We start from the raw sequence: 269185 nt of genomic DNA, 5'->3' as shown, positions 1-269185 counted from the left end.
GTGTAGGATAAGAAGAGAGGGATGTATGAGGTGTATGAATTTTTGCTGGTTTTTTGTGGTAAAGAAAAAATGTAATTTTCAAGGGAAATTCATTTTTTGTTTATTCAAAATATTGTATGTATGTTCAGTCCGTCAGCGATGCCGCTGGTGGGATCCTCAACAGCTCTGCCATCAGCTGTCATTGATGGCATAGGCATCACTGAAGAGGCATACTAGGGAAATGAGTGAGGTAGTTTCCTGTTGCCCATCTTTCGGGTAAGTTATGAATACTATGCCTAAAAAACGGCTCGTCTTTTGTGGCAAACCATTCATTGAGCCATTTTCCAACTTTCTCGAAATGGCTGAAGTGCTGCTCTGCGAGTGCATTGGTGCAAAGAGGTGATAGATAGGCAGGTGTGGAAGGATGTCCCATCCAAGCGATTTCAAAGTGGTTTTGCTCTGTGAGATGGCACACTGTCGTGTAACAAAATCACTTTGTCATGTTTTATGGCCCATTTCCGTTGTCTTTTGATCAATGCGTGATTTAAATTAATCATTTGCTGGTGATAGCATTGTACATTACCTGTTTCGCCGGGCTTCAAGAGTTCATAATACACAACACCGCTCTGATCCCACCAGACACAAAACATTGAAATCACCATGTTTAAATTGTCAAAACCATGTCTCACATGTTCTTATAATAATAATGCTAATTGCTTTACATCCCACTAACTACTTTTACTGTTTTCGGAGACGCTGAGGTGCCGGAATTTTGTCCTGCAGGAGTTCTTTTACGTGCCAGTAAATCTACCGAGACGAGGCTGACATATTTGAACACCTTCAAATATCACCGGACTGAGCCAGGATCGAACCTGCCAAGTTGGGGTCAGAAGGCCAGCGCCTCAACCGTCTGAGCCACTCAGCCCGGCTCACATGTTCTTATCGAAGGAGCGTGTTCACTATATGTTTCTACCAGCAAACGGTGACTTCCCACAGCCCTTTTCCCTTCATTAAATAAGAAAAGCAATACATGCCGCAAATGTTCTTTATCAGGCACAAACGTCAACATAATCACTGAACGATACAACACAGATGCTAGTAATCAAAATTGACTTTCAGCCTATTAGGTCGTGTTATGTACATTTAGTACATGTAGAAGAGATATTAAGTACAGAACAAAAAACCGGACATCTAATAGGTTGAAAGTCAATTTTGATTACAATGTGGTCGTGAAAATTCAATTTCACAGATGCTAGTGTTTGGCGGACTCAACTTGTATGTGTTGGTATGTTAATGTCAGATGAACAAACTGACGTACGTATCAAATTCATACGCTGCGTACTGTTTGCTGGTGCCGTCTCTAAGTGAAACTGAAAAAGACTTACGCATACACCTGGTAGAACTGCGAATGACGCAGAGAGAGCTCTCTATTTGAAGAAAGCTCTTTATGAAGATGTGGAGATTGCGCATGTTCTTTTGTGTTTTCACAAGCAATAAGTTACATACTGATCTGTATTGAAATACAAATTAAAAATAGGAAAGCGAAAAGCTAGAATGGTTCCACCTATACAATACTTCATTAAAATTGCGTTACAGTCCTGCTGAAACATTAAGTGATGTTTCACTTATTCTTAAACTTAAAATAATTTAGGGCAAAATTACATGAATAAAATTTGCATCATAATACATAGCTAGCTGTAGCTCATTTAGGATAGAATTAAAATTATATAATGTCACAGTTCTGGTAATACATTAAGTGGGGTTACACTATCTTAGGCTTGTGGTTTTAAACTGATGTGGTATAGAGTAACACAGATGTTTTTCATCACAAAACAAAGCTTATGGAAACTGACTGTTGCTTAGTTTAGAGTAGAATGGAACCATGCGGCATTCAATTAGGAATATATTGATGTGTTAGAAGAAAGTGCAAATTCCAGTGAAGTTTGTTTTCCAATTCGGATCAAAGTTATGCATTTGTCTGAAAAAGATGATACCTTAAAATAATCCTTTTTTAAAAATGCTAGCGGCTTTACATCGCACCGACACAGACAAGTCTTATGGCAACGATGGGATAGGAGTGGGATGAAAGCGGCCGTGGCCTTAATTAAGGTACAGCCCCAGCATTTGACTGGTGTGAAAATGGAAACCCATGGAAAGCCATCTTCAGGGCTGCCGGCAGTGGGATTTGAACCCACTATCTCTCGGATGCAAGCTCACAGCTGTGCGCCCCTAACCACACGGCCAACTCGCCCAGTCATAAAATTAGCTACGTAGGTTGAAAAATGCCTATGCTGATATGAGACTCACCTCTAGTTGTGGAGCCCAAGGTGTGTTGCTGGTGCCGTAACAGAAACCACAATAACATGTCAGTGTGTGGATGTGATGAAAGGAGAGGAGGGAAATGGGGAGTGGTTGTCTAAGGCGGGGCTGAGGGATATGGAATGGTTGATAGCTGCTGGAAGGGGTAATCTGAAAGTGTTGCAAAGGAGAGGGTTCTGATTACTTCATTTTTGTTTATCAAGGATTAGAATTATGAGATCAAACAATCAAGTGACTGAAAACCCAGTTTACATGTTGGTGAGTGCTTCAAGAAGTACCATGCTTTGGCCAAATATAGGCATAAGTACTGAGGAATAGTCTGTTTAAAATAAATTGTTCTAGCTTCGTAAATAAAATTAATAATTTTTTCGTGTAGAATAATGAGTGGTATAGGAACACCAAAGAACTAGGCATATAAATCAGAATAGAAATGGTTAAGGAAAAAAGTTAATTTATGTCCAAACATATGACGAGTGTCTGTTCGAAAGGTACTATTTCCACTTTTTAAAAAAATCAGTATTTCATCCATATGCATTACAGTACAGTAGAACCTCGTTTACCTGGATCAACTGGGACCAGGGCCGATCCGAGTTAACAAAAATCCGGGTTATCCAGAGAATGACGGAAAAACGAAAAAAACAAACAAAACAACAACAACATATAAATCACCGAAATATTTTTAATGGAGTTTAGAAATTATTATTGACACACTTTCACCTAAAAACACATACACTGTATGCACTGTAATAGCCTATGTATTTGCACTGTACTCAATATAGCTACAAACTAGTTGGTACTAAAAAAGGCAGTGAGCTTCTGCTGTCTCAGTTTAGTGCATCGCTTACGAGCAGCGCGATCTCGCATCCGCTTTAACAGTAGAAGTTCATTTGGCAATGTTTCGGCTTGACTCTCGAAATACACCATCAATTTCTCAATGTTTGCTACTGCTTCTGAGTGGGTCATAACCACAGCTGGTTCATCAACACTGTCTGAATCTGAATCCTCTTCATTTTCATTTTCAGTAACACTGCATGATGCAATTATGTCTTCATCTGTAATTGGTTTATAACCTCCATCATTGTCCATTTGCAACCAATTGTTAATGTCTTTTTCATCAACATCGGAACAGCCATCAATATTTTTTAAAATGTCTATAAAATGTTCTTCTACACTTATTTTTTCTTCTTCTTCAATGTTGCTTTCTGGCAAGTCACACACACCAGGCCACAACTTTTTCCATGACTTTATTAAAGTTTCTCTACCAACCTGGACCCAAGCTTCCGCAATAATATAAATAGCAGTCTTTACGTTAAAAGATTTCAGCACCTCTACCACACCATGCTCTCCTTCGTTCTCTACCAGTTGACTTACCATTTGCCTTTTGTACACTTTTTTAATTTTTTCTAGAACTCCTTGGTCCATCGGTTGAACAAGAGAAGTTACATTAGGTGGTAAAAACTTCACTGAAATTTCATCTTTGAGTAGTTCATTGACAGACGGATGCGAAGGTGCATTGTCAATCAGCAAAACCGCCTTGTTGGGAAGGCCACACTTCGTCAAATATCTTTTTACTGACGGCACAAAATTCTCAAAAACCATTGTTTGAAAATGTCACTAACCATCCAAGCACTTTTTTGTGATCTGTAAACGACAGGCAATGAATCTTGTTTCACATTTTTCAATGCACGGGGGTTTTTAGACTTCCCTATTATAAGGAGAGGAAGTTTGTGCTTTCCTGACGCATTACTGCAAGTCATTATGGTGAGCCGGTCTTTCCTTTTTTTATACCCTTTGGCTGAATCTTCTACTTTTGAGGCTAGAGTTTTACTCGGCAACATCCGGTAGAATAAATCGGATTCATCGGCATTGTAAACGTGATCTGGTGTCAATTCTTCCTTTCTAATAAAGTCCTCAAACTCTTTTTTAAATTTTCCTGCTGCTTCAACATCACCTGACAAGGTTTCCCCAGTGATTGTAAGTTGACACACTCCATGCCGTTTTTTCCATCTGTTCAACCATCCCTGGCTAGCTGTAAAATTTGGATCTCCATGGGGCAACTGTTTGTTCAAACTCAATGCTTTCTGTTGGTCCAGAAATCGGCAAACCACGTTCTCTTTCAGCACAAAACCAGGCAAACAATGCTTCATCTAGAGTTTCCAGTTTAGCAGTTTTTGCTTTACACCGATCATGCAAACTGTCCTTAGAAATCATCTTGAAACAAAAGTTTTCAATGCGATTTCTGTTCTTTTTCCAATCAGATACGGTCGATGTTCCTACTCCAAACTCAGCAGCAATGTTCTTTAACAATTCTCCCTTATCAATTCTTGTCAATGCTTCCATCCTTTTTTCCATAGTCACAACAATGTTTTTACGTTTCGTCGCCATCGCGGACGAGCAAACGAAACAGCAAAACGATACTGTACCTCGACCGTGAAGCTAGGAAAACTCGCGAACACTACCGAGATTGCAACGCAACTGAGGAATGTTGTTTCTTAGTCAATGTCAAGTGCGAGGCGCGGGTGGGGGTAGGAGAGGGCTGAGTCACCAGTCTGCTGCGTAGCAACAGCAGGTGGGGTGAGTGCAATGAACTCGCCCGTTGGCAAGAGAATTCGAGTAATGTACCTACCGAGAATAGCAATTTATCGTCTGTAAAACAAGTCTTCATTTACTACGCTGAAAAACATAATTTCTTTTTAAAAACTGGTCCGGGTTAACGAGGTTTCACTGTAGTTGTATATTATCGATTGCCATGAGCAATCCAGACCGAGAAGATGCAATTGAACTTGTGAGTTCAAGAACATCCCAACTCCACTTTTTAATGAAATTCACTTTATGGTATGTATGGATAGCTGAACTTTGGACACATGTTTGTAGATGGAGAAAACACCTCAACTCGAAGCGCAAAGTGCTTGTATAGCATCACAAAATTTTTGTATGTTTCGAGAACGTCCCAATGTATGGAGTTGGGACAGTTTTGAAATGTCTGAACAGTTTCCTGTCAGATGTCTCTGGTGTTAAGTTATTTACATATGTAACAAAATAGAGTCCGCTGGTGGTGCTGAAATGAATGGTAATGAAGATTTATCTAAAATTCAAGGCAAAAACAGAAGAAATGAAAGTAACTGGGATAAAAGCATTTGAAAAAAAAAAAGCATAAGCATCAGGCCAAGCATATGTAAATACTGTGGGGAAACATATTTCTGTGGAAGATATGTCATCTCTGTGACAACTGTGCTGCAGGTGTGTCACCCAGTGATGGTCGGGTACTCACAACACACGTCTTCGACAGAAGGCAGAAGATTGATAGACATACTAGACGATTTCCTTATACTGTTTCTCACTACAAAAGAAACCATTGTAAACACAGGTTTTTGATAAGTGACCTGAATGTTCTAAAAATATATACCCTATTCACCAAAGAACATTATCCAGATGCCTTTCTTTCTGAAATCTGGGGGTGATGTACATAAACTTAAGTGTGAGGTTACTTATGAATTTTATCTTGATTACTTTCGTATTCACTTTAATTACGATTTTCGAGTACCAAAAACAGATGTTTTGTGTCACATGTGCCCTTCTCAAATGCAAAATTGACCATGAGAAAAATTCTACCATTAGGGAGAAGCTGGCTACAGATTTTTAGAGTCCATAAATATAGGGCAAATATGTGTTCAAAGAACTTGAGAAAGCTGAGCAAGAATCACAGGTTCATGCCAATATAGAATTTTGACTTTCAACAGAATATTCCTTTTCCCCATTTCGAAGTAGATGAAGTATTCTATTCTCGGCAGTTGTGGTTACATAATTTTTGCATATGGAGTTGTAAAACAATAAAGGCTCTGATGTATATGTTGCCTGAAAAAGAGGCATGCAGGGGCATTTAATGAAGTTTTGCCATGCTCGTTTCACTAGTTACTAAATTACTTGAACAAAGATGTAAAAATACTTAAGCTTTTTTCTTTTTTTTCTTTTTTTTAGACGGTTGCAGGGTCAAAACCAGAATTACATAATGATAAGATTCTTGTTCACGCTGGAATTCACAGATAAATTCACCAATATTGTATACAAGGTACCAGCAATGGACCACAGCTTCCTTCCATGTGACGGGAAATTTGCCATTATTGAAAAATGAAACAAAGGATAGAAAGGATGGAGATATATGAAGGTTGGATGAAACTTGTTAAAACAAAGCTTGAGGTTGTCAGGGTGAAAGGGGACATGATACTAAATTTAACAGATCACTTACGAAGATTCCTTAAAACACCTGTAACCAAAAATAATGAGAAGTTTAAGGTGAGTGAGGACAAAACATTCACATTTCAACAGTTCCACAAGTATGAAATACGTGTCAGTAAAGGCATGTCTTCCGTTGCACCAACATACACGTTTCCTTTTGCTCAAAAACAATGTCAACCCAGAACTCCCCTCTCAATCTGTTAAATGTTATGATGAGCTAATACCTTCTGTCAGAAAAACTAAATGACTTAAAGAAACTGTGTGTTTACTTAGCACCAGACAGTTACCTTGTACATATATCACACCCCCAAATTATATGTAGAAGTTAGAGATATTATTGTCAGTATTCGATTTATTATTATTATTATTATTATTATTATTATCATTATTATTATCAGTATTTCATTTGTATATTTTGCCATTTATATTGGTAAGCTGGAAGATATCCACTTATGTAGGTATGAGTAATTTGTTTTGCACGAGTGGGAAAACATTGCTTTAATAACTCTGGTAATTTGGTTGAGTCATGTGGATACCCCAGTGTTTGTTGTGATGTACCTGTGTCGGAATATTCAATGAGTCATGTATATATCCCAGCCTGATGAGATGAGCTTGTTGTTGTATTAGGGAAGTTCGTATGACTCATATGATATACCCGAGCGTTTGTTATTGTCTCGAGACCAAGTATGAGTTCAGGGCTAGGTCTTGACAAGAGGTTCACTCATGATTGGCTGGCAAGCACCAATCCAGACGTATCATCTGAGAGGAGGGGGATGTTGATGTCTATAAAGGTTGATCATACGGAGGTAACCAAGGTGATTGTAAAGGAACAAGAAGGAAGATAACTACAACCAGTGACACTGTATAAGAGAACTACAACTGACGCACTGTACGAGAAGGAAGTAGTGCTGATACACGGTACTGGAGTGACATGGCTGCAATGGACTGGACTTCAAACGTTCGTGGAGCGTAGTCTTGTTATGTTCGTGGAAAGTGGCTGATTGTGGAGAGTGCTTGCGCATTAAGTATTGTAGCACTTGTGACGGCCTAGCATTATATGTTGGTGAGAGCTATCTCAGACTTTCCATAATTTATGTTGAGGATCGACAGACGTGTTTATATATCTTAACAACAAGTGTTAAAATATGTGAACACAGTAGTACAAGGTACAGTATCTGTGTGATGTGATAACTGCCGATTATGAGAATCGGTACGTCAAATTGATATAGAGACAGTGAAGGGTATTTATCTTCATACATGTACATTGTTCATCGGACTATCTACAAATGGTAGCTTAGTTCTCGCTTTCGTTTTCCCACGATTTTCATTGTTGTTGTTGTAAATATGGAGCAATATTTTATGTGTGTATTATATGTATAATGTTGTATGTTAATGAGGTGCTCATGCACGGAATTTGTTAAGAATATAGTTAGCTATTTTAGAATCAGTGTTATTGATGAACCTAGGTGCAGTTCCTACCTAATTAGTCGTTTTCAGGAGGTTAGGAAAGGCCTGCAGCAGATGTACCAGTACGCAGCATTATGTACACGCCTTGGGATATACAGTTTATCATGCTCTTATCTAAATTCGAGGGATCCATTCTGGTGAACTCTGGCGCCCATACTACGGACATTTCGGTTAATTATGCTTATTAATTTTATTTTATTAAGTTTTTGAGTAATTTTATTTATATATTTTTATTCATGATTTTATTTATTATTATCATCAAAAAGTTACAACCTTTATCCATAACTTAAAAGAAAATACAGACACACATTCTAACCGTGATTAGGACTGACATAGCTTCAATTATTGTAAACAATAATTTGAAATAAATATGAACAAGGTGGTTTATTTTTACATTTTAATTTTTTTTACCCTATATATTTCAAGAATGACCCAACTCCACTCAATATTTATAATATTTTCAGCAAAGCGACAAGTAAACAGTACAATCTACTGTAATAGATACGTTGAGAAGTCCCTACTTCATCATTTGAATACATATTTTATGTTATTCTTGTAACCATGTTAAGTATTTCAGTTTTCTCTCTCTCCTGAAAAAAAGTGTTGTCCTGGAGTTGGGTCATTCTTGAACACACAAGTTCAATTCTTTAAAAGTTGTACCATATCCGACCATGGGTACGTTTCATGTGCCTTTTATTTTTTCTTGCACTTTTCCTACAACTTTCTTAAGGTGAAAATGGCCCATTTTGAAGAGACACTGCTCATATCCAATACACATACTGCAGATTGTTCCAGGAGTGATTCTCAGTGCTCTGGGAGGTAATAAATGCCTATCATTGTAAGCAAGAATGTAAATATTATTTTGAAACATACATACATACATTATCATTATAGACTGTTATGTCTTTCAGCGTTCAGTCTGCAAGCCTCTGTGAATTTATTAAACGTCGCCACAATCCTCGATTTGCAACTAGTGTTGTGGCCTCATTTAGTTCTATACCTCTTATCTTTAAATCGTTAGAAACCGAGTCTAACCATCGTCGTCTTGGTCTCCCTCTACTTCTCCTACCCTCCATAACAGAGTCCATTATTCTCTTAGGTAACCTATCCTCCTCCATTCGCCTCACATGACCCCACCACCAAAGCCGGTTTATGCGTACAGCTTCATCCATCGAGTTCATCCCTAATTTAGCCTTTATCTCCTCATTCCGAGTACCCTCCTGCCATTGTTCCCACCTGTTTGTACCAACAATCATTCTTGCTACTTTCATGTCTGTTACTTCTAACTTATGAATAAGATATCCTCAGTCCACCCAGCTTTCGCTCCCGTAAAGCAAAGTTGGTCTGAAAACAGACTGATGTAAAGATAGTTTCGTCTGGGAGCTGACTTCCTTCTTACAGAATACTGCTGATCGCAACTGCAAGCTCACTGCATTTGCTTTACTACACCTTGATTCAATCTCTCTTACTATATTACCATCCTGGGAGAACACACAACCTAAATACTTGAAATTATCGACCTGTTCTAGCTTTGTATCACCAATCTGACATTCGATTCTGTTGAATTTCTTACCTACTGACATCAATTTAGTCTTCGAGAGGCTAATTTTCATACCATACTCATTGCACCTATTTTCAAATTCCAAGATATTAGACTGCAGGCTTTCAGCACAGTCTGCCATTAAGACCAAGTCGTCAGCATAGGCCAAACTGCTTACTACATTTCCACCTAACTGAATCCCTCCCTGCCATTGTATACCTTTCAGCAGATTATCCATGTAAACTACGAACAGCAAAGGTGAAAGATTACTCTCGCATTGAAATCGCCTATTACCACTATTCTATCCTTGCTGTTGACCCTGACCACGATGTCACTCAATGCTTCATAAAACTTGTCAACTTCATCCTCATCTGCACCCTCACATGGTGAATACACGGACACAATTCTTGTCCTAATTCCTCCCACTGACAAATCTACCCACATCATTCGCTCGTTTACGTGCCTAACAGAAACTATGTTGCGTGCAATGGTATTCCTGATAAAGAGCCCTACCCCAGACTCTGCCCTTCCCTTTCTAACACCCGTCAAGTACACTTTATAATCTCGCATCTCTTCCTCATTATCTCCCCTTACCCGAATATCACTTACTCCTAGCACATCCAGATGCATCCTCTTTGCTGACTCAGCCAGTTCTACCTTCTTTCTTCCATAAGCCCCATTAATATTGATAGCTCCCCATCGAATTCCATTTCGTTCGCCAAGTTGTTTCCAAGGAATCCCTCGCCTGTCAAATGGGAGTGGGACTCCATTACTCCCATAGGTCCAAGGCTTGCTTAAAGTGTTCTGAGCTCGGTAAATTCATGAAGCAGGATGCTGCCCTACTTGCACATAGTCCAAGTGAGGATCTCTCCTCTAACGGGTTATGGACTACCGGTGAATTGTATAGTCCTAGCCGCCTGAGCGCAAGGAGGGCCACGACTCAGAATATGTCCGAGATGCCCACTCCCATTCCATAGCAACTGGTATCCCAACTCTCAGGACCACTTACTAGGCCACTCAGCCGTTGCCCATGGTTCACGAACTAGGACGTGACTACAGTAACCCACAAACATGAACCACATTTTTTTGAAAAAGAGAAAGAAAACAAAAAAGAGATCAAATAACACAGCATATTAAATCTGGTGCTTAACCCATTGATGACAGGCCTGAACTCAAGTTACTGTGCCCTGTCGAATGGATAATTCAAGCCTGTAAGAAGTAATGTGGATAAAAATGTCATTCCCGAATACATGATCAAAAGCTTCACTAATACTGGAAGAATCTGTGGACTGTACATCAGATCTTCTGTTCTTTCAAATGGTTCTAAATTCCTTGTTGTATTTTCTGGCTCCTCCCCACCGTTACACCCGCGGCCCACCTGACTACAGCCGGCCTGTACTCTGTCTTCGCTTCTTAAATCTGTAAATCTGCATATACAGTATAAGAAACTAAACTAATCTCTTACCTCATAGCAAATGCTGGAAATGTCGTCCTTCCAAAGGTAAACGGACATTGTACTGGGTAAACACATTTTGATTGACATGATTTAGTTCAGCCATTGTAATCTTTCTTATTGCAGTTTGTATGTTTCCGATAAGTTAGTCCAAAATGCGTGGATTTTTTTACCAGCACTAATCGTTCTATCTTCCAACACTTCCGTAACTGTATCCACGGACTTCTCTGCAGCATGAGCAGTTGCAGAATCTTGTTGAAACCAAGAATATGATAATTGTTCTTCTTTTGTTAGCTGACTGAGAAATGGAGTGAGAATGGCATTTCGGTATTGCTCTCCATTTAGCCTACTGCAACCTCATAAAAAATTGAACCGATTATGTGTGTTGCGCCAATTGCACACCGAACTCAGATTTTCCTGTCATGTGGATTTTTAGAACGGCAATAGTGTGTTTAGTGTGCGAAATGCTCTGGAAGAAAAGATGAAAACAATAGAAAACACATATCCCACAGAAGTGGAATCCACATGGAATTCTGTCAAAGACAGCATGGTTGAAGTCGACATTCACATAGGACACATTAACAACAACAAAAAGGAGAATTGGATGACAGAGGAAATTCTGGAACTGATGAATGAAAGAAGGAAGTATAAAACAAAGGATCAAATTCAATACAAAGAATTGAACAAAACCATATGTAGAAAATGCAGAGAAGCTCGAGAAATATGGATGTCTGACAAATGCAAAGAAATTGAGATCTTTCGAGAGAAGCATGACTTTTTCAATCTACATAAAAAGGTAAAAGAGCTTAATGGTTTGCAACGGAAATAACATGGCCAAATTCTGAGAAAGGACAACAATGAAATCATCTTGGGTGTAGAAGAGAAGCTCAAAAGATGGCAGGAATACATCAAATATCTTTTTCAAGATGACAGGGATGATCCCCCCCCTCCCCCCCCTGCACATCTGATGAGAGAATAAATGAAATTGGCCCTGAAATAACTAAGAAGGAAGTTGTACATGCTATAAAACTTCAGAAGGATGGTAAAGCCACGGGTCCAGATGGAGTTTATACCAAAGTTCTTAAAGTCCTCATAGAACAGGAATCTACCGGCCTTGACATCATAACATCATTATTTAATCAAATCTATGCCTCAGGAAAGATACCATATGACTCGCTAAAATCAACATTCATTCTGCTGCCAAGGAAGTTCAACTCATCTCATTGTGATGACTACCATTTGATAAGTTTGATGCCTCATGTACTCAAAATTTTCCTCCAATCATACACTTTTGAATATATAAGAAAAATTAATCTTGCATGGATCAGAGTCAATTTGGTTTTAGGAATGGTCTTGGCACACGGGAAGCACTTTTCTCCTTAAATGTATTAACACAGCAGTGCATGGATATGAATGTGGATGTTTATGCTTCTTTTATAGATTACAAAAAGGCATTTGACTGTGTTAAACATGAAGTTAATCATGATTCTTCAACAACTCGGAATTGATAGCAATGATCTACGTATAATCAGTAATCTATACTGGAATCAGACAGCAGATGTCAAAACTGATCAAGGAACTTCAGGAACAACTTCAATCAGAAAAGGAGTACGTCAAGGTTGTGTATTATCTCCTCTTCTGTTCAATATTTAATCTGAGGCAATCTTCAAGGAAGCATTGGCAGATTATTGTGGAGGGATCACGATAAATGGGAAAGTTATTAACAGCATTAGATATGCGGATGACACTGTCATCATACCAGATGAGCTACCTGCCCTTCAAAGCATGATAAACCATCTAGTTCAATGCAGTGAAGAATACGGCCTATTTATTAACACTTCCAAAACCAAGGTTATGGTATTCTCTAAAAGGAAAAACCCAATAACCCTCACAATAAATGGAAAAACAGTTGAGCAAATATCCTCCTTCAAATATTTACACACTATTTTGGACAGTCAGTACTCTAAGAAAGAGGTTAAATTTAGAATAGAACAAGTCCAGAAACAATTCAATGATATGAGAAAATTCTTCATACGATCAGGCCTCAGCTTATCACTGAGAATCAGAATGATCTGCTGTTACATATTCTCTGTCCTCCTTTATGGGAGTGAAAGTTGGACCTTGGGCCCAAATACTGAGGAATGAATTGAGGCATTTGAAATGTATTTGTACAGACGTATTCTACGTATACCATGGATACTGAAAGTTTCGAATATTGAGGTCCATCGCTGTATGGAAAAGCAAAGAGAACTATTGCTTGATACAAAAGAACGAAAACAAGATACTTGGGACATATTATGAGAGGCGATAAATACCAGTTACTACAATTAATTATTGAAGGGAAAATGTCTATTGGAAGACGAAGAAACTCGTGGTTGAAGGATATCCGAAGATGGTATTGTTGTACATCAGAGGAGGTCTTTCGTGCTGCAATGTCAAGATCAGAGCTGGCCGTGTGGATCGTCAACCTCCGTTCAGAGACGACGTCGTAAGGAGAAGAATAGTGTGTTTTGTGTATTGATATGCCTAGTTAGGTGGAATCACCCCTCGTCTGTAAGGAACAGAAGGTGAGGGTCAATTGAACCTTCAGTCACCGATGGCCCCAGGGGCTCTGAACTTTGGAACGTGGGCTGGTGACCATGGGGCCCTTAGCTGAGTCCTGGCATTGCTTCCACTTACTCATGCCAGGCTCCTCACTTTCATCTATCCTATCCGACCACTCTTGGTCAACTCTTGTTCATTTCTGACCCCGACGGTATTAAAGAAGATGTACGGTATTACGTATAGAGGCCTAGGGAGTTTTTCATTTTCACGCCCTTTGTGGCCCTTGTCTTCCTTTGGCCAATACCTTCATTTTTCGAAGTTTCAGACCCCTTCCATTTTTTCTCTCTGATTAGTGATATATACAGAATGGTTGCCCAGTTGTACTTCCTCTTAAAACAATAATCACCACCACCACCACCACTTAGTCACTGATGACAGAAACCACTTGCAATAACACACATGTGCTGTGGGATCAACTAGTTTTAAAGTATGAACACGTGTGGATTTGTAAGATATGAGTTTTAATAATTTTGTTTCTGTGTGTGCAGAAGTCACTGAAAACCCAACCTGCAGTGCTAGTTTAGATAGTGAATGATAATGTCATTTGCATTACGTCCTACTAACTACTATTATGGTTTTCGGAGACGCCAAGGTGCCAGAATTTAATCCCGCAGTTCTTTAACGTGCCAGAAAATCTACTGACACGAGGCTGTTGTATTCGAGCACCTTCAAATACCACCGGACTGAGCCAGGATCGAACCTGCCAAGTTGCGGTCAGAAGACCAGCACCTTAACCATCTGAGACACTCAGTCCGGCAGTTTAGGTAGTGATTTTCGTTGCAAACATTGAAGTTTTGTGCCATTTTCATCTAATTTTCCTTCTGTTAAAACTGTACGTCTTGTTGTGTGTTTCTGGTTTCGGACTGATCCAGTAGTCCCAAACTTATTCACAAGTTTGTGAATTGAAATTGTGGCAATTGTCCTGGGGTACCTCCTTATAAACTCCACATGAATCCGAACCAATTTGTATTTATAACAACATTTACATACAAAAATATGTTGCTCTAAAGGTAAACTGTCTTCTCATCTTCGCAAATGAAGTGTGTGAAGTGAAGGACAGAAAGCGACTCAGGCCGCGGGTGTGAGAACAGCCAGCAATTCAAAAGGACAAAAATAAAGGAGATATACATCTGGCTTACCCTCACAACAGACATAAAAGGAAATAATCAAGATACTTTTAAATACGCAATATTTGATGATGCCATTATTGCTGTTTGGTCATCAATCCACAGACTGGTTTGACGCAGCCCTCCATGTCACCCTATCCTGTGCTAACCTTTTAATTTCAACATAACTATCGCATCCTACATCTCCTCTAATCTGTTTGTCACATTCATACCTTGATCTACCCCAGCCAATTTTACTGTCTGCACTTCCCTCAAAAAGTAACTGAACAAGATTTGGGTGTCTTACAATGTGTTCTTTTATTCTGTCTCTTCTTCTGGTCAAATTTTGCCAAATCATTCCTGATTCAGTATCTCTTCATTTGAGATTCGATCTACCCATTTCACCTTCGGCATTCTTCTGCAACACCACATTTCAAAAGCTTCTATTCTCTTTCTTTCTGAGCTAGTTATCATTTATGTTTCACTTCCACACAAGGCCATGCTCCAGACGAAAGTCTTGAAAAACGTCTTTCTTATTCATATATCAATGTTCGAAGTGAGCAAATTTCTTTTCCTAAGAAAGACCTTCTTGCTTGTGCTAGACTGCATTTTATGTCCCCCTTTCTTCTGTCATCATTAGTTATTCTACTAACCAAGTAACAATATTCATCTACTTCCTAAGACTTCATTTCCTAATCTAATATTTCCTGCATCACCAGCAGTGATGGGAATGCGACTGAATTCAGTCGACTTGTTTTGTGCTGACTGGAGAGCAAAACGTGGAGAGATTCATGGCTGCGACTGAATTCAGTCGATTTGTTTTTTAAAGTGCCGGCACCGTGGTGTAGGGGTAGCGTGCCTGCCTCTCGCCCGGAGGACCCGGGTTCGATTCCCGGCCAGGTCAGGGATTTTTCTCCTGATCTAAGGGCTAGTCTGAGGTCCACTCAGCTTACATGATTAGAATTGAGGAGCTATCTGACGCTGAGATGGCAGCCTGTCTCGAAAGCCCAGAATAATGGCCGAGAGGATGCGTCGTGCTGACCACACGACCCCTTGTAATCTGCAGGCCTTCGGGTTAAGCAGCGGTCGCTGGGCAGGCCAAGGCCCTTTCAAGAGCGTTAAGTGCCGTGGGTGTTTTTGGGTTTGTTTTTTAAAGTAGTCGACTGTTACGATAGTTTAAACTATCGATTAGTTCAATAGGGCCCATCTCTAATCACCAGACTTCATTCGACTGCACTCCATTACTTTTATTTTGGATTTACTTATTTTCATCTTGTATTCCTTCTTCAAGATTGTGTCCATACCATTCAACAATTTCTCCAGATTGTCTGCAGACTCAGATAGAATAACAATATCATAAGCAAATCTCAAGAGTTCTGGTTTTCTCTCGTTGGATTGCGATTCCTTTTCCTAATTCCTCTTTGGTTTCCTTTATTGCCTGTTCTATGTAAACACTGAAAATGAGAGGGGACAAATTGCAGCCTTGGCCCAGTCCTATTTTTGATTGATGCAGCTTTTTCATAGCTTTTGATTTTTATCACTGCAGACTGATTTTGTACAGATAGTATATCATTCTTCTTTCGCATAATTTGGTCCTGATCATCTTCAGAATCTCAAATAGCTTGGTTCGATGAAGATTATCGAATGCCTTTTCTAGATCAACGAACATCTTCTTAATTCGATCCTCTAAGATCAGACTTAAAGTAAGGATTGCTTCACGTGTTCCTACATTTCTTCTGAAGCCAAACTGATCCTCTCCCAACTCAGCTTCAATCTGTCTTCCCATTCTTCTGTAAATAATTCTTGTTAAAGTTTTTCAGGTGTGAAATACTAAACTAATGGTGCAGTAGTTTTCACACTTGTCAGCACCTGATTTCTTGGGAATAGGTATAACAACATTCTATCTAAAATCGGATGGCACTTCTCCTGTATCGTACATCTTACAACTAAATGGAATAATCTCCTCATGCTGGTTTCTCCTAAGGCGGTCAGTAATTCTGAGGGTATGTCATCAATTACAGGTGCTTTGTTCCTCTTTAGGTCTCTCAATGCTCTGTCAAATTCTGATCTTAAAATTGGGTCTTCTATTTCATCAGCATCAAGTTTCTGCTTGTTCCTGAACCTTATAATTTACTTCTTTCCCTTGATACTATTATTTAATATGTTCCTGCCATCTATCAGCCTTGTCTTCTTTCCCTTGATACAATTATTTAATATGTTTCTGCCATCTATCAGCCTTGTCTTCTTTCTCTAGGAGTGGTTTTCTATCTGAGCTGCCATAACATTATCAAAGGGCACTTACTTATTTTGAGGACAGAATTATTGAAAATGCTTTAATGTCATCATTTCCTGATGCACTCCCTCATCAGGCACTTGCATACTTTAATACTTTTATTGATATAATTATTACACAAGTGCTGTAATTTTAATTTAACAAATTATAGGGAAAAAACAATAACATTTAATATAGCTATAAGGAAATACAAAGACAAAAACAATATCAATATAACTCAAGTTTCAAGGAATATAATAATAATAATAATATCTTTATTTTCGAATATTTGAAAATTACATGGTTTAGATATTCTTTTGTACGATAAATTCTATATGGATCACTTCAAAATAAACATTCTAAGAGCAACTGCAATTCTTTTCTGTTTACTCAGTAAACCAACACAAACGCTCAAGAATGTTATAACATGGAAACTTTGCCAAATCCAGCTATGTCTCTCACATGCATTCACACATGAATTTTAGCTGCCGCTGCTGCCAATGAGCACAAGTTCCTCATACCTTGAATATTACTCCTAAAATAAGGATGCATGTTTTAACTGAGAATACAATTATCAATCCAACCTCAAATATATGTGACATGTTTCTTAACATATATCAGCTGGCAAAATGATCCTATATGATGACGGAACATAGGAAGTGAAGACAACTCTTAAAAAAAAGGGCATGTTATAGTGTTCTAAAGTGTATATTTTGTATTTTGACGGACTGGAAGAACATGCGTTATATTAGATACAATGGTTGTCACAGTTTGGACATCTGACAGACATGGAAACAAACACAATGTCTAGAGCAGTCCTGGAGAGGAAAGAGAAATAAGGAAAGACCTACTGGGAGATCATGGACAAGGAAGGAGGTGAAGGTACACTTGGGGGTTACTAGCAGAAATGGAGGCAATATGGATACGCAGTTATGACAACTAAAACCTTTAGCTTTAAAATAGGACTGCACATATTAACCCTCTTGCACTCAGCGTGCCGATCTATCAGCGCGAGAGGTTATGGTGGGAACGCTCACGGCACAGATCTCTCCTATTTAGGGATTTTGGTCTTTTGTGTTGATTGTTAAATGGTAACAGATGATCGTGACAGTAACTTAAAGCATTCAACTTGCATTTTACTCAACTGATAGATCCACCAGCCCTATGAAATATTTTTATTTTCAACAAGTGAAATCTGTTGACCGTGAATGTTTATCTTGTGGTGGTTTGAATTTGTTTTTGCGTGGATCTCTTTGTGGTTAGCTTATGAGTACAATCATTTGATCTTGCTATCAGTTTAGTTCAGAGTTTTTTTTTGGTATATCGTGTTTGCTGTACTTTCCAAACTATAATTATACATCATCTCATTACTCTTCGTTGTACAGCTGCATCACCTTTTTCTCGTAATGGCTGGGCCATGCTTGAGGCCGAATGATTCTGATATCCTTGAATTTCCAGATGATTTAGACTTTTTTTGTTGAAAGTGATTCCTGTTACGTGGGAAGTGACGATTTTACTCCTTAAGATTTCTGCACAGTCACGGCTGTTCACCGCGCATCAGACCGTGAAGAATCTGACATTGATGACAGTGATGTGTACAGTGAATAACTTTGTGTCGTACTTCATGAGTGAATTGCATCAAAAAATCATATTGATATAAAATTATTCAGAATTAAATATTATTTCTTTCTGGTTTAAGAGTAAAGAAGAAAGACAAAATAATGTCTGATATTTCTGTCATTTTTCAGAAATTATTTTCAAAGCATTTTTTTCCCTGCTTTACTAATAATATGTCTAAGATATATTCATTTCTGAAATGTTCATAGTTTCCTATATTAGTGTGATTTATTTGATTTTAATATGTGTTAAACTGTTTAAGTGTTTTCTTTTTTGTAATTAGGTTGCAAAATCACAAAAATTAGTTTGAGCTGCTTCGAGCAAACCTCTGCATATAGGCTGAGTGCAAGAGAGTTAACACAATTTTTTTTTTTTTTTTAAAGTAACTTGCATGTTTTATTTTTGTAGAATTCTGCTAGCTGATATAAAAGCATTCAAATATTATGGCAGATAATTTGTACAGAAAAATCAATTTATAGTCATTTTTTTAGTTGGCCACTTCCATACCTCGATAGCATTGTAAACAGAGATAGTGGAAATCACCAATAGGATTAAAAAAGGAACTCTGTTTAACCTCCAGGTCAGGTATTCCCTCTAGTACAACCAAATCCCTTTAAGAACCAAGAGAAATGTTCGGACTTCATAACAACAGTACGAAACATTTACCATTAACAGCAGACTCAAAGCTGCATATATGAAGATTCTTAGGTCAGTGATCCAGAAAACAAGAAGAGATAAGTTCCATTTAGTGGAATGTGTAAACAGACCTCAATCTCTAATCACAGAAATGACAGAGTGGTGAAAAACTTGATTGTACACATTGTGTTTAATAAATAAATTAAATAAGTTCCAATATGAAGTGATACATCAAGAAATTTAAGTGAAACAACCTCCCTGTAAAAACATGGCCACATTAGGCTTGAAATGGTTTGGACGTACAAAGAGAGTGGACCACAATAATGTTTCAAAAGAATGGTTTGTAAAAGATCTAGAAGAAGGCAAGAGACCTAGAGACCACCTGAGGAAAACATATATCTCCTAAATAAAGCAGGGCCTAGAATGTTGCCAAGAATAAGAATAAGAAGTGACCTGGACAGCAGAGATGAAGAGTGATTTATACCACAGATTGTTTAATAATAATAATAATAATAATAATAATAATAATAATAATAATAATAATAATAATAATAATACAGTATTACCCCGCTTTTATGTTCCCGCATTTTATGTTTTCCCGTTATTTACAACATTTTTTGTTGGTCCCCTCACATTTCCTATGCTCACAATAATAAATTAAAATCCTCAAATTTATGTTTGACATTTTTTGCTTCCCACAGGCTGTTTGGGAGGGGAAAAAATAGGGATGTAGGCGGAGAAAGTTCGCGCCAGATAGCGCTCGTGTACTACTGGGTAAGCGCAAGGCGATCGTCTTATGTTTCTCCCAGTCAGCTGCGAGAAATATACAGATTGTGACCGAGTTTCCTAAGCTAAAGCCTACTATATATTCTCTAATTTTACTCCAAGACTATATTAATTATTTGTACAGGTATATCCCCTAGTATATTATGGACGATTTTCAGCGTTTAAGCGTTAAAAACAGCTGCAAAATGAGCTACGGACCAGAGGCGCTAAAACTAGCGGGAGGAAGGAAGAATTAGTACAGCGGTAATTACAAAATTCTAACACGCTTTATTATCTAAATAATAAATAGGAGTCAGCATGCCTTTTCCTAAAGAATACAATTACTTGATTCTTCTTCTTCTTCTTCTTTTATGACCACATAGGATCACTTTAGTCAGTCCGTCGTTCAGGTCTCTTTGAAGGGATTGTTCGGGCTTTGCGGTCCTCCCAGTACTTCTTCAGACGCTCCGATCTTCGTGCCCTTTCCTCAGTTGAAAATGTGCGTGTTGTTGGTTTGTTTTGTGTAAGGGTAAAGCGGAGGTTTGTATTCTTGAGTTTTGTATTCAATTTTATCTTATTTTTGGTGTCTTCTGTTGTAAGGCCTATTTCCTTCAGATCCTCTCTTACTTCTCTGATCCATTTACATCCTGTTGTGGTATTTTTTGAGACGAGATTGTGTTGTACTAGTTGTTTCAGAAGTCTCGAGTCCTGCATCCTCATGATATGTCCAAAGAATCCCAGTCTCCTCTTACGCATAGTATCTGTAATGGGTTCTAGCTCTTTGTACACGACTTTGTTAGGTATTAACCGCCACTGTCCATCTTTCTGATATTTTTTGTTGATACAGGTTCTTCCAATCCTCCTTTCAATTTTCTGAAGTCTGTCAGTCTTTGATTGTTTATTCAGGTAAAAGAGTGTTTCTGCTGCATATGTAGCTTCCGGTTTTATAACTGTGTTGTAGTGTTTTATTTTTGTATTTATTGATAGACATTTCTTTTTGTAGATATCCCATGTTAATTTTTGTGCTTTAGCTAATCTATTTGTTCTTACTTGGATTGAGATTTTTTCATTTAAGTTATGTGTTATTACTTCTCCAAGATATTTAAACTGAGTTACTATTTTGATTTTATTACCATTTATGGTGACTTCTTTTAGCTGTGTTGGTTTTTGGGGCATAATTTCTGTTTTTTCAAATGATATTTTGAGGCCAATTTTATTTGCAATGTTTTGAAGTTCTGATATCTGGGTTTTTGCTTCTTTTATGTCCACTGCTAGTAATGCTAAATCGTCAGCAAAACCCAGGCAATTTGTTTTGATTTTTCGGCCAATCTTTATTTTGGGGGGACATTTTCTAAACCATTCCCTCATTACCATTTCTAGAGCACAGTTAAATAATAGTGGTGAGAGCCCATCTCCCTGCCGTAGTCCAGTTTTAATTTCAAATGTCTCTGATGTTTCCCCCCTAAACTTCACTTTTGACTTGGTATTGGTGAGAGTCAATTTTATCATGTTTATTAATTTGGGGTGTAGTCCAAGGTGCCTTACAATTTTAAACAGAGATTCTCTATGGATGCAATCATAAGCTTTCTTGAAATCTACAAATGTTATCACCATATCTCTGCTTCTTCTCCTGTTATAGTCCATTATCAACTTAAGACTCATGATCTGATCAGGACAGCTCCTCCAGGGTCTGAAACCTCCTTTATATTCTCCTAGTTCTTTCTCAAGTTGTAAACTTATCCTATTAAGGATGATTATTGAAAATATTTTGTATGTTATGTCTAGGAGAGAGATTCCCCTGTAGTTATTAGGGTCGGTTTTGTCCCCTTTTTTGTGCAGAGGATGAATGAGGGCTGTTGTCCAGTGTTCTGGTAGTTCTTCTTTAATCCAGATAGAGACAAGTTGTTGATGGAGGGCAACTTTTGCTGAGGTTCCTGCATATTTCCAGATTTCCGCAAAGGTCTGATCTTCTCCTGGCGCTTTGTAGTTTTTTAATTTATTCAGAGCTTGGTAGACTTCCTTTATTGTGGGGGGATTGATGTTTTCTGGTGATGTTTTTATCGGGGTGTTGGTGTCCAAATGAAGGAGTTCTGTAGGTTCCTCACAATTTAAAAGCTTGTTGAAATGTTTAGCCAGAATTTCTGCATTGTCTTTATTGTTATGGGCCAGCTTACCATCTTCATCCTTCATCAGTAGGGTCGGGGGTTCATATTTTTGGAGCTGCTTTCTGAAGGTTTTGTAGTAGTCCCTTGATTTACTTGATTATTGTACATTGAGAAATATATAAATATACCTCCACAAGACTTAAATCATAAATAGAGATTTAAATACGCATTTACTCTACTTGCATATAGTCTTCAATTCACGTATTTTTTTTAGGTTGATGGCTTACATGAAACTGCAGATACAGCCTTGTCCACCACCAAAGGCATGTGAATTTCTTCAGTTTCCTAGTACCGGTTCCTTTGAAGAATTGACTATCAGCCATAAGGTGAAGATCACCATCACAAATGTGCATTTGATGGATTATTTTGTATTTAGAAAATCGGAAATAGATGGAGCACCTGTTTCCAACTACAAATCATTGTGTGATGCTGGATACAGACTTTTCAGTGAAAAGTTTGTTTTGTTTAAAAAATGTTTTTTTCAATCGGATGAAATTCTAATATGCAGTGCTGTGAAATCCGAGTACACAAAACATAAGAGCTATAATGTGAAGCTTATTTTAGGAGTACCTGGTGACATTATAGGAGCGGAATGTGAATGTGTTGCTGGAGCAGGCCCCAAGGCATGTTGTAAGCATACTGCTGCTGTAAGCTATGCATTAGAGCACTTCTCCAAGACGGGTATTGTTCAGTGTTCAGAAACATGCACCCAAAATTTACAAACTTTTCACCATCCCCCTTCCAAATGGTTGAGGCCAGTTAGCCCTATGAAAGTGGAATGTTTGCCCTTGGAACAAGTTTTCCAGGAACCCTGCCATGATGTTAGGCCATTGTCAGGAGTTAATCAGCCTGGATATCAGCAATATGTTGAAGGTATTGTGAAAAGTTCCCAACATAAGCTTGCTTTTTCTTTTGCTCTAAAAAAAGAACAGGCCAGCTGCTTTGATGTCATTCATGACCACCATTATGGTGTGGATCCATGTGCGACACAAGCTGAAAATCTTGTAAGAGTCAATGATGAGGAAAGGAAGAAAATTGAGGAAAATACTAGACAACAATCCCAGCAAAGTCTATGGTTCAAAGAGAGGAAATATCGTTTGACAGCAAGTAATTTTGGGAAAATCTGTAACTCAAAAACACCTAAAGCCCTAGCAAAATCCTTATTCAAGGGAAGTTTGTTTTGCTCCAGTGATATGAAATGGGGACTTCAAATGGAAGACTCAGCAAGGGACAGATATTCTCAGCTAACAGGCCATGTAGTCCAAAAGTGTGGCCTCATTATTCATCCTATCAGACATTATCTGGCAGCATCTTGTGATGGATTAATTGGACAGGATAGAGTCTTGGAACTTAAAGGGTTGCCAAGTAATAAAAATGAAGCTATTTCAATCAAATGTGTTCCATACTTGGGTGAGAGCAGTGGTGCAGTGATACTCAAGAAAAATCACAACCATTACTTCCAAGTGCAAGGCCAGCTGTTTGTTACAGGCAGACATTATTGTAGCTTTGTTGTGTACACTGCTGTTGACATGCTAGTGTTGGAAATAGAGAGAGATGACATTTTCATTCATGAAATGGTGGCAAAATTAGACAAGTTTTACCATGAATATTTTGTTCCAGTCATCCTAACCTGACATAATGGTTTTCCTGAAATTGCATAACATAAAACATACAAATATTATCCTCCCTGAAAGACGAATTTTACTGACATGCAATTTTGACTGCAGTATTTTGTATGTTTTAGCAAGTCCTATAGCCCGTTCTATGTGTATTCTTTTAGAGGCTATCCTCCTTGTTTCAATGTTTTCTGATGGAGTAAACTGCCTTTTGCCTTTCAGAAATGGTGGGATATTTAATGTTACACCTTTAGTGCATAACAGATCCTGAATGTTGAACCCCCTATCTGCCATAACTGAATCTCCTTCTTCCAAGAGATCCAACATTCCTGATCTGATAAATAACTGCCTATCTGATATTGCCCCACCATATGCATCAGATATGAAACTTATGAAACCAGATGGATTTATACCTATTAATACCTTTGTTGTGTTTGCATTTTTGTATGTAGAAAATGTAGCTTGCTGTGCTGTAGGGTTCTTAGGTTTTGCTATTGTAATCTCAGTTGCATCAATTATTACTCTAGTCGAGGGGTATTTCTGTCTAAAAGCAAGGGGGCTGTTTTCAAGGACAGTTTCTTTATCAGGCCATATGTTCAACTCTTTAAATTGGCAGTACATGAAATTAATCCAAACATTAAATATTCTTCCAACAGTAGTTTTATGGATTCCAAAGTTAAGGCCTAGTTCCTGGTCAGATTTGTTAGTCCTTAGCTTCATAACTGTCAATAAGAAACACAGTCTGGGTTCAAGAGGGAATATCTGTAAATTGTATCTGTTTTCTCCCAAAACAGCAAACACCAAATTAAAATGTTGGACGTCTGCAAACCCTGTATAAAGCAATACGGCATCAGGATTATTCATTATTTGCTCAACAACCAAATTACCTGTAGTATTTGTCTGAGTACTGACGTCTATGAAAATGGGAGTCACAGATGTTACATTCACTTCTTCGGGTATATTCACGATTTCTTCCCGTACTTCAATGGGGATGATTTCTGAAGATTCCAATATTGTAAGCTTATCGTGGTAATCCGGCGATTTTCTTGTGTATGGCCTCTTCCTTCTTTTTGTTGTGTTCGTGGTCCATGGAAAAAGCGATGGAACAGCACCCGGTTTTAATCTTGCTCTCTCACCTTTAAATAGAAACATAAATTCTGTGGTTGTTATCGAAATGCCTAATCACTTTATAGGTAGAAAATACGAATTATTTCCGTTCGTAAGTTGCACTTACCCAACAAAGTTTTCATGAAGTCTCCGGGTTGAAAATGATGGGAACACACTTTAATATTTTCGGTCAGATTCTTCTCACTGAAATGTTTCCTTCTAATAGTATGTAACCATTTCTTCCTCATTTCTTTATTTTGTGGAAACTGATGAAACGAAAACGAGCTTCCCTGATTTTTACAAAGAGGAACACTGCAATAGCTCGGCATAGTCACGAAAATAACAATTTAAACAACTTAAATTCGTGGATATTAGCGGCATGAGTACACAGGAGACAAATGAAGAGCGCCTTGCGGTTACCCAGTACGACAGCACTGCGCTCTATCGGTGCTAGTTCTATACATCCCTATTGAAGTAAAATGGCATCGTAACTAACCTATAATGTTTGGAGTAACCATGGTATGACGATTTAACTGGACAGCACACACTTTGCAACACACGGGCGAAACTAGAAGGCTACGAATATCAGGGGAAGCTATGCAAACTGCATGACAACTCTGAAGAGCGGGTTGCCTACTCACAAAAAAGCACAAAGCGCATGACAATTCTGATGAACAGGTTGCCTACCCAACAAATTAATTATTTTATATATTATTAACCCATTGCTATACTTTGACGGAACCCTCTGTCTTGCGATCGTAAGGTGGTAACATACTTTGACGGACACTTCTGTCCTGGTGCACAGAACATTTATAAGTTCATTATCGAGGATAGCTGGTAAGAGAGAATTATTCTTTGTTTTGCAGCCTACCCGATAGATGTCAGATGGTACTTGAAGCTATTTTCTCTGTGTCAATAGTAACTCTGAGCTGAAATACAGAAAATAAAAAGCACCTCAGTTTGCTGCTAGTTGTAAACGCTCATGGTGGCATCCAAGTGGGGCATGGATGAGGCTATTCCTAACTGGGTTGAAAATAGCTATGTTGAAAGTGGAAATGATTCTCTGGAGAGTGAAAATACTTCTTCTTCTTCTTCTTCTTCTTCTTCTTCTTCTTCTTCAACTGACAGTGATGAAAGTGATTCCAATTTCAGTTCCGAGGTAATAGTGCTAATCAAAACTACGGGAGAAAACCAGAATGCAACAAGAGTGGGTGAGAACTCTAGTAATGATACCTGGAATTGGGATCTTGTTAACAATATGCCTGTTTCTGTAACATGCAAACCAGTTTCTGAAATTCACTCTATAGTGGGGAGGAGGTTGGGGAATAAGCATATGCCTCTACATTTCTTGCTAATTTATCTGCTTCCCTTGAAACCAGTAATACTTACGAACAAGAACATTGGTTTCCTGTTACTATAGACAAACTAAAGCTCACTTTGCTCTGTGTATTCTTATTCTTATGTATGTGATTCGTCAAATTTATGTTAAAGTGACTGAAAAATAAATGGTATATAAGAGAATATTTCCTTTCACAAGTAATGGTAGGCCAAAGGGTTAAATGTTTCATCCAGAGAAAGAAAATTTACTGCATGTGAGATAATTCTATGGCCATATCTATAAAGATAACCAGATTGTAAGGACTGTAATAGGATTAAGATTAAAATACTCTCTAAAATAATAATACATATTTGCATAACGTTTATGTCTTTTTCCAGAGCGTTTTTTTACATATATAAGTTGTCTCTCACGATTTACACACCCCCCCCCCCCCCCCCATCGTTTACACCAGTATTTCTTGGGTCCCTTGAAAAGTGTAAAACAGGGGTAATACTGTAGTAGTGTAATAATAATGATGATGATGATGGTGCCAGTAGATCTGGAAAGGTAGACATGTCAGAAGAAGGTGATAATGCAGATGATCTATCATTTCAACTATCATTACTGCATTAGTATTAAAAATTTATCATTAGCCAATGTACTTCAAGCTCTTTTCAAACAAACAGGCAACATTGTCGAATGTTGTTACCTTATTAAATTTAAAATAATTTACAGTATATACGTGAATTCTCTGTGCATTCTTTTTCTAAAGTTTTAATCGGCAGCGAAAAATACCATAATCCTCTTATACTTCACTATTGCACATGCCATCAGTTACCTGGTTAGAAGAGAGGTGGGAATCACATGTTGTGACGTATCACTGTATGTTATCTATCACTCATTCACGACTAAAGAAAAGCTTTGTTTATTGAAAATGCAGAGAATAGTGGACGAGAAGAAAGTAAGATATCAGTGAAAGATGTATTTTTTGACTGGCAGAAAAGTCATTTTTAAAAAATTCTGGGAAAATATTGTAATGGCCAGGCATTTAGTGGCCAAAAAGTGAAGCATCCAAACATCGAAAATAGGCTGCATGATTATGTGCATGAACAGAGGCAATTTGGATACACAGTTACAAGTGAAATGTGCCAACTCAAAGATTCAATTTTAAAACTTTATTGCACATATTTATACTAATTTAAAAAAATTGTAACTAGCATGTTTGGTTTTTTTGTTATTGTACAAATTCTGCTGGCTGCTGCAAAAACATTGTAATATTATGATGGATTGTTTAAAAACAAATTGGTATTTTATGTGGGGTTCATTTCTTGCAAAAATAAATAAATTTAAAGGAATTCTTTTCCAATTAGGATGTGTAGATTATTAGATGATGCTGATTACGTGCATATAGTAAAACCTCGTTAAGACGTTTCTGCAGGGGACAAGGAAAAAGAACGTCTTAAGTGAGAAAACATACTACTGAACATACAAATAAAAAGTATCCCAGCAGGGATATGGAAACACTGGATATGATTTTCTTCCGACGCGAGGGCACTATACGTCATGTATCTGTGGATACAGTGAAAACTATATCTACCATTTCTAAAGATTAGAGGAAAGTATTAAAAGGTGTGAAAAATATGAGAGAGACTTTTCTGCTGGTGCTTATAAAATAACAGTGCACTGGAAGGCATGAAAACCACCGTCAACAATATGAAAACATTTGTACAAGGGTCTATAAAATATCAGAATATTATTGTAGATCACCCTCTTCCTAACAAATGTTAGTAGAAGCCTATTATTTTGATCCAGTGGGTTATTAAACATTATTGGACAATGAATTGGAGGTTACACTCAACCATGTGCGACTGCATGGAATGATTTTGGCCACCATTTTCAAGCCAACAAAACTTTGACCAACTTGAGTGATTGAGTTGAAACTCAAAGGTGCCAGTTTCAATATTCATGCCACCTCTGTGCTCTTAAAGATGTGGATGCCAGTCCACTTTCTGACAAATTTTAATTTTGTCTTCATTAGTAAGGAATTTAATGACCTTTTCTGTATCCAGAACTAGACTACCATAAGACAAATTTGCACCACGCTAGTCAACTTCACACAATTATGTTCCTAATCCAGATTTAGGCTATTACGCAACAAGTATTCGCTACCCTTCACTGTAACACAAAATAAATTTCTAACTTCTGAATGGAATGCAAAATGCAAGCACAAATAGGCTCACTGCGTTATTCAGCAATCTCACTGCTAACTGGCAACCAAAACTGAACATCCCTGAGGCTAACGGCTTGCTCCCTGAAGGTGTTAACTTATCCTCTGAAGTTCAGGAATTCAAGGCCTTTTCCCGTAATCACGCAACTGTGGCGAGGGATCTTACCCAATTCTTTCTCAAGGGATGACAACACTTTCAGGGCTAGGAAAAATCTCATTGTACTAAGCAGTAATAACAAAATTTGTGATGCAATATGTGAGGTATTTTTATATAGATTCAATGTGAATTTCCAACGTCCTAAGCAGGAAAACGTGTTAACGAGGAACGCACTAACGAGGTTTCACTGTATACAATATGACATTTATCATTCATAACATTATTCATGACCTAGCTGAATAACGTGACTACTATTCGACATTACAATACTGCACACAGAGGCACCCTAAATGCTTGTCATGTTCTTCCTGAAACAAAGACGAAATAGTCTGAAGTCAACAACAAACTGAATAAAATATATAAAGGTGGGCTTACAGCCACAATTGAAATGATCCAAATAAGAATTTCAGAGCTTGGACTCTCTTTGTTTTCCATAAATAAACTTTCTTAAATATAAGCTTTTTCTTTTGGGAAATGTTCTACATTAGTGCATATACTATATATAAGTAAATTACATTTCCATCAATTATAAATATTCCTCTAGTCATTTTCAGAACTACTTCCGAACAGCAGTCTACGGACTCCTGAAATTGTTTTTTCTTCACTAGATATAAAGATGCTTAAGGAGTCTTGCTTCAGCAAATCAGACAGAGAACATACACAATGAATGAAAGAACAGTTATCTGATATAAATATATATTATTCAAACTGCATAAAATGCTCTATAAAAAATGAGTCTTTCTTTTCATGCGCAACTTCTGTCCATTATATCTTGGGGGTGGGTGAAAATATCTTACATTCTCCCAAGTATTTCAAACGAGATCAACCACGAACAACAACACAGTTCAGCAATGCCCATGACATATCAGAGGAATGGGAAGTTGCATTTTTATTTTTGTACACATGGAGACAGCTCTGATTGGTTGGCTGAAGTGAAGGCCTACCGGCTGATGCTGAATCACTGGAATTTTTCCCACATAAACTGGATACAGCATTATCGGTCCTGAAACATTAAAAACAAAGCTAGTAATGATCATTCTTAAGGGAGGCCCTATTGATATTTTGGACCAAAAATGGCCAAAGAACTAAAAATTAGATTTTGGTACTAGAAGACACTCTGGCTGCTCAATGCTCTCGTCTTTTCAAAATTACCGTATGCATAAAAAAGCTTGGGACAGTAAAGATAAGTCGATGGTAAGAAACCTTTGAAATAAGGTGTAATCACAGATTATTAAATATTTCTCCGAATCCAAGATGACCCTGAATGCAAGAAGACACCCACTTTTTCCTTCAAAAAAATTAAATCAGGATTAAAAAGTTTCTTGTGAAATCATATGAATGACTTTCTTGTACAGTACACGTTTTTAGACTATCTTTGTATTCACACCAACACCAAACATTGGCTTTAGTTATGCCGTATTTTCTTGTGACTGCACAATTATTGTTTATTTCTACAAGTTTCTTAACCATAAAATTAAAATTGGCATCATAATATTGAAGAAAACCTGTTGAAAATATGCTTGCAACACCTGTTCCACGTCTCTACAATACGACGATCCAACCCACAAAATATACATGCTGTCTATAAAACTGTAACTTTTACTAAGTGTCAGGTACAACTGGCTGCTGCTAGACGCACGTCTCATTTGCCGGCCTCGGCCGATTTCAGTGGCTAACAATGTAAAATGAAGACGCTGACATTGAAGGGCGACGAGTTTATTGCGCCGTGGCATGGCCATTCCACCCTTGCGTTTTTCACGCACATACCTCACAATTTAATCTTACACATTTTTAAGCTATCTTTGTCTTCATGCTAATGCGTAACGTTGGCTTTTATTTTCTTGTGGCTGCACAATTGTTCTTCATTTCCGAGTGTTTAATAACTATTAACTTTAAATTGACATCATAATATCGGTATGCCGGAAATACCTGTTCCACGTGTCTTTATAATATGATGATCTATCACGAAAATATTCCTTCTGCCTATAAAACTGTTAATTTACTAAGTATCAGGTACAGTAGACACGTTATAACTCTGCCACTGAGTAGCCATAGCCTTTCTAAAAATTTGAAGGCTTGCATGATTTGATGCCAATCTGCCGATTTGAGATGCGTTTTTTAGAGGCAAGTACAGGGACATTTGTAAATCTATTCACGGGATTGTCGCTCACCCGGTCGCACTGCGAGCCTTTCTCCCACGAAGTAGAATGTCATTCTCTCTTCACTATTTCCCAAGAACCAGTGACGTTACACAGAGGCACTGTACAACCAGCTGCCACAGCTAGCGATGTAGTCTATAGGCCTAATAAAGATGCGGATGCATACCTGCCAACTTTGCAAAACCAAAAATCAGGAGATTTTGATATGAAAAGTAGGAAAAATCAGGAGATACAATTGGTCAAAACTGCTTATTCTACATGTCTTGCACAATACCGAAGTATTATGGTATAATATCTCAATCAATCAATCAATCAATCAATCAATCAATCAATCAATCAATCAATCAATCAATCAATCAATCAATCAACCAACCAACCAACCAACCAACCAATAAATACTGATCAGTGTTTAGGGCAGTCTCCCAGGGGGCAGATTCCCCATCTGTTGTTTCCCTAGCCTTTTCTTAAATGATTGCAAAGAAATTGGAAATTTATTGAACATCTCCCTTGGCAAGTTACTCCAATCCCTAACTCCCCTTCCTATAAATGAATTAATGTTTCAAATCCCGACTGTTGCTATAAGAGGCTATGAGGCTAAAAACTACACATCGCTATTCCCTCGCAGGAAGTAAGTGAGTAAGATGATCGGTCTCTGATAAGCCTTCCGAAAATAGTATGAACTCATGCTCCACATGTGTGAATCAGTCATGCAATTAGATGCCACTACTTAGCAAATGCATAGATTAATATATCGCATCACGTGCCCAAGCGATTATGCGAAGTACAATGTACTTTTATCAAGTAATGTTAAAATTTGCCAGAATTATCTCCAAATGGCTCCTAAAATCTCTAGAAAAGTCATTAGTCACTATATTTGAAATTCTACCATTAAATTACTAAAATAGACTACAAATCTAGCAACTAATCTCCAGAACTGACTAGACTGATGTGAACGAACATGAATGTTGCACGTGAGAATGAGAGATTTACAATCGATATACGCGTCACGATATAGCCTACAGGTTCCAATAAGCATCGCACATTCACGTGCATTTCTCGTATTAATAAACGTCGATATTTCATTTGAAAGCGGCCAATGAGCAGACTGCTAGCCACTGGCGTACAATGCTGAAATGGCGGGATTTGGAGAAAAATTTGAAGTTCATAAAATATAAGCTAAAATCGGGAGAAATAACAGAATAATCAGGAAAGTTGGCAGGTATGGGGATGCTGAAGGGTGAGTTTAATACGCATGCGTGGGGTGAAGGGAACCAGCAGCATGGTACCTGCCTGTGGTGTTCATTACTGTCAGGTCACGAATGCAAGACAATCCTTGATTTTTCACATGGAATTCTGAAAAGAAAAAAAAAGTCTTGGATTTGGAGAAATATGGTATTTTGGCCATGTGGTGAGAAGAGACAGCTTCAAAATGTTAATACGAGAGGGCAAATTAAACGGTATGAGATCCAGAGGCTGAGTTCCTAGACGCTACAAATGGCAACAGAGAGCTGTCACCCAGGGATATGGATTGAGGAGAAAAAAACATTCCAAACTTTGGAGCATATGGAGTTTCTCCTTATTTTAATGCATGTGCATCCATTTTGGAAGGTCCTATGGAGACATTTATAGCACATTGAGACACCCTTTGACTGGGTATGCTCACTCAACCTCTGCTTTTTCTTAAAAGTAACTCCTTTTGGAATTGAAAATGCTCCAGACAAGTCAGTTTAACCTGATTAACTTCAAACTTTGTGCCAATGTGCACCTACATGTTGGTTCATAATATACAGTATCCACATTTTTTTAAACCATGGAAAACTTCCAGAATCAACTGTTTTCTTGGGAACATAATGAGAATGAACAGGGAAAGACCTGCCAGAAAATATTTTGACCTTAATCTCATAGGAAGAAGACCACAGGGAAGACCAAGAAAACACTGGATAGAGACTGTAAGATCAGATGTGGAGGAGAGAGGTCACAAATGGGAGGATGTACTGGAACAGAAGATATACAAAGACAGAAGGAGATGGCGAGCGCTTGTACACCACACCCGGGAAACTGGGGCTGGGAAATGATGATGATGATGATGATGATGATGACCTCTATACTTTAGGAGAAAGTTATCTTTGTTGCTTTAGATAATTTAAATAGCTTGTTGTTTTCTATTTTGACAGTAAGTATAGTTACTTATTAAAAAAACAAATTAAGGGCATACTAAAAATACTTCAAATGTATAAAAAGAACATTATGCACTGTAAATCATGGAGTGTATGTCCGACCTTTGTCCCGTTTCTCCACTGGGTCGGGTATGAAGCGAGATGAATCTTCGTAGCAAGTTCTTACGTCTGGATGCCCCACCTGACGTCAACCTCATCAGAGGAGTTAATGAGATGAAATGAATGACGTGATATATGACAGTAGAAAGGGATAGGGTAGAACTTGGTGCCAGCACATAGCCTACTCCTGTAGCACCAAGGGGCCTGCTCAAGGCTTAACGTCGCTACCCGGCGGGTGAATGACCATCAACAGTGTCTTATGCCCTGAACATAATAGATAGGTTTGGAATTTAATCCAGGCTTTTGGCACGCAAGTGTCAACAATTTGATGGTGAAACATTTTTCGACCAATGGGACTCGAACCGGCTAACCACGCTGTCAGACCATACAGACTTGACACCTTAGCTACAATGGCCACCAGGCATGCTGCACTGTAAATCGTGGAGTATTTTACACAGTTTATTGTTGTAGCTAATTTCCTGTTGTCCTTATGCCCTGATAATGAAAAAATAAAAGTTACTAAATGAAGTTAATAAAAAACTAACAAAAGATACATGCAACAAGAAATCCCTTTCATGGGGGTACAAAATTAAATATTATAAAATGAGGCGACACCATAGTTTTCTTGGGAGGTCGAATCTCATTTTCTGGGTTGGATTAAGATCATGAGCATTTGTTCCAGATGGAATTAATCATTCATCCCGCCAGCTCTCGTTTAGATTAAAATTATCCCTCAAGAGTCGGCCGGCGAGTATACTTGTTGGTCTCCTAGATCGAAGTCGTCGTGGCGATGGGTAACAAAATTCCTGGTGAACTGGTAATGAGGGAGATGACCAGATCTTCTTTGCTTCTCTCAGCAGAGCTTCCTTTCTCCTCAGGTGGGGTGGTGGGATATGACTAAGAACGGGTAACCAGTGGCAAGGTGTTGACTTTACAGTACCAGTTATGCAGCGCATGGTATCATTCAACTTAGTATCCACTTTATGCACAAGTGCACTTTCCAGCCATACCAGGGCACAGTATTCCGCTGCAGAGTAGACAAGACTGATACCCGTTAATCGTAAGCAGTCAGCTGAGGCTCCCCAGGAACTGCCACAAAGCTTGTGCAGGATGTTATTCCTTGTAGCGATTTTGTGAGAGAGCTTGGTGAGATGTTCTTTGTAGCTCACAGTTCTGTCCAGTGTGACTCCTAGATATTTCGGGAACGTGTTGTACTTTAGTTTTTCACCAAGGAATAAAACAGATGGCTCGTAGTTTGCGAGTCGGTTGCAGAGATGTAAACATGAAACCTCGGTCTTAGAAGCACTTGGGATCAAACGCCAAGACTTGAAGAATGTTACCATTTTGACCAAGTCTGCTTAAAGAATGCCTTCTCCATCCTCAAAATTTCTGCTCTGAGCTACCAGTGCAATGTTGTCTGCATAGATGAACTTAGTAGCTGGGGTTGATGGTAAGTCATGGATGTAGAGGTTGAAGAGAACTGGGGCCAATACTGATCCCTGCCCGACTCGTTGGTTGAACGGTCAGCGTACTGGACTTCGGTTTAGAGGGTCCCGGGTTCGATTCCCGGCCGGGTCGGGGATTTTAACCTTCATTGGTTGATTCTACTGGCCTGGGGGGCTGGGTGTTTGTGCTGTCCCCAACATCCCTGCAACTCACACACCATACATAACACTATCCTCCACCACATTAACACGCAGTTACCTACACATGGCAGATGCCGCCCACCCTCATCGGAGGGTATGCCTTACAGGGCTGCACTCAGCTAGAAGTAGCCACACGAAATTATTATACTGATCCCTGTGGCAGACTATTATTTAACTCATTGTGGACCGTGGACGGCGTAAGATGTTTAAGCTTGCTCCTATGCTGCGGGCCGTGGGCGGTGTAAGACGATTTAATGTTCTGCGCGAAGCAATGCCATTTATATTAGTCATCTGTACATTCTTACACTTCAGTCAGCGTTACTGGTTGTAACAGGAAGTTGGTTGACCTTGTTGAGATAACCCTCGTGTTGAGTGGGTTCATGTTTATCTCAGCAGTTTTAGCTGGAAAATCTCAGCACTTCCTCGCGCGTCAAGTCGGTACTTGAGATTCCAATGCAGTGCGTGTCGTTCTTACCGAGTGTAGTATAATGGCTTATAAAACAAAGTTTCTTACAGAAGAAGAACTGTTAGATATTATTCACAATGATGATTCTGGTGATGAACTTATTCCTGAAATAGACTCAGATAGTGAAAGTGAGAGTGACGAGGAAATTCCGATTCCCGAATGCGATAAGCCTATAAAGGAAAGTGAAGTGTCCGATACATATCATTCTAGTTATTGTCCACCTGTTCCACTATTTACAGGGAATTCAGGGCTAAAAGTTCAAATAGAAAATGAGCAGGATATTATGAGTTACGTGAGTATTTTCATGAATGACAAATTTTATATGTGTGTGAGCAGACGAATCTATACGCGAGTCAAGTGATAAGTGCGGCGCCCCGGCCTTTCACAAAGAATTCGATTATGCAATCCTGGAAACCGATTGATGTCTCTGAGTTGAAAAAGTTTTTAGGGTTGATGTTCATCACAGGTATGGTCCAAAAGCCTGATATAAAAATGTACTGGACCGAAGACCCTGTTTTTCAGACTCCGATATTTTCTAAAACAATGTCCCGAACACGCTTCCTTCATATTCTTTCATTTCTTCACTTCAGTGACAGTAATCATTATGCCGATAGTACAGATAGGCTGTATAAAATTCGACCTATTTTGGAAATATTGAGCAATAAATTTTCAACCGTATACACTCCAGGCAAAAAGATTGCATTGGATGAGGGGATGCTAGCTTGGCGAGGGCTTTTATAATTTCGAGTCTACAATCCTGGAAAACTTACTAAGTACGGCATTTTAGTCAGGATGGTGTACGAGTCCAGTACAGGATATATTTGCACTCTCAAAATTTATGATGGAAGTGGAATTTTACTCAAAGACACAGTGTTGGAATTACTGAATCCCTACCTTGACAAGGGGTACGCGGTATATATGGATAATTATTATAACAGTGAAGGTTTGGCTAAGGAGTTGCGTGAGCGCAACACTACTGTTTGTGGAACAATATGGCAAAAGAGGGGGGTCCCTAAAGAAGTCAGGGAACGACAGAAAAGTCTGAAGAGGGGAGAAATGACTTTTATTACATATGGCGAGGTTCTTCTTCTTTCATGGATGGACAAGAGGGTCATAACAATGATTTCAACAATGCATTCAGCAGAAACGACGGAAGTACCAAAAGGTAGATTTGGAAAACCTGCAATGAAGCCGGAATGTATTGTTTATTATAACCCACACATGCATGGAGTGGATATTGCTGATCAGTACCTTGCAATGTATCTGTTCATGAGGAAAACAGTGAAGTGGCCCAAAAAAGGTTTTCTTTTTTATTTTACAATGTGCCCTCTTCAATGCATTTAGGCTTCATCAAAAGAACACTAGAAACAAATCCCTCTCATTTCTCCTGTTCATGCAAACAGTCTGTAGATATCTGATACAAGATACGCAAATAATTCAATCAGTATCTCCAGTTCCTTCTGAATCATCTTCATCAAGTATGAACACCTCGAAATCCCCACCCCCACAACGAGCACCAACAAAGGACCCAGTTTTCCAGCTTGATGGAAAAAGGAAGCAACATGTTCTTGTTAAATTTCCTCCTGTAAAAAGTAAGAGCACCCCCTCAAGAAAGTGTAGAGTGTGCACAAGAAACAAAGTTAGAAGTGAAACAATATGGTACTGCAATAAGTGTGGTGTTCCTCTCCACCCTGGAACCTGCGATACCCGATATCACACCCTCAGTATCTACTAGAGGTAAGCACAAAGTATCGTGTTTCTAACAGTTATAGTTCAGGAGTAATGCTAAATTTTATTAAGTGATGCATGTTAAGAGGGCCTGGCATGAAAATGGCTGGTCCAGGCATTCAAGTGTCCCGCTGAGAAGCTGGTACTGAACGTGTTAATTTTCTTTTGCGACTTTTAGAATCACTGGGGAATACTACAAACTCTCTCACACAGAGCATGTTGGAAATTAGGTTTGCAATTTCCAAGCAGGGAATTACTTCCAGCACTTTAAGAATTAGTCCATGTCGCCAGACAGTATCATATGCACTTGTCAGGTCAATAAACACAGCTGTTGATTTTAACTTCTTTTTGAAGCCTGCCTCAATGTGGTAAGAGACAAAACTTGATCAGTACAGCTACGATTTCGTCTGAAACCAGCTTGCTCTGGGTGGATTACAGCGTCAATGAGTGGTGCTATCCTAGTGAGGAGGACTCGTTCCAAGAATTTATAAATGCAACTGAGAAGTGCTATTGGGCGGTAGTTTTCAGGTCTCTGCTCTGACTTTCCAGGTTTAAGAAGGGCGATCACCTTTGGCCGTTTGAACTGCTTCGGCAGGTTGTTAGTCTGAAGGATGTAAGTATAAAGAGAAGGGATCCACTTTATACTTCTTCCGTAACCACAAAACAAAATCCAACTGCTTTAAAGAAACCGAAAAAGACCTGGTAGAATTAAATATTACAGAAAATTCACTATTTGATCAAACAGCAAAAGTAATAACTAAAGATGAAATTATGAAGTTCCTAGACAAATCTACATTCAAAGCCAAACCTATTATCTCAGAAAACGAGAGGAAATGAAGATCAGAAAGAATGAACAAATACTGGGCACAGAGAAAAGTACAACACGCAGATAAATGATTGATTCAACATACCCCAAAGAGGGTGAAATGAAAGAAAGAAGAGTTAATATCGCTTATATGTACAAAAATGTTACATTCTTCGCATAATATGTAAAGTATCTAATATTAATAAGAATATATACAAATACGTAAAATGAAACACAAGTATAACCGTATCAGAACCACAATTCGTCAACATTTTCAGTTGTTTAAATATAAAGGAATGGAGTGAGAAACAAAAAGTTAGTCATCACTTTTGTTGACTTCAAGTAAGCGTATGACAGTATCCATCGTGAGTCATTCCTTAACCTTAAGGAATTTGGATTACACCAGAAACTTATCAACCTTATTGGAATTATCATTAAGAACACTAAATCAAAAGTTAAATTCAGAGGGGACTTGTCTGAATCATTTGAAACCCGGACTGGACTTCGACATGGTGACGGTCTCTCACCATTACTATTTAACTGCACACTGGAGAAAATCATACGAGAGTGGACTAAGAAATGCCAACCAAACATGAAGACTGGAAAAAATATCAAACTCAATTGCTTGACATTTGCAGATCACATTGCGCTGCTCGCAAATAGTATGGAAGAGGCTAAACACCAAATTGAAGAACTCTAAAAAATAGCAGCAAAAGTCGGACTGCAAATCTCATTTGGAAACACAGAAATGATGCCATCCTTCAAGGCTGAAACACCAACTATTACGCTGAATAATTTAAACAAATTAAGATTGTAAATAAACTCAAGTATCTTGGGGAGATAATAACTTGGAACTTAAACGAGAAAGTATCAGTAGAAAACAGAACAACTAAACTGAAACAAGCACAACATATCACTTGGCCAACCTACAAGAAGAAATCTGTCTCGACAAATGCAAAATTCAAACACTACAACTGTATTATGAAACCTGAAGCAACCTATGTTAGTAAAACACTATTCAATTTGAACACCAAATCAACAACAGATAAATTACAGAAGACAGAAAGAAGAATCCTTAGAACAATCAGAAATAAAAAACACCAAGTAGATGGACAATGACGATTATTAACTAATGAAGTTGTATACCAGGAAACTCAGTCAATAACAGACACAATGCGGAAAAGGAGGGTTGCATTTTCCTGCCACATATCAAGACTACCGGAAACCAGGGCACTGAAACATCTTTTCAACTACTTTTGGAAAAGTAAAACAAAAAAATAATTGGTTCAAAGAAATCCAAGATGATTTAGATGAATTAGGTTTGACAATGCAGCAAATTGAAGACTGAGAAGAGAAAAGGATCCTGAGAAACAGAGACTTGAGACTTAAACTAAAAACTTTTACACGCAAACAGTACACCATAACTGACGAAGAAGGGGCAGCCAGGTTGGAAAGAATGAAGAAGTTCTGGGAGCAGAAGAAGAAACATAAGCCAAATTTGTAGCTAATACTCTTAAGACTTAAATGTATATGGACTGATTAAAATGCTCCAATGTGGGCGTAAAGTAATTAAAAAAAAAAAGGTTAATTACATAAGAATCTGGGCCCTGCTCATCAACAAGAAGGTAGTAGTCATTATTGATAACCAAACCAAGAACCCAACCAGATTTCACTTACCTTAAAAAGTTTCAACGAAGTGGGCGGTACGAGTTCGTACTTTTCACTCGATCCTCCGCAGTGCAACATCTTCTCTACAATCCGCATGACGCTGAACTTTTGAGAAACAACCAGGTAACGCTCGTTATCCTTCCCGTAACTCTTTGTTTTTAGGTTGAACCTCTGTGCTATTCTGTAAAAAATTAAAAAGAGAATTAAGAAAAGTTTTTTTTTTTGTTATTTGCTTTACGTCGCACCGACACAGATAGGTCTTACGGCGATGATGGGATAGGAAAGGCCTAGGAATTGGAAGGAAGTGGCCGTGGCCTTAATTAAGGTACAGCCCCAGCATTTGCCTGGTGTGAAAATGGGAAACCACAGAAAACCATCTTCAGGGCTGCCGACAGTAGGGCTCGAACCCACGATCTCCCGATTACTGGATACTGACCGCACTTAAGCGACTGCAACTATCGAGCTCAGTGAGAAAAGTTAATATCGCTTATCTGTACAAAAATGTTACATTCTTTGCATAATATGTGAAGTATCTAATATTAATAAGATTATGTACAAATGTGTAAAAACCGAGCTCGATAGATGCAGTCGCTTAAGTGCGGCCAGTATTCGGGAGGTAGTAGGTTCGAACCCCACTGTCGGCAGCCCTGAAAATGGTTTTCTGTGGTTTCCCATTTTCACACCAGGCAAATGCTGGGGCTGTACCTTAATTAAGGCCACGGCCGCTTCCCTCCCACTCCTAGCCCTTTCCTGTCCCATCGTTGCAGTAAGACCTATCTGTGTCGGTGCGACGTAAATCAACTAGCAAAAAAAAAAAAAAAAAAAAAATGTAACATAAAACACAGGTATAACCGTATCAGAACTACAATTCATCGACATTTTCAGATTCACTAGCCCCTTTCAGGAAGTACAGAAAGGGCCTACCACAGGTCTCCAGTTGACCTGGAGGGCATGGCTGGTATTTGGACTGCATTGACTGTGCAAGTCTTGCGGAGTATGTTTCTGTTGCTGTCACTGACCAGCAAGTACTGGGCCTAGAACTTGTCAATGCAAAAGTAGAACTCGCTCAGTAAAGTGTGATGTGTACCTGAACATCTCGAAGGATTATTTATTTATTTAGCATATGGCTTCATAGATTCAATACATTCTGCTACGTGCCAGGCCTGTGGAAGGGACTAGTGAATCAGCCGACCGGGGAGCTCCCAGCCGGCCTGGAGGGCATGGTTGGTATTTCCGTGTATTGTTCTCATCGGTTGGCTTACCTGTGAGTTTCTTGGGGATTCAACTAGAATGTGCCACCTCTAGCCACCTCGCGAATGTTCTGGATTACACCACCCAAACTATAAAGCGGGAGGCTAGCCGCTGACAGTCAGTCCATGGGGTCCATGGTGGAGTCAGTGTGAATCTCAGTATGTTGGGGTTCGGTGGCTGGGCTGAGGGCGACAGAGGTGTTGGCTGTTGTTAGTGTCCCACTAAGGTCTGAACAAGGAGCTGTTGTTGTGGTGGTGTTGGAGAGTCCAGTCAGTAGCTGAACTGAGGACGACGTACGGAACGGAAGACTGCATACTACCTGAGAGTACTGTGTGTTTGTGTATTTCTGTGGACTGAGGATCGCCATGAGTCAGCGAGGGAAGCCACTATCGTGAGTTTGAGGGTAAATGGACCTTTGTTAATGTTCGCTGTTGTGAGTATCGCCTTGCTGTTGAATACTGTTGAGCTGAGCTGCTTAGTTGTTAACTGCATGTGACTGTGTAACTGGACTGTCTTAGGAGTCGAACCAACCACCAACAGTCATTGTGTGTTAAGTAGCCCGTAGCCCTGTGTTCAGATCCAGCGTCTACACACAGCTGCAGCATGAGGTGACTAGACTTGGAGTAAGGATTATAACCATCCATTGCCGGCCGGGAATTCCTTGTGTGTGTCGTTAGTGTCCCACCGTGGTCTGAATGAGAAGCTGTTGTGGTGGTGTTGGAGAGTCCAGTCAGTAGCTGGACGACTTGCGGAACGGAAGACTGTGTACTACCTGAGAGTACTGTGTGTCTGTGTATTTCTGTGCACTGAGGATCGCCATGAGTCAGTGAGGGAAACCACTATCATGAGTTTGAGGGTAAATGGACCTGTGTTAATTTGTGTGTTTACGATGACTTGTCTACACGCACATATTGTCTACCTATCCTCAGCTATATCTCCCCACCAGATCTTCAATGTAAAAAACGGTCTCCTCAGGGAGTTCAAGAAAATAATTGTCTACCTATCCTCAGCCATATCTCCCCACCAGATCTTCAATGTAAAAAACAGTCTCCTCAGGGAGTTCAAGAAAATAATTAATAATGCCCAATTACCAATACATCGCTGATGTCCATCTGAATCATCTAAGGTCTCGAAATCCACCAATAAGAACTGCAATAGAATTGAAGAATACCAACTTCAATATTACTAAAGAATGGCAGGGAGAAGTGAAAGTAAGGATTATAGCCGTCCGCAGGTAATTCCAACTGGCCGGGAATCCCTGGTGGGTGTGTGCAGAAGAGGGACTTGTAAATAGACAGCAATTAGTAAGTGTGGCCATTCATAACTGATCAGACTTGTCTGTTTGTGCATTTACTGGATCATTCTGAAATAAAATAGAGTAATAAATAGAGGGAGTTTTATTTGTAACAACACGTACATGATTTTGGAAAGCAAACTATATGTTTATGTCCAGGTTGTTTATGTAAATAATTGTCTCTGGAAACACATGAGCAAAATCACAGATGTCGCCACTGTACTTTTTTTTTGAACATTCGGTGATAATATGTTTGAATGTCTGCTTAGAGGTACCACAATCACAGTTAGGTTTAGAAATTCTTTTCGATTTGTAGTGGAAATCTGCACCGTTACCATGGCCTGATTGTATCCTGTTAAGAGTAGAACCAGTTTTTTACGAGAAAACTTAAATCCAGGTGACAGCGGCGAACCAATTTGTGGTAGAGTAGACTCAGGCCTAGTATCTTGTCTTCCCTGCCATTCTTTAGTTATACTGAAGTTGGTATTCTTCAATTCTATTGCAGTTCTTATTAGTGGATTTTGAGAGCTCGGACGATTCAGATGGACAACAGCGATGTCGCCATGTATTAGTAATTGGGATTATTCATTACTTTCTTGAACTCCTTGAGGAGAGCGTTTATACGCTGAAAATCTAGTGGGAAGATATGACTGAGGAGAGGTAGACAATATGTGGGTGTAGATCTTCTTGTGCCGGTGATCAGATGCATCGCGGTGTTGAGCTGCATATCTATGAAACTAGTGTGAGGACTATTCAACCAACTAGGAGCACAGTACTCAGCAGTCGAAAACACAAGTCCCAAAGTTGTGTATCGAATGAAAAATAATAGTTTTAAAATGTTCCACACACATGCATAATGTTAAGAAATGGAATGGATGACCTTAAAGAGTTGATACAGTACTTTAAATTGTACTCGCCACCGCGTAAATCTCGCACCCAATTTTTAACATTTGAAATTGCAGGGAAATGATCCCCGCACACAACTCGCATTAAGTTCTGACGTTGTCATAAAGACATACGGTACATACACGAAATAAAGTTTGGGTATTCCGTGGATGTGCCTACATTAAATATTGTGACTGTACCAATTGCTGTTACGGTACTTCGTACGTGACAGTACAAGAAGAAGCTGCATTTCTTTCAACCTGCAGAATGGTTGAGACTAGCTGTTGTAACAAAAATACCTAACTCGCAAACTCTCGCCCCAAGGCCGCATTCCTAGCCAGTCGGTCACACTCAACCATCCCTCTCACTCTTCCGTCTTCGTCAATATGCTTATCGCTACCTGTCCAGCAGAGCTGACCACATGAATTGGGAGTGTTTCCCTGTCCAGGTAGTCAAGTGATCACGGTATTACGTATCCTCCATCTGTTGTATTGTCAACAAGTACCAGTATTCTGTCTTCACGTTTCATTGTTGTTTATCGGTTAAGTTTTCTTACAGAGACTTACAGTAATTGAAAATCTTCCACGTTTTTGATACTTTTTATTTGCTTTTTAGCAAATTAATTAATCGAAACCGACTTTCAACCTATTAGGTCGTGTTACGTACATTTAGTACGTGTTGAAGAGATGTTAAGTACAGAACAAAAATGGCCAACCAGACACCAGTGGGATCCGAACCCACAACCTCCCGATTTCGCGTCGATTGCTTTACCAATTGAGCTATGGTTGCCTAGGCCATCTTTGTTCTGTTGGAAAGGATCTAAGCTACAGGTCTGGTACTACTACCATCACACTGTAGAGTGCGTTTAAGTTGCCCGTTGAGGGCCAAGTCAATGAATATTGAATTTTCACGACCGCATTGTAGTATATAACAGTATCGCAACATCCTATTCACAATTCCAATATAAATGGTCCGTTATTGGACATTATAAATTTTCCAGCTAACTCATTCCTGGTTGCCAGCGTTTCGCCCCCGTGTGCTAGGTTGGGCTCATCAGTTGGTACCTAGCACACCTACCAAGACGCTGGGTAGTGCACATCGTGGAGTCCACTGCATAGGCTACATAGAGCCACCAGCAGTGCCAATGCACTGTGAGAAACTTTGTCTCATTACCAAAAATCGATGCCTGCTTGGCCATCGGATGATATAGATGTTGATTTCCATAGGGAATCTGAAATATTTGTTCCGAATGAGTAAATTTATAATTCCAATATCTGAAACATTAGCTGGAAAATTTATAATGTCCAATAACGGACCATTTATATTGGAATTATAAATTTACTCATTCGGGACAAATATTTCAGATTCCCTATGGGAATCAACATCTATATCATCCGATGGCCAAGCAGGCATCAATTTTTGGTAACGAGACAAAGTTTCTCACAGTGCATTGGCACTGCCGGTGGCTCTATGTAGCCTATGCAGTGGACTCTGCGATGTGCACTAGCCAGCGTCTTGGTAGGTGTGTTAGGTACCAACTGATGAGCCCAACCTAGCAAACGGGGGCAAAACGCTGGCAACCAGGAATGAGTTAGCTGGAAAATTTATAATGTCCAATAATGGACCATTTATATTGGAATTATAAATTTACTCATTCGGAACAAATATTTCAGATTCCCTATGGGAATCAACATCTATATCATCCTATTCACAGACGAAAAAATATTCAGTGTGGAAGAGTAGTTTAACAATCAAAACAATCGTGTGTATGCACAGTCCTCCAAGGAAGCAAGAGAGAAAGTTCCATATGTGCAGCATAGATATCACCCTGCTTCTGTCATGGTGTGTTAGGTGGTTTCCTGGCGGGGAACATCGGAGGTGCATTTTTGTGAAGGTGGAGAGACTTTTGCAGCTGTCTACCAGGCAATGTTTTAAAAGGTGATACCATGTATCAATTCGAAGCAGTCTGAAGGGAAATCGTGCATTTTTCAGCAGGACAGGACTCCTGTACACAAAGCAAAAACGACACAGCATTGGTTGGCAACCATTGTTCCACGGTTCATCGCTGCTGCTGACTGGCCTAGTGGAAGTCCGGACATCAGTCCATTGGATTATTCTCTGTGGCAGAAGCTCGAGGCGATAGCATGTCAAAAATGGCACTGCAATATTGAGATGTTAAGGAAATCAATCATGTCAGGTGTCAAAGAATTCCACTGGACATGATTTGTGCAGCTATTGATGAGTGGCTTCAACGCTGTGTTGCCGCAAGTGGTGATCATTTTGAATAACAGTATGTTCATTCTGTAGCATTTTTCGTTCTTTTTCAGAATATGTGTGCGGTGTGTTGTATATAAAAGTTTATTAAGAAAACAAATTCAAGCCCTGAACCAGAGGAAATCCTGGCCGGGAATCAAACCTGGGGTCCGCTGAGCCAAAAGTCGCTACACTGACCACTCAGCCAAACAAATAACAACTTGTTTTTAAGACTACTTTAGTGATATTAACTTACTCGTGCATTTTCTTCCTCTCTGGCTTGGTGAAGTCCGAGGAGAATACGAGGTCACGATCTGTATTCTGGGCGGCGAAGTCCTTAAGAATGCGGGTCATCTTGACGGCAAAGGCACGAGCATCACTACCTTGTGACTGCTGAATACCAAGCCCAGAGCGGTTCACTCGCTGGGCAACACTGGAAATAGCAAATAAATTGGCATTATTACTTTAGTAAAAATTCATCTGACTGCTGAATTCTCAGCCTGCACCCTGTGCAGTTTTAACATGCAGAGCTGGTAGAAAACAGCCTAAAAAGACTGCAGTTAAAATTTTTGGTCTTTTATGAGTGCCTAGGGACATAATCTGGGAATACCTAGAAGGTACAGGTGTGTCAAACTTCCTGAATGATGAAGTAAGGATCCTCAAAAATGCTTTAGCTGTGTCCAAGTAGGTGATGTAAGATCAGATTGCTTTGAAACCAAAAGAGGAGTGCAGCAGGGAAGTGCCTTGTCACCACTGCCGTTCATCATCATCATCATCATCATCATCGTCATGGACCAGATCATAAAATCCATCAAAGAACATTGCAAAGAGCATAACACTCTAATATTTGCAGGTGATGTTCTGATCTGAGAAGAAAAAAAAAAAGCAGAAGTACAGGAGAAACTAAATCCTCTACGGTTCTGAATGCTAGCTGGCATCTGTTAAACATGAAGAAACACTACACATCATGGAGATACGTATACAGTAGAAGTCTGCTATAGCGAGTACAGTATATAACAAGAACCCTGTTATAATGACGGATTTTGTATGTCCCTTCAAAATTCCTATATTGAACTGTGTATTATCCTAGCCCTATCACTGACACATCCGTTATTATGAGTGATTAAGTGTGCGCGATTTTTTCCGTTTTCGATATTAATGCACGCAGCGATTATATTGCATGCAATCGATCATCTTTGGTATCGTTTCCTCGCTATGTCTACTAGCGAGCTCTCTCGTCGACATTCGGAGTCGACATGTCGGAGTCGATTAGTAATTCCCATTGATTTTGTTCTGAAGAAAATGGAAATGAAAGAGAAGAACATGTTTTCGTAATGAATGTGTAAATAACGTTTCCAATAGCAGTTGTTAATTTGTTAAAAATAAAGGCTGAAGTAAATGATCGCTTAATTTTAATGCTTAAATTCCGAAATTAAATAAGAATGGGATACACCTCAAGATATGGCAGAGTGCATCATGATTTCAGAGGTTAGTTTTATATTTTCCCGTGTCTAGTTAAATTTTGGAAACGCTATTATCATGTAAATTTGTAGCAAGAAGGTTATCATCTTTCTCCTGGCGCTTGAAGTATGTTTTTATTATATATATAGTACGGTTAAGTTAGGTTAGGTGACGCTGTTTGAATAAGAAAACTGAAACGTTTACCACAAAATATGATCGATCATCTTCAGCACGGTACAGTTTTCTTGTTATGTGCACTTGTGAGTTCTCTCGTCGACATTCGAAGGCGATGTCTGAGTCGATTAGTAATACCCGTCAACTGCTGTTTCCTAAAAGAAAATTCAAAATGAAAGAGGATAACATGTTTTTGTAATAAATGCGTAAATAACAGTCGATAGCAATTGATAACTTGTTAGAAATAAAGGCTGAAGTAAACGATCGCTTAATTTTAATGTTATATACGGAGATTAAGTAAGAATATGCTACACCTCAAGATATGGCAGAGTACATCACTGACTTCAGAGGATAGTTTATATTTTCTCGTGTTTAATTAAATTTTGGAAAGGCTGTACCCATGTAAATTTGTAGTGAGGAGGTTATCATTTCTCTGCATGTGCTTGAAATATGTTTTCATGATACATATACGGTTAGGTTAGGTGATGCTGTTTAAAGAAAAAACAGGAACATTTGCCACAGAGGCCTCTCGAGTGATACTATCATTTTTTCAGAATGAAATTAAACATATTCTTTCATCTAGTATCGGATTTTGAAAAATGAGAAACGAGTAAGCCGTAGTGTGGATATCATCTGCGAAAACGCAAGTTTTGAACAAACCGATTGCAGTTTCATACCGATTTTAATGTGTATGGGGTTTTCCCTGACTTTTACAAAATTCGGATATAACGACAATCCATTATAGCAAGTAAATTTTTCATCATTATGAATTCTCGCTATAACGGACTTCTACTGTACTTTGCCAGGCACTCAGTCTGGCGCAATGTGGTCATATCATGAACGGTAATGTCCGAACAATGATGGCAGTTGCGCCCATAACCAAGAAAATATGGGAGCCTTGTATATGCTGGTACGGTCATGTCATAGGTACTGATGAGCAATCAGTGGCCAAGATTGCCGTGCGCCTCAATTCAGATGGACATCAGCCCTGTGGGCAACCTAAGAAGTGGTGGCTTGATCAATTGAAAGAAGGCATGCGGCACACCAATGTGTCTCCTGCTGCAAAGTGGGATAAGCACTAAGGAGGAGGAGGAGGAGTTAATCAGCTATAAGAGCAACTCATTTTAGCTTGAAACTGTCAGGATTTCTGAAATAAATACAAGCTAAGATTCTAATCAATTTTGTCAAAAATACTTTTTTTAAAAATTTGTTTTACACTGCACTAACACAGACAGATCTTATAGTGGCAACAGAATATGAAAGCACTAGGACTGGACCATGGGCTTAATTAAGGTACAGCCTCTGCCAGCATTTGTCTGGTGTAAAAATGGGAAGTCACAGCAAACTGGTTGTGATTTTTGTTTTAAGAGGAAGTACAACTAGGTAACAATCCTCTCTGAACAAATTAAATGCAAAAAAAGAAAGAATTAAAATAAAATAAATTAATTTATTCAACAGAGTAATTTGAGAGTGATTTTAAAAAATAAAACAAAAATTATTTTATTAAGCCAAAAAAGGTCACTAATGTATGAAAAGGGAGTATAAGTTCCCTGAGTGACAGAACACTTGAAATTTATACACTCTTGATTAATCCACTCTCACACATAAAGTGAATGATGAGATCAGCAGTATTCGTGTCATCGGCTGGTATGAGTTCGAGTGTCTCCTGCAGGCCAAAGTTCCATCTTAGGCCACAGAGATCAGCGAACTCTGTGAGGATGTGGGATATGGTGAAGTCGGCACTACAAAAACACACTGGGGAGCTTTCCCCCTTTAAGAGATAAGAGTGTGTAGATTTTCCATGATCTACCCTCAACCTAACGTCTTCGGGGAATGCAAGCTCACAGCTATGCGACCCAAACCGTGCAGCCAACTCGCTCGGTAACAAAACTCCATCCAATAGAGATTATCTTGTCCAGGAATGTTGGCTACACACAGAAGCTAAGTAAGTAGACTATTTCAGTGAGAAGGAGAGTAATATAGAACAATGCTCACCTAACGGGCTCTTCAATACCCTGTTTGTCCTTCCCAAGACCACCTCCACTCCAGCCCATGAGGCGAAGCAGTTTGTTACCAATGTTTTCTTCACCTATGGTTTGGTTCTCTGTTGAAGCAGCGGGATCCTCTTTCTCTATTGTTGTACCGTCCGTCAAGATCTTTGCCTTGATCTGAGGGAAAGAATAAATACAACAGACTTGAAAATTACAATATAAAGAAATTAAAATACAACTTACACCAAAAATATTTTAACCACAAAAAGTAACAAAGCTGGGAAGCAAAACCAGCTCAGCGGGGGCTGAGAAGAAATTGGAGTGATTAGGAAAGAACCAATTAGAAACAGGAAAGAATTTCCACCTGTCAATACTTATTTATTGCACTTATTATGCTACAGGACTGGTTTCGACCCCTTACATAGGGTTATCTTCAGCTGAACCATACATTCATACCTATGTCATGAAGCTATGATTAAGATTATGTTTTCTAGGGAATGCCATATGATAATAAACATTTGGTCACATCCAAATGGGGCATGTCGTAACGTGAACTGGCGTATATGTCACTATGTGCAACATCCCTTGGTCGCCTCTTATGACAAGCAGGGGATACCATGGGTGTATTCTTCGTCTGCATCCCCCACCCACAGGGGGTTATGTCACTAAACGCAATGTGTGCGTGTATAATTTAAAACTTTTATTTTAGTTCCTTCTCTTTCTGGTCGGGTGTGATTTAGCTATCTGTTACAGGATGTGGCTGCTTGCATACAAATCAAATCGTGAATACATGCGGTCGACCTTGACTCGTGATTGGACACCTTTCTTCCAGAAACATGCAAGCCAGTTTCGTAACTTATTCCTTATGTCTATAACCGACAACATATCAACAACAGCTAGCCCGTAGTTCAAACCAAGGATCAAAACAAGTATACACGAGGCTCATAGTTGAACATGGAGTAATTTTCTAGGGTGTCAATACCTGTGGGGATAATACCGTACGTAATCCGACATATCTCACAGATTTTTCCAGAAAATTTGAGCTTAGAAATTGGCATGTAAGCTATATGATTAGATTTAAAAGAACTTTTCAAAATAACTGCCAATGGCCATAGCCGTGTTGAAACACCGGATCCCATGAGATCTCCGAAGTTAAGCAACATTGGGCGTGGTTGAGAAGTGGATGGGTTACCACGCGCTGTTGGTGGGGGGTAAGGGAATGGAGGAGCGGAAAGGAACTGGCCACCCTACCGTACGTAAACTCCGGCTCAGGCGCAACTCTGCGAAGGTTCGGACCTGCCTTCGGGAAGAACACACCCTCACCTCACCTCACCTCACCTCACCTCACCTTCAAAATAACTAGTGGATCTGTGCTGCTCTGCAGCATTCAGCACTTCTTTCCATACAATATTCTCTGTGCTATGACCAGTCGGCTGTCTCTGATCTTAACTTAACATTTGTGCGAGATAGTGCAACATACCTATACAATATTGGCCGAGGCTGAATACTGGTTCGAGTAAGTACACTACCCACTTTTTCAAGAATTTGTCCCTGTACTTTTTAATGGTAATACAGAAGGCTAATTGACTTGATAACTTCCCGTCTATACGTCTGTAGACTGTTTTCTCTTAGCAGCATGTAAGATATTAGAAATGGTCTGCCAACTGTTGAGTATATTCAGAAGCTGGGGAAGGTCAGAGAATCAAGGAGTATCTAGCAGAGAATAGTATTCTTCCATCATCAGAGGAAGTGTATACTCTCTGGCTTCACAGGTAGTAATCAAACATGGCTGCATGCAACGACATTACTAAGGATGAAAATCACATACAGTATATCAGAATATTAATTAAAGTGTTAGTCGCTTAACAACCTAGAGTACAGAATGGATTGCGGGTAAGGGTAAGCTTTCACCTGCAATTACTGGAGTGATCATTCAATGATTTGGTTTTATGATTACTCATACTTGGCTATCAATGTCTCATGATTCACAGGCAGGTAATTCCAGAGAAAATAAAACAGAAATGAAGAAAAACAGTTCAGTGGAACGGACAGACGGATTTGCCAAAGATGTTTTTAGTAAACTCTCTTAATATATAGATAAGAACCTCCAGAATTAGCATACCAGATTGCATTTTATTATGTTCCATAACACGTTACTGAATATTACTTAAAGTATTAAAGTTTGTAGGATTCCATTTATAAGCTAACTATGCTACCTTGCTCTTCCCAATTCCATTTCACTGCACAGAAAAAAAAAAAAGAAAAAAAAAATTAGGCTTCCTTGTATTACACAAATTTTTATTTAAAAGTATACCTGAAACTGTTTACTGAATAATAACATAGTTCTTTTTAAAAAAACTTACAAACTTTGACTCTCCTCCCATTACACGCGACACGCTTCATAATTGGTTCTGTATTGACTTAACAATTTTTTAAACATTAAAATCTTTCTTTAAAAGAAATTATTTTAATTGGTCCAGATTTTCAATACATCTAGACAATCCACTTAATTATAAATGGAAATTACACTCATATTTTATGAGCAGTACGTATACAGCAAAAGCTTGTGAAGACGTTTCTGCACGGGACAAGGAAAAAGAACGTGTTAAGCAAGAAAACATACAACTGAATACACAAATAAAACTACCCAACAGGGATATGGAAACAGTAGATATGATTTTTTCAAACACGAGGGCATTTTACGTCGTGTATCCACGGGTACAGTGAAAACTATTATCTACCATTTCTAAAGATGAGAGGAGAATATTAAAAGGTGTGAAAAACATGAAAGAACAAATATGAAAACATTTTTTTTTTTGCTAGCGGCTTTACGTCGCACCGACACAGATAGGTCTTATGGCGACGATGGGATAGGAGAGGCCTAGGAGTTGGAAGGAAGCGGCCGTGGCCTTAATTAAGGTACAGCCCCAACATTTGCCTGGTGTGAAAATGGGAAACCACGGAAAACCATCTTCAGGGCTGCCGATAGTGGGATTCGAACCTACTATCTCCCGGATGCAAGCTCACAGCCGCGCGCCTCTACGCGCACGGCCAACTCGCCCGGTGAAAACATTTTCTGCTGGGGGTTATAAAATAGCAAACGTGCAGTGAAAGGTGTGAAAAACACCAGGCAATAAAAATATGAAAACATTTGCACGGGGGCCAATAAAAATATGAAGGTATTATTGCAGATCACACTCTTTCTAAAAACAAATGTTAGTAGAAGCCTTTTATTTTGGGATACTGGGTTATTAAATATTATTTTCTGGTACACTTTCAGACAATGAATTGGAAGTTACACTCAACCATGTGCGACTGCGAATTTGGCCGCCATTTTCAAATCGACAAAACTTTGATTCGATCAACTCAAATAATCGAGTTGAAACTCGAAGGTGCAAGTTTCAACATTCGCGCTACCTCTGCACACTTAAAGATGCGGGTGCCAGTCCACTTTCTGATAGATTTTAATTTTGTCCTCATTAGTATGGAATTCCACAACATTTTCCGAATCCACAAATAGGCTGTCAAAAGACATATGCACCACCCTAGTCAAATTCACATGATTATGTTCCTAATCCAGATGTAAGGTATTAGCCGTTATTCTTCACTGTACCACCCAACACAAAATAAATTTCTAATTTCTGAATGGAATGCAAAATACAAGCACAAACAGGCTCACTGTGCTATTCACCAATCTCACTGCTAACCGGCAAGCAAAACTGAACATTCCTGAGGCTAACGGCTCGTTCCCCAAAGGTGCAACTTATCCTTCATGTTCAGGAATTCAAGGCCTTTTCCCGTTATCACGCAATTGTAGAGAGGGCTCTTCTTACCCAAGCTGGAAATCACGTTCCTTTCACAAGGGATGACAAGTAACATTTTCAGGGCTATGAAAAATGTGATCGTACTAAGTGGCAATAGTGAAAATTTGTGACACGATAAGTGAGGTATTTTTATATCGATTTAATATGAGAATCAGGACTTTGAATTTATGATGTGCTAAGCGGAAACATGTGTTAATAAAGAATGCTCTAACGAGGTTTCACTGTATATTACATAGTTTATTTATATATATCATGTCAGAAGCAGAGTTACATATATATAAAGGTGTACAAAAAATTCTATAGAAAATAAATAAAAAATAAATTGTGCACCAGAAATTAGCAATGTTGAGTTTGTTCCTTGTCGCTTCAAGCAGCTCTTTCTCAAAACAATATTGTGGTCTGGGGAATGAACAGCAAAGAAGTACAAGATCAACCTGATGCACTGAATGAGAAAACTGAAAAGTACAGTACGAAAATCAGCACAAAGAAAAGCAAAACCTTGGTGATATCAAGAGGAGAAAGACAAGGGAAAGGCATAGTGAAAATTAGTGGTCAAAGCCTTGAAATTGTGGGACAGTTTCAAATACCTAGGAAATGACTTGATCCAGAATACAAGGCTGGACATGAGATTAGCAAGAGGGTGCAACAATTAAGAAGAATATTTTACAAAAAAGAAAGACACTGCATGTTGTTTTATACATTTTTAAGTATGTTTGTTATTTTCCTCCCTTATTTTATTATGTTTTATGTGACCAACTCTTTTTAAGATTTCTTTATTTAAGATGTCTTATCACAATATTCAGTAGCTGAGGATGACCCAACGTGGATCAAAATATGCCATCACCATCATCCTCCTCCTCATCCTTTATACAGCTCCTGCTGGGTCAGGGCATTGATGGTACTTCTCCTCCTTCCACCATTCCTGTTCCATCATTTTGTCCCAGTTGAGGCTTCTTCTTTTTGCACTCCTCTTTATTTAATCAATCAAACTTGTTCTAGATCTTCCTTTCACTCTCTTTCCCCCAAACTTCATCTCCATCATCTGTCACACCTTGCTATTGATTCAAGTGTAATGGACTAGTATAACTTGGAAACAATTCTCTAACCCATGGGTCTGTCTGTCTGTTAGGTCATCAGCCCAGAGGCTGGTTGGATCCTCAAATAGCACCACCAAAGGTTATGCGGTTATAAGGAAACCGCAAAAACCAATGGCAGCACCAAAATAAGGCGTACTAGGCAAGACGAGGAGTGAGGTAGTTTGCCATTGCTTGCCTCACTGGGTCAGAAAGTGCTATTGCAGCACGACTGACCCTATGAGCAACACCTTTCATAACACTCAGATGCACTAGTCATGCTCTGAATGCCATTACTCAGTACCACCCATACCCCAGCAGCTTCCATATTGTCACAGCCATGGATGAGGCTGGGACTTCGGTGAAAGCTACACTTTACTCTGGCCTGTACCAAGAGATGGATACAAAAGTACTGTATCCATCAAGAAATGGCAGCCAGGCAATAACCCATGGGTAAATAATGGAAATATAGAGCTCGATTATTACTATTTTTATGACTTGTGAGGTGTGGCTATCTATTAGTATTCGTATTATTATTTACATAGTTATGTAGGGACTTTATTTGGTATAAATCGTGATCGTATTATTAATGAGGTTATGTCATGAAACATCTGCTGTATGTATATTAATATGAGTTTATTTAATTAAGAACATGTAATTAATAGTATATAATTTATTAATACCTGTATATATGATGTATAAATCCAATGCAATGATGTGCAACACACGGTAATAGTCCAGAACAACGTATCTTTGGAACTAGAAAGTTCCATTCATTGTAAATAGGTTATTGGAGACTCTCAAAATTATGAGAAAACATGTTATGTCATATTCTTCTAGAAGCCTGGCCAGGCAATGTATATAAAGAGGCAGTCTTGAGGGTTGAGTGGAGTTGTTTAACGAGACTTGTAGTGAAGTCGTTAGCCGAGTGCCTGAAGTCAACTTTGTTGGGTTGGTAGTTGGTTGACATGCAAGTGTTGCAGTCTCCTTCTTCTTATTCTTAGCAGTGTTTTTGTTCAAGAGGGCAGTTATCAGTTTGTGTGTGTATATAAAATTTGTAAATAAAACTGTACACAACTGACAGCATTTTGTGTGTGCATCTTTGTAGTTACAACACTATTTATTGCCTTCACTTTGTTGCTTGTAGTTACAACACTATTTATTGCCTTCACTTTGTTGCAGTCATTTCCGCCACAGCAGCATCACTAATCAATAATCTAGCATCGGAACACCTCGGTCATCTTGACTGTTATTCAAGAGCTCTCTTCAGAGAGGTTATGCCATGAAATACAGTGGCGGTCAAAATAACAGAGCCACCTCTATTGACGGGATTAAAAACTAGGATATATATTAGCTCACAAAATCTCCGCCAGTGCCGTGTTGTCAGTCCGTTTTAGACAACATCAGGGAAGACGTCGCTGCTATCTGTAGTCGTGCGAAAGGAAGCGTTTGAGCTAAACGTGCGAAAAGAGGCATAAAGGTAAGAATCTTATGGGTCAAAATAATAGAGCCGATTTACAGAAGTCCCGTTCAAATTGATTTTTTGCAGTTGTTTTGGGGGCTAGCGATATTATTTGTCAACAAACCTCCACTCAATATTATTTTGTATGTAAATTAACGTTTGGTTTTGTTTACATTCTTCTAGATGGGCAGAGCAAAGCATACAAGTGATGATGAGCATATAGTAATGTTCCGGATGTTCAAAAGTGGGATGTCCATGAATCAAATATCCAAAGATTTACACGTTTCGCGAATACAAGTCCAGAACGCCATTACACTGGCAAAACAAACAAAGCCACCGGTGGAGAACAGGGGGCAGCATCGTGTAACTACTCCTCCCGTAGACAGACTCATCACTAGGGAAGTAAAGAAAAACCCATTTTTGTCAACACCACGACTGGAAGCCATTTTGTTTAGCGACAAAAATGATGTTCAACCATCAAACTCAACGATTCAAAGACGACTGAGATCCACAAAATTGAATTGGCGCATTGCGAGACAGGAGCCACATGTTTCAAAAGCTAATGTTCGGAAAAGGTTGGCCTTCGCCCGGAGAAATGAACAAAAACCTAATATTTGGTGGAAGAACATCCTTTGGTCCGATGAATCCAAGTATAATAGGTTTGCCTCAGATGGAAAAGTCTATGTGCGCCGCCCACCAAACCAGGAATTTAATCCCAAGTTCACTTTAAAAACTGTGAAATACGGTAGTGGAAGTGTTACGATATGGGGATGTTTTTCATGGTACGGCGTTGGTCCAATACACCGTATCAACGGCATAATGAACGCACAAATGTACAAAGACATCTTGGCAAATGTGATGCTGCCTTATGCTGAAGAGGAAATGCTGCTGAAATGGAAATTTCAGCACGATAACGATCCAAACCATACTGCAAGGATCATAAGGCAGTTTTTTCAAGATCACCATATCGAAGTATTAGAGTGGCCACCTCAATCCCCTGACGCATCACCCATTGAGATCTTATGGGAGATCGTAGACAAGAGAATTGACCACTCAAAAGCTACATCTTTAGATAAATTTTGGGAAGAAATCCAGAGAGCCTGGTATATTATCAGCAGCGACGAATGCAGGCATTTAGTCGACTCTATGGGTAAGAGGTGCAGGGAAATCTTCAAAAATAAGTGTTATCCCACGAAGTACTAATGCACTCCTATGCAAAAATGACTGTTCCTGTAAATTTCATAAGACTGAGATCAAGTACAAAATATTTGTGTCAATTGGCTCTATTTTTTTGACCCTGTGGTCTGGTATTCTTTTGAATATTATTGATTAGTTTGAGTTGTGTTATCTATATAACTGACTATGGTACAATGTGACTCTGTTGTAATGGTTCCTGTACAACGTAAAATTTTGTTTCCATCATAGTACAAACATGTCTAGTGATAAATTTGCACTTTCTTCCAAACCTTTGCCAGGTGGCTCTATTATTTTGACCACCACTGTATGTGCTTTAATGCTTTCCGACATAACTGCTTGTCACAGTGCTAAAATTGATGACTTTCCACTTGCTCAAAGGGAAAGATAAGATCTAGTGAGAGAGTTAATATACCCACCAACAGGAAGAGGAAGGAGCGCACTATCCCAATGAAAAAAAAAAAAGTCTGACTCAGTTCACAATTCCTATGACGGAAGGTAGCATAACGGAGAGGAGGCTGCACAATGTGTATAAGTCACAGCACTCCACATCTGCCAATGCTTGGTGCATGCTTTCCCTAGCACGACACTTAGCAACAGTTAACAGTGTCCAGATGGCCCCTCAACAAGTGTTGATGCCCGTCTTCATGATGAAGCTGGGAAGCAAAAATGAGCTCGTCGAAGGCTGAGAAGAAATCGATGTTAAAGACCTGGGTATGGCGAGGAGACAGCTCATCTATTTGAAGACCGCGATATATGAAAAAGAGGAGATGGTCCTTGTCCTTTTGTGTAGTCATGTTTGTCTTTCTTTTCTATTGCTTTTCTGATGCTGACATAATTGTTTTTATCCTATTATGTGTTTCATTTCTTGCTTCCACTCTTCTGGCTTGGGTTGTGAATCAAGGACCTTCAAGTTTTCTATCTCTCCACCACTCCCTTCTTTCCTCCAATATTTCTTCTACTTTTACTGCTCTCTTCATCGCATCCATCCACCTCTTTCTGGGCCTTCCCATGTCTTCTCCTACTGTATTATTTTCTTCATAAATACTTGCTTTAGAACTTAGTCCTTTTCCATTCTCATCGTGTGTTTGTACCATTTCAGCTTACTGCTATCTTGTCTTGTAGTTTAGGGAATTAAATTTGCCCTCTTGATTTCCATGTTTCTGATTTTATCCCTTTGTGTCTTCCCAATTATTCCTCTCTAATTTCATCTCAGCTGCTAGAATTCTGCTTTAATTGCATTTTGTTCTTGTCCATGTGGCCACCGCATATATAAAAACTGGTGTGCAATACAATGAGTACAGAATTTTCTTGCATTTCTCTGGGACGTCCTGGTTCCACACTATACCTCTCACACACTGGTACAACCTACTGGCTTGTTAGATTCTCTTACCAATTTCTTAATTTATTTTCCCATCTTCTGCATATATACTCCCCAAATATTTGAAGCTTTTCACAACTTTCAATGGTCTTCCATTTACTTCAATATTCCCTCTTCCTTCTCTATTACCTCTCGTCATTGCTACTTGTACTTCCATTTCATCTTTCCACATATTACTTGATATGGCACTTGTTAGTTCCTTATGATCAGAAGAAATCCTTTTTACCTTTGTAATTGTTCATATTCCCAGTCTATTACCACTTATATATCTGCCTCCGTAGCATAATGGTTAGCATTATTAGCTGCCATCCTTGAAGGGCACAGTTCGATTCCCAGTACTGCCATTTAAAAATGGCAGGAGGGTTGGTATTTGGTCAGAATGGTACAAGCAGCTCATCTCCATTGGGGGTGTGCCTGAAAAGAGCTGCACTACCTCGAGATGAGGACATGAGTTTACTTTACCACTTGTATAAACTTCTTTTCTTTTTGTCTCTTCCCTTTTCCTACAACTTTCTTCTTATCTATACCCTCACCAGGATTACCTGGTTCAAGAAATGGAAGAGATCCAAAGGAAAGCAGCACGTTTTGTTCAGGTGATTGATGGCAAACGAATGTGTTACAAAAATGTTCCAGTCTTTAGCCTGTTTGAATTATTGCTGATGTTTTTATGAAAATATGCACATTAAAAAACACTAATTTCAGTAATAAAATATATGTGTTCTACGTTTTCCTCATTATTTTATAATGAAAGAATCCCTCCCCTCCCCGGGCAATTTTAGTGGGGTGGAACCTTTGAGATAAAATCGTCAGCGCAATTTTGCACCATGTGTCCCTTATTTACAGGACATCTTCAGCTTGAGAAGATATATTACATATAAAATGACATTAGACATATTTAAAATAAAACTGATAACCTTCTAAAAAGTTCTAAAAACATTATGTGTTGCTATTATTGTCCTCTTTTTTCTTTGTGCAGTTTTGAGTACTGTGTCCTCCTGATAATGTTTTTCTGTCGTATATTATTTTAGTTCCATAACTTAATAATTTATGATTAAAGGTATGTAAAAATCTTCATTTAGCTGTCTAAATGTAATTGATTTGAACAGTTAAACCCAGCTGGGGGAAACTCCTCTTGATTGTAATTATAGTACAATATGGATGTGGAATGCTGAGTCCACCAGTGTAGCTTGATGTTAATTTATTTTTAGGAGTTTCCTCGCTGGTCCCTTTAGAATGTGTCTTGTATTGCTGGTGACTGCAGTAAGTGCAGATCAGTAGTAAATAATAATAATGATGATGATAATGATGATGGTATACGCATACCTCCCAACTTTACAAAACCAAATATCAGGAGATTTTGATATGAAAATCAGGAAATACAGTTGGTCAAAACTGCTTATTCTACATGTCTTGGACAATACAGGAGCACTATCATATATATAATAACATTTATTGTCTCAAAAGCCGACTGTTGCTATACGAGGATACAAGGCTAAAAATTACACATCTATATTCTCGCACAGGAAGTGCGAGAGTGAGATGATCGGTCTCTGATAAGCCTTCTGAAAATAGTATGAACTCATGCTCCACATGTGTGAATCAGTCATGCACTTAGATGCCACTACTTAACAAATGCACAGATTAATAGGGCCTATAATGCATCACGCGCCTGCGTGATTACTGTTGATAACATAACCATAATAGGTATTTTATCTGATCTTGTATACTTGTCTAAATCTAGATCCCTCGTGATTATGTGAAGCGCAATGCTATTTTTATCAAGTAATAAAATTTCCCAGAATTGTCTCCAAATGGCTCCTAGCCCTCTCCTAAAATCTCTAGACAAGTTACTAGTTGGTATCTTTGAAATTCTGTCACTAAATTACTAAAAAATACTCAAAATCTAGCGACTAATCTCTACAAGACTAGACTGATGTGAATGAACATGAACATAGCACGCGAGAACGAGAGATTGACAAAATTGATATACCTACACGCCGCGATATACAGGTGTCAATAAACATCGCACATTTGCGCACATTTCTCGTATTATTAAATGTCAATGTTTCATTTGAAAGCGGCCAATGAGCGAAGGACTTCCGGCCATTGGTGTAAAAAGCTGAAATGGCAGGATTTGAAAACAAATGTTTGAAGTTCACCGAAAACTAAGCTAAAATCGGGAGAAATAATAGAATAATCAGGAGGTGGGAAAAACTGTCGAAAATCAGGAGTCTCCCGCCTACATCGGGAAAGTTGGCAGGTATGTGACTTTGATATCCACTTTACCTTGAGCGTAAAACAATGTTCTTGCAACTTCTGTAATGCTTTAACACATGCAGCATCCTTGGCCGACTTATTGTTGTGCTCAATTCCTTGTGCAACGATATTCCGATTGACATACAATTTGCAGCACCTGAAACAGCAAAACATGCAATTCCTATAGTAAATAACCGAACATACACTTCTCATTTAAGGAATAGCAGAACCGAAACTGTCCATGGAGTTCTGAGCATTTTCTAAGGTGGACAACAACACATGAGCTTAGTTTATACACTGCCTTTTTCCTATGCTGCTAATTCCATTTCAAACCAGACAACTACACACAATGTTCAAGGGGGGCAAGATGGAAGTGCGAGTGAGACTGAGAAAAGCTGTGTGCATGCTCCATCGTGTACTACTCATGACGGAAACAATTGGTTGGAACAGAGATCAGTCTGTTCTGAGTGAGCGTAAATGACGATGTGCAGGAAAAGCAAGGTTGTGATTCAAAGCAGGGAAAGGGATGTTATCACAAAGGTTGTGAAATGTTGCAAGGAAGGAAAGACCAGAAAATTACTTCTGGAACCGTTAAATAAGTCATAAAATAAAATGGTGAAATACTCAGACAAGCGCTGAAGTTCAACTAAGATAATTAATGTATTCTTGATCAGGACTTTGAGTAACATTTTAGGCACAATTAACCTATTTTATTTTAACCTACAATAACTCACATATACGAAGAAGCATCTCTCTTAAGGCCCGCTCACACCTAGCGGAACGGAGATGCGCTAGTAAAGTAGAACCATGGTATTTCACAGGAAAATATTCTTTTACTGTGTAACAGATGTAGTGGTTCACACTTGCGCCTACTGCAAGGGCAACGCGCTGCACCAAAGAAGAGGAAGTTGTTTGCCTAGTATATTTCTTCCGCTCCTCCTGCCGGAATTTAACTTCAGTAACGTTCATAAAGTATTCGGGTGTTTTCGTAACTGCACTGTTTGCTTCCTCTACAGATGTTCACATTCCTGAGAGACGTTTGAACAGTTCGGTTCAGCGGCAATAGCTTAAGTTTTAATTTGATAAGTCATTACTTTTAGTTATAAACTACATTGTTATTCATAGTTATTTAAAACCACTTAAGTTTTAGTATATTACTAAGACTAGACATCCTTAATTTTAATCATTGTTTAACATATATTTTCATGATTTCTAGTTATGTGATGATGATTATGATGCTTGTTGTTTCAAGGGGCCTAACATCAAGGTCATCAGCCCCTAATGATAAATGAGACAAAATTTAAGGACAATTTAAAAGTCCAGAATTCACCCACTGACCAGAATTCAAAACGCGATGATGAGGTATGAATGGATGAATATTAATTTAAAATAGTCAGCGGATCCAACTCACAATACTGAAAGTTAAAAATAATTCCAAAATTGATCCAGTGACGATGAACAATGATTATGAACTTAAAACAATCAGTGGATCTGACCTGCAATGCCCCACCTTCCCAGAAACTATCTTAAAACAATAGTATTACTGACCAAGGGGCTGCTTCCAAAGCACATCCTGAATCGCTGATATCTGTTGTATAAAGGGGTCCAAAATCAAGGTAAACGGTCCCTCATAATGATATTTATCACTAGTAAAGTAGAACCACGGTATTTCTCATCTAGCGGCACTAATCAAAAGTAACGTAGACTCACGGTGTTCCACATATTATGGTACAACTCACAAGTGATGTGCGTAGCACAGGTAACGCAGACCTACGATGTTCCTCACACAATGGTGCCACTCATAGGCAACGCAAACCCACGATGTTCCTCACCTAGATGTACTAACCACAGAGACCCGAACTATCCCATGGTGGAAAATTCTAAATTCCCATGGAGGGAATTAGATATTTTTCACCAATAGAGCATGTCAAAAACATATCAGATGTAAGGCTCTATCCCATGGTGTTCCTCACATAGTGGGTACTTATCACAGGTAACGCAGATCCACGGTGTCGCTCATATAGTGGTACTAATCGCAGACAACACCCAGACCCTTGGTGTTTCTTACATAATGGTACTAATTATAGGCAATGTAAGCCCGTGGTGTTTCGCATATAGTGGTACTAATCACAGGTACTATAAACCCAGAGTGAACCACTCTCTACTGCTACTAATCATAAACCTATTGCGTACCTAACATAGTGGTATGACTTGCAAGTAAAGGTGACCCATGATGTTCTTCGCGTGATGGTACTAATCACAAGTAGTTTCATGGATCTAATTCAATCATCCCCTGGTCGTCCCTTTTAGCCACCTCTTACAACAGGCAGGGGATACCGTGGGTGTATTCTTCGTCTGCGTCTCCCACCCATAGGGGGGAGTTATTATTATTTTTTTTTTTTTTTTTTACAATTTGTTTTACGTCACACCAACACAGATAGGTCTCATGGCAACGATGGGATAGCAAAGACGTAGGAGTGGGAAGGAAGCAGCCGTGGCCTTAATTAAGGTTCTGCCCCAGCATTTGCGTGGTGTGAAAATGGGAAACCACAGAAAACCATCTTCAGAACTGCCGACAGTGGAGCTCGAACCCACTATCTCACGGATGCAAGCTCATAGCTGCACGTCTCTAATGGCACGGCCAGCTCGCCCGGTAAGAGGGTGGACTAGTTATGTTTATGATACGTATGCCACTAGGGTTTTGTAATAAATAGAACATTCTTCAAGTAGTTGAAATAGCTGTTGAAATTTCGCAATGCCCAATCAAAAATACACTTTGAATTTCTATTCATGACACAACAACGATTGAAACAGTGTAGAAAATTCACCATTTTTTGATAAATTAATGCCATGAACCCAAAATCTCTGACTCTGCCACTATTCTTCCCTTTCAGCATCTTCAGTCGACAGAGCAATAGCTAACAAGCAATCCTTTAGTTATGTTTGAATGGGCCAACGCTTCACGCACAACTGACTGACAGTTTTGACGATAGCTTTAGAAGCTGTGATCAGAGATATGGTCACAATATCCTGACTCTTACCATTCCTACAAAATCTTGCATTAACTTGATGAAAAAGTGGCGTACAACAGGTTCGGTTTGTAATGTACAGAGAAAGCAGAAAAGATGCATTTTAATTGAACATAAACTTGGGGATATTTGGGCGCAGTCAGAAGCAAGTCCCAGAAAATTACTTTATCGTCTAGGGGATGAGACAAATATATCCATAGGGTTGGATTAAAAAGCAACCAGACTGCTGAAATTTTGACAATATAAAATAGGGTATGTGCAGGTACTTCACAGGACAGATTTCACTGCCAGTATAAGGTTCTGCAACTGATTTTGTGTTAACTGTTTACAATGGAAATTTGGATCCACAGCTAATGTTTACGTGTGATGTGGCACAGTTCCATCTTTCTGGACATATAATTCATCAAAATGTGCGATTGTGGAGTACTGTACAGGAACTGCCATTGCATCCCATTAAGATATGGGCACGGTGTGCAGTAAGCGTGTGGCGGATAATTGGGCCCATGGTTTGCGATGACAGCATGAATTCAGATGTGTATGCGAGAACAATTTTCCATTTTTTAATGAATGACAGAGGAAGAAATGGATTATGGATATTTTCAAGAGTGCAGTGCCACAGCTCATATTGCTTTTAATTCTATAGACATTTTACATCCAGGTTTTGATGACCAGATAATTAGTACAGGTTTATGGCCCCCTAGATCAGCAGACCTATCTTACTGAGATTATCACCTTTGGGGAACTCTAAAGGGCAAAGTCCCTAACTAATACCTCTACTATATAAGAAATGAAGGCTGAAATAAGATGTGCAATACAGTCGATTACCAAAACGTAATTACAGAACGCGGCAAATAATTTCCAATTTGGAAATATGGTAGATTGCACTATTACCCGCCAACCTTGGAGGCCTGAGTTCCATTCGCACTCCTGTCAGAGATTTAATATTGATGGTGGTGGCGGGAGAGAGGCTGATAGCTGAAAAGGTGAATGCAGTTCATCTGCCATGAAGTGTATATGTAAAGAACTACATCACCTACAGTGATCGCAATACTATTCTTTACTTCAGTTGTACTGTCACTCCAGTAACTTCCGTCCATTATATCCATCCAGCTTTGTTTCCTGTAATGCTTACCTCATCCATATCATGGGAGGTGGGCAATGGGATGAAGATTCAGAAATGTCAAAAAGATTTGAGGGAACAATACTTCAGATATTATCTTCTGTTTTCAACACCATTACATTATGACCACTACAGTAGCTCTGAATGCCCTACAGGAATCTTGAACAGTGACTAACGGTGACTGGTGAAAACCTTAATGACAGAGAAGGAGAAGTCCTTTGGTACAGCAAAGCTGACAGATGAGGCACTCCTCCCCCTTTGGGTTAAACAATATAAAAACCACTGCCTTGTGGTAAAGAGGGACATTTAAAGGCTAATGGAGATAACTCCTACAGAAAAATTCTGCAGTCCAGCGCAGATAGGAGGCAGCCCTCCGCTAGACTATGGTGCTGTGGGCCAATAACTCTCACACCCGAAACAAACTTATTACAGAAACCAGACAAAATGTATGCTAGACAGATTTTAAGGAAACGGCTTTTACCACAGACAGGGACATAGCTAGAGTTAACAAAATATGGAGAAAGGTGAAAGCATTGTCCATACATAGAACGCATGAGCATTTTCATCAAAGCCCTATGTTCTACCTAGGAACCAAGCTATTCAAGATTCTGAGGGTGATCGGGATCAGATACCGTGAACAAAGAATTACCTACAATCTGTATAAAAATCCGTCTGCAGTGATAAGAATCATGGGCTTTGAAAAAAAGAAGCAGCAATCCAGAAAGGAGTGAGGCAAGGCTGCAGTTCCCCACTGCCCCCTCCTTTTCAATATTTACATAGAACAGGCAGTAAAGGAACTCAAAGAGGAATTTGAAAAGGGAATCGCGATCAGTGGAGAGATAAAAAATTAGATGTATGGCTTTTCAGGCGTTTGCTCTATTAACCAGCGTTTTGTCTTAGGTCTGACACTAGACTCTTCAGAGTGGGATGCGTCAGACCCTACCCACTGACGCTGGGGTGTATGCATGTGAACTTATCAGAAGCCTATTTAAGAGGCACAGTCTGATAACTGCATACGGGAGTTAAAACTCCACAAAGTTCACCTGCGTACACCCCAGCGTCAGTGGGTAGGGTCTGACACATCCCACTCTGTGATTAGTCTAGTGTCAGACCCAAGACGAAACGCTGGTTAATAGAGCAAACGCCTGAAAAGCCATACATCTAATTTTTTGTCTGATTTTTGATACGCTCTATTGGTGGAAAAATATCTAATTCCCTTCATGGGAACTTAGAATTTCCAATGGAGAGGAAATCAAAAGCCTGAGATTTGCCAATTATATTGTTATTTTATTTGAGAGTGCAGAAGATGTGGAGAAATTGCTGAGTGGTATGGACAGAGTCTTGGGGAAGGAGTACAAGCTGAAAAAAAAACTCAGTCCAAAACAAAAGTAATGGAGTGCAGTCGAACAAAGTCAGGTGATGCAGGAAATAGATCAGGAAACAAAGTCTTAAAGGAAGTAGATGAACATTGTTACTTGGCTAATAAAATAACTAACAATGGCAGAAGTAGGAACATAAAATGCAGACTAACACAAGCTAGGAAGGCCTTTCTTTCTTTCTTTCTTAAGAAAAGAAATTTGTTCACTTGGAACATTCATGTAGAAGTTAGGTAAAAATGAAAAGGTTAGCACAGGATAAAGTAGCATGGAGAGTTGCATCAAACCAGTCAATGGACTGATGACTCAAACAACAAGAAGTCAGTCAAGTGTTTACCTTTGCTTGCACTGAACATTAATACAAGAACAAGATTCAAAGTATCTGAAGGCCTTAAATGGATCTTCAATCATCCTGTCATTTTGTCTGCCTACGTAGTGTAAGAGGTAGTGCTATCAGCTGCCATCCTTGGAAGGCCGGTTTTGATTCCCAGTATTGTCACAGACATAAGAATGTCAGGAGGGCTTGTATGTGGTTACAGAAGGTACATGCAGCTCACCTCCAATACGAGGGGCGAGCCTGAAAAGAGCAGCTGTACATCGAGGATTACGAGGACACGAGTTTTGTCCATCTCCTTGCCTGAGGGCCCCAGGCTCAATTCCCGCTCAGGTCAGGGATGATAACCTTCACTGTTAACTCCTCCGGCTCAGGGACTCTGTGTGTGTGTGTGTGTGTGTGTGTGTGTGTGTGTGTGTGTGTGCGTGCGTGCACGCGCGCGCGCCACATCTTCACGTGCGGAGGTCGCCCAAGAGTGTCAACTGGTAAGACCCCGCACTAAGCCACTCTGGAATGCATAAACCATTACATTACTACACTAGTGTCCAAAAGGTAAGCAAAAGTTACGAGTAAGCAGGGCAACAGGAAATAGACCTCAAATCGCATGACATATGCACCTACCAACCTTAGAGTACGTGTTCGCTCTGTATAGGGAAGGAGTGTTCCCTGCTTTGACTAGCAGCGTAACCACAAGGTAAACACAGCCAGTGCCTGCGCCCCATATTCCCTGTTATAGTGTGCAGAGTGTAGCCTCGTGGTGAACATGACAACATAATGGCACGACGCCACTTTGACTCCATTTTGCAGGGTAGAATACTCGGCCGCCTGGAAGCAGACCAGACACAGACTGAAGTCGCCGTATCCTTGAATGTGTCACAAAGTGTCATTTCTAGGTTTTGGAGACGATTTTGAGACACAGGAGATGTTAGTCGTAGGCCAGTACCAGTTCAACCAAGAGTAACCACCCCACAGCAGGACCGATATCTGGCTTTAACCGCCCGACGAAATCGGAGTGCACCTGCAAGACAATTGTCGGCAGAGCTTGCAGCCATCTCAGGGGTTGCCATTTCCTGGCAAACTGTGTACCGGAGGCTCAGAACAGCAGGGCTGTTTGCCCGACGTCCAGCGGTGTGCATCCCGCTCATTCCAGCACAGAGACGGGCCCATTTACTGTGGAGCCGTCAACATCGAAACTGGACCATGAATGAACGGAGGCATGTGCTCTTCACAGATGAATTCCGCTTCAGTTTGCAGAACGATTCCCCTTGCGCATTAATCTGGAGAGAACCAGGTAGCCGATACAACCACAGGAACATCATGGTATGGGACCAGTATGGTAGTGGTGGCATCATGCTGAATGCCTGTACGGAGCTGCACATCTTCATGGGTGGGCCGAGGAACATTGTTAACGCTCGGAGATACAGGGATGAGGTGTTGAGACCACATGTTCGACTCTTCAGAGGTGTGGTTGGTCCAGACTTCCTCTTAATGGACGATAATGCCCGACTGCACTGCACTGCTGGATTAATTTCTGGCTGGGGAAGACATTCATTGCATGGACTGGCCAGCGAGGTCTGTGGATCTGAATCCTATAGAACATGCCTGGGATGCATTGGGGAGGCGAATTGCATCCCATCAGCCTCCACCAAGGACCCTCCAAGACTTTCTTATTGCCCTTTTGGAAGAAGGGGATCGACTGCCACAAGAGCTCTTGGACCATCTGATAGAGAGCATGCCACATCGCTGCGAAGCATGTGTGGCCATTACGGGCAACCATACACCCTATTAACAGAATATTTTGTTGTGGAAGACAATGCCAAGTTTTGTTATTTGTTGTCAAATATTTTGTTGTGGAAGACAATGCCAAGTTTTGTTATTTGTTGTCAAAGGTGTACCTTAGCTATCAGAACCCTTTTGACACGTTTTTTTTGGACAAGTTGTGACATATGGTGTGTGAGTCAGCTTCCGTTTGTTCAGCAATCCATCCGACATTCTTATCAGGCGGTATGGCAATGGCCTCGTTTAGTGATTATGCTTAACTTTTGGACACTAGTGTATTATAATATATATGCAAACACGCGCATTAGGACTATTTTGGATCTGAAGATGACCCTGTTTTGGATATCTGCTGGTTTAATTCCTACCTGTTTCAAATCAATTTTTATTTCACCAATCCATTTCATTGAATCTGTTTTGGCTTTACTACTGTTTTCATAGATTTCAACTATTTGTTTTGCATTCTTTTAATGTGTCCATAGAATCTTAACCTGCGTTTTCTAATGCTACTGTGAATATTTCTGTTTTGTTTGATTTCATATCTGTCTCCAAGTCGGTATTGTCCATCGGCAAGTTTTGGGGCTAGAATTTTTCTTACGATTTCGCATTCCTTTCTCTCAATGTTTTCAATGTCTGCTTTCCTGTTCAAAATTAGTGTTTCTGACCCATAAAGACATTCTGGTTTAATGACTGTATTGTAATGTCTTAGTTTTGTGTGCTTGGAGATAAAATTTTTGTTGTAAGTATTTTGGCTTAGTCAGTAGCAGTTTCCATCTTTTGGCATCCAATTTAATTGGCATTTATTTTGAGTCCATTTTTCTGAATTGTTTCACCAAGATACTTAAATTGTGATACTCTATTAATTTTTACATATTTTGTCTCCATGAATTTTGGTGCTTTTTTGTTGCAGATCGTGTATTTTGTCTTCTCAAAAGACCCTGAAGAACAACTTTTTCTGCAATTTCATTCAATAGTTCAAACTGATTGGGCTGTTGAAATGTCTTGGGTTAAGACTGGTATGTCATCTGCAAATGCTAGACAATCTATCGCTAATTTTCCTCTGCCTATTTTGAGGACTAATATCCGTTTGTGCCATTCTTGTATAACTTTTTCAAGAACGCAGTTGAAGAAAAAAGGTGAGAGTCCATCTCTTTGTCTTAATCATGTTTTGATTTCAAAAGGATCTGACTTTGCCCACATAAACTTAACCTTGGACTCCGTGTCCGTCAGTGTCTGTTTTATAATTGCCTGGTCAGCTCATCAGCTCACGTCGGGGTTTAGCTCTGAATTGAGTAAGAGCTAGGCATAGCCTTGCGTGAAACACTGCGGTGGGAGCCCGCAACCTTGAGATGGCACGTCCCAATGGGTGATAGGATAAGTTCCTGTAGATATGCAGGACAGGTGTGAATAAGGCATAGTCAAATTAGCACTCGCGGATCAACTGAAGTAATGGGAAAGATGGTCAACAACCTCAAAGGCAGAAGAGAACATATTTCAATGGTAGAGAGGATGGAAGAACCAATTCGAATCCACTTCACATCTGACTTGCAGCAAGCAGCAAAGTGGTCAGCAGCACCTGATCACCAGAGGTGCAGGTGGAAATTCATGTTCTGGAACAAGCTGGACCTTGGTCCATACATGTGATAATCAAGTGCCATGATGCATGGCAAAAATCAAACTTGATTATTATTATTATCCTGTCATTTTGATTCTTTCTCAAATACCCCAAGTTGTGTACGTTGCACTGTCGTCATCTCGGAGAGCTTCCCACTGAAAGCTGATATACACCAAGGCTCTGCACTGTCTCCATTGCTCTTTGTGTTCGTCGTGGATACAATCACATGAGACCTGCAAAGGAGTGTCCCTTGGGCTCTGTTACATGCAGATGATGCCGCACTTGCTGATCCCACCACTAGAAGTGGACTGCAGTATCAAGTTGAAAACTGGAACAGCCATCCCTCACAATACGGTCTTAGACTAAACAAAAGGATGATCAAATAACTGGAAACCATCCTAAACAACGGTTTCACCCAAGATGATGGAGAGCCCTTAACTCATAGCGGACCGTGGACAGCGTAAGACGTTTAAGCTTGCTCCTATGTTGCGGGCCGTGGACGGCATAAGACGTTTAATGTTCCGCGCGAAGCAATGCTGTTTATATTCGTCATCTATGCATTCTTACACCTTAGTCAACGTTACTGGTTGTAGCAGGAAGTTGGTTGACCTTGTTGAGACAACCGTCGCGTTGAGTGGGCTCATGTTTATCTCAGCAGTTTTAGCTGGAAAATCTCAGAACTTCCTCGCGCGTCAAGATTCCAGTGCAGTGTGTGCCGTTCTTACCGAGTGTAGTATAATGGCTTATAAAACAAAGTTTCTTACGGAAGATTAATTATTAGATATTGTTCACAATGATTATTCTGGTGATGAACTTATTCCTGAAAGAGATTCGGATAGTGAAAGTGAGAGTGACGAGGAAATTCCGATTTCCGAATCCGATAGGCCTATAGAGAAAAGTGAAGTGCCTGATACATATCATCCTAGTTATTGTCCACCCGTTCCACCATTTACAGAGAATTCAGGTATAAACCTTCAAACAGAAAATAAGCAGGATATTTTGATTTACGTGAGTATTTTCATGAATGACGAATTTTGTCAGTATGTGTGTGAGCAGACCAATCTATACACGGCCTTTCACAAAGAATTTGATCATGCAATCGTGGAAACCGATTAGTCCAAAATCCTGATATAAAAATGTACCGGACCGAAGACCGTTTTTCATACTCCGATATTGTCTGATACAATATTCCGAATATGCTTCCTTCATATTCTTTCATTTCTTCACTTCGGTGACAGTAATCATTATGCCGAAAATACAGATGGGCTGTATAAAATTAGACGTATTTTGAAACCTGTGACACCAGATATCACACCCTAAATATTTACTAGAGCTAAGCACAAAGTATCATTCTTCTAACATTTATAGTTTAGGAGTAATTGTAAATTGTATTAAGTGATGCATGTCAAGAGGGCCGGGCATGAAAATGGCTGGTCCCGGCATTCAAGTGTCCCGCTCAGAAGCAGGTACTGAACGTGTTAATGAAGACTGTGAGCTTCAGGTATCTAGGATCTCACCTACAGACTACACAACATGGAAATCCATACGCTCCATTGGTGGATGGGCATCACATTCCTGCATCATGTCAAAAAAGACACTGTTTGCCAGCAAAAGCACATTGCAACATCACCGAGAAGGGACGGGAAAAGTGTCTCCAATAGAATGGTCGCAACCTGTGTGCCGCACCTGAAATAGTTCCCAATTTCATCCACTTCTTTGAAATGAATGGGGAACATCCAAGTAGACGTCCAAAGCAGCACTGTCATGACACAGTAAATGCTGATATGAACTCTCAACTTAAGACCACACAATGATCAAGATCATGCAAAATGGCAAGCCAAAATTAAAACAGCGGACCCTGCACCAGTCGGAAAATACTAGGAGGAAGATTTTGACTCTTTGTGAAAGTTCAGTTCTCTTAAGGTAAATTTATTAAAACTACCATTCTAGGTTTGGACCTGGAGTTCCAAGTTACCTTTGGTGGTGCTGGTATGTATGATATTATCACCATAAAATTGGATCTTGGTAGAGAGTTTGCCTCCAAATCCCAAGATCCTGGATTCTAACTAGTCTAACGAGGCAGAGGTAGTTGGCCCCTTGGTCTTACCTGCATCAGAGGACTGGTTTCAGCCTTCTGAGAGGGAAGCGACAATGCCATCTTAGCTCAAAAATTTATGAAATTCAAACCATCATCAATAGAGAAGCCTTCCTTGTCGACAGATGAGTTTTCTTCTGAAGGCGCTAAGCATAGTTTCTGCGAAATGTAATAAATTTCTTCTGGTTTTCATGACACAGCAAAAGCCCAAAAGCTACATTATCACGGTCTAGTAATATCGGCCGTAAAAGCATCAATCTAAAAGCACCTAAGGCTTGACATCTACTATAGTGATTAGAAATTGCATTACAGTAGAACCTCATCAATCCAAACCCCATTAATCCAGATAGCCATTTAATAATAATTATACACAAAAATAATTACAGTATAAATCTGAGTTATGAGCGCAATGTTGTAAACTGCGCAGAGGAGATCGTTGGAAGTGTGATCGCTGCAGAAAGGTCTGAAATGGATGAATATGACCAGGATGAAGCAGGTGATATTATTAACCCTAATCCAAAACTCAGTGAAATTAAAGACCATGTAAACACTTTAATTAAATACGTTGAAGATAATGATGAAAACATATCTGCACATTACAAAAATTTGAGCCATCTGCATGATTTAAATATTGAAGAAATTAATGTCAAAGGAAGACAAAAAAAGATCAGCAGTTTCTTTACACAAGTAAGCATGTCAAGTGTGGTCAGTGAGGGTGTGCCTTGATTGCCATGTTCTAAATCTGTATTGCACTAGTTATTCTGTATTTTATAGGGCCTAATACTGTATTGCGCCGGCCCCGTGGTGTAGGGGTAGCGTGCCTGCCTCTTACCCGGTGGCCCCGGGTTCGATTCCCGTCCAGGTCAGGGATTTTTACCTGGACCTGAAGGCTGGTTCGAGGTCCACTCAGCCTTACATAAAATCAGCTTCATGGTCCGTATCGCACTTCAATAGATTCACAATTAAGTATTTAATTTATTTTCCACCTAGTCGATACAATGATTGCTTAAGGCAATTTTTAATGGTCAAAAGTGGTACATGTTTCGTATATTATCAACATCTTCAGCCACATAACACTGTTTAGATGAAAAATATATAAAATTGACAAAGTAATGCTTTAGAGGAAGTGTCCTTAAAATTAACATAAGATTGACAAGATTAAAACAAACAAATAACTCAAGAGAAAATATATAAATTATTTCTACAATAGAAAGCAGTCGTCAAGGAAACACTTGTACAATATTCCATAGAGAAATTGTCCTAATAAATATTCTTTTCTTAATAATTCATGAAAAAAGATCAATTTATAAATTAAAAATTATACAATTTATAAGTAATTATCGAAACGAAGAAATCCTGATATCACAGTGCGGCTCTTATTATTAATGTAGATGAAAATATAACTAATTCCTAGTTGTCAAATCTTATTAAGCCTGCTTTCCTTTGGAACAGTAACTCCTGTCATTCTTTCACAGTTTGCGCCGGGTGTAATATTGATGATGCAATCTTCCTTGCTCTTGCACCTGAGGAGGTGGAGGAGCGGGGGATATAGGTGTGTCAAGAACTTCCTTGCTGTCACCTATAGCTTCAACTGAGGAGGAACAAGTTGTAGGGCTATCTGTAGGTGGAGAAATTCCAATTCTTTTTTCGTGATCCTTCTCAAGCATTTTCAAATATACTAGAATTTGATAATATAATGGATTCTTATATTCTACAGCCTCATTAAGGTTATCATTTTTCTTTACAAGTTGGTCTAGATGAATGTACAGGTCTTCATATGTGTTCATTAAGCTGCCCTTTTTTAACTTTTTTATGATGGTCAGGTCTTGTTCTATGTTGGTAAATTTATGACCTGTGGCAGTCATGTGTGATCCCATTGCTGAGAATCTTCTATGTTTTTCAGCATTCACATGTTCCAAATATCTAACTTTAAAATTGCGGCCAGATTGTCCTATGTATGTATTCTTACATTCAAAGCATGTGAGTTTATATATTCCGGAATCAAAAAATTTATCTTTTTCCGAGAGATTTATTGTATCATGGTTGAAAATACTATGTTTCATGTTGTTATTGGTGGAAAATGCAATTTTGAAATTTTTTCTCTTAAATAAATTTGTTATTACATGAATGTTTGGATTATTATATGTGAACTTGATATATTTTTCAGTTTTACTAGGTTCGACTGCTAATTTAGATTGTTGCTTCTCCGAAAATTTATTAATTATTTTATCAATCATGTTATTGTTGAAACCATTCAAGAGGGCTTGTTGTCGGATAAACAACAGTTCTTTATTCCTTTCAGATTTGGATAAAGGAATACTAAACGCTCTGTTAACGTAACTATAATATGCTGATCTTTTCTGTGCCTCAGGGTGTAACGAGTTGTTCTTGATAGTGGTCAGTGTGAAAGTGGATTTTCTGTGTATTTTGAAAGAAAATCCTTTTTCTTCTCTTGTTGTGACTATGTCCAGAAAATTCAGTGATTTTTCAACTTCTTCTTCTAAAGTGAATTTTACATTGGAATCCAAATTATTCAATATATTTAAAACTTTATTGCTATCGGTGAGTCTGTTATCTATTATTATTGTTATCTATTACTGACCATTAAAAATTGCCTTAAGCAATCATTGTATCGACTAGGTGGAAAATAAATTAAATAATTGTGAGTCCACTCAGCCTACGTGATTACAATTGAGGAGCTATCTGACGTGCTGACCACACGACACTTTGTAATCTGCAGGCCTTTGGGCTGAGCAGCAGTCGCTTGGTAGGCCAAGGCTCTTCAACGGCTATAGTGCCATTGGGTTAGTTAGGTTAGGTTAATACTGTATTGCACTGTATCTTGCATACTAAATAACCTTTATATTTCTTAAACTTAAAATGCTGTAGTGTACTCATTCTTTTTACTGAACAGAGTGTTTTAATATGTACCTTGGCTAATTTCATAAGTTATTCTGTTTAATCTGGACTTTCAATAATTCGGACAACCTAGTCCCAATTAGTCTGGATTAATGACGTTCTACTCTACCAACACCTCTCCTCCCCTGCCAGCCAATATTCTGATGGTTTTGGATTCAAGGTCATTTTTTCATCATCATTCATTTTAGATTCTAGTCAATGGATACATTTTGAAGTTTTTAATTATCGTTTCATTGTACCTCGTACCATTAGGGGCCGTTGACACAGTTGTTAGGCCCCTTTAAACAACAATCAACATCATCTCCTTTCTTTGGCAACTTGATCAGCAGACCCTTCTTCCTCTCCACAGGCTGATTTCAATCTGAATTTGAACCACAAATTTTCCATACTGACACACGGAAAACTGCCGCCACTATTGAAATGTAAACAAGTTTTTGATTCCATAAGAGGTTATCAAATAATTTGCATAAATTATGTCCACTATTGAGCAGAAACTAAGAAAGAAGCCTAATATGACTTTCCAAAAGAGGGAATTGTTATTGAATTTGATGGCAGAAAACACCGAAAATCCACAGCCTGTTTCCAGTCATTCGACCAGGTCAGGAATGGAATGAATGAAGTGCCCATCTAGCAGCGAGGATAGGGATTGATGATGAAGATGATGATGCTTGTTGTTTAAAGGGGCCTAACATCTAGGACATCGGCCCCTAATGGCACGAAATGAGATGAAATGCAAGGATAATTTAAAAATCCATAATCTTCCACTGACCAGGATTGAAAACGTGAGAACGAATGAATAGATGAATATGAAGTTAAAATAATCAGTGAATCCGACCCGCAATGCCCCACATTCCCAGAAACTAGTGTTAATAGTATTACTGACCAAGGGACTGCTTTTAAAGCACAATACCGAATCGAAGATGCTTGTAGTCGAAACGGGTCCAAAATCCAGGCCATCGGCCCCTAATAATGGTACTTATTGCTAGGAAAATAGAACCATGCTATCTGTCACGTTGCAGTACTAATCAAAACTAGCGTAGACTCGCGGTATTCCACACATTATAGTACTACTCCCAGGTAATGATATTCGCACATATAACACAGACCTATGGTGTTTCGCACACTGCGGCGCTATTTACAGGCAACGCAAACCTATGGCATTCCTCACATAAGTGGACTAACCACAGGGACTCACACTATCCCGTGGTGTTCCTCACATAGTGGGTACTAAGCACAGACAAGGCAGAACCTTGGTGTTGCTCATCCCATGGTGTAGCTCATATAGGGGTACGAATCACAGTTACTGTAAAATGCATCCTGAGCCTCACACTGTCGCTACTAATCACAAACCTATATTGTACCTAACATAGTGGTAATACGTGCAAGTAAAAGTGACCCATCGTGTTCCCTGCGTGATGGTACTAATTACAAGTAGTCTCATGGTTCTAATTTGATCATCCCTTGGTCGCCACTTTTAGTCGCCTCTTACGACAGGGAGGGAATACCATGGGTGTATTCTTCGTCCGTGTCCCCCACCCACAGGGGGTAGGATAGGAAATGTGCCAGCTGCCGAAGCCTGTCGCACACCTTTGGGGCAATGATTAATGAATGACAGATGAAATGAAATGACATATTGGAGAGAGTTGCTGGAATGAAATATGACAGGGAAAACCAGAGTACCCGGAGAAAACATTAATGTAGAGAATAATGACATTATATTGGAGAGAGTTGCTGGAATGAAATATGACAGGGAAAACCAGAGTACCCGGAGAAAAACCTGGCAGAAAACATTAATGTAGAGAATAAGAAAATGAATTATAGCCTACACACTGTATATTTCACTCAAAAAATAAGGCAGTATTCCTTAATTCTTCATAAAAAAGTCACCCAGTCGTGTACCGTACAAGACAAAAGCTATAATTGAGAATTCATGATAGGCCTATCTATGTGTTAGGAATTCTAGGTTATGTTTGATCATGGATAACACTGACAGTGTGTAAGCTTTAGGCGACTTAAAATGTATCCGAAAATCAGTGTCGCCGCAGTCCTCGAAATGTGTTGCACGTTCTTTTATCCACCTAGGACATTTATTAATTGCAAAATCTTGATCATATTACTCGTCACTGTGATTTTCTCTTTCAATTAGATATTCCAGCCCTCTACGAGCTGCCATCTTGGAAGGCTATTATCTTAGATTTCCCATTTTACCAGCCAACCAATTTCCGGTAAAACTTTACACCGAAATGATACCCGTTATCCGAGATGATGTTGTTGGTGAATGCAAACAATGTTAACATAGTTTTAAACTAAGATAAAAGCTTTTACTGACATTGGTAAATACAGGGCCTTAGGAAGCATCATTACCCCGAATGAGGAACTACAGAGGATGTTAGGAATAGAATCATTAGGACCAAAGGTACATTTGTAATGCTGCGACCAATATGGAAATGGAAGGAGATCCATAAACATACAAAGTTACACATATTCAGACCGTACAATGCTAACCAAACTGCAAGCCAAGAACCTCCAGACTTTTTGTCAACGGATGTCTGGGGAACATTCTGATGAAATAATGGCCGCAGGTTATTTCCAACACAGAGTTGTGGAAAACACCTATCGACACTGAGGTATGATGCAGAAAATGGTAGTGGACCGAACATGTGCTAACCAAGCAACCACTGGAACTGAATCCTCAAGGTACCTGGTTCAGAGGCAGAAACAAGACCACCATTGGATGAGCAGTACTATGAAAGAAGTGACTGAGAAGTGACTGAAAACCTGGCTGGAAGTCAAGAACAGAATCCAACTGAAAAAGTTTGTTGATGCCCTAAGCTCCTAGTAAAAAAAAAACCACACACACACTACCTACCTATATCGGTAGTTATGTCAACTTAGAAAGCTGGTCAGAATTGTCCATGCAACAGATGGATATACAACAATTCCCTTGAAACATTTAAAAATCACTCGCGAAGATAAGATCACTCGCAAGATCGTTCATTACTGCTTACTGGCCATGGTTGCAAAGTGCAAGTATACTTACAGGACCGTAGGTCTGCAATGTCTTTGAGGTTAACGCTGGAAATACTCCTGAAGCCTGTGGTAATTGGATGGGGAGACCCCTTGGAAAGTAAACGGTAGTTTGTACACCTGGATGATGACGGGGTGAAAGGAGTACCTTTGGATGTATGGCCGTTTTGTTATCTGTTATGTGGGGGGGGGAGGCAAGGAATAATTGGTATGTATGTTTGATTGAATGTGTCCACACCACACCAGAAACATCATAAGGACTCACTTAATTCTATGCTCAGGAAATGGCTGGGAGTGAATGTGTTAAGAGACAAGATATCTTTTGGATTTTGTTGTGTGAAAGAGTGGCCACATAACTGTCATCGTTTGGCTAGAGTATCGGTAGTTATGTCAACTTAGAAAGCTGGGCAGAGACTGCAATGAATCTGTTACATGTTGGATGAAGTGAAGATCTCGTGATCGGTGCGAGAGGAACAATTCCTAAGTTCTTCGAAGAATTCCTATCAAGGTTCAATCTATCAGAGTCATTACCGAAAACCGTGGTTCTTAAAGCCTTGAAAGGCTTACTATTCATACTCAGAAATCATTTATATAGCCATAAATGTATACTTTGTTCTCAAGGGCAACCTCCTTATGGGGGAAGGGTTTATTCTTTCTGAATAAATGTATATATGGCAAAAGACTTAGATGTAGAATTGGTGAAAGTGGGCCTGAATATATGTAGATGACAGGTCTTACAGTGATGGTGTTCACAGGGAAAAAGAACCACAAAGAAGTGGGGATTTAGGTGGCTCATAGCGAGTGAGAATATTTTGTTGATGATGATAATAACTGTTGTTTAAAGAGGCCTAACATGTAGGTCATTGGCCCCCTAATGGTATGAGGTGCAACGATAATTAAAACTCCCAAAATGTACCCACTCACTAAAATATAAAATGAATGATGATGAAAAAATTACCATTAATCCAAAACAATCAGTGGATCCAATTCACAATGCCTTCTTTTCTGAGATGATGCTTGTTATAAAAAGGGGTCCAAAATCCACATCACCAGCCCTTCATAATAGTACCACTCATTGTTAAAGCAGAACCACGGTGTTCCTTGTATAGTGGTACTAATCACAGGTAATGCAGACCAATGGTATGTCACACACATAATGGCACCTCTCGCAAACAACGCAGACCCATGGTGTTCCTCACATAGTGGAACTAATCACAGGCCACATCTACTCTTGGTGCTGATCACCTCGTGGTAAAATCATAGGCAATGCAAACTCACAGTGTATCACACATTATGGTATCACCCACAGGCACATAATGGTACTAATCACGGGCAACAGCCAAACACGCGGTGTTCTTCACATAGTGGCAACATGGACCTGCAGTGTTCTTCATAGGTAATGCAGACCGATTCTGAACAGAGGGAAACCGACACATTTCACATCCCAGCACAGCGTATGGCACCTTTCCTCACATGGACATTAGTCCGCGCAGCCAAGTGCCTGCCCCACCCCCTGCTCTGGTGGAATACACACGGCTGGTACTAACCACAGGCAATGCCCAGACCCATGTTGCTTCATGTAAGGGAACTCCTAGGTAACGTAGATCCAGGTTGTTCCTGAATGTCGTCGCCATAAGACCTAACTGTGTCGGTGCGACGTAAAACCCCTAGCAAAAAAAAAAAAAAATGTTCCTGAATGATGGTACTAATTGCAAGTAATGATGACCCATGGTGTTCCTCACGTAATGGTACTAATCACAAGCAGTCTCATGGTTCTAATTTCCCCAATTTTATCATCCCTGGGTCATCCCATTTAGTTGCCTCTTACAACAGGCATCCCCCACCCACCGGGGGTTGAGAATATTTTGGAGGTTTCATTGCATGGAAAATTTGAGAGAAACATTCTCATTGTAGGAGCTGGAAACATCTATTTATCCAATACAGCAAGGCTGAATGGTAATAATCATTTCATGTGATAAGACAAACTACTATAGTTGTGGGTTTGTTGTATACAGAGATATCAATTCTGCCATCATGGACAAAGAGGTCAATGCAAAACAAAGTGAGAGTGGGAGACCTGCCAAGTGAAATGGACACTTATAATTACAGTTGAGACACTGCAGGAATGAGTCGAGTAGATTGGTTCATGGTGCCACAGCTGAAAAACATCATCAGTGAATTTCAGCAAGACTAGGGGCTAGAGGTCAGTAGCAAGAAAGTTCTTCTTCAATCATATGTATGAGTAGTTGTTTACATATTATATCTTGAAAGATGTTCTCCTTCAGGTGAGCATAGATGACGTAAAACGATGACTGTTGTTTACAGTAGGCTAATATCCACATTATCACTGTGTTTTGAAAATTATGATGAAACAGAGAAAAAGATGCTCTCAACGTCACAAAATTTCTTAACATTGCAACAATGTAAAACTGTCCCCTCTTCCTTCACTGAAGTGGCCACTGGTAAGGAGGTCCATGACTGGAAATCCAAGACGATACTGTTATCATGAAAAGCATCTCCACCATTAAGATTAATTTATGTTATGTTGGAAAGACTGTTCCATTTCACATTATTTCTTGATTACCTCAGAAAAAAACAAATTCAAAAGTTTCTTCTTCCAACTTGATAAAGTTTAATGATAACATAAGGTTTAAATTGCTTTCTTTTCCCAAATATTTTAAGAGTTCATTTGATGATGATATTTTTTTAAAGAGGCCTAACATCTAGGACATCGGTCCCTAATGGTACGAGATGAGATGAAATGTAATGACAATTAAAATGCCAAATTCTTCCTCTGATCAGAATTCAAAACATGATGAATGAATATAGAATAGTCATTGGATCCAACTCACAATATTGAAAGTTAAAATAATTCCAAAATTCATCCACTGACCAGAATTCAAAAAGAACACAATGAATAATGATCATGAACCCAAAACAATCAGTGGATCCTGCAATACCTCACCTACCCCTAAAATAATGTAAAACAATGATATCAACTGAACAAGGGACTGTTTCCCAAGGAAAATCTTAAATCGATGATGCTTGTTGTCTAAAGGGGTCCAAAATCCAGAACAGTGGCCCCTCATAATGGTACTAATCGCTGGTAAAGTAAAACCATGGTGTTCCTCATGTAGCGGTACTAATCACAAGTAATGTAGACTCACGGTGTTCCTCATATAGTGGTACTACTCACAAGTACAGTGACACAGACCTATGGTGTTCCTCACATAATGGCACCACACAGACCCATGTTGTTTCTCACATAATGGTACTAATCATAGGTGATTCAGACCCATGGTGTTTCTCACATAATGGTACTAATCATAGGTAATGCAGATCCATGGTGTTTCACACATAGTGGTACTAATCACAGGCAACATAAACCCATGGTGTTACGCATATAGTGGTATTAATCACGTGTACTGTAAACCCATAGTGATCTACCCACGATGATACTAATCACAGACCCAGGGTGCTCCTCACAGTGGTACTAATCGCAAGTAAAGTCAACCCATTGTGTTCCTCGCGTGATGGTACTAATCACAGGTAATCTCATAGTTCAAGATCCATCATGCCTTGGTTGCATCTCTCAAAAAGTCCCTGAGTTTGATCTACATCGCAAGGTATGGACAACACTCAATTGCTTGAGAACAGGGCATGGATTATGTGGAGACTCACTCTTCAAGTGGGGAGTGAAATCATCACCCACGTGACTGCGGTGCACCACGACCGACCATTCAACATATTAGGGAAGACTGCAGATGGAGGAGAGTATGAGAAATTCCTAACGGCAACCCCTAATTCCATCAGACACATCCAAGAACCAGATGTCTGTTCATAATATAGTGATGAATGTAATTATTAGAGACGGGAATTTGCCTATTTTATTCCCGAGTTCAGAAACGTAGGCTTTTGAGATATAAATCCATTTTAAGGCTTTTTAGCTATATTTCGTTGGTTTTATTGTGCCTATAAATGCCTATTTCAGGGGTCTGTGCCTATTTGGAATATAATTGCCTATTTGATGCCTTTTGACTCTATTTATAAAAAGCCGATTTTCTTCCAGTGCATTATATTGTCGCTAGTGTGCTTGACAGAATTATCTTCTCTTTTTTTAATGTCTGTTTACCCCACAAACAAAAATTGAAATTCTCAGAAGTCATCAGAATTAGTTCTAGGAAAATTTCCATCAGGAGAAACAAGGAACAATTTGACCTCGAAGCATTCAACCCCTCCAACCTCCTAGGACATATGCGAGAACCAGTCAACGTTGAAATATGTTGCACAAACCATATATATGCCCTGTACCTCCCTTTGATGCGAACTGTTGTACGCGTATGCTTTAGGTTCAGAACGTATTGCGATTTATTGCGAAGCGGATGAAGAAGGAGAAATGTGTTTGTGGCAATACCCAAAGAAAAATCATTGAAGTCCTACTAGCTGAAGCAGTGGATCACAGGGGATCCCAATTTCACTACAGATGGAAAGGTAGTTCTGACAAGCTTGTTGTGGGGAGGTAAGTTCGTTTGTTCCTTTTACCTTTTTTGTGATTGAGAACTATGATTGCATTTCATTGTAGCATATATAGGCCTATTAATTTATGTATTGTGGCAAGTTGTTTTGTTGCAATGCTGTATTAGTCGTGAACTTTCAGTAATTTATATTGCATTTTTCTATGGTTCTAAAATTTTCCGTAAGATTCTCCTCTCCTTTTTTTGGCGATCTTGAAGCTCACCCTCTTTATTCATTGTCAGGCTCTCTGAATCGTAGAGGCCCTCTGGCTTTACCACTGTGCTGCAGTGTCTAATTTTCGCTTTCATTCTTCTACATAAGTAAGAATACTACTTGGGCCAACTTTGTGGGCCTTTGGCATGCATAAAGGACAATCTTTCCTCTATGTTACTCCGGTATCATTTCACGTTTTTTTATTATACTTTTCACCCGGTGAACTCGACATGATACTGCCAAATTATAACTGAAAATCCTTGAGGATATATTTCCATGTAAATTACTGATTCCCTTGTTCTTACTTTAAGTTATGTACTTCTAGAAACATCATGTCTAACACTTTTTTTTTTTTTTATGAAACAAATGCATGATATATACTACGCATTATTGCCAATTAGCCCAACTGTAGAAATTTAAGATATAGGGACAATGTAATTTGTCAATTTTATTATTTTTCAGATCAAGTGTGAGAAAAATACCACACAGGTCAACTTAGAAATACTGCGATGCATCTGATACGAGTACAGAAATCTGTATCAATGCAGCCTTTCTACCAGCCCACTTTGGGCAGCGACCAACGACCATTTTCTTCAGACCTATGCCCTGCAATGTTGGGAACTAATATGCCCCTGCATAACCCGGAGTATCTTCAAATTTCAACAAGCGGCCGGGAGCAATCACCAAGTTGGAGAACAGTAGCATGCCCCCGGTGGAGTCATTTAGGATTGTGGAAGAAGTCAGGGGAAGTTTTGACCGAACCTCTGGAAAGGCAACCGCCGTCAGCGAAATAAAACCAGATGAAGTGACTTCACTGTAGTTTTGTCCAATCACTTCATGTGATGTTGAGAGATCTTTCTCTCAGTACAAAAACATTATTCATGAGAGGTGAACAAGATTGTTACTGGAAAACATTGAAACGTTGCTTGTAAATTCCTGTTATAGTAATTGAGTGTGTTATTAAATTATAAGTAATTTCTTCGTGCCTATTTAAAAGCCTATTTTGGCTAATTTAGGAGCCTATATGCCTGCCTATTTTAACTGTTTTTAGTGCCTATAATTCTCGTCTCTAGTAATTACGTTTCTCAGAATGTATCCAAAAAGCCATTACGCTAAATAAATAAACGCCCCTTTTAGTCGCCTCTTACGACAGGCAGGGGATACCGTGGGTGTATTCTTCATCTGCATCCCCCACCCACAGGGGTAAGAATTTGTTTCTCTCAAAGACGTCATTCTCAAGTGGAAATGAGTTGAAAAGGATTATTATTCTCGGGACTCTAAAGCTTCCTAAATAACCGTCTCTCAAGGACAGCTACCACACGAGAGCATCATACGTTCAATTCAAAATAAACATCTCAACTATTACTAAAACCATTTAATGTATATATATTTATAGAACTTTATAGAACAGTTAGCTAATATTCCACCCAAAATGGTTCTTAAAAGATAAGGGTCGCAACTTACTTTGATGTTCTTGCACATCTGACATGACATATGCAGTTTACTTCACCTAGCATATATCATGTAGACTTGCGCAGTATTTGTGGTGAACGCAGCAACATCGGTCGCACCAGTGTATCTTCCAGTGACAGCCTGCAAAATTCTTGATCAGTAGCCATGATGCTGTTTAAAGATTTGATGGATCTTCTTGGGAGAGGGATTGTCAAAACGGTTTGGTTTTTTGAAGTCCCTTGACGAGTTGGACAGCTGAGAGTAGTTTTTACAGAGACACCTCCCAAATAGAGTGAGGTACATCATAAATGTAGAATACATAAAGGGTTGAATTGAGGGAATGACTTGACCTCTTAAATTCTGCCCGAGCACTCATATTGCTCTGAAGACAAAAGTACAACTAACTGATACACATCTGCAGGACTGTTTATGTGTAGCTACAGGCGATTTCTGCCTGAGTATCGCTGAAATTCTGAGTGACATTTAATCGTGTATATCTCATTAATAGGGCTCGGAAGTTGAGGAAAAATCCTTTTTTTTTTCTCAAGTGTCTGAAGATGAGGTACAACAAAATATGTCTATTCTGGGTCATTGTAGGCCAGAAAATAGTGGGTTTTATTTGTCCTTTATTGCCTTTTCTTGTGTTTTTGGCTTATTGCTTCTTTTTTAGACTTTTTAGGTCTTAACGGCTCTTTCGCAACTTCACCAGCTTTCAGCTACATTCCTACAGCCCATTTTTAATTCATATCATTAGTTCAACAATTACCTCCTAAACATCTTTTCTCTTGTAAATACATATATTTTACCATATCGGAAAAGAGAGAAAATGAAATTATGAAAAGAAACAAGTCCTTGTTTCTGAAGAAGAAGAAGAAGATCTCACTTGCTTCAAGTGTGATCCCTTAACATTAGTTGATGTGGAGAGAATTCTCTCAATGTTTCAAAGTGTGCTATCTTAAAACCGACGATCCTTTACAACTAAGAACCTGGAAATGAGTCTTGTGATTTACTGCAACGTCAACTGAGGTACGGTTTCCGAATTCTAATTTCTGTAACCCTAGAGTGGTTAAGCCAAATAGGATTCCAGTTGTACTAATTTCAATGTCTTTCTCCAGGATGTTCATTGCAGGTTTGCTGAATTCATTCCAAGTGGAAACAATATTTCATTCTGAATTCTGCAATTTAAGAATGGCAGGAGGGCTGGTATGTGGTTGAAATGGTACATGCAGCTCACCTCCAATGGGGGTGTACCTGAAAAGAGCTGCACCACCTCAGGATGAGGACACGAGTTTACTTTACTTTATTCTGAATTCTGCAACTACTTTTTTAACAAACACAGAACTTTTTTTAATTATGTTAATCTAAAGTATACATAATGTCTGAAAGTAGTAGTATTTCACTCATATTTATGTACTGTATGTTGTATACCACCAAAATTTTGGATTTTTAAACATTATATTCATTAAATATGTCGTTAAAATTATGAATGAATTTGGATCACATTTTTACGTACCTTTTGCCAGTTTTTAGATCCTTTTTTCTGGATTTTTTTAGGCAATTTACAGCTTTTCAACTTCCGAGCACTACTCATTAATCTGGAGTGTACTGTAAAATGTATTTTTTTAAAATGTATTTATTAAAGCTATTCAATTTCATCAGTTGTGAGTAGATGGTGCTCAAAATCTGAAAAATGTTGAGAATACCTAGTGTAGAGAAAGCGAAATAAAAATCCATTCTCTGTGAATGAGCAGGTATGTACTTGACCATCTAACATTCACAGTGATCTGATCCAGTGCTTGCATCGCCTGGTTTTGTGTTAATAATGTGCGTGCTTTTGCCACCTTAAGTACATAAGGTAAGACCCACCAGATAAATATTTGCCATCAAAATACGGTATGTTACTAGACTTGACTGGATGTACCGAGCTCGATAGCTGCAGTCGCTTAAGTGCGGCCAGTATCCAGTAATTGGGAGATAGTGGGTTCGAAACCCACTGTCGGCAGCCCTGAAGATGGTTTTCCGTGGTTTCCCAGCCGGGGCTGTACCTTAATTAAGGCCATGGCCGCTTCCTTCCACTTCCTAGGTCTTTCTTATCCCATCGTCGCAATAAGACCTATCTGTGTCGGTGCGACGTAAAGCAAAAAAAAAAAAACATGATGTACTCCTCCTGAACTAATTAAAGTGTTATTTTGCTGCTGTGTTCGTTTTATGGATTGATTATGCATTGGCACCGACGATCCTCTCTGTAGTATTCTCAAATGTAATTGGTTTTTTAATCATCACATGGTTAAAACATGCAAGGAAAGCATTATTTACACTCTCTTCCATTTATTGCTGTATCAATGTGACAACATTTAAAATGATGTGTAGTTTTGGAAAACATTAACAAGGGCCATTCAGGAATGAATCCTCCCGTAGCAGCAAAATCAGCATGTCCAATGCTGACAGAGCATGATTTCAAGAAGAGTGTTCATGTCAGCTTACTACACTCGTACTGCAAAAAATTTGATCCTAGACTGATAGCAAAAATATCATAAATGAAGATTCATCACATCTGAGTATGGAGAAAATGAAAAAATGTTTCCCACAGCTGAATGTCGCTGCACATGATGGGCTATGGATGGTTCTGCAGTTAAAACACTCAACTCTATGAAGTTCTGAAGAAGTAGTTTACTGCACGCTGCCTTGAAACAAAATGGATACAATGTGCCTATGTATATCTATATTTTCTTAATCTGCTTACCCTCCAGGGTTGGTTTTTCCCTCGGACTCAGCGAGGGATCCCACCTCTACCGCCTGAAGGGCAGTGTCCTGGAGCATGACACTTTAGGTTGTGGATAAAACTGGGGAGGAGAACCAGTACCTCACCTGCTATGCTGAACACTACTACTGCTATTGGCTTTACGTCGCACCGACACAGTAGGTCTTACGTCAACGATGGGACAGGAAAAGGCTGGGAGTGGGAAGGAAGCGGCCGTGGCTTTAATTAAGGTACAGCCCCAGCATTTGCCTGGTGTGAAAATGGGAAACCACGGAAAACCATCTTAAGGGTTGCCAACAGTGGGATTTGAACCCACTACCTCCCGAATACTGGATACTGGCCGCACTTAAGCAACTGCAGCTATCGAGCTCGGTCTATGCTGAACAGGGGCCTTGTGGGGGGGATATGAGGATCAGAAGGGATAGACAAGGAAGAGGGAAGGAAGTGGCCGTGACCACTGGCATTTGCCTGGAGGAGAAGTGGGTAACCACAGAAAACCACTTCGAGGATGGCTGAGGTGTGAATCGAACCCCTCTCTATTCAGCTGAGCGGACCCCGTTCCAGCCCTCATACCACTTTTCAAAATTCGTGGCAGTGCCGGAAATCGTACCCAGACCTCCGAGGATGGCACCTAATCACACTAACCACTATACAATAGTGGCGGACTGCCTATGTAGATTCTAAGAGATGTCTGCCATTTTGATGAAATGGTGCTGTATTCTATCCAATAAATGAAATAGTACAGTGGGACACAAGACTGATGTCGTTGGACCTTGTAGTGGCCGTGTAACGGTTAGGCCTAGGATTGGTAGCACACAAGATCTCGGCACGTTTGATGGTGTCCAGATTGTTGGTTCCAGATGTATGGGCCATTCCATCTTTGAAGTCGTGCAGGCACTGGGCTTTCCACTGGCCACCATGTGAAGAGGGCACCATTAGTGTGTGGTTTCAGGAAAAACCACCACCAGCAGGGTCAGCTACTGCCATGTACAAAATGTTTATGACAAGGGCGCCGTCAGCTAGTTTGGATCGTAAGAGTGGATAGACAGGTAACAGGGCAGCAGATCAACCGTGAATTGAATGCTAGATAACAACAAGGTGTGAACAGGCATACCATCCAGAACCACCTCCTCGCAATGGGGTACAGAAGCAACTGTCCCACTACAGGAGCTCTCCTCACTGCACGTCATATGGAACAATGACCAATATGAGCACAGGAACTAGCCGTTGAACTCTCAAATAGAACAACTGGGCAGATGAGTCGAAATACCAGTTGGTACTCGCTGCTGGCAGGGTATGAGTGCGTAGCCAAGCACGAGAAATGGATCTCTCTTGCCAACAGATTCCAATTCAAGCTGGTAATGGTGCGGACGTGCCAACTTTCAAAAGCCAAAAATCAGGAGATTGTTTTCCGGCATATCCCGAAATTTTACAACGTATCAATGATGATGTAACTTTGAAGAATATTCAATAATAATACCCAATTACATAATTTCTCTTATTTATTAATTATAAATACTGAAATACTGCCATGTATCTGAGCTTTAGAACACATGACTCTTCATTATAACCGCCTCGGCCCTCTTCATAAAACTTCTGAACTAGGCTTATGCTCCAAGCACTGACCTTGTTGAACGGGTTTTAAGGTTAATTTTTTCTAGAATTCTTTTTCAGGAAACTTTGATCTGAATTTAGTTTTTGACCTTGTAAATATGCTAAAAAGTGGTTTCGCAATCGGCATTGCTAGCCTATGGGGAAAATATAAAATTAAAAAACATTACGTTAGAGATTCTGTCATATTTAAGAACACCACGAGCATTAGCATCTGCCTTGTCAGTGCCCATTGAACATCAATTCTCTCCATCTACTTAAAGAACGAGGAAAAACCTTGGATTTTCAAAAAATACAGGAGTATTAAATCTGCTCTCAAAATCAGAAGATAAGTCTTCGTGAACAGGAGAGGGGGAGGAAGGACCAAAAATAGGGAGTCTCGTGGTTAAATCGAGGGAGTTGGCCTGTCTGTGATATCTTCATGTGGGTACTGTTCACGTGAGATGAAATGTGGCCCCCGATACATATGCAAATGTCTCTCACTCGCGAATGATACGGGACTCTCTGTCAGATCATATCCACATATTCTTTTCATCTTCAGCACCCTGCAGGAGATCTACACCTACAGCAAGATTATTCACTCACTTATCGCACCCTAATTGTGGCTGACTGCTTTGGTCAACACTCCATGGGCACGAGGATGCTTGCCTATCCTCAAAGTCAACTGACCCCAATCCTATTGAGCACATCTGAGATGCTGTCGAGGAGGACGTGCACAACCCGGATATTGTTCCAACAAATAACCGTGTGAGGCGGTGTGAGCTGTCGTGGTTCAGGATGGCTTCCCAATGCTTCAGTGTTTTATCGAGCCCATGCCACCCTCCATTGCTGCCGTCATCATCAGGGAGAAATGTGGTCCTACAAGCTGGGTATTGCTCATCATTGTATAAGCAAAGCCATACGAACTTCAAATTAACCACTTAGACACAACCAAAACAGTTCTGTAATTAAGAAACCATCTGTGAGAAAGAGAGTACATGACATATAGATATGCAATGGTTGACAATCAGTCTGCACATCCCTGGATACTCCTATATGTGGTACTTTCACAAGAGTGTAGCCTTGCACTTCACTACCAGGGAAAACAGGAAAAAGAGGCCAGATGAGAAAAGGCCACGACTCAACAACCAAACGTAAGAATATTGTGGACCCCAAACCATTGGCACCACCACCGAAGGTCAGACGTACAAAAAGTCACCTATTTTAAATGTCTTGGATCTCTGGTCACATCAGATAACCATGCTACCACGGACACACGGATGAGTCACTGCAGCATGGTCCAAGACAGGCAACTGGTGTCCTTTGCGATAAAAGCATGCCTGAATACCTGAAGACCAGTTATAACCTTAGTAAACTTTCAGGCCGATCCATTGCAATACAGTTCCAGAATGCAATCTACAAGCAGCTGGCATTCAATCCAACTATCACAAATGACGTGGAGCAAGAATGGTCAACAATTTGATCTGTTCTCCTTGGGTCAGCTAACAGATCTATTGGTTTTGAAGAAGAGTCGACTGGTTTGAGGACAATAATGCAGGAATTATGAACCTAACTGATGCCAAACGGAAAGCTCTTGTTTCGCTTCAGTAAGATCCATTCTCCAGCTTGAAGAAAGTTAATTTCCAAGGTTTTAAATGGACATGCCCGACTCAAACTACAGAAATAAAGAACAAGTGGCAACAGAAAGCTCAAGAACTTGAAAGGTTTATCCAATGCCAGAGACCTGCAAAACTTTTATGCAGGGATGTAAGAACTATATGGACCTATTCGTTCTTTTAATACGAACTCTGAAGTAAGTTGACAATGCTATCCTCTTTACTGATAGCAAGGACATCTTGGAGCGCTGGAAACAACACTTCTTCGTTCTTTTAAATTGGAACACTACTCCGCTACTACACTACTACAGCCCCTGCAGCCATGGATGACAATGCCACACTCATACCAGAAATTCTGTGAGGCTTTTAACAAACTGAAACCCAGAAAGGCACCTGGATCTGACAACATTCCAATGGAGATGATTCAAGGGAGAGACTTATCCTTAAAGACAAGACTCTTCATACTAATCCTTTTAATCTGGGCAACTCATCAAGTACCTGGTGACCTGAAGAATGCTTACACATCACCATATTCAGGAAAGGTGATTGCAGTGTATGTGGCAACTATTGCAATATCCCTGCTGTCCATAGCTGGAAAACTTCTTGCAAGAACTCTACTTAGCCATCTCTCCTATTGCACTATCACACTGTAAGTTTTCAGCGACGCAACGATGGAAAAGAGCTGGAATTGGGAAGGTTAAGGTACAGTCCCAGAATTGCCTAGTGTGAAAAATGGAAAACTATGGAAAACCATCTTTAGGGCCGCTGGTGGTAGGATTCGAACCCACCATCTCCCAAATGCAAGCTCACAGCTACGCGATCGTAACCTAGACTACCAGAACATCCAAGTGGTTTTATTAAATTTAAAAATACAATTTGCTTCATGTCGCAGTGACGCAGATGGCATTTGCTTGGTGTGAAAATGCGAAACCACAGAAAATCATCTTCAAGGCGGCTGACAATGGGATTCAAAGGCACTATGTCCCGAAGGCAAGCTGAAAGCTACATGACATAAACTGTGAAGCCACTTCTTCTGTAACATCCAAGTCAAAGAAGAACCTAGCTCCTGGCAGAGACTGACACTACACAGGATGGAGAACAAGAGTGTGGGTGTGCCATGACGCAAGATCGACATACTGTACAGCTGATGGAGACATTGTGAGTGTTTGTTGCTGTACAAGATCTGGAATATTTGACAACTGCTTACAGCCAGAAAAGCCTCCGTGGCTTAGGTGGCAGTGCGCCGGCCTTTCACCGCTGGGTTCCGTGGTTCAAATCCCGGGCACTCAATGTGAGATTTGTGCTGGACAAAGCGTAGGCGAGACAAGTTTTTCTCCGGATACTCCAGAAGAAATCTTGTTCATAGTTTCATAGTTTAAGACATACAGACCACAACATAAACACACGGGCCACAACTCCATTACATAACAGCGCGGGCAAGCCCCCACTACCTGGCTGTGACATATACTTTCCAGAAGTCTCGCGAGACAGCCAGGGCTTACATCAGCCAGAAAGGCTAGGATATAAAAGGCCAAGATCAAGGCCACTCTAGTAGTGTAATTTCTGCCTGGGAAACTGATTGCCTCGGATCGAGTAGGGGTATTTCAGTCGCCTTGACAAAGAATACTGCAATGTATTTGAAACGTCGGCAAACTGTACGTGATATGCGTACAAGTACAACACGGTTCAACCCGGAAATTAAATTAAATAATACATTCAAAAATTTTGGACTGAAGATGAGCAAAATAAAGACAGTGGAAATGACCATCAACAGGGAAGGAACAAGCTTAAATATATTTCTGGAAGGAGCAAAAATCGAATCAGCTTCCTCGGAAGCACAATCTGGAAGACAACACTGTTAGGCAGAAAATCTCAGCAGGACACAGAAAGCATCAAATTTCTACAGCCAAGTCAGAAATCTTCTCTGGGACTGTAAAATAGCACAAAAAGCGAAAACAGTCATGTACCACACTTACTTCGTACCAATCCTCACATATGGTTTAGAGACATGTTCTCTACTAAGACCTCAGTAGAATCCAAGCAACTGAAATGAGATTCATTAGAACCATGAACCAAACTACCAGAAAGGACAAGATCAGAAATGAAGTGAAGAGGAAAGTAGCTGGTACTGAGGTTCCTATTACCAGTGTCATAAAGAAACGCAGACTTCAGTGGTATGGGCATATAATGAGAATGAACAGGGAAAGACCTGCCAGAATATATTTTGACCTTAATCTCCTGGGAAGAAGACCACAGGGAAGACCAACAAAATGCTGGAGAGAGACTGTAAGATCAGATGTGGAGGAGAGAGGACACAAATAGGAGGATGTACTGGAACAGAAGATGTATGAAGACAGAAGGAGATGGCGAGCGCTTGTACACCACACCCGGGAAAACTGGAGTTGGGAAATGATGACGACTCCGGTTTTCCCTGTCATCTTTCATTCCAGCAACACACTCCACTATCACTTCATTTCATCTGTCAGTCATTAATCAATGCCCCAGAGGAGTGCGACAGGCTTCAGCAGCCGGCACAATTCCAATCACATCAAAGAAAAGTACAATAAGTTCCACCTTTTCAATACATTATATTATATTATATTGAAAAGGTGGAACTTATTGTACTTTTCTTTGATGTGAATTCTGCTTCAATACGGAACCCAAATATGAAGTTCTTAACTTTAAATACAATTCCAATCCTCGCCGCTAGATGGGGACGACTTCATTCATTCCATTCCTGACCCGGTCACTGACTGGAAAACAGGTTGTCAGTTTTCATTCATTACAGCCAGAACATTACTACACAGTTCAATTTATTGTGACTGTTGTTTGATTGGACATGCATATGGCTGTGCAAGGTTCTCAGAAGAAATCAGACGAAGTATCAGCAGAAAAGGATTTAGTTTGCATGGCAGTACAGAAATTGGACCTTTGCTGATGAGTGAAGGATTGCCTGGATGGACATTGGATTATAAGCCAAGAAACAGAGGAGAACAACCACTTGAAACTACTGCTGGAAGAACACAAGGTGCGGGAAGGAGTATTACAGTCTGGGGAAAGTTTTCAAGACATTCTCTGGTACCACTTATCCATGTACTAGGTCGTCTTGACAGATCTGATTATGAATCCATTTTTCAGATCACATACACCCACATACGCTGAGCATCTATGGGATCTTCCCAAAAGGCAATGTGAAGTGGCTAAAAATGTCCAAAAATGTTTGGAACCGCAAGTCCAAGACTTCTAAAGCCCCCAAATACCCTGGACTTTAATCCAATTGAAAATCCATGAGATCACCACGATCATCATGTTCACTCTACAGATCCTCCATTAAAGACCATCCATCATCTGTGAGATAAGCTGCAGTCAGTATTGTTCCAGATACCTGCCAATATCTTACTAAGTCACTTACAGTCTATCTAGCAGCTGTCCATGCTGTACACTGTTACTCTGGATGTGAGCCGATGGTTATAACAAAGTGGTTAAAATATGTATAGTATCCAGTTTCCCCAAACAAAAGCAATCATTCAAGATGTAACTAAATTATAAAGCACCTGCCGTTGACCCATTCCATGAAGGCACTATTATTACCATATTGATGGTGATGATGATGATTATGATAGTTTTTGTTGTTTAAAGGGGTCTAACAGCTTGGTCATTGGCCCCTGATGGTACGAGGAGCAACGAAATGAAACGATAACTAAACTTTCAAAACGTATCCACTGTCTAGAATCTAAAATGAATGAATGATGAAAAATGACCATGAATCCAAAACAATCAGTGGATCCAATTCACAATGCCTTATTTTCAGAGATGATGCTTGTTGACCAAAGGGGTCGAAAATCCAGGTCACTGGCCTCTTATAATGGTACTAACCATAGGTAACATAGGCTCCTGGTGTTCCTCACATAGTAGTACTAGAACCATGCTGTTCCTCATATAGTGGTACTAATCACAGGTAAAGTAGACTTCTGGTGTTCTTCACATAGTGGTACTAGACATATGGTGTTTCTGATATAATGGTGCTACTCGCAGGCAACGCAGACCTAGGGTGTTCCTCATATAAGGGTACTGCTCAGAGATAATACAGACCCACAGGATTTCTCACATAGTGGTACACTCGAAATCTTTAGTATCTTGTGGCCAGATATATTCATTTCAGGCAAGAAATCAGTACAGCCCTCAGAACCACCCAGTATCTGCTTACACACACTCTCTCATTGGTCACATCCATCAGCCGCATTAACACATGCTCACATCTGAAGACTGAGGGAGGTGGAGAAAACGGAAATACAAGGATATCTAGCATGAACGAAAGACACACTGAAGGGAAGGTACTTGCTTCCCCGCCTGCCCACACGTCCCACTGGTTCGATAGTGAAGGGAGGAACCACACGCCTCCTTCAAGGCAACAGACGCAATGTGTATGTCAACTCATTGAGGGTCAAATTCTTCACTTTCTTTGTAATTCTTGTGTGCGAGGTCTGGCTGAAATGTTAGTGGTCTCGACTATGACTTCATTATCAAATGGCATCGCGCTCAACCACTATAAGAAAGAATTACCCTTATTTTCGTCAATATAGACCCTGTAATATAACACTACTACTACTACTACTAATAATAATAATAATAATAATAATAATAATAATAATAATAATAATAACTTTTAACCTCAAAAACCTAAGTAAAAATAACCTGGCTTTAAATAATTAGGATTATCAGAGATGCAAGGGTGTTTGGAAAACCGTTCCTATAAAGTTATTGTCAGTGCTGATCAAACAATTAAATGCCACATATTGGGGTGGGATTACATCGTGCACACTTCATCGCAATTAAATTACAGTTATTTGTTTTCCTTGATTGGGAAAAGCTAGTATAGCCAGAGTGTTTAACCCGATGTGTGCTACGCCCGCCTCTAGACGGACTGACGTGGCCGGTCCACCAGTGCTACGCCCGTCTTGGATGGTGCGCGAGAATTTTAATTTTTTTGAGTTTCCTGGTTCATTTTCGAGTGCGAATTTGATCTCTGACATGTTCTGCCCTCTGTTGGGCATTATGTAGAACTAACTGATCAGAGATTATAGCTTCAGGAAGTAACTTACAGAGCTTTTTGTAGACGTCTGTGGAGTTCATCTGTGATGTAAACAAACGTGGCGGAACAACAATTTAGTAGCTCTTGCAGCGATGTTATTTCGGATCACAGAATCTTTCAGTTATTAACCACAGCGGAAAGTGATGATGGAGATAATCATTTTTAAGGAATTGTTAAGCGATTTTGAAAGTGTAAGTGATAGAGAGAGTGCCGAAAATATTGTATGTGAGAGAGAAACAGAGCCTTCTCCTAAATGAAAGAAGAAAAACACGGTGAGTACAAAAGCTATTTTATCGCTAATTTCATGGCGGATGGATTACTTTTCTTCACCAGAGTTTCAGGTAACTGTGACAGGCTCTAAGGGCCAAGTAGTGTTTGATGACAACCCAAAAATCATTGATTTTTTAGAAACTTTTGTGCCAGTGGAGTTGGTGCAGATAGTTGAACAAATCGGCATCACAAAAAACCAGTAGAAAACATTTAACTATCACCACATTCCAGGTTTGGAAAGTATTTTAAAATATCAACTGATATACTTCTAAGAAGTTACATGTATTAGTGGCCTACAGATTTTGGGAAATATTATTATTTTGGGCTCTTTACTTTGTATAAAGATAATGCACACATGGGCACATAAGTGTAATTTTGTTTTCCCTCAAAATAATATTGAACGTAAGTGTAAGATTTTCTATTTGCATTTAGATTTATAAACAACCAACATTTATAAACATCACTGATAAGTTAAAAATTGAGGCCTCTACAAATTTTTTTTACATACAAATGAAAAAACTCAGCACTGAGGTACCAAACAGTCAACGGAGTTGGGGGTCGCCTCCGATAGCGCAACACCTCCTGGAAGACAAACACATGTGACGTCTTGGTTACTTCTCCTTCATCCTCGGGGTTGGCCAAAATCTTCGCAATGTTACCTGGTTCCTTTTCCACCTGGAATTCCCGTGATCACGATTGTACTAATCACAGGTAATCTAAACTTGTGGCGTTCCTCCCCGAATGATACTAATCACAGACCCATGTTGTTCCTCATATAGTGGTACTGATCACAGGTAACGTCGATCCATGGTGTTCGCACATAATGGAACTAATCACAGGTAATTTCATGGTTCCAAATCCATCATCACTTGGTCGCCCCTTTTAGTCGCCTCTTACGACAGGCAGGGTGTACCGTGGGTGTATTCTTTGCCTGTCCCCCACCCACAGGGGTATATTATCATGTTTATTCTAATACATTGCACATACAAATTTTAAAAGGCTTGAATATATATATTTTTTAAATGTTTGCTTGCAACTTTAATGTACAGCTGCAAAATTTAATTTTACTGCATATGAGTTCAATTTATGGACTTCCCTATATTATTACTATGCACATTACCATCAAAAAGTTTCAACTCTCCTTAAGAAAACTCCAGTTCTTGTTATTTATTAGGCAGAAAATTAGTGATATTTGAAATTGCATATATTTTGAATCACAAACATTGGTATCCATAATACACAGACAGACCCACTATAATGAATCAGTTAAGATATGATGCCTACAGTCTTCATGGCATGACATTTTAAATCTAACAGATAGTGACACAAAAAATAGTAAATTTAATTCACTAATACATAGCCCATATAACAAACATGCACCGAAGAGACAGATAAGAATATCCCGGAAACCTAATCCATGGCTAACCTCTGAAGTTAAAAACATGCTGTCGCAGCGTGATGCTCTATTTCGACGTAACAAATGTACTTGTGACCAAACTGATTAGAAAATTACAGCATAATTAAGAATAAAACAAAACAAAAGATACGTAATTTTAAATTTAAATATGTGCATGAATCAGTAAGTAATTTATATACGGCTAGTACCTGGAAGCATCTACGAGCTAAGGGCACAGGTAGAATGAGAGAAAAGAACCAGGTACCCGATACTCCACTTGACGAGCTGAACACGTTTTTCTTAACATCCCAGGTTCGAAACTTCTACCGTCAAATTTCTATTCTTCCTGCCCTCTCCAAAGCACTAGAACGTTTGGTACGTGTTCAAATACACCTGCACTCTCACTTCCTTGTGGATCCGCCGTAGTCTTGCTTCAAGAAGGGCCATAGTACAGCAACTGCCTTACTGAAAGTAACTGATATCAGACAAGCAATGGACGAAAGACAAGTGACTATACTCACACTCCTAGACTTCAGCAGTGCTTTTAATACAATCAATATCCAGTATTGTTAAAAAAAACTCAAATCATTGTTCAGTACTGAAGCTTCACCATTTTTCCGCTCTTCCCATACAGATTGTAAGCAGCATGTTATAGCTCACGATATTACTTCACAGTGGTGGATCAGGCCAGAGGCGCACCATAGGGTTCTGTTCTTGGTCTGCTCCTGTTTGCCCTCAACATTAATGACATCTCCTCTAAAAATAAGTATAATAGATATCACCCCTTTGCCGACGACCTCCAAATTACTGCCACGTTAATATAAATGATATATTGAATGCAATAAGAGATATTTTCCAACTCTCAACAACTCAGTTGTGTTGCTAGGGAAAACTCTCTCCTCCTCGACCCGTAAAGAACTCAATCAAAATTGGTTCTTAGAAATGATTAAACGTCATGTATAAAAATTATGCTATTCCTCCAGTGACATTAAATGCAACCATAATCCCAATCAGTAAGGAAGTGAAGAACCCAGTTATGTCCCTGACAAACTATTGACTGGGCTGCACAAGTAAGAAATAAAACATGAAGAAAGATGTACATGATACTACACCCTCTGAAATGACATAAAGACATTTTGCCACACGGTGTAAAGATAAAACTTCTCCAAACTTTGATACTAACAATATTCAACTACTACGACACTGCCCTCATTGATCCGATGTGAAAAAACTTCAACGAGCATTGAATTCTTTAATTCAATATCAAAATTTAAGACTGCACACAGACATTACCTGTTGAATACAGCTGATTGCTTCGTGAGATTGGTGACATGATAGGTTGTGCGACTGTGGCATGTAGGCTAGTAACAATGCCCTTTTACTGTACAGCTGAAGAACACTGTTGCTTCTTTTAATTAATATTATTAATATTATTCTAGTGTAAATGTACATAATATTTAGCTTTTAACTCGTGTACATAGATCACTGTTTATGGCTATACTTTTATTTCCATTACTTTATTATGTATTGTGTTCTGTTTATGAATCACATATTTTACAGTTCGTATGTTACTTTTTTTATTATGACTTTTCTTTCTTCTTTACTTTTATGGTCCAGATTTCTTTTTATTTTATTTGTTGAGCTTTGCTCTCTGTCTTCATTATATGATATCCAAATCCGTAATTTATCTTAGTTACCGGTATCTTTGATTTCATAATAGAATAGTACGTTTCTTTTATATATGTATTATCTTGTAATTTACGTGGTTAAGTGTAAGGGAGGGCCATGAGCCCTAACTTTGCCACTGCTAAAGTCAACTAAATAATAATATAAAGCAAAAGACATTGTCACAGATTTTCACAACAGTTTACAGAAGATTGCTTTGCTTTACAGTACAGTTGAGTTCACTTCATAACAACTCAATGGGTGATAAATCGAGTGACTGCGGTGGCCAGGTCATTACTTGTAGAACTTCTGATATTCTTTGCTTCCTGAACATCTTTGAAATCTATTTCAGATCATTGTCCTGCTGCAGAACAAACCCTTTTCCAATAAGTTGAGTTCCAGACGGTACTACATTGCTTAATAGAAAGTGATGGAACTGTTCCTTCCTCAAGATATCTTCCATTCTCAAAGCTGTGTTCGGCAGTCTTCTAGTATTTTTTCCCCTGGACGAGGGTGAGCATACCGACGACAATTTGACTCCAACTTGTCAAATTTTCACTCATCAGCACACATTTTCAGTGGTCAATGGTCCAATCCTTGCATTGTCTGCCGCACTGAAGTCACTAAAATTTATGTCTGTGTGTTAAAATAGGCTTTTTTGGTAGATACACATCCACACAGCCCAACATCACTAGTAACGTAGAACCATGGTATTTTTCATGTAGTGGTACTAAGCACAAGTAACATAGACTCACAACTAATGTACCACGCACAGGTAATGCAGAACTATGGCGTTTCTTATATAATGGCGCCCCTCATAGACAAAGCAAACCCATGGTGTTCCTCACATAGTGGTACTATTCACAGGCAACACCCAGACCTGTGGTGTTCCTCAGAACGCAGATCCATGATGTCCATAACCAGATGCTGAAACAGCCCAGTGAGGATAGCCTCTTTTTATCTCCTTGAGGTGTTTAACTGAATCTGGACAGAGTCATAGTGGTGGATAGTATACACAGGTAATGTAAACCCATAGTGATCCACCCATAGACCCATGCTATTTCTCACATAATGGTACTAATCGCACGAAAGTCGACTCATGGTGTTCCTCACATGATGATTCTAATCACAGGTAATCTCATGGTTCAAAATTCAGCATCCCTTTGTCGCCCCTTTCGACAGGCAGGGGATACCGTGGGTGTATTCTTCGCCTGCATCCCTCACCCACAGGGGGTCACAGATTTTGGAAACTAAATACGGCTTAAAAAAATTGCACATTAGGTTAGAATAAATACAGGAACTCAGAGAGCCAACAAAATCATTTTACTCCAAGGGTCATAGCATCCTGTACTGTTATTAACAAGCGGATTTCATCAATATTAATATCAATATTTAAGCAACATTTCATATAAAGGATTATAATCTTGTGTATTATCGGAGAAATATAAAAACAATATTTTTTGTTAATATAATTTTGCCTCGTGCAACTAAAAATTACAGAACTATGTTGCACAGCTAAAGCCGAGGTATTTCGCTATTATCATATTTACCCGAGTATACTTCAACCTTGAATCCAACATACCCCCCTACTTTGAAGGCACTGGTTCTAGTACATACTGGGCAACTTGTTGCTCAAAACAATGAGACTTTCCCTGTTTACGTCTGCTAGCCTGATGAATTGGCACTCCTAGACACCAAATCGTCTTCTTGTGGCACTGCAGTTTGAGGCCTCTACTTCATTTATAACTATACATTCAGAGTTTGTATCATAATATCTGTGATAATCAGTTGGAAAATACGAACTTGTTGGGTAACTTCTTTCGATGGAATCACAATTGGTCACAATTCACTTTCATAGCAAGGAACTTTGTAGCAACTACGTAGAAAATTCTACAAATTAACTGCCTTTACTGATGTAACAATGACTTGAAAGCAACTTGTGCTTGCATATAAATTAACTGAGACTACATTTCAGTCATCTTATTGCCTAACGTACAGTTTAGTTTCAGATGTACATACGGACTCTTTGTAAGTTTATGATCGTTTCCCTGACAGGCGGCTGTAAACATCCCCTTTTATTAGCATTTACCCCGATGGAAGGGGTCTGTTTTGCTACATCTCCTCTATTTCGGTCCACTGCTTTACAAGCGGATGTACACTATGCAACATTAAAAACTGACCTCAACCAGGTGTAATAGTATTCCTTAATAAGAAATTTTAAGATGACCCCAGGTTTTTTTATTTGAAAATACAGAATAAAAGTTTTATCTCATATTCAGGTCAGTAAACTGGCAGGAAATAAAGTGCTGTAAAAATGTAACACTTTTATTAAAATATTTTGGACCAGTGACTTTAGAAGTAGCATTAAGTTTCCTATGTTTCGCCCAGTTTCTTGCTTAAACTTGATACTAGATAATTCACTGGAAGGCACCTTTACAGGTGTTAAATCAGTCTTCTTGTTAGAAAGAGGGACCTTTATGAGGGAGCACATCGGCTAGAATAAGTGAGGATACACCCACGACATGTAGTGGAGTGAAAATCGCAGAAGGGATAAAAGCTACAAAGTCTTCTTGGATAACATTCACCATTACCTTGCTGTTATTTAAGCCGAGTATAATTATCTTGGTCAGCAGAGGAAATACATCGTCCGTCGGGAAAGTTCCGAGACTGATTTTATTCCTGCTGTACAAGCGACGTGAGCGCAGCTTGAACTAACTACTATAAACAACAGATGGGCATTCGACCGGTCAGTTGCGAGCAGGCAGTGTTAAGTAGTGGATGTGTGGCTGAAGTGTGTCAACATTGTTCTGTAACAAAGTGCAATGTAGCAACTAGCAATAATTCACTTTCAAGCTTTACTTGGTGAAACAGCTAAGGAGACGTATGAGTCCATGAAAAAGGCTTATGGTGAAAGCTAAGTCATGCAGAGTGTTTGAATGGTATAAACGTTTTAAGGACAGATGTCGCTTGAAGTCCATGATAGGTCAATCTGTACCACCTCAACTTCATCCGATGTAAACATTGAGAAAATTCATGCTCTTTTTAAAACCAACCGTCATCTCTCATGCAGAGCTATCGCTGAAGAGCTGAACATTTCTACATCAAGTGTTCAAGACATTGTGCTGAATGTTTGGAAGTAAAGTGTGTGCAAAATTTGTCCTGCACACATTGACTCCAGAACAAAAACAACGCGTGACGCCTTCAACGACACGATTGCAATGAAAAATGCGGGCAATTCTTTTCTGGAAAAAATCATCACGGTGATGAGACTTTGTGTTATCAATATGAACATACCGCAAAATAACAAAGTGGAGAATGGGTCTCTGATGGTTCGCCAAGACCGAAGAGAGTGCACATGACAAAATCAAAAGTGAAGACAATGATAGTCTTTTTTGACGCTCACAACATTACCGCATGGAATTTGTTCTCACTGGCATCACTGTCAATTCCAAGTATTATGTGGGTGTCATGGATTGGTCGTGCATGAAGATTCAGAGGGTTCGTCCGCAACAATAGAAGGGGAGGGATTTCTTCTTGCAGCATGACAATGCGCCCCACTCACACGGCTGGAGATGTCGTGCAGTTTCTAGTGAAAAAACAAATTCCAGTTCTCAACCACCCTCTATATTCACCTGATTTGGAACCGAACACATTTTTTCATTCCCCAAAATAAAAATTCACTTAAGGGTCACTGCTTTCATGACATAACCAACATTCAAAACACTGTGACATGAAAGTTGAACAACATCCCATACAAGGACTTTTCTGACAGTTTCACATGGTTGTATGAAAGTTCCGTGAACTGTACTCAAGTGGGGAGACACTTTCTAGAACACCCGAAGCATTCAAACCGTCGTCCTAAATTTTCTCTATTTATTATTAATCCAGTCTCGAAACTTTTTGGATGGAAGGTGTAGGCAGGAATATTAACTCAAATAAGAGTATATGGATAAAAATTCAAATATATGGGCAAGACTCCCAGATTGAATCATTCACTGCTATTTACATCCTGAAGACAACCATTAAAACTACCATATATGAGCCTTTATTTCTTCATTACAGGTGTCCTTCTGACATCAATTCCAAAACTTTTTTAAAAATATGAATTCTTAAGACACATTTCATTAGTATGAGCCTAATAATATGTATTCGTACTGTCATATCTCCAAGCCACGTCAGGAGGTGGCCGCCTGGGTTGTGACCTTGAACATAAACAGAGATCAATTAATTAATATCTGGAGGAAATGGTTTACTTAAACGTAAATAAAATTACATATTTTAAGATATTTTGAGTTTCGTCAGTAAATTTCCTCCAAATATCGAATTTATTTGTATAAAATTTGTCCATGTGTATTCTTATATTTTAAGAATAAAAGGAACGGGTTCCTCTTTCTACATTCCGTTCACGTATAAAAAGGAAAGTGTACTGCTGCAACAAGTGCTCAACTCTGTGACTGTAATACACAGACTATCCTACAAGCAAAGTGTGGACTAAGGGATCTCCATCTGTTAAATTGTTATTGCTTTTTTGCAAGGAATGGACAAGTGGCTAATGCACAAGCTCTTTTCTCCAGGGTTTAAAATTAATTGCTCATTATGATATTAATGTACCTCAAATTTAAATAAATTATAGAGGCAGTTAAAACTTGGCTGATCCTCTTGATATCTTTGTAGCATTTCTCTGAATGCAACATTATCGTACACATATTTTACCATACATTATCAATCACCATATGCATCAGAAGAATAAACAAGACATATGTAAGCAATAAACAGCTACATATAAAACGTATATCAGGCTAAGTGATTATGTCGCAGGACTTAATCTACGCATCCACATCCTCTGATCATGAAGCCCACGTAGTTCACCAGGTAATCATCTTTTAGGACACACCTCCACGATATGACTTATTGTCTGATCTATGCCATAGCAGGTCACATTGTCGGTATGCAAACCTCACTTGCATTTGAACTAATTGCACAAAATGTCTGCATGGAAGTGGTTTGGTTCACACCCACCTATGTTGATAAAAACCTGGATAGGTCGCCAACAGAACTGAATTTCGAGAAATTTTATTCAAATCCATTCAGTCTTGTGGAAGAAAAGAAGCGCAGTTTAGCAGTTGAGTTGTTTTCCTGTGCCATGCTCCTCACTTTCATAGTTCCTATCCAACCGCTCTTGGTCGCCTCTGTTCTCTTCCCATTGCAACAGTACCGGATTTGCCGGGCCTATGGATTCTTTCCTTCTATCATCTGTTGTGACTCTTCCCTTTCTTTTGCCGATTCTTCATTCTTTGATCCAATCTCCAATTTCTTTCCTCTGATTAGCGTTAAGAGAAGATGACTGCCCAGTTGTACTTCCTCTTAAATGAATAATCACCACAATCATCACTCGGAACTCAAATGCTTTCTAGGCAAGGAGTTTAGATCAGCACAGAAATGACACTGCCTACCCCACAAATTAATAATACATATATTCTCATGGACTGTTAAACACTGCCTTCCAATGTTCCAGCAATTTTTCAACTGCATGCCAGAAGGAATTCCACAAAGTCTTCTTTGTCTTGCCCTACACACAACATATTCTTCTGAGGAAGGACACCAACTTTGCACACAATGTTGCCATTTTCTTTGGCCTTAGCAATGATGGGAAGAGCACAAGAAAAGTAGTTGGACTGAATTACACTTACCCGAGAAATATTTTACTCAATTACAAATTATTTTTTTCAACAAGTAATCAATAAAATTACAATTACTTTAGAGATCGCTAGTCTCAAGGAAATCACTGACACTTTCTTCATATGGGGCTGGAATAATACAAAGGTTGCAGGGGAAAAAAAATTACTTCATTTGGAGTTTCTTTTTTTTTAAGCACAGAGAAATTAAGTGACCATCATCATTAGGAGAAACTAAGGACAATACCTTGGAAATTTCAAAATGATTTTTCCCATGATTTTTATTTTAATTAATGACTTAAGCATTTCAAAGAATTTCCCATTTATATAGCAAAAAAATTACTAGGTTCTTAAAATTCTCATTGGTAAGCCCCGACATCTATGGGCGAAGTATATTTTTCATTTGCTGAAAAAGTGCCCCACATGAGCACCTGAAGGAATACCTCAGTTTAATTTTAATAATGTTATTTGCTTTACGTCCAGTTTAATTTTAAGAAGATGGTTGGTATGATGTCTTTGAAAGTACTGCAGAGGAACTAAAGTATATCATCCAGTACTAGTGAAGATACTGGTTCTGCTGTAGTAGAACAGAAAAAGTTACCTCCATCGTCAATTATTGTTTCCCTGTTTCTGCTTCCATGCAATGTATCTTAATTACTAGAACATAACGACTACAATTTTATTTCAACAAGTAAATTGCAAGTAGAAATTATATTTTTTTTAAAGTAATGGTTACAAGTATAAATTACTTAGCATGTAATCAATACAAATAATTCAGTTACTTTTACTCAATTACTTTCCAACTCTGGGCCTCAGCCATTTCTTTCTTTCCTCAGTTTTTCACCACAATAATTCAGAAAGAAAAAAAAGATGATCAATGTTCAAGTTGAAATGAACTGTGACAAACAACAAAATGGGTAAAAAATATAATGCATTGATTTTCATCATTTTTTTCTCAAAATGTTCAGTATCCCATGCACCCTATGTAATAAACTTCTCTCATAGAAACCAAATGCCACAGGATGGCTTAACTTATCACAAATGACCAAATTATCACTATGTACTACTATATTCGAAGAAAAATCTTCACGTTTATATTTACAAACAAGTTTGATGTTCTCTCATCAGAGAGTTACGAGATTGAAATTAACATCAGACTGATTAACCCTTACCGCTTGTCTGTCGGGTGAGGCCCAACATTACGATATTCCCGTTCCGGTCTTTAATCGCCTACCGCTCGCCTGCCATCTCTTAGCCGAAAGAATGCACGATGCTAAACTGTGCTGCCATCTTTCGCTTCAGCGTGGAACTTCGTAGAATCCAGATACTATTTGACAGTAAGTCAAACATCTATTATTTACATGGCAGTGTAGCTGTCGGCTGTCAACTCACACACACGATAGCTAGAGCGATAGAAACAAACATGGTCGCCATGTGCTCCTCTAGTCATATATAGTGTACTGTTCAATGGTGTATATGTCACGTTATACATAAAACCACAGTATTTTCGCACTTCTAATCCTTCCTTGTACCCTAACAAATATATCTAATAGCATCTGACGATGCCTAAAAGTGAACTGGCGATGGTTGGCTTGTGTACCGTAACCAACATGTGCCTGATACTGATGGCTGGCACAATTATAAATCAACAAATTCTGATATCAGGACATCACTGTTTACAGCGGTTTCAGCCTACAAATTACCGCGAGGTATGAAATCACAAACTTAAGAGTTTTTCAACTGCTTTTTACCGATAATTTGTTCATGGAAATTATTAACGAAACCAGTCAGTATGTGATAACGATAGTAATAATAATAACACTATAAATGCAAAATAACTTGTCTTAAATTGCACATATTGGTTTTATTTCCTCTAGTATAGCTTGCTGTAAATGTGTATAGACTAAATACAACATTTAAAAGCAAGTGCTATCTCCTAAATCGTGAAAAATGAATACAGGTCATATAGATAGAAATTCACATTTAAAATGTGAGTAGTAGAGACAACACAGACAACTTTAATTCGAGGCGTTAGGGTTAAAGGAGGAGAAATATTCCATAAAAAGTAAAATCCATGAGCAATAAAAGCCACATTAAAAAAGGGAGAGACAGAGAGAAGAATACAATCAGGGTATAAAATGACGGAACAGAAAGGATAGGAACAATACTTTTTCTTCACTGAACAATTTAGTTTGTCAAAACAAGAAAACAGGAGATTTCAAATCAAAAATTAAATACCAACTTTGCACACACTTCAAGATGGACTACGGTTAAAAGACAACATTAAGAATTGCATCCTAAGTAAAGCTCATCACTACATACTGTGCATGCAAAATTCATATGTATAACCACAAATAGAGACAGAATCAATATAGAAATATATTCAGATATTTTCCTTTGACACTGTTAATGGTGTCCCTAGATGCCAACCAGTTGACAGGTTAGTCATGAAAAAACAGAAATGCAGCATCACATAGTACAAATAGCTCCTTGCAGGAAAACAGAAATAATAATCCTAATAATAATAATAATAATAATAATAATAATAATAATGATGGTTTTACGACCCACTATTTCTGACGGTTTTCGGGGACACTAAGGTGCGGAATTTTGTCTTGCAGGAATTCTTAGCAACAGGAGTCAGATGGGGTTGGACATTTTCTTGTGTAATGGGGACGTTATTGCACATTTATTAACCCTCTTTGTGCCATGCTCTCATGCCGAGAATGTGTCAAAAATGCCAGCTGATTAGTAGCATTTTGCAACTCTCTAATCAAAGAGACACATAATTTACAATTTTGAATATTATGACTTTAAACTTGCAAGAATTGTTGACGATGGTACGTACTTACCACCAACAATGATTACAATATCGATAGGTTTCAAAATATTTTTTGGTAAATATTTTCTGAACAAAACAAAAAATCAAATTTCAAAAATAGCAATAAAATGATTCAAAATTAAAATTACAGATAAATTGCAATGTAGCCATCCTAGTGAATAAACACAGGAATTTTGAAATAAGTATCTATTCAGTAGTTTAGTAGGTAATTACAGTTACATAACTGCCAATCGTCACATGACCAGAGAAACGCATGAAATTCAGAAATCCGATGTGCATAAATAAATGAACCAATGAGGCGCGTAGTGATAAAATTAGAAAGCACATTCTTTACCGTACGGAAACAAAACATAAGATATTGTCATCTGCCACTCATAATCGTGCTAAATGCAGATAGTAAGGCGTGCTATTTAAACGGCGATACAATAAAAACCTTTCTTCATAAACTTAACCATAATAGGTATTTTATTTGATCCAGTATTGACTTGTCTGAATCTATTAAAGAAACTATTTAAAATAGTTTATGTCGAGTCCACCTTGTCAATACCTACACTTTTAATTTGACATCACTGATAAAGGGAATGGATATTTTTCCTGAAACATGTATGATAAAGTAAACAATTTTCAATCATTAAAAGTGTATTGACAATGTAGACCCAAAAACAAACTATTTTAATCAGTTTCTTTAATACGGTAAAACCTCATTAAGACGTTTCTGCAAGGGACAAGGAAAAAGAACATGTTACGTGAGAAAGCGTACCATTGTCCGTTACTGGACATTGTAAATTTTCCAGCTAACTCATTCCTGGTTGCAGGAGTTTCGCCCCAGTGTGCTAAGCTGGGCTCACCAGTTGGTAAATAGCACACCTACCATGAAGCATGACTAGTGCATACCGTGGAGGCCATTGCGTAGGCTACTTGGAGCCACCAGCAGTTGCATGCATAGATGTTGATTTCCATAGGTTCCCTATGGGAATCAACATCTTTATCATCTGATGGCCAGGCAGGCATCAATTTATGAAAATGAGACAAAGTGTCTCAAGTCCAACTCATTGGCTGAATGGTTAGTATTGAGGCCTTCGGTTCGGAGGGTCCCGGGTTCGATTCCCGGCCGGGTCGGAGATTTTAATAGTGTGTGATTAATTCTTCTGGCTCGGGGACTGGGTGTTTGTGTTTGTCCCAACACTTTCATCTTCATATTCAGACAACGCACTACACAACCAACCACCACAGAAACACGTAATAGTGATTACATCCTTCCATATAGGGTTGGCGTCAGGAAGGGCATCTGGCCGTAAAACAGGGCCAAATCCACATGTGCGACACAATTTGCACCTGCGACCCCACACGTGGGAAAAGCGGTAGTAGTAGTAGTAGAAGAAGAAGAAGAAGAAGAAGAAGAAGAAGAGACAAAGTGTCTCAAGTGCAGTGGCACTGCCAGTTGCTCCAAGTAACCTATGCAGTGACTTCCACGGTATACACTAGCCATCCCGTCTTGGTAGGTGTGCCCAACTGATGAGTCCAACTTAGCATGCTGGGACGAAACGCTGGCAACCAGGAATGAGTGAGCTGGAAAATTTATAATGTCCAATAACGGACCAACTATATTGGTATTGACACGATATAGGCTTTTGGGCTTATGCCTTGTCAAGAAAATAAGGTGAAATTCTTTATGTTTCGCAGAGAACTATGCTCTGCGCCATCAGAAGAAAATCTCGACTGTGAATTTTGAAGCCTTCTTACAAGCATCTTCCCCATAGAGGTTTTTAATGTTGCCATTGATGATTTCACGACCCGTACTTATAGACGTGATATAGGCTTTTGGGCTAGTGCCGCGTCAAGAAAATAAGGTGAAATTTTTTACGTTTGGAATGATAAATTTACTCATTCGGAACAAATATTTCAGGTTCCCTATGGGAATCAACATCTTTATCATGTGATGGCCAGGCATGGCTCCAAGTAGCCTACGCAGTGGCCTCCACGGTATGCACTAGCCATGCGTCTTGGTAGGTGTGCTATTTACCAACACATGAGCCCAACTTAGCACACTGGGGCGAAATGCTGGCAATAAGGAATGAGTTAGCAGGAAATGGACCAACTATATTGGTATTATTAATTTACTCATTCAGAACAAATATTTCAGGTTCCGTATGGAAATCATTATCCTTATGGGATTTTACGTAGTATATCTTCAGGTACAGAGAAAACTCTACGAGAAGAGAGTATTAACACGTTCCGTGCGGTTCGGGTCACCATGTGCCCCGAAACATGTTACTCTTATCCGTCGGTGCGAACTTCCCAGAATTGCGAAGTAAGTAACTACGTCCTAGTTACGAATTTCTGTTAACTAATGGCAACATAGTGTTCCAATTGAAGTAAAGGATCGAGGCATACTGCTAGTTTTGATCGGCCCACCGGTGACCCAATTATTTCCGGGGTCATTTCTGTTTCACGCAATTGTTGAATCGGAACACTGTCGCACAGGTAAATACGCTGGAATGTCTCCTCAACAATAACGCACACAACAAGTGCACATGCATGGTTTAGGATGTCATACTAGGGAGTAAACAAAGTCAAATTCGTCAGGTCACTGGTGACCCGAACCGATAATAACTAAAGGCAGCATCGGGTCACCGGTGGGCCGATACGACGTAACATTAAGTCATCGAAATTCACTGCCGCAGGGAACGTGTTAAAAGGTGTGAAAAACACGAGAGAAGAAATATGAAAACTTATTCTGCTGGGGCTTATAAAATAATAGTGCACTGAAAAGTGTTCAAAACACCAAACAACAAATATGAAAACATTGGAAAGTGTCCCATAAAAATATCAAAATATTACTGCAGATCACACTCTGAAGACCAAGACAAAAGTCCAAGAGGGCGACCAAGACTCAGGTACAAGGACATGGTGAAGATTGACATTCAACAGCAAGGACATAATTCGGAAAGCATCGGAGAAGGAGAGAAGTTCAAAGACCGCAACTGGTGGAGAAGCCTCATTCGCCAACCCATCGCTTAAGATGGAACGACGTGGGATACGTATATATGTATGTACACTCTTTCTAAAACAAATGTTAGTAGAAGCCTTTTATTTTGGACCAATTGGTTATTAAACATTATTATTCCGGTCAAACACTTAAGACAATGAACTGGAGATTACACACGACCATGTGCGACTGCAACAGAATGACTCTGGCTGCCATTTTGAATGAAAACTTTGACTGACCAGGACCGATTTGAGTGATCGAGTCGAAACGGGAAGGTGCGAGTTTAAACATCCACGCCAATTCTGCGCGCCTGAAGATGTGGATGCCAGTCAACTTGCTAACAGACTTCAATTTTGTCTCCATTAGTAAGGAATTTCACTACTTTTTCCGTATCCATAATTAGGCTATCACAAGACAAATATGCACCACGCTGGTCAACTTCTCACAATTATGTTCCAGATATAGGCTATTGGACGACAAATATTCGCTCACCTTCACTGTACAACTAAACACGAAAGACATTTCTAACTTCTGAATGGAATGCGAAATTAAGCACAAACAGGCTGAGTATGTTATTCTGCAGTTTCACTGCTAACTGGCAAGCTAAACTGAGCATTTATGAGGTTAATGGCTTGCTTCCCAAAGGTGCAATCTATCCTGTGAATCTTCAAGAATTCAAGGCCTTTACCCGTTATACGCAGCTGCGGTGAGGGCTCTTACCCGAGTTGCATAACAAGTTTCTTCCATAAGGGATGACAATATTTTCAGGGCTAGGAAAAATGTGATCCTACTAAGCAGCAATAGTGAATATTCATGGTGTGATAAGTGAGGTATTTTTATACAGATTTAATATGATGAGAAATGGGACTTCGAATTTACGATGTGCTAAGTGGGAAAACCTGTTAATGAGGAACTCACTAAAGAGGTTTCACTGTATATCGTTGTTGGCACTTTACGCACAAGTATCAAATAACGATATATTGTTGTCTGACATTCTAAAGGTTAATCAAATATGCACGAATTTTATCAGTTTCTTTGTACTAAGAATAACATTACAGTGGAACCTTGGACTGCGAGCATAATTCATTCCAGCTACATGCTTGTAATCCAAAGCGCTCGTATATCAAAGCAAGTTTTCCCACAAGAAACAATCGAAACGCGGATGATTCGTCCACAACACAAAAACATTCGCATACCACTTCTAAAACAAAATATAACGTAAAACAAATTAAAGTGCACTTTTCCTTACAATAGAATCATTGTTGGTGTGAGGGAGACAAGAGATGACATGAGAAGTGTTATGCGTAGCACGAATTTCACTAACGGAATCACTGCTATCTGTTGGCTCACTGAAATTGTTTCCTTTTCGTGCAACTTTAACGAGGAACCTGTCCAATGTCTGTTTCTTTGGCCTCTTTTGAGGATTTCACGAAAATGTGACACTGCATTGTCAATGAACTGATTCATCGCTCGCACTGCTACAGCCTTATTCGGGTGGTGTTTTTCTACAAAATTTTGCACAGTTTCCAACATTTTGCACTTCTCCCGAATCTCAGTTGAAGTGAGAGATCCCATTGACTTTTCCTCCTCCTCTTCCCCGGACGAGATCTCCATAACCTCCTGATGTTCGTGATGCAGGTCCATCAGTTGGTTGGTGGTCAGCTCCTGGCTATGTTCTTCCTTCAGCTCTTGAATGTCCACGTCATTCACCTCCAACGCCATAGTCTTCCCTAAGGACACAATTTCATCGACAATCGGCGGCTCATTGTCACCAACAATCCCCTCAAAGTCAAGTCCAAGAACACAGTCAGGCCACAGCTTTCCCCGAGTGGAAGTTAGAGTTCTCTTGGTGACTCCATCCAGTCTTTATCGATGATCTTCAGGTAGTTCACGATGGGGAAATGATTTCTCCCAAACTCTCGGAGGGTAAGGTTTGTTCCTTCAGTTACTTCAAAGCATCGCTGAAATCAGTACTTTGGTGAAGTTCGAAATGACTTGCTGATCCATAGGCTGGAGTAGTGGAGTAGTGTTAGGAGGAAGGAACTTAACCTTAACGAACTTGAATTCTTCCAGTAAGTCGTCCTCAAGGCCTGGAGGATGAGCAGAAGCATTGGCCATAACCAGAAAGACTTTGAGCGGCAGATTATGTTCTGAAAGGTATTTCTTCACTACAGGACCAAAGACCTCGTTCATCCATTTAACAAACGAACAGAGGAGGCGAAAACGTAGGCTCACGTGAAGCTCGTTTTGCGGAACCTCACTCGTTTATGAAGTTACGATTTATTTAAAATGTTCGCTCGTCTTGCAAAACACTCGTAGACCAAGTTACTCGCATTCCGAGGTTTCACTGTATATGAATTCTATGATCCCTTTATCATAATTTAATATTTGTTTCAGAATGATTAGATATAGGCCTATGAACTGTGACTTTTAGACCCGAGAAGTGAAGATACAGCTGGGATTCGAAGTGTTGGTGCTGAAACAGCTTCCTATTTGAAATGAATTATAGTGCTATAGTTGGTGCAATGAATGATGGTAGTAAATAATTTATCTTGTGAATCACTGCATGATTCCAGAACTTTTCAAACGCTTATTAATAAAGATTTACATCATCTACATTTATGATAATGTGATGTTCGAAGACTGGTGGCAACATATGCATAGTAGTACTGTATATGAAATAATTTATTGTAAAACCATCATATCTCAAAAGGCCTTCAACACAGTCCCTCCAACGTGCTGCCTCCGTTGCTACATGTGTAGAAGGCACAGGATACCAGTAACAGTGCCTTTGTTAATGTCTGAGACCGACTGCCCTATCTCATAATGTATGATGTCCCGTGTAAGGAAACGCTTCCCTCAGAGTGGTTCCTTTAGTTTGGGGAACACCGGGCGAGTTGGCCATGTGGTTAGGAACGCGCAGTTGTGAGCTCGCATCCGGGAGATAGTGGGTTCGAACCCCACTGTCGGCAGCCCTAAAGACGGTTTTCCGTGGTTTCCCATTTTCACCCCAGGCAAATGCTGGGGCTCTAACTTACTTAAGGCCACGGCCGCTTCCTTCCCATTCCCCTTCCATCGTCGTCATAAGACCTATCTGTGTTGGTGCGACGTAAAACAAATAGTAAAAAAAAAAAAGTTTGGGGAACAGATCAAAGTCACAGGTACACATATCCGATGAATGGGGTGGATGCTTCAGAAACTCCCACCTCCACACAACCAATAATTCTCTCACAGAAGCTTCACTGTGACAGTCAGCATTGACGTGCAGTACAATGGGTGGATACGTTTGGAAATAGGGCAGTTTCCTGTGCAGTTCAGGATGAAGATGATGATCCAGAAACCTTCACTGATTTGGAGAAACCGAATAACGCAGTATGACATCCTGAATAGTGTATGCCACTATCAGCATCACTTCACCTTCCCTGGTTCCTGATGCAGGTTTTTGGGCCAGAGCAATTATGAATGGGCACTTCACTTCAGGCTCATGCAACAGAGCCCATATTTCATCTAATACGATGATCTGGTCCAGGAACATGTGACCATCCCTCATGTAACAGGCCAAATGGTTGTCACCAAGGGTGGAACAGTGCCATTCCAGAATGTCCATAAGATGACGGGGTACCCATCAGGATGAAATTTCACGGCACCCAAGCTCCATCTGCAACACATGCAGTACTGAAGGGTATCTTGTTCCTACCACTGTGGCTAAATCCCTTGCTGTCCATTCCTCATACACATGCAGAAGTGATTGAATCAACTCGACGAGCGCCACGTCAACCCCAGGACGGCCACCATGTGGTGCATTGTCCATGCCAGCTGCTCCCTCATAGGGCCACCATCTTATAAGGCGTGCTTTCCGTAGACTAGTATGACATTCAACTGCGTTAAAAAACAACACCTTAGAACAGTCTGGTTCAGACCCCGGTGGTATCAGAAAATTTGAGGCCTAGGGAGTCTTCCATTTTCACGCTCTATGTGGCCCTGGTTTTTCTGAAGCCAATACCTTCATTTTTCAAAATGTCCGATCCCTTCCATTTTTTCCCTCTGATTAGTGTTAACAGACGATGGTTGTCCAGCTGTACTTCCTCTTAAAACAATAATCACCACCACCTTTTACCAATGAATGGAGAGAAAGAGACAGGGGTGATCGACATGAAGATTGAATGGGCTCTTCGCTCCAAAACAGGTTTCTGTTGCAGGAGGAGACTGTGGTGTCCTTATTACTGTACAATTAATAGGTGACTGACTTGGGAATTCCTTACTGATAGAAATAGTCCCGTTTTGCTAAGAATATTTAATTACTTAAATGAAATTAATTTAAATTATCTAAATAAATAGAAATAATGGTCCCAGAAATAAAAAGACAGCTGAAGGTTCCAGACAAAATGTAAACTGGATAAATTAAAGACACCTACTGTCAAAATTATCACTGCCTTTTGGAAAAATTAAAGACAAGTGACTGTCAAACTCATCACTACCTTCTGAATACTTCTTTGAATTGCTTCCGAGGGGAATAACAGGGAGAAAAACAAGCGTCAAGAAACAGCAGATTCGAAACCAAGGATTAGCAATGGTGTACAGGTTATATGACAATACCATGGTAAGAGATTTACCATGGCTTTGTTATGCCTGTTATTTACCAAGATTGGTGCACCCAGCCATCAGTATTCTGATCTGTCTAAATAGATATCTAGTTCTGCCCATAAGAGCGCTGTTAACTACAGCGGCACGGGTGTATGTGTGACATAGAGGAGTGGTGGAGGGGGTCACATACTATGTGGCAACCGTACCGTGCACACTGTGAAGACGGGGTGACGTAAGTGTTTCGTTGCCACTTCCTTATCCGCTTTTGCGCTCCAGTTGTTTTGTTGGTTTTACACTCATTTTCTTTCTTTAGTTGTAATCCTAATCCCTTCTTGTGTAGTGTGTACTTTATTAGTAAATGTAGCCTACACAGTGGCCTCCACGGTATGCACTAGCCAGCGTCTTGGTAGGTGTGCTAGGTACCAACTGATGAGCCCAACATAGCACACGAGGCCGAAACGCTAGCAACCAGGAATGAGTTAGCTGGAAAATTTATAATGTCCAATAATGGACCATTTATATTGGTATTATAAATTGACTCATTCGGGACAAATATTTCAGTTTCCCTATGGGAATCAACATCTATATCATCTGATAGCCAAGCAGGCATCAATTTTTGATAAGGAGACAAAGTCTCTCACAGTGCATTGGCACTGCCGGTGGCTTCAAGTAGCCTATGCAGTGGCCTCCACGGTATGCACTAGCCAGTGCCTTTGTAGGTGTACTAGGTAACAACTGATGAGCACAACCTAGCACACGAGGCCGAAACACTGGCAACCAAGAATGAGTTACCTGGAAAATTTATAATGTCCAATAACGGACCATTTATATTGGTATTATAAATTTACTAATTCGGGACAAATATTTCATACTCCCTATGGGAATCAACATCTATATCGACATGAGAAATTACAAGAAAATATGTTGTGTCATACTTTTCTAGAAGCCTGGCCAAGAAATGTATATAAAGAGGCAGTCTGGGAAGGTGGAGCTGAGTTGTTAGCAAGAGTTGCTAGTGAAAGTCGTGAACTCATGTTGTGATTTTGTTGTGTTGGTAGCTGTTTCACATGCTAATATGGCAGCCTTCTTATTCGTAGCAGTCAAGCGTTCAAAATGGCGGTTCATTAATGTTAATATAATTTGTAAATAAAAACAATGTGCACAATTGACAGCATTTCGTGCGTGCGTCTTTGTGGTTACAACAGAAGACAATTGATTGGCTTATGTAGAAAATCCTCTGTCCTCTGTGTATGCTTATTGGAAAAGTTTATTTCTTTAAAATACAGTTTACAGCTTGGGAATCGTAAATAACTGCATTTAACTCCATGCTTAATATTTTCAGTCACTTTACATTTACTTCAGTTCTTTTAATTGCATTGCTTTTCCAGCATTAATAAAAAAAATAACCTCAATCTACGAGCCTGAACGCAACTACTTACAGTATGTGTTAACGACAGCTTGACATCCAGGCACGCAAATGCTTGTCTTTGATGCCATACTGTCGGGGAAGGTCGGCATGAGCCGAAGTGAGCTGTACGAAGTGAAATAGCTGAGGGTTCTTTTGTTTGTTGTCGGTTAATAAGTGGTACCAACTAAGAATACTACTAAATGTCCATCCATCCCTTCTCCCCTTGTATCAAGAACTCCTGAGATTTCAGCTGTTCATAACATGAGAAATCCATGCTTGGATGCTCTTGGGACCCTTGTCAGTATGGTTTTCAGATTTCCACTGATGTCTACAATTAACACGTTACCCTTATTCCATACTAATTTGTAGAAGTGTGCCATCATATCATTTCAAGACATTCAGAAATTATCCAGAGATTGGAGAAAAACTTAACAAACTTATGGGTAATGGTTTAGGAGAAATGCAGGTCAAAACTTTGCACAGGGCTGGGTGTACATAATAAACTGAAACACCCCATGTTAATTATACACACACACTCTCTCTTTTTTCGTAAGATTGAGAGAAAAGGTGAAAGCCCAATTCATGGGGCTGCAATCAATTTTTGAAGTCATATACAGCAATACAAATCAATTCATAAAAATACTTACGTCTTGCCTCCTGGCAGGCGTTCATACAGAAAATTGGTAGGTATCTGACAGCCAAATGCTGACCTATGAATAATCTGAGCAGGTCCATCATTCTGTTCTGTCATTTCGATCAACACAAGTCTGCCAAAAGGGGAACTATTAATAGCGTTGAATGCTGCACTAACATCAGCCTTATTAGGACGCGGATTGTCTGGATCTTCTTCATCTGGATCCACTTCCATCACATCATCATCAGCACTTTCATTAACATTGTTCGTCGGCCTGTCTATGTGATATGTCCTCACTCCGCCATAATGGGAAAAGGATAAGGGTTTCACATCACCAGACGGGGTCGTGAAAGTTCTCTCGGAAACTGATGTTGATGGCTGGGCACTTTTGGAATTGTTCTGAACTCTTCTCTCAAAGAGAGAAGTCAGCGGAGGTACAGAATTGTTGTCCTGCGGCTGAGAACTAGACCCAGTTGAGAAAGGAACAGCTGGAGGCGAAAATGCTGCTGGATTAGGTTTTGTGTCCTGAAACCTGGCAGAACTAGATGCCTGAAGATTTTGAGGGAAATTGGAATTTTTTACAGGTCCACCATTAGGCGATTCTTTCTTTGGGACAGAATTGGGTGAGTCTGCTGATCCAGACACAATATTACTCATTTTTATTGACTGTGGCATTTTAGAATCTAATGATTCATGCTGAGATGATGCAAATGCACCCTTAGATATGTTTTCTTGTATATTTTCAGAGGGTTTAATTTTAGATGATTCAGATGATGCTTGCATGGAACTGGACTTCTCCAATATGATTTGACAATCTGGAGATTCTTCTGTAGGTTCTGAAGATGCAGCTACAAAATTAGTAAATTTCCTATTTTTTGCTGGTGTGCAATCTGATTTAGGGGCCGAACTAGAATTTGAGTTGTCTTTCTTTGGAGCAGCATTATTAACTGATGAAGGTGAGGGGTGCTCAGAAGTTTGATCTTGAGGTCTCTTCAGTCCTGTAAACAAAACAGACGGGTTAGAATAAATAGAACATTCACAAAAAATACCAAATAAACTCTAGTAATGGTCTCAGCAAGTTTGAACATAATGTTTTAATCTTTCAAACCCAGGTAGGTCATGCACACTTAAGAGTAATATGAATATCTGAACATAGTTGACTACATATAATGAGTATTCTCCACATATTTTTTCAACAGTTCGTACCAAAATATGCAGGTGTGCGCATTAGTCAGAGTAAGATTGTTACCATCCTTGTAATATCTGAATCCCATTATACACTGGCATTGTGTACAGCGTCGGTTACCTAATTAGAAGAGTATTACATGTTAGAATCACCTGTTACTTTAGCTGCAGGTGGAACAAGTTCTCAGTATCGCTTGTTCTTGGGTAAAGAAAAGCTTAGCATTATTAAAGAAGCAGAGAATATTTATCGTAAATCATGCAATGGGAATTAAGAACGATATTAGCAAAAGTTGTATTCACAACTGGCAGAAAAGTAAAACTTTACTTCAACAAGCAAATACATAGTAATCAGTGGGTGTTTCATAGCTGAAAAGCAAGCAACCAGTCATAAAAATAGGCCGAGCAAAACACTATACTAATTCACATAATGGACGCCATCATATAACGTATTAACCGCCAATTTTCCCCTTAAAATTCTGAAAAAGAATTTCCCGTTTAACCCATTGGAGGCTGAATTTTTTTCACCCACCTTTATCTCTCCCCATTTATTCTGAGTATCACCACCGGGGAGAAGCGAGTCACGTACAAACTTGTTTGTTACATCTGTTATGTGTGTCTAGGAATCAGTTCCCCAGAATGAATCAAGAACGTCTAGTTCTGTAGATTAATCACTCAGCTGCCTGGAAAACCACTGGATTTATGCTGTTTTACTAGGGGAATTTTGACCTGGGTACTGCCATATTTACGAATGTAAACACGAAACTTCAGTCTAAAAAAATTACTCTTCACCACGAAAATATCAATGTCATGTGACCAATTATTTGCAAGGAACTTCTTTTTGCTAACATGGCAGGTATTACAGTGACAACAGGAACAACTATAAACTTCGATGAATACATTGCAATAAAGAACTAGCCCCATCTATAAGGAAAAGCAAAATTACAAGGTTTTAGCTCAGGAGAGGCAGTGTCCGTCTTCCATTGTAACAACCACCGCACTTTATCGCCTATCGGTTAATGGACACATTTCATTTTCAACAAAAATGGTCGCAGAAATACTTAAAAATCTTAAAACTGGATGGATTTAAAACTAGTAAATGAAGATTAATGGTTGCAAACTAACAATACATTTACTGTGAAGGATAGTAATTATTTCTATAGCATGTATGTAAAGAGAATGACAGCGTGTAGTATTTTTAGAATGTACATAGTATTAATTTATTGGTTGGCAATGATGAGAAATAAAGGACAGAGTACTCATAATCAAATTCAAGTTTTTGAACAACAAAGCGATAAAACTCTAACCATGATTGGTCCTTTTTGACATGCACAAAATACACTCAACAGCTAATTAACTCAGTGTTGTTGGAATATCTGCACTGTTGACTGTACCGGGTGGTACACCTCCACGCCGCTAATTCAAACTTTGCGCCAGTTGAAACTCCTCTACTGGAGGAAGTCTGAACTTTATCTACTGTGTTAATTCTCAAGTTTCTCAGAAGATGTCCCTACATGTAAATTTTGAAGTTTCTGAACTGGCTCGTTTTCGATGTATTTTTGTTTTGCCTGTAGTAAGAAGTGTGGACATTCTCTTCCAGATGGCACTACTGAAGAACTACAATTGTGCACCCTAGTGCGAAGTGAAAGAACTATGTTTTTGGAGAAATTTTGTGTTCATAAGTTTGTTCTTTGTTAAATTTCTTTCAGTTATTGTTTAAGTTGGCAATATTAACCCTTTCTTTCCGCCAGTTTTGAATTTAACCAATAGGGAATTTCTGTAATTAATTTTCCACCAATTATGTGTTTCTTCTTCATCTTGTGTAGGGGTTTTCGTGGTTAGCCAATAAAATTCTTGTGGGAGGGTGTTCTCATTCCTGAAACGCCTCGAACTTTCCACGAGGGTATATAAACTGCTGATTTTCGGGTCTCCGCGCCACTTCAGTAACATCTATCAGTGTGTAAAGTACGTAGCAGGGGGCGGGAAGCGCCTCTTTCTTCGGGCAGCAGTTCAGCCACCAGGTAATGGCCGTTTAATAACTTCTTTTCTTGCTAGCTCAGCAGTTTAACTCTCGGGGCAGGTCCAAAGCCTTTCTACCATGTAACTTTTCCCCTAAAATGTAAAGACACCTAGTATCAATTCTATCTTTTAAACTACATATTGGGATAGAGAGTGCTTAACCCTCTCGAGCTCCCACTCATATTGCGTTGAGGTGAACTTATTTTCTCATCCGTTTCTTCCTTAATGTAATGTAAATTGTCTTCTTCTATAAGTCACCTCTCTACTATGGGATTAGCCCTTGCAGTAACGGCCTAGTGCCAAGTAGGTTTTATATTAAGTGTATTACGAGTGCAAGAAAGCCTCCTCTCAAGTTGGTATTTTAAAGGCCATGTAATTGACCTGTTTCTTTACTTAATAGGCCTCAGTAGGTTGGGTATTTTTACCCCTGTTTTCATGTCCTTGGAGGACAACTTGAAAGTGGAGTTTGGTGTGGCCTTTGATAGGCTCGAACTTAAGAGCAGGTTGCTCTTTCTAAAATTTTGTTTTCTGCGCGCCTCGAGGAGGCTTTACTGTGTAATTGGGAGCAAGTGCTCCTGGGCATGATAGGGGTCTTCTGCCCCTTTGTTGAATTCTATATATCGTAAGGTTGGGCTTATAGCTCAAGAATTGTGTGTCTGGCTCTCGGAGCCCAAATCCTGTAATCACTGTAATTGTACATTTTCGAATTGTGTTTCGGCTACTGAGTACCTGTTCTATTTGTTATTTCTTAATCTTGAAAAGAAAATATAACCTTGTTAAATTTTATCTTAACTTTAATTTCGTATTTTGAGACCTGTTCACCCCCGCACCTTCTTTCACCTCTGCACATCCACTATACTCCGTAACATTGACAAACAGTATTTTTGCAATGGACAGAGTAAGCGTGTGACGTCAAATCTTTCTTTTCCATTATTAAATTTGTTATTCTATACACCTGACCACGATGTATTCATGACGAAAGCTAACCTCCAACTGAGCGCGCGAGTCAACACAGCGCCATCTTGTAACAAAGTATGCGTGTGACATCACATATTTAGTGCACAAATTTTGCCTTACTTTGAAGTGCTATTTCATAGAAACTAAGTTTCAGATTTTTTAATTTATTTATTTATTTTTTGCAACAGGTAGCCTCCTCATTTATCTATCAATTGAGACATTAAACATAGTCATAAGTTAAATATTCTCAGCAACGTATGCATTCTACCCAAACACTAAAAGTATCTTAAATATTTTTTCTTTCCATATACCTGTTGTCGAGGAACGTACTGCACCATTCTGTTCATTCATTAATAAGCGATATTTAACGCAGAAGTAATATTGCGCAACATGACGCCAACTGTAAGGGCGTGATGCCACATAGAACGCGGGAACTCAGGAGGTGATTCCCTAGGCAGGGTGTGGTTATGCACAAGTGAAACAGAAGATATGTGGGAGAAGGAAAGCAAGATAAGAATTTTGTTTTGGGAAGTACCATACCACCCTAACAATATTTTAAGTGGGAGTAGTCAGGTTCACCCCATCACGGGAATCGAGTGTTATTTCCTCTATCTGAAGGATTTCCAGAATGATAAAAAGATTAAAATCATCTCCAGAATTTTGTGAAGCCAATGATACATTTAATGTTGTTAACAAGGAATGAGATTAATAACTGCGTAATAATCCGACCACCAAGGGAAACTCTTTAGTGGCTGCATACCAAACTCAAGAGTGTTTCGAGGGACTTTCCCTCGTGCCGCTTCGCTTTTTGCCCCCTATAAGAGATGAGAGATATGGAGGGAGGTTGTTCATTCGATGGCGAGATTGCTGCTAGTCGTATCGCGTGTCTGCCTGTATTTGTGCCAGAAAACTTTGCTTAGGACAAAGACTATGATTACTTTAGTGCAGTTGTGCCGATCGGTGATCCATAAACTTTCCAGTAATTATTCAATTGTATGATGGTATTTAGACACTGTACAGTGAGGTCGCGAGTGCCTAATTAACCGACTGTGGATGAGGCCGTACATATAGACTTCATCATGAAGCGGTATGAGTAACCCCGCAAATATATTGCGAAATGCAGAGGAAGTGCAAGTATAAACTAAAGCCACTTGTGTTATTCCACTAGACTATGAGTCTGAATCAGTCCAGCATGAGATAATGACAATTTGTTCGATTGATTAAGTTACTGATTCTAGATAGTGGATATATTGCCTACATACATTTGTGCGCGGTTAAGCAGCTAAAGGGGAACAAATAATTTTTAACGCCGCAGATTGCCAGTACTGATTTCTGTCTCAAAAATTAAATAAAAGTACTGGGAGTGATGTGTTGTTAATAAATTAGGCATTTCATTCTAGTGAAGACCTGTGCCGTGTTTCGAGAGACGTGTGATACGAGACCTTCCGACCACAACCGCAAGAAGACGACCTCATGAACGGTCATCCTTCAAGAAGACGGCCTCATGAACAAGCTACCCATGGAGACTGGACCCAGAGGATCGACCCAGGACCACATTGCTACCATGATAGGCTGAGCAGGCACAGCCTAACCCTGACAAAGGGATAAGGAGGTCATCAAATGCCAGATAAGTGAACCGTATTTGTTGGCATGTGTTGGGATTGGGGTTCGTTACGCAGAAATGTAGTAGTTAAATTTGTAAATATTTGCATATGACTTGATTATAGCCCGTCAGGCTATTTATTAAGATGGTTTTAAAGGTACTAAAACTATAAAATATAAATAACTTATGTAGAAGATAGCGACGTGAGTATGTTACGTGGTGGAAGTAGAGTATCTAAGGTTCTTAAGGTTGTTTAGTGGATATTAGATCAGCATATTCCTTAATGTCTATCGTCAGATAAAATTTTCTTGTGAGTAAGGATTATTTGGAGTGGTTTATAATTTTCTCTATTTGGAAGGATAGATAGATTGATCGAGTCCGGGTGAAATTAAACCACATCGTAGGCTGTGTCATTAAAATCTTTGACTCCATTTTACTCTGCCAAACATGGACTTGAACCTTGGACCTAGAGGCTACCAAGAGCACGACATAAGTATAGAAGATGGTAACTGTATGAGAAGTAGCACAGTATAGTACTTATATGAGATAAATTAGGCCCGTGGTGGTCAGTTATTATAACCTGATTTGTTCTACGGCTTATTGGTTTGTCAAGAGAAGACGTGATTAAAAGCCCTTTTGTGAAGTTAGTCCAGAAAGCAGAGAGACCAGGCCACTAGCACCCTTATTTCTGATTTTTTTGTGTGGGATGGGAGAGGCTTTACAGGCGAGATGAACAAGCCAATGTCCCAACCCTGCACTCCGGGGATCCGCAGCCATTTTTAAAAGCCAAGTGTGGTAAGGTATTCTGCTTCAGGCAGAGAATTATTTGTGACAGCTATTCTTTCTTTTTGTTTTCCCCTTTTCTTTTCCACTTATGTGTCAATATGGATGTGTATTTGTATATGTATGATGTCTTGGTACTAATGGGGTTAGTATTGTTAGTCTATCTAGTATGTACAGAGATTGCTCAGAGATATGGATTTACATCCCTATGAATTTTTATAAGTAGTCGGGTAGCATATTAGCTTCAGTGTTTGCTTTACCTTATTCGTCACTTGTAACACGCCGAGTGGCTATTTACATGTAAATATGTCCCCAAAATGGGAGAGAACCTTTAGTAATAGTTTTATTTCTGCGAAACGTCCTTAATCCTAGCATCATTTTTTTTTTAATTTTATAGGTCTATGGGTGCTGTTCCATGTAAAGGACCTATTTTTGGTTCACTTATCTACTCCTACGCAAGGCATCATCACGAAATTTCATTTTGTAACGTCATTCATTCTATTTTGTGAAAATTATAGATGTAAGCCTTTATGGCAGTTATCTTTGCACTACGAGTGCGAACTATTGTAAAAGTGGTATTGTGATAACTAAAATTTTTTTCTTTTAATCGAATATGCTTTGTCTAGTAAAGAGTCAAATAATAATGGAGTTCCTCATTTCCGTAATTAAAATTTAATAGTGTAGTAACCTTGTCCCATGATACTCTCGTCACAAGAACCCCAAATCGACCGTCTACCGGCTGCAGCTAGGCTGGAGCAGTTGTTTATCAACAGGTAAGCAGGTAAGTTCGATAATCCATTATTGTTTATGCCCTGTAGGGTATAGTACATCTACGATAATAAAAGCAATATAGGTAACTCGCAGTTTAAAGCAAGCGCAGGATGGCTGAGTAGATTCATAAAGACGAACAACCTTTCTTTTTATGGATGACGCCTTTATGCCAGGGATTGACAAAGGACCATGCTGAAAAGTGGTGGAATTTAACGGGCATTTTAGATTCAAAATCAAATTTGCATAATTTCCCCACTGCAGTTTTTGAGGTTAAAAAATTCTAAAAATGCGGGGAAATTACACAAGCAAATACGGTATACACCTACTTCGTGGATAGGCAATGTTCCTTATAAAAAAATCAACTCATCTACTTATCTATACAATATACATGACATTCACGAATAGTAGATACCTCGACCCTAATTGGGCCTTCTTCAGATAAATTTACACAAAGTTAATACTTAAAACAAACATGTTAAAAACAAATAGATTGAATAATGTATCACTAACATATTAGTACGGATCAACAAATCTGAATACATTAGAATCCTAAAACAACATTATTTAACTATACTTTATAAAATGGGACATCAACATTTTATCATCATCATCATCAATGTACCACTCCAGTTGACCGGGTGTGGTTATCAACATTATAATATCCTGCATAAAACGTTGACTAATATTTAAAACAAGAAAATCCATAGTTTTATATGTAAAATAAGTAACTATGTTGTACACTTATCTGCACATTACAGTAATTGGCTGCTGCAGAAGATAACTTTCTTTCAGAATACTCTTCTCTGAAATAGGATGAACATATAGTTGGTAAAGAAACAGTACCTGATATGTCAAAATGCTCTTCCTATCCATTATTTTCCTTAAGTCTTGCACTAAGATAGTGGAGAAAGATTACCTTCCTTTCTCCACAGTCTAATATCTTGGAAATTGAAAATAGGTGCAATGAGAATGATATGAAAATTAGCCTCTCGAAGACTAAATTGATGTCAGTGGGTAAGAAATTCAACAGAATTCAGATTGGTGATACAAAACTAGAACAGGTCAATAATTTCAAGTATTTAGGTTGTGTGTTCTCTCAGGATGGTAATTTAGTAAGTGAGATTGAATCAAGGTGTAGGAAAGCTAATGCAGTGAGCTCGCAGTTGCGATCAACAGTATTCTGTAAGAAGGAAGTCAGCTCTCAGACGAAACTATCTTTACATCGGTCTGTTTTCAGACCAACTTTACGGGAGCGAAAGCTGGGTGGACTCGGGATATTTTATTCGTAAGTTAGAAGTAACAGACATGAAAGTAGCGAAAATGATTGCTGGTACAAACAGGTGGGAACAATGGCAGGAGGGTACTCGGAATGAGGAGATAAAGACTAATTTAGGAATGAACTCAATGGATGAAGCTGTACTCATAAACCAGCTTCAGAGGTGGGGTCATGTGCGGCGAATGGAGGAGGACAGGTTACCTAGGAGAATAATGGACTCTGTTATGGGGGGTAAGAGAAGTAGAGGTAGACCAAGATGACAATGGTTAGGCTCAGTTTCTAACAATTTAAGAAGTATAGAACTAAATGAGGCCACAGCACTAGTTGCAAATAGAGGATTGCAGCGACGTTTAGTACATTCACAGAGGCTTGCAGACTGAACGCTGAAAGGCATAAATGCCTATAATGATTATGTATGTATAAAAAAAGTTTATAATAATATTTATGACTAGACTTGGTATATCAGTTGAATATTTATCTTAACATTACTATACATACTGAATATATAGTGAAAGGGTGTGGGTATTACTTGTGACAATACTTTTGACATACAGGAATCTAGACAGTGGTATCTTTCCACCCAATCTGTTGACAACTCTATTCCCGCCACCATCAAGAAGTGTCTCCTCGCATATATATAGTGTCATTTGCAGGTTGCTATACGTCACACCGACACAGTTAGGTCTTATTGAGTCATTTGAGTAAAATAATAATAATAATAATAATAATAATAATAATAATAATAATAATAATAATAATAATAATCGTATGGCCTCAGCTACCGTTTGCAGACATTTCGATTTGACGCCATCTGGCTGTCTGCTCGTCAATTTCGACGTTCCGGTTTACTCTGTCTGCCATCTAGCGGACCTAGAGTAAACCGGATCTCTCTTGGGCGTCTATGGCTGAGATTTTAATTAATTTTGTCGGGTAAATACCAAATGTATCACCAGAGATCTTTTACATGCCGACATCGTTCGACATGGAGTGTCGATTGGACTTTTTTCCGCCCTTCAAAAATCCGACTACCTCTGCCGGGTTTGAACCCGCTATCTTGGGATCCGGAGGCCGACACTCTACCACGGATCCACAGAGGCAGCTAGTCATTTGAGTGGCATTGGTTGAAGAGTAGCATATGTTTAGGATGGCTGGTGAGAGTTCTCATTATAGGTCGTTCGCAGCTATAGAAGAATCAAGATAAAATTGGTAATCGTACTGAGAAGAAAGTATATACTGGCCAAGAGTTGTGTGGTACATGATTAGAGGAAAAATAAAGTTTGTCTTGAACAAATAAACTGTAACCACTGGGCATTTTGCAGACAAAAGTCTTAGTTTCCAGAAATCTATAACAGTATATGCGAGTATGTGACTGAAAAGAGACAATTTGTATGTATGTTCACGAGTGAAATGTGTCTGTTGAAAGTTATAACAATAGCAAGATTTAAAAATCACGGATTGAAAAGCTGAGCATGGCTCACATGTGCCTTTGAACGAAATAACTTCAGTTTTCATAGAAAAAGTAGCAATATGCAATATTTTCCAACCAATTATGAAGGAAAGATTGTGAAATTCCACATGCTTCTTACTGGTTTACACCAGTTGAATTCATATTTACTATAGCAAACTGGTAATGTAGACCAGACACCAGTATATTCTGAAATGCCGCTGGATTATACTAACAAAGATTAAGCCACAACAAGTTACTTCATAATTTTACAACTTACTTCATTGCAGCCTATATAGTTTTAACTATAAATATTTAACCTCTTCAGTGGCACGCCCCAGAAATCCTCGGGTATTGCACGCCTGCCCATAACGTCACCGCCCGAGAAATTCCGTTTAGCTGCAGTGTTCATTTCGCGATCGCCCAATAATTTCTAGAGTACTGTGATCTGTTCAGAAAATGTTTTCCGGCATTCTCAACAGATGGCGGAAGGATTTCCAGCTGTATTCATAAAGCTTCTGGCCTAAAATATGCCTTATCTTCTCTGCTTTACATACACAATCTCTGGCCAGCTGACGAGGTAAACAGAAATGGCGAGCGTGAAACGGTAAAGAAGTTTGTCTGAAGATAAAATAAGGAACTACATCAAAGATAAATCTCTAAGTGACATTAGTATTTCTGATAGTAGTGATAATTCTATTGGTTCTTCTTAGTAATTCTAGGGAAAGTGAAGAAGATATTATGTCAGAATCTAAGGTGATGGTAGGTGATGAATATACCATACATTCGTGTAGAAAGGTGTAAGCCTGGGGAGAGTGTGAGACCTAATATAATTCCATTTACGGGAAATCTTGGTGTGAGGGTTGGATTATTACCAGAGGTGAGTGTGATTGCCAGTTTTGAACTGGTTATAACGAATAACGGATGAAGTTGTAAATTTGGCAGTGAACGGAAGAAATTCATTGGCCCAATGCTAAAAGTGCATTGAAAAACTTGTAAATAAATCTCCGCATACAAGGCCACAGTTCTGAAGAAAAACTCCTACGAAATTGAGAAATTTATTGTGTTAGTGTTGTTGATGGGAATAATACAAAAGCCTGAAATAAAAATGTATTGCTCACAGGATAGTATTCTCAAAACACCAATATTTTATGAAACCAGATCGCAGGCCTACTGTAAAAAAGTGTAAAGAGAGTATAAAGTAAGATTTTATTAACCTGGAATAATATATGAAAGTGTTCCCTTAATAATTATTATTCATTTCTTGCTTCCTAAAAATAAATAATTTCCTCCACAAAACCTCACTTTTCTGGCACAGGAGGTCTGCCAAAACCCGCCACTGAAGGGGTTAACAAAGCTATACAAATAAAATCAAAATTAGGATGCTGGGATTATTCGCATATATATGGTACAGTCTATTTAACTCTCTCTTTGGTTCTTAAAGTACCAACTGCTTAACCCCTCAACGTCGCAGCCATTTAAATAGCTTCCTACCCCGCGGCCGGATGAGATTTCAACTGCGCGCGACTGAAATACATCGATTCACTTAAAGCGTTACTACAAGTATAAGAGTAGCCCGATTTTCACGAAATTTGGAATACCTTATGACAGAACTGTGTACATGCAGATAATTACATTATTGTTTCACATTTCCCTAGTTATTTAGTTCCGTGAGATAGAGTTCAAAGCACTCCTTGTGACAGGGACTCAAGTCACACTCCTGGAAGCAGTACACTGACGTCTTCTTTTCGCCGTGTTTTGAACACAGGATACAATGTCTCTGAGGTTTGGATTTCCAACTCTTGGGTGCTAATTTCCTGATAAAGTGTCTTTCCTGCAACCTTGGAACTGTATTATCTGATGCGCGCCGGCCTTGAATATTTCGTTCCCCTCCCGAGCGAGCGTATTTCACTACCTTTCACCAGCTGAACCCGAAAAGGTAATTGCTCAATATTTGTCTCCGTGACCTGTGTGAGTATTATTAGAGAATTTAGCAATCAGAATTCACCGCTGAAAACTTCTCTTTGACCTGTATAATTATCTAGTTTCTTACACGAAATTTCCAAGTACTGTTTCCTCCTCATCGTCACTCTCATCATTTACCACTGCTACATCATCTATTTCATTATCACTGCTGCTTATGCTGTCACTACAACTTCCGACTAAACGTTCATCTGAATTATACAATATTTCAAGTACGTTACTGTCAGTCATACCACGGCTGAGCGCCGTGCGTCACACGGACTGATGAAGCTGCAGTGAGACCGAAAGCAACAGGACGAAACTGAACGAGGGGAATAACATTTATGACGAAACAAACAAACTCGATACATATTTCAGATAAAAGGTCGAGACATTGTCTTTCAAGCGAGATATATACCATGAACAAATGGTTCTCGTATCGTATGACAGAAAGCAGCACTAACTGATGTCTACACAGAGCGCTCGTGGAGAGTTACGAAAATATTACAAGCTGAGAAATAAAGACAAATAGAATAAATAAACCACACTCCCAATGTACAAATAGAGCAAATAGAATAAATAAACCACACTCCCAATGTACAAATAGAGCAAAGAACATCACACGAAAAGACAAACTTCTCAGATCATCTTTTCTTTATTTTATTCTGTGGGAAAGAATGAAGCAAACAGACTTTTAAAAAAGCAAGAGAATAGTTCTCAGACTTATTTGACAAATAATTATCCTTGCAAAAACAACTACATTATAACGATTTTTCAATTCTTATTTACAACGCTGATAAACCCGAAAATGTCTTCTTGGAAACAAAACAATTTGCATATCAATAACTCCAAAACTCTTCGCGCTATAGCCGTAAATGTAAAACCATGTATGGGTCTATACCACGTATAGAGGTCGGCGGCTACGGAAGAAAAGATGGTCTATACCACGTATAGAGGTTGGCGCTGAGGGGAGTACCAACTGCTTAACAGACTATCATGGTGTGACCTCAGGAAAGAACAGAAACTAAAAGTTGATAACTGGAAAATATTTTGTTACCCCTTTTTGCAGAATAAAATGAGAGGGAAAATTACCTCACATTTTTGCAACAGAATTCTGCAACAACAGTTCACACACAGTACACTGACTTAGCAAATGTCCGGGGATAGTCACCTAATAGCGTGTGCGAACTGCAGTGAGACGCCGTGGAAGCGAGTCGACAAGTCCCTGGTAGTACTCTGGATGCAGCTGACACCAAATCGTTCGCAGAGCGGCCGCAAATGCTGATCCGTTCGTGGGTGCAGGATCCGTGGCACGGAGCCTACGCTCCAGGACATCCCAGATATGCTCGATAGGGTTCATATCGGGGCTTCTGGGTGACCATGGCAGTCGTTGGACCTCCGCTGCATGTTCCTGGAACCATTCCCAGGCGACGTGGGAGCAATGTGGCGGTGCATTATCATCTTGAAACACCGCAGAACCGTCTGGGCGCTGGAAGGCCAAAAATGGGTGGAGATGGTCTCCGAGCAGCTCATCATACCGCGTACCATTCAAAGTCTCTTCCAGAACAACTAAGGGGCCCATTCCATACCAGAAAAATGCACCCCAGACCATAACAGAGACACAAGCGCCCTGGACCACACCTTCGAGGCAGGCGGGATCCATCGCTTCATATGGTCTGCACCATACACGTTGGGTTAACAGTGACACCCATGTGCGGCGCCGGCTCCCATACCCCATAGAACCCATGTTCCTACGGATTGTCCACTGGGAGACGTGTCTAGCACGGCCTGTGTTGAACTGAGCCGTGATTTGTTGCACGGTTGCCCGTGTGTCACTATTGACAATCCATCTCAGATGACACAGGTCACGGTCATCGTGGGTGGCGGGACGGCCGTTCGTTTGTCTGTTGTGGATGGTGACACCCGCATTCAACCATTCACGATACACCCTGGACACGGTTGATCGTGTGAAGCCGAATTCCCGCACCACTTCCGAAATCTCACTTCCCATCCGTCGAGCACCGACCACCATACCCAGTTCGAACGGTGTCAGCTCACGACGACGTTCCATGTTACAACTGTCACATGCACAGCCACTGCTCACAAGGTCTCCTATACAACTGCGGCTGGCACAGGGGGCATGTGATGCGCAGACAACACACCTGCGCATCAGTGCTCCGCTATCCCATGACATTTGCTCAGTCAGTGTTTTGAACAATAAGAGTTATCATCAAACATGCCCTGCATAATCCTCTGATTTAAACTCAAGTGTTTATTATACCTGGGAAATTTTGAAAGATAAAGTTTAGAAGACATATTCACACACTTTAAATGAACCAAAAGAGAAGATCCACCAGTATTTTCATTTAATTCCTCAAAGAGAATTAAGACATGTAATGAATAATTTCATATACAAATGTCAGAAATGTACGAAAACGAAGGCAGGCATCTCCTTGCATCACAAAGGTGAGCATTAGATTTTAACATAATGTCACTCGAGAGTTGCTACAACTCAGTGGAAGGTCACACATATCCTTCGTGACAAAAAAAGAATGCCATTTTGACTCAAGTCAAAGATCTATAGGACAGAGGTACGACCAGTTGCACTGAATGAAAGCAAGTATCGACCACTGGATGCCAATTACATGCCACGGAAATGAGAATGCAATGCTGGGTGACAGACATTTCCGTTATCAACCACGTCAGAAACACAATTCAAACGAGTATTATGCAAATTGTGAAAACATACGAGAGAGCATGTCTCATGTTACAGCTATGTCTGTACTTGGGACAACCGCCAATACAGTCCTCCATTATGGTGTTCAGTCTCCCGTATGTCTAACCTCTCGTCCACATCGTAGAAGATGGGCAACATTAGAAGTAGGGGAATGCCTGCAAGGTTGAAGTACAGTGGGGAACTCTTGTGCCCCGGGACCGCTACGGTAGCTGTGAAGGCCTTACAGGAACCCTGAAAATAGCGGCTAACATGGGTCTGGTGAAATTACTGCCTTGTAGTATAGCGAGTTAGTTCTCCAAAGGCTAAAGGAAGAAACCTTGACAAAAAATAAGCACGCCTACATGCTATAGGAGGCAGCCCCTCCACTGGGCTTTTGGTGCTGTGGGCTAATAACTTGCACACCCGAGAATCATGTATTACAGAAACACATACAAAAGTAAAACGGATGAATATCTCAATGACAACTTTTGGAATGAAAACTCGGACTCGAATTGATTTCAGGAATGTGCGAACAATGTACATAGCAGGGAAGTTGAAGCAGATTTCAAAGGAAATGGATCGCTATAAGATGATGGTGCTTGGACTGAGTGAAACAGATGGAATTGATTTGGAGAGCATCAGTTGAGAGATGGCAAAATATTATTATATTCAGGAAAGGAAGATGATGATGACCACCAAAGCGGAGTGGGACTGTTGCTGACAAGCACAAAAATACCGCCTTGACTGGAACCCTGTTTCAGACCGCATCATTACTGCACGGTTCAAGACAAGAGTTAGAAATATTCATCTAGTACAGTGCTATGCACCAACAGAAACAACAGAGCCAGAAGAGGACCAATTTTATGGACAGCTTGAAAATGTCCCGACAAAGATTAAGAAGAAAGAAATCGAAATGCTAACGGGTGATTTGAATGCCAAGATTGGGAATAAATGTAACGGGGTGGAAAGAGTTCTAGGCAAACACGAAGTGGGAGTCCAGAATGACAATGGAGAGCGCTTTGTTGAATTCTGAAAAAATAACCACTTGGTGATTGGTGGATCAATTTTTCCTCACAGGACATGTCACAAAGTAACATGGGTTTCGCCAGATGGGAGAACACAAAATCAAATTGATCACTTTGCAATCAGCCAGATGTGGAGACAATCCCTCTTAGATACTCAGAACAAAAGAGGCGCAGATTATGGAAGCGACCACCACCTGGTAATAGCTGAAGTTAGACTGAAGATTGATGCAGTAAAGCGAAGGAATAAACAAAGTGGAAAGAGAAAGTTCAACGTCGAAAAATTAACAGATGCTGAAGTTAAAAAAGGATTTTGTAATCAAGCTGAAGAATAGGTACGGTTCACTTGATCTAGATAATGCAGAAGGAAGCCCCAATCAAACTAAAGTGAATGGAAAATGAGAAAGGATAAAATCAGCCTTCCTTAATACAAGTAAGGAGATGCAGGGATTCAACCAAATCAGGAGAAAGAAATGGATATCAGACAATATCTGGAAGAAGATAGAAGAGAGATCAAAACAAAGTTAATTCATTGCAAAGATGAAACAAAGAAAAGAAGCTTGATGGAACAGTTCAGTGAACTGAACCGACAAATAAAGAAAGCAGCAAGAGATGATACAAGAAATCAAGTAAATACCCTAGCAGAGTTGGCACAGGAGGCAGCACTTAAAGGAGACTCAAAACAGCTTTACAACATTACAAAACAGTCGTCTCCAAAGAAATTGAATGAGCGCAGGCCAATAAAATCCAAGGAACGTAAGAAGCTTCGGAATAGTGAAGAACAAATGACAAGATGGAAAGAGCATTTCAGACAAGTGCCAAACAAAGTCATAGGACAGGAGGATCAAGGAGAGGAAGACAATCAAGAGGTTCCGGAACTGAGAGTGAATATCAACATGCCGGCAAAGAGCGAGATCATAAAGTCACTGAAAACCCGCAAGGCAGGCAAAGCACCTGGAGTGGATAATATTGTGACGGAGGTGTTGAATGTAGACTATGAGTTGAAAGGAAAGGGTGATTGATAGACATAAAGCTGAAAATTACAGGCCAGTCAGCTTGACATGCACTGCATGTAAGCTTTGGGAAAGCATTCTTTCTGATTATATTAGACATGTTTGTGAAATTAATAACTGGTTTGACAGAAGGCAGTTTGGGTTTAGGAAAGGTTATTCCCCTGAAGTTCAGCTTATAAGATTCCAGCAAGATATAGCAGATATCCTGGATTCAGGAGGCCAAATGGACTGTATTGCGATTGACCTATCTAAGGCATTTGATAGGGTAGATCATGGAAGACTACTGGCAAAAATGAGTGCAATTAGACTAGAAAAAAGAGTGACTGAATGGTTGGCTATATTTCTAGAAAATAGAACTCAGAGAATTAGAATAGGGGAAGCTTTATTTGACCCTGTAATGATTAAGAGGGGAATTCCTCAAGGCAGTATTATTGGACCTTTATGTTATATATATATATATATATATATATATATATATATAGGACCTAGTGTTTACAGTGCACTATGTCTTCTGGTATGAGCTAGAGCAATCTTGTTACTTTCATTGATCTGTCTCAGCTTTACCCTTGGCTTTGACAAAATGAAAGTGACTGAGGTATGAGTGACACTAGTAATGCCATTCCTTCTGCAGCCAGTCCCTGCTATGAATGGTGTGAAAATATTGCTCATAGGGTCGGTTGGTGCATGCATTTCAGTGGGCTTGGCAGACTGATATGTAAGAGCAACTTCTGGCTTGGTGAGGAAAGTAACGGGAAACTACCTCACTCCTCATTTCCCTAGTACGCCTCTTCAGTGATGCCTAGGCCATCTATGACAGCTGATGGCGGAGCTGTTGAGGATCCAACCAGCCTTCGGGCTGAGGACTAAAGATACATACATCAATAAAATGTGTAAAGAAGTGGAATCAGAGATAAGGCTGTTTGCAAATGATGTTATTCTGTACAGAATAATAAATAAGTTACAAGACTGTGAGCGGCTGCAGGGTGACCTCAATAGTGTTGTGAGATGGATGGTGGGCAATGGTATGATGATAAACGGGGTGAAAAGTCAGGTTGTGAGTTTCACAAATAGGAAAAGTCCTCTCAGTTTTAATTACTGCGTTGATGGGGTGAAAGTTCCTTTTGGGGATCATTGTAAGTACCTAGGTGTTAATATAAGAAAAGATCTTCATTAGGGTAATCACATAAATATGATTGTTAATAAAGGGTACAGATCTCTGCACATGGTTATGAGGGTATTTAGGGGTTGTAGTACGGATGTAAAGGAGAGGGCATATAAGTCTCTGATAAGACCCCAACTAGAGTATGGTTCCAGTGCATGGGACCCTCACCAGGATTACTTGATTCAGGAACTGGAAAAAATCCACAGAAAAGCAGCTCGATTTGTTCTGGCTGATTTCCGACAAAAGAGTAGAGTTACAAAAATGTTGCAAAGTTTGGGCTGGGAAGACTTGGGAGAAAGGATACGAGCTGCTCGATTAAGTAGTATGTTAGATAAAATCAGCTTCATGGTCCGTATCGCACTTCAATAGATTCACAATTAAGTATTTATTTATTTTCCACCTAGTCGATACAATGATTGCTTAAGGCAATTTTTAATGGTCAAAAGTGGTACATGTTTCGTATATTATCAACATCTTCAGCCACATAACACTGTTTAGATGAAAAATATATAAAATTGACAAAGTAATGCTTTAGAGGAAGTGTCCTTAAAATTAACATAAGATTGACAAGATTAAAACAAACAAACTAGGTGGAAAATAAATAAATACTTAATTGTGAATCTAAGTAGTATGTTCCGAGCTGTCAGTGGAGAGATGGCGTGGGAGGACATCAGTAGACGAGTAAGTCTGAGTGGTGTCTTTAAAAGTAGTAAAGATCACAATATGAAGATAAAATTGGAATTCAAGAGGACAAATTGGGGCAAATATTCGTTTATAGGAAGGGGAGTTAGGGATTGGAATAACTTACCACGGAAAATGTTCAATAATTTTCCAATTTCTTTGCAATCATTTAAGAAAAGGCTAGGAAAACAACAGATAGGGAATCTGCCACCTGGGCGACTGCCCTAAATGCAGATCAGTAGTAACTGATTGACTGATTGATTGGGATGACGGATCGTCTGGAAGATTTGGATTTTGCGGATGATATATGTCCATTATCTCACTCATTTAGACATATGACTGAGAAAATGAAAGACTTCAAAATGGAAGCATAAAAGGAGGGACTCAAAATAAACATTACCAAGACAAAGGAGCTAAGGATTAATGCCATAAACACGAACCCACTGGTATTAGAGAACAAGATAGAGCAAGTTGACAACTTCTGTTACTCAGTAAGTATTATTTCTAGAAATGGAGGGACAAATGAAGATGTCCAAAATAGGGTAAACAAGGCCAAAGAGGCCTTTGCCCAGCTATGGCCGGTGTGGAAGTCCAGAGAATTGAGAATTGAGGATCTTTGAGACAAATGTGAAATCAGTGCTCTTCTACAGGAGTGAGACGTGGAAGATGACTGGAGAGATAACACGCAAGATCCAGACTTTCATTGACAGATGTTTGAGAACCATCCTAGGAGTGCGATGGCCAGATATATCAAATCAGGATTTGTGGGAGCGTACTAAACAATGCAAGGCTGAAATCCAGACAAAAGAATGTAAATGGAAATGGATAGGTCACACACTGCGTAAATGGCCTGACAGCATACCAAAACAGGTTCTTGAATGGAACCCACAAGGGGCTAGAAGAAGACGGAGACCAAGGATAATATGGCGTCGAATAGTGGAAGCGGAGGCGGCGTCAGTTGGAAACTCCTGGAAGAACATCAAAACTGTGGCAGCAAATCGAGTCAGTTGGAGAGCTGTTGTATGTGCCCTATGCTCCACCCAGGAGTAATAGGAATTAAATAAAGTAAGTCATTATGGTGTTGAAGATCAACGTCTCAACAAATGCCCCCCCCCCGCACCAGACGACAACCACAGCAGCTATCTGATCAGATTGAAAGTTGATCAGTGTGAAGCCAATGAGGCAGAAGACTGAGCAAAATGGCACTCTTTGACCCACAAAGTGGACCCTGTACCAGCAAAATACAAGAAGAAGAAACTCTTGTGGATGGGTGTAATCGAAGGCTTTTTGCCCAATACAGCTTCTGTGGTCACCTAACAGAGCTGCCAACTTTTGAACAGGGTTATCAGTAAATGCTCAGAAAATTTCAGAGTCAAATCCAGCATGCTCCTCCCCTACTCGACAATGACACCCCCCTCCTTGCCCTTTCTCTAGACCGGGGTCGCCACATCACCATTAAATAGTTCCTTAATTAAAGGTAATCATAGAATGACTGAACCTGGAACCAGCCCTCATATCCAGGTAAAAATGCCTGACCTGGCCAGTAATTGAACCTGGGCCCTCCGGGTGAGAAGCAGGCAAGTTAGAGCGCGGGGCTGGCTTCAAACGTTAATTACCGATACGCGACTTGAAAATCTTGAAACTTTATACTCAGTTTAGCGGGGAAACTTCGTCAGTTTCCTCTGAAAACTTTGTCATATTCCTTTGTAAACTTCTTTCAGTTCAGCAACTTCGATCAGCCAAACTCTTCGAAAAATCTAATACCCGTAACACCAAGCCAAACAACAATCGACCACAAATAGTTTTTCATTCTCTAATCTAATAAAATAAAGCACATTCGATACAAAAGCGTCCAACAAGATGGCAAAATCCCTTTTTTTTAATCTTCCATTTTAATTGGGTCACTGGTTTGCTGTCCCTAGTCAGTTTACGGAAATCTTGTACCCAGTAAATTAAGCCTACATCGACTTTTAAAGGTTATGTTGAACTCCAGAATATGGTTTCGAAAGTATCAATCCTCAAGTTCTTAAATGCATTATATTTAGTTCTGCCCGTCAGTAATCACAATCAAATTGGAAAGAGAAAAATTATCATTCACTTTTCCAAAATTACGATTATTTGCGACCTTGAGCTCAGTTGGAAAGCGCGCTCGCTGTACAAGTAAGTACGAGTGCGAAATGATACAAAGTTTTTAAATGTAACATGCGCAAATAAAACGACTGTGGCTTTTATAACATTTTAACACAAAAACGTGAAATTCCCAGTCTTATATTAGGACGAAAACAGTAATAAGCAATCCCAAAACATCCCATGGGTGTAAGGTGCAACATCTGTTCTGGTCTCGATAACATAATCGTATACGATAAAATTAAATACTAAATTTGTGTTACTTAAGAAGGAGTAGTTTCGATTGCTGCCTGAAAGCCCAGTGACTATACAGTGTCCTGAGGGAAATGCCGAAAAACTGTTCGGCGATACACTCGAAAAAAGTAAAAATATAAACATCTAACCCTGCAAGTACGAACATTTGACGAAACTTGTTCCGTCTTCAAATAGAGCTGTCGAAATGCGCTCTGTCTTCTTACAATTTATTGTCATGGACACACTCTGCTGCATGATTTACGAGGATTTTCTAAACAATACTACCCAAATGCGATGCTAAGATAATCCCTTTTGCAAGATCACCGCCAATCGCTTTACTAGTACAGTACTTCAACACCAAGATCTGCAAGTATGCCGTAGCCGTCCTTTCGTAAGATACAGTTTCTTGAAAAACGCGTGATTTAGGATTTAGCGTTGATGGGACTGAAATTTCTGGACGGTTGATCCGGGAAATAGTTTCTTCGAGGAACGAATAATGCGGGATTTTTACAACGTGATTTAATTAGGATGCTCGCGGGACCACGTAATTTGAACGAATATTACAGGTAACGTAGTTTCCGGCAACGTATAATCGAGGTTCTACTGTTTTTATTGGGTAGTTTGCTTGTAAAGTGATGTGTATTGATTGGGTGGACCAAAACCTAACATTTTTTCATAATTATAACTAGAGCCCGGATTTCCATGCAAATGCATGTTTTTCAATAAGCTAGCTACACTTCTCAAACTTTGCAAATATTCGTTTTACAACTTAACAATGCCAAATAAACGTCCTTTTTCCGTGCATGTTTACATGTTTTGGCCATTTTAGGAGAAAATTCATGCATAATGCATATTTGGAAGATTTTGGATTTAATAACGAATATTTGGACGTTTAATATTGCATAATATGACTTTTATTCTGACTTTGACGCATATAAATTGTTAACATGCATGATAGTGCCATTTCTGAATGTTAGTGTGGAGAATTTGGGACAATTTTTCCACGTTATAGGCTATAGTATGTCTATTACTGAGAGACGGAGAGAATGTATTCTTGGCATCCTAAGTGACAATCCAAGTTAGTAGCCTACGTACAGTACAAGTACTATAATCCAATTAACCAAACACTTTCTTATCTGTTGCTTGAGTAAATAATGACGTATTTCGGAAGTCCCCACGTCGATATCTAATTCTTAGGAATAAGGCGTCCCAGTTTTGCAGTTGTACATTGCTATAAATTGAACCGTAAATTGTGCATTAATCATTGACGGCTCATTTTTCGTCTCTTAGACGAACAAAAGATAACTTGTATCGCACTTCTGTGGTGCCGCGTTACTGGGATAGCAGCTTACAAACTCTGTTTTTTCATTGAACCCTCTACCGTTGTTATCCTAGAATGTCCTACCCGGAACTCTCACTCGTCCGTCACAAGTCTTGGTTATCGCAGCAGGCAATCGTTACCAGTTATTGAGGACATTCAAATCTGTCTGCAATCATCGCATAGAGAAGTAGCTTCCGCAGCTATAGATAAGTTGAACAAATTAATTAGTTCAAATCCTGATTTTGAATTCGTCAAGCTTATAGAAGACGTATTGTGGTGAAAATGCAAAAGATGTACAATTTGACCTCATTTTGTCCAAATGTCTTCATTGAAGTATGCATCTATCACTTCCTGTGATGTAAAAAGATCATTTTCTGTGCTTAAGAATGTGCTGACAGATAAACGGATGGGCTCAAATCAAGGCAATTTGGAGAAATTAGGGTAGTTTCTGTACAATGTTTCAAAATGAACTGAATTTTGACGGTACATATTTTCCAGTTTATTGTGCATGTTTTGCCATATGATAGTGCATGAATGCATGCATTTTTTGAGATTTGATAGTGCATGGAAATCCGGGCTCTAGTTATAACTGTATCAATATGGATCTACACGATGTTTGTAAATTGTTCATACCCCTTAGTCGAGCAGCTCGTCTCCTTTCTCCCAAGTCTTCCCAGCCCAAACTTTGCAACATTTTTGTAACGCTCCTCTTTTACATAAAATTAATTTCATGGTCCGTATCGCACATCAATCGATTCACAACTAAGAATTTATTTATTTTCCACCTAGTCGATATTCTTTTGTCGGAAATCAGCCAGAACAAATCAAGCTGCTTTTCTTTGGATTTTTTCCACTTCTTGAATCAAGTGATTGTGGTGAGGATCCCATACACTGGAACCGTACTCTAGTTGGGGTCTTACCAGAAACTTATATGCCCTCTCCTTTGCATCCTTACTACAACCCCTAAATACCCTCATAACCATGTGCAGAGATCTGTACCGTTTATTTACAATCATATTTATGTGATTACCCCAATGGAAATATTTCCTTATATTAAGACCTAGTTACTTACAATGATTCCCAAAAGGAACTTTCACCCCATCAGCACAGTAATTAAAACTGAGAGGACTTTTAATATTTGTAAAACTCACAACCTGACTTTTAACCCCGTTTATCATCATACCATTGCCCACAGTCCATCTCACAGCATTGAGGTAATTTTGCAGTTGCTCACAATCTTGTAACCGAGCTCGATAGCTGCAGTCGCGTAAGTGCGGCCAGTATCCAGTATTCGGGAGATAGTAGGTTCGAATCCCACTGTCGGAAGCCCTGAAGATGGTTTTCCGTGGTTTCCCATTTTCACACCAGGCAAATGTTGGGGCTGTACCTTAATTAAGGCCACGGCCGCTTCCTTCCCAGTCCTAGCCCTTTCCTATCCCATCGTCGCCATAAGACAAATCTGTGTCGGTGTGACGTAAAGTCAATAGCAAAAAAAAAAAAAATAGCACAATCTTGTAACTTATTTATTACTGTGTACAGAATAACATCATCTGCAAAAAGCCTTATCTCTGATTCCACTTCTTTACATACCATTGATATATAGGGCATGGCCCTTCGGGGCTGTTTCGCCATGGGGTTTGGTTTGGAGTACCATTTGAACACACTACTTCCTCTTCTTGCTACTGTGTGAACTTACAATGTAATGTAGCTTCTGTTTTCTGTGTGGGTAATAACCCTTTTTGGGTGGGTCGGTGGGTCCCTGGCAAGCATAAAAGAAGGATTTCTCCTCATCTCTGCGTCATGTGTCATTTTGCTATTTAATGGTGATGTGGCAAGCCCGTTCTAGAGAGCCAGGAATAACGGCCGAGAGGATTCGTTACACTGACCATGTGTCACCTCACAATCTGCAGGCCTTCAGACCGAGGGCAGTCGCTTGGTAGGCGGAAGGCCCATTGGGGCTGTAGTTTGGTTTGGTTTATGGGCGTTTGAGATTATAAGTATACATATTTCATTTTGGTGATGTTTAGCCAAATTGTTGATGGTCCATTCATTCCCGGATCTTCCGTTTTCCCGTATTGTAAGTTTTTTCTTTCGTGGTCCCTCCAAAAACGGAGAATCGAGGTTCCACTGTATTAAAAATATTTATGCACATGTTTCGTCTCTATTTGAGACTTTATCAGCCATAAAATCACGTGGTAAATTACAAAACTCAAAAATCAGAAACTAGAAAAAATAGAAGAAACCAATGCATTTTTAAGGACTATTTGAGAAACACAAAAGATATGAATACATATACATTATTCACACAAATTGACCTCAATTCTTGCAAAAACTTTTGTCTTCAATGTTAAAAAATGAAATATAACTCAAAATTAACAAGCCTGCCATATATTTGTTTACCACATGTGCTGTCTACAGGCACTGTGCAGATAGATCGAAATGCTACTACTAGCGTTACATAGTGGCCTGTTCTGAAACAAGAGGTGAGGCATAGTGCGAGAGTCTCAGTACAACATGTGTGACATTCGAATAAGTTGAGAGTTTCAAGCGATTCAATTCAGGGATCTAAGTGAATCATCATGCAATAAAAGAAGAAACCTTGTTGTCAGTGGCCACGTGAACGGCGCTAAAGAGTTAATTTCAAATGGTTTTGGATACATCACAGGAAAAGTCACCCGACAAACGTCTGTCATTTTGCTGCCTTATATCATGAAACTTGAGTTAGGCAAGGTTTAGTTAGGTAACAATTTATAAAGTTTATTTAGTAAGGATTACTTAATGCATGTTTGCTAAGTTGTACGCATTTTTATTTTGTGTTCAGGTTGACCAGAATCGTAATGTCTCTACCAGTGAATATTCCTGTCCTGCCGGCGCCAGAGGAACTTGCAAACACGTAGCTGTGGTAGTGTAGTATATAAATAATGAAAGTGATGTCTCCAAAACAAACCGTCCACAACAATGGGGGAAACCGAGCCCGAAAACAATGTCAACAAAAAATATCGAAAAGACAAACATATAGAAGAACTGTTTGGTAAAAAGACTTTGGAGACATCTCTTCCCCCCTGGGGCCGATGACCTTCGATGTTAGGCCCCTTAAAACAACAAGCATCATCATCATCATCATCTCTTCCCCCCTTCGAATTAACTGAGGATATTTTAAAACACATCCCTTGCAGTCTTCGTACAATGCTTTGAGCAAAAGCAAATACTGAAATCGAACAATCGTGCAGGGCCGTAGTCACCTCATTGAGAGACAGGGTAGTGAATGATGTAGAGAGAGAAGAATGTGAGGAAATTGTGACACAGCTATTACATTTACAAGTCTCTAATGACGTGCGCTTGCCAGACAAATACACCTTTCGTACTGTGAGTGACGAAATGTTTTTTACCAGCAAAGTGCAGGCTCATACAGATCATATAATTAAAATCTCCCTGGACACTCTATCTCAATCAGAAAGCCCTCTATGGTTTCAAGAAAGAAAGATAAGAATGTGTGCTAGCATGAAAGCACATCGGATCCAAACTTTGATACTTCAGCTCTCGCATTTGTAACTGAATCTCCAATTGGGGGAGCTGCTTTGAATAATCTTTCTTATGGAAAAGAAATGGAAAATGAAGCAATAGAATGCTATGGAAGTTCATTTGATGTTCGTGATATTCGATGTGGGTTAATAATCCACAAGAAATGACCTTGGATTTGTGGATCTCCAGATGGCATAGTTCTCATAGGAAATGTAGCTGACAGAGTGTTAGAAGTGTCCATCTTCCTGTAAAGATAAACCAATAGTAGACGAGTCAGGAAATGTGCGAGTAGGTTATCTTTACTTTGACAAGCAAAATAACATACAGTTAAAGACAAGTTATATGTATTATACACAAATACAAATACTCATGTACGTAATTGGCTTGGGAAAATGTGATCTACATGTATATAGCAAAGCACAACAGCTGACAATAACTATTTATCAGGACAGTATGTCGAGGAATGTCTCACCAAAGTGACAAAATTCCATTTCAATAATTACTTAAAAATTAGCGGTATTCCCAACAATAATAATTAACATGTTGAGGGTAGTCAAGTTTTTGAACTTCACGTACCCATATGGGGTCGTGCGTTCGTTCAAAATCGAGAACTGTGCGAACCCATTTGGGTGTGCAGTAAGTGTGTGTTTTGAAGCTGTATAAATCCTCTTCCTTACATCTGTTGGTCGCCTATTTAAGTATGTGCATAGTCTACCTTTTATTCACATTTCCGCGTGAATCCTAACGCAATACTGTAAGTACTCTCAACTTCCTCAGCTGTTAATCTCCCGTCATGTAAGAACGGTGGTGTCATAATTATGACACCGTGGCCAGATAAGTTAGTTCTGATGCCAGGAAATCCTTTATCAGCCATGACCTCATTGCCAGGTTGAAGGAAAGTTAATAAACCACTGCCAGTTGTTATGAATGAGTCGCTACCTCTTCCACTGTAACATTTAGATTTAAAGGCAATCATACCACTACGCGTGATTTCAATTAAAACTTTTGCAGTGTAGCAACCCTTGTATTGAGAATAGAAATACACTCTCTGATCTACTTGGGGAGGCTGTTCAACCCTAAATTCTGTGCAGTCAATAATGACTCGACAATTAACGTAATTTCTCTTAAATGCTGGAGGCATTGTTTCTTGAACACTTTCCTTACTAGGCCTGAATATGAAATGTTTCGTACGCAGTGCCAATTGCATAAGCATGGTCGTAAAAATACGTGAAATTGTTGTCCTGTGAACACCGAATAGCACTCTCAAAGCAGAATAGGACAGTCCGATTTTCATTTTCACTAGGAAAATCAATAATCTGGTTTCTTTACATAATTTCGTAACATTACAGTTTAGTAATAATGCAAGCAGCAAGGTAAAGACGTTGAAGTTCACACCTGTTAAATCCCGCATTTGTGTATTGTTCCCTATGGAACTGTAGTCTTGGAAACTGGACCCTTGATGTCTGCATGATCGTCTTCCGTTCCACACATTTTATTATGTTTCGTAATGTCCCCTCCCTGACCAAAATTAAGTGGAATATTTGCTTGTGTATTTACGACATTTTCATTTATTGAACAAGAAAACATGAAGTCAGAACAATGAAAATCAGATGCTTCTGTTCCCACGGATGTATCCTTGGTTATGTTACTTGGGCAAACTATACTTGAAAATTTTCCATCTGATTCTTCCTATTTTAATTGCTTGAGTTGCCTGTGAAAACACTGTAAGCTGGGTCCCTGCGACACATTCCTCTTCTTGTACTCATCTGGAAATATTGTCGGAACATAGGCTGGACTTAGTGGGTGTCCAAATCTTCTGTTTCCGATGAAATGTGCACTACATATTCTTAAGTCGTAGGTTACCAAAGTGATCCATCAGTGCTAACAATTAAAACCAAAATTAAATTAAATCGGATAAATTGAACTTATTGCAAACATGTGCAGTACGTATGTGTAGGCCTACTTACTTTGTTCGGTTAACTGCTTGTATCCATCGCCTCCATCGGTCCACTTCTATCTTCGTTTTGGAAAAACAATAAAATTGTACTTCACTTCCCGTATCTGTGTAAGTATTGGAACATCCGACAACACAACAATTACGTTTACTTCATCTCCTTTTCTCTGCTATTATCATCGGAGTAACTACACGCTCAGTCATAACAGAACAGCTACTGCGAGTCTAGAGCGACACGCACGGTGCCTATAGAGGTACAGGGGTGGTGTGACGTCATGATCATTTTTCTTGTCCACAGTGAAATGTTAAATAATTAAATTTGTCGCACGATAGCAAAAATTCGGACTTAGTTTTCGGGTATTAACCGCATGTCTCTCTCCAACACCCTATGACATCAAGTATGACGTCATCACCCCTCCTTCACCAAGTGTACATGGTCACCATGTGCTCTACCAGTCCTATATAGTGTGCTCTTCAGTGTTCTATATGTCACGTAATAGTACAAAAACCTAGAATTTTCGCACCTCTACTCCTTCCTTGTACCCTAATAAACATATTATCTAATAGCATTTCACGGCACCTACAAGTGAACTGGCAATGGTCGGCTTGTGTATCGTATTACAAGTTATGAATCTCATTATAAAACCGTATTGGATTGGATTTACACCGATCCAGACGACGTTTTATCCATCAGTGCTGGTCATTCTTCAACCAATATATGTGATTTTAGCATTCCTCATCATGTTTATTTTATGAAACAACATCATAGTTCATTACAAGGGCTCACCCTTATGTGAATAACTGTTTTCAATCACAAACAGTCTAATGCCATTGAGCGAAGATTATTATGGTCATTGTTTTATACGAACAATTAATCACTACATATTATAGTAACATTTTCAAGTCATTCATTCCACTTACATTTTAAGCAATTTTAAAGATCAATATTTGTTTTAATAGACATAATATAATCTTATTGATTATTTTTAAATTGTTAAAATTCGTAATATTTGTAATAGTAGAAGTTTTTTCGTTATATATACCGGGATCAGGGCCCTGACCCACCATGGATTAAGTTATCTTTAGCTGATGATGCTCACTAAGATTGAGCGAAACATGTCCTACTTGTAATTTCTATTAATGGTTTTATCCTAAATATAAAGGACTATTGTGTATTGGAAAGGTGGTTTTATTAATATAAAAACTTCTTATTGTGTACTGTAACCGAAAACTCTTTTTGTGGGGAGTTACTGTCAGGTGGCTAAATACTGCAAATACAACAGAAAAACAGAGCAGATTCACAAAGAAATTCACAACGCTCACGGGTGGCAGAAGGAAGTGGAGATTGAGTAAGTATACTTGCCAACTCACAAGCATTGAAACAAGGAGGGTTGAGCAGTAAAAGCTCCAAAGGATAGAACAATTTTCCTCTTTCCGTTTAGTAGGAAATTATTTTTTTGTGATAATATTGCTTCTACATAATAATTTCCTCTTTGACCGTAATGCCGCAATCATGAGGTGAAATCCATAATAATTATGGACAATCCGTTATGGTTGGCATTCTGACCTTGTCATCTAATAATTAGATGATCTGTTTAACACTGCATTGATTCAGGAGAAAATGGGTGAACGTCAATTATGATTATTATTGTACAACTGAAAAGATGAGCTACATTGTGGAAGTAGACAAAAACAGACCCAAGGGACAAGAGAAACAATGAAAGGCTAATACATAGCATGTAATGATCTATAACTCTATATGCTCCACAATCAAACAAGATGGCAACTGTGCACCTCGACACTAGTTGGGACAAAACCCAAAATTTCAAACACAGAGCCCTTACTGTAATTCTCGAGGTATCTAAGTCCCATAAACACAAAAGAGATCCTGCCATACTCGATCTTTAACTGAAGATTTATGATCGCTGGAAAGACTATTGGATCTGAGTAATAATTATAAGGCAGGAACTGTAAAAACTAAAAAAACAATAGTTTCTACTTCTATACTTCATACATTAATATGGTTAGTTCTTTATCTGGACTTAACTGAATTTTTTTTCACAAAGATTGCGAGTAATATAAATTTGTACAGTTACCAGAATAGGGAGGAAAACAGCTCAGTGATGAACTCAAATCCAACAGCCTGCGAGCAGGCAAGCCTAGAACTCACATTTAGAACTACCTTTGACCTTCGCCCCAGCAGCATCCGAGGCTTGAACAAAGGTGCGTTGTAACCTTGTCTTCTGTTTTTCACGATAATCGGCTGCAACTTCCTGAGACAGTTCTGCTATTAACTTCATCGTCTTTTCAGGATATCTACAGATAAAGAGAAAACACCCCTCAATTTTCACAGTATATTTCAACCAAAACAAAATTAAGGCAACAGGTATCCTACATTTTACAACATGAAATAAGTGTTACAAAACATGGATCTGAATCATGCAGACTGGCATCTTTGGATATCCTTACACTTTACACAGTCTATCAAAACATACAGAAATATGAGTTTCTTGTGTGGACGACCTATTAAAAATAATGACGATGATGATGATGATGATGATGATGATGATAATAATAATAACAATAATGTTATTTGCTTTACGTCCCACTGCTTTTATGGTTTTTGGAGATGCTAAGGTGCCAGATTTTAAGTCTTGCAGGAGTTCTTTTATGTGCCAGTAAATCTACTGACACGAGGCTGACGTATTTGAGCACCTTCAAATACCACTGGACTGAGTCAGGATCGAACCTGCCAAGTTGGGGATCGGAAGGCCAGCGCCTCAACCGTCTGAGCCACTCAGCCCGGCAACATATTAAAATATGAGCTATCAGCCCACATGAGTTTTTTTAAAGTTGCTTTATGTCGCACTGACACAAATAGGTCTACAAGTAACTAATCTCATTTTGTTCCGTATTGAAGATACAATAAGTAAAACTCTTTCAAGATTAAAATTATTGTGTCCACCTTTTCAATACAAATATATTTTTTAGTGATTAAATTCTACATTAATTAAAAACATCAGTTAGGGACAAGTTTCGCCCTAGTTATGGGCATCTTCAGCCTAATACTAATCTTAAGGTCAAGAATTAAAACTATAAACATAGGAACTTAGTAGTAAACTAACTTAATACTAAATACAATGGTCTTATGCTTTTAATATAGTTTACAATATGTACAGTATGTACAATATGCACATTAACTTTGCCAGAATTTATGAACAATGAATTATTTTATAATGACTAGACATCCAAACTGTAGATTGGATTGATCACAGCGTGAATTGGGGTTTCTCAAATTGTATTGACTAGAGATTTATCACAGCGTGAGTTGGGGTTTCTTCAACTGTTATGGCCGCCTGAACGTAAGAATTGTTACAAAACCGGAATCTTGGTTAAAGTCGTTCATGTTAGGGTTTGAATCAGTTTGAATATTCCTTTAGAAAGCATGCTTCAACCTTAAAACATAACCATGCTTCTTTCTTGAGTCGAAATGATATTCTAAAAATTAAAATCTTGGAACCGTTGGAGACCAGCTCCTAGACTTTTCGAAGCTTGCTGCAGTTTGCTTGATTTGATCAAATCACATGGAGTCAAATCATAGTTGTTTTAAATAATTGCATTGGAGATCACAATTATTAACCAAATTCTCAATATCGGAAGTTACTGTGTTCCAGAAATCAATGGATTTTAGAAAAAATGGCCCCTATATTTTAACCTTCAGTTTATATTTGACTCAAATTTAAAGCCATATTACAGTTGATTCAATCAACCACAGCATTGTGAAAACAATTTTAGCCAAATTTTTAAATTGTAGTTACTATGTTTTGGACGTCAATGTATTTTAGAATTAAGGGTTACTCCAATTCAACACTGTAATTGTGAAAACAATTTTAACCAAATTTTTAAATTGTACTTGCTATGTTTTGGACGTCAATGTATTTTAGTATTAAGGGTTACTTCAATTCAACATTGTAATTCATATTGTCATACTTTTAATGTGTACACAATTCCAGTTTTTTACATATTATTACTAAACATGGATTTATACTCAAGCAAAAAATGTGTAAAAACAATCCAATTATGACAGGTCTTAACCTTGAGACAATTATGTAGGCTGAAGATGCTTGTAAATAAAGCGAAACATGTCCCTGTAAATTCGTGTTGTAGTATTATGAACTAGCAACACAAAACCAATTTGTATTGAATAGGTGGATTAAAATAATCACTATATTATAAGCATTTATAAAGCAATTTGCCATAACATCTAACTCTTTGACGCTTCTTGAAATAATGTACTCACCTCTGGACTGCATTTAAAAAGACATGATTAGAAAGAAAAGGAAACAATTTTCTTTGTTTGATCTGTGAAAGAAAGCCTAGTGTTGTGAACTACTGCACAGAGTGTTGTGTGTTGTGATGGAAATAAGTTTAAGGGAAGGGTTGTGAAATAGTGTAATATAGTGGTAAGACAGTGTCAAAATGATAAATTGTGTATCATACTGCATATAATGACAAATCACAGGAATAATAATTAACAAGTCAGTGTTCTACAGCACTAAGTCCATCCATCTAGACGCTGAGCATCATGCGAAGGCAGATACAGATTAAGTTACATTTAAAAATCAATTTTATGTGCAGTTTTTAAAATGGCAATTTTTTTAAAGAGGCATTAATTTAAATTTTTTCCCATGTTAGAGGTGGCTGCAAGGGCGGCCTGAATAATTGCTGGCAGTAGCTTGGAGTGGCAATCCCATCGTAACAGTAGCCTAAAAATGAGTTATGGTATACCGTCAACACTCCGACCGGGCAGGAGATGGACAAGGGGAAATGAAAATGATGACTGCATACTGTATCATGGTTTGTGTAATGGTGGTGGTGAATGGTGTTTAAGGCCAAAAAAAACATGTTTTGTGTAGGGCCGAATGCGGAAACTTGTATAATTCGGGGGGGGGGGGGAATTTAGTCCCTTGCAATTCCAGTTTCAGCAAGTTTTACTGTATAAAACATATTTTGCTCTTACCTGCAACCAAGAAATTCAACATTGGTGAAGACTTGAGCAAGGCAAACCAAGCGTTCTTCTGGGAACCTATCCCTGTGTGTCAACAGGAAACTTCGTCGCAGTTGCCAATGCTCATCACACTCGTGCTCTTGTCTGTAGGCATCTACCCAGGATTCATCAGCCCCCATATTGACAGAGAGCTAGCTATATAACAATCCAAAAATGTTAAAATCAGATTAAAACGAAGTCTACATATTATTTCCTTCAGCTAGGAAAGTACAGTAATAAATATGTTTATACAGGGTACAGGGTGTATCACAATAAAAAAATCAGGATGCACTTCCTGTTAAGAACGATGGTGTAATCGGATTGGTAGAGAAAATGTTCCTTTCTGAGAAAATGAGGCTACTTTCTTACTTCTGGGCGCACGATTCAAATTGACGAACTCACCGTAGTTGCTACGCCAGAGCACAAGCCAGGGGAGGGAGAGGAAGTGGGGTGTATGATGGAGACAGAAAATAATGCTCTGCGCGTATGCACAAGTTTCCTACTTCGACTCGTACAGGATTGTCTTTGTCCCTTACAGGCAATATCCACACTTCGTTTAATAAACAGACGTAACTGCACATGCAGTTCAAGAACATACTGTAATTATTAAGACATACTTGTCAGTCAAAGACAGCACCAGATCATTTCTCCTCTTGTTTGTTGGTCGCAATGAAGTTCATTATCTAACATGCTCGAAGATGCAGCGCTGCCACCTGATGATTGTGTATTCTTTCACTCACAACATTGTAAATGGAATGAAATACTGAACGAAGGAAACAATACACCCAATGGTTTGATCACAGTAAGTGTTCAATATGCCCCCCTCCTACTTCGATGCACAGCTCACAACGGTGTAGTAGCGACCGTGTGGTGTGTCGCGAACAACCTGGAAAGTTGCCTGTATTCTTGGAAAAAGTTCATCTCATCTTTCTACAGGGCTTGCATAGTAGTCAAACTGTACACTGTTTACTAGGGCTGGGAAGAGACTATGTGAAACGAACGATAAATTTCTGCATTCGTACTGAGCATTACCTCCGTCTTCCCCTTCCCACTTCCCCTCCCTTATCTCCTCTGACGCACAGCAACAAGCTCTCTGACATCAAACACAGCAAGTTCGTCAATTTGAATCGCACACCCAGAAGCAATGAAGTAGCCTCATTTTCTCGAAAATTATTTTCTCCACCAATCCGGTTGCACCATCGTTCTTAACATAACACGAAGAGAATCCCCGATTTTTTTTTGTCGGTAGAGTTCTGATACACCCTGTATATGTTTCATTACTTTGAATGAATGAAATTCATTTTCCAGCAGCTATGACATGACATTTTAACAGTATTTCTTTGACATTAGCAAAATGTCTCCGTCTCTTTAATTTATGAATGTGATATTGAACAAGATGTATGTGTATGCAGTTAAGAAAATACAAAAATGAATATATTAACGACAGTCTAAATACTCCTTCTAATGGCATATATATCATTGAAAGTTTATGATATAATGGTTGCAGCGACAAGGCGAAGCCTTTAGATGATGATGATGATGATGATGATGATTGTAGATGCACAAAGAGAGCCAAAAGTATTCAGACATCGCAAGCTCCCTAGGTCGTTTACTTGAATAGTGACCTTGACATAGGTAAACTTGAATACACAGTCATACAAAGTATCAGACACTTATACCTTCATGAAACACTGATGAAAGTAAGGAAAACATAAATAACATCATTAGGAACAACAGGTAAGTTAAATAAATAATTGTTACTTTCTTACGCATCAAAAGTATTCGGACACCGAGTGTTCTAGTAAAAAAAGCACACACTTTATTCTAATACATTGTTATTTCAGTACTTTGTTCAATGTCCTTTAACTTCGATTACCTACCGCTTTTAGTCTGCATTGCATAGAGTTCACGTAATGTGCAGTTACTGAATAGGAATTCAGCCAGCAAAGCAGGTTTGATATCTTGTTTGTTTTAAATATCTCTCTTATCGATGTTCTCCTTCAAAAGGCTCCATATATGAGGTAGAGTTAATAGGTGTTTGGGAGTGTCATACAACAGCCACAGTTTGACATTATAAGCGGTATGCTTGCGGTCATTGTCTTGCATAAAAATCCAGTCATCAGTCATCCCCATTTTTTCTGCACTGGCTGGCTTGTTTAAGTTCTTGTTTAAGGATTTATATTTATGTGGTCCATTACACCATCAATAATGTGCAGCTTCCCCAAACTGAGAGCACTCATGCAGCCCGCCCCCACACACACATACAGAGCTATCTCCATATTTAACAGTTGGAAAGATATTCTGAGGCTCCAGTTCAGCATTCACTTTCCTCCACACTTTAACTTTGGATTTCCATCGGACCAAACACATTGAATTTACTCTCATCAGTCTATATCACCTTTTTCCAAAATTCTTCAGTCTAATCCTGATGTTTCAAAGTAAGTTCCAGTCGCTTTTTCCTGTTCATGTCATTCACTCAGAACCTCTTCTGACCAACTCGACCATAGTACCGTTCACGATTACAAACACGCCACATTTTCACAGAAACTGCGACAGCGGAGTTCTGTAGTTCCGCTGCAATCTTCCAAGTACTACAACGGGTTTTTTTCCCTCTTGATATTGGTGAATAACATGCTAATCGTATGGTGTGAGGATTTTCGGTCGTCCCATTCTTGGCCTGTTTTGGCCGCATTTGACCCTGTCGAATTTGACTATCAGGCTACATCATAAACAGTTAAACAAGGTCTATTTAACAATCTGGCTCATCTCATTCAGTGATTTTAATTGATTATGTAGCCTTATAATGAATTTTCTTTCATCCTGTTTCATATCCATACCTTTGTAATCCATTCTATGTTTCCTTATTTCTGCTGTTGAATTACTGTTGTCCACCTGAGATGCAACGTGTTACACTACTACTCCTGAGGCTCGATAAGGTTCTAAAACATGCAAGTGACGGCACAACACTCATTTATTTCTCTCTCTTTCAGTACGTGTCCGAATACTTTTGGAACGTGGAACAGGCCACCCTCTCCAATTGGTGTTTTAGTATAAGATACATGAAGGGGACTAGTAAACAAATCCCGCCTGTTTTCGGAAGTAAGCTCACTAATATTACACCCGACATGCCGAATTTCACTTCCTCCCCATAGGAGCGGAAGTATTACCTCTTGTATTGAAAATATTTTTGATTCTCAATGTAAATTTGACAATAACTGAAACTTAAAAAGAGATTTAAAACCACACATACACAATTCTGCCTTGTTTCTTCACATCGCTTAAACACTGTCGAGCACACTTTCCATTTAGCATATAAGAATATAACACATGGATCTTTCTAAATACAGTACGATACTGTAAAATGAAATGACAAATTAATGCTAGTTTCCTTTGACAAATTCTCCATATCTGAGAATAATCCTAACCTTCAACTAAGTCTACGAAGGTGTCAGATCACATTACACATAAGAAACCAATTTAACTATTAAAAACATGCATAAACTATTTTCAAATAAGAGTTTGATATTCCTAATACTTTGCTCTATCAGATGAAGTTTATGTCAAAACATAGGTATGCAATGGCACTCTTTGGACGATATCGGCTTATAAAGGCAACGAAATACTTACCGAAATTTGACCGCAAGCGGAATCGATTTTAAGAGATATCAAGTAAAAAAAATATATCTGGAAATGTAAACTAAAATTTACATCACAAATACTAAGCAGTTACCTATAAACCGCTCGAAAAAAATTGTCTTAACCCACCAAGTTGTATATTCTCCACAAGAACCGGAAGATATAGAAATTAACGGAAGTAATTTGTCAGTCATATGACATGTGAAATAAAAACCAAGTAAATTACAAATCAATTTTTTTCAATGTGAAGCAATAAAGTTCCTTCAAAAATTAAACATGAATTTTTAAAGTTGAATAATTGTGTATAATGGAAGTAATTCCAAAGCATATTGCTGCATCCTGCATACTTCATGAACAGCAATGAGGGCATGAAGAATGTTTACGTTCGTTGCCCAACGCCGCTCTCGGCACGAAGAAATCCTAGTGTCACGAAGTGAAAGTGAAAGGGGTATAAAGCAACTTGTTTAAGTAGGTGTAAATGTCAAAGAAGATGTCAAAATATGCTTTATTAACTGTGAATGGAAGAGCACCGTGACATTTTAAAAGCGATAATAATAAGATGCATTCACAGAGCATCGTTTTACATACCTATACTGCAGCAAAGTTAACCAAATACTGTAACTCTGTTCGTAAAAAAGAAAAAAGAGAAGTATACTGCACATTGATTTCATCACGTCGTCTGGCTCCTAATAGAGTTATGAAACACAAGTAAGGCATAGGCAGTTGTGGTTGAGAACGGAATTACATCGAGCCGTTCAGCGTATTCAGCGCAGCCGGGAATAAGAACAATAAGAGCTAATTATTATTGTTTAAAAGCCTTTCCGTTTTCTTAAATTTTTACAAAAGTCCAAGGAGTCTGAATTTTGGTCTGGAAGGGTTATTTAACGTGCCAGGAGCCAATGGTACGGAGCTATGGCCTTTGAACATCACCCGATACCGTAGGCCTACCACTGACCTCAGCTGGGCCCTACCTTATGTGCTGAAGTGCTGCAGCACATTGTCTATTTGAAAAATAAATTACTTTAAAAATATGACCTACAATCAAATACAGTACATTGAAAAAGACATCAGCCAAAGAATAACAAATCATTCAACTCTCCTCACAACCAGGTAGGTAACTAGTCGTGGGCTTTGCTCCGAGTGCTGTGCAGATCACAGCTCAGCGAGAATTTCTAAGCCTTTTGCCAGAAAGCAGGAACTCTGTCTTTTGCACATGCGTGCCCAACTTTTCCGATGTGCTGCGGAAACAACAGCCAAGACATCACTCCAGAGCGAGTCCTCGTTCGACAACAGAGAGGCAGCACTGGTCACATTCGACCGAAATGAGAACGTGCTTCGCGACTGTGCTATTAGTCTGGCATGTGGCTATTAGTAGCAGTGCACGATTGACGATTGACGCAGGGAGGCATTGCCAAGCACAATTTTATATATGCAGGGACATTTCTCAAGTTCGTAGACTGTGGCAGGTGGCACCCTCTTGAGTCAGAGGTAGTATTTGAGAGGGGATCGCTCAGAGCAAACGGGAAAACAAAATACTGTAGAGGAAGCCATCAGCTGTTCCCGCCAGGTCTTTTAATACTCCCAACTTGCCTATTCCATACCCACATTTGTAAATCGATGAACTGTAAAAAAAATGTACTTTTTATGTTGTCAAAATAAGGACATGATATTGTGATTTCCTTTAATTACAAAATGTCTAGTTTATAAATTTCACTATAACAACATTACATGTAATTGTGCATTGCGACGTTGCTGGTTTTATTTCAATGATTTTGATAACATTGATTGGTTCTGTTTTTGCGCGCTCACACCAAGTGTTTCTGAGTTCGTGAATGTTTTGTCATTGCACGTGTTATTGTGTGTTTAATTAGTTTCGTATGAGGAATGTGTATAAGTGTTGGGGTTGTGTACGTGTTTGTTCACTATGAAAAACTCAGTATAGAGATTCTTGAAAACCACGTATGTTTCTAAATATTTTTAATTTTTGGAGGGGGAGGGGGGGTTACAGCACACAACTGATTTTCTGCACCAGCCGTCACTGGGAATGGACGGACAGTGATTAATCGGCTGCCCCCCCCCCCCAACCCGATCGGTTGTGTATAGGGCTACCAATATTCATTCTTATATTATTTTTCCATTGTTGATTATATTATTATGTGGCGGCATCAGGAAGAATGAACTCGCCCCACATACAGAACACACCCTTGTGCACGATGCAACATTGCATCAGGGTATAGCTTGCTAAACTAGCGTCATTCGGCTGCGTGGAGTGAGCATGAGCATCACGCCTGTTTGTGTCTTGTTGGTGTAATCAGTGTAACCTATCTCACATGCAAAGGTGTACTAAAACTGTGTGTGGTGTAAATAAATCTTATTATCCATGAGGGCTGGTTTATTTATGAACGATGTGGAGCTGCCTACAACCAAGACTCCATAAATGGTGACCCCGACGTGATGGAGAACACGCTCATACCATAACCTATCTTGGACCACGTGCTTGTTTGTCCTGTCAACGCAATAAAGTGACGAGGCATAATATATCTCCTTTGGGGAATTTCGGAGCACCCACAGGCCGTTTCAGCCACATTCACTTGGATATTGTTGGTCCACTGCCTGTCTGCGAAGGCTATAATTATATCCTCACTGCTGTTGACAGATTTACTCGCTGGCCAGAGGCATGGCCGATGCGCAGCATCACTGCCGAAGAAACAGCCGGTACGCTAATAAGTGGTTGGATCTCCCGATTTGGTCTCCCAACTCGTATAACTACTGACCAAGGAAGACAATTCGAGTCTACACTCTTTCGCAGACTTATGACACAATTTGGTACAACAAAAATCCGTACAACCAGCTACCACCCATCCGCTAACGGTATGGTGGAGCGTCTTCATAGACAGCTAAAAGCTTCTCTGATGTGTCATAGTGCAACGTGGATAAAAGCCTTACCCCTAGTGTTACTTGGCATGCGTGCGGTTCTAAAGGAAGATCTGAAAGCTTCCCCCGCCGAACTAGTTTTTGGGGAGCCTCTACGCCTCCCTGGGGAAATGGTTACTTCTTCGCCCAGTTCTCCTACTCCACTTGACCCTGCGGATTTTGTACATCACCTAAGGAAGGTAATGGCCGAACTAATACCTGTTCCTGCCTCCCGCCATAGTCAAGAGAAAATATTCGTCTTCAAAGACTTGGCAACTGCCTCCCATGTTTTCCTGAGAGTTGATCATGTGAAGCCTCCCTTGCAACCCCCATACTCTGGTCCTTACCCTGTAGTCAGCCGTAATGAGAAGACTTTGACGCTAATGATCGGAAACAAGGAAGTAGTAGTGAGTACAGACCGTGTGAAACCTGCATACATAGAAACAAACCTTGCTGTTCCTACCCGCACCAACACACCTGACACATCTGCTACCCCCATTTCATCCGGTCAACCTAGCACTTCTTTTACACCTGACTTACCTGATGCGTCATCACCACCCAGAAAGTACACAACACGATCAGGACGCAGAGTTCGCTTTGCCCGTCCATTCGATTTGTGAACTTTCCTTCTCCGTGGGGGGGGGGGGGGTTGATGTGGCGGCATCACGAAGAATGAACTCGCCCCACATACAGAACACACCCTTGTGCACGATGCAACATTGCATCAGGGTATAGCTTGCTAAACTAGCGTCATTCGGCTGCGCATGAGCATCACGCCTGTTTGTGTCTTGTTGGTGTAATCAGTGTAACCTATCTCACATGCAAAGGTGTACTAAAACTGTGTGTGGTGTAAATAAATCTTATTATCCATGAGGGCTGGTTTATTTATGAACGATGTGGAGCTGCCTACAACCAAGACTCCATAATTACTTCAGCTACAGTTCTACAGGTCCATTTGCAGTGAAGCAAAAAGATAAAAGGAGTAAGCCTATTCTGTGCAATGTGGCCAACCCTCTTTTCTTTACTATGTCCCCGAATCACCCGAATTCTATGTAATTGACGAAATAACAAGATCAAGAAGAACGGAAAAGCAGCCAATGGGAATTGATTAAGAAGAAAATATCAATTTTAACAGAAATGGAACATGGTCTAGACATCCCTCAAAGAAATCTAAGTTAAGAAAAGCGAAAAAGTACGGTAGGCCTACTTAGACTCACCATCACTATTTTGTTAGGTAGGCCTACAGGTATTTCTTAGTTATTGTAGTTCTAAAATCATGCATTTCCTGGTTATGAAAGCAAGGTGATTTTGTACTAGTCCTTATTTTTAGGATGTAAAGAAGAATTACTTTTTATTCATTTCTCTAGATATTACATATCATGGGAAAATGCCGTTCATTTTCTGTATTTGTAACAGAGTCTAATTATTTTCAAAAAAATATTTTTTCCCCTAATTTCTTCAAACAATAAAACCGTACCGGTAATTTATCAAACATGCCTATGTTTTGGGATAGGTTCAGAAATATTTCCCTTCTCTATGAAGTAAAGAGCCAAAAGTCTTTAAGAGGAGCGAAATATCCCTACTATTTCATCCGAGGTGACTACAGCGCTCCGAGCGGCGAGGTAGAGGCAACTTGCTAGCAGACAACAGTCTAAAATGGTCATAACTTCTGAACCATTCATGCAAATAATGCCCTGACAAGGTTATTGTAATCCTTATGAAATAGTGGAGGAGGTCAAATAATTTATTTCGATGAGGAGTTCGAGGATAATATCGAAATATTTATTTAATCTGAAGGAATTATTTTTCTTTGCCGCGGACTGTAACATAAAATCGCTTCTAGAGAGCAAGCGGTTCGAAATAGGTATATACCATCGCGGATTTTTTTTTTTTTTTTTTTTTTTTTTTTTTTGTAGAGGTTTCTATACTCAACAATTCGTACGCTTACACTTGGGGTCTATCGTTGACGGTTCACGCAGCATATCAAGACGGAGTACAAATTAGGAGTTAATAAAGGAATAGGACTGACAGAACCAGTAGCGGCGACAAAGGGGGGGGGGGGTAGTCGCCCCCCACTTTGTGGAGAAAACATTACATTTGTATTCCATTTTAGCTGGCTAAAACAAGGAATTATTAAAACAAGCAATTTGTACGAGCCCTGTTGTCTTATCCGCTAATTATTAACAAAATTATCAGCGTTTCGAAGTGAAAAATTCAATCTGTCGATGTAGTAATCTCAGAAGAAATGAACCCTGATAAATATTCAGTATTGTCTTTCTTAGGTTTCGTACTGTCCATTTCAAATTGCGTGAATTGCTTCCACTGTCATATTATTTGGGCTATGAATTTCCTTTCGTCTTTCCTGTCTCCTCTGTGTTCTGACCCCGAAGCTGTTAATTAACCAAGGACAAGGTCTTCGTTTTCACTACTTTGCCTTAGAGAATCTTGATTTCCACATTCCTAGAACGGTTGGTAACTTCCCATCTCGGGGCTCTCGAACCTAAATGTTTTCATGTTGATCGCCAGTATTCTCTGAAGGCCGAGAAATCCGCTAGCGGAGGCTGTGTCCCAACTGTCTGACATACAGACTGTTTCAAAGGTGAAGGTTTCCGTTTGTGTCACCTATCATGTTTGCAGATGCTTGTATCTTCCAGCCGCATGTTATGCAATAGCCTCGGAGGACCGCAAGAATGTACTGTACTACATCTCGAAAGAAGAGGCATTCACTGTGACGGATGTAAGTCTTCTCCATCAAGGAAATAGAATGCCTCTACTACCGGTGAAGTATGTTTGAATAATAATAATAATAATAATAATAATAATAATAATAATAATAATAATAATAATAATAATAATAATAATAATAATAATAATAATAATAATAATCTGTTGAAAATGTAGTAGGCCTGCAGGAATATAAATCTGTCTAGTTTCTAGCCGGTGTTATTGCAGTTTCCCCACAGCTAGCACAAAAACAGAAGCATTGGCGGATCTAGGATAACTAATTTAGAGGGCCCAAACTTTAAGTTACTTACATGCTCATTTTCCTCAAATTCAAACGCAGCATAAACATTCAAAATGTTATTATTGCATTTACGTTTCCAGAATATTTAACAGAATGATTCAAATTGTCTGTAAACAATGTCTTGCCTGTTTTCTGGAAAATGCACACACACACACACATACACACACACACACACACACACACAAAATCATGATTGCGCTGCACTATAAACATGTGAAATAATGATGATATAAATGCATCACCCACATGCTCATACTATATGAGGATCTTTAATCGGTGTGCTTGCTGTGAGGCGAACTCGTCAATGATAGCATTTAGCTTACACATGCCAACGGCCATACCATGTTGAATACACCGGTTCTCGTCCGATCACCGCAGTTAAGCAACATTGGGCGTGGTCAGTACGTGGATGGGTGACCGCTTCGGAACAACACGTGCCGTTGGCTCAATTCGCTTTCCGCCTGTTGCCATTTCTTGATGGATGCAGTATTTTTGTATTCGTCTCTTGGCACAGGCCAGAGCAAAGTGTAGCTTCCACCGAAGTATCAGTCTCATCCATGGCTGTGACGATATGGAAGCTGCTGGGGTATGGATGGTGCTGAGTAATGATATTTGGAGCACAACTAGTGTCTGAGTGTTATGAAAGGTGTTGCTCATAGGATCAGTCGTGGTGCAGTAGCACCTTCTGGTCCAGTGAGGAAAGCAATGGCAAACTAACTCACTCCTCATCTTGCCTAGTACGCCTCATTTTGGTGCTGCCATTGGTTTTTGCGGTTTCCCTATATAGCCTTTGGTGGTGCTGTTTGAGGATCCAACCAGCCTCTGGGCTGACGACCTAACAGACAGACATGCAGTGGTATCAATCAATCAATCAATCAATCAATCAATCAATCAATCAATCAATCAATCAATCAATGATCTGCATTTAGAACTGTCGCCCAGGTGACAGATTCCCTGACAATTATTTACCTAGCCTTTTCTTAAATGTTTCCAAAGAACTTGGAAATTGATACATTATTCCAATCCCTTACTCTCGTCCTATAAATTAATATATCCCCAACTAATCCTCTTAAATTCCAACTTTATCTTCATATTACGATTTTTTCTACTTTTAAAAGCTACACTCAATCTTATTCATATACTAATGTCCACGCCATCTCTCCACTGACAGCTTGGAACATACCGCTTAGTCGAGCAGCTGCTCTCTTTACTCGTAAGTCTCACAGTTCAAAGTTTGCAACATTTTCTTAACAGTACTCTTTTGTCAAAAATCACACAAAACAAGTTGTGCTACCTTCCAGTATTAGTGCGACATTAAGCCACTAGCAACAATAAATAAATAAATAAATAAATAAATAAATAAATAAATAAATAAATAAATAAATAAATAAATAAATAAATAAATAAATAAATAAATAAATAAATAAATAAGTCCGCCTCTGTGGTGTAGTGGTTAGAGTAATTACCTGCCATCCCTGGAGGCCCGGGTTCGATTCCCGGCTCTGCCAGGAAATTTGAAAAGTGGTACGATGGCTGGAACGGGGTCTGAGTAAAAATGGGTTCGATTCCCACCTCAGCCATCCTCGAAGTGGTTTTCTAAGGTTTCCCACTCCTTCTCCAGGCAAACGCCGGGATGGTACGTAACTTAACGACACGGCCGTTTCCTTACATCTCCCTTCTCTATCCCTTCCATTTTTTCCATCCACCCACAAGGCCCCTGTTCAGCATAGCAGGTGAGGCCGCCTTGGCGAGGTACTGGTGCTCCTCCCCAGCTGTATCCCCGACCCAATGTCTCACGCTCCAGGATACTGCCCTTGAGGCGGTAGAGGTGGGATCCCTTGCTGAGTCCGAGGGAAAACCTACCCTGGAGAGTAAACAGATTAAGAAAATAAATAAATAAATAAATAAATAAATAAATAAATAAATAAATAAATAAATAAATACATCTTGGACTGTCCGGAAAACGAATCCAGGGCCTTGCTGAGTGGCTCAGACGGTTGAGGCGGATTCGATCTTGGTTCAGTCCGGTGGTATTTGAAGGTGCTCAAATAAACCAGCCTCGTGTCGGTAGATTTACTGGCTTGTAAAAGAACTCCCGCTGGACTAAATTCCGGTACTTCGACGACTCCGAAAACCATCAAAAGTAGTTTAGTGGGACTAAGCCAGGATCGAAGCTGTCAAGTCGGGTTCAGAAGGCCAGCGCTGCGTATGTCCGAGCCACTCAGCCCAGCGATGGATTTTTGAGCCCAGATGTGATCCCAACTCAGGCCGGTAATATTGTGTTAAAAAATACGCAGCCTCGTTTAGAGTCGTTCAACTCCATCTCGTCACCTCAAAAGTAGTTAGTAGGATAACATTCTTCTTATTATTATTTTAGAATTTTCTTTTCGCCGCGCCGACAGAGATAGGTCTTATGGCGATGATGGGGTAGGAAAGGGCTGGGAGTGGGAAGGAAGCGCCCGTGGCCTGAATTAAAGTACAGGGCCAACATTTTCTTGGTGTGAAAATGGGAAACCACGGAAAACTATCTTCACGGCTGCCGACGGTGGGATTCGAATCTACTTTCTCCCGAACGCAAGCTGACAGCTACTTGCCCCGAACCACGCGGCCACTTACTAGGTTCGTCTTCTTCTCCTTCTATTATTATTATTATTATTATTATTATTATTATTATTATTATTATTATTATTATTATTATTATTATTATTATTTCCGGCACCATGGCTAAATGTTTAGCGTGCTGGCCTTTCGCCCAAAGGGAGCTGGGTTCGATTCCCGGCCGAGTCGAGGATTTTAACTTTAAATTGGTTAATAATTCCTCTGACTTGAGGTATTTCATTCCAGAACAATGTCACCATCAGAAGGAACTTAAAGCCTACATACTCACAGGAAAGAATATTTAGTTTATTTTCCTAAATGTACGGATTTAATTTTTAGCATTATAATTCATCGTAGGTAGGGTCGCATCCTCACAGCCATGCAGGTATCCTAGAGGCGTCAGTTCGAAAGACCTCCATCAGTCCTCTCCGGAGGCCACAAGCCGCCATTATTATTATTATTATTATTAATTGTTAGCGTGCTGGCCTTTGGTCAGAGGGGTGGCGGGTTCGATTCCCGGCAGGTCGGGAATGTTAACCATCATTGGTTAATTTCGCTGGCACGGGATGCGTCGTCTTCATCATCATTTCTTCCTCATTACGACGCGCAGGTAGCCTACGGACGTCAAATCAAAAGACCTGCACCTGGAGAGCCGAACACGTCCTCGGACACTTCCGGCACTAAAATCCATACGCCATTTCATTTTTTCATTATTATTATTATTTATTAAGTGAAAATGTCAAGTGGGAAATACTTCTCACCTGCTAGGAAATATTCTCTAATTAAACTGCCTTTGGAAAGGAATCACTGCGATTGTAAAACTACTAAGTTGGTAACGGTAGGCTGTTTCTGCACTTATTTCCGTCGAATATAGTACACTAGTGAAACTTGCACCTTTCACAGTGGGTCTGACCCTTGATTGCCATGTCTCGGCCATGGACAAGTTAGGTAGGAAGGCTACGGTAATATGTTTCCTGTCACGGGTAGAGGAAGTTTGCTTACTTATTTAGCGTATGTAAACATGCTCCGTTAGCGCTTCTCGGTGATTCACTAAACACTTGCTCCTTTCTTTTTTTTACGTTGCCTTACGTTCAATATAAAAAAATAACTAAATATGAATATTAAAACAACATAAATATCCTCGTACATATTTAATTCCAGAACAAAGTGCACCATCAGAAGGAACTTAAAAGCCTACACACTCACAGGAAAAATTATATAATTATTTTCCTAAATGGAAGGATTTAATTTTTAATAGCTTGACTTTTATATTATCTGCAAGACGTTAACACACTCTGTAGATCCCTCCAGTCCCAAGATTCGCGGGTTTGAACCCAGGCCCCGATTTACAAATGGGCGGACTGGGCATTTGCCCATGGCGCCAGTTTCTGAGGGGCGGCGGCCGGTGGATCGAGTAATTATGGACTGCGTGAATTACATCTTAAATTCATTACAATCAAATTACTTTTACATTCCACAAATTATTCCAATTATTTTATTAGACTATATAAAACACTTTAAACTATTCTAACTTTAAAACCTTAATTTAATCTATATATTTACATTTTACAAAGAAAAAGTATCTTATTTCTAAAATCATTTACAAACTATCAGACTGAACCAACGGGTTTTTAAATAAAAATAAAAACAGCCTCATTCTTATTTGACTGTTATCTTTATTTGGTTTGATAAGTTTAATTATGAGAACTGTGTTTGGATAATGTGCTGTTTTAAAACTCATAATCTTGAAAACTGTAATATTTAATTTGTAAACAATTATTTTTAGAGGACCAGGAAAACGAGCAGAGGGGCGGGCGGCTAAATATTGCTTGCCCAGGGCGCTAACTACTTGAAATCGGGGCCTGTTTGAACCCGGAATGACGGAATGAAGTCAATTCGACGACAATATTAAAACTCCGCCATAGTTCACTCATCAAAGATACGTTTCTCTGACATCTAGAAGTAAGATTGCCATCATCCAAAACCAGGAGATTACAGAGCTCGATAGCTGCAGTCGCTTAAGTGCGGCCAGTGTCCAGTATTCGGGAGATAGTAGGTTCGAACCCCACTGTCGGCAGCCCTGAAAATGGTTTTCCGTGGTTTCCCATTTTCACACCAGACAAATGCTGGGGCTGTACCTTAATTAAGGCCACGGCCGCTTCCTTCCCACTCCTAGCACTTTCCTGTCCCATCGTCGCCGCAAGACCTATCTGTGTCGGTGCGACGTAAAACAATTAGCAAAAAAAAAAAAAAAAAAGGAGATTGTTGCAATTTTCAATTTTGACCTTTACAAATCCCCCAATTTTTTCTCTTTACAGTCCTGTTATCAGTTTTTCCCTAACGTCATTTTTAAAACGCTTTATCTTTCTTTCTTAATCTATTTACCGTCCAGGGTTGGGTCTCTCCCCTCCCGCGACTCAGCGAGGGGTCCCACCTCTATCCCATCAAGGGCAGTGTCGTGGAGCGTGAGACATTTGGTTCGGGGATACAACTGAGCAGGGGGACCAGTGCCTCGCCCAGGCGGCCTCACCTGCTATGCTGAACAGGGGCCTTGTGGGGGGAGGGGGAGATTGGAAGAAGGAAGAGGGAAGGAAGCGGCCGTGACCTTAAGTTAGGTACCATCCCGGCATTTACCTGGAGGAGAAGTGGGGAAACCACAGAAAACCACTTCGAGGATGGCTGAGGTGGGAATCGAACCCCCTCTACTCAGTTGACTTCCCGTGGCTGAGTGGACCCCATTCCAGCCTTCGTGACAGAGCCGGGAATTGAACCCGGACCTCCGGGGATGGCAGCTAATCACGCTAACTCCTACACTACGGAGGTTAATCGCTAAGTAGCGGTACCGGATTTAAACTGTAGCGGCACGGCGCGAGAGCAAGCCCACGAACTTTTATATCAGGCTGTCAGCCCAAAATTAGCTTCAAAGTCATTTCGGACTACCATTTCAATACTACCAGTGGAATATATTTACCTTGTAGTAAACCTACTCTGCGCGCAAGAGGACAAAGGCATTGAGGGGATAAGTTACAGTCCAAAGCAGTTTTAAAGCGATTATGTTTCTTAAAACTTTTATCTACCTTAAAACGTTTTCACCGAGCAAGTAGCCATGCAGTTAGGGTCGCGCGGCTGTGAGTTTGTATTCGGGAGATAGTAGGTTCGAACCCCACTGTTGGCAGTCCTGAAGATGGTTTTCCGTGGTTTCCCATTTTCACACCAGGAAAACGCTGGGGCTGCACCTCAATTAAGGACACGGCCGCTTCCTTTCCACTCCTAGCCCTTTCGTATCTCATCGTCGCCATAAGACCTATCTGTGTCGGTGCGAGGAAAAGCAAATTGCATTTGCAAATAAATTTTAAAAAACGTTTTCAGCTCTTTGCCATGCATAAAATGCTTCTTGTGACAAAGTTCTTATCAGATTCACCTGACATTTTCAGGCAATGTTTGAATATGTACAAGAATTAAAAGTAGTTCCGCATTTTATTATCAGTATTATCATCAATATTCGAATAACCTCCATCCGATTATTTAGATAATCGAATAAATAATCGAATGAGTTTCAAATAGCATAGTGATGGGATAATCGAATACTTTTAATAATCGAACAACCTCCATCCGATTATTTAGATAATCGAATAAATAATCGAATGAGTTTCAAATAGCATTCAGTTGTTTGGTTGTATCGCATACAATATTTGGATGCGCCATGAATAATTTTTCGGTTTAAGTGTGTCGGGTGGATCGATTGAAATAAGTGAACACACGAACTCTTACGAAAAATAGAAATAGGCCTTTTTTCAAACATAGGGCTATGTCCAAATGTTGAAACTAAATGAGTGAATTAACTGTCGTAATAGCATCACTTTTCATTCGATTATTTCGAAAGCATCCACTATTCGATTGCCTCACTCATTCGAATGGAGTTTCGAATGAATAATCGAAAAAAATAATCGGATTGAAAAATATTCACTATTCGATTGCCTCGTACATTCGAATGGAGTTTCGAATGAATAATCGAAAAAATAATCGGATGAAGAAATATTCACTATTCGATTGCCTCGTACATTCGAATGGAGTTTCGAATGAATAATCGAAAAAATAATCGGATGGAAAAATATTCACTATTCGATTACCTCGCACATTCGAATGGAGTTTCGAATGAATAATCGAAAAAATAATCGGATGGAAAAATATTCACTATTCGATTGTCTCACTCATTCGAATGAATAATCGAAAAATAGTCGAATGGGAAATATAATCGAATAATCTAACAAAATGAAATAATCAAATAAGCAATTATTTTTGGTTCGATTATCCCATCACTACCTTCATATTTCTGCTCCTAAAATAGCACAATTGCCTATCGAATGAAGAACTAAGAATTTAAAAAATGGTAGACATATCTCCAATAGCTAGTTTATAGGTACCTAACTGCATAACCCGGAGTTATTATTCAATATATGAGTATTTTTGACAAGTCTGCCAAATCATAACCCAGAAAAATGAAAACTGTGCCGCATGGAGTATTTTCCATGCAACACATAAAATTAAAAATGATTTGTCAATAACTTTTCAATCAGTTAACTACGACCGATATAAGGAAGCATTTATCATTAAACATAGCGTTAGTATGTTTCTATCTACTCCTCTTAACGACGAGAATATGTGCTGTATTGCGGTACTCAGGAGCGAATTTAGCTACTTGGCGCCTCAAGGCAGAGAAAAATAAAAATAGTTCTGCCCCTTATTTCTGTATGAATGTGCCATCAAGTAGCTTAATAATAATAATAATAATAATAATAATAATAATAATAATAATAATAATAATAATAATAATAATAATAATACAATGGAACGTCGATATCCCGAATCACCTTGGGAGCTAAATTTTAATTCCAATTATCGAAATTTCGAGATATAGAGAAAACAGTTTTGAGCATGTATAGCACATAATTGAATCATACGTACTGAATACATTATGTAGAACAGTATTTCAAAATATACAAACAAACTCTATTTTACGGCATCACTTTAATTATAACCCTTATTATAGTAACTTTTTAGAAGACAGGATAAAGTACATACAGTAGTGAAACAAGAAACATACCTCCGTTGACACCTTTGGAAAAAAAAAAAAAAAAATCCGTTAGTCTCTTCTGTTTGTTACGGTTAACTCCCTTCACGTTGGAACTTCTCGTCAATAGCGCGCAGCCGAGATTCGTAAATAGAGTTTGTCATCCGCGATTTCGGGGGTTGCTTTCGTACGTGACCAGTAATTAATTCATACCTGAGAAACAGTGAGGCTTCGCGCAGTTTCCGATCGTTAGAAGTTTGTTTTTCGGTTCCCGTCATATCAGCTCCCAGCATCACTGTAAACCTTTCTTTACTTGTTAATTGTTCCTCACAAACCACAAATGCCGTATTAATGTTGCACAAAATTCAAGTTACAGAGTACTTTTTACTTCAGGGGAAGAAATGTTTGCTTCGAGAAATCGAGAAATTCGTGTAACCGAATTTCGAGTACCGGTAATAGAGAAATAAATACACGTGAAGAATAGGACAAACGGCCAGGAAATTTAGGTCTAAGTTACTTCGAGATACTGAAAATTCGAGATATCGAAGTTCGACTGTAATAATAATAATAATAATAATAATAATCTGCGCCAACATCGTACATCGAGAGACATAATAATGTAACCAAAGTTATATATCAAGAAATTACCGGAAAATGAAAATTTTGAACTGTTCTGGGACGAACGATACAAACTGATAAAACAACTCCGCACAATAGACCAGACATAATATTGAAAATGAGAATTCACAGCCGTTTTCCAGCCATTCGACCAGGTCAGGGATGGAATAAATGAAGCCCTCATCTAGCGGCTAGGGTGGGAATTGTGCCGGCTGCCGATGCTCGTCGCACTCATCTGGGGCAATGATTAATGACTGACAGATGAAATGAAATGATATTGAGAGTGTTGCTGGAATGAAAGATGACAAGGAAAATCGGAGTGCCTGGAGGAAAACCTTTCCCGCCGCCGCTTTGTCGAGCACAAATCTCACATGGACCGGGATTTGAACCACGGAATCCAGCGGCGAGAGGCCGACGCGCTGGCTCCTGAGTCATGGACATAATACTAACAAACAGAAAGAATCAACAAACATATCTCATTGACATCGCTATCATCCGGAGCTCGATAGCTACAGCCGCTTAAGTGCGGCCAGTATCCAGTATTCGGGAGATAGTGGGTTCGAGCATCACTGTCGGCAGCCTTGAATATGGTTTCCCGTGGTTTCCTATTTTCACACCAGGCAAATGCTGGGGGTGTACCTTAATTGCGGCCACGGCCGTTTCCTTCCCTCTCCTAACCTTTTTCTATCCCATCGTCGCCACAAGACCTATCTGTGTTGGTGCGGCGTAAAAGCAACTTAAAAAAAGACATCGCTATCCCGAATGACCATAATATGAAACAGATATACAGGGAGAAGATCGACAAATATACTCGTTTGGCTATGGAAGTAGCAAGGATCTGAAAACAAAACAGAGTGACAATTCTTCTTTTTCTTTCTCCCACTGGTCTCACATAACAATCATTTCCACAAACTTAATGATATTACTGTACAGCTCCCTACCTATACTCACAACGTGGCATAAAAGGCCGCTATTTTGACGACCTGCAAAATCGTCAGATCAATCCTGAATGCTCAATACGGACCATATATAGAAAAGGATGGAATCACTACAGCGAAGAGAATAATGAAGACGTATATTGTAAATTTATGAAAATGATGATTAAGTTGTATTTCTAGGAGCTGTATTACCAAGTATAAAGTTGTGAAATATAGAATAATAATAAAAATGCATATTGAACTCACCAAACGCAAGTCAAGCAACGAGTGTTTTGCGGTGTGCTTTCTTTGTTGCAAATTCCTCGATCACATTATTCGTACTGTAGTCTAGTAATTGTGTTACGTCCGAATTCACGGAGAAGATAGCAAGACACGATCTTGCGCCATGGATGATCGTAAATAATTCTCGAGTCTTTTGCAGAATGAGAAAGAGCGCTCGGTCAAGCACTGGTTGCAATGATTTACAAAAATATTCGTAATGCAATCTCTAAATTAGGAAACAGTTCTTGAATATGGTTTTCAAGCACCGCTCTATACAATGAATTTAAGGAGGAAGTTTTTATTTTTTTTGCTCTTAATACGTATATTCAAATGAACGAACTCATCACTCAAATTTTTTTCCAAGTTTTCTTTGTAAATCTGCAGTTTTCTAGCACTTTTTAAAACGTTTCTAAAGGTTATTGAGCCTCCGTGGCTCAGACGGCAGCACGTCGGCCTCTCACCGCTGGATACCGTGGTTCAAATCCCGGTCACTCCATGTGAGTTTTGTGCTGGACAAAGCGGAGGCGGGACAGGTTTTTCCCCGGGTACTCCTGTTTTCCCTGTCATCTTTCATTCCAGCAACACTCTCTATTATCATTTCATAGCATTTATCAGTCATTAATAAACACCTTGGGAGTGGCGACCCCATTGTAATAATAGCCTATATATAGTTCATTCATTACATCCCTGACCAGGTCAAAGACTGGAAAACAGGTTGTAGGTTTTCATTCATTCTTCTAAAGGTTATTACATGAGAAGCTGTGTGATTGAAAAAGACTGCGGTATTGTTGTTTCTACATTTGCCTGAGTACAACTTTTTTTTCAAAACTGAACCAAGTTAAAAAAAATACGCGCATACACGTATAACAGTTTAATGTCTTTATACGAAAAACGATTGCCTTTGCTGGCAGGACCTAATGTTTACAGTGCACTATGTCTTCTGGTATGGGCTAGAGCAATTTTGTTACTTTCATTGATCTGTCTCTGTCTTATCCTTGGCTTTGACAATATCAAAGTGACTGAGGTATGAGCGATGCTAGTAATACCATTCCTTACGCAGCCAGTCCCTGCTATGAATGGTGTGAAACTGTTGCTCATAGGGCCAGTTGGTGCATGCATTTCAGTGGGCCTGGCAGACTGATATGTTATAACAACTTCTGGCCCGATGAGGAAAGCAACGGGAAACTACCTCACTCCTCATTTCCCTAGTACGCCTCTTCAGTGATGCCTAGGCCATCTATGACAGCTCATGGCGGAGCTGTTGAGGATCCAACCAGCCTTCGGTCTGATGACTAAACATACATACATACCTACACGAAAAACGAAACCACTTTTCCCTTTGTGAAAATTTAGTGATCATAAATAAGCTTACCGGACAATAAATTCGTCACCCTTGGAGAAATCATTACACGCATAATTTAATGCCGCGTAACTCCGCCTCTGAACTTGATAAGCGCCTGGATTCGATTAAGAAGTGAGTCCACAAGGTTGTGCAGGTGCGTCGCATCCAGGTTAAACCACTCCCTGACGATTTGATCGCGCAATTCCACCAAATTGTGGGGATGATGATGTCGGCGTTTTACCTGCTGTTCCAACATGTCCCATAGATTGTCAGTGGGGTTCAAGTCAGGTGATCTTGCAGGCCAATCGAGATGTAATAGGGTGGGGATGTGTTCATAAAACCAGTCACAACTAGATGAACTTTGCCGTTGGCATCTTGAAAAATCTGGGTATCAGTGGCATACTCATCATGCAGATGTTGAGTGAAAGGCAGCAACCTGATCATCCAGAATGTTTAAATAAATATACTGGTTCATGTTAGAGGTCACCTCAGTGAGTGGGCTCAATCCATGATACGAAAAACACTCCCAACTCCGACTCGTTGGCTGAATGGTCAGCGTACGGGCCTTCGGTTCAGAGGGTCCCGGATTCGATTCCCGGCCGAGTCGGGGATTTTAACCTTCATTGGTTAATTTCAGTGGACCGGGTGGCTGTCCCCAACATTCCTGCAACTTACACACCACATATAACACTATCCTCCATCACAATAACACGCAGTTACCTACACATGGCAGATGCCGCCCACTCTCATCGGAGGGTCTGCCTTACAAAGGCTGGACTCTGCTAGAAATAGCTACACGAAATTAAAACAGACCTACCTCCGGCTTGAACCTGACCTAGCACATATCCAGAAAGAAATTCTTCATTTGGCCTTCGGTGCACTCGACGACGTGAATCGTGAAATACAGGCAAAAACGTGATTCGTCAGACCACACTACGATCGTTCGATGATTTCTGAAGAAGTGCATCTTTATGTGCCTGTGTGAGTAATAGCCTCTTGCGAGGTGACCGACTCCAAATGTTCATAGCATGCAGTTCCCGTCACAGTGTTCTCTTGCTAACAAGTTGGGATGTCCCTTCATTCACTGACTGCAGCAATTTCTGTCGAGTTTGGAAGCGATTTTGATTGACAAGCTGTGAACCGTGAAATGTGTCTCCGGTCCCTCTCAGTCAGGATCTTTTTATGGCCACGGTTCTAACGTGGTGTTTCGTGGCCACGTGTAGTACACCACCGCTTGTAGACACGTTGAACAGTCCGCTGCAAAACACCAACAAACCCAGAAAATTCACGCACCGTATGGCCATAGGCATGACCGAACACGATTGCCCACTTTTACCTGTCTGTCCCATCCTTACACATCTCACTGATCGCTACTATCTTATGCTCACATAGAGGCAATGCACGTGCGGTTGAGCACAGGACTCATTCGCTGCGCTATCTGTACAGACTTAACGATCCACCTGTGCATGTGCACTAAATTTTTGTCCGGTGATCTTATGTCTCCCGGTCATGGCCATCCATCAATGGCTGCTAGTTTTAGATGGCAACCAGCCATAAGACAGAGCCCTGCATGATTGCTATGGTTACAATTCCGTCACACATTTTGTCGTGTCACGTTACACAAGTTTTTTCTTTTTTTTTTTTCTGCTTGTTGCTCTACATCGCACTGACACAGATACGTCTTATGGCGACGATGGGACAGGAAAGGGCTAGGAGTGGGAAGGAAGCGGCCGTGGCCTTAATTAAGGTACAGCCCCAGCATTTGCCTGATGTGAAAATGGGAAACCACGGAAAACCATCTTCAGGGCTGCCAACAGTGGGGTTCGAACCCACTATCTCCCGAATACTGGATACTGGCCGCACTTAAGCGACTGCAGCTATCGAGCTCGGTACACAAATTTTTGGATGACCCCCAGCCATCTATATATCTTCTATCTATATTAAAAACAAGAGTTTTGTCTGTACATTGATCAGAATTAAAAATGAATGGTATTTCTGTATTGGTCGCGTCCACATTAACAAGGAAATGCACTTTTCAATTTTCCAGCATTTCTGTCTGTATGTGCATCACAAGAAAATGGCTGAAGAGAATTTAATGAAAATCGGTATGTAAAGTCGGGGAATAAGGCACTATGATCTAGGCTATAAATAATTTTATTCTCGTTGAGTGAAATGGAAGTTTAGGGGAAGTTCTAAAATTTAATTCTCAAATATTTATGTCATTAGTGGTCATACCAATAAATACTACATAACTAAAGTTATATAGCCGGGCTGAGTGGCTTAGACGGTTAATGCGCTGGCCTTCTAACCCCAACTTGGCAGGTTCGATCCTGGCTCAGTCCGGTGGTATTTGAAGGTGCTCAAATATGACAGCCTCGTGTCGGTAGATTTACCAGCACGTAAAAAGAACTCCTGCGGGACTAAATTCCGGCACCTCGGCGTCTCCGAAGACCGTAAAAGTAGTTAGTGGGACGTAAAGCAAATAGCATTATTATTATTATAAAGTTACATAGAATTACATTTCCGATCATTGATGTCCTATACATTTTTACCGCACCGGCTATGATAACAGATATTCATGAATATCAACTCCGAGTGAGAGTGTGTGGGTTAACAGAATTTAATAAAAATCGGTACATAAAGTTGTGACATAAAGCACTATAATTTAGGCTATAAATAATTTTCTTCATGCTGGGTGCAATGGTAGTTTGGGGGAAAGTACCTGAAATTGAATTTAATTTTGGTCCTATTGAAAAGTATTTATATAACAAAAGTTACAGAGAATACAAGTTCCGATCATTTATGTCTTTTACAGTTTTATCGTTCCAATTATGATGAAGGAATCCATGAATTTAGAATTTTGTTGCTTTGTCCATACCAACGCCAAGCATTGCTAACATGGAAATATTTTCAATTATGTTAACTGGCGTTGATTTTTATCATGATTGTCTTAAGGTGTACAACCGCGTGGTCATCGGTCCATATCGATAAGGAGAATCGTGAAGATGATTGGAAAAAACGATAAAAAGTCGTAAAGGAACGATCGCATGAAAAATGAAACATGAGGGAGATACAAAAAAAGGAAGGACTCCCATTACATTAGATGCTCTAATATCACAGAGTGGGAAGAAAACTAAATGTGAAGGCCCACAATATCGAAGGCTCATAAAACTGATCAACAATAACATTATATTGACCACTGTTGCAATGTGATTTGTCTCTTTTGCTGCCACTCATCTTCAATAGATGGGATTAGTGCTGCATCCTGGGTAAAACAGCATGCCTGAATATTGCGGGAAGTAGTTGGATAATTCTGTACATGCTACCCCGTCAACGACAGGTACTATAGCTGGTAATTAATAACGAAGCAACAATGGCCTTTATTTCACTAGTCTTGCTTGAGAGTGAGATGTGTAGAGCTCTGTGTTTCAGTAAGGCTAGGTCAATGGCTTCACAATGTCATGCAGAATCCAAATTATACAACTTTTCTTCGCACTGTCACAGATGCTCTAAGCGTGACTGCCAAGGTGAAAGGCCAGCTGTAAGATAATGTAATTTACTTTCTCTTCTTGTCTCAGCTTTCCTTCTGTTTTAAACATGTCACTTTAAAATGGATTTAAAGGCTAGCATCTGAATATTTTCATGACTAGTTACTATAATTGTTGTTTAGTGTTTTTAAAAATATTCCTCCGCTTTATCATACATAGGGTATATATGTTAGTTATAATGAATGTCAGAAAAATGCATGTAAAATGTACACTGATGGGAAAAGTACAAAATAAAAGTAATTGGGCTGAATTATTATTACCTGAGAAATATGTCTCTTAATTATTCTTCTTCTTTTTCTTTTTCCACCTCATTTGACCACTTCAGTCAATCATTTTCTGGTCATTTTCTTCGATAAGTTTTCTTTCCAAATTGCCCTGTAACTTTTCATTAGTTCTGATCCTTTCTGTCATTCCTCATCTGTAAATACGGTACCCATTTCATTGTATGTTGTTTGTCTATTTTTGGTTTAAATCTTATTTTTATGTTTTTAATTTTCTTTACATTTTTGTTTTGTACAGCAAATCGTCCAGAGTTATTTCTAGTTCTTCCATATCCTCTCTAATTTCCTTAATCCACCCTAGTTGTTGCTTCAGATTCCTGAATTTCTCTATAATTTTTCTTGGTAATCTGGTCTCCTCATAATGTGAACAAACAAAGAGATCATCTTCTTCCGTATAGTATCTGTGATGGGCTCCAGTTCTCTATACACCACTTCCTTTGGCCCTATCCGCCATTGTCCATCTTTCTGATATATTTTTATTTATGCATGTGCTAACTATTCTTCTCTCTACTTTTAAGATTTTGTCAGTTCTGTTTCCCAATGACAATAATACTAATTACTTTTTCAATAAGTAGTCAGTAAAATATTATTTCAAGGGTTTGAGTAATGAGGAATTTTCTTTTCCTCTAATTTTTGGACCTATCATAGCCATTATCATTGAAAAAGTCTTAGGGGCTATGCAAAACAAGAAATATAACAAAGCACCAGGACCAGATGATATACCACCCAAGGTCTGGAAGATCCTTGGACTTGTTGGAGCTGAGATTCTCATGAAGCTGAATTCTCCATGATAGTAGCATACCTGCAATTTGATTGACAACACTACAGTTCCTATCTGGAATGGGAAAGGTGATGTTGGTGAATACGTCAATTACTGACCAAATACGTTTATTAAGTCAGACGATGAAGATTTTTTAACTGTTCTTGAATGTTGCCTACGAAACATCGTACAAATTTCTACAAACCAATGCGGCTTTGTCAAAGGGGTCAGTACAACTGACACTATTCTACAGCCTGTCTCCTGCTAGAGAAACATAGAGAGAAAAACAAACCTCTTCACCTAGCCTTTTTGGACTTAAGAAAAGGCTTTTGACCGGATATCACATAAGCTTATTTGGAAAGCCCTCCAATTTCATAATGTTCCAGAAGCCTATGTCCAATGGACTCAACTTTTCTATGACAAAGTCCGGTAGGGTTCTCACCATCATTTCCTATCAATGTTGGGATTCATCAGTCATTAAGTACTTCATTTTGTGATTTTTAGCACAGAGACATTAGGTGGCTATCATCACTAAGTGAGACTAAACAAACTTACAAAATGTTTGCATGTCACATTCGAGTTTTCATTATTTTCAGTACAACTAATTCAAAATTTGATTTGATTTGATTCATTTATCTCCTGTTTCACAAGTTAATGAACTTCGTGATTTATTCAATTATAACCTATCTCATTCTTCTTCTTGTCTGATTCACCCACTTTGGGCTACAGAACAAAGGAAGGCAGCATCTCTCAGAATGAATAGGAAATCAAGAAATGAAAATCCACAGCCTGTTCCCAGTCATTCGACCGGGTCAGGAATGGAATGAATGAAGATCTAGCGGCGAGGATAGGAATTGTGTCGGTTGCCGAAGCCTGTCGCACTCCTCTGGAAAAATGATTAATGAATGACAGATGAAATGATATTGGAGAGTGTTGCTGGAATGAATTATGACAGAGAAAACTGGAGTACCCAGAGAAAAACCTGTCCCGCCTCTGCTTTCTCCTGCACAAATCTAACATGGAGTGACTGGAATTTGAACCATGGAATCCAGCAGTGGGAGGCTGGTGCGCTGCCGCCTGAGCCATGGAGGCTACAGGAAATCAAGAAATCCTTTGTATAATTGACTAGAGTGGTCCAATGTCGGCCATAAAAAGTAAAATAAAATAAAATAATTTTTCATTAACAGAGTCAATACTTCTTCAATTACAGATGAGATAATGATTGTACCAATTCAATAAAGAGGAGTGCAAGAAGAAGAAACGTGGTGTGGGACAAAATGATGGAAGAAGAATGGTGGAAGGAGAGAGGAAGGTGGATAAGGAGAAAGGAGGAGGAGGAGGAGGATAAATACAAGATATATATTCAAATAGGAGAACAGAAATTCCTTAACAACTTCGCCATCACATGGTTATTCTGGCTCCATTCTCGACTACGTAGTACACTATTATCTAAATCTCAACCAATAACCACAACAAATCTCGATTACACAAACATATACACGTCATAACCTGGGATTTATATCGTTGGTGTGACGCCTAGCGGGTTCTGGGGCTCCAAAGTTGCCAAGCACTCGATGCAATGTACTGTATATCAATTACTAGAATTAACCATTTTATTTCCAGAAGTAAATTAAGAGTAACAAATCGTCAGCTGTAATTCAATCCGAGTATATATATATATCTTCTTCCTGCATACATTGACCAGTTCAACTCAGTTTATGGATGTGTTTACGATGACTAAACAGACCATTCCTGGCATAAAACATATGCCCACACAAATCACATGGAATGGATGGAGGAGGGTGGGGTTGTAATTGAAGGAGTTTTCTTGCTTGTCCCTTGGCCTCTTGATGTCAACGGCATTCTCTTTCAAGCAAGTGGACAGCGGTGGATATAGTGTTCCATCACAGTGAGCACTCCACAGCACATTTTTCCCATGTCTGTATATCTATACTAGTTGTCTTCATGATGTGTTTCAGCTGGTCTTTAAAATGCTTAAGAGGGGCTCCATGAGGTCTACTGCCAGAGCAAAGTTCACCATAAAGAATTTGGCGGCGAAGCCTGGTATCACCCATGCAGTGAACGTGGCCTAACCATCTCAGCTGATGAGCGATGATTGTTGCCTCAATGCTATTTAGCTGCACTTTGTCGAGAATTGCCATGTTGGTCACACAGTCCTCCCACTTAATATTCAAGATGAATCTCATTTTCTGTTGGTGGAAGCGCTCAAGTTTTTTGATATCACGGAGATAGAGTGTCCAAGTTTCACAGCCATACAGCAGCGTGGAAATGACAACAGCTTAGTACACCATGAGTTTGGTATGCAGTTTTAGGTCGTAATTCATGACGACTCTGTGCATTAACCGTCCGAATGCTGCATGAGCAGCCCCAATTCTTTTATCACCGTTTGGACAAGATGCTTCCAAGCTATGAAAAGTGATCAACCTGTTCCAGTGTTGTGTCTAAGATGGAAATACTGAACTCAGGAAGTGTTAATCCTGGGGCAGGTTATGCAAAATAGCAATCACAGTTTGACCTGTGAAAGAGTAAAAATTACAAAAAAAGTAACATTTACAAGTAACTCAGTTACTTTTACTCAATTATTTCTCATCTCTGGAAATGTATTTTAAATATTAAATACTGGTACTGAGACAGAAACAAACTACTGTAGTTCGACTTTTTATATGACTTTAAATAATTTATTCAGATCCTAGGAGACCCACGTCTTACAGTCATCTTTCAAAATGTGTGCTTATTTTAAAATACTAAGTGAATTAATTTCAATGAGGAATGATTCATTTTAGAATCTTTTGTGCAGTTTCAAAATGGTGAAGATGAACTGGGAGATACGAAGAGTGTTCAAAAAGAAATCAAACTTTTGCTATAACATCTTTATTGCTTATTGTACAACATTTTAAGCACTGTCCCCCTCAAATTCGTCCCCTCTACTGGCAATACACCCATTCCCATAATTTCTTCCATTTTTGGAGAGCCTCCTGTAATGCACTTTCTGGAATGGTGCGCAGGTCTCTTGTCACATTGTCCTGAATCTCTTCTATGCTGTCCGGCTCCATGACTAAGTGCTTAGCGTGCTGGCCTTTGGTCACAGGGGTCCCGGGTTCGATTCCCGGCAGGGTTGGGAATTTTAACATTAATTGGTTAATTTTGCTGGCACGGGTGTCAAATCAAAAGACCTCCATCTGGCGAGTTGAACTTGTCCTCAGACACTCCCAGAACTAAAAACCATACGCCATTTCATTTTTTCGTCTATGCTTTGAAAATGACGTCCTCTCAACGTGGTTTTGAGTTTCGGAAAGAGGAAAAGTCTGCTTGTGCTAAGTTTGGAGAATACGGTGGATGGGGCAGAACGGGACTGTGATGTTGTGCTAGATAGCTGCGGACAAGGAGCGATGCACGAGCCAGCGTATTGTCATGATGGAACATCCAAGTCTGATTTTCCCACTCTTCCTGCGCACAGCATCCCTCAACTGTGTTAGAATTCCCTGGTAGACTTCCTGGTTTACCATCTGACTAAGTGGCAAAAATTTTTGATGGACAATGCTTTTGCAGTCAAAAAACACAACCAATATCATCTCGATCTTTGACTGACTCATGTGTGCATCTTTTGGACAAGGAAACTCTTTGCCTATTCACTGCTGCCAAGTTTGTAGCAAAATTCCATGCACACGCGCACGTGCACACGCGCAAACACACCACCCCTCTTCAAGTTCTTTCATTGTCACTTTGGCACTAATCCAACGAACAGCTTGTGCACATGCTAACTTCAGCGGCTGTAGCTCGCCAACTAACGGTCAGAGCAAAATGCAGAAAATGGCAGTTTGTTGCTTAATCCTCCCACTACATGTGCTTATTAGCCAAAGCACACTCACACTGCCGGTTGCGGTGCTATTTTATAGTTTGTTTTCTTTTTGAACACACCTCGTACAAGGGCTATCTTCTTTTTCAGCTTCTGATGGGCTATAAAAAAAAAAAAGTCACAAGGACATAACAAAATTATTTTATCACTAAAAGTTTAGTAGTTTCATACCTATTTTTCCACATAAGCACCAAAACAATTCAGGCATTTGTCATATTGTGAAAGCAGCTTTCCGATGCCCTCTGGAAAGAAGTCTGCCAACAGTGAGGTAATGTGCGTCCCAACAGTCTCCTGAAGTTCTTCATTTGTACGCCACAAATGGAGGTTTAAGATCAGTGAACTTTCTTCAGCAATCCTAGACATTTCAAGGTCTTCTATGTACACAATTGTGACTCAACACTGGATACCAGGAACTTTGTGCACGTTGGGTCCCATTATTGTTGACTGATGATCACAGAACTCAGCGAATGGTGTCAGCCATAATGTTACTCACGCATTATTATAGCAAGGGGGAAGAGTTTTTAAAGTCTACCGTTACTGGCATTGAAACTTGGATCTTGTATGACACTCCAGAAACAAAAGAACAGTCTAAGCAGTGGATTCATCTTTCTCCAAACAAGCCAAAAAATTTTAAACTGACACTGAGGAACAGGAAAACAATGGCTGCCATTTTTTGGGACCATAAAGGTGTCTTGTTGGTGGACTTTATGGAGCAGGAGGCTGTCGAGATGCACATTACCTCACTGGTGGCAGACTTCTTTGCAGAGGGCATCAGAAAGCTGGTGTCACGATACGACAAATGCCTAAATTGTTTTGGCGATTATGTGGAAAAATGAGTACGAAACTGGTAAACGTTTAGTGATAAAATCATTTTGTTATGTCAATGTGTATTTTTTTTATAGTCCATCAGAGGTTGAAAAGAAAAAAAAAATCTCTCGTATATATCAAACGGTTCCTTTAGATACATATAACAATTATTGGCATTATTCATCGTGAACATTATATCATCAGTTTGGTTACTTACATAACAAGAAGAAAATTCCTTTTGGTGAGAGGACTGATAGGCTTCACTTCCTTCAATTAACAAGCTGTTCAACAAGCATTAAGCATCACCCATGCAGAACTTTCTTGTCGGTTTAATGATCATTAAATCTTAACAGTATGTCTTCTCATGAAGAACTGTTCAACATCATTACTCTAGCAGAAAGGAACTTTCTACAGGACCTTAAACACAATATAACATTAACTGGAGGTATCATACAAATGATACGCTTAGATGAAGAATGGAAAACATTTTCTTCCAAACCTTCCTCACTAAATATCTGAAACATGGTAGTTTCATTTCGTATTATGAATTCAAAACATAGTACATCTTCTTGTAGGTTAGATATACAGGTGGCAAAATAAAACTGTCCCAAAAAATATTTATAAGACTGACACAGAACAGACCCTTGTTAATGACCAGGAGAACTGCCCATCACAGGAAATGCCGGAAACCGTGATTTTGATGCACCAATCGGTTTCCGTCACATGTCTGTGCATGCGGATTTCCACAGTGCATCTCTGTGTTGTGCAAGTGAGTGCGAGGAGCAGAGGTGTTTAGTGACCAGTTGAATGCAACACAAAATGGTGTTCACGATAAAATAGCGCGTGTTGATTGTCGAGTGTTACGCGAAGCATGATTCGTGGGAAACCTGTGCGGAAGAGTTTAAGACGGGAAGTGTTTTGGCAAAACTGCCAGCAAAGTCTGCAATGCAAAACTTGTGGCAAAATGGTGTGAAACATTGCTCAAATGAAAGAAAACGTGGAATGAACTCCAACAAAATATTATCAAAAAGGACCTGCATCTATATCCTTACAAATTTACTGTTGTGCATGTGATGAAGCCGAACCGAAGATGAAACCGTGTGTATACGGGGGCCATTATTGGTAAGGATGGATGGTTATTTAGTTGTTCTTCCCACTAAAAGAATAATAACGATCAACATCACTGACCAGTATAAAAACAGTGAGAATAACTGTTAATAGGGTCATCTGATATAATTCTACCAATTCATTTCCTTTTTCACCCTTACAATGAGTATTAAAAACATAATTAAGTAGGCTTTTTTGGATCATTATGTGCTCTATGGTGCAGAAATACTTACTGAAGAAACTTGCTTGTACACATCGTAAGGGTAAAAGTAAGACTGAAATAATATAAGGTCAGAATTATCTTAACTGACCCTAATAATTTGTGGGACCAAGAGCTGGAGGGAGTCTGAAATGAAGAAAAATTATCACCCATGTTAATTCAATTTACTTTACATTGCACTGACATAGACAGGTCTTATGGCAATGGAGGCATAGGAAAGGGCTAGGAGTGGGAAGGAAACCGCCATAGCTGTAATTAAGGTAGAGCGACCATCTTCAGAGCTGCTGACAGTGGGGTTTGAACCCACAATATCCTGAATACAAGCTCACAGCTGCGCGACCCTAACCGCACGGCCAACTCACTCGGTTAAATCCTTAGATCACTCCCACCTAATAAATGAGGATCAAACATGTGATCTCCAGTCAACACATTCAACTCTCTACTCCTGATTCACCAAGCGAATTGGCCGTGATCTAAGGGCTGCGCAGCTGTGAACTCTACTTCAGGTGATAGCGCGTTCGAATCCCACTGTCGGCAGCACTGAAGATGGTTTTCTGTGGTTTCCCCTTTTCAAACCAGGCAAATGTTGGGGATGTACTTTCATTAAAACCACAGCTGCTTCCTTCCCAATCCTAGCCCTCCCCTATCCCATTGTCGCCATAAGACTATCTGTGTCAGTGCTTCGTAAAACCAATTGTAGAAAAAAAAATGTTCTTAATGCACTGAGCTAAATGCTGTACATTTATTTTCCTTCAACATGCCCACTTCAATGTCGTTCTGTACCTGTCCTTATCATTATCTGTGTTAACATCACAAGGAACATGATAACAGAACATAACTGCTCTTAGCATTGATTAAAATTATCTCCATAACCTGGATACTGAGCAATTTTTCTTATCTTATGTGTAACAGTCTTTGTAAAGAAATAATACTAGAACAGTACAGTGTGATGGATTACCAACACATATCACAATCTGGAATAAATGTCATAACTTTAGAATGTGATTGAGCAGAATCTCTTTCTTTTCCCTCAAACAATTTACAATCTCTTTGACACAAGAAATAATTAATAACGTTACTGACTTAACGTCCCAAAACGATTTTCGGAGATGCCAGAATTTTGTCCCTCAGGAATTCTTTTATGTTCTAGTAAATCTATCATCATGAGGCTGACCTTCAAGTACCATCAGAACGAGTCAGGATCAAACCTGGCAAGTTGGGGTCAGTAGACCAGCGTCTCAACCGTCTGAACTACTCAGTCCGGCACCACAAGAAGTTGAGTCATGTATAGAAATATAGGAAAATATAATAATCGTATGGCCTCAGTTACCATGTGCAGACATTTTAGATGGCAACTGGCTGTCTGCTTATCAATTTCAATGTTCCATTTTACTCTGGGCCTACTAGATGGAAGAGTAGACCGAATCTTTCTTGGATGTCTATGACTGAGTTTTAATGAATTTTGTCGGGTAAACACTAAATATGTCACCAGAGATCTTTTACATGTTGACATTGTACGACATGAGAGTGTCAAATGAACTTTTTTCCCGTCCTTCAAAAATCCAGCCACCCCTGCCAGGTTTAAACCAGCTATCTTGAGATCTGGAGGATGACACCCGACCACTGATTAACAGTGGCAGATAATAAATAGGATAAACAAAATGACTGGTAAGTGTTGGAGGAATGAGCAGCAAAAACGACGAGACAAGGACATTCTACACAATTTGATCTTCCCCTTTCCTACATTCTTGGGCCTTGACACAAGTTAAGCCATGGATCCACCTTTGACAAAAAAAATGAGATATCTATACAGATTATATTTCATAGAATAGCTATATTAGCCCCAGTGTACAAAGGAAAGGGTGCTAAATATCAAGTAGATAATTTCAACTCGGTGAGCTTGACATGTGTTGCACATTAACTCTTGAAAAGCACTCCGCCAGATTATATTGGACACATATGTGATTTTTCTTTCTTTTTTTGCTAGTTGCTTTACGTCGCACCGACACAGATAGGTCTTATGGCGACGATGGGACAGGGAAGGGCTAGGAGTGGGAAGGAAGTGACCGTGGCCTTAATTAAGGTACAGCCCCAGCATTTGCCTGGTGTGAAAATGGGAAACCACGGAAAACCATTTTCAGGGCTGCCGACAGTGGGGTTCGAACCTACTATCTCTCGAATACAGGATACTGGCCACACTTAAGCGACTGCAGCTATCGAGCTCGGTATATGTGAAATTACTAACTGGTTTGGTAGAAGGCAGTTTGGGTTTGGGAAAAGTTATTCCTGTGAGGCTCAACTTGTAGGATTCCAGCAGGATATAGCAGATATTTTAGACACTGCATGCCAAATGGACTGTACTGCTATTGATTTATCCAAGGCCTTTGAGGAGGCAGATCATGGTTGATGAAAATGAGGTCTACTGGATTAAACAAAAGAGTGACTGAGTGAGTGGCTAAATTTCTAGAAAACAGAACTCAGAAAATTAGAGTAAGTGAAGTATTATGTGACTGATGAAGTTGTGAGATGAACAGTAGAACAAAGGAGAGAATTACTGGAGAGAAACAGACTCAGGGTCAGCCATAAGAAGACATGATGTTAAGAACGATGGTGCAATCTGATTGGTGCAATTGTTCTTTTCTAGAAAATGAGGTTAGTTTCTTACATCCAGACACGCAATTTAAATTGGCAAACTTGCCGTATTTGCTGTGCCAGAGAGCCAGCCGCTGCCTGTTGCTGTGCGTCAGAGGAGGAGGATGGTTGCCTAGTTGTACTTCCTCTTAAAACAATAATCACCATCAACACCTGTGTCAGAGGGGGAAAGAGAAGGGAGGGGAAGTGGGAGACAGAGGTATACTTGGTGCGGATGCATAAGTTTCTCGTTCGTTTCACACATAGCCGCTTTCCAGGTCCAGTAGGCAGTGTACAGTTTGTCCAGTGTTCTCTCTAGGACCTTTTTAATGGTCACACCACCCTACCGTTGTTACAGATCGGCCGGCTAACATGACCTAGACATGTGCTAGTTACATAATATTAATACATATTTGAGTCACTGGATGCTCCATATTGAAATGTAAATACTGTAAAACTGCTTATTCAAATGATAAATCTTGGCAGCATAATTTCATCAATTACATAGGAATTTAAATATTTAACTTGACTATCACATAGTGTCATGTGCAGAGTCTGGATTAGCGTCGAATCGCACGCGAGCTCTTGATTTCATGGGACTTCACAAACCCATTGGCACTCCACAGAAATCGAGAGGTAAGCCCCAGTGTTGCATGATTATGAATGAGCAGTAGAACACTAGAAGTTCAGAATACTCTGTCGTGTCTTGTTCGTGATAACAACACTGAAACAGTTCAATTTTGCATTTAATGTTTACCTGTCGGATATTACTCTTAATGTCCTGAGGGGAATAAATTGAAATTGTATCATATTAATTTTTACGTAGTATTCCCCACCCGGCTACTCATTCCTGTCACCTGGCTGACGAAAATTTCTGGAAACAACACTGTTGTTCCAAATTCTGCACAATATTATTACTATGCAAATGCCATAGAAAGAGAAGATGAACTTGTACTGAGAATATAGGCAGCTTTCCAGGTCGTTCGCGACAAACCACACATCCCGAACAGAGTCCAAAAATCACTACTACACTGTTGTGAACTGTGCATCGAAGTAGGAGGGGGCATATTGAACATCTACTGTAATCAAACCATTGGGTGTATTGTTTCCTTTGTTCAGTATTTCATTCCATTTACAATGTTGTGAGTGACGGAATACACAATCGTGGGGCAGCAGCGTTGCATCTTTGAGCATGTTAAATAATAAAGAATGTTACTGCGACCAACAGACTAGAGAAGAAACAATCTGGTGCATTCCTTCACTGACAAGTGTGTCTTAAGTACACTGTATACGCAGTTCAGGCTATTTAATAAACATAGTATGGATATTGCTGTAAGAGACAAAGACAATTCTGCGCAAATCAAACAACGAAACTTGTGCATACGCGCGGAGCATTATTTCTGTCTCCATCATACACCCCACTTCCCCTCCCTACCCTTTTCTTCCCTGAAGCACGACAGTGGCTTGTGCTCTGGCATAGCAAATATGGCAACTGCGTCAATTTGAATTTTGCGCCCGGAAGTAACAAAGCAACCCCATTTTCTTGAAAAGCAATTTTTTTCCGCCAATCCCATTGAACCATTGTTCTTAGCATAACACAAACAGCATCCCTGATTGTTTGGCCAGTATAGTTCTGATACACAGTGTATTTTGTCTCATAGAAAGAAATTACTTTCAAGATTAAATTTTAAAAAATCATAATTAATCTTCATGCTGATTGCCCATTAGGTTGTGATATTAACAGTTTTATGGTGAGATTTCAACCACTTTACACCCTCAGCAACCGATTCAACCACGCCATTCACTTACCATTATAAAAATAGAGTCTAAATTTTACCCCGTGGAAGTTTTCTCAAGAACAAGTAAATCATAATTGAACTCCACACAAATTATATTCTGAATTCTATCATTTTCAGAATGGGGGAGGATAATGAACATCACTGCCTTAAGGTAATACAGGCTGATTTAAGACTTGTTTGACCTTAAACTTTCCCATATACAACAAGATCCAGACAACACTTTGAACTTCACAACCAATTTGGCAATATGAGATGATAAATATTAAAACTAGTATGTAAATTAGTTGGCAGATGAACTACAAGGCCATACAACCTCTTCAAGCCATTTGACTTTTAAAGACTTGTTAAGAGTTAAATTACAGAATACGGTACTAGTTGTAAATGTCAAGATAAGCTATTAGGAAGATGTCTGCTTAGGGAAATTACCAGTTAAACTCTCTTGAACCAGTGACATAAACAGGTGAAAAAATTACCTTAATGAACAAGTAATAGCTGTAATGAATTAATATCCAGCAAAGTCTTCAGCTAAATAATAATAATAATAATAATAATAATAATAATAATAATAATAATAATAATATGGCCTCGGCTAAAATATGCAGACATTTTAATTTGATGCCATCTGGCTGTCTGCTTATCAATTTTGACATTCCCTTTTACTCTAGGCCTACTAGATGGCAGAGTAAACGGAATCCCTCTTGGGCATCTGGGCCAGAGATTTAATGAATTTTGTCGGGTAAATCCCAAATGTGTCTCCAGATCTTTTACATGCAGACATCAAGATAAACACTAGGAAAGAGAGAGAGAATATAAGGACAGTTTCAATTATATTGAAATCATACTGTGACCCTAAACTTTCTAGCAACACTATATTAATATTACAAAAAATTAAAATACTGTATGCTCAAAAGTGAACTGTACCATAAACATCAGTAACGTTTTTTAAAAATATCAGTAAGTTTTATCCAAACTGTATGCAGCTATTTGCAACATGCAAGGTACTACTGAAGGCATATAGCATTGATCCATATTACTTTTTTTTCTTTTTCTATTTACTTTATGTTACACCAACACAGATAGGTCTTAATGGCAATGAGGGGAGAGGAAAGGCCTACGAGTGGGAAGGAAGTAGCCGTGGCCTTAATTAACGTACAGCCCCAGCATTTTCCCGGTGTGAAAACGGGAAACAACGGAAAACCATCTTCAGGGCTGCCGATAGTGGGGTTTGAACCCACTATCTCCTGGAAGCAAGCTCACAGCTGCGCAGCCCTAACCGCACGGCCAACTTGCCCGGTCCACATTACCTTGGATAAATGGAATACTACTGTACTTTAAAAGCCTTGAAATGCTTATAATAGGCATTTTTCTAGGCTGAGGTCTAATTATTGGGTTTGACACTCTCCAGGTTTCTCAGGAAACTGTGCTCAGCATTTCTAAGGAGTGTCTCTGCTCAAAGGTAAGTAACGATCAGCTAAAGTTGGGTCTGTGTACTCCCACTATATTCAAGGTGGCCTAGCTAAGTTTTTGACCTACCAAGCTTGATAGCTGCAGTCGCTTAATTGCGGCCAGTGTCCAGTATTCGGGAGATAGCGGGTTTGAACCCCACTGTCAGCAGCCCTGAAGATGGTTTTCCGTGGTTTCTCATTTTCACACCAGGCAAATGCTGGGGGCTATACCTTAATTAAGGCCACGGCCGCTTCCTTCTCACTCCTAGGCCTTTCCTGTCCCATCGTCGCCATAACACCTGTCTGTGTCAGTGTGAAGTAAAGCAACTTGCAGAAAAAAAAAGAAAAAAAAAGTTTTTGACCTAAAATATCTTCCAACTATTTGATATTAGCAAATGACAGTTTTCACCCCAGAAAAGCAAACTTGTGTCCTCGTATTCCTTGAGATGGTGCAGCTCTTTTCAAGTTTGGGAAGGTGAACTGCTTGTACCACGTACCAGACCTCCTGACATTCTTATCTTTGACAGTACCAGGAATTGAACTCCAACCTACCCCCTGAGGGTGGGGTTTTTAGAATACACCCACGGTATCCTCTACCAGTTGTAAAAGACAACTAAAGGAGAAGAAAAGGCTATTAAAACAACAGATAGGGAATCTGCCACCTGGGCAACTGCCCTAAATGCAGATCAGTATTGACTGATTGACTGAAAGAAAGAAAGGCCCGGGAACTATCATCTTGGGAGCATGTGTTGGTGATAACACAGGTCCCCTAGCCTTGCCTCCACAAACTTGAGTCAGGCTATTTGCTGTTACATTTCCTGTCCGACTTCCCTCGGTCAACTCATTCTTTTCTGACCCCGATGGTATAAAGTTAACAAGTTAACAAGTCTTTCACTTTCACGCCCATTCCTTGCTTTTGTCGATACCTTAATTCTTCAAAGCATCGGGCATCTTCAATTTTCCTTCTCATTAGTAGTAATTGAAGATGGTTGCCTGGTTGTACTTCCTCTTAAAACAATAATCACCACCACCACCGAACCCTGTCCTCTGAGGAAGCAGCTAACAATGCTGTTATGCAATGGAGGCGGACTTCACTTGGTGAAGACAATATAAGAGGTTCATGAAAGAATGTGGAGTATGTGTACAGTGCCTTAACACAACAAGGACTGGCATTATTTGTCTATCTAGAAGGATTGATGGTATTTTATTTCAACTTTCTAAGGTTGAAATTCTAATCAGTTTTAGTATAATATCTTTTTTTTTTTTTTGCTAGGGGCTTTACGTCGCACCGACACAGATAGGTCTTATGGCGACGATGGGATAGGAAAGGCCTAGGAGTTGGAAGGAATCGGCCGTGGCCTTAATTAAGGTACAGCCCCAGCATTTGCCCGGTGTGAAAATGGGAAACCACGGAAAAGTATAATATCTTAAGAGGCCTCTAGTATATCAAGTTATAAATTGTTAAACAGGCACCATCTTGAATTCCTCATTTCAGTAATAATAATAATAATAAAAATAATAATAATAATAATAATAATAATAATAATAATAATAATAATAATAATAATAATAATAATAATAACAACAACAACAACAAAAGGAGAATCTCTTGCTACGGCCACTTGACACGAATGAGCTCCGGAAGATGGTCCAATCGAATCTGTGCCTACTTTGCAGAAAAGAAAACCAAAGGGATCTGGTTTATAGAGGTGGAAAAAGACTTACAAGAACCGGGGATCTCACATGAGGACATCTTGGAATGTGACCCTTTGAAGAAGAAAGTTGGGGAAGTGCAGAGTTTTCAGCCAAAACCCAAAATGAAAACCGGCAAGAAGTGGACCGAAAAAGAATGTGGGAACACTGGGCAAATGTGAAAGATAGTAGGAGAAAGCAGTTGAAATAGCATGGTTCATAAAAGACCGAAACGAGAAAAAGAAGAAATAATAATGGTGTGTGGCCTCCGGAGATGTCAGATATAGGTCTTTCTAGTTGATGCCCATCGACAACCTGCACGTCTAGGGAAGTGTAATGAAGATGACGATGAAGCAGGGAGAGGGTGAAACCAGGTGTCAGCACACAGCCTACTCCTGTCAAATAACACCAAGAAGTCTGCTCCAGGTTTAATGTATCCATCCGACGGAAAAATCACCATCAAGAGTGTCACATGTCCTCAGTCAATATGAACGCTATGGAGGTATGGAATTGAATCCAGGCTTTGTGGATGCAATCTACAGATTACAAATTATATACATACACACATACATACATTATCATTATAGACTGTTATGCCTTTCAGCGTTCAGTCTGCAAGCCTCTGAGAATTTACTAAACGTCGCCACAATCCTCGATTTGCAACTAGTGTTGTGGCCTCATTTAGTTCTATACCTCTTATCCTTAAATCGTTACAAACCGAGTCTAACCATCGTCGTCTTGGTCTACCTCTACTTCTCTTACCCTCCATAGCAGAGTCCATTATTCTCCTAGGTAAGCTATTCTCCTCCATTCGCCTCACATGACCCCACCACCGAAGCCGGTTTATGCGTACAGCTTCATCCATCGAGTTCATTCCTAAATTAGCCTTTATCTCCTCATTCCGAGTACCCTCCTGCCATTGTTCCCACCTGTTTGTACCAACTATCATTCTTGCTACTTTCATGTCTGTTACTTCTAACTTATGAATAAGATATCCTGAGTCCACCGAGCTTTCGCTCCCGTAAAGCAAAGTTGGTCTGAAAACAGACCGATGTAAAGATAGTTTCGTCTGGGAGCTGACTTCCTTCTTACAGAATACCGTTGATCGCAACTGCGAGCTCACTGCATTAGCTTTACGACACCTTGATTCAATCTCGGGAAGAATTCAAAAACTTCATATTCAGTCTGCACAATTCCTACAATCAACCCTGCAGCCCAATCAACATGGCTTGGTTACTTAATACACCAAGTACCAAATTCTCTGCTTAAGCTGATAGAGTGTACAGTCAACTCTTCTTCTAGAGAGTATCAACTACACATTTTGTTACTCAGACATTGTACATACTTGTATATTTTTATATATGTGTCAGTTTACACTGTGTTCATTCTTAGTACCATAGCATTCGGTTCACAATCGTTACGTATTACCACGACCTACTGAATTCCACGAGTCTAAAATCATACTGAAATTTTTAACCTACAACACAGAGCACCTCATTTGTACTTTTATTCCAGACTTTTTAGCATGTTTAGTGTACTTATATTATTTATTGCTCACCTATGTCACACGTAGTATTTCAATTTCATTTTCAACATTTTGAGCGCCATAGCCCTTGCCTAATTCAACCACACTTCATATTGTAAATCATATATTCATAAGATTATTACTGCTTAGAAACATGTTTTAGGATTTTGTCAAAATATTGTGTATGTTTAATATGGCTGATGATGACCCCAAGTAGGGTTGAAACTAGTCCCATGTAATGTAAATAACATTGTAAATACAACTTAGTATTGAATAGGTGGAAAACTCTCCTGTGTATAATTTATATGCTCCCCAGTACTAACAAATACATCAAATTCATCCATCATTATTGGAAGTGTTCTTAAAAGATAAACACAAGTATTCCTTCAAGTATACAGTGGGTTTTTTTCCAGCAAATGCAAAGATGAACTTTCCCTGAAGAGGTCGACACACTGACCTATCTAAGGCATTTGTTACGGCAGATCCTGAAAGACTGCTTGCAAAAATGAGTGCAATTGGACTAGAAAAAAAGAGTGACTGAATGGGTGGCTATATTTTTAGAAAATAGAACTCGGAGAATTATGAGTAGGCAAAGCTTTATCTCTCCCTATATTAATTAAGAGGGGAATTCCTTAAGGCAGTATTATTGGACCTTTATGTTTTCTTATATATATATATCAATGATATGTGTAAAGAAGTGGAATCAGAGAAGGCCTTTTGCAGATGATGTTATTCTGTACAGAGTAATAAATAAGTTACAAGATTGTGAGCAACTGCAAAAAACCACAATAATGTTGTGAGATGGACAATAGGCAATGGTATGATGATAAACAGGTTTAAAAGTCAGGTTGTAAGTTTCACAAATGGGAAAAGTACTCTCAGTTTTAATTACTGCGTTGATGGGGTGAAAGTTCCCTTTGGAGATCATTGTAAGTACCTAGGTGTTAATATAAGGAAAGTCCGGCTCCATGGCTAAATGGTTAGCTCGCTGGCCTTTGGTGACAGGGGTCCCGGGTTTGATTCCCGGCAGGGTCGGGAATTTTAACCATAATTGGTTAATTTCGCTGGCCCGGGGGCTGGATTTGTGTGTTGTCTTCATCATCATTTCATTCTCATCGTGACGTGCAGGTCACCTACGCTCGTCAAAATCAAAAGACCTGCATCTGGCGAGCCGAACTTGTCCTTGGACACTCCTGGCACTAAAAGCCATATGCCATTTCATTTCATTATAAGGAAAGATCTTCATTGGGGTAGTCACATAAATATGATTGTAAATAAAGGGTATAGATCTCTGCACATGGGTATGAGGGTATTTAGGAGTTGTAGTAAGGATGTAGTGGAAACGTTTAAATACCTGGGGAGTGAATTAATGGAGAATGCTCGACTGGATGCTGAGATTAGTAAAAGGATTCAAGCTGGAAGTTGTTTCTATCATAGTGTAAGAAACATGTTATGGGACAAAGATGTGCCAATGGAAGCAAAGGATACTATGTACAAGATGTATTACATACCCATAACAACTTACGGAGCAGAAACTTGGACAATGACAAAGAAGGATGAGAGTCGAATACAGGCAGCCGAAATGAAATTCTTGAGAAGTATGATACAGAAGAGTAGAAGAGACAAAATAAGGAATGAGAAAATCTGGGAAGAAATTGGAGTGGAAAAAATGAATGATAGAATAGAGAAGAGCCGACTAAGATGGTTTGGGCACATAAAGCGAATGAGCGATGAAAGAATGCTAAAAAAAGGTGATGGAAATGCAAATCCAAGGAAGGAGAGGCCGTAGACAACCACAATTGAGATGGAAGGATACCATCCAATGCAGCATTATAGAAAGAAACCTGGACTGGGACACAGTGTTGGAGGAGGAGTGGTGGAAAGACCGAAGAAAGTGGAGAGGAACCATATTTGCCCCTACCCGGCTACAGCTGGATAAAGGGAAATGATGATGATGAGTAAGGATGTAAAGGAGAGGGCATATAAGTCTCTGGTAGGACCCCAACTAGAGTATGGTTGCAGTGTATGGGACCTTAACTAGGATTACTTGATTCAAGAACTGGAAAAAATCCAAAGAAAAGCAGATCGATTTGTTCTGGGTGTTACACAGTGGGTGATTTCCGACAAAAGAGTAGTGTTACAAAAATGTTGCGAAGTTTGGGCTGCGAAGACTTGGGAGAAAGGAGACAAGCTGCTCGTCTAAGTGGTATGTTCCGAGCTGCCAGTTGAGAGATGGCGTGGAATGATATCAATAGATGAATAAGTTTGAGTGGTGTCTTTCAAAGTAGGAAAGATCACAATATGAAGATAAAGCTGGAATTCAAGAGGACAAATTGGGAAAAATATTTGTTTATAGGAAGGGGAGTTAGGGATTGTAATAAATTACCAAGGGAGATGTTCAATAAATTTCCAATTTCTTTGCAACTGTTTAAGAACAGGCTAGGAAAACAACAGACAGGGAATATGCCACTTGGGAAACTGCCCTAAATGCAGATCAGTAGTGCTTGATGATTGAAAAATTTTTAAGAACCAATCATTTTGTAAAGTAAGTGACAAATAATTTCAAATGTTAAAATTTTGTAATTAAAATAAGCATTATGCATAAAAATCATTTTGGAAGTTCCAAAATCTCATGTTTAGTTTCACTTAATGTTTCTATGCTAAAGGAACACAAGATGAAGTAATATCTTTTTTCCTTTCAAACTTTGGTAACATTCTAGCACCATTATTATTTTCATTTCCCCTTGTTCAGCTCCTGCCAGGTCGGGATGTTGATGGTACTTGTCCCTCGTTGTCTCTCTTTCCACCACTCCTCTTCAGTAATTGTATACCATTCCAGTCTTCTTTTTCTTATACAGTACAGTTTTTGACATAGTCTACAGTATAAGAAAAAAAGCAGGTAGCACGTAGGGGCTCCTCTTGGAAGGCAGCCTTGCCCAGGGAGTGGCACACTTTCCTATGCAAGTCCCAGAGCACACTGACAGCATCTGGTAAGGTTCCTAGTTCAGGGTTACGAGTAAAGACCTCAACAGAATCTACAGCAGAGAAGATGGACTTTGGAATGTTGGAGATTGCAGAAGAGCCATCCCAATACTCAATGAACAATATGAGTACACCATTCGTCAGCATGTTTGTTTCCCGTGTTAGGGGTGGCTGCAAGAGTGTCTCTTCCCTATGCAAGGTGCAGCCTGAATAATTGCTGGAAGAAGCTCTAAAATGCCATTTTGGAAGTGGTGACCCCATCGTAACAATAGTCTAAAATAAGTGATGGTAAATATCATTCCAGCACCATACAAAAAAGAAAAAAGCCAGCAATTTCTGTAAAACTGGTGTTCTGTAGTGTAATTGTAAATTAATTGATAATTTATTAAAAAGCAATTTGTAACTGTAACTGAGTAAAATACTTTTCAGGTAACTGTAATTCAGCCCAGTTACTTTTTTCTTGTACTTTCCCATCAGTCATTCAATTCATCACAGTCTATATCTTCTCTTTCAGGCTCTGTATCTTGCATAGACGATAAAACATTTAATATTTCCTCATCTGACTGAAATGCTGACATGCCATAGTAATGTTGCTAGCTGAATTTCATGAAACAATAGATTCTAATTTTATATTTAGTTCTACTGTGATGTATGCTTTCACACACACACACCATACAATAACAATAAAAAGCAAAAGAGTGTAGCTATGATAAGGAAATAATTTACGGGTAACATGAAACACTCTTTGTTGCAAGCTAGGTACTGGCCGCATGAAACACACTGTTATTATCTATACTAATATTATAAAGAGGAAAAATTTGTTTGTTTGTAACGAACAGGCTCAAAAACTACTAAAACGATGTTACAAATTACTTCACCTATAGAAAGCTACATCGCCAGTGAGTAACATGGGCTGTATTTTATTTTCAAAATAATTCGAGGTGGGGGGCACGGGGGGAGATATAAAAATAATGGGCTAATATAGGCAAAATATCGAATTTGTCGTATAAGGACGAGACAAAGCTCAATTTAATCCTCTTGACACAAAGAACAAAACTCGGTGAGCCCTATGGGCCAGAAAACCATGTTTTAAGGCCCTAAAACCAACCATTACGGAGATATTGGCGCCACACTACCCCTGCTCTAGAAATCTGATAAAGTAATGAACTGCCGTAACCATGGCAACGTCAGCTCCAAGATTCTACAGCAGCGAAATTATCTACAACTAGCAAATGTACCCGTGCTTCGCTACGGTATTCTGCATTGTATACGAATATTGAAGTAAATACTGTACATGCAGTAAATAAGATTGTTTAAAAAAAGTATGTCTCTTAGCGTTATCCGAGAAACAGCATGGAGAGGTCCCCATACGTTGTTTCCAATGTAAAGTGCTTGTTATTAATATTATTGGATCTTCTGTGGCTCAGCAGCAGTGTGACGGCCTCTCACAACTGGGTTCTGTGGTTCAAATCCTGGTCACTCCATGTAAGATTTGTGTTGGACAAAGTGGAGGCAGGACAGGTTTCTTCCTGTGTACTCCATTTATTCCTATAATGTTTCATTTCAGCAACACTCTCCAATATCATTTCACTTCATCTTTCAGTCATTAATCATTGCCCCAAAAGAAGTTTGACAGGTTTCGGCAGCCGGCACAATTTCAATCCTCACCACTAGACGGGGGCTTCATTCATAACATTCCTGACCCAATTGTATTGTATTGTATTGAATAGGTGGACACAGTAATTTTATTCAAGAAAGAACTTTACTTATTGTATCTTCAATACAGAACAAAATGAAATTATTTACTTGTTACTTGTAATTCCTGACCCATTCGAATGACTGGAAACAGGCAGTGGATTTTCATTATTATTATTATTATTATTATTATTATTATTATTATTATTATTATTATTATTACTATTGTTAGTATTGTGTTCTGCAGGGTTGCAAGTGAAGAAATGTTGAGACATAATGACTGGCGGCAGTCCTTTAAGGTAAAATTTATAATAACCCTCTCCATGTGTAAGATACAAGTTTCTTTTTTTTAGGAAACTCTCACTGCTGTAGTTCATTAAACATCATTAAATGTAGTCAAATTAAAGTGAAATCTGTGTGGTTTATGTTACTATAGAGCAATCCTACTGTTCAAAATGACCGGTACAGTCTGTCTAGGGTTTATAAACCACCAGGTCAATAATACGAAGTTGTGTTATTTAAATGGAACTACTGTATAAGCTGCCTCTGTGGATCCGTGATAGAGTGTTGGCCTATTGATCCCAATATAGCGGGTTCAAACCTAAGAGAGGTAGTCGGATTTTTGAAGGGAGGAAAATAGTCCATTTGACACTCCATGTCGTATGACGTCCACATGTAAAAGATCTCTGGTGACACATTTGGTGATTAAAAATGGAAACCTACAACCTGTTTTCCAGTCAGTGACCGGGTCAGGGATGGAATGAATGAAGCCCTCATTTAGCGGCGAGGATAGGAATTGTGCTGGCTGCCGAAGGCTGTCGCACTCCTCTGGGGCAATGATTAATGACTGACAAATGAAATGATAATGGAGAGTGTTGCCGGAATGAAATGTGACAGAGAAAACCGGAGTACCCAGAGAAAAACCTGTCCTGCCTTCGCTTTGGAGTGACCAGGATGAATTTCGGAACCCAGCGGTGAGAGACCGGCGCGCTCCGTCTGAGCCACGGAGGCTTCATATTTGGTGATTATCCAATAAAGTTCATAAGATCTCACCCACAGACACCCTAGAGAGATTCAGTTTATTCTGTCATCTAGTAGGCCTAGAGTAAAATGGAATATCAAAACTGAAAAGCAAGCAGCCAAATGACATCAAATTAAAAATTCCTGCACACGGTAGGTGAGACCATACGATTATTACTTTATTTTTTCACCTCGATTCAATTTCACGTACTGCGAGAATAAACATACTATGTACATTACTTGAATTTTCTCCAGGTGTGGTTTCTCGGTAACTGCACAGAACTTCATTAAGAAAAGTTCCAGATTTTCAAGTTCATAAGTATTTAAACAGAAATGCTTATACTTTTTTGAATACTTGAGTGCAATTTGATAGAAATTGATGATGTTCTTCCAAAAATGAAACATGTCTTTCTATTTTAATTAACTTGTTACTTCTACAAGTATAATACTGTTTCTATATGTTTTCTCTTTCAGGTATTTTATAAATTTTAATAATATGTTATTTGATTTACGTCCCACCAACTATTTTTACGGTCTTCGGAGACACCGAGGTGCCAGAATTTAGTCCCGCAGGAGTTCTTTTAAGTGCCAGTAAATCTACCGACACGAGGCTGACGTATTTGAGCACCTTCAGTTACCACTGGACTGAGCCAGGATCGAATCTGCCAAGTTGGGGTCAGAAGGCCAGCGCCTCAACCATCCGAGCCACTTAACCTGGCTTTTATAAATTTATTACTCAAAATTAGTTTCAGCAGACTGAAGAACCTAACAGTTATAAAAATAAAAAGATACTGTACCACAAAGAAAACAGAAGTTACAAACAAAATATCTTTAGTCATCTTCAAAGTACATGTATACAGCTGCCGGTAACTGACAGCGAAGGCATCTCTTGGAATCGATCAAAGCACTGATGTCGCACGTCTTTGGATGTCTGGTATGTCAGCAAAGTGCGTGCCTTTCACGATTCCCTTTGAGGCGAGCAAACAAATAGAAGTCTGCAAGGTGCCAGACCCGAGAAGTACAGTTACGTGTCACTTAGCCAAGAAATTGAAGAAATTGCACACATGGATTGCAGTATGTGGATCATGCCACTGCTGTCAGAAAAGGCGATCAACAGTGTCTCAATCCTCCAATTTTGGAAGCGGCTCTTTTTTTATTGGGACGTGAGGAACCTGGTGAGCACCATGCCACAGTTTGTTCAAACTTATAGTACCGGTTTTGGTAGCATAAATGAATATGTGATGACTTAATAACTTACCACATAATTTAGTATTGAATAGGTGGATCCTAATACCTTGTCTTTTACTACTTGAATGTAAATCTTGATTCAATACGGACCCTAAAATGAAGTTTTTGACATTAAAGTTCAATGCTTGTTCGGAAACTTTTAGCCGGCAGTGTACATACAGCGTTATATATTATTAAGTTCATGTCCATACTGATATTTCAACAGCTCACAATTATAGGGTTGGGAGTCTCCACCTATTCAGTACTTGTTACATTACAAGTGTAGGTATTTAAATTTAAAAATACATTACAATCGCAGAACTAGTTTTGATCCCGCCGGGGATCATCTTCATTTGCTAAACATATCATTAACATAAATTGTCAAAATAGCAGATACATCAATTTAAAACAATACTCTATCTAAGATTCATATCGTCGCTGGGCAAAGGAAACCTCATAACTCCTTCGGAGTAAAGTTTACGGAAGCAGTCCAAAACTGAGCAATCAGCAATGGCCGAAGAACTGTTCCTGCCATTTTCATTGCTTAATGATAGCCTAATAATTAAAACAGTGAATTTGATGTCGAAATTTATTTTTGCGTGAGATTCACTTGCACAGTCTACTTCTTTAACTGTTTACCCTCCAGGGTTGGTTTTTCCCTCAGACTCAGCGAGAGATCCCACCTCTATCGCCTCAAAGGCAGTGTCCTGGAGCTGCAGACTGGGTCGGGGGATACAACTGGGGAGGATAACCAGTGTCTCGCCCAGGCGGCCTCACCTGCTATGATGAACAGGGCCCTTGCGGGGGCATGGGAAAATTGGAAGGGATGGACAATGAAGAGGGAAGGAAGTGGCCATGGCCTTTAGTTAGGTACCATCCCGGCATTTGCCTGGAGGAGAAGTGGGAAACCATGGAAAACCACTTCCAGGATGGCTGAGGTGGGAATTGAACACACGTTTACTCAGCTGACCCCCCGAGGCTGAGTGGACCCCGTTCCAGCCCTCGTACCACTTTTCAAATTTTGTGGCAGAGCCGGAAACCGAACCTGGGCCTCCGGGGGTGGCAGCTAATCACACTAACTTCTACACCACTGAGGCGGAATTGCACAGTCTTACATTCTAATTATGATGTTGCACTGGATGTTGTTTAACTTGAAGTTCATATGCATAGTCTTGTGTTCTAAGACTAATAGTGTTTTATGTCACCATTTGGTGAGAAAGTTTATATTTAAAAAAATATTTTTTATTTGCACCACTCAATAATTGTTGGAGGTGCTTTCTCACCAAATGGTAACATAAAACACTATTAGCGTTAGAACACATGGGCACCCATATGACAGTTTGTAGAGGGGGGGGGGGGGGGGGCTAGACCTGGGGGTATGTAGTAGTTTTAATATTTTGGAAGATGAATGGCGGCTTGTATTCCGCGGTAGAATAACATCCACGGTATCACCTGCTTGTTGGTGCGGGGCGGTAGTACCCCTTCTATGTAATACCGACTTTTAAATCACTTTCTTGAAAGAAAAACACCTGACTACATTAGATTTTTGCCTTTCCCTAAGAGCCAGAGGGGGGCCGTGGCCCCACCTTGCCCCCGGGTATGGGTGCCCTTGTTAGAACATAAGACTATTCATGTGAACTTCTAGTTAAACAACATCCAGTGCAAGACAGTGCACGTGAACCACAAGTAACAATTTTCGACATCAAATTCACTATTTTAATCTGTTATTGTTATACTTTACTATTAGGATTTAGAACTCCACATGAATCTTAGATAGATTAATGTTTTAAATCAATGTATCTGCTATTTTGACAATTTATGTTAATGATATGTTCAGCAGCTGAAGATGATTCCCAGTGAGACTGAAACAAGTCCTGCGATTGTAATGTAATTTTAAATTTAAATACATAACTTGCAATTGTAACAAATACCGGGTATTGATAAGGTGAAGACTACAATTGTGAACTACATACAGTGCTGTTGTCCGTTCCATTATGATATTAGTCCATTCACAGTACTTTTTAGACACTCCTTGCAATAAATTTCTCTCATCAGTATTAGCAGTTTGTCAACGTTATACTTCATTCACATAGCCACTCAAGTTCTCACAGGTTTGATTAGGATAAGATGTGTATTATAACTTATGAATGGAGATCTTGTATGAAACAACAGCCTAATTTTACAGGAGAGTGGAAATCAGCACTATAATTGAAAATTGAAAACAAAATTGCGCTAATTACAAATTATGAATTCAATTTGATAATCATATTAATTAGCACAAAATTAATTTTGTTCTTTTAAGATTTTCACTTAAGAAGTACCTACAAACAAATCTCACAATATAAGAGATGGCAGTTTGATTCATTTTAAGCGATTCAACTAGTATTTTTTTACAAGGTCTCCACAGAATTATCCAAAGGCTTTGTATAGCTACAACGAAATAATAAAATATTATTTCACAAAAGTTGCAGATACAAGGTCACCATTCTTAAGCGACGATATGGAATTAAAAGATTATATATAGATCAAAAACCAATGGGTTTACTAAATTTCTTTTCAACTGTATAAAATAATTTACATTTCCAACGCAAAATCAACATTATACAAAAAAGAAAATGTCTTTTATCCTTTAAAATGGTCATTTTTCTCTTCACTATAATCGGATTTACCTATATGTCACAGAAACACGCTACAATATATGTATATATATATTAAAAACAATTTAAAAATCTGCACAAGCTACTCACAAACTAGAAGACATATAATAACAAAATATAGGCTATATAAATCATGGCAAGAATCAAAACTAGCACCATTAAGAATAAATTATCATATAAAATGCAACAGGCAGAGGACAGAAAACGTAAGAAGAACTAAGTACACAGCCACCGATGCTCTATATACACATATTATTTATCTCAAATACCACACATATTTTCATTGCTATGAAATTCCATTACATATACTAGGCTAAAATTCAGTCTGAACAATAATAATGAAAAATAAATATGCACAACTCTTACTCCTTCGATTTTAAAACACAACACACGACAAGAGCTGCTGCTATTCACGAACAATTTATAAAATATTGAACATCTGCCAGATATTGTCAATTAAAATATTCCTTAAAATAACAAAGAAAGGCAGGACATAGCACCAGCTCTGTGCTGAAAAAGCTATCATCATAATTATTATGTGCGTCATAAAACTGACTTCATTAAACTCAGTATAGCATAACTTCAATAGAAGATATATTAACATTTATACTTTTATAATATTTAAATATGTACCATAAGATACATAGTCAAATGTACAAAAAATTTATATACACATTTTTGATTCATTAACTCTAGCTATAGGCTCTAAGGCATTTATAATTCATGTGTACTAATTTAAAATATGGTAACGTATGTAGGACTTTTCATATCTAATCTCTTTTCCATGCTAAAAGCCATAATAAAATTAATATTTAAATTAACTGGTATTTGATTTGTTTTGGCTTCAACATGGTCTTTGAATGTATACATATATTTAGAAAATAATTAAAAATATTATATAATAATACTTTTTCAACACAACACTGTCTTTTTAAAAAAAATGTCATATATATACACACAAAACAGAGCCAACACCAAATTTAAGATTATGAGCAATTAAAAAGAGAAAAATGTATCTGAAGTCTAAGATTTATTATTGTCTTTAGGGAGCAGAAAAGAAAGGGTACTTTCGGTTTTCAACTACTTCCTTGTTTAATAAGCTGTAAGAGCAGACAGAGAGGATTATGAAATACCTGTACTCCACATAGCTGGCCTGTAACGGTACAGCCCACTTTCTCTTTTTCATATTACCAATCAAGAAAGTTAGCCTTGAGTGAGTTAAAATAAGAAGAATGTAGAGGTCATAATAGCTTGCTTCATACCTATCTCACAGAGCTACTAGGTAAAAAAAAAAAGGCAACCACCCACTCTTTTGTCTGAATGAAAACATAAAATTTCAAAAAAATATGCACTAACTCTAAAAATAATTTTGGAAAATTACTTGCCCATTTAGTTAGGAACTAGGCACCCTATCAATATTCATAAAACTGAATACTTCTACTACCTTTCTTGTTCAGTGGTCATCCTTGGAACAACCATTTGTACCGTTAGTTATAGCCACATTCTTCTCCTCGGTGGGATGCCTGAGCAGGACCGGAGCTTTGAGAGTCTTGTTGGCAACCAAACATTCAAGGCCTTCTCCCGCATAAGAGACAAGGGGAGAGATTTCACACACTGGTACAGATCCCTTAGAACAGCAGATCTTCCCACCAGCATCAATGATGTAACGGCAATGAAGAGCATAAAGGTCGTTCCTCGCGGTTGTTGGATTATCCTTATCAGCAACTTCGTCTGAGTTTTTAAGTGCACTGAATTCTTCATTTCTGTTCACTTCCCAAGTAAGAAAATTATCAGCAAATGGGAAGACATCAAAAACAAACTTTTCCATCTTGATACCATTTGGCTTTTCTGGTTTGTACCTTTGCCCATCTGTATCAACAAATGGAATTTTCTTCTTAGCTACATGGAGTATCAGTTTGTCTTCAAAATCATTTCCAATTTTACGAAGGAATTCTGTTGTGAAGAAATGATTGCATATGTTACCTGCTCTAAATGTTAACCTGCCATCGTTATCAACTCGTTCAGCAGTCTTTTGTGTTATTTCACTGTACTCCACCACTTTAAAACGTTCATCGACCTGACAAACTACACCAACAGCTTCGGTAGGATTTTCTTTCTCAACCACTTTAGCACCACAATCTGCACCTCGAAGTACACAATATCCAATAAATACAGGATCTGCAACTTTAACCAGAATATTGTCAACACTGTGAGCATGAAGATATTTTACACCTCGTCTCTCCATATCATCCAAAATACCTTTATCCCTCAGTGCTCGATAAATTCCACCATTTCCATCAGGAGCTCTGGCTACTTTGTATTTTTGGTCCATTATAATTTTGCCATCAAAAGTAAAGCATGGTAGAAGACCTTGTTCATATATCACAACATTTTCTTCCTTTAATCCAAAATAATGATGTTTGGCAAAGAATTCTTCTGTGGGCTGCATAGTAGCTTCACTAGTCATGATGTACCAAGTAATGTTATTACGTTTACCAGTAAATTCATAAGCAAGATTCTCTAGTTTTATGATTCGCTCAGCTTGAATCTGATATAATGTTTTACGAGATGGAAGTCCAACATCAAACATACCTTTTGGATGAGTGACACCCAATCTGGTACCTTGCCCTCCTGCCATCAACAAAACACCAACTCTTCCTTCTGAAATTTGTCTCAGACCTTCTTCCTCATAACATTGAAGTTCACTTTCAGAAGACCTCTTCACTGATCCATATGACTCAGGTGGTATAGGCTTCAAACGATCGTCCAATTTTGCTCCATCCTCATTTAATGATGCCACAGCAGTTTTAAAAAACGAAGCCACCTCTGCCACGTCGATTTCTCGAATATCTTGAAGTAATTGATCTCTCTCGTCACTAGATATGATATCCCAAAACTGGAGAATATGTTCCTGATCATACTGTACTAAGGTTTTCTTAATACTTTCTAATTCCGACATGTTTGACACTTGTACTATGTTACACGTGTTATGTAAATCACTGAAGAGAGGTAACTACTCCACAGATCCAGCTGCTACGGAGCTAAAGCCGTATCTGTTGACATTTCACGTTTGACAGTAGTTGTCTTTCGTAGCACACGGCAGTAGTTTGTTTTATACGCCACTTGGATCGCTGTCTACAATAGAACAGCTTCATAAACAAGGTCACAGCTTCATGGATAAGCAGGAGCGCTTTCTCTTATGCGCTTCTTACAGAATTGTGTACCAGTGGTAGCGTGGCCGAGCGGTCTAAGGCGCTGGTTTTAGGCACCAGTCCGAAAGGGCGTGGGTTCGAATCCCACCGCTGCCAAATGTTTTTAGTTGCTATACTTCATCTGAGGTCATTTATTGTTAACAGATCATGAAGACTTGTAACTCTGTTAAGGCTCAGAAGCGTATAATACGTGATAAAAGTTTGAGGTAGTCGTCGATTGTTTATCATACTGTATGATACAACGTAAATATATAGCAAATCGACACATTGGAGTAAAACACATTTTGTTACACGGGGAGCGAGTAGGCGTGTCCACTAGTAGGTGGAATAATAGGCTAACCTTTAAAGGCATTTTGGGCGTGCCGGAAGTAAAAAAAATATATCCGAATCTTAACAGAATTGGCTCTACTTGCCGAACTTGAGACAAAAAACTTCATATGCATGGGATTAAACAAAAACATAAGGAAGGGGAAAAAAATGTAAGCCAAGTGTGTACATATAAGACGAAAAGAATCACTACTTGTGGAAGGGTTATCTGGTTTCTAAAAAAAGGCAACGCGAGACATAATTATTACATCTCACCCCTACCGGCTCCAGGCCACGCAATCAAACCTAATTGTTGTTTCTCATCGCTCATCCATGTTATTACACAAACTAACATTTTAAAATATTCCCTTACCATTGATGCACACTAAATCAGATTTGCCACACTGGCCATTTTCCAACTAAATCTTGAGGAAATTTTAAAAATTGAGTTTTTCTTTCTCATCTTGTAGGATTGCAGCAAGATATCCCTAGAAGATATTTTGGATTTAGGTGATATGGACTATGGACTCTGTCACTATTGACGTACTCAAGACTTTTGATGGGGTATCATCGGAGACTACTGACGAAAATGAGGGCTATTGGACTAGACAAAAGAGTGTTTGAATGGGTGGCTAAATTTCTAGGAAATAGAACTCTGAGAATTATAATAGGTGAACCATGAGATCTGCATAGCAGTTTATTTGACTGTTATGTTTTCTTATATGGTTCGAACCCCACTGTCAGCACCCCTGAAGGTAGTTTTCCGTAGTTTCCCATTTTCACACCAGGAAAATGCTGGGACTACCTTAATTAAGTCCACGATCGCTTCCTTGACGCTCCTAGCCCTTTCCTATCCCATTTTCGCCATAAGACCTATCTGTGTCAGTGCGACGTATGGCAAATTGTAAATATAGATAAGATGTGATTAAAGAGCTGGAATCACAGAAAAGCCCTTTTGCGGATGATGATATACTGTATAGAGTAATAATGCAGCATTGTGAGCGACCACAAGAAAACTCCAACAAAGTTATGAGATTGACAGCAAACTATGGTACGATGGTAAACGGAATGAAAAGTCAGGTTGTCTCACGAACAGGAAAAGTCCCCTCAGTTTGAATTACTGTGTTGATGGGGTGAAAATACCTCATGGGAATCACCGTAAGTACCTAGGGGTTAATATGTGGAAATATCTTCATTGGGGTAATCACATTAACGTGATTGTAAATAAAGGTTACAGATGTCTTCATACAGTTATAAGGATATTTAAGGGTTGCAAATAATAATAATAATAATAATAATAATAATAATAATAATAATAATAATAATAATAATAATAATAATAATAGTAATAATAAAAGAAGAAGAACAATCGTGTTCGCCTCTGTGGTGAAGTGGTTAGCGTGATTAGCTGCCACCCCCGGAAGTCCGGCTTGGATTGAAAAGTGGTACGAGGCTGGAACGGGGTCCACTCCCTCGGCTGTAGAGGTGGGTTCGATTCCCAAATCAGCCATCCTCGAAGTGGTTTTCCATGGTTTCCCACTTCTCCTCAAGGCAAATGTCGGAATGGCACCTAACTTAAGGCCACGGCGCTTCCTTCCCTCCTCCTTGTCTATCCCTTCCAATCTTCCCATCTCCCCACAAGGCCCCTGGAGACCAACGCCAATGCCAACATTCTGCCACTGATCCACAGAGGCAGCTGAAGATTGCAGTAAGGATGCAAAAGAGAAGGCGTGTAAGTCACTGATAAGACTCCAATTAGAGTATAGTTCCAGTGTACGGGACCCTCCGTGGTGTAGGGGTAGCGTGCATGCCTATTACCCAGAGGCCCCGGGTTCGATTCCCGGCCAGGTCAGGGATTTTTACCTGGACCTGAGGGCTAGTTCGAGGTCCACTCAGCCTACGTCATTGAGGAGCTATCTGGCGGTGAGATAGGGGCCCCGGTCTAGAATAACGGCCGAGAGGATTCGTCGTGCTGACCACACAACACCTCGTAATCTGCAGCGGTCGCTTGATAGGCCAAGGCCCTTAAAGGGCTGTAGTGCCGGGATGGTACCTAATTTAAGGCCACGGCTGCTTCCTTCCCTCTTCCTTGTCTATCCCGTCCAATCTCCCCCCCCCCCCCAGAAGGCCCCTGTTCAGCATAGCAGATGGGGCCGCCTGGGTGAGGTAATAGTCCTCCTCCCCAGTTGTATCTCCCGACCCAAAGGCGGACAAGGGGAATTAAGGATTGAAATAATTTACCAAGGAAGATCTTCAATAAATGCCCAAGTTCTTTGAAATCATTTAAGGAAAGACAAGGTAAACAACTGATAGGGAATCTGCCACCTGGACGACATTCCTAAATGCATGTCAGTGGTGACTGATTCGATTTGGCGATCTATGTACAAAATTATAGAAAATATGAACAAACGAGTCCGCCTCTGTGGTGTAGTGGTTAGTGTGATTAGCTGCATCCCCTGGAGGCCCTGGTTCGATTCCCGGCTTTGCCAGGAAATTTGAAAAGTGATACGAGTGCTGGAACGGGGTCCACTCAGCCTCGGGAGGTCAACTGAGTAGAGGGGGTTTCGATTCCTTCCTCAGCCATTCTCGAAGTGGTTTTCCGTGATTTCCCGCTTCTCCTCCAGGCAAATGCCGGGATGGTACCTATAAGGCCTCTGTTCAGCATAGCAGGTGAGACAGTTGTATACCCCCGACCAAAAGTCTCACGCTCCACGACACTGCCTTGAGGCGGTAAAGGTGGGATCCTTCGCTGAGTCCGAGGGTAAAACCAACCCTGGGGAGTAAAAGGACTAAGAAAGAAAAAAGAAATGAACAAAAGACAGGTGTACAGAACTAAGTAAAATATGAACACTTTCATTAACAAAATAATAATGTGGAAAATATTTAAAATAATGCTAAGTTGATTAAATATATGAACATTACTGAACTACAAAATCGCAAAATCGTTAGATTAGAGACGTAACTGGATTTCCTGAGCCCGGGAGGGGAGGTGGGGATCTCCCCCTCGCCGATACCTCTCCTTGAATTCAGCACGGGTCTTGATGTTGCTTCTTCTGGGCTGTCCAGTCACAAGGTCAAAAGAATGAAACTCTCCAAGAAGGCTATCTGAGTTACGAGAAACATGCTGACTATGGTATGTTGTTTCTATATGATATGATCCACCAGCGTCGTTAATAGGTTTTAACCTCCAAATCATACACCCAGATGGTCAGTAACTACTACCATTCACTGAAACAAAATCGTTCCCACTTTTTTTCTTGTCTAGATTGGTAAGTGGTCTTGATGTGCGCTGCTACATGCTTCTTTCGATTCTAATAAAATGCAAGTGCGTCTTTAAGTAGCGAAAAGCACTGCAACACCTTTCTGTTTTACGGATTGAATTTGGTTAAACCAACATCAGTCGAAGAACGGTACCCACATTTGAGACCAGACATCTTTCTTCCGGGTCCAACTCATACAAAGCAACCGCTGTGTCCTTAACGCAGGAACACTTTAAATTCTAAATCTAAAGATAATGTGTACACAGAGTGTTCCCAAACACGTGGGAAGTAATCAAGGAGTGGGGTTTTACACCTGAAAACAACACAAATAATCTGTATGAATTTATGCCCTACGGTTGAACGTTTTACTATTTTACTGTCTACAGTCTATCTCATACATTTGTTGAGGTCTTTTTGTAGTTGCTCATAATTCTGTAACTTATTTGTTACTCCATCTCACACACACACAATCGGCCCCCCCCCCCCCCCAAGAGTTATGTCTGCACATTGCTCAGAATTAAAAAAAAAGAAATCAGTATCGGTCAAGTCCACAGTAAGAAAGAAAGGCAGGTGTCATCTGTCAGTCTGTATATACTGTACTAATTGATGTACCCGTGCTTCGCTACGGGATTCTCAGCAAGACTGACTTTGTGGTTTCCCTAACTGAAGTCAACATAGGTCATTACGAAAACGTCAGTAGGAATGTAGCGATTAAAAGCAATGTTATCATATGAAATACTCGATCAAATGAAAAACCGCACATTTTCTCACTTTTAACGAACGGTGTAGATCTAACAGTCGGAAGTTCCAGGGCTGGAATGACCAGGTCGCAGACAGCCGTGAACACTCCTCTGCCATTATTCCGTTAAATATGCACACTGCTCATTCCAGTCAGTGCCTCAGTAGGGATTGAATAGCTCGAATGCTAAGATGAACCAGTGTGTTACTTACCAGTAGTATCAGAAACTTTATGAACCAGAGGATTGGCGAGCTAAAGAAGAAAGTTATATAACTCCCCAGTTACTTCCTGTCAATATTCAGGTAGGCTGTCACACTCGGTACGACCGGGCGAGTTGGCCGTGTGGTTAGGGGTGCACTGCTGTGGGCTTGCATCCGGGAGATAGTGGATTCGAACCCCACTGTCGGTAGCCCTAAAGATGGAATTCCGTGGTTTCCCATTTTCACACTAGGCAAATGCTGGAGATGTACCTTAATTAGGCCAAGACCGCTTCCTTCATACTCCTAGCCCTTTCCTATCCCATCGTCGCCATAAGACCTATCTGTATCGGTGCGACGTAAAGCAAATTAAAAAAAATACTCGCTACGCAGCAGTAATCCTATCTATCGGAGATGAATGGCAACAGAAGATACAAAACGCATCACAACACACAATTGTCAATCTAATGTTATTGTTGATCAATTTTATAAGCTTTCTATATTGTAGGCCTTCACATTTAGTTTTCTTTCGACTCTGTAATATTAGGGCATCTTATAAAATTATTTATAGCGTAGACTGTAGTTCCTTGTTCTCCGACTTAACATACCGATACCCATTTTTAGTAACAAAAATCCAAATTCATGAATATCTCTGTGATTATAGCCGGTACGGTAACAATGTATCAGACATAAACGATCGTAAATTTAATATTATATAACTTAAATTATATAATATTTATCGATACGACCACTAATAACAAATAATTGAGAATTACATTTTTGGCCTTCCCCTAAACTACCATTTCACTCAGCGTGAATAAAATGATTTATGGCCTAGATTATAGCGACTTATTCATCGACTTTGCGTACCCATTTTCAATAAGATAGGATTACTAATAACATAAATATTTGAGAACTAAATTTTAGGCCTTCCCCTAAACTACCATTTTTCTCAGCCTGAATACAATTATTTATAGGTTAGATTGTAGCGACTTATTTGCTCGATTTTTTTTTACCCATTTTCATTAAGATACGACCGCTAATAACATAAATATTTGAGAATTAAGTTTTAGGCCTTCCCCTAAACTACCATTTCACTCAGTGTGAATACAATTATTTATGGCCTAGATTATAGCGACTTATCCCCCGACTTTGTATACCGATTTTCATTAAATTATCTTCACCCGTTTTCTCGTGATGCGTGTACAGACAGACAGACAGACAGACAGACAGACAGACAGACAGACAGACAGACAGACAGACAGACAGACAGACAGACAGACAGACAGACAGACAGACAGACAGACAGACAGACAGACAGACAGACAGACAGACAGACAGACAGACAGACAGACAGACATTATGGAAAATTAAAAAGTGCATTTCCTTGTTACTATGGACAAGACTGATACATAAATACCATCCTTTTTAAATTCTGAGCAATGTACAGACAAAACTCTTATTATATATATATATAGATGTACGCACATCACGAGAAAATGGCAGAACAGAATTTAATGAAAATCGGTGTGTAAAATGTTACGAAAATGTTGCAAACTTTGGGCTGGGAAGACTTGGGAGTAAGCAGACGAGATGCTCGACTAAGTGGTATGTTCCGAGTGTGGGGTAGAGAGATCCCGTGGAATGACATTAGTAGACGAATGAGCTTGAGCGGGGCTTTTACAAGTGTTAATTTTATTTTATATTTACACATTTCTAGAATTATTATCATTAGTCTGTGTAAATTAAGAATTCACAAGTAGTGAAATGAAATCGTTTTGAAATATATTTACTTCAAAATTTTGAAATTTTATAATTACGAAATAAACTGGCACAAACTATAAACATTATATTTATCACGGTTTTCTATGCCTCTAAAGTTAAACAAATGTAACTAACTTCCTGCGCTACACGGAGAAGCATATGTTAAGCATGGATATGTTTTTTTCCTATCCTGGTATAGGCCTAGGCCTACATAGATGACGTACAATGGTTGCCAGGGTACCGCGGTGTCGGAAAATTGTCGAGTAAAACTGTCCACGATAATCCGAGAGAGACTTCTGGTCCAAAATCATATCCATGTTAATAACAATCCTCTTAGAATTCTTGGACTTCATTCCATCACTTGCCCTTTCTCAATATACTGTCATCAATACCACGTCGTCTGAAGATAGCGGGTTTCCAAAACGACATGTGATTGGAGCAAGGAGAATCAAGGAAAACGGGATTCCACTGGGAGAGCTTGTTCAAGGTACCCGCTTTATGTCTGGCTGACCGGCGCGGCATAGCAACACGTTAAATAGAAAGTTAAGACACACTAATTTCTGGAGAAAATAGGCCACATTCTTCGGAATTACCATCAATCATGAATATTTAAAGATGCAATAAGTGCGTTGTTATGAACACATCCGTGTGGAGTTGATCTAGCAACACAGGGGTAAAGACGAGAAAAATAAAGAGGGAGAGAACAGTTTGTCTTGAATTTCAAGTCCCCCTGAAACTTATGACGATTTCCATAGATCACATTAACTAGATAAGGCAAGATTTGAATCGTGCTATGCTACCTTTTATCAATTAATTGAGGTTAGATATGCAGCTAAATTTGTACGGTAGTTACAATAACAGTTCATCTCGATCACTTTGATGATCGGAGAAAGTGGTGGTGGTGGTACCTATCGATGGAGATTATAGAGACTATTTACCTCATCCGCCTAGCACTGAATTTGGAAATTATCGAAGGTGATTCGCAATTGTTTCCGATTTTAACGTTCGAGCGTACAAATATGCTCGAAGATTCTAACCTAACGCGCAGTATTTACTAGGCAGTGAATAAATCAAATATATTGGTGGCAATTACAACGAGATTTGTAGAAGCGACGTCATCACAATGGTATGTAATTAATTCAATTAAATAATATTATAATACTGTATAATATAAAATACACTACCTATGCTATTTTCAGTTTATTACATATTTCATTCAGTAAATAGTCTTTCCAGTCCGCCTATGTGGTGTAGTGGTTAGTGTGATTAGCTGCCACCCCCGGACTCCGGGTTCGATTCTCGGTTCTGCCACGAAATTTGAAAAAATGGTACGAGGGCTGGAACGGGGTTCACTCAGCCTCGGGAGGTCAACTGAGTAGAGGTGGGTTCGATTCCCACCTCAGCCATCCTGGAAATGGTTTTCCGTGGTTTTCCACTTCTCTTGCAGGCAAATGCCGGGATGGTACCTAAGGCCACGACCGCTTCCTTCCCTCTTCCTTGTCTATCCCTTCCAATCTTCCCATCCCCCACCAAGGCCCCTGTTCAGCATAGCAGGTGAAGCCGCCTGGGCGAGGTAATGGTCCCCCTCCCCATTTGTATTCCCCGACCCAAAGTCTGAAGCTCCAGGACACTGCCCTTGAGGTGGTAGAGGTGGGATCCCTCGCTGAGTCCGAGGGAGAAAGCAACCCTGGAGAGTAAAGAAAGAAAGAAAGAAAGAAAGAAAGAAAGAAAGAAAGAAAGAAAGAAAGAAATAGTCTTACCAAAGAAATACAACTCGTGGCTTCATCTTGGTTCAGTTAAGGTCCCTCGCGCTAAGGATTTGTTAAATTATCGACAAGATGAAATACACTCGTCATATTACGCTTGATTATCACTCCTCCTAATAGCAATTAAAAGATTCTTCTGAAAATTACGGCATCGGGGAAAGAAAGGGGTAGGGAGGTACACGATAGATGAGGAAACAAAAGGCTCCCGCGGCCTCGCAAAGATAATGTCGATTTAAAAAAGAATTACTACGGCGGCTCAGATAGGAAGGGTGAACGAAGGAGTTCTAGACAAATAAGTGAAAGTGATGCTGACTAACTGTTGCTGCTAAAAAAAGAACCATTGACCTTTACATAACTTAACTGCAATTACAAAAGGAAGTACACGTTAAATAAATGCAACAAGAAGTAATCACTGACGAACAAAAGGAAGACAGAAAAGAAAAAGTATAAAGCAAAGCAATGAGTCACTCTCTCGCAGACAAATCGAGCATCCTCAAGTATAAACATAGTTCTTAAATTCTAATCACTACCGTACAGTGAAATAGTATTATCGCTAACTAAACTGCAGTCATTTACTTATTATTTATTTAGTGTATGATGGTAATACAAACACGACAACTGGTCGATTATGAAAGATAGGAATTATTATATAATTAACTATAAAGAGGATAGTTGCACATAGCCAAGAATCGTTTTACACCATTTAAAGCGCCTACCATACAACAAAAATTGGTGCTGGTGGTAGTGGTTATTGTTTCAAGAGGAAGTACAACTAGGCAATCATCCTCTATATAACACTAATCAGAGAGAAAAAAAGAAAGGGATCCGATACTCCGAAAAATGAAAGTATCGGCCAAAGAAAGACAAGGGCCACGAAGGGCGTGACAATGAAAGACTCCTTAGGCCTCGCAACCTAATAGCGTCGGGGTCGGAAAAGAACAAGAGTTGACCAAGTGAGGTCGGATAGGATAGATGAAAGTGAGGAGCCTGGCACAAGTAATTGGAAGGAATGCCAGGATTCAGCTAAGGGTCCCGTGGTCACCAACCCACGCTCCCAAGATAAGAGCCTCTGGGGTCACTTTTAGTTACAACTGAAAAGTTAAATTTGAATGTCTAAGTTGTAGATCCAAGAATGAATGTATGAATCAATGAATGAATGAATGAATGAATGAATTAATCAATCAATCAATGGCCGAGTTCAGGTCCTCCAGGCCCCCCGAGAAGGCACAAATGTGACATTCCAGTAGACCCTACTCAATATTGTCTGTGGAACCTCCCCACAGTAATAGCCTACTCCATACTTGTATACAACATTTGTTTGACGCCATGCATATACATATGTATTATGGACAAACAGAAAAACAATCGAACTAACGAATAGTAATAATAATAATAATAATAATAATAATAATAATAATAATAATAATAATAATAATAATAATAATAATAATAATAATAATAATAATAATAATAAATTGGGAAATGAAGCCTTAAAGGAAGTAGATTAATATCGTTACTAGCATACTAAAATAACTAACGATGGCAGAAGTAAGGAAGACATAAAATGCAGACTACCAGAAGCAAAGGCCTTTTTTGAGAAAATAAATTTATTCACTTCGAACATTGATATAGGAATTAGATGTTTTTGAAGTCTTTCGTCTGGAGCGTGGGATTGTACTGAAGTGAAACATGGACGATAACTAGCTCAGAAAGAAAGGGGATAGAAGCTTTTGAAATGTGGTGTTACAGAAGACTGCTGACGGTCAGATGGACGGTTCGAATCACGAATTAAGTGATACTGAATCGAATTGGTGAGATGAGCTCGATTTGGCTAAATTTGACTGGAAGAAGAGATAGAATGATAGGACACATCTTAAGAAACCCAGGACTTGGTGCAGTTGATTTTAGAGGGAAGTGTAGGCGGTAAGAACGGTAGGGGTAGACCAAGGTATGAATATGACAAGCAGATTAGAGCAGATGTAGAATGCAGCAGTTACGTAGAAATGTTAGCTTAGGATAGGGTGGCGTGGAGAGCTTCATCAAAACAGTCTATGGACTGATAGCTCAAACAACATCAGTAATAATAATAATAATAATAATAATAATAATAATAATAATAATAATAATAATAATAATAATAATAATAATGGAAGACAACCTGAATGGTTTAAGGAGGTTCACAAGGATTTGGAAGAAGTGGTGATCCAGGAGGGAGATAGACAGGAAAGAAGAAAATTGTGGGAAAGAGGGATGTACCGGAGAAACTCGTCAAGTCACGCAACATCTCGGTTGAAGAGCAACAAAGGAGAATCAAAGACGTAAGAACATCTGGAAGAAGTACAAAGAAAAGGGTCTGAGTTCGAGAGAGAGAGAGAAGATCTGGTGGCTAGTGTAAACGTGGTCCATAGATGACCGTAACGAATGTAATAATAATTGCTTGTTGATTCCATTATGCTAGTAAGTTGAAGATAGAGGAGAAATCGATTTTAATCTATCTCAGTAGTACAATTAAGGTATTTAACCTTAGAGGTTGCCTCAAGATATTTTCTGGTTTCTTTTTTACCCTCCTCCTTTATCCGGGCTTGGGACCGGCAACAGCAACTGTTGACCTACCGGTACTCAATCCACCCAACAGCTACTGCAGGCGGAGGTCTCCTGTATTATACCAGCATTCCGAGAAAATATCAGATACTATTAGAAAAAGACGACTGAAATTGTATGGCCGTATTCGAATAATGGACTATGAAAGACTTACTACAACGATATTTAATTAAGCCTTCTCGCTAAAAGTCAAGAATATTTGGGTGATCGAAATTGAAAAAAAGACCTTCAAGAAATCAGCATAACAAGTGAAATTATATGGGACAGGCCCAGCTTTAGAACGTTGATGGACAAACATAATTTTGTTGAAAACCCCATGATGAGAAGCGCCACTGCATGGTCGGAAGAAAGAAGAAAAACACAACGAGAGGATAAAGAGATTCTAGGAAGAGAAAAAAGCAAATTAATCTGACAAATAACATCAATGGCGTTCCTTAGTTCGGCATAACGTTGTGAATAATAATAATAATAATAATAATAATAATAATAATAATAATAATAATAATAATAATAATAATAATTAGGGCCCGGATATTTATGCAGTAATAGGTTAGAATGGAAACTTACTGAAGCGAGTAATGAGTAGAGTCTACCCGTAAGACGGCAGTGCTGTGAGGTTTGCATAAACACTAGGAGTTATTAGCACCTTGAAGAACGTTATCTATCATACAAAAACTGAAACATCTAGTACAAGAAGTTGGTTCGTCGGCATAAGACCTACCTGTGTCGGTGTGACGTAAAGCAAATAGAAAAAAAAAAACAAAAAAAAAAAAAAAAACACCAAGAAGTTGGGATGTTGACCAAAAGATGTCGCTACTAAATGATGGAGTAATCTGTTATTTTAAAGTTTCCTAAACTGACTGGATTTCTGTGTTTTGTTTTGGTGTATCACTGGTTGCAACAACTATTTCCAGAAATTTGGCCTTTTCTCCATAGATGTCTCTATGAAAGAACTGAGGTCATGCACTCTGGTGCAAAGTGAAATAACTAGAAATTTAAAGAAGTTTTGTATTTATAGGTTTTCTCAACTGAATTGACTTTCATTATTTTTGATACTTCAAGGTTTGCGATACTTCCTTCTCATCACACCAGCTTTGGAGTCTGGCCAATCACAAATTTTCTGTATTTATTTTTCAGCCAATCAAACGTTTCTTGTACATATTTTATCCGCCAATAAAATTAGAGAGTGTGTCTGGATTTAGTCCAGAGCCTTCTCGAAGCTTCCTCTCTGGTATAAAAGCTGTAGCTTTTTCGAGCTAACTTGTTTTTCTGATCGTCCTCTTACTGATTGTATGTGTTAAGACAGGAGGCGGGGGCCTCAAACTTTGGCAGGCAGAACATCAGCTAAGGTAATGGCCAACAGTTTTCCATCTAGAGTAAGTAGTTATCACCGCAAGCTGGCCCGAGGGGAAAGTTCCAATCTTTAACTATGTAACAGTCCATTCCTAAAATGTAAACTTTCTTCTTTCTAATGTAAAATTTCATGTAAGTCCTAAGGACTAAAACTGTAAATCGGGGATAGAGAGTGCGTTAGCCTCTTGAATTCCCCTTCAATTAATCTTGAGGTGACTACGATTTTGTAACCCTTTTTATCTTGTAAATCGTAAGTTAACTTGTCCACCAGTCTAGCTCGAGCGGTCGAGGAGAGAGGTTGCGTAGTGAAGTGCGTGCTGTAAACATGGTCGGCATTGAACAGTACCGGGCCGCTATTGGGAAATGGCAGGCAAGGCAGAAGAAGGAGACTAGGAGTGGATTGGTGATAAGTACGGACGGATTGAAAATGAGTGAAGCGGTGCTGGTGGTGACAGTGATAGCAGTGCTACTGGTTATTGGGGGGGTGGAAGTAAACCCAGGCCCAAATACCAGTGGAAAATATAGTACGGAGGATTTGGCCGCACTCAGGGTGGTTGTAAGTGAAGTTATGCAGGAAAAGTGTCAATGGGATAAGGTGCAGGAAATAAAGGACATGATGGAGGAGCAGAGAAAGGAGATAGGGAACATGAAGAAATGGCTTGAAACGAAGACAGAGGAATCGAGCAGGAGAGTGGTCAATAACGAGAAAGAAATCGAGTTATTGAGAGGGGAAGTGAAACATCTGAAAGAGGAGGTGATGAAGATGAAGAAAGAAGCGGAGGGGTACAGGCAGGAGAGATTGAAAAAAGCCATATTTATATATGGAGTTGAGGAAGGGGCGAGAGAGAGCAAGATTGAGCTGATATATAAGGTGGTGGAAGTTATACGTGATGCAATGAAGATAAACTTTAGTGAGATAGACATAGATGATGTAGAGAGAGTTGGTAAAATCAAAGGTCGGAGGCCAATTAGGGTTAAACTGTTCTCAACCTTAATGGCAGAAACTGTGTTAGGTAACAGCAAGAATTTACAAGGGCTGAAAATAGGGGTGAAAGGAGACATGGGAAGAGAAGGAAGTGAAAGTATGAAGATCTTGAATAGGCACCTATGGAGAGCGAGGAACCAGGGGCTAAAGGCCCGAATAAGAGGTCTGAGGTTGGAGGTGACAAACGGGCGATGGGTGAGAGTACATTCAGTGACGAAGCTAAAGGAAATGGACGAAAACGAGAGGGTTGAGGGTGGTGAGAGGACAAGGCAAGATGGGAAGAAGAAAGAAGAAAAGAAGAGGAGGAGGGACGTGGCAGGAGAGCAGAGCATCTCGGAAGAGAATGGGCAGTGCAGCCGGGAGACAGAAGATCAAGATAGTGAAGTGGACGGTGAGAGTGAGCAGCAAGAAACTGGGAGAGTAGAGTGTAGAGGTGCAGTGAGCAAGAAAGGACAAAGGAAGGTGGATTCAGAAGTCCAAAATAGTGAGGGGGTGAGTGGGGGTGAGCAGCAAGAAGGGGTGAGAGCAGGGTGCAGTGGTGTAGTGAACAAGAAAGGTCAAGAGGAGACAGATCGACAAGAAGGTAAAAAAATTATGAGTAAAGTCAGAAGTAAGAGCTTAAAAGACTTATGGGGAAAAGTACGTAAAGGGATGGAGGATACAGAGGAAGAGAGGTCGATAAATACTAGAAGTAAGAATAGAGGGGGAGACCTAGAAGGGAGGGAGGGAAAGTTATAACTATATTGGAAGATAGGATGTGTGAATATCGAGGGACTAAGGAACAAATTAGGAAACAAGAAAGTTCGGGAAGTAATTGAAAGTTTTGATGTTGTGGCACTCTTGGAGACGTGGTTGGAAACAGGGAGGGAGATTTCATGGAAGGGGTTTGAGATAAAATATAAATATAGAAGAAAAGAGAGGAATAAGGGACGAGTACCAGGAGGGATGATAGTTCTAATTAGGGAAGAAATTAGTGAAAGAGTAGAGGATATAGAGACCGATATGATGGAAACCATATGGCTGAGATTGAATTTGGGAGGGAGTGAGGGAAGGAGGAAGAAAATAAATCTAGCTTTTGTTTACTGCCACCCTAGTAATTCAGCATATGCAAATAAATATTTTTTTGAAGAGTTATTGGTGGATATTGGAAGGATAAGGGGAATGTATCCAGGTGAGGAGGATATGTTGTTATTTGGGGATTGGAATGCGAGAATAGGAGAACAGAGCCCAGTTTATAGTAGGGAGGATGGAATGTGTTTGTTGGAAAGTAGAAGGAGTGAGGACAAAATTACAAATAGTTATGGAGAGAAGCTCCTAGAGATGTGTGCTGTGGGAAATTTGTATATTCTGAATGGGTGGATAGAGGGTGACAGGACGGGGAAATTGACATATGTTATGGAGAAGGGGGGTAGTGTGATAGATATGGTTTTAAGTTCGGAAGGGATGATTGAGGAAGTTGTAAGTATGGAAATAGGAGATTGGATTGAATCACACCATTTCCCGGTGAGGGTTATGCTGAAAAGGGAGGAAGAGAAGTGTACAATGAAGGAAGATGAGACAAATGATAAACGAGGGAGTGGTTATAATAAGTATAAATGGACAGAGAAGGTGGGCCGGGATTGGAATAGGGTAGTAAAGGAGGAGCTACATCTTCTGAAATATGGGTGGGAAGGGGCGTTAGAAGAGAATAATACTGATAAAGCCTTGGAATTGTTGCTACATCCAATAAAGATGATAGCGCAGAAGGTGAAAGCTAGAAAAGGAAATAAGAAAGAGGGAGAAGAATGGTTTAATAGGGAGTGTGAAGGATTGCGGAGGAAGGTGATGGGCGCGTTAGGAGAATATAGAAGGAAAGGTGGGAGCCAAGAAAGGGAGTTTTTCTGTAGATTGAGGAAGGAGTATAAAAAGAAAATCTCTGAGACAAAAAAGACGTGGTTAGAGGAACAAATGGAAGCCATAAATAATGACTGCAAGACAAACAATTTTGAGAGAGTTTGGGATAAGATTAATAGAATTATTAAGGGTGGAAGGAATATAGAGAGAACGAGTATTGAGGAAGTGCAATGGGTCAGGCACTTTGATGAATTACTAGGAAAAAAGGGGGGGTGATAGATGGAGAGGTTCGGGAGAAGAAGTAATTTGGAGGAATAGGGGAGTGGCAATTTATGACCTGGATAAAGAAATCACAAGAGAGGAAATCCGGAGAGTGATAAGCAGAGCCAGAGCGAAGTCGGCCGGGGGGTGTAATGGTATAAATAACAAGTTTTGGAAGGAAATTAGTAAAAATGAGATAATGATAGAGGGCATGGTTAAACTATTCAATAGGATATTTGAGGGAGGAAATTACCCTAAGGAATGGGAAACAGGAATTATATGCCCTATATACAAGGGGAAGGGTAGTAGGAACAATGTGAACAGTTATAGAGGTATATCTCTGTTGGATTCTTTGAGTAAAATATATACTGGGGTGCTAGCGAACAGAATAAGCGGGTGGGCGGAAGAAAATGAAATTTTGACAGATTACCAAGGGGGATTTAGGAAAAAGAAAAGAACAGTGGATAATATAATGATAGTAAAGACTATTTTAGAAAAGTATAAGAATATGGCTAGAAGTACGGTTTATGTAGCAGCAATAGATTTTGAGAAAGCTTTTGACAAGGTGAATAGAGAGGCCCTACTAGAGAAATTAGGTAGGTTAGGGATTTCGGAGAAGATGTTGAGGGCAGTGGAAGGAATATATAGGGACGTCAGGTTTTGTGTAAAATTGGGAGAAGGGAGAATGAGTGGACCATTAGAGTCCAAGGTGGGTTTAAAACAAGGATGCAAGTTATCGCCAATACTGTTTATTTTATTTATCAACGATATTTTAGAGGGGTTTGGGGCAGAAAATTGGGCTGTACCAGTAATTAATGGTTTGGAAGTACCAGGACTGATATTTGCGGATGATGTGTTATTGATGACGCTAACTTCAGGGGCGATGAATAGGGCCTTAGAGTCAGTGATGCTATTTGCGAGGAAATGGGGATTGAAAATTAATGGAAATAAGTCTAAAATATTGGTAGTACAGGTGGACAAAAGAAGAAAGATAGAAGGGAATTGGGTAATTCAGGGAGAAAGATTGGAACAGGTAAGGAAGTTGGAATATCTAGGAGTTATTTTTAATGATAAAGGAACTTGGAGTGACCAGATCAAAAGAGTGAAATATAGAGGATTGGCAGCCTTAGCCTCAGTCAGAAATTTGCTACTCAAGTACCCGGGGATCAGTTATAAAACACTGAGACTCGTGTTCAGGTCGGTAATCGTTGGGAGGGTATTATACGGAGCAGAAGTTTGGGGGCTGGATGAGAAAAGAGAGGAACTAAGAAGGATTGTTAGTAGTTTTGCTAAGTTAGTGATGGGCTTACCGAGGTGTACAGCAAATGTAGGGGCGGAATTAATGTGTGGGGAGGATTTGGAATCAGAGGGTGTGAAAAGAATAGTTAGATACTGGATGAATTTAAAAAGACAGGAAGGTGGGAGAGTATTACAGGCAGCATATGTACAGCAATATAAGAGCATGTATAAGGGTGGATGGTTAGAAAAATAAAGGGATATTTGGAGAGGATAGGATTAGGACACCTGTGGGGGGAGGTTTGGTCAAAGACAGAAGTGAGAGGGATGAATATACTGGAAAGGAGAATTAGAGATATCCATAGGCAGAAATTATTGGGGGAAAGCAGACTAAGAAATTCGCTGACTGTTTTGACGAAAATAGAGGAGATAGCAGAGTTGAATATTAGATACGTCGATAGGTCAAAACGATATGGGATGATGTGGTGGCTTTTAGGTTTGCCAAGGAATACAGGCTGGTTACAGGGGAGGGATAAGACAAGGTGTGTACTTTGTGGAGATGCGAATGATGAGTTTCACTTGCTAAGAGACTGTGAGGTAACGAGGGGGTTAAGACATGGATTATTGAGTGCCGAGCATCGGGAAATATTGAGGAGAGGGGATGAGAACGCAATACTGAGATGGATTATTAAACAATGGGAAAAAGGGGGTGAATTGAACAGGTATTTTTGTGCGACAAAAAAGGCCTGCGAGAGTAAAATGAAGGAGAGTGAGTTAGAGGGTGGGCAGGGGGATAGGGGGGTGGAATAGTTATCTGTATAAGGGAAGGGGATAGTATGTTAAAATTCTAATGGATTAGGGAATATAGGGACTGAGTACTTAGTTAGGTGGAGTTGGGTAAGAGGACAGGATTGCATGGTCTGTTTGTTTTAAAGTTAGCTGGAATGCAAGTGCTGAAATGCTGAGTGTTGTTGTTTGATTATTGATCAGGTGTAGGTCAGTAACAAGAATGTGACGCAAGTACAGAGCATAATAAGGACACTGGATGAACACTGAGTGAGTGAACTGCTTCAGCTAATGACTGCTAATTATTCTTATTATTATTATCCTTATTATTATTATTATTATTATTATTATTTATTATTCATTTTATCGTTATTATTATTATTATTATTATTATTATTATTATTATTATTATTATTATTATTATTATTATTATTATTATTATTATTATTATTATTATTATTATTATTATTATTATTATTATTATTATTGCATGTGAACATGTATAGGGGCGAAGTCGCCTGTTATGTTCAATAAATGTATGTATGTATGTATAAGTTAACTTGTCCTCCTAGTCACCTCAGTAGTGTGGGATTAGCCTCTGCATCATCGGGCGACAAGTCCAAATAGGGTTTCAATTTCTGATTTCGAGGAGAGCAAGTGTACGCCGCCATACATTTTATGTTTGGACCAGTAATGTAACCTGTTCTTCTTCACGAAGGCCCGGTAGTATGGGTACTAGACACGCCTGTGTAATATAAAAGGTAATTAATATGGCGTTCTAAATTGTAGGTTGTGCTTAGAGAGGCCTAGAAATGTAATTCTATTGAGCGAAGAAGCTCTAATCCCTAATGTAAACTTAAAGGTTGCCTTAATCAGGCGGTAAGCGTTGGGAGCGCAGTCTCCTTGGTTGAATTTGTACCGCATGTAAGCTTTTTTCTTGCAATGTAATAGATATTGGTGTAACATTGAGTGGGGCCTTTGGAAGGCCGTAAATTGTAATCGTTGGAGCAAAGTGCTCTTGAAATGAGTGTTTTGGGAGATATCTCTCCTTTTCTACCTGTCTAACGCAACAATTGTGATGTTGGGACCTTGGTAAATTATGAGCTTGAAGCTCAAATTGTAAGTAGTCTTTTCTGGTTTTTTCCTGTTTTTTTTTTTTAAAAAATTGTGTCTAACTACTGTACCTGAAATGTTATTGGTTAAAATTTAATTTCTGAAAATAAATATAACCTTTATTTTAAAGTTTAAATGTGTTTTTTTGCTAGTTGTTTTACGTCGCACCGACACAGATAGGTCTTAGGGCGACGATGGGATAGGAAAGGGCTAGGAGTGGGAAGGAAGCGGCCGTGGCTTTAATTAAGGTACAGCCCCAGCATTTGCCTGGTGTGAAAATGGGAAACCACGGAAAACCATTTTCAGGGCTGCCGACAGTGGGGTTCGAACCTACTATCTCCCGAATACTGGATACTGGCCGCACTTAAGCGACTGCAGCTATCGAGCTCGGTGAAGTTTTAAATTAATCCTTGACTCTCGTAGATAGACCCATTCCAGCCCGCACCTTCTTTCACCTCTGCATTCCACAGAGTACCCCGGAACAAAGGCCATGGTCCCTTCCTTCAGTACGACGTAAACAGAAAATTGTATTTAGAAGAAAATATAATCCGATTATCCTTCATGGTTCATTTTACGCCCAGACTCAGCGAGGGATCCCCTTTCTACCGCCTCAAGAGCAGTGTCCTTGAGCGTGAGACTTTTGGTCGGGGATACAAATGGGGTGGAAGACCAATACCACACCCAAGCGGCCTCACTTGCAATGTTGAACAGGTTCTTTGAGGGAGATGGGAAGATCGGAAGGGACAGACAAGAGAGAGGCAAAGAAGCCGTCGTGGCTTTAAGTTAGGTACTATCCCTGCATTTGACTGGAGGAGAAGTGGGAAACCAGGAAAAACCACTTCGAGGATGGCTGAGGAGGAAATCGAACCCCGTCTACTCAGTTGACCTCCCTTTCCACTTCCAAAATTTCGTGGCAGAGCCGATAATCGAACCCGGGCCTCGAGGATGACGCTAATCACACTAACCACTACACCACAGCGGTGGACCAAGGCGATGCACTTCATGAAATGGATTAGATTAGGGTTACGCAGCTGTGAGCTTGCATTCGGGAGATAGTGGGTTCGAACCCCTCTGTCGGCAGCCCTGAATATGGTTTTCCGTGGTTCCGTATTTTCATACCCGGTAAATGGTAGGGCTGCACCTTCATTAAGGCCACGACCGCTTCCTTCCCACTTCTATGCCTTTCCCATCCCATCGTCGTCTTAACACCAACTGTGTCGGTGCAACGTAAATCAAATTGTTAAAACAAGATAGGTTGTTATTTTTAGAACGTGTTGCTTTAGTGATACGATTATTACCCATTCAGATTCCGAGTTCCTATCATGGAGGTTATAAATAATCGGCTATCTTCTCCTGAGAATATTTTTTCCGTTGACAGTAAATCATGCGTCAAAACAAACAAGAGAGAAGTTGACGCGCAGTATGTCACAATGCCAGAACATCATTTGTTTTCTAAAATTCTAGCGCGCATCGAGAGAAAGGAAGTGATGTATAGCCGCAGCGTGCTGCAGTGTTTAGTAGTTTTCACATTCTAATGAAAGAAGTAAAGTGTTAACGTGAAATGATTTCCTCCCACGTAAACTTGGTGGAGCCAAATGACCCAAATATGAATCGCAAGAACTATCTGTAATTGTTCGCTACATTCGCAGTTCGTTTAAGTCCGCCATCCTCATTTGGCGAGCATAGCACCACATCTGCCTTGATCAGTTCTTATTCACGATGGCAGTGTACCTTAAGGTCGCGCCTCGGTGGTGCTGAACGAGTGACAACGCTGAGACCGAACTGTCTGAATAGATTTCTCGATATAATAATAATAATAATAATAATAATAATAATAATAATAATAATAATAATAATAATAATAATAATAATAATAATAATAATAATAATAATAATAAATTCGTTTACGGCCATTAGAGACCACGTTAGGAACCAATTACATGTTTCTGGAAGCCTTCCTCACAGCCCAGAACTTTAGCATCATTTCTTTGGCAGCCTGTCTTCTTTCTTCCGTCCACCCACGGTTAAGTTTTGGTTCGTCATGGAATCCCTGAAATCTGTCGATCACTGACCTAAACTTTGTTCGGTTTGAGATGTCTTCTGAATTTAGTCCCACCTGTTTGAGATCCTTTCTCACCTCCCTGAAACATTTGTCCGACACTTTAGGTTTGCTGTCTAGTATTGTTAAAATCCTTTTCGTTAGTCTCTTCTAATCCATTCTAAATCAATGCCCATAGAATTTAAGTCTCCGTTTTCTGATAGACTCAGTTAGCCTTTCATTGTCGCGGTAAAGTTCATCCCTTCCTCGCAGCCTATACTGTCCATCCACAAATAAAAATAAACCTGTACGGTCCGCCTCTGTGGTGTAGTGCTTGGTGTGATTAGTTGCCACCCCAGGAGGCCAGGGTGCTTAAGTTCGGTACCATCCCAGCATTTGCCTGGAGAGAAGTGGGAAACCATGGAAAACCATTTCCAGGATGGCTGAGGTGGGAATCGAACCCGCCTCTACTCAGTTGACCTCCTGAGGCTGAGTGGACCCCGTTCCAGCCCTCGTACCACTTTTCAAATTTCGTGGCAGAGCCGGGAATCGAACCCGAGCCTCCGGGGGAGGTAGCTAATCACGCTAACCACTACACCACAGAGGCGGACTGAACCCGCAATCGCCTCATGAAAATGATTGCCTCGTGTATCCGGTAGATGTTCGGCTAGTAACACCACGTAATCCTTCGATCCATTGACTAGCAAGACAAGATACGTGACCTGTTATCTGATATTATTTATCGGATTTTGTAGAGATTTCCTGTCAGCAGGTTCATTGTGACAGGGACTGGTTCAAGTTCAGGGAAAGACAAAGGCTGTTATCTGCGGGCTGGAATATCTCTAGTTGTTTATCTTAAGTCCATTAAGAAATTACTGGACGAGGTGATAAATTCGAGCTTCGTTCATTGGTGAGCAGATAATATATATAGGCTAAAGTTTACAAGTAGAGATGGATTTAAATATCGTAACATGATAACTAGAGGAGTGATATTTTCGCATTAACGGTAAAAACGACAACAAATATTTTGAAGCGATTTTGAGATATCTCAACGAAACATATTAGTCTGGTTAAGAAATTAGAGATTTTTTATTTGCAAATTAAAGCTATAAGGCCAGTTTAACTTTCCCAAAGGCCACCACACACAGAAAGCTAAGGTAAGCTACGCTAAGCTACGCAACCAAAGAAAAAATTCGTTCCAATAAAGTTACGTAGAATGACACCCACAGACTGCTATGCTAAGCTAAGTAGTTGGTCTTGGCTAAGCTACGTTAACCTAAGCAATGCCAAGCTAAATTGTACAGATCGCCAAGGAGGCAATTTTCATAGCTGTGCACAATCACTTTTTTGCCCGGCGTCTAGCAGTCGTTTTATGAGTGTGGCTTTCGTGAATTACCTCAATAGGGGAGCTATTATATTGCTTAATTGTTTTTGTGTTTGTTAATTATCATGGAGAGCGGACGAAAGGAAGAAAGACTGATTGAAGAGAGACAAAAATATACTTACCTGTCAAATTATTAACGGTAATCATGAAAAACAACTGTTGGCAAGAAATAAATTAAAATCTGGAAATTAATTGTACGTGTCATTTATTGCTTTTATATGTATTATATTTTTACGCTACGTTCTATATTTTCCTTAATATCATCCTCAGCAACAGAGGGAAGTTCACGAAACTGTTTCTGATTTGGTGGAAATCATTTTTGGTTCACTTCTATCCAATGCTTGAATCAAGTGATGGGATTCATCATGAATGATTCTCCTTCCAATTTCATGTATACAGAATCTTCGCCTCTTCTTTTTTTCTCTTTCTTTATCTTGCACGACAGAGGCCAATAAAAAAGGGCCTCTTCTTCAATTAATCCGCCATCTTTAGACGGCTGCCTAACATAGTTAAGTTTAGCTTCTTATTCGTAACATAGCATAGCATAGCTTGGCATTGCTTAGCATAGCGTAGCTTATCTTAGCCCTCTGTGTGTGGTGGTCTTAAGAACACACACGGATTAACAAGCGGGGTACAAATGTACCGAAATAGAATACTGTGTATTTTTTTCCATATTTTATTAAAAAACAGTCATTATCAGTATACAACATATTCATTATACCTTCCAAATCCTCCGGATTATCAGGATTACATTTCCTTTCGACAAATCACACATAGAGATGCTAATAAGCTTCAGTGTTGCCAACTTAGCGGATTTTCCGCTAAATGTGGAGGAATTAGAAGACTGTCGGTGGAGAAATATATTATTTAGCGGATTACGGACTTTTTGGCGGAATTCTAGATTTTTATAGTGGAATTTAGTTTTTTATCCACTTTACGTTTAAAAAAATTGAACTCCAGTTTTTCTCCTAGCTATTCCGTATTTCTTGTCAGGAGCCAGCAGTCACATGAGGAAAACATGTTATGAGATCATGGTGTCATAAATTTATAACGCATATGAAAGGGTACTTATCTCTTACTTGACGAATGACGACAGATAATGAAACTGTGAGAGAGTGGCATTTTTATTTATGCTATGAAGGAAGACCGTTTAATAAACTGGCCTGTTGTGTGGCACGTGAGGTAGGGGATTCACCTACAGTAGATTTCACCCGGCTCGCCGGCTCGCGTACAGCGGGTTAATCCCAGTGAAACTCACAGATCAGGTGAGTGCAGACATTTACTTTTATTATTATTATTATTATTATTATTATTATTATTATTATTATTATTATTATTATTATTATTATTATTATTATTATTATTATTATTGCTAGAGGCTTTACGTCGCGCCGACACAGATAGGTCTTATGGCGACGATGGGATAGGAAAGGCCTAGGAGTTGGAAGGAAGCGGCCGTGGCCTTAATTAAGGTACAGCCCCAGCATTTGCCTGGTGTGAAAATGGGAAACCACGGAAAACTATCTTCAGGGCTGCCGATAGTGGGATTCGAACCTACTATCTCCCGGATCCAAGCTCACAGCCGCGCGCCTCTACGCGCACGGCCAACTCGCCCGGTATTATTATTATTATTATTATTATTATTATTATTATTATTATTATTATTATTATTATTATTGTTACGGGGTTATCCGTGGAACAGCAGAGGTGAAAGAAAGTGAGGGCTGGAATGGGTCTAACTACAAAAAAAAAAAAAAAAAAACGAGAACTGAATTAAAATTTCATTAAAGGTTATATTTTCAAAACAGCCAAACTTGACAGATTTGATATAGAATTTGAACATACAACAAATAACAACAAGTTAACAAATCAGGTACAAGACCAGGAAATCCAAGATATAGAGATATTTTGACGATCTGAGCTCTCAGCTCACAACCACATATTATCAAAGGGCAGAAATCCCCTTATTGTATGGAGCACTTGCTCCCACCTTTTACTCTCAAGCCTCCCAGAGACACTTTTCAGACACAAGAAAGAGCTGAGCCGCTCTCAATTTTTCAAGCCTATTAAAGGCAATACCAGACTATTACACTAAATTGCCATCAAGGCACAAGGCCTACAGGGCCTTAAAAGAAAAGAAAAGAATAATTAAATGGCCCAAAATACCCAGATGAATGGCGGCGTTGCTTGCACTCCTACATGAAACCTTATAAAACCTAAGGGGCACTAGGCCGGTGACACAGGGGTTATTCCCAAACTAGGGAGGTGACTCGTATAAGAACTTTTTAACACATTAAGAAGAGAAGAAAATCGGTTATGAAAACGTAGTCACCTCAAATCAAAATGAAGAGGAGCTCGAGAGGGTACAGCACTCCCTATCCCCGATTTACAGTTATCAGAAAATTTTACATAAGCCGGCACTAAGTTACATTTTTAGACAGGTAGGTTACATTGAAAAGGTTTCGGACCTTCCCCGAGTGTTAAACTGCTGAGCAAGCAAGAAATAAAGATGTTAAACGGCCATTACCTTTGTTGAAGAGCTGCTGCCCGAAGGAAGAGGCGCTACCCGCCCCCTGCTATACTTCCATACACTAAGCTAGATGTTGTTGAAGTGGCGGAGAGCCAGGAAAATCAGCAGTTTTTATACTCTCGGGGAAGATTCGAGACCTTTCAACAATAATTAAGACACACCCACAGTCGTTTATTGGCTAACTAAAATTTACACATAAAAATTGGAGAAGAAAGACACAATTGGCTGAAATTTAATGACAGAAATTATTGATTGGCTAACTTCAAAACTGGCGGAAAGAAAAGATTTATATTGCCAACCCAAAAATGAAAGAACGAAATTTAGTAAAGAACAAACTTATGAATACAAAATTTCTTCAAATAAAGTTCTATAACTTCGGACCAGGGTGCATGGTCATAGTTTTGTAGAGACATCTATCAGAGAATGTCCACACTTCTTGATAAGTAGTAAACAAAAGCAGTTCGAAATTAACACAGTGACATCTTCTGAGAAACTTTTGAGATAATTCAGTTTTTAAAGTTCCGAGTTTCTGCTGTAGGGGAGTATTTTAAGGCGGAAAATTCAAAAGTGCGGCGCATTATTATTATTATTATTATTATTATTATTATTATTATTATTATTATTATTATTATTATTATTATTATTATTATTATTATTATTGTTACCGTGTTTTGGTGGTAGGTAGAGGTGAAAGAAGGTGCGGGCGTGAATGAGTCTCAAACTACGGAATCAAAGTTACTGTAAAATTTAACAAGGTTATATTTTCTTTTCAAAATTAAGTAATAACAAAGAACAGGTACTTAGTAGCCGAAACACAATTTGAAATGTACAATTACAGAGATTACAGAATTTGGGCTTCGAGCCCTGAGTTCACAATTCTTGGGCAACTAGCCCAACTTTCCGATATACAAATTTTAACCAAGGGGCAGAAGACCCCAATCAAACCCTGGAGCACTTGCTCCAAATTACACAGTAAAGCCTCCTCGAGGCATACAAAAATTGAATTCCAAAAGCGCAATCTGCTCTCAAAGTGTAAGCCAATCACAGGCCACACCAAACTTCACCTTCAAGCTGTCCTCTCAGGACATATACACAGGGGTAAAATACCCAACCTACTGAGGTCTATTGAATGAAAAAGAAGGTTAATTAAATGACCTCTAAAATGACAATTTGGGAGGAGGCAAACTGGCACTCCTAGTACACTTTGATTAAGACCTACTTGGCACTAGGCCGTTAACACAAGGGCTAATCCCATTCTAAAGAGGTGACTTAAGAAGAGAACACATTGTTTTACGTTATCGAAGAATAGGTTGAGAAAACTAAGTTCACCTCACAACAATATGAGTGGGAGCTCGAGAGGGTTAGCACTCTCTATCCCAATATGAAGCTTTAAAAGAGAATATATAAAAGAGTAGTTACATTTAGGAAAAGGTTACATGGTAGAACGCTTAGAACCCGCCCCGAAAGTTAAACTGCTGAGCTAGCAAAGAAAGAAGTTATTAATCGGCCATTACCTTGTTGTTGACCGCTGCCGAAGAAAGAGGCGCTTCCCGCCCCCTGCTATGTACTTAACACACTGAAAGATGGAACAGAAGTGGCCCGGAGACCCAAAAATCAGCAGTTTATAACCTCTCGTGGAAGGTTCTAGGCGTTAGGGGAAAGAAAACACCCGCCCACAACTTTTTTATTGGATAGGACCCCGCAACAGATTCAAGTTGGGGGAAGATACCCCTGATAGGTCAGAAATTAATTAAAGAAATTCGGGATTGGTTGCATTCATAACAAGGGGAAGAAAGGGGTAAATATTGCCAACTTAAACAATGACAGAAAGAAATTTAACAAAGAACAAACTCTTGAAATTAAATTTTCTCCAACAAAATAGTTCTTTGACTCCGCACTAGGTTGCACTATTGTAGATCTTCAGAAGTGTCCTCTAGAAGAGAAAGTTCACACTTCTTACTTCAAGCGAAACAAAAACACATCAAAAATGACACAGTTCAAAAACTCAAATTTTTCCACATGGTGACATCTTTTGAGAAAGTAAAGAATTAACAGCGTAGATAAAGTTCAGCCCTCCTCCAGCAGAGGAGTTCCAACAGGCGCACATTTTAAATTAACGGAGTGGAGGTGTACCGCCCGGTACAGACCTCCCCCCCCAAAAGTTCCTCCAGGGATTTCACATGAAGTCAGTTTGAAAACAAAAGTCCAAGTTTTGATGTTGATATTAAAATAATTTGCAGAAGTATTTGAGAAATTCTTAATTCAGTTCCAAAATTTTTGTTGTAATTGGTAACGTAAGGTTTTTATGTTTGTAGAAGGCGAATTTCTGAAGATAATCTTTTAAAATGTGATGAAAAATTTTGCAATGTCCACCAAATTTGTTGTTGAATTCCCAAGTGTAGTCATCTCTTATAGTGACTGTCCATGTAGTTGATGTAGGCTAAGTTGAATGGCCAGACCGGCCGTTGCAGCTTGCGTCCAAAGGAGGCCGCTCGGACCCCTCAAGTACCCTGAGATACCGCTCGCCCGCACTATGAGGGGAGCAGAGGTGTTGAAGTACGCCGCGCCCGCGGTGAACATATACAGGCTGCGGGCAAGTAGCAGGTTGTGCGCCGCACATCAGCCTTGGCCGGGAGGAGAGCTCCGGCTCGCCGTGCACATGTCGTCCTCGCTGGAGAGGAGGGGGCCCATCCCCCTCCCCAGTTGCTGCACGGCGCTGCGCGGCTGCGGGGGCACTGAAACATAAAAACTCGGCGGCAGAATTGTGTTGGACCATCATGTTTCTTTGAGGGCACAGGCTTGGTGAGGAGGTCGAGGGGTCAGCGGCGTGCAGATATCCATGGCATTTACTCAAATTAAGCCACAGTGTGTATTGAAGCAGGAGACGGGAGCGTGGTAATGGTCGAGGCAAAGACAGAATGGCAGTTTAACGGATCGGGGAAGGTTTTACAAGAGGATTACATATAAGACCAAAATATTATAGAAAGGGCAGAAAGCCTTAAAGTTGAACTCAAAAAAAAAAAAAATATATAACCTTCATATTCCTTTCAAATTATATGAAGCAAGTTGACACAAAATTTACACCGGTTTCACCTGGGACAGGTGAACCCTAAATATCCTCTCGGTGGCTGGATTGCTTACTAACAATGTAACCGGCGTGAGAAAATCGAGAATTATACAAGGCCCATAAAATCTGGGGGCAAGCTTGCCCGCGGGAACAAAATTCTTGACCATAACTTGGTCACCTACCTTCAAAGGGGTGGGTCTCCGTCCACGATCATACCTTTCCCTAACCTTTTCATGAGACACTTTAAGATTGGCTTTAGCCTTCTTCCAAAGATCTTTAATGTTATCCGGATCTATTGTCTCGGGTAGAATGTCACTCAGAGACCAGAGGTTAGAGAGCGGCGAGTTGGGAACAAACTTGAACATCAAAGAAGCTGGAGTAAACTTGTGAGATTCATGAACCGCCGAATTCAAAGCAAAAGCTAACCAATGCAGGGACGTGTCCCACCTGGAATGATCATCATGATGATAGGCAATCAGTGCAGACCTGAGATTACGATTAACCCGTTCAGCCAGAGATGGTTGAGGATAATACGCGGAAGTAGTTACATGAGAGATGGATAAGTCAAAGCAGAATTTACGAAATAAATTAGATGTAAAAGCCTTAGCATTATCGGATACAATATATTGGCACGGACCAAAAGAAGCAAAAATAGAATTTAGGCAAGTAATGGTGGACTGAGCGGTAGCCAGCTTAGTCGGAAATAACCAGGAAAATCTGGTAAAACCATCTACACATACAAAGATGAATTTGTTGGCATTTCCCTTCGACTGGGGGAAGGGTCCTACATAATCAATATACAGGCGTTCCATGGGGCGCGATGCTTGATGCGAAGACAAGAGGCCTACCTTGGTGGACGTGGTTGGTTTACTAATCAAACAGGATTTACAAGCCTTTACTAGTTCACGGATTTCACCGTCCATACCTTTCCAGATGAACATTTCACGAATCTTTTCACGAGTTTTAAAAATACCAAGATGCCCCCCTAATGGGGTCTCATGATAGTACTTGAAGATCATAGGCACAAGAACAGCTGGAACGACAACTTTCATCATCCTATCATGCCTCGATGGGCAACATAGAACACCATTCCTCAGAACATAAGGGACAACATGTTCCCCAGAAGAAAGGGTCTCCATTATCGGAGCCAGCGTCGGATCTTCACGTTGGTATTTCTCAATATCCCTAAAAAGCATGGGAGCATCTGTTAAAATGGCATTAACACCAGATATTATGGACTCGGGAGGTGATGAACTGTCGACCGGTTCCTGGATCTCGACGTCGTTAGAAAACATACGGCTGAGTCCATCAGCAACAACATTTTCGGTACCTCTGATATGCCTGACGTCAAATTGGAAGGCAGAAATACGGATGGCCCAACGGGCTATACGACCAGTACGACGCGGCCTACCTAAGACCCAGCTTAAGGCTTGATTATCTGTCTCCAGGTCGAATTTAACATGTTCCAGATAGAGACGGAACTTCTCTAAGGCGAATAAGACTGCCAAACCTTCGAGCTCATAGATGGAATACTTGGCTTCTTGAGCCGACAAAGTCCTAGACGCATAGGCGATGGGGCGCCTCCCTAGTTCAGTCTCTTGAAGAAGGACTGCAGCTACCGCTGACGACGACGCGTCGGTTTGGACGATGAATTTCTTCGAGAAATCAGGCATAGCAAGTACAGGGGCATTACAAAGTGCTAATTTAAGGTCTTCAAAAGCGGCTTGTTGAGAAGGTCCCCACTCGAATTTGATGCCTTTCCTACGAAGAAGGTTTAAGGGCGCCGCTCTATTAGCAAAGTTAGGAATGAACTTTCTGAAGAAATTCACCATACCAATGAACCTGGCGATACCTTTAATGTCCTTGGGAGGTTTAAAATCACGGATGGCCTGTGTTCTAGAATGATCGACTGCTACACCATCGGGTGACACAATATGCCCTAGGAATGACATAGAGGGCTTAGCGAAGGCAACCTTGGACAACTTAACAGTTAACCCAGCCTTACGAAGGCGATCGAGAACTTCTCGCAGATGATCTAGATGCTCTTCAAAAGTCTCTGAAAATACGACGACATCATCCAAGTAGTGATACAAGTATTCAAATTTGATGTCGGAGAAGACCCTATCTAGTAGCCTAGTGAGTACAGCTGCTCCCGTGGGGAGCCCGAAAGGCACGCGGTTGTATTCGTATAAGTTCCAGTCCGTGGCAAACGCAGTAAGATGTTTAGACTCTTCGGCAAGGGGAATTTGATTATAGGCCTGATTCAAGTCCAAGATAGTAAAGAACTTGGCCTTACGAAACCATGAAAAACAAGAGTGAAGGTCAGGAAGGGGCACAGATTGTAACACCACCTTCCGATTGAGAGCCCTGTAATCAATGACAGGCCTGAAGCCTCCTTGGGGTTTCGGGACTAGAAAAATAGGCGATGAATACGCCGACTTAGAGGGCCTAATAATACCATCCTTCAACATCTGATCGATAATTTCTTTCAGAGCCTTCATTTTAGGTGGAGATAGCCTATAAGGTGGAAAACGGACAGGAATCGAATCCGTGACCTCAATTTTGTATTCAATAAGGTCAGTAACACCAAGAGTATCAGAGAACACCTCGGGAAACGACTGACACAGTTTGCGAATACTATTAGCCTGCTCCTCAGGTAGATGTCTAAGGTCTAACAACATCTCATCCTGGGTAGGCGAAATAGAAGAACATGACACGGAATTACACTTTAATAGTGGTATTTTACAATTAGAAGCAAATTTGAATGTGCACGACCTAGACTGGAGATCGAGCACAAGACCAGTGTGAGAAATAAAGTCCGCTCCCAATATAATGGGGCTAGACAATTGCTTTGCCACAAACAATTTAACTTTCCATGTAAACTTAAAAACACGAATTTTGACCAGTAAGGAACCTAGAATTTCTAATGGAGATGAATTAGCCGAAACGTATTGAACAGGAGAAAAGACATAGTCAGGAAGTTTACAAACCGTTTTCAATTTAGAATACCATTCAGCCGAAATAATCGAACAAACACTGCCTGAATCTAAGAGAGCTGTTATAGGCTCGTTATTTAACTCAATCTTAAGAAAAGGAATAGGTGCGGGGGAATCCGCCGCAATCCTAAGACACTCTTTGGGGCATTCAAAAGATGAATTTGAAAATTGCTCGTTCCCTGAATTTACAACCTGTTTACCCGGGGCTGAGTCTCGGGAAGATGGATTAGTCGACTCAGCCGAAGCCACTAGTCACTTTTTATTATTGGCATAGGTGGAATTTGCACCAGAAGTTGAGCAGGAGGGGGTGCTATTCGAGTTTGGGCAATTCTTGGCGATATGTGAGAAAGCCCCACATTTAAAACAGCCTTGTGCTGAACCAGCTCCATTATTTGCCCTACTAGACTTGATCAGTGGACACTTATTGCGCAGATGGTCAGGCGACCCACAAGCATAACATTTACGGGGTGTGACTGGTCGGCGAGGTGGAGGCCGAGTATTACTAAACGAAGGAGGGGGTTCTTTCGCGACACGCAAAGAATCGGCGTATCTAACTCCTTCCGCTGAGACGGCCAATGCTTCAAGTTCAGAAAAAGTTTGCGGGCACGCCGCGAAACACAAATATGACCTGTAGGGTGGTGAAATCCCTTCCACAATAGCTTGTACAATTTGATCCTCAGGGAAGTGAAGAGCAAACACCCTGGTATAAAACTTAATGTCTTGTATGAAATCAGCCAAGTTTTCATCCAAGCGCTGTACCCGATAATAGTACTTCTGAATAAGGGAGGACCTAGCCCTAGCAGGGATGAAGTTAGCTAGCAAATGGGCATGGAAATCCTCAATAGATGATTGCTCGGCAATGGCTCTTACGATTTTATCAGAGAGAATACCAATAGCATACGGATAGATAATTTGCAAAATTTGACATGGAGAAAGAGAAAACACAAGGGCATGATCCTGAAATTCAACTAGAAATCTTAAAAAAGAAATTACATCACTGGTGGTATTAACGGAAAACTTAGAGATCCCTCTGAGCAACATTGCCAATGGATGAGGCAAGCTGCTAAACCCGGGTGACATAGTAGGTAAAGGTTTCAATGGCAAAGAAGTTAATTCAGAACGAATGTTACTCAACGATGCACGGCGTTCAGGCTCGTTGTTCGATGGGGCAGAGATAGTTTGAGCAGCAACGGTTATCCTATTAACTTCTCCCTTGGGAGGCGCTTCCTCACTACCTGCATTCACTATGGTGGGTTGATCAGATTTGGGAGGGACTTCCCCAGTCAACAATAAAGTGACCTTACTAGATAATTCGGAAATATTTTCCAGGAGCGTACTAGCTTCCTTCCTCTGAACGTCATTCAGTTTTAGAGACAACAGATCGTTAACCCTATTCGAAAAATGATATAGCCTGCCTTGCACACGCTTAATTTGATTAGGAGACGGATCATTTTCATCAAAAAAACTAACTACAGAAGCTAGCCCAGTAATATTCTCGACGATCGTGGAAAGAGAGTCATCAATTTCTTTCTCTCCCAAATTGGGGATGGAAATGGGCAAATCTAGGGACTCTCTAAGCTTGTTAGTGTCTACTGCAACCGTGCCTCCAGATTGTACATTTCTGATAGTTAATTCATAGATCAACTCCTCTTTGCGCAAATAATTAAGATGGAGAACATCGCGAGGGCCTGGCATGATGACAGAACAATTTAGAAAAACTCAAAAGATTCCAGCAACTGGGAAAATAGTTAGAGTTCGGATCAAAACAATGTTTAGCCGTCAAAAGGGGCTAAATTGAGACCCATTCAACCACGCTCTGCTACCACTTGTTACCGTGTTTTGGTGGTAGGTAGAGGTGAAAGAAGGTGCGGGCGTGAATGAGTCTCAAACTACGGAATCAACGTTACTGTAAAATTTAACAAGGTTATATTTTCTTTTCAAAATTAAGTAATAACAAAGAACAGGTACTTAGTAGCCGAAACACAATTTGAAATGTACAATTACAGAGATTACAGAATTTGGGCTTCGAGCCCTGAGTTCACAATTCTTGGGCAACTAGCCCAACTTTCCGATATACAAATTTTAACCAAGGGGCAGAAGACCCCAATCAAACCCTGGAGCACTTGCTCCAAATTACACAGTAAAGCCTCCTCGAGGCATACAAAAATTGAATTCCAAAAGCGCAATCTGCTCTCAAAGTGTAAGCCAATCACAGGCCACACCAAACTTCACCTTCAAGCTGTCCTCTCAGGACATATACACAGGGGTAAAATACCCAACCTACTGAGGTCTATTGAATGAAAAAGAAGGTTAATTAAATGACCTCTAAAATGACAATTTGGGAGGAGGCAAACTGGCACTCCTAGTACACTTTGATTAAGACCTACTTGGCACTAGGCCGTTAACACAAGGGCTAATCCCATTCTAAAGAGGTGACTTAAGAAGAGAACACATTGTTTTACGTTATCGAAGAATAGGTTGAGAAAACTAAGTTCACCTCACAACAATATGAGTGGGAGCTCGAGAGGGTTAGCACTCTCTATCCCAATATGAAGCTTTAAAAGAGAATATATAAAAGAGTAGTTACATTTAGGAAAAGGTTACATGGTAGAACGCTTAGAACCCGCCCCGAAAGTTAAACTGCTGAGCTAGCAAAGAAAGAAGTTATTAATCGGCCATTACCTTGTTGTTGACCGCTGCCGAAGAAAGAGGCGCTTCCCGCCCCCTGCTATGTACTTAACACACTGAAAGATGGAACAGAAGTGGCCCGGAGACCCAAAAATCAGCAGTTTATAACCTCTCGTGGAAGGTTCTAGGCGTTAGGGGAAAGAAAACACCCGCCCACAACTTTTTTATTGGATAGGACCCCGCAACAGATTCAAGTTGGGGGAAGATACCCCTGATAGGTCAGAAATTAATTAAAGAAATTCGGGATTGGTTACATTCATAACAAGGGGAAGAAAGGGGTAAATATTGCCAACTTAAACAATGACAGAAAGAAATTTAACAAAGAACAAACTCTTGAAATTAAATTTTCTCCAACAAAATAGTTCTTTGACTCCGCACTAGGTTGCACTATTGTAGATCTTCAGTAGTGTCCTCTAGAAGAGAAAGTTCACACTTCTTACTTCAAGCGAAACAAAAACACATCAAAAATGACACAGTTCAAAAACTCAAATTTTTCCACATGGTGACATCTTTTGAGAAAGTAAAGAATTAACAGCGTAGATAAAGTTCAGCCCTCCTCCAGCAGAGGAGTTCCAACAGGCGCACATTTTAAATTAACGGAGTGGAGGTGTACCGCCCGGTACAATTATTATTATTATTATTATTATTATTAATGTTCATTATTTGAGATCGGTTTTCTTGGCGGAATTTTAGCGGATTTTTAGTAGTATTTATCGGATCATGAAAATATAAGTTGGCAACACTGCTTGTCGTGGCAAGAAAACGAGATGAAATTATTTAGGTTTCGCAGATTTAAGGTCTACACACACCAACGCCGGACGCGGGAGCGGGAGCGATCCCATCCCGTACTGTTATGAGTACAGCGGGATATGAATCCATTCACACAGGAGCGTCACTCTCCCGCCTACATGGCGGGATTGAAGCGAACCATTTTCGGTTCGCTGCATGCAGCTTTTTCGCGTGTCCCGCGTTCTTGTGAACAATGACAATGGTGGCTGAACTGTTGATGAGTTCATTCAGAAACACCCAATGCTTTACGACATGAGTAATGAAGATATACACTGACTTAGCAAATGTCATGGGATAGTCACCTAATAGCGTGTGGGGCCTCCTCTGGCCCTGCGAACTGCAGTGAGACGCCGTGGAAGTGAGTCAACAAGTCCCTGGTAGTGCTCTCGACGCAGCTGACACCAAATCGTTTGCAGAGCGCTCGCCATTGCTGGTCTGTTCGTGGGTGCAGTATCCATGGCACGGAGCCTGCGTTCCAGGTCATCTCAGTTATTCTCGATAGGGTTCATATCGGGGCTCCTGGGTGGCCATGGCAGTCGTTGGACCTCCGCTGCATGTTCCTGGAACCATTTCCGGGCGACGTGGGAGCGATGTGGCGGCGCGTTATCATCTTGAAACACCACAGAACCGTCTGGGCGCTGGAGGGCCAAAAATGGGTGGAGATGGACTCCGAACAGCTCAACATACCGCATACCATTCAAAGTCTCTTCCAGAACAACTAAAAGGGGCCCATTCCTTACCAGGAAAATGCACCCAGACCACAACAGAGACACCAGTGCCCTGGACCACACCTTCGAGGCAGGCGGAATTCATCGCTTCATGTGGTCTGCGCCATACACGGTGCCTCCCATCGGCATGGTGCAGTTGAAATCGTGATTCGTCCGACCATATCACGTTACGCCATTGTTGCAGTGTCATCCCTGGTGACTGGCGACAAATGCGCGCCGTTGTGTCCGATGACGCTGGGTTAACAGTGGCACTCGTGTGTGGCGCCGGCTCCCATACCCCATAGAGCCCATGTTCCTACGGATTGTCCACTGGGAGACGTGTCTAGCACGGCGTATGTTGAATTAAGCCGTGATTTGTTGCACAGTTGCCCGTCTGTCACCATTGACAATCCGTCTCAGATGTCGCCGGTCACGGTCGTCGAGGGTGGCTGGACGGCCGATCGTTCGTCTGTTGTGGACGATGACACCCGCATTCAACCATTCACGATACACCCTGGACACGGTTGATTGTGTGAAGCCGAATTCCCGCACCACTTCCGAAATCGCACTTCCCATCCGTCGGGCACCGACCACCATACCCCGTTCGAACGGTGTCAGCTCACGACGACGTTCCATGTTACACCTGTCACATGCACAGCCACCGCTCACAAGGTCTCCTATACAACCGCCGCTGGCACAGGGTGCGCAGACAACACAGCTGCGGATCAGTGCTCTGCTATCCCATGACATTTGCTCAGTCAGTGTAAGAATGTAAGGAAGAAAGATACCGTCTGTTGTGAGATGAAATAGGAAAAGAACTGTATATACCTTGTAAGTATCAATTCTTTAATTATTACTGTCTGTTTGTGACTTTTGTTTTTGCACACATTTCTCCGTTCGTAAACTTGTAGATACATGTAAAAGATGTATGCTAAAACTACATATACACTGTTGTTATGCATGCCAAAGAACTCCACAAATTTCACACGATCAGCGATAGCTACAGCGGGTGCTTGTCGTGCATCATCTTCAGCAACTGCTAGAAGCAGAAGCACTTCCTCATCAGACGAATCCATTTCGGCTACTGTTTCCCGCTCCGGTGTGAAGACAAGGACGAACTTCGCAGCGACCGCGGGAATGTAGGTTTCGCTCCCGCTCCCACTCCCGCTCCCTCTTCCCGCGTCCCGCGTTGGTGCGTGCAGACTTTTAGGACTTTCTTCTGATGACGCGGAGATAAGTTCTCTACAAAACATGGAGAATTTCACCTTGCTTTCTTGATGCGGCAAACACCCAGAGCTTATTATCACGTCTACAATAAAGGGCCGTGAAAGATATAGCAGATATCTTGGATTCAGGAGGTCAAATGACTGTAACGCGATTGACCTGTCTAAAGCATTTGATAGGGTGGATCATGGGAGACTACTGGCAAAAATGAGTGCAGTTGGCTAGACAAAAGAGTGATGGAATGGGTTGCTATATTTCTAGAAAACAGATCTCAGAGAATTAGAGTAGGCGAATCTATACGTGACCCTGTAATAATAATTGAGAGGGGAATTCCTCAAGGACGTTTATGTTTTCTTATTATATAAATGATATTAGTAAAGGAGTGGAATCAGAGGTAAGGATTTTTGAGGATGATGTTATTCTGTATAGAGTAATAAATAAGTTACAAGATTGTGAGCAACTGCAAAATGACCTCGATAATGTTGTGAGATGGACAGTAGGCAATGGTATGATGCTAAACGGGGTTAAAAATCAGGTTGTGAGTTTCACAAATAGGAAAAGTCCTCACACTTTTAATTACTGCGTTGATGGGTGAAAGTTCCTTTTGGGGATCGTTGTAAGTATCTAGGTGTTAATATAAGGAAAGATCTTCATTGGGGTAATCACATAAATGGGATTGTAAATAAAGGGTACAGATCTCTGCACATGATTATGGGGGTGTTTAGGTGTTGTAGTAAGGATGTAAAGGAGAGGGCATATAAGTCTCTGGTAAGACCCCAACTAGAGTATGGTTTCAGTGTATGGGACTCTCACCAGGATTAATTGATCCAAGAACTGGAAACAATCCAAAGAAAAGGAGATCGATTTGTTCTGGGTGTTTTTCGACAAAAGAGTAGTGATACAAAAATGTTGCAAAGTTTGGGGTGGGAAAAACTGGGAGAAAGAAGACGAGCTGCTCGACTAAGTGATATGTTCCGAGCTGTCTGCGGAGAGATGGCGTGGAATGGCATCGGTAGACGAATAGGTTTGAGTGCCGTCTTTGAAAGTAGGATAGATCACAATATGAAGACAAAGTTGGAATTCAAGAGGACATATTGGGGACAAATATCCGTTTATAGGAAGGGGAGTTAGGGATTGGAATAACATACCTCGGGAGATGTTGAGTAAATTTTCAATTTCTTTGAAATCATTTAAGAAAAAGGCTAGGAAAACAAGAGATAGGGAATCTGCCACCTGGGCGACTGTTCTAAATGCAGATCAGTATTGAATGAGCATCGGTCTACAGTCTGTCTCACCATGTTTGAGAGTCAAAGAAAGCAATCAAAGCACGTGTATTCTGAAGTACTAACTGTTCCAAAACATTTCTCTTTCCTTCATTAGACTGTTTCGCCTGAGTGAATCATTTTCATTTCCTATGTGGAAGACAACAAGCCGTTTGGTTTACCTTAGCCCGAGGGATATTTCAACCCACTGGATAATCCACTAGGAAATCCATCTATACTTGATTGTATAGTTTACCGAGCTCGATAGCTGCAGTCGCTTAAGTGCGGCCATTATCCAGTAATCGGTAGATAGTGGGTTCGAGCCCCACTGTCGGCAGCCGTGAAGATGGTTTTCGTTGGTTTCCCATTTTCACACGAGACAAATGCTGGGGCTGTGGCCACGGCCACTTCCTTTCTTCTCCTAGGCGTTTCCTACCCATCGTCGCCATAAGACCTATCTGTGTCAGTGCGACTCCAAGCAAATTGTAAATTTATTAGTATCATCATCATCATCATCATCTGTTTACCCTCCAGGTTCGGCTTTTCCCTCGGACTCAGCGAGGGATCCCACCTCTACCGCCTCAAGGGCAGTGTCCTGGAGCTTCAGACTCTTGGTCGGGGGATACAACTGGGGAGAATGACCAGTACCTCGCCCAGGCGGCCTCACCTGCTAAGCTGAACAGGGGCCTTGTGGAGGGATGGGAAGATTGGAAGGGATAGGCAAGGAGGAGGGAAGGAAGCGGCCGTGGCCTTAAGTTAGGTACCATACCGGCATTCGCCTGGAGGAGAAGTGGGAAACCACGGAAAACCACTTCCAGGATGGCTGAGGTGGGAATCGAACCCTCCTCTACTCAGTTGACCTCACGAGGCTGAGTGGACCCCGTTCCAGCCCTCGTACCACTTTTCAAATTTCGTGGCAGAGCCGGGAATCGAACCCGGACCTCCGGGGGTGGCAGCTAGTCACGCTAACCACTACACCACAGAGGCGGACTATTAGTATCAAATGTAGTAATATATAAATTGTTGTATTGTCGTGTCGTTATCTTCTATTCTTAGTTCAGACGTTAAGTAAGGCACGTTGTTAATGGTAGGACACTCCAAAAGATTGCTAAGGGCTTTACGTCGCACCGACACAGATAGGTCTTATGGCTACGATGAGATAGGAATGGGCTAGGAGTTGGAAGGAGCGGCCGTGGCCTTAATTAAGGCACAGCCCCAGCATTTGCCTGGTGTGAAAATGGGAAACCACGGAAAACCATCTTCAGAGCTGCCGACAGTGGGATTCGAACCCCCTATCTCCCGGATGCAAGCTTACAGCCGCGCGCCTCAACGCGCACGGCCAACTCGCCCGGTACTCCAAAAGACTTCTGACACAAAAGTAAATATTAACCCTTTACTGCATGAATTATTTTTCGTTTACGTTTGGTGAAGAAAATTTCAAGCTTCAATGTACAACTTACGGTCAGTGTTTTAGATTTACCAGCAATTCTTAACTGGGGCTAATAGCTTAACACTAGTATGTGATGTGGATTGCCATAACGGGGTATATATACGATTTTTCACGACAGTGGTCTGGGTGGCATTGTTGCTCGTGAACGCCTGCCCCCCCCCCCCCCCCCCGTAGCAGGACTGGTAGATAGGGAGCTTACTTAGCGTCCTGCTACGGGCATAGGTTCCCCTTAAATTATTTTTTCTCTGCCGCTTATCGGCCATCGTAACTCCGTTACCTGTTGTCCAGAGCTCGTGACTTGTCTGTGGCCCCATCCACGTATAAAAAACTGTCCCTGTCACGACTACTCTGGTAACAGGCATACGGCTTTCACTGTCCACCTCTGGTGTTTGACACTCCCCCTTCTCCCAGCTCGCCATTTTTACAGATCCACTTTAACTGCATTGATGTCTTCTCTCACATCCTACTGACTGCCTCCCCAGGCCTAGTGACCCCTCCCCTGCCTCGGCAGGGGACCCAACTGCAACCTTCTTATTTCTTCAGATGTTATTATGACTAAGGTAGGGAAACACCCCTCCAAAATGAACCGTTCCTCCACCATTCGCCATATTAGGCCTGTGAAAGCCAATTCTGTGAAGGGGAAGAATCAACCCTGGCACGAAGAGTATATCCCCCCTACTAAACTTGGTAAAGTTATACAAGCAAGGCATCGCCTTGATGATGACGACCCCGCACTCTCCCCCAGAAACACGACTGCATCCTCGGTAGGCACTACACAGGGTAATTCCCCACCAAGGACGAGGTCCCCCTCACCATGCACCTCAACCGACTCTGGATCTTCAACTCCGCCACCATCGCCTCATGAACATCAGTCGTCTCATCCTCACGACCAAGATGAAGTGCGCACTCTTTCTCTCAACCAAAGAGAACGCTACTCTCCAGACAGGGAAACCAATGAAGATGGCTTACCCTCAGAGAAGCCCTCTACTGTACTCAATCAGCAAGAAGGACTTACTACTACTGTTCAAGATAGTAATGATTGCGGACTACCCTTCTCTTCTCCGACAGGAAGGTCACAAAAGAAACGGTTGAAACACCTCACCGTTGAGCCCCGACCTATCGTGACCTCAAATAAGTATGACGTCTTCAACAGTTCTGCTATGCCTCCTGCCTCCTCGCCTGCTCCTAAAGCATCCGCATCCAGGAATCTCACCTCCAATCTCGAATCATCCTCATCCGTCCCCCCTACTCAGATATCTCCCAACCCCAGCACTTCCAATCACTCTGGCAACGCCCCTGTTAATACAGGCACCAATCAAGTTACCACCCAGAAGAAAGTCAAAATTCCTCCTGTTTACGTCAAGAACGTCAAGGACATTCATGCCTTCACTTCCATTCTCATCGAAAACCAAATCGACTATTCACTCAAGATTCTCCATGATGGTGTGAGGGTTCAAACCAAAACCCCTGAAGACTTCGAGACCCTGAAAATGGCCATTCTCTATCATAAGGGCGAGTTCCACACCCGCCCTCTCTATGATCGACGTTATAGGAAGGCAGTCATCCGTGGCCTTCACATCACCCAGGATCTTCAAGATATCCAGGAAGCTCTCACCGAACTTGGATTTAACATTGCATCCGTAGCGCAACTAACAGCGCTAAGAACCAAGAGAAAACTTCCCCTCTTCCTCGTTACCTACACAGGGGACACCACAGATGAGAATAATATCTACAAAGTAGATCATCTTCTTCGCACCGACATCAAGATTGAGCACTACAGGAGCCCTGTTGGTCCTGTGCAATGTTACTGCTGCCAAGGCTTTGGACATGTCTCTGGTGGATGCCACTGTCACTCCAAGTGTGTTATCTGCGGTCAACTCCACGCCACTAAGGACTGTCCGAGAAGAGGGGACAGACAAGCCAAACCCTGCTGTGCTAACTGTGGCCAGGAACATACGGCCAACTACCGAGGTTGCAGTACATACCTGCGTCTCATTGAAGCTCAGAACTCTAGACTCCCCTCTACCAAGAAAAAGCCTGCTGGTCCTCCTCCCTCTCGTCTCAGACCAAACATCAGTTTCGCTAACGCCACTACTGGTACAGAACCTCCCCCACAACCTACCCCCAATACTCTGTCTCCTTCCGACTTTCCCGCTCTTCCACAGACCTCTACGGCCCCCTTACCATCAAGGGAAGTACCGTCATCCAACCCCTCTCTCTCTTCTTCTGAGTTCCTTGAACTCTTCAAATTACTCTCCGATCCTGCACTAAAGGAAATTATCTCCCTAATTAAAGTCACCCTCCAAAAACTAATCTCCGCCCCCACTATTAATGATAAGAAACAAGTATTACTTGAAGCAGTCTTCCTCTGGTTCAATAATGCCTAATAATTCAAACAGAACAACTCTTCCCAGGCAATTGAGAGTCCTTTACTGGAATGCCGAAAGTGTCAAGCGCCAACATACAGAATTATGTGTAATCTTAAAACAACTTCATGTCGACATAGTACTCCTAGGAGAAACCTGGCTCAAACCACACATCTCCTCCCACATTCCCAACTACATAACCTACCGCAACGATCGACCTACTCCTGAAAAGGCGGCACTGCTGTACTCATCCGGAACACCATCTCACACCATAGAATTCCCACCCCCCCCCCCAGATCTTACCTCCCTTGAAGCTACCACAATACAAGTTGACACCCAGAAAGGACCTCTCAATCTTTCTGCCTGTTACATTTCCCCCTCAGCCAGGTTCGACTCAGCTGACTTGGATAAAATCATTCAGAGCGGTACCCAATCTATCTTAGCAGGTGATTTTAATGCCAAGAAACCCAGATGGAACAGCCGCACCACTAACTATAGAGGCAAACTCCTTTCCAGATACTGCGATAGAAATCTCCTCCTAACTCATGGTCCAGACAAACCTACCTATTACTCTCATAACTTCAATGTGAGACCCGACACACTGGACATTGCCATTTCCAACAAAATTAGGCAACACATCGTACTCAACACTATAGACGCCCTTGAATCTGATCATCTCCCTGTCCTTATGACTCTTTCTTTCTCCCCATCCATCTCTCTTCTACATATTCCCATCTACAACCGCAAAATCAACTGGGCACATTTTAGAGAGCACATTAATAACCACATAAATGGCAATCCCAGTGTGAAAGGCCCCGAAGATATAGATGCACTAGTGTCCGAGATAACCAACACCATCATCTCGGCTGCTGAGACCTCCGCCGTGGGACCAGCAGTGGTTCAGTCTAGAAAAGACACCCTGCCAACTGAAATTCTGGATCAAATCAAAATCAAAAACAGCACCCGGAAACACTGGCAAACCACCCGCAACCCCTATTTCAAACTCAACTGGAACAGACAAAGAAGAAACCTTCTCATCCTCATTAAACGCCACAAAATTAACGCATGGAAATTCAGACTAGCTGAGTTGAACGTGGCTGATAACTCCCTTCACAGAATGGCTAGAAAATTCACTAGAAAGCGGACTGGCATACCCTCCCTTCACGGATTACGAGGATTGGCCTACACAGACCTGGATAAAGCAAACGCACTTGCCGACACACTTGAATCCACCTGTATCCCTAACGATGACCCTTCTGATGATGACTTCATCGATCTAGTTGAAGATGAAGTCGAGGACATTGGTGACACCATCCTTCCCCCTAATTTTAAATTTATCACCCCTCGAGAACTCTACTCAAGTATCCACAGACTCAAAAACAGAAAAACCCCAGGTCTGGATAACATTTCAGCTACTTTTCTGAAAAACCTCCCCAAAAAAGCCCTTACATTCATTACTAAAGTCTTTAACGCCATATTCAGATACGGTCACTTCCCTACACCATGGAAAACAGCCAAGGTCATCATGTTACCAAAACCCCTTGCAGACTCCACCTTCCCTCAAAATTACAGGCCAATCTCTCTTCTATCAATTCTTTCAAAATTATTTGAAACACTCCTTCTTTCCAGGCTAAACACCATCATTGAGAACAATCAACTAATTAACCAAGAACAATTCGGTTTCCGAAGTAAGCACTCTACGGTTCATCAACTAATGAGACTTACAGAGGAAATCGCCAAAAACTACAATGACAGAAGACACACGGGAGTCTGTTTTCTAGACATATCGCGTGCGTTCGACAAGGTATGGCATGAAGGCCTCATATTCAAGCTCAACTCCTTCGGCATTCCCCCATTTATGATTCAAATCATCAAAAGCTACCTTGCAGATAGGAAATTCCAGGTACAAGTGAACAAAACCCTGTCCAGCCCTCGCCCCATACTGGCGGGTGTCCCCCAGGGTGGAGTTCTTTCACCAATTTTATTTAATTTGTATATGGCCGACATACCTAAGCCAACGCACGCGAAGGTCTACATGTATGCTGATGATACGGCAATATCCTCTGTCTCTTGGCAACCACCTAGAGCACAAAATTACATTCAAGATGCCCTCTCCACCCTCGAACCATGGTTTCGGAAGTGGAGAATCAAAATCAATGTCAACAAAAGCAATGCTACTTTCTTTTCTAAACGTACTAGGATAAACCCTCTCCCACTGGTCTTTTTCGGCGAAGTGATCCGGTGGAGAAATGCAACTAAATACCTAGGTGTTATCCTAGACAGAGGACTTACGTTCAAAGATCATATCAATTCGATTTCGGCCCAAGCGAGCAGACGCTTATCTGAAATTATCCCACTTATGAAAGCCGATCAAGGCCTAAATCTAGAAAACAGGCTCACGCTATACAAGACACACATTCGACCTATTCTAGAGTATGCCAGTCCGGTCTGGGGAATGGCAGCCAAAACTCACCTGGATAAGGTGCAGCGCCTCCAAAATCGTGCGCTGCGCCTCATCTCTGGTGCTCAATGGTTTCAACGAAATCGGGATATCCATCAATCCCTTAGGATTGATGAGATCAGAACCAGAATAAAGAAGACATCCCGGAAATTCTTTTCTGGTCTGACTACTAAGCCCAACCCCCTCATCTCGACGCTGGGCAACTACGATACCCTTGGTCTCCGCTATAAGCGACCCAAGGTTGTCTTAGATTAGTCGCCCCTAAAAAAAGGGGCGCAGGTCACATTCTGACCAGTACTGATTTCGTTGATTCCAGGTCCCCCTACCATACATCAATGCAGTCTCCTTCAACCAATTAAGAGATAGCACCCAAGACCTACACGGTCGGAGGGCTAGAATCCTCAACGGATCCAAATCTCCTGGATTCCGTCTGAGACTTGGGGCATGGCCTTATATACAAACTAATAAAACTACAATTGCACCCTACATACATTAAAATCATTAACCAATACCTCACAAACAGAAAATTCTTCGTACACCTAGATGGAACGAACTCCCAGCTAAAAAACATACAGGCAGGCGTGCCACACGGCAGTATTATCGGCCCGACCCTGTTTTTACAATACATCAACGACATCCCACGTAACGCACGCACCCTCACAGCCATCTATGCCGACGACACAGCAATCCTGGCCAAAAGCAGAAACCCAGACCTAGCCACAGAACACCTGCAACAACACCTACAACAACTCGAACCCTGGCTCACCAAATGGAAAATACAAGTCAACATACAGAAAACAAAGGCAGTACACTTCACACGCAGAACTCGCCGCCCCCAGCAACAATTAACACTCCTAAATCAAAACATAGAATGGGTCCCCAAACAAAAATACCTAGGAATCACACTAGACACTAGACTGAACCTACAAGAACACGTAAACCAAACACTACAGCGAGCCAAACAACAAATTCTAACACTCTACCCACTCATACACAGCCACAGCTCATTATCCAGAAAGAACGTACTACTAATATACACCTCATTCATCAGACCTATCATCACATACGCACTACCAGCAATAGGCTTTCTCTCCAGAACAAATATACAAAAATTTCAGTACATACAAAACTGGGCACTAAAACTAGCAGTTAAAAACTACAACACAAGCATTGCAGATCTACACTCCATTACAAAAATACCATACATACTAGACTTCGCCCTCGACCAAGCAACGAACTTCTACAACAAAACACAGCAACATAACAACCCATTAATCAGATCACTAGGCCAATACGAACCATAACGTCACGACAAAATACATCGCTTACCCAAATACATATTCCTAATAAAAGACATACTACAAAACCCAGACTAAAATACACCAACACATAACACTACACATCTAAACAGTTATACACACCCAACAAGATAAGGACCGTTGTTCCTCTGTAACCGTTGCCACGAACCAAGGACCGCTGAGGCGAGTAGATGCTCTCAATCTAAATTACAAGTGTCACAAACATCCGACACACAAGAATAGCATCCTATTCTAGCTCACAACCCAGCATCAGGGCCCGATACAGTTAAGAAACATCGGGCGTGGTCAGAGCTTGGATGGGTCACCATCCAGACTCGGCCCCTGCCGCTAGACCACACCAATTTAGATATATTCCCACACAGCCATGGCACTCTGAGAATAATGTTGCGTTTCACCATATTACCACAAAACCGTAATCAACTTACAGTACAAAATTTCACCATTTCTTTTATTATTATTATTATTATTATTATTATTATTATTATTATTATTATTATTATTATTATCATCAATTCTCATATATCTATTATTCTTATACTCTATTTTCTACTACAGGCCAGGTGAGGAGCGCTACATAGCGCACCGGTACTGGCACCGCAATAGGCACCCCCCTAAGGGGTGTCCAAACAGAAATATGGTGCGTTCACGCTAAGCTTTTAACATTCAAAGACCGAACATTACTGCCTACTGGCCATGGGTTCGTATTGCAAGGCGCAAGTATACTTGCACGACCGTAGGTCGGTAATGTCTTTGAGGTTGAGCCAGAGGTACTTCTGAAGCCTGTGGTAATGTGATGGGGAGGGCCCACGTAAAATAAACGGTGGTTGGTTCGCGTGGATGCTGACGGGGTGGAAGGAGTACCTTTGGTTGTAGGGCTGTTTTGTCTTATGTTATGTAAAAAAAACAAGGCATCACTGGTATATGTCTTTAAATGACTGTACAGTTAAAGATGTGCCGGAAAACTACATCTGTTTCCGTTTATACAGGTGAAAAGTTGTATGTTGCCTGAGGGCAACAGTATGCAGTAAAGGGTTAAATAAGATAAAGAAAGGGAAGATACATGTTGTCCTAGACAATATAGCATCGTTAACTTCTAGGACAAAATAAGTTTTATTTAGTGTAGTAATAGTCCAATAATTATGAGAGGAAAATGTAATGCATGTGTGAAACTTAATGAATTGCAATAAAAGAGTGCTCTTTCTTTAGTTTCAGGCGATCCGGAAGTAGGGGATGGGAATATTCTATTCTATATGGAACCTGTCTCAGTCTCATCCTTGGCTTTGACAATATGAAAGTGACCGAGGTATTAGTGATGCTAGTAATGAGAATTCCTTATGCAGCCAGTCCCTGCTATGAATGGTATGAAAATATTGCTCATAAGGTCAGCTGGTGCATGCATTTCAGTGGGCTTGGCAGACTGACATGTACTGGCTCGGCGAGGAAAGCAACAGGAAACTACCTCACTCCTCATTTCCATAGTCCGCCTCTTCTGTGATGCCTACGCCATCTATGACAGCTAATAGTGAAGCTGTTGAGGATCCAACCAGCCTTCGGGCTAAAGACTGAACATACATACACATGGAACATTCCATACGCTTAACTTTACTTAAATTGCCGTAATAAATTCTCTGTCGCTAAGAAACACATAATTGCAGTTAACACCAAACAATATGTCATCCCACGAAATTTCCTCCTGCAGATCATGCTAAATATCATGTCTACGACTTTTCGTATCAAGTTCAAATGATAAGAGACCGAATACTGCAATAAAGCGATTTTCATGTGAGCTTTGACGTCCAGTTGTTTTATCAAGTAGATACTCAGAACTTGGTACATCCAATTCAAGGTTTCTGATAATACAAGGAACCACTTATGCACTAATTTTACTTGGCTGAGAGCATTCATTCATTCATTCAATAATAAGAGGTCTCTCCGCAGTTGGTGGTTATCCGTGACTGGAAGAATGGAGTGTTTATTCATTCATGCATACATAAATACATTTCAGTCATGCAGAAATACATTCAGTCATGCATTCTTTCTTACAGGCCCTCAGTTAATACTCCACGGTATAGGGGTAGCGTGCCTGCCTTTTAACCTGAGGCCCCTGGTTCGATTCCTAGCCAGGTCAGGGAATTTTACGTGGATCTGAGGGCTGGTTGGAGGTCCATTCAGCCTACGCGATTACAATTGCTGAGCTATCTGACGGTGAGATGGCGTCCCCGGTCTAGCAAGCCAATTATGACGGCCGAGAGGATTCGTCGTGCTGACCACACGGCACCTCATAATTTGCAGGCCTTTGGGCTGAGCAGAGGTCGCTTGGTAGGTCACGGCCCTTCAGCGCTGTTGCGCCATTTTTTGTTTCAGACAATTCATAATGTCTATGGTAAGCTGAGAACAACTCTGCTCAGACTCGTGACATAAATAAATATTTGCACTAATACTAATTAACAACTGTAAGATACACTAGTGTCCAAAATTTAAGCATAAGTTAAGATTGAGCTGGGCAACAGGAAATAGACCGCAAATCGCACGACATATGCACCTACCAACCTTACATGTTCGCTCTGTATAAGAAAGGAGTGTTCCCTGCTTTGACTTGCGGCGTAACCGCAAGGTAAACACAGCCAGTGCCTGCGCCCCATATTCCCTCAGTCGTGTTTGCCCTGTTATAGTGTGCGGAGTGTAGCCTCGTGGTGAACGTGACAGCACAATGGCACAACGACGCCATTTAGACCCCGTTTTGCAGGGTAGAATACTCGGCCGCCTGGAAGCAGGCCAGACACAGACCGAAGTCGCCGTATCCTTGAATATGCTACAAAGTGTCATTTCCAGGCTTTGGAGACGATTTCGAGACACAGGAGATGTTAGTCGTAGGCCAGTACAAGGTCGACCAAGGGTAACCACCCCACAGTAGGACCGATATCTGGCTTTAACCGTCCGACGAAATCGGAGTGCACCTGGAAGACAATTGTCGGCGGAGCTTGCAGCCGTCTCAGGGGTTGCCGTTTCCCGGTAAACTGTGTACCGCAAGCTCAGAACAGCACGGCTGTTCGCCCGACGTCCAGTGGTGTGCGTCTCGCTCACTCTAGCGCAGAGACGGGCCCGTTTACTGTGCAGCCGTCAACATCGAAACTGGACCATGAATGAATGGAGGCATGTGCTCTTCACACATGAATCCCGCTTTAGTTTGCAGAACGATTCCCGTCACACATTAATCTGGAGAGAACCAGGTAGCCGATACAACCACAGGAACATCATGGAACGGGACCTGTATGGTGGTGGTGGCCTCATGGTGTGGGGTGGCATCATGTTGAATGCCCGTATGGACCTGCACATCTTCATGGGTGATCCGAGGAACACTGTTAACGCTCGGAGATACAGGGATGAGGTACTGAGAACACATGTTCGACTCTTCAGAGGTGCGGTTGGTCCAGACTTCCTCTTAATGGACGATAATGCCCGACCGCACCGCGCTGCTCTGGTGGATGAATTTCTGGCTGTGAAAGACATTCATCGCATGGACTGGCCAGCGAGGTCTGCGGATCTGAATCCTATGGAACGTGCCTGGGATGCATTGGAGAGGCGAACTGCGTCCCGTCAGCCTCCACGAAGGACCCTCCAAGACCTTCGCATTGCCCTTTCGGAGGAAGCGGATCGACTGCCACAATAGCTCTTGGACCATCCGATAGAGAGCATGCCACGTCGCTGAGAAGCATGTGTGGCCGTTAGGGGTAACCATACACCCTATAAACAGCATATTTCGTTGTAGAAGACATTGCCAAGTTTTGTTAGTTGTTGTCAAAGTTGTACCTTAGGTATCAAAACCTTTCTGACACTGGTTTTTGGACAAGTTGTGTCACATATGGTGTGTGATTCAGCTTCCGTTTGTTCAGCAATCCGTCTGACATTCCTATCATGCGGTATGGCCTCGTTTAGTGATTATGCTTAACTTTTGGACACTAGTGTACATGTCCTAGACCAGAGGTGCTCACGCTGGGCTTTTCGACTCGCGGGCGCACAGCACTGCAAGCGGGCGGGTAGGCAAGCGATGAGTGTATGCTATTTAACCACGGTGACGTTGTTGTTACGTCACAGGCCTTGAAGGTTTGGCGATGTTCTTCCAGTCACTCTCGATCATTGCGGTGAAACCCGAGTTTGAAACGCAGGCAGAAAATAATGAAAGAAAGAGAGCAGAAATCTACGCCATTTTCAATTTATTTTGTGAGAAACAAATTTGTCACCGGTGATGAGTTGATAGTTGGCGGAATCATTTTTGACTTGACAAAAGAAACTAAGGAACTAACATTTTTTGAAGAATTCGACTAAATTTTTGTTGTTGTCAACATTATGTAAAAATTTGTGTGTTTTATTTTTGATGAAGTTGTATTTTAAAATATTTTCAGGACTCACTGAAGAGACAATTATTTACTTAATCATTGATATTGGAGATCTCCAGTAATATGTTTTTTTTGTAACCCATTTTTTGTATCACCCTGTAGTGCCACGTGGAAGCTTCGATCACGAAATCGATGAGTTTCGCAATCGAAATCTCTAGAATGAATTTCCCACATTACCATATTTGGTGCTATAATTCTATTGGTGAAAATAACACTAATTGGTATTGGTCGAACTTCGGATCGAAACACAGGTAGCTTCCCTGATTGGCTGTTTGAGTATTTCCCAATTTCCGGCTTTTTGGCTCCTTAGCAAGAGCAAGGCTCTGTTCTGCGTCTTTGGTTTTCGTACGTGGTAACGATCGGACGCACCTTGTAAGGTGGTCCGCTCACCGGCTCCAGCCATCCCGGAGTAAGCATGTTTTCTGTTCTCAAGTGTTAACTTAAAATGTAAATTCATTCGTTCGGAGTTTGCTTTAGACCCTGGCTTTCACCGCTTTTGATTTGTAATGCCATAGTTCGTCAACTAGGCATACCCTTTATTTTGGAGGCAATTCATTTTATTAATCTTTTGTGAATATGTAAACTTTAATTTTTTTTTCCGAGTTGCCTCCAGTAATTCCGTATCAATTTAGTGCACATCTGTTGAGCTTTGCGTCCCTCACTGATGTGTATTAGGAGAGGACTGCTTCTCTATAGGCCTCTGCGCTAAATTTAATTTCTGTTGTTCCCTTCTCTTGTAACATTTTTCAACTTGCCTTATATGATGTTTGTAATTAGGTCATTGTTCCCTTTAAATTTTCATTGTAAATTTCAACATCGAAATTATGCTCACTTATTTAAATGTCATTGTAACTTTGTGTAAATATTCACTTTCCTGAGAGAAACATTGATAGGAACCTCGTGGTTCGATTTGATTTTTTTAAATTAACCCTGACAGTAACACCATACGTTTCTCTGACGTTTTGTGCGAATGAATGCCATCTATTCCTCTTAAGGAGGGGAGAGTTATCCCCTCCACCACCTCTATTCCTTGTTCATTCCATCTGGTAACATTAATGTAACTTTAAATAATAGGCTTTGAGTGACACGTCTTCGAAACGTGTGGTGTAACTAAAGCGATATTTATAGACGTGTTACTGTCAGGGTTAATAATGTTATCTAACCTTGTGCACTTCATACCTTGATTCAATTCTATATGTTAAATAAATTAGACAAAGGGTTAATGTTCTCACGTTTCTTTCCCTACAACGTCGCGTAAGGTCTCGTCCTCTAGGGTTTCCCGGCCTGCTTCCCATACTTCCTTTCTCTAGTTGGCATGTTGGTTATCCTGCGAAGCCGCGTGTTTGTAAAAGGTAAAATGTTTTCCTGTTTGATCATCGGCTGATGTCGTTCTGTAAGGTTTGTTATTTTGCATTATCAAATCATTACGTGTTTTTTATGTATCTTGTATTATGTGCTTCCTTCTGTTTAAAAGGGGGGTTACAAAATTATTTATGTTCATTGCAATTTATGTACTCTGAGAGCATGCAATAAATAGTTAAATACGGAGTTAAGGTGATTAAGCTGTTGCTTATGGTTGGTTGGAATTTTATCTGATAAACTCACCAACAATCCAATCATGCTTACCGTGGATAACATCAGTTAGGCTATTTATTTGAAGACATACAGTACATCTATTTGGTAGATACATGTAATCTTGGATAGTAAACATCTATATTCTCCCTCACCATTTAGAGGCTAACTATCATTATCGGACGCCTGAAAAGTTTTAAATACTATTTTCAGAAATTCAGTGAACGGGGAAAGTCACCCAGCTGACTGTCGTAGCGGAAGGACGTACGTGCCTCTCGCTCTGCTTTCACTCTCCTTGCCAGGCGCTCAGTACTTCTTAAGTGCTAACCAGGCAGCTGTACTTATTAGTACGACTTCGGAAACTACAGGGACAAGGCATTGCCTTCAGTAGATGATGTTAAAGACTGAATTGCGCAATACAGGGGCTAGATATACCTGTACTGACACTGGTAATGATCAGAGTTGTAATGTGAATACAGAATGGGTGAATTTTTACCCTAAAGTTAATTTAGATGTTGTTCCAAATATGCTACTGTTGGTATCTTATGTTCTGAGTAGACCTGGGTTGAATGTATGTATAGGAAGAGTTTTTTCTTAAAATCAAATGGAATGATGAAAACAATAGATGTTAAGCAACTATGACAAAGTCAGAAATTCAACTCTCACTTAATTTTGATGATTGTTGTCAGACATTTCACGACTAGATAAGAAGAGATTCAGCATTATTGAAAAAGGCTAAAGTGAAGAAAAATATGGCTTTTAAACTTTTCATGTAGAAAATGGAACATCAAAATATTGTAATAAAGTTTGTGTCTACAATGTAATTAAAGTACAGTAAATTATATCTCAGAGTTTTCTTCAGAAAATGTCGTTATGTCCTGTCCCTTAATGGCACTTCTAAAACCTGGCAACTTTATTTCCATGTTAGAAATCATTTTCTACAACTCTACATTGTGCATTAATCATGGGAATCACACAGGAACATAACGTACCAGCGTATCACATGTAACTCTTTCCTACATTAAATGTTCAAAAAGTGTCCTGCATTAGCATTGTTAAATGTCTCAGCCTACCGCATCAGCACATTCGGGATTCACTGCGACGACGGCGGCGAGTCCCATTGGTGGAAGAAATGTTCACCATCAAAATGTTGACTGGCAGAGCAGATTGTCTGGATTCATTTTCAAACCTCTCCGCAGTGGTCATTTGGAGTGCAGGCATGATGGTGATTGGTCCGTCAGATGGAGATGTTAAGCCTTGAGCACACCCCCTTAGTGTTATTCGATTCGATAGGATTAGAGCATGTGCCGACACCGGGCTTCACCCTTTCCCTAACTCATTATCACCATTTCATGCCCAGACGCGTACGTCACCCAAGGGAGTCAAATGGTAAGACTTACATCGGGAGAGGCACACATGTCCTAGGACACTGCCGGTAATAAAAGCCAAATGACTGAGCTCGATAGCTGCAATCTCTTAAGTGTGGCCAGTATCCAGTATTCGGGCGATAGTGGATTCGAACCCCACCCTGAAAATGGTTTTCCATGGTTTACCATTTTCACATCAGGAAAATGCTGGGATTGTATCTTAATTAAGGCCACGGCCGCTTTTTCCTACTCTAAGCCCTTTCCTGACCCATCGTTGCCATAAGACCTATCTGTGTCGGTGCGACGTCAAGCAACTTGTAAAAAAAAAAAAGGCCACACGATAAATAGTAATACTTCGTTCTGATTATTTTCTTTTCGTATTAATAGGTTTCCTTCTTATACAGAGTACGTCATGTGCAGGTTTTACTGTATTAAGGAAAGGGGAAAGCCATGAAAAGAGGATTACAAGAAACTCCTTAGGCATCGTAAACGTATCGTCAGGACAAGCAAACAAATAAAACTTGACAAGAAAGCCAAACCAAATCCCATCGTGCAACAGCCCTGAAGGGCCATGTTCTACCAAGTGACCGCTGCTCAGCCCGAAGGCCTGCTGATTACGAGGTGTCATGTGGTCAGCACGAGCACGACGAATCATATCGGCCATTATTCTTGGCTTTCTAAACCGGCGCCGCTAACTCATCGTCAGATAGCTTCTCAATTGTAATCACGTAGGCTGATTGGACTTCGAACCAGCCCTTGACTTGGGCGGGAATCGATCCTGGGGCCTCCAGTTAAGAGGCAGCCAAGCTACCCCTACACCACGGGGACTGCTATAACTTGACAAAAGGAGATTGAATAGGAAATTATCTAGAAGTAGTCTAATCAAAGAAGGTGGAGGTCCATGGTCGCTACACACGTCTCATGCAAAAGTTGACATGATATCTATCATATGTCAACGAAGAAGACAGATGTCATATAACCTCTTCAGTTCTAACGTATCAAATGTGACATTTTTGATCTTCCAATTTTCCATGAATTGTGAGGTAATCAATATGATACCAGTAAACCTGAATCGGCAACAATCTGCACTTAACAGAGCTGTTTATTTCCAAAGTGACCTAAGTCTAATTTTAGCGTTCTGAGATCTTAGGATAATTGTGACCATTGAGAGACAAAATTTATATTTAAGTATATTGAATGTTTTTTCTTTAAATTTATCACATCAGCATTTACGTAAACAGTTGTTATTAAGATAATGAGACCTCATAGTTTAGGTTAGGCATGGTATCTTCACGTGGTGAGTAATGCAAATTCAAGGGACGTAATACTTCTTGTGTAATTTACTCACTTAATTTTTATCATATAACATGTTTTTGTGGAAATATAATGTGGTACAAATTTAAATACAGTGTGTGAAAGTTCGCATTTGCCACAATGCTAAGAACTTGTGCATCCACGGCTAAAATACAACTATACAAGTAAATAGACATTAATATTTTCATTTTCTTCGTATGAAAAACGAAAATCCCAACCGAAAAAAAAATACCTGTTACGAAGAATAAAGGTGTATGTTTCACTCATTTTCCAGAGCTGATGATGAGTTCTGCTTTTAACTTTCTTGTTTCACAGATTTAAAACAGAGCATATTATTGTTGATATAGAACAAGTATAAAAGTGGACAGTAACCAATGGAACCTACATATGGTTATTTCTTTAGTAAGCGCTGCCTTTTCTCCCCAAAATTAATGCGAGTAAAAGCCATTCCTCGGCAGTTTCCGCGTATGTGGGAAATAACTAATACATCTGGCTGATTTGTGCATTAATATTTGGGAAAAACATGGGTTATTCCTAAACAAAAAGTGACACAGAATGTATAGAAGAAAGAGTCTCAAGAAAATGTTCGAAGGATAGTGCCAAAAGTATCAAACAACAACAAAAAACAAAACAGGAAAGCTACTGTATTTGTGGCAATCTAGAGGTATGAATGTAAAGTTTATTATTGCACGTTTATTGTCTCCATATTTGTATTAATGCATAATAATTATTTGTTGGGTACATTGATGAGTAAAACACTGAAGCTTTGACCGCGTAGATCGCACTTCAAACCTACTTCTCCCAAAAATACATAGACCTGACTTACGAGTTATGATGCGATTACAGGTTTTAGTGATCTCACCTGTAATATTAATGCAATATTTGTATATATTTCACAATTACGAAAGGTACAGACGCATCATGTTCTTGCATTACACGGGTCGGACGAAGGAAACAGTTCGCCTCTTTGTGTGACGTCATCAGAGATACAGTACGGCCTGAACATCAAGAAGGCAGTGGTACTACCATACAATAGTCATATGTCCTGGAAAGCATAACATTCATAGTACATGGACACAGCTGAAGATGGCGGTGCAATGGACAGGTACCACGCAGAGGGCTATGGGACTGCAGAAGTGAGTCAGGCTCTGTGCAGAATGGATGTGATGAGGCAAGAACAAGGTGGGAAGTACTGGAACACCCGCCATGCTTATCGGACATGACTTCATGCGATTTTGACCTCATCTCCAAAGTGATTTTAAAAAACTATTGCGTGGGAGACGTTTTGATGATGATGATGATGATGATGATGATGATGATGATGATGATGATGCTTGTTGTTTTAAGGGGCCTAACATCGAAGGTCATCGGCCCCGGGAGACGGTCTGGGGCGCTACAGGACATTGCCAAGTCTATGAAACATGAGACTGCAAAATTCACACATGATTAAATAACTACCACCCGACGTCTCCCGCATCATTGGCAACGAGCTGTGAACAGTCTAGAGCAGGGGTTTCCAATTTGTAAGGGCTTGAGGGCCATATTGGAAACCTTTGGCATGTTCGCGGGCCGCACTTGAATAATAGACCAATTTTCGTAACATTCTGCGTATAGTAGGCCTACAGAAGTACAATTATGAAAAAAATATTATGCATAATTCAATTGAAATAAAGGTTTGATAATTTTAATTACTTAGGTAAAACATTCTTTTAAAATTGCATAAAAGAGTGAAATTTGGAGCCGGGCTGAGTGGCTCAGATGGTTGAGGCGCTGGCCTTCTGAAGTTCGTAGGTTCGATGTTGTATCATTTCGAATGTGCTCAAATACTCCAGCCTCGTGTCGATTGATTTACTGGCACGTAAAAGAACTCCTGCGCGATAAAATTCCAGCACCTCGGCGTCTCCGGAAAACATGAAAAGTAGTTAGTGGGACGTAATAATCAATCAGTATTATCTGAAATTTGGATTTTAATTTTTTTAAATGAAGAATAATCCATTCAGATCAAGTGCATTTTTAAAAAGAGGAAATAATATTAAAGAATGAACTAGTTCGGACTTGGGTCTATAATGAATATAACAATACATTTTTGAACGACTTATAAAATATTATTTTGTAATTATTCTCCAGATTATTTATTAAAATGCTCTCGCGGGCCACATTATATGGCTTCGCGGGCCGCATGCGGCCCGCTGCCCGCCATTTGGAAACCCCTGGTCTGGAGGACTACTTTTAGGATTTACGGTAAATATTACTGAACTCTCTGAGAATAAACATCATGGCTCACAGTTTTCTCGCGTTATACCCCTTATCTGATGAACCTACTCGGCATTATTCATAAATTGCACAGCACCTTACGCTCCTAACTCGCATTTTTATATTTCCATTATTGTCTGGTAGAGGCCGCATCCGTAAAAAACAAGATAGCCATGACTTATCCCCAATCCTTGTATTTTAAGGTTTATATTTAGTTCACTGTAAATGACGCAGTCTGTGTTACCTAGCAACCATCTGGTCATCTGAAATGCATACTATGACTTAGTTTTGTAAAAAAAATGGTGTTCTAAACAATTTCAATTTCACATTTTCAATCCGAATATAGAAACGATATGTTCATAATTTATAACTTTAATTTCCGTGTTTACCTTTGACTTATATAATAGAAATAAATTGAGGATGTTCCACTATTCAACGCTTTATAGCCTATAATATATAGGACATTTATTAAATGAAAACCGGTTTTGTTTCCCTTGGAATCATCATCAGTTCAAAGTAAATAAATACATCAAAATGATATTTACACAACATGAAATCTGCCTTTAAACACACTTAAAATGGTTGACATGGGTTATATGATATAAAAAACACATTAAAATTTAAAGAACCTCCTAGGATCCAGGTCACAAATTGCGTTTGTACAATGTTGAACAGAGTTTTAATATAATATATAAGAACTTGAAGTTGAGGAATGCTGTGAAGTTCTTAAGTTGTTACTGTGGATATAAAAAAAAAATGTTCATATATTCGTAGTCGAATCGTCGATGAAGAATTTTTAAAAAAACGTATCAAAATTGACGATCTTTTGAAAGTGCCGATCTTAGGACAATTTTCAGTTAAGGCAATTTGCCGAGGAGTTGGGGGAACATCCTTCGTCAACCATGCCAACCATTTTATGTGTGTTTAAAGGCAGATCTCATGTTGATTGAGTTAATATCCTTTAGATTTATTTAGTTACTTTGAACTGATGATGATTCCAAGGGGAGCATTTAATAAATGTTATATATTATATAAAGTGTTGAATGGTGGAACATCCCTCGATTGATTCCTATTGTATAAAACAATATATTTTTGTGAAGAGATGCTTACTTCTGCTTCAAAACACAGGAAGAAACAAATGTACACTTTAGAAAGTTGCAAATAACATTCTGGTCTTTGTTATCTCACAATTCATTCGTTAACCCTCTGGAAAGTATTTAGACCTGTTTATACTTTTTAATTAACTGATCATTTCCAGAATATGGTAACAATAAGAAATTGAATTCACAATAAGACAGTTTTATTGACTAAAATATTGACATCATTAGGCTTCCTTTTAACAAACTTCCCAAATCTACATCAAATATTACAAGCCACATTAAAAATCACTATTAATTAATTAAGAAGCTGAATCGAATATAATTATTATAAGAGATGAAAAATATTATAAAGTTGATCTTTGTCCTAAGAACGCGCTTCCTTTGACATACATGTACCTTGGAGTTGGAAGTCATCGGAAAATGTGTGCAACGAAATAGTATCATGCAACAAAATGTGTGATGTAAAGAAGACCAAGTGGATGGTTTATAAGCAAGAAAGAAAAATGGCATTCGTGGTAAAAATGAAGTGGCGTATGGCTTTTTGTGCCGGGAGTGTCCGAGGACAAGTTGATTTGATGCCCGTAGGCGACCTGCGCGTCGTAATAAGGATGAAATGATGATGAAGACGACATATACACCCAGCCCCCGTGCCAGCGAAATTAACCAACGATGGTTAAAATTCCCAACCCTGCCGGGAATCGAACCCGGAACCCCTGTGACCGAAGGCCAACACGCTAAAAATTTAGTCATGGAGCCGGCATTCGTGGTAATCTCACAACAGCAAAGGACCAGATCGCAAGAGTGGCAACATTTAAATACCTGGGATGTCGCATCATTGCTGACTGGGACCTTGCTCATGAGATCCGACGCAGAATTGAGCAGGCCAGAACTTCTTTTCAGAGACTTGGAAAACTTTTGACAAGCCGTGACCTTTCCATTGCACTACGGACACGATTACTGCGGTGTTACCGAGCTCGATCGCTGCAGTCGCTTAAGTGCGGCCAGTATTCGGGAGATAGTGGGTTCGAGCCCCTCTGTCGGCAGCCCTGAAGATGTTTTCCGTGGTTTCCCATTTCCACACCAGGAAAATGCTTGGGCTGTACCTTATATAAGGACACGGCCGCTTTCTTCCCAGTCCTAGCCCTTTCCTCTCCCATCGTTGCCATAAGACCTATCTGTGTCGGTGCGACGTAAAGCCAATAGCAAAAAAAAAAAAAAACTCCGGTGCTACGTTTTCAGCATTCTGTTATACGGCGTTGAGGCATGGATACCAACTGAGATCATGTGCAAGAAGTTGTAAGCATTTGAAATGTGGACGTATCGAAGGATGCTGAAGATACCTTGGACAGCTAAAATGACCAATATAGAACTTTTGCACCGTATGGACAAACAACAAGAAATCCTCACTACAATCAAGAGAAGGAAGCTAGAATACTTTCGGCATATGATGCGTAACCGTTTCTGCAAGGAATACTCCAAGGGAAAAATTAATGGAAAACGTGGTCCGGGGAGAAGTAGGACATCATGGCTCGGCAACTTGAGCCAGTGCTTTGGGGTGAAAACGCTATGAACAAACAACAGATCATGCTACAGATCGCTAATGAATGTGCTTACTTGTTTGAAATTAGTGTGGAACTTCAACAAACAAAAAGTGTTTTGATTTTTCCGGTTAGTTATTGTTCAGTTACTACGTTTTTGTTTGTCAACTTACAGGTATAAATATTATTTTAAGTTCAAAACACTGCATAAAATAAAATAAAATAAAATAATAACAGCGTCATATTATATTTAGTTCACGAATTTCAGACAACAGGAAGTTGCAAACATGGTTTTGATTGTATTTTTCTTTCTTTCTTTCCTGTGTTCATTTTGTTAAACGATTGAAAAGTATCATCTATGTATTAACTGTTATTTGTAAATAAATCAGTTAAAAAACCAAAAACAAAAAAGAAAATTAAAAAAAGAAGAAGAAAAAATCGCCAACGTTCTGCGAGGACATGACACACGAAGAAGAGGAATAAGAACAAAATGTGTGACGAAAGTGTAACCTAGCAACCATACAGGCTGTGATGTAGAGTAGCCTATGCCTGGATGGCCAGACATTGTTACCTAGCAAGTATACAGGCTGTGATATAGAGTATGCCTGGATGGCCAGACAGTGTTACCTAGCAACTATACAGGCTGTGATATAGAGTATGCCTGGATGGCCAGACAGTGTTACCTAGCAACCATACAGGCTGTGATGTAGAGTATGCCTGGATGGCCAGACAGTGTTACCCAGCAATCATACAGGCTGTGATGTAGCCTATGCCTGGATGGCCACAGTGTTACCTAGCAACCATACAGGCTGTGATGTAGAGTATGCCTGGATGGCCAGACAGTGTTACCTAGCAACCCTGCAGGCTATGTCTGATGGTGATCAACTGAAATTATCAGCCATGACCATGACCGAGAGACATAACTTATGTATGATCATTATTTTGATTTTCACAAAGGAGTTTTTGTTTACATTAGTGAGGTATTACTGCATTGCAAGCTGGAGTTTTGAAACGCTTTTGAATTAGCATAACACCCTTCCTTCTTGTTCTTATTCTTCTTCTAAGCTTTGATCATCTGGCACAAGTCTACGACTTCCGATGTTGTTATGTTCGTTTGTGCTCTCGTAATGATCTTTCCAGGGAATCATTAAATTTATCTCGACGTGTAACCTTCAGCCGAATAAGCATTCTTCGAATGTCATTCATTGATCGGTGCGAGGCCATTAGACCGTTATAATTACGTGGATCAATGTGCAGTATCCAGATTAAGCTCACGTGAGATTTGCTGGTCAACATCGAACGAAAGCCCATTAGAAGGACGTTAAAGTAGAATATTAGCGGGCGTCGGCGGAAGTTCGCTACTTCGTATAAATATGTAACCTAACGGTGACGCACTATCTCAGATAATGCAATACCCGACAGTTATTTCACTCCACCGGGGCGTTTTAATTTTAGAAATGAAGAGTGGAAATGCTAAAGGATGTAAGTGCCAAGAGTAAAATTTTTCAGGAAGAAAAAAAAACTGCACATCTCTGTGAGAAATGAATATTTATTTGTAATTAAACACAAATTAACTCTTTACATGATTATAAACATGTTGACAAAGGTTTGTTTAATTATCTTCAAACATGAAATAGTTGTGTGGCCTTTTGAGCAGAAAGATCTAAGTACACAAAGTTTTGACACAGCTAATAGATCTAAGTGCCACGAGACAACATTGACTTTATTGAGCTAACAGATGTTGGAAAAAGTCCTTGTTCTTTTCATCCACGTAATCAATAATGGTGGAAAGATATTTTGGTTGTTTGGTGCCAACGGAACTGTAGCTGGAAGTTTTTCCAATTCCACAGCTGCAGTGTCTTTCATTGTCTTGCCTTTCTTCAGTACATGAAAATTTTCCCAGTCACACAGATCGGAAAAGGTTGTTTTTCAGAACACAATACCAGGCTGTTGTTTGCTTATTTTCAGCAAAGAAACCTGAGTTTCTTTTGTATCAATGCACTCAGAAGTCTTTTTCTCAAAGTCGAAGAAACTGTCATACGTGTTCAGCACTTCCATTACTTCCATCTTCCATTACTTGCATTTTGGCTGTCTTGCTGCGTTTCTCTATAAGAGCGAAATCGCGATCGGCAACTGAAAAACTGTGCCCAGACAATAGAAATTTATGTTCTACTGACTTGAAAACACCCCGTTCTACTATGTGCATGTACAAAAATATTAACATTCGATTTTTTGATTTGGCCTGAGCAATTGTCACTCCATACGACAAGTTTCGTTTTCCGTTTGGAAGTAAACCAGAGTTTAGAGCCTGCAAAATACAAGAAGCCATCGCATTTCCTCCTCTACCTTCGTGCCCCCTTGTGCCACAAGCACATTATGCCATCATTCGTATCGGTAATGTGAATGCTAAAGTTATAGCAAGAGAGTTGACGCAAATAATACGTGTTACTGTGCGTCAATTTAGGCAAAAGGAAAACTTTTTCTAAATCCACAACAATGGTCCAATGTTGGCTGCGAGGTAATGTGCTGGATATTGTGTCATTTTTCAATACGGAAAGGGCATTCTCAGCTTTTCTGTGGTAAAACTCGAGCGCGAGCTCAGCTAGCGGCAGACGGCTGTGGCACATAGATCCACTAGCAGAGCAGGCCTGTCTGAACATAGGACTAGCGCATTCTGTTAGGGACTGTAGCAACTCAAAGGAGCAAATGAGGCACATAAATCCCTTTACACAGCACTGGTGCAAAGACATAGATTGGTTAGCAGTAAAAAAACCCGAAAGTTAAAAAATGGCAGTTAGATCCTTTAGCATTTCCACTCCTCGAATACTTTAAACTATTCTTGTAGAAACTTTTGCTTTTAAATTTCCTTCAGAACTCGAAGCTTCAGCTGCGTCTAGATTGTAGTCAACCACTGCTTTATCCAGCCTACTGATCTGTTGAGTTGCTGTTGATATAGTTGGGATGGGCAATTGATCCTCAGCTGACAGCGAAGGAAACGGCATATGCTTTATCTCCTGGCTCCTTGTTTGCCCAGTAGTGGGCTTTAAAACGAAAGTTTTCATTCCCCAACAGAAATCCTCACATCTCTGTTGCCAATGCACATCTTATTACAATAGACGTCAGTCTCTTTTTTTTTTCAGCTCAGACAATTCACACGTGCTTTGTTCGCTGTTTGAAAGTCATATATATATTTTTCAGTAGTGTAGATCCCTTTTGCGGCGCTCACAAGCAACTGGTCGTGAGAAATGAACATTCAAAAGAAATAGAATAGACATTAGCAGTGACGAATTGCACTCTCATTTCATAAATATCGATAATTTTTTTTTAATGAGTTTAAAGATATTGTACGAAGTGTGCGATTTGCAAATACTATTGCTGTAGGAAAATACGCGCCATCACACTTCACATTTTGGCCTCTGGGACTCCCGTCTTAGGCCATTAAAGAAAAGAATGACAGTAAAACCAAAAATTACTTCCGGAACATTCGTCAGTATAATAATGCACTTGTCTTTGTTTCCGAATTGTATACCATAAATGTTAAAAAATCAAATATTACATTATGTGGTAAATAAGACAGTCTAATATTGTACTGATTTGTGTATTCCTTAGTCCACCAGTAGTTCACCAGGGGGCTACTCTACCACATACTTTATGAACAAGCGAGATTTCTCGCACGAGTCCCCCAGTCTTGTAATATTTGCATCATTAATTAATAGTTGTGAAGTGAATTACTTTTCACTTAGCTTCATGCAATATAATGTGGAGGTCGCAAAATATGACAACCATGCTCTTGACAGCGCTCACTTGCCTTTTAAACGGCATGCGCCCCCTTGTGTCCACAGGAAAGAAACCGACTCTCAACCCCCATTATCAATAGGGCGGGCCACGTTTTGCGATAAGAAGCTGCCACCTAGGGATACGTTCGCCGCCCCAGCTATAAGGTTTCACCACTGACATTTTGTGTCTTACACGTTGAAATGGCCTACGCTGTTCTCGTCATGTCCTATTCCATGAGTTCATACGTCGCACATGTAAACTGCTTGTGTAGACACATCTTTCTTGACTAAATCACTACCACTTGAGACACTAGGTGGGGAGCACAACTCTATCATTCGGAACAGAACCAGCGTTTTTCTGGGTGTGCATGGTATACATTATTTTATTTCATACTGTACCGGAGGTGCACCACCTGCGAGCATTTGAACTGCGCGCCTTCTAGAAGGCCACCTGTGTTATGAATCTGAAATGATGTATCTGAAGAAATCTGGACCTTTAACCCTTAGATGTGTCCACTATCGACTTATGTGCCCCCTCTGGCGGGAGGACAGACAATTAATTTTCAAGGGAAATTTCTATTCTATATGTTTGTAAACCTGAAGTGTTTGTAGATTGTTTTCCTTATGTGTTAAGGTTACCAAGCACTTCCACAACTTCCTTCTTCCTACTAACGAATCAGAATTTTTTGTAAATATATTTGTATAGCCAATTAAAATTGGGGGTGTGTACAGGCATTCTTCCTAGCTCAAGAGAATTCGGGAACCTTCGCCCTGAGTTGCTATATAAGATGGGCGCTTTTGGGCCATTTTGTCATCTTCATCGCTCCAGTCTAAGTGTGTGTGTGCGGCATAGTAGGGGCAGGGGAAGCCTTGCCCGTCGTCGGAAGGTCCATCAACTCAAGGAAATGGCAGACAACTTTTAAAGTATGCGATAGTTCCAGGCAGATAACTTGAGGGGAAGGTTTTAAACTTCTTTGTTAATGTAAAATTCTCAAGTTTAATATCACCTTTTAAATGTAAATTTTCACGCAAGTCTAAGGACTCTATTCAAATCCCTGCTGGGAAATATGTACCTTAGGTAATAAAGAGTGTTCACCCTCTATTAATTCCCATTCGACTTGGTATGGGGATGACTATGATTTTCTTTCTTTCTTTCTTTCTTTTTTAAACTGCTTACCCGTCCAAATGGATACCATAAATGTTTTTAAAAAATTCAAAGATTATATTAAGTGGTAAGTAAGGCTGTCTAATATTGTACTGATTTGTGCATTCCTTAGTCCACCAGTAGTTCACCAGGGGGCTACTCTACCACATACTTTATGAACAAGCGAGATTTCTCGCACGAGTCACCCAGTCTTGTAATATTTATATCATTAATTAATAGTTGTGAAGTGTATTACTTTTCACTTAGCTTCAGGGTCCCACCTCTACCGCCTCAAGGGCAGTGTCCTGGAGCGTGAGACATTGGGTCGGGGGATACAACTGTGGAGGATGACCAGTATCTCACCCAGGCAGCCTCAACTGCTATGCCGAACAGGGGCCTGGAGGGAAGGTAGCCGCCGTGGCCTTATGTTAGGTACCATCGCGGCATTTGCCTGGAGAAGAAGTGGGAAACCACGGAAAACTACTTCCAGGGTGGCTGAGGTGGGAATCGAACCCACCTCTAGTCAGTTGACCTCCCGAGGCTGAGTGGACCCCGTTTCAGCCCTCATACCACTTATCAAATTTGGTGGCAGAGCCGGGAATCGAACCCGGGCCTCCGGGGGTGGCAGCTAATCACACTAACCACTACACCACAGAGGCGGACACTATGATTTTCTAAGACTCTAAATTCTCAAATGCCATAAGACCTATCCGTGTCGGTGCGACGTAAAGCAACTAGCAAAAACAACTTCAAATCATTTTGGAACTTAATATTTCGCATCCAGTCACCCCTCTATAGGATAGGATTAGCCTCTGTAACTTCGGCCCATAAGCCCATGTAGGATTTTAAGTGGATTTCCCAGCATTTTGTTCATAGCCGATTTCTTAAATCTTTTCTTTTGTACATTAAGGCCATTTAGAATGGGCACTTACTGCCCCTGTTTGAAGTGTCATTAGTTATTGACCAGAGTGTAATAGACTGTCGAGATTAAATGACAGAGTAAAATTTGACTGAAAACTTGTGCCTCTGAGAGGCTAAGATAAGGTAAGGGTGTATTCTGCCCGAAGGCAGGTCCGAACCTCCGCAGAGGTGTGCCTGAGCCAGAGTTTTCGTACGGCAGTGTGGCCAGTTCCTTTCCGCTCCTCCATTCCCTTACCCCCACCAACAGCGCGTGGCAACCCATCAAATCTTGACCGCGCCCAATGTTGCTTAACTTCGGATCCGGCTGGACTGTAGTAAAACTTTGGAATGTAAGTGTGTGGAGCAAATATGCTCTTTGAAATGGTGTAACTTTAGAGCTACCAGGCTCATTCACTTGCAAATTATTGTGTTAACAATTTTCTCTATTATACCTGATTTTTGGACTTGTAGTCCACTCTTGTTATCCGAGGTAATGAGCTCTTTAATTGTTATTTGTTGTTGCTGATTCAGATCATCTATCAAAGTTTAAAGTCAGAAAAAAAGAAAGGAAAGAAATAAAATTTCAAATTTTAGTGTTTTAAATTAACTTATGTCCGCCTCTGTGGTGTAGTGGTTAGTGTGATTAGCTGCCACCCCCGGAGGCCCGGGTTCGATTCCCGGCTCTGCCACGAAATTTGAAAAGTGGTATGAGGGCTGGAACGGGGTCCACTCAGCCTCGGGAGGTCAACTGAGTAGAGGTGGGTTCGATTCCCACCTCAGCCATCCTGGAAGTGGTTTTCCGTGGTTTCCCACTTCTCCTCCAGGCGAATGCCGGGATGGTACCTAACATAAGGCCACGGCCGCTTCCTTCCCTCTTCCTTGCCTATCCCTTCCAATCTTCCCATCCCTCCACAAGGCCATACTCCCCAGTTGTATCCCCCGACCAAGAGTCTGAAGCTCCAGCACACTGCCCTTGGGGCGGTAGAGGTAGGATCCCTCGCTCAGTCCGAGGGAAAAACCGAACCTGGAGGGTAAACAGATGATGATGATGAAAAACGAAAGGAAAGAAATAAAATTTCAAAATGTGTTTCTTTAAATTATGCTCTCAGTTTTTCTCTGTCCACCCATTCACACCCATTCTTACACCTCTGTAAACCACGGAATTTCCGTAACACATACTATGACGAAATTGCCTTCATTGCGTTCTCAAAAGAGTACGGAAAATTACACCTTACTCTACTCTGATTCCTTTCCGCATTGTTTTTATTAGAAATCTTCTCTGACTGGTTGAAACCCGCTTCATAGTAATGCAAATATGGCTAATCAGAAATAATGAATCAAGGAACACCAAACTTAACCTTGTTGAATTGTTTCAACACCTGATTTCAGCACAGTGGTTCAGTACCCATCTACACAAAAAAACGACGCCTCTGCATACCCAGCTCAAGTATTATACGCGAACCTTTACTTGATACCTGAGCTACCTAGTGCTGAATCGGTAGACCTCGGTTATCTTCGAGATTCGTATCGGCAACCTTTGAAACACAAGCTATGAATCGGTTATACATAACCGTGAGACATCTGGCGTACACTTTACGTTCTAGTACTGTTGTTGTTTACACAGCAAAGCCAAACTATAGAATCCATGCTAGGAACAAGATTCGCATCGAGAAATGTTATATAATGTGTGTGTGACACAGCTGTTGGCTTAAGATAATAAAAGTTTAGAAAATTCATGTCGATCGATCATATTATCGATTCAATTCAGATTTAATTTCCATTCAGTTGGCAGTTTAACCTGAACCGGATGATCTCCCACCTTGCTCCTCATCCCCGTAAAACCTATTATCAAGAAAAGGTTCGCGTATAGAAATCTGCGGCCATTACGATACTGACAAATGTATAGGTTAATCCAGGCATCGTCAATATTGAGAGCGAAATGCCTTCGGAGCCAGTTTGCTACCCGCTCTTGAGGAACGAGAGCATCTTAGCGGGCAAGTAGGGGAAGTGCATGACGTAGTATGTACTGAAGGCCAGTGGCGCAAGTACAGTACAGCGACGGTATGCAACCCGCCTGACTGCTGCTCTCTTGTCACGTGACAAACACCCGTCCCGAGCGGAGCAAGTAACACCGGCTCCCTAGAGCAGCTACGTGATGACGTCTGGGTTAATCTATTTCCAACAGATAAATATCGCACATATCGCACTATATCATAAAGTTCGTATTATCTTCATTAATCCAGGACCAGAGAGCCATGTTTATGACTCTGTTTACAACGTAGTGCACTGTTCACTGGTTCAAATAACATTAATGTTTACGTTTTATTACAACATAACCTCATGTACACACCTCTTATCTCATTCATAGCAAAACACGAACAACGAAGGAACACAACGTCAATGCATGGATCAAACATGGACGATTTGCGTTGCGATGAATAAAAAGAAGTCTAAAGAAGTGGAATCAGAGATAAGGCTTTTCGCAGGTGATGCTATTCTGTACAGAGTAATAAATAAGTTACAAGATTGTGAGCAACTGCAAAATGACCTCGATAATGTTGTGAGATGGACAGTAGGCAATGGTACCGGTATGGTGTTAAACGGGGATAAAAATCAGGTTGTGAGTTTCACAAATAGGAAAAGTCCTCTCAATTTTAATTACTGCGTTGATGGGGTGAAAGTTCCTTTCGGGGATCATTGTAAATACATAGGTATTAATATAAGAAAGATCTTCATTGGGGTAATCACATAAATATGATTGTAAATAAAGGGTACAGATCTCTGCACGTGTTCATGAGGGTATTTAGGGGTTGTAGGTAGGATGTAAAGGAGAGGGCGTATAAGTCCCTGGTAAGACCCCAACTAGAGTATGGTTCCAGCGTATGGGACGCTCATCAGGATTACTTGATTCAGGAACTGGAAAAAATCCAAAGGAAAGCAGCTCGACTTGTTCTGGGCGATTTCCGACAAAAGAGTAACGTTACAAAAATGTTGCAAAGTTTGGGCTGGGAAGACTTGGGAGAAACGAGACGAGCTGCTCGACTAAGTGGTATGCTCCGAGCTGTCAGTGGAAAGATGGCGTGGAAGGACACCAGTAGACGAATAAGTTTGAGTGGTGTCTTTAAAAGTAGGAAAGATCACAATATGAAAATAAAGCTGGATTGCAAGAGGACAAATTGGGGCAAATATTCGTTTATAGGAAGGTGAGTTAGGGACTGGAATAACTTACCAAGGGAGATGTTCATTAAATGTCCAATTTCTTTGCAATCGTTTAAGACAAGGCTAGGAAAACAACAGATAGGGAATCTGCCACGTGGGCGACTGCCCTAAATGCAGATCAGTACTGATTGATTGATTGATTGATTGATTGATTGATTGATTGATTGATTGATTGATTGATTGATTGATTGATTGATTGATTGAAATGATTTGTAATTAATTTCATTAAATTTAAAATAAGTAAATCATATTATGAAATAAAATATTACACGCAACATCCAAGAGTGGAAAGTTACGTTACTCGTTTTTTTTTTCCAATTTGCTTTACGTCGCACCGACATAGACAGGTCCTATGTCGAAGATGGGGTAGGAAAGGGCTAGGAACGGGAAGGAAGCGGTCGTAGACTTAAATTAAGGTACAGCCCCAGGATTCACCTGGTGTGAAAATGGGGTTCAAACCCACTATCTCCAGGATGCAAGCTCGCAGCTGCGCGTCTCTAACCACACCGTTCGTAAGAGTTTGGGTCGGGGGATACAACTGCTATGCTGAGCAGGGGCCTTGTGGGAGGGATAGGAAGATTGTGAGGGATAGACAAGGAAGAGGGAAGTAAGCGGCC

The 269185-nt window shown here is 40.0% G+C and overlaps 2 protein-coding genes and 2 non-coding genes across 6 annotated transcripts; 2 read left to right on the top strand and 2 right to left on the bottom strand.

Moving 5' to 3' along the window:
• Window positions 1-27362: 27362 nt before the first annotated feature.
• Window positions 27363-152457, bottom strand: LOC136885040 (uncharacterized). 3 transcript variants are annotated; one of them, XM_067157427.2, is made up of 9 exons: window positions 152386-152457; window positions 148594-148776; window positions 145756-145889; window positions 115838-116822; window positions 59862-59988; window positions 48646-48818; window positions 45272-45448; window positions 39342-39513; window positions 27363-29587 (listed from the first exon to the last, which is right to left on the bottom strand). In XM_067157427.2, the coding sequence occupies exons 2-9, from the start codon at window positions 148758-148760 to the stop codon at window positions 29579-29581; spliced, it is 1944 nt and encodes a 647-aa protein (XP_067013528.2). In that variant the 5' UTR covers window positions 148761-148776; window positions 152386-152457; the 3' UTR covers window positions 27363-29578. The 3 variants fall into 3 exon arrangements, with proteins under 3 accessions (XP_067013528.2, XP_067013530.2, XP_067013527.2); XM_067157429.2 differs by having other exon boundaries at window positions 152351-152414; XM_067157426.2 differs by having other exon boundaries at window positions 152248-152387.
• A 6064-nt stretch (window positions 152458-158521) lies between these two features.
• On the top strand, window positions 158522-158640 carry LOC136885141 (5S ribosomal RNA). Its single transcript, XR_010861473.1, has one exon. It is a non-coding gene; the product is annotated as a 5S ribosomal RNA (ribosomal RNA).
• A 40483-nt stretch (window positions 158641-199123) lies between these two features.
• On the bottom strand, window positions 199124-201378 carry mmy (UDP-N-acetylglucosamine pyrophosphorylase mmy). The gene has a single exon (XM_067156946.2). The coding sequence runs from the start codon at window positions 201252-201254 to the stop codon at window positions 199749-199751; it is 1506 nt and encodes a 501-aa protein (XP_067013047.2). The 5' UTR covers window positions 201255-201378; the 3' UTR covers window positions 199124-199748.
• A 145-nt stretch (window positions 201379-201523) lies between these two features.
• Window positions 201524-201603, top strand: TRNAL-UAG (transfer RNA leucine (anticodon UAG)). Its single transcript has one exon. It is a non-coding gene; the product is annotated as a tRNA-Leu (tRNA).
• The last annotated feature ends 67582 nt before the right edge of the window (window positions 201604-269185 follow it).

Source organism: Anabrus simplex, chromosome 13, assembly GCF_040414725.1.
Source record: "Anabrus simplex isolate iqAnaSimp1 chromosome 13, ASM4041472v1, whole genome shotgun sequence".
Taxonomy (NCBI): domain Eukaryota; kingdom Metazoa; phylum Arthropoda; class Insecta; order Orthoptera; family Tettigoniidae; genus Anabrus; species Anabrus simplex.
The sequence above is the reverse complement of the archived record's forward strand: the minus strand, read 5'-3'. Positions and strand labels throughout refer to the sequence as shown.

What these genes read in the sequence shown, in the direction of transcription:
- LOC136885040 (XM_067157427.2), bottom strand. Translation starts at nt 148,760, where the DNA reads ATGGGGGCTGATGAATCCTGGGTAGATGCCTACAGACAAGAGCACGAG. An exon ending in CGCCTGCCAGGAGGCAAGAC is followed by an intron (nt 59,989 to 115,837) that starts GTAAGTATTTTT and finishes TTGCTGTTTCAG; the next exon opens with GTGCTGCAAATTGTATGTCA. An exon ending in AACATTGTTTTACGCTCAAG is followed by an intron (nt 48,819 to 59,861) that starts GTAAAGTGGATA and finishes TCTTTCCCTCAG; the next exon opens with ATCAAGGCAAAGATCTTGAC.
- mmy (XM_067156946.2), bottom strand. Translation starts at nt 201,254, where the DNA reads ATGTCGGAATTAGAAAGTATTAAGAAAACCTTAGTACAGTATGATCAG.